The sequence below is a fragment of the Panthera leo genome, chromosome E2, assembly GCF_018350215.1.
Source record: "Panthera leo isolate Ple1 chromosome E2, P.leo_Ple1_pat1.1, whole genome shotgun sequence".
Taxonomy (NCBI): domain Eukaryota; kingdom Metazoa; phylum Chordata; class Mammalia; order Carnivora; family Felidae; genus Panthera; species Panthera leo.
Window position 1 is genome coordinate 53,884,778 of NC_056693.1, and position 288,358 is coordinate 54,173,135.

At 43.8% G+C, this 288,358-nt stretch overlaps 2 protein-coding genes, 4 long non-coding RNA genes and 1 pseudogene across 8 annotated transcripts in view; 3 read left to right on the top strand and 4 right to left on the bottom strand.

Annotated features, from left to right (window-relative positions):
- Nucleotides 1-7,899, bottom strand: part of LOC122207686 — a 740,526-nt gene extending 732,627 nt beyond the window's left edge. For 2 of the 3 annotated variants that reach the window (XR_006196968.1, XR_006196967.1), the window contains exon 1: nt 7,773-7,899. This is a non-coding gene — a long non-coding RNA (uncharacterized LOC122207686). Of the gene's footprint in view, nt 1-7,760 lie in introns of all 3 variants that reach the window. The other variant, XR_006196969.1, reaches the window with a different exon arrangement.
- Nucleotides 7,900-8,013: 114 nt separating this feature from the next.
- Nucleotides 8,014-17,460, top strand: DYNLRB2 (dynein light chain roadblock-type 2). The gene is made up of 4 exons (XM_042917818.1): nt 8,014-8,102; nt 10,745-10,820; nt 16,285-16,452; nt 17,217-17,460. The coding sequence occupies exons 1-4, from the start codon at nt 8,100-8,102 to the stop codon at nt 17,258-17,260; spliced, it is 291 nt and encodes a 96-aa protein (XP_042773752.1). The 5' UTR covers nt 8,014-8,099; the 3' UTR covers nt 17,261-17,460.
- A 41,072-nt stretch (nt 17,461-58,532) lies between these two features.
- On the bottom strand, nt 58,533-223,403 carry CDYL2 (chromodomain Y like 2). The gene is made up of 7 exons (XM_042918468.1): nt 223,190-223,403; nt 110,158-110,746; nt 82,748-82,965; nt 75,153-75,325; nt 68,679-68,889; nt 64,007-64,150; nt 58,533-61,381 (listed from the first exon to the last, which is right to left on the bottom strand). The coding sequence occupies exons 1-7, from the start codon at nt 223,211-223,213 to the stop codon at nt 61,223-61,225; spliced, it is 1,518 nt and encodes a 505-aa protein (XP_042774402.1). The 5' UTR covers nt 223,214-223,403; the 3' UTR covers nt 58,533-61,222.
- Nucleotides 223,404-223,840: 437 nt separating this feature from the next.
- On the top strand, nt 223,841-224,808 carry LOC122208744. The gene is made up of 2 exons (XR_006197349.1): nt 223,841-223,877; nt 224,248-224,808. It is a non-coding gene; the product is annotated as an uncharacterized LOC122208744 (long non-coding RNA).
- A 1,410-nt stretch (nt 224,809-226,218) lies between these two features.
- LOC122209003 lies at nt 226,219-241,984 on the bottom strand. The gene is made up of 4 exons (XR_006197398.1): nt 241,734-241,984; nt 235,410-235,596; nt 231,362-231,472; nt 226,219-226,468 (listed from the first exon to the last, which is right to left on the bottom strand). It is a non-coding gene; the product is annotated as an uncharacterized LOC122209003 (long non-coding RNA).
- A 27,116-nt stretch (nt 241,985-269,100) lies between these two features.
- On the top strand, nt 269,101-269,477 carry LOC122209150 (annotated as a pseudogene).
- Nucleotides 269,478-277,033: 7,556 nt separating this feature from the next.
- The window catches only part of LOC122209044, a 14,718-nt gene continuing 3,393 nt past the window's right edge, over nt 277,034-288,358 (bottom strand). Inside the window, exons 3-4 of the long non-coding RNA XR_006197423.1 lie at nt 286,953-287,031; nt 277,034-277,061 (exon numbers count right to left, since the gene is read on the bottom strand). This is a non-coding gene — a long non-coding RNA (uncharacterized LOC122209044). The remainder of the gene's footprint in view (nt 277,062-286,952; nt 287,032-288,358) is intronic.

Genomic DNA, 288,358 nt, shown 5'->3' on the forward strand with positions numbered 1-288,358 from the left:
AAGATTTTCTCTTACGTTTTTTATTTTTCTTAAACTATAAAAAAATTTACATTTACATGTAAGTCTGTGATCCATTTTGAGTTAATCTGTATATAAGGTGTGAGCCTGAAGTCAAGGATTTTGTTTTGTTTTGATTTGGTTTGGTTGCTTATTTTGTTTACAGTTACTGAATTTCTCCAGCACCGTTTATTGAAAAATCTATATTTCCTCCACTGAATGCTTTTGCACCTTTGTCAAAAAATCAGTTGGGCATATTTGTGTGGGACTATTTCAGAGTTCTCTATCTGTTGCGTTGACCTGTATGTTTATCCCTCTACCAATACCACACGCTCTTGATTACTGTAACTATGTAATGGGTCTTGAAATTGGGTACCATGATTCCTCCAACTTTATTCTTCTTTTCAGAATCGTTTTACCCATTATATTTCCTTTGCTTTTCCGTATATATATTAGAATGATCTTCTCTATATCTATAAAATACCTTGCTGGGATTTGGGCAGAAATGGTGGTAAGTCTGTATATTAATTTGAAGAGAATTGATACTCTCCCCCATTCATTTTGATCTTCTTCATTTTCGTTCATCAGAAGTTTGTAGTTTTCAGCATACAAGTCTTCTTCATGTTTTGTTATACTGATACATGGGAATTTCATTTCTGTTTGTAAGTTCCTTGGCATTTTCTACACAGTCAATCGTGTTATCTCCAAACAGGGACAGTTTTATTTCTTCATTTCCATCTGTTTGCCTATTATTTCCCTTTATTGCCTTTTTGAACTGGCTAAAAGTTCCAGCCCTGTGTTAAACCACAGTAATGAAAAAAGACTTGCTCCCAGCTTTAGGAGGAAAGGATTCAGTCCTTCAACATTAAGTATGTTATCTGTAGCTTTTTGGGGGGATGGCCTTTGTAAAGTTATAGATGTTCTCTTTCATTCCTAGTGTGCTGTTTTTTAAAATCATGAGTATTAAATTTTCTCAAATTATTTTTCTGCCTCAATTGATAGAATCACATTATGTTTTTTTCTTGTTAGCCTGTTACAGCAGATTATACTGACTGACTTTTGAATGGTGAACCTGCTTTGCATCTCTGGGAAAAGCTCCAGTTGGTAATGGTGTATAATTTTTTTATACATTGCTAATGCTATTAGCTAATATTTTCTGAAGGATTTTGCACGTACATTTATGGAGGATATTGGCTCATAGTTTCTTTCTTTCCCTTTATTAATTTTTGTGGGCTGTCAATGTCTGGTTTTAGTATCAGCATGATGCTAACTTCATAAAATGAATTAGGAAGTTTTCCAAACCCTTCCATTTTCTGAAAGAGACTGTGTATATATCATATTAATTATTTTTCAAACATTTCACAGAACTGTATAGTGAATCTCCAGTGAAGATTTCTTTTGGGGAATTTTCAAATTATGAATTCAATGTCTTTAATAGTATAGAGCTATTCAAATTACCTATTTAATATTGGGTAAATTTGGTGGTAGGCAGTTTTAAGAAATTGGTCCACCTCATCTAAGTCCTCAACTGTATGTATGTGGAGATATTTACAGCATCCCCTGTCCTTTTTATGTCTGTAGAGTACGTAGTGCAATTCCATGTTTCATTCCTGATAATGCTAATTTGTATTTTCTCCCATTTTTATCTTTGACCATCTTGCTAGAGACTTGTCAATTGTATTGATCTTTTCAAAAAACCGACTCCTTGTTTATCTATTGTTTTTGTTTTAAATTTTATTGATTTCTGCTCTTATCTTTATGATTTAGACTCTTCTGCTGACTTTGATTTTGCTCTTCTTTTCTACGCCCTTCCTGTGAGAGCTCACGTTATTAATTTAAGATGTTTTACTTTCCTAATGTAAGCATGTATTGCTAGCTTTGCTCTCAACATTGCTTTAATTGTACCCAATTTTGATATGCTGTATTTTCATTTTCATTCAATTCATTGCTCATTTGTTGGCTTCTCACTAAGATCTCCTCTGTGACTCATGGATTATTTAGAAAGTGTTATTTTCCAAGTGTTTGGATATTTTCCTATTATCTTTCTGTTACTGATGTCTAGCCTACCTGTAGTCAGAGAACATACTCTGTAGGATTTCAATTCTTTTAAATTTGTTGAGGTGTGTCTTATGGTCCAGGATGTGGTCTATCTTAGTACATGCTTTGTAGGCACTTGAAAAGAATATGGATTCTCCTGATATTGATTGTTCTATAAATGTCAAATAGCTCCTATTGGTTAATGATGTTGACTTTTCCATCCATGGTGATTTTCTGCCTGATTCTTGCATCAGCTATTGAGAAAGAGGTGTTAAAATCTTCAACTAACACTGAGGAAATGCCTACTTCTCCTCTCAGTTCTGCCACTTTTGCTTTATAGTGTGCAGCTCTGTTGTTTGGTGCATATATTTTTAGATTTGCTATATCTTCTTAGTGAAGTAACCATTTTATCGTTATATAATGGTCCCCTCTATACCTGGTGAATTTCTTTGGTCTAAAGTCTATTTATCTGATATTAACGTAACCACTCATGCTTTCTTTGGATTAATGTTTGCATGATATATCTCTTTCCCTCCTTTTATTTTCTATATGCCCATATTATCATATTTGAAGTCAGTTACTTATAGACATCATACAGTTGTCATGTTTCTTTTAATACAATCAAATTATCTATATCTTTTTATTGGTATATTTTAGCTGTTTATATTTAATTATTCATATGCTAGAGTGGAGATGGAAGTCCAGGCTCCCCCAATGGACTTCACTGAAACTGCTGCAGAGGGTGGGGAGGTGCCTAATTAGTTAACTCTGAACAGGATGAAAGAACTGATTCCTTACTGAGCCTTCTTTGACATCATCCTGATAGAGGATGAGGGGCAGTTATAACAAGGTGAGAGTGGAAGTCTATACTCTCCCCCTGGCCTTTCTAGTCTGTGTGTGTGTGTGTGTGTGTGTGCGCGCGCACGCGCGCGCTATTTAGCTGGAGTAGAATGCTTATTTTCTACAAGTTTATGCCTTGTTCAATGGCCTTTTCCCGGTCCTTTGGCTAAAGAATAGGCATTTGTTGGGGCTTTTTAAAATTTCCATGTTTGTCAGATTTTAGGGTTACCAGCTTCTTCAGTTCCAAGTCTAGAATACATGAGGCAAAAGGAAACCCAGGTAACTTACAATCATGTCATTCCTTGGGTCCCGAGGTCGCTAGACAGTGTGACTGATTCTATCTTTCAGAGTCTTCTTGTGTTGGTATAATTTCTAGGGGTTTTAGTTATATTTAATAGGAGGAACAGGGGAAAGTACATCTACTCCAAATTTCCAGAAACAAAAATCATTGATAATCTTTTAAAATTAATTATAACAATCTCTGTCTTCTAACTGATGTATTTAGACTATTTACATTTAATGCAATCATCGATATATCAGGATTTAATGCTACACGTATACTACTTGCTTTCTGATTGCTCTACTTGTTTTCCATTTTACTGTTTGCCCTTTTCTCTTTTAGATTATTTGAACAATTTTTAGGACTTTATTTTGACATATTTGTATCCTTTTTTATTGCTTGCTCTCGGGATTATATCCCTCATTTTTCAGTCTACTTAGAATCAATACTTAAGTACTTCAAGCGGAATATAACATCTTCACTCTTAAGACAGATTCCCTTCACCCTCCCCCCCTTTCTATGATAGTTATTTTACATATTATATTTATATACTTTGAAAACTCTGCATAATATTATAATTATTTTTGTTTTCACTTGATCTTAGCCAAAAGGCTGAGAAGCGATAATTTTTTGTTGTTGTTTTCAACTATCATTTGAACACTAAAGAGGGAAGGAACAGGCTATTACAGAGATTAGCAAATTTTTTCGGTAAAGGGCCAGATAAATATTTTAGGCTTTTCAGACCGTGTACTATGGAAGTTAATGACTGGAATTGGCCATGTGGACATTTCTGGAATGTAGACAGTGTTCTATTTCTTCACCTGGTTGAGAATTACACAAGAGTTCACTTTGTAGTAACTCACCAACCTAACTTTTGTTTTGTGCATCTAACTTTTTGTGTGTGATACCTACCAATGAAAGTCATTTTGAAACTAAATAGATCCAAGAGCTTGAAAAATAGATGGGAGATTTTGGGAATGGATTATCAGAAAAAAGAAGGGGTACATAAAGTACATGGGATTTATTGCTCCTTTCAGCGCTACCTTCTTTGAACAAAATTAATCGATGAGGAAATATTTACAGTTTGCCCTCAACCCTGAGAGACTGAGAATTTCTACTAAGTGTAATTCACTGAGGTGGGAACTGCTTACTGGAGCCAGAAGTTGAAAAATGAGACTTGTTGGGGCGCCTGGCTGACTCAGTTGGTAGATTATGTGACTCTTAATCTTGGGGTCGTGAGTGCGAGCCCCAGTTGGGTGTGGAGATTACTTAAAACAAACAAACAAACAAACAAATAAATAAATAAAAATGGGACTTGTGGAAAAATGAGATTAGAGGTCAATGAATTACAATTCTAAGTGAATGACAGGAGGAAGGGAATAGAAGAAAGGGAAAGATGTCTTTTAGTGAGAAATTCAACAATATGAATTCTGGATATTTTTTTCTAGGAAGGGCATGAAGGAAAAAGAGGTTGAATAAAGGAGGGTGAGGAGAAGGAGAGAGGAAACAAACAGGGGAGGGAAGTAGGGAGGAAGAGGTTAGAGAAAGAGATGAGATAGAGGGAGAGAGGAGAGAAAAGGGAAAGAAAAAGGAAGGATGGACTAAAGAAAGGAAAAGACACAAGAAAGAAATGGGGCAAAATGATCCCTATTGGGCATCTGGTAGAAGCCAGGCATTTACCCATATGATTTAAATCTCATATCAACTCTGTAAGGTATATATTATCTTTCCTCTTTTATAAATGAGGAAATGAAAGCTCTGAGAATTTATTTTAGTCAAGGAAACACACCTGGGAACATCAACCCTGGCTGCACGCAACTCCAAATTCTGGGCTCAAGGAAACCCTTTAATTCCAACAGGGAGAATTCCTTTATGGCAAGCAAATGCTTATGTGACACTTGAGTCCTGGAAAGAATTACCCTAGAGGGTGCCCTTGTCCTAATAAGTAGAAAATAGTTGATCTTCTGAAACCCTAAGCCTATAATTCTGCAATTCTATGGCATCGGGTCGTATTATGTGGAATACTTCTTGAGATCATTGACATCCTCTAATTTTGCCTTACGACTAAGGGGCATTTTCAAAGAACCCAGTGAAAGAATCTAATATTTCACTTTCTGGAGTGAAAAAAGTACTAGACGCTCTGTTTGACAAAGAATGCCTTATCTTATGAGAAAATGGGCACAAAGTATATTCCATGGTCCAGTTTATAGTATTTACCAACTTAGCATGAATGTCGAAGATAGACAGATGTGTGGGGTGCTAGAGAAAATTCCCAGGGAAAACTCAAAATTATCAAATTACCCAAATTTCTTCAGACTAAGCAGAAAGTGCTAGCAAACCACCAGTGAGAAAGAGAGACCTCGGGAAAAAAAAATCATCTCACTTTGACAAAAATTCTGTGAAAAACAGTGGACTTTGTATGTACCACAAATTTGGGGGTCACTTCAGAGTACTTGAAAAAAGGAATATACATTAATTCTCTCACTTAAGTTCAAAGTTATTTAGCACTTACTGTAAGTTAAAAGGAGGGGTAAGGGGGTGGGAGGGGGAGAAGGGAAAGGGATAATTCACCAAAAAAAAGAGGGGGGGGCATAAAAATGAAACCAAGCTACCTCCAAGGAATAATTAGAAGTGAAAATCAATAAGGAGAAAATGGCTCATATTCTCCTCATTGATTTCCTATGCACAGTGAGTCAAACTTGACTGTTGGTTAGAAGTCAGTTTGGCTACTTCTTATTACTTTTTCAGCAGTTGGGTACTCCTGTCAGTTCCTTTCATGCTGGAGGCTTGCTTGGCTCTAATCACAGCTGTCAGCTATTGAACGAGTTTGACACCCTGACTCCAGAAGCGAGGGGATTCACACTGCATGCATATGCAGTGGGCTCCTTCATTAAAGCTGATTGACATAACAGATATGGTGCACTGCCACTGATTTTTATAAGCAAAACAAATGGCTACACAATCAAGGAAGAGTCTCCTTGATCAGAAACACCCAGAGAGAGCAAGAATCAGTCTTTATCAGCTCAGCCAGTATTACTGGAAATACCTACGCTTACTTAAAATGGTAGATATGGGCAGTGAGTCAAGAGCCAGCTACACACACACACACACACACACACACACCTGACCCCTCCCCTACAATCTTAGCTGTCCATTCCAAATAATCTCGGTTGGAGTTACACGGGTTGGTTAAAAGGGGGATCATTTAGCTATTGTGAGCTGGATTTTGCAGAGGCATTAAGTTTCTTGGAGGCGGAAGAAGAGACTGCCAGTGACCAGAATCTCCTCCCCCACCACCAAGAAAAGGAAGGACGGCTAGAGCTTCTCAGAGTATTTCTGTCCATAATGTCACGAAATGACAGACTCTAAGTTGAAATGGACCAATTAGCCCCAAAACCACCAACTTCAAAACTGGTTCAGAGCATCCCTGACGAGGGCCCATTCAGATTCTAGCTGACATTCTTAGCAGTAAGCATGCCATGTCTGGCTGGAGACCGCTTTCCGGAAACGGAAGCACAAACCTCATCAGCAGTACAGGGAGTCGTTAAAGCACGGTCCTGTGGGGGAGGAATTCCCATCCTATACCTTGTGTCTAGTGATCAGGGTCTGCCCTCTTCAACCCCCAGGACTTCATGACGCCAGCCACCACACCGTTCTGCTGCCCGTCACAAAACAGTTAGTCTCTGCCTCCCCGGGCCGCAAAGACATCAGCAATGCCCTTCAAAAGTGAGTGACTTCGGACCATCCCTAATCGATCTTTAACTGGTTCCTTCCATCAGGTCCTTCAATACCCAGCCATATGCTCTTCTGTGGCAATTTGTGGAGCCTCCAGCACTACCACCTGCGATTTTTCAGCAACTCAGAACTTCTAGCAGATAGTGACCAAAAAAAGAAAGATCCTAAGGGATTCAACAAATACACTGGTGAGTAGAAACTCTTCAACTGAGTGAGGAGCAGAGAAGGGGATGCTATCGCTTGATGAGAGTCTAAGAGGTAGCTTACCCTACTGTTTGGGGGGTAAGGAGTAAGGAGTTATACATCAACAATATTATATATAATATATATTATATATAATATATATACATAATGTATATTATATATACATTATATTATATATAATATATATTATTATATTAATATATATTATATAATATATAATATTATTATATTATGTATATAGTATATATTATATATAACATATACATAATATATATTATATGCATAATATATATTATATATAATTGTACAATTCGATGCTGCAACATGTTTTTCTTTCCGGAAAAAAACTATCGGTGGGGGACGGGGGGACGGGGGGGGGGGGGGCGGGACACACGTATCCGCCTGCACAGGGCACCGAGAAAGCGAGGACACTGGGCCTCGCCAAGCGGCTGAGCCTATCACCAAATCTCTAAGGCGGCCCGAGCTCGGGAGTCAGACGGACCCATCCCCTGCTTATTTGCTCCGCAGCACGTATCACACTTGGCAAGTGTTGCTTCGCCCGTCGCATTCGGCCTGTCTCCCCCAGCTAGAATGCACTCGGGCCTAGAGCGCCCGGCACGTGGCAGGCGGTCAAGAAAACGCTCGTGAGTGAGGAAGTGGCTGTTACCTTAAGGCGTACCTCAAGGAGTGAGTGAATGAATGGACGAACGAATGACCAGGCCTGTGCCCGCCGAGCGTCCTCAGGCCCACGGCCCCGCGGGGCTGGGGGCACCCAAGTGGGCGCCCGGGGCCACCGGCCCCCAACCTCCGCCTACGGCGGCCGGGAGGCGTCAAGGCCACTTCAGGGCGGAAGAGCCGCCGCGGGCTGCCGCCCGACCCGCGGACACGCAGGCGCGTGCACCCGCACTTCCGGGAGGTCACTTCCTCCCCCGTCGCCTAGCAACGGCTGGAAGCGTTGCTGACTTCCCGGGCAGCGGTGACGCCGGGCTGAGCCGCGTTTCGCACGATGGTAAATCTGGAGCCTCCGTCTGCGACCCGGCGCTTCAGGGGAGCCCACGTCGGGGGTGGGGGGGGGAGGGACTTTCGCTGCCCTGCCCCCGAGGCCGTCCCTCGCCAGCCGGTCCGGGGGCGGTGGCGAAGGCTGGGGGCTCTAGAAGATTCTTGGACGGGGAAGGAGGGAGAGGGCGACCTTGGAGGGGAGAAAATGCCTAGATGGGGGAAGCTGTCTTGAGGGATAGATATCAAGGGGGGTGGCTCTGGCGAGTGGAACTTGTGGGGTGTGGATGCCGAGAAGGAGAAGAGAGAGACGGGGGGATGAAAGGTCTTGAGGGGGTGAGAGAGCTCCGGAGCGAGGGAAGTTTGAAAAGGAAAGAGGCGAGAGGGAGAGAAGTCAGAACCTGGGAAGGAAGAAAGGGGCCCCAGGGAGAGCAGGGGGGGTGAGGAGAAGGGAGAAGGAGGCGATACTGAGAAAGAAGAAAGGAAAATAAAGAGGAAAGGGAGGGGAGAGATAATAAATAAATCAGTAAATAGAAAGCGGAGACTGGGGATAGCTTGAAGAGGAGCAAGGCGAGTTTTTTAAGAGAGGTGAAAGGGGATTGGAGATGGGGATTAAGAGATTGTATTGGAGGGGTGCAGAAATCACGGAAGAAACAACTGGAAGGAGAGAGGGAGAGGCTGACAGCAGAAAGAGCCGTTTGGGAAAGAAGTAAAAAAAAAAAAAAAAAAGATAAAGGGGGGTTAGTGGTTGTAGGGAGCTATGCACATTGTGTTAAAGACGGCCAAAATGTGATACTGGACCCCCTGTATCACTCTTGTGCTTTGGTGCAGTGTTTCCCAAAGTGAGACGCAAACTGTAGTTGCTGTGTAAAATAGCTCAGAAATAACAAATCACACAGAGCGAATCACACCTGAGGAAGTGACTCCTCTTCCATTTTTTCCCCCAGCCTGGAGACTGTATCCAAGAAAGCTCCTGGCACTGTTAGGTCCTGAGTATCACTGTCATTTGGTATTTTCCATATTTCACCTGAATATCAGACCTCAGGCTCAGACCTTTCTTTGGGGTAGAATTTAATAACAGGCACTCTCTTCATTTTGTTCGTTCTTGGGGTTATTTCTGTCTCGGACAAATAGTAGCAGCTTTCCATTTGTGGTAGTGATGTGTAGTTGTAGTTTCCTTGTAAAAATCCATTTGTTTTTTAGTAGCTTTTAGTAGTGAGATCATTTAAAGAACATGTTAGGTATATAATATAGAAGATATTCGTGATGGCAAAAAATGTGACTCCAGTACACAAACGCCTGAAATTCAGCAAGCATATGCTGTAGTTATGGAAAAGAGGAAATCAGTGTTCCTGCCCACATCAAAGGCAAAAGAAAACTTATCTTTTTAAAAAAATGTTTATTTATTTTGAGAGAGTGTGTGAGCAGGGGAGGGGCAGAGAGAGAGGGAGAGAGAATCCCAAGGCAGGCTCCACACTGTCAGTGCCAAGCCTGAAATCACAAACTGTGAGACCATGACCTGAGCCGAGATCAAGAGTCAGACACTCAACCAGCTGAGCCACCCAGCCGTTCCGAAAGAAAACTGTCTTTTGATTAAGTAGCATAATGTTTACCCATTTGAGGTTAGAAGGGAAAAAAAAAAAAAAAAAACCCTCATCAAGACACTCTGCAGGATACTGCTTGAATTCGGAATATCCAATGATTACTCAGGAGTCATATGCAGGTCTGAAAAAGATTATCTGTGATTTTAGCATTTGTAGAAGGGAATAAAACTGGTACAAGATAGTCTGTGCGTAAGATTAATTCAGGAAGCTGAGTTTAAAACCCAGTGGGGCTCCAACATAATCATTCATGGGTGAATATTCAGCTTGCACTGAGACCCAGGCACGTTACCAAGAGAATCCTGGGATATGTTGTGTTTACAGAGTATCCTGAATTTAATCATCTGAACTCCCAAGTAGGTAACATTTAGGAGTGAGAATGAGATTTCTCATTAAGGGATACTTTTTTTTCTACATTTATTTACTTTGAGAGAGCACACAAGCAGAAGAGGGGCAGAGAGAGAGAGAGAGAGAGAGAGAATCCCAAGAAGGCTGTGCACTGTCAGCACGGAGGCCAACATGGGTCTTGATCTCACGAACCATAAGATCATGACCTGAGCAGAAATCAAGATCCGGATGCTTAACCAACTGAGCCACCCAGGCACCCCTAAGGGATACTTTCAGACAGAGGGAGATAATGACAATAGCTCTGTAACTATTTAAAGAAGTGTAATACAGAAAAGGAATTTTTCATACGAATACAGAAAGATCAATGAGTAAAACATGAATGGGAGCAGATTTCTGTCCAATATAGAGAATGCTTTTCCAGCAAATAGAGACATTGAAAATTGAGTGAGCTCTTGTGAGGTAGTAAGCTCTCCTTCTCTAGAAGAGTTCACACCAAGAGATGTGTCAGAGTTGTTAGCAGGAGTCTTATGCAGGCTTGGAGACAGGACTTGGCGGTTTCAAAGGTCTCTTCCGAAGGTCTGAGATCATAGTATGCAGTACCTTAGGTTAAGGGGACGGGGGAGTAGGTGTCTTTCCAAACATTTACTTTAGGATTACGGTTACCGCAAAGACCCCCTTTGGTTAGTTGCCTTCTTGATCTCTTCAGGCGGAGGTGGAAGAAACCCTAAAGAGGATCCAGAGCCATAAAGGGGTGATGGGAACTATGGTCGTGAATGCAGAAGGTAAATATATCACAGGACGCCTTCTAGATACACACAAGCCAAACAAGGACCTGTTGGCTGTGCCTCGCCTAAGACAGACACCTTAGAATTTGAAATGTAAAGTTTATTTTCTGTGTCGTAGCTATAACATGTACTCACCAAATATCTATTGAGTACCTCCTATATACCAAGCACTCTGCTAAGAGTTAAAGATATAAATATGAATAAAACATGTCTAAAAATATCTCTGTATTCCTAAGAAACACTATACATGTCTAATTTTTAAAGCTTTGGTAACTCCTCTAATATTTCAGGGATACCATTGAAAGTATCATATTGAAGATAGGGAGAATATCATTGTTGGCAGTTAGTTTTTATTTTAACATTATAAAGGGTGCAGAGTTTCAGTCTTCCTTTTAAGTGAAATTGTTCCTTTCCCACACTTAATAAAATATTTGAGAATAAATTTTAATACGACTTACAGGATAGTCTTTGTGGATATAGTATAAAAGGGCCAACGCATGTCCACCTAGGAGATCCGTAAACTTATACCAGAAACTTGCTCTCTCTCGTCCCACAATCCCTGCTAACAATCCACAAAGCCTTTTCTCTGGCACATTGCTATGGGCTCAGCTATGGTGGCAATCTCTTGAAGGCTCCTGCTAGTTTCATTGCTAATTCAGGCATTTGCAAAGGCAAGAAATACCACAAATCCCAGAGCATTAGTGGAAATAAGAGTAGCTACTTCACATAACTCACGGCGCAACCACAGAATTGGTGAATTGCCATGGCACACAGAGTGCTTTGCAACAGAATCTCACAGCTAATCATTATTTTTGGCACAAATCCATCAGCAAATATTTATTGAGCAACTACATACTACCGCCTGTTTACATTCAGACTTCAATCCCTTAGCCGTTAAAGACAGAACACAACCTACTTCACTGAGGGTTTATGATAGTTGGATGAAATGTTAATTGTTGGGTGCCTAGCACAGTACCCAACACTTAACAGAATTATAATTAAATAGTTCTCAGCATGTGGACATTTTTAATTGATTTGTACAGCGACAACATTTGATGTGTAAATAGAACATTGGATGTGTTTTGCAAATAATAAAATAAAATGAAAAATAACACCAAATGAATAAATTCACCCAGCTTGAGTGATCAGGAGGGAAAGGATTTAAGATCAGCCTTATAGGTAAGAAAGAGTTCTGCCCAGTATTTCCAGGAAGTGGTGCAGCGCGAGCACATTGTTCTGTCTGGAATGAGTCTCGTTCCTGGCATGCTCATCAAGTCCACACACCCCCTACGACGGGCTACGTGTGGGGCTGCAGAAAGGTAATGCATTCATTTCCTTCAGCTGCCGCAAGAAGGTACCACACACTAAAACATTAGAAAGTTATTCTCGGGTCTGCAGGCTGGGAATTGGAATAAGGGTGTCAGTAAGGACAGCCTGTTCTTTGAAGGCTCTACAGGATCCTTCCTTGCTGCTCTCTTAGCTTCTGGTGGCTTCCGGAAGTCCTTGCATTCCTTGGCTTGTAGAGGCATCAGTCCAGTTTCTGCTTCCATCGTCTCATGGCGTTCTCCTCTCTGCGTCTGTTTTCTCTCCTTGTGAGGACTGCCGTCGTCGGATTCAGGCCCACCCTAATCTAGTGTGACTGTATCTTAACTAATTACATCTGCAAAGACATGCTATTTCACGTGCTAAGGTTTAGGATAGACTTGAATTTGGGGGGAAAAGATACTTTTCAACCCAGGACAACTCATCTTACGAGTCACTTTGGAAGATCCTAGTCAAAAGTGTATAATCCTAGCCATATGCATCATATGTCTGAAAATGTCCATAGCCTGTGATGTGCAATTTCACTCCTAGGAATTTATCCTAAGGAGTGACGAAGAAACAGATTTAGGTGCAAAGGATACTCACTGAGGCATCATGTACAAAAGCAGTGAAGAAACAGACAAATAAGTAAATAAATCTATCCCAGCAGTACGGAAAATTTTTCATTCATTATGTAATGTTTACTTGGTGAACCACTACTCTACTGAAAATGTTGAAGAATATTTAGAGTCATGGGAAACAATGTTAGATGAAAAGCACGGAACAGAGCAGTAGCCAACATTTTCTAATCATAAACATAGCCAGCCACACAAACACACTTACAGTAAATATGGAAGAAAGGACAGGGCTATGTTACGGCGATCATCTCTGAGCGCTGGAATTACAATTGACTTTGCTTTCACTTGCTTGAAGTCTCTCAATATTTTTCTTATCCAAAGGCGGCAAAATATGATTTTTAAAACCCATTAACTTCTTCTAATTAACCCTTACTAAGATAAGATTATGTTAGGATTCGGGGCACCCTTCCAAACACCAAATTAACCATTTTCCCAAAAATATAAATGAGGGTCTTATTTTTGTGGTCAGATTATTAATAACCAGAGTGTACGACAAGCATGTTTATTAATAGCATATGGTATAAGTTGTGTGAACAGAATTAATAAAATATTCCATTCCATTTCAGCTGCCTACTCAATTTTAGGTGAAAGTGCCATTTATTATGGTGCAGCCCGGCAGCTTTCAGAAGACCCAGGAACTTAAATGCTGAAAAAAATTTAACTAAGATGGTGTTCACATGTTCTTGCACACCACCAGTGGGTTTAGTGTAATTCTCAGCAAATCATTTTAACATATCTCCAGGTTTTATTTGTGGCGAGGTGGGCCTTCTACCAGGTTTATACATTTCGATCTCATATGGCATGTTAAACAGAGTCCTTTGGTTTCACCGTTAGTGAAACCAAGGCGCCCTGTCCATGACAATAAAGCAGACTTCCCAATTTAGCCCACTGCTGAGCAGTAGAGGTTTTTATTAGACTAGATCCTTTGCTAACATCGGTTTCCCATTTATCCAACCATTCACGGTTTACAATATTGCAGCACTGATTGTTGAATTAGATACTGGCGAATACATATTATTTCTCAGACGGTCATAACTATCCCATATTCTTATGTATATAAGCCTGATTTCCAGAGGCTCTTGATTTTACATATTCTTGACATTTCTAACCATCAATCATTTGAATTTCATTAGACTTTATCAGCCATCCAGTCAGTTCCTTACATTTTTGAAATACAATCAACCAAAGTACAAATACACAGTTGAAGAGTACCAGCTTACTGGGATCATAAAGAGTCATATTTTAAAGTAGTGCCATAAATTCGGCAATATCCAATTCATTTTCTTTGTTCTAGAAGTTCCATCGTGGGGATTTATACCATACATACACACAAATGTGAAATGGCATGCACACGGACATATTCCATCGCCTTGCTTATTAAAGTCAAAGCCTGGGAACAGCCTAAATGCCCGCCAGAAGGATATACTTGTTACGTGTATCACAAGGCATTCGACAGTCATGTGATGCAGTCATTAACACGCCTAGCCTTAGCCCTGTGTGTACTGAACAGGAGTTTCCAAGTGTATTTCATGAAAAATATTTTTTTTTTTACAGAATAGAGAACAAACAATGCAAAGAATACAAACAAAAAGACACTTGAACACACTTAGAATATCTCTGCAAGGTTCCCAAAGAAACTGGGAGCAGTGGTCACCTCGCAGAAGGGGCCATGAGTGAATTTTATACCATGTGCTAAAATTGCTCCTTAATAAATTATTTTTTAATTACCTTGCAGGGTACCAAGCAAGAGCTCAATAAATATTTGTCGATTGATTTTTTTCAAGTGGTCTGTAATGGATATGAAAACCTCCCAGAGCTTCCACAGTGTGCACTTATTATTCAGAAAGGCTAGCTGTTTTATTTATTGACTTGGATCATGAATAGACTAACTAAATAGGCCTGAGCATTGGATTCATAATCTTGTCATCTACATTTTAAATAATTTATTCTGGCTGTATTTCTGGTTTTGACACTGAGCGGTGCAGACTTTGGAGGTAGTCACTATTCAGGATGCAAAATAAAACCAGTCCTCAGAAAGTGCCCTTAAAAGGTGAGAGCTTGCTACCTCTCAGCTCCCTGCCCGTTAAAGACACATGCCTTGTGATGGCTCATCAGGTGTGAAAGACATAACTGACTTCGGGGGAAAGTGGCCAAGAAATAATAATCCAGAAATTAACAAACTTGATATAAAACCTTGTTTATTGAACAGATTTTCCTGTAAATATTGTCCTTGTATCGTTTGGCAAGACCTATTCCAGAGCGAACGGTTGTTTTAAAAGAGACTGTTTCACAGTCAGAATGGAGGTCCTCAAAGAGTTTCATGAAAAACTGGTAAAATCGTTAGTTTGTAAGAGCGTTCCACTCTTGAAATCCCCTCTTGTTTAACAGCTTCTGGAATTGCATTCTCTGAGGGACGACCCAGAGTTGTGTTAGCCTCTTCCACTGATCGGCCTTCATTCAGGTGCCTGTGGGATCTGACAGCCACCCCACACTCACCTTCACGTGTCCCCCTAAATTCAAGGCACGTGTGCAAATGGAATCCTTGCAATTCCCTGGCTGTCTGGTAGTTCTCACAATAATCTGAAAACCCTCTCAGACGAGACACGGTACACGTAAAATACCCAGCACGGCACCTGTTAACAAGTAAGCACTGAGCACCGAGTGACCAGAATTGAGCTGGATTGATTTGAACTGAATTGAATTATACTTGCATATTTGTCTGGATAGATTTTCCCAGTTAAATTAATAGGTTCAGTTTTAAAATCGCATAATGGAACAATAGAGCACACGAACAGCTAAATCTAAGAATGCTTAAGCCAAGAGTGAGCGCAAACCGGGGAATGCCCAGCAAAACCACAGTGTCTTTGCTGCTGGATTCTCTCATATAAAATGTAAGGTTTGCAAAATACCGTATGAGGAGCCACAGCGTAATTTTTAAAATCCCCTTTGGATACACTCCTCAACGTGTGCTATGATATCCCCTTCTGTTGCTGGCCTCAGGGGAGGACATTAGCACCACGTCACGGACGAAGCATTTCAAAGCAAAATGGCTATAGACCGACTGCTTGGAGGAGGGCATTAGGTAGACTAATATGTGAACTCAGTTCTGAAATAATCAGTGCACAGCTTCCAAATAATGTGTGCACGAAACCCAAAAAACAATACTTACCAGTCTAACAATAGGGGATTGGTCAAATGACGGTATGTTATAAAATAGTGCACAGCCGTTAAAAATAATTTGAGGACCGTGTCACTGACAAGAACAGCTCGGGTATGCTATCACTTAAATGAAGAAAAAAGCAGTAGTCCAATTTGTCATGATGGTTTGTCACAACTACATTTTAAGACCCACGTACACACAAAAAGACCGGAAGGAAAGAAACTAAAATTGTTACCAGTGAGTGATGTCGGCCATAACTTTTTCTTCCTCTTTAAAATCATCAGTATTTTCCGGTATATCCACAGGGTGCACATTCCTTTGACAGTTAAAACTTTTAACCCAAAAGTGACTCTTGTAACAGGCATTCCTATCCGAACAACCTTGGACAACTCGACGACGGTTCAGTACGCGGGTCTTCTTCATCAGCTGACAATGAAAGCCAAGAGCACGGTCCGTGACATTGATCCTCAGAATGACCTCACCTTTCTCAGGATCAGGTCAAAGAAACATGAAATCATGGTAGCCCCAGGTAACGTGGCGTTTCACTTCATATTTAAAGCATCTTTCTCCTTTACTGGATAAAAGCTCTGTTTCAAGGAACTGGACATACAGACTTTAACCTGCAATATGGCGCGTAGTGTTCTCCAATTACAAAATGAAAGACGTTGGAATCTGAAAAACTCAAGCTGGAAATTTTGTGAAGTTAGCGACAGATTTAACCTTTGAAGAATCTGAATTTTTCCCATTTGCATTTATTACCAGTAATCAAAATAGGGATAATGCAGGGAGTGGCTCAAAGCCCTGTAGGGTCTTAAACCCTCCCCGCGAGAGAACACATTCACCGGGCCTGCCTCAAGACGGCAGCCATAGAAACCCTCCTCTCCTTGAAGGAATTACATTCACAGTGTGCACCAATGTCTGTGTAACACAGGACTCGTGCTCCCAAATCTAGTCTGGAACAAACTTCTCTAGAGAACATCTATAACATCAGAATTACCCATATACTGTGTTCTCACCCTGCTGCACATCAAAAGCACTTGGAAAGCTTTACAAAAACAGTTATTGATACCAGAGGCCGTACCCCAGGCCGGTGAACTCAGAACCTCTGGAACTGGGTCCCGGGTCGTGGTAGTGAAAGCTCAGCAGGTGATTCTGATGTGCAACCAGGGTGGGAAACCATTGGTCTACAGAGAGTCCAAGTGATGTTTTGAAGAGAAACGCAGATTAGCCGAAGTATTCACTCAGTAAGTTGAATTCTTCCAGTGGATTAACTTTGTCTGTCTCTCTCCACAGATAAGGAATATCTTCTGATCGTCATTCAGAATCCATGTGAATAGACCTGCTACGGCCCATCCTGTCCTGTGATGCCCAGTTGCAAATGCTTTATTTACTCCTTAGTTATTACCAAGATTATATTCCAATCTGATCTTTCAGACATTATTCACTATTTTCACAAACTATTCTGCACGTCTCATTTAGTCCCTTTCAAATGTATTGTAAAGTTGTGATTTAGTTATGTAATAAATGAATTCTGGTATAGAGGTCTCTTTTTTTTTTTTTATAGTACACCAGACAGAAGGATTCTAGTGGGAATCCTAGCAAGCCTTCCTTGCAACAGTCCTTGTAGTCTAGAGGTGTGCCAAGAATCAACGTGGCTGTGTCCTTTTGCCCGTTTCATTAGCACGTCCCGGAGGTTCCATGGAGCACAGCGGGAGCTACCGGGGAGTAGGAAGCCCTCATCCTCTAGGGGCGCTAGATGCTTTCCCAGGTTAAACGAGGGACATTAAAAAGTCAGAGGCGTGGCGCTCAGCAGGGTCAGCCCCACAGCTGAGCGCCTCCTCCCACAACTCCAGAGGGTGTTTTTTTACTAGATATTTCAAACATTCAGAAAATAATGAAACGAATAATAGAACAGATTTCCAAGACCCGTTAGAACAGATGTTAATATTTTGCTGTATTTGCCTCATATTCTCTCTTTTGTTAATTAAGCCTTTTATTTTGATACATCTGAGGATTCACATGAACCTGTAAGAAATAACATAGAGATCTTGTGTGCCTTTTACCCAGTTCCCTCTACTGTAGCGCATATTTGACTTTTGAGTAATTTTCCCACAACTTTTTATTTTCAGTAACTTAAAACCTGCAGAAGAGTCAAAAAGAATAGCAGTCAACACTCACCTAAGCTTCACTCACATTCACCGACTGTTAATATTTTACATTTGTTTCACCTCTCTCTGTCTAGATATACATGTAAAAAATACACACACACACACACACACACACACACAACCATAACCCCAATTTCATACTTAAGTCATTTAATATTGATACAATACCATCTCATACACAGTCATATTCAAATTTCCCCAAAGGTCCCAATAATGTCCTTTACAGCTTTTTTTTTTTTTAATCCATGATTCTACAAGGGTCACATGTTGCTCTTGGTTACCATGTCTCTAATTTCTTAGCTGTTTTTACAACACCTTGTTCTCTATTTTCCACCTCTAGGTGGTATCGAATTTGTATTTCCTGTCCCTAGAGTCCCCAGTGCCACCTGCTCCCCACCCCCAAGCCCCTCCCACCAAGACCCAGATGCAGCCTGTAAATAGAGGAAATTCAGCTAAAGAGCAGATCTCAGTCACGGGCTTTCCCTTCCTTCCACACCATGACTTGGAGACCAGACACACCATGCCGGACCCAACCTCATCCTTCAGCCCAAAGAGGTGTAGGTATCATAACTCACTCACCCAGGGACAGCTTCAGCACCTGCTGAGCATTCCAAACATAAACAAGGGCTTGTTAGAATTCAAATGGCAAGAAAATGCATCATTGAGGGAGAGGACCACAGAGATGGTCTATCCAACCCCTTGATTTCGCAGGTGAGGATTTCGCCTGAATCATGGATCAGGTGTCTTTCAGGAATTGGGTATGTGCGTTTGTATTGGACTGGTCATGCCAATGAAATTGGTGCCTATGATCTTTTCAGGGGGCTTATGCTCTTGTATAAGCTGTACCCCTTCCAAAAAAAATTGTTTTTAGGAAGTAAAAAGTAGCTCGTTGTTATAAAATGTACCAGAGGTAACACTGGATTCCAATACCTAAATCTGTCATCTCCCCATAGTTTCCCAGCCCACCCACAGCTCGTCAGCAGACGCACGGCTGAGTGGCAAAGCCACTTCCTTCCTCCTGGCCCAGCCAGAAATTTCAAGCCCCATTTGAGATGCAGCAGTGGGAAGTCTCTGACAGGTACAGATGACACCATTGCAAGTGCCCGGGCTCTGTGTGGGCTCTTCCTGGGAAGAAAACCCTTCCATCCTGTTGGGTAGGAAACTCTGCTGTGATCCTGCCTGCACTTCCGCACCCAGAGGACACTGTAACCCTTTGTTGGAGACAGAGACTGTGGCAACAAAAGGGAGAACTTGCCAACACCAGTCGCGACGGAGGAGGCTATGATCTTGGGGGATTTGTACCACCCCTCTCTGCCTTCCAGCACACAGACGTCCACATTCCCCCTTGGATTCATAACAGCATAGTTAATTAACTCTATTTAAAAGGTGCCTGAACACACAGACTAAAGAGACCCACATCCATGTAAAACCGGTGCCAAAGCTTTTGTTTCCTATGAGAAGTACAAGCCTGGGCTCAATGGTACCTCCCCATCTTGCTATCAACTTTACCTGAACAAATGGGAGAGCTATTTGCAGACTCTCTGGGGGAACATATCCCAACTATAAATATTAATGATAACGAACCTGGAAATGCCAGCTTAATAAAATAGCTGAAAATGCCTTTATACCTCATTAGCGTTACAAGCCCCCAAATCTTCATCACGGAATAGCAGGACCATCCCAGGAGAGAATGGGCAAGAGCCTGTTCAAGGCTCCAGCAGGCACAGCCTCTCACAGTCCCTTTTACAGGGTACATTCTGGTTTTTTTTAGTTAGATTACCTATCATCTTCCAAAGCAAAAATTACCGTGGACTAAGACTCGGATCAGTCTTTGACAAATTACAATGATCCCTAGTACATCTTTGACATGGGGCAAAATATCCTTACTTTTCTGACATTAGAAAAGAACGCACCACCCTTGAATAGGGAACTAGAGCATGTTTAGGTGAAATGGCCACAGATATTCATTCAGTCAACCACTATTGGGTCTTATATTCTATTTCTTAAAAAAAAAAAAACAAACTAGAACATGTTTGGAGCTATAACAGAGCTTTCAGAGTAGTAACATCTTCAATCAGGAGCCTGACAAATGATAAACTGGTATCTGAAGTTGTGGGAATCATGCGGGCTAAGAGTGCTCCCCTAACAGGAAATCAACTCTAGAAATGGAAACTCAGGCATCCGCGTGGCAGCTTGAAATATCCTTAGGATCTTGAATATTTCAGGTTAGTAACACTTTTTTGTATATTCTTATGAAAACTTGATTAGAAGGTTGAGTTAGCCATGTACTCAGTCATTCCTTGAACACAGAGAAAAGAAGACTGAACTTCTTCCTTCCTCCTAGGTTCTTTCTCTAAGAAACGTCCACGCCTTTTTTCCCTCCACCATACATGACCTTGGGACTCACTCTCTAGATGTCGCCAACATTAAACATCCCTACTGCGCACAAAAACGATTTTAAAATTCTCATTCTTTGGTTATCTTCACAGCATGAGGTGGAACATGGTGCAGGAGAAAGATCCTGAGACCCTGACTCTACGATTTAGTGATCAGCAGGGTCCACATTTTTCTAGACCTCAGATTACTTGCCCACAGATGTGCCCACCTGCAGTGGCCTAACATTCTGAACTATAGAGCATAGATGCCATTTGTTGTTGTTGTTGTTGTTGTTGTGGTTGTTGTTAGCAATATTGGCAACATAAACCAAGTTTACCAGAATACGAGCCATTTAATATACCTCACTGTGGCTTCTTCGAATCTTTAACCTCATGCATAAATAGATTTAAAGAGTTATAATCCTGTGGAGCACACAATTTTCTCTCATTCCTTTATTTATCACTTAACAAGGAGTTCCATATTCCTACCTAGGGTTTCTCTTAAAACCTGTATGCAATTCCATCAAGTTTCTCAGGGGCCCAGAGGAGGCCAGTGAGAGAGGCTTCCCTGCTACCTAGATTTGGAAGACAGAGAGGAAGCCCCCGTGTGGCTAGACCGATGCACAGGTGTTGGGGTACCCCCATTTCCACAGGGGAGTAGCAGAGAGAGCCCATTCTCGGGAGGAAGGAATACAGCTGCCATGCTTTGTACCACGGAGCAAGGACACAGCATTCATTCCGTGGGTTCTCTGCCATGTTCCAGGTCCTCAGCTGTATTTTTACCCTCGGGTTTATGAAGCACCTCCAAAGCCCACTCGTAAGTTTTCCTCTTTTTTGTACACTCTACTGGAGTGGGTTTCATCTGCTGCCTGGCACCAAAAAGTCCTTACCTAGCCATTGCACTATATTTGGGTCACCCCTGGCTGCTTTCATCAGAGCTGGTCCAGGAGCTGGCTCCCGAGGAAGTGTGTATTCATCAGAGGCCCTGAACAGATGGATTGTGACCACCCGCTCCCTTGCTTCAAAACGCACCCCATGGCTCTGGCTGGACAGGAGAAGAAGCCATTGCTGGGTGGGTGGGAAACAGATACTGAGGCATCCCTCTCACGGAGGCACGGGGTCTCTACTTCACTTCCACCTGCTGAGTGGCCTCTGCCTCTGACATTGGCTGGAAGGAGAAGTGGCCACCTGGATTCTGGGCAGGTGAATTCTCAAAGCATCACCCCACCCGGCCCCGGGCATCTGGAGTGGCGGAGAGCCACAGGAGAGACAAAGGGATAAAGAAGTATGGCACAGACTCACCTGGCAGTCAACCCTCCCCTTGTGCCCAGAAGGCAGCGTGGCATTGAGGAAAGAACACTGCTACGTAGCCAGACAGGTCTGTCTGTGACTCCCAGCCCTGCCGTCAATAATAATAATATTAATGATAATAATTTATTATTATTTTTGGAAGAAGAAGAGGAAGGAAAAGAGGGGAAGGAAGAGGAGGGAGAGGGGAAGAAAAGAGAAAAGAGAATGAGCAGCAGGAGCTAACATTTGTTGATCACTTCCTATGTGACAGGCACGGTGGAGTTTCACAACAGACTCGTTTTGCGGACAAGAACACCAAGGCTAAGAGAAGTCTCACAGCTTGCCCAAGGTCAATCAAGCTTTTTAAGTGTCAGAGGAGGCACCGGCAACCTCAACACATGACTCGGGCACACACTCTTAACCACTCCCTTCCATCGCTGACTCACCAGACCTGTGACAAGGAAATTAAAATCGCTGAGCCTTAGAACCCTCATGTGAAGAGTACAGACCATAATTCCTACATTGCAAGTTGTTGGGACACACGAAAAAATTACACAAAGCACCTGACACTTAGCAGATGTTCAGCAAAGGGTCGTCACAACAAGCATCATCACCCTCATCAGTACTGCGTGGAGAACCAGAAAGTGCTGGAAGATGGCCATCCCAGGTGTTAGGTTATCATGATAAATGTGATGCACGTCACAACGTGGACATTGGACAATTGCTATGGAGTCCATCGGATAGAGTGGTTGCTCCTAATCCTTTGATCGAACCCCTCAAATCCCCAGCAGTCAATTCTCCATCCGGGTCTACAGGATGTCAGACTACCATCCCCTTTGTGGAATCCCATCATATCAGGAATGGCTCAGAGGACTAATCTCCCCATCAATAGCACATCTACTGTTTTGTGTGTTCACCAAGCCTGTGCTTTATCCACCTCCCCGTTCCGTCCACACTTGTAACCAGTTTGAACCACTCTTTCTTTCCCCCTCTCCACTCTGCCTACGCGTATAACCAGCTTTTCTATTTAGTCTGGATTGATAAGTCGATTAGTCGATCCAATCCATAAGACTGAATTTCTAGTCCATATTAACTGGCTGCATTTGCCCAACAATCCATTCAAGAGAAGCTGTGCATTTGACAGTCTGTAAGGCTTAAGAACACAAACTGGCTTATTCTTACACTTACTTACACACACACACACACACACACACACACACACACACACACCTCAGTGCCTGGGAGAAAATCTGACACGGGGTCTGTGGGTCAAATAGTCAATATCTCTATCCCTTCCCAGGCCTATCTTAGAAACACTGTTCCCTGGATCACACGGTTGGTTGCAAAGGGGTTCACTAAGTTAATGAGCACCTTTGAAGTAAACATAATGAGCTACATCCCCCAAGAATACTCAAGATGGGATTCTGACCAATTAGAAGCTTTAGAACTTCTCAATTCAGATGGCAAGATGAGATTCTCAGTTCAGATCGCGAAATGAGTGAAGGCAGGTCATCGACTCTCAGGGGCCTCCTTCTCTCTCTGCTCCTGCACAACTCCTGCTTCCTGAGTCGCCCCAAGGAGCTATCTGGGGCCTCTCCATCAGTGCCAGGGGGCCAGAAGGTCTGGCTCCTGGAATAGCTTCTAGCACTCACAGCTGCACCCTCTGTGGAGCGGGGCTGGGAGGCGTGTATGGGCAAATCCCACACCTCTGGGGAATGGGCTGGTGCCAGCATCATCAAATTACAATGGCCCAAATGGTGCCGTCGGCCAGATCCCTTATCCAATGTGAACTTTAAGTTGTTCACAAACTCCAGACCTTTCGGTGGGTATTTGATCATGTCTCAGGGAAGTAGTGGGAAAGTGAACGTCTAGCGTCTCCAAGGGAGAAAAAAAAAAAAAAAAAAAAAAAAAAAAAAAAAAGCACAATACCATCAGTGATGTCAGGGGCCGGGGAAGAGGATATTATCTGAACATGTTTACCTGCTCTTGCCAAGCCCATGCAATTTCCGGGAGATGCAAGCAAAGATTAATAACCATTTATGAAATCTCAGATTAATAAAAATACAGGCTCCATTTGAGAATTTAAAGGAAAGAAGGTGTGCTTCTTAATCAGGGAAGCATTAACCAGGTAGTGCCCATTCTGCAAGCATTTAACCAGGAATTACTTCATGCCGGGCACACTCTGTGCCCAGGAGCAGACGTGGGTGATGTCATCCCTGCCCCCAAAGCTCCTAGTGTATAATGGAGATAGGTGTGCAAAGAACACATTTTCAGTACACTGAGATAATAGCAACCAGTGCAGCGTGTGTGAGGGCCTAGGCAGTACAGATAAGGGGCTGATAAAGGCTTGGTGTTTAAGGAACACTGCATTCAAGCAGATACACCTCAGCTGGATGTGAAAGGCAGAATAGGAGTTTACAGTGTGAAGGAGAGGGCGTGAGTGATCTGGCTGGAAGGAGCTGGCAAGCCAGGCTTATTCTAGGCCAGTGGTTTTGAAACCTTGCTTTAGGAATCGCGACCTTCATGCACAACACAACCTTAATTTAGAGGTGAGCAAAGCTGTTTGCTCTCCGTAAAGGAGGCCAGGCTCCCCTTCCATTCTTTCCTCTTCTCCTGTCCTTCCCCACCCCACACATATACCCAGTGGTCCTTAGGGGGCCCTGAGGGGCCCATCCCGGACCTGCTGAATGGAGATCTGCATTGAGGAAGATTTCCAGCAGATTCTTGTTCTCCTTAAGGCTTTCCAAGTGCTACCCCAGGATGCAGAAATGTATTTCCCCCAGCAAGTGCCCCAGGGAGAGGGGCTGTGACTGGGTGGGTTTAGGAACACTCCCGCCATACTATTTGTCTCTTCTTGAAATCTTCCTCCATTACCAAACCCAAGCCACTCAAAGCCACCACCAAGAAATAAGTAAAAGGGTGTCACCCCAATCCCAACTCAAAGAAAGAGAAAAGAGACACCCTGTAAAACCCAACCAAAGCTGATTCCCCAGCCAGGTTTCCCGACCTTATTCAGTAATCAGATGGTTCTTCCACGCAGAGGACTCTCCCCTGGTAGATTTTATTATCCCCCTTTTCCTGATAAGAAAAACGAGGCTCGCAAGATGGCAGTGTCTTGCCCAGAGTTACAGTACTGGACTCAAAGCCCCTTGAGGTCAGAACCCCCGCGTTATTTATCATTGCAAGCCCCGCGTATGATTCAGAGTCAGCATTTAGTCTACACACAGCATAGACAGCTTGGATGAAGAATACTGTGTGTGGCATAATCCACGCTTCCAGTTTTGGGGGACAAATGGGACACAGACTTTAAATAAATAAGGGTAGATTTATCACTGAGTCTCCACCTCCCAGATGTATCGAACCTCAAAGGTTTCTGTCAGACCTCTTTCTTCCCAGCGCTCGCCAGAATATTGATTCCCGATTTGGGGTTGCCATTATTATTTCTGTTGCTGTCAGTACCAAAAACAGCCTGTCCTACTCTCAAGATTAGGATAATCAGCTCCAACACAGCCAGGAATTCTGTCGCACGTGTTTGCGTACGTGTGCACACGCACGTGGAAAGATGGTGACAAATACACACCAGACATTAACAAGGGTGATTTCTGAGTGGGTGGGATTATGCTTTATTTTATTTTCTCCCTTTCGCCCTTCTTTATCTTCTGTTTCCTTCACTTTTTCCGGCAACTTCCAAGTTTTACTGGAGCATGCTACGCATATAAAAATCATACACAAAGTACCTAGCTCGATGAATTTTCACGAACTGAACACAGCCGTGTAACCAGCACCCCAAATCAGAAACAATTGAATGAAGTACCCTCTGGGCTTCCTTCAGGCCTCTAACCCACCCCAAGGAGCACTCAGGGCCTGGCTTGAGTCACCAGACGTTAGTTTTTCCTCTTTGTGTACTTTGCATAAGTTGAATCTGACTCTTTGTCCAGTTTCTCCCTACTATACATGGAAAGACTCAGCTGTGCTGTGCGTGAGTGGCAAAGCCCTCATCCTTATCGTTGTTTATTGCTTTTTTTACGCATAGAAAATGCTACCGAAATGTTTTTTTCTTTGGTGGCAGAGGGAGTCTCTCCTCCTTGCAGGAAGTAGGTCTGTGAGGCCAGGGATGTGGTATCTCAGGGAGATGATAAAAAGCGACAAGAAAGATCAGTGCTTTCAGCCATTGGTTCCCAGCCACCAACAGGCCCACCATCACCACGCAGTGGAAAGGACATAGGTTCAAATCCTGACTCAGCCACTAATCTCTCCAGGGAATGCTGGTTCCGGTTCACTCTTTGAACCTCAGTGTTATCATCTGTAAAATAGGAGATCTTAATTGTTCCCTGTAGCAGACGCTGTTGGCTTCCACCCAGATGCCCTTGAATACTTTTTTTTTCTTTTTTAATCACTTCTGTGTATCCTTCTGCAGGCCTGCAAGGTAGGTTTGCTCTGCCTTGGGGTTACTGGAGCCACTTTGTAAGCACACAGAGAGAACCTTTAGTGCCTGGGCGTTTGCTCACGTTGACCCTCAAGGCCTTCAGCCAGTGAGTGTTGGGTGCAGGAGTGTGGAAGTCCAGCTCCCGTGCACCCAGGAGAGGCGCAATTCACCCTCCAGCGGCCCCTGTGTGCCCCCCCAAAATGGTCTTGGCCTGAAATAGCATCTTTGCTGGGCTACTTCCCCTCCCACCCAGCTCCGCCTCTCCCTGCTGGCTTCCCTGGAGCTCCTCCTGCATCCATCACATGCACAGGAATCCTTGTGGAGGGCCTACTTCTAGGGAACCTGTCTTCAGACACCCTAAGGTTTGTTGTGGGGTATACACGGCTAATCGTGTATAAACCACCCGGCACCCCGGGAGGTACTGGCCTCTGTTAAATCTCTTCCTCATGTCAGCCGCCGGCTGGCCTTGCCGTGTGGCCACACGCCCTGAATCCTAAAATCCCTGGGGATAGAAGGAACCATAAACATCCAGGACTCCTAGACTCTTGAGTTACCTTGAATCACTGCCACCTCTCCCTGAAGAGTATTACGGTAGCCTCTAAATGCAATAACCAGGGACAGCAGAACGACCCCCCTCCAGAACTCCAGCTTTATTGGGCTGCAATCAGCATGGCCATCTTGAGGGGAGATAAAGCTGTGGAGAGCGGATATTAAAGCCCCCGGCAGCATTGAGCTTCCCCAGATCGGAGGCCAGACTCCCCACCCACTGCTCCCCAGCATCTGCACCCCCTTGACCCCACCCTGGCTGGCAGGGAAGGCGGCTCTGTCCTTGGGCAGTGGTGGGCAGCCCTGTGTGTTAGCATTCACTCTTGCCGAGAAGGGGGTCTTCCTGCACCATAAGCTAAGAAGTGCAAAAGGATATTGAGAGAGAGAGAGAGAGAGAGAACATGGCATGCATGGAATTATCCTCTCTTTTGAAAAGGACATTCACTGGTTTTTAATAAAGCCATGGCATTGATCTGTGTTCAGAGAACACTTTAGACTCATGTCCCCCAACATGATGGGACCATGGGAGCCAGATACTGACAAGGGGTAGATGTTTAATGTCAATGGTGCTCAGTTACGGACCAGGCACTGCTTTACGTGTTTAACAGTCTTGGAAGGAGATGTGTTTACCTTTGATTTGCAGATGAGGAAACGGAGACTCTAAGGAGGTAAACGGCCTCTCGGGACCTGTGTGGCCTCGGAGGCTGGGTGCTTAAACAAAGCCATTGCCAGGAGCTTAGGTACCAAGGATGTTTTAATTTCCTAGGGCTGTTGTAACAAACTACCACAAATTGCATGGCTTAAGACAACAGAAATCATTCTCTTGCAGCTCTGGAGGCTGAAGTCCTTCTTTGTCTCCTAGCTTCTGGTGGTAGCTGGGAGTCTTTGGGGATCCTTGGTTTGCAGCTGGGCCTCTGTCATACTGTGGCTTTTTTCCCTGGGTGTCTTTGCCGTCTTCCTTTTTTAAAAGGGCATCCAGTCACACTACATGAAGGACGCACCCTGCTCCAGTACGCCCTCCTCCTAACTAATGACATCTGCAATAACCCTCCTTCCACGTAAGGTCACATTCTTAGGTAGCAGGGCTTTAGTGCTTCAATGGATCTTTCAGGGGGACACAATTCAACACACAGCAGAGGACAAGCAGGCAGAAACGCAGCTTCTAAACACGGAGGTGCGGGGTGAGGAGAGGCTTGGACTTCTCTCGTATTCGGGGACGCCACAATGGACACTCCGTGCTTCCGATCTCAGTCAACACGTCCGTTTGGTCACCCTGCTACTAAGGAGATGGCCCCGGAGGAAAAGTCCGGCTCAGCAGGAACGAGTACGAACACAGGGGAGGAGGGTGGATCTCTAAAACGTGAGGCCTTCTCCCAGGCAAAACCCCCGTGAGCCCGCTCAGGTTAAAACTCAACTCTTATGAAACACGTTGCCTCAAACGGAGACAGGCTTCTCAACTGCAAGCATATAGAAACAAACTCTGGATGATCTGAGCTAAAAGGGAATCTGTTTTGATGACAGGGTCTAACACACCAGATAGCTGGGAAGGCTAGAGGACCTGAGGGGAACAGCAGGCAGGAAGGAGGGAACCTACGAGGTAACCAGACCTGCACTCAGAGTCAAAGCCGGCCCAGGGAGGACACTGGTGCCACCAAGCACGGCTTCACTGCCACGGACCCGCTGCCGTGGCTGCCGATACCTGAGATATCACTGCTGAGGTCACCACAGCTACCAGTAAAGATTCTCCACTGTCCCTGCTTTCTGGGGCTGCTGGCTCCAGATTTAAAGTCATTGGCTGCTAGCTCACACATCTGAGGTCTAGCTGCAAGGGACTCTGGGAAAGCACGTTTCTAGCTTTTTTTTTTTTTTTTTTTAGCTTTGCTAGAGAGAGGAGGCCTCCGCCTCCTACAGAAAGCCATACGCCAAGGAGTTCCACAGATATGGGAAGGACGTCCCAATGGTGGGCAAACAATGGGAAATGGCTCTTAGGTGAGATTTAAACTGCTTCTTGTGGAGCAAAGGTAAGGTGGGGATGGCAGGGCCACAGCTGAGATACTGGTGCCAGAAGTTTCTGAAGGGCCACAGACACAGAAAGAAGCTAGAATAGGGATAGCCACAGGCTGCAGAGGGTGAATGGAGACTGGCTGCTCACCAGAACAGGGTTTCTCTTTTAAGGTGACGAAGATGTTCTGGAATTAGTGGTGATCGTTGCACAACCAAACTGTGTATTTTAAGAGGCTGTATTTTATGTTATGTGACTTATATCTCAATTAAAAAAAAGAAGTCTCAGAGAGGAATACAGGCCCCTCAATATGGTCTGCTGGTTACAGAAAAGAAATGGGGGGATGCTAGGGTGGCTCAGTCAGTTAAGTGTCTAACTCTTGATTTTGGCTCAGGTCATGATCTCTTGGCTCATGGGTTTGGGTCCTGCATGGGGCTCCATGCTATCACTGCTTGGGATTCTCTCCCTGCCCCTCCCCCACTTGCTTTCTCTCTCTCTCTCTCTCTCTCTCTCTCTCTCCCCCCCCACTCAATAAACATTTTCGAAAGAAAATAAATGAGGGGTACCTGGGTGGCTCAGTCGGTTAAGCGTCCGGCTTCAGCTCAGGTCATGATCTCACAGTTCATGGGTTCAAGCCCCAGAGCTGTCTGTGCCGACAGCTCAGAGCCTGGAACCTGCTTCGGAGTCTGTGTCTCCCTCTCTCTTTGCCCCTCCCCCACTAGTGCTCTCTCTCGCAAAAAGAAAATAAACATTAAAAAACTAGTAATAAAAGAAAAAAGAAAAGAAACGGGACAGGCAATGGGACACGTTGTCACGTGTGCATATGGGGAGAAGTGCATTCCCTTAAATTCTCCCATGATGGTAACCGAATTTGAGAGACAGGTGTTGGTCTAGGCGAATGGAACAGAGTGGGCCAAATATGTCAGCGGTCCCAAACATCCCATTTTCTTCTAGGAAAATACTTTACCTCTCTGTTCATCAGATCACAATGAAGACACATATTCCTTGCTATTTCTTCTCAGGATTACAGAAATATAAAGCCTAGTGGTGATGGTTTTCTATTTGAGATGGAAACTTCTTTTCTAAAGGGCTTCTTTGGGGGCACTAGAGGGGTAAGTCATATAGAACTAGAATACGGGGGGGCACCTGGGTGGCTCAGTCGGCTAAGCAGCTTGATCTCAGCTCAGCTCATGATCTCACGGTTGGTGGGATCGAGCCCTGCATTGGGCTCGACGCGGACAGTGTGGTGCCTGTTTGGGATTCTCTCTCCCTCTCTCTCTGTCCCTCCCCTGCTCTCTCTGTCTCTCAAAATAAGTAAGAAACACTAAAAAATATCTTTAGAAAAAAAAGAACTAGAATATGGATTATACCACAAATGCCCTAGACCCTGCGCCAGATTTCACCCCACTGAATCGTCTCCCCCAATTCTGCAAGGCAGGGTGGGCGGGGGGGGTTATCATCTCCCTTCTGCAGATGCAAAAAGTGAGCCACAAACTAGATGATTGGTATGTAGGTCGTCTGACTTCAAAGCCCTGTCATCTCCACCAGCATAGCTTTCTTGAGTATATTTAGACAAGGATGTAACCTTCCACGAGGGTAACTGAGGTTGGGGGCGGGCAAAGCACGAAGAAAGGGGGTAGACGAGGAGCTAGCGGACAGAGAGCAAATGACTTTTCAGAACAAGAATGTTTAATTTTCAATTTGTAACTTTGTGGGCTGTGCCTCCCCAAACCTTTCGCCAAGTCTCCTGCACAAACAAAGGTTCTGGGTGAACAGGGACTTTTTTTTTTTTTTTTTGGCAAGGACTATTTGATTGGTTGATAAGAGAAGACGTTTTCCATTTGAATCCATGCTGGCAGAAATCAAGCAACAGAGATAAGATTTAGAGATGGGGACTTCCTAACAGAAGCCAGAAATCTGATCTTATTTGAATCTGAGGTTTTAAAACTGCCTTGGAATTAACAGGCATTGCAGCTGATTGTAACTAGATCTTGGGGGACAGGGAGCCCCCCTTTGCTATGACGATTCCACACTTCCTACCTCTCACATGAGACTTTGAGCCCTTTCAAGTGAGTATCAAAATCTGAATTGACCTTTGTAGTGCCACTCTCTGGCACATGGAAGGGACTCAACAAATGTTTGTCGAATGAATAAATTCAGGGATCGGGCCCCTGCGTGAATAAAACACTACACAAGTCAGACACTGTATTTGCCTACAAGCAAAAGAAGTTGATTTCAGGATTTAAATGGGTAAGAAGTCTGAAGGTGAGCAGATGTGACATCTATGTCACGATGCCACAAATGTGCTGCTTTCGTTCTTAGTGTCTTTCTCACACACCTTCGTGGTCTCAGGATGGCTGCCATGACTCCAGACATCATGCTCCCATCCACAGGAAGCAGAGGGGAGTGACCGGTGGTTTTCTCTGAGCCAGGCTTTAGTTGAGAGCGGAAGCCTCTTCCAGGAACTTTTGTCTGAGATTCCCTATCTACAAGAGGCGCTGGACATTTAAATGGGGGAGAAGAGAGTTAAATAAATAGAGGATTAGAGCCAGATACAGTTTCGGCAGGGGATGGGGGGGACCCGTCTCCTTTCTCATTCTTTTCAACAGAACTGGGAATGTATTTGGAATTCGACCATCGTTCGTATCATTCTCAAAGTGATAACTTCTAACAAAGAGAATGGCAGAGGCCCGCACAGGAGGAAACCACGGCCCGGGGCAGATTAAGTTGCCTGAAGTTACACAGTCGGGGCTCAAAACCAACTCCAGGGGACTGAGAAGCTCACTCAAGGTCTTTCTGTCCCCTCCCCGGGGCCAGGCCCAGGGAGAGGGTGGCCGGGGAGGGAGACAGAAGCAGGCCCTCATTCCTTGGTTGGCTCGTCCTCCGGGCTCTGTCCTGTGAGATCCGTGCGGACGCTTTCTCGGGGGCCAGGCCAAGCCAGGCCTTGCTGGCATCGCGCACCGTCCGGCAGAGAAGTCTTACATCAAACAAATTAAGGGCCTCTCGGCCTCGCACCCCGCTCCTGCCTCCTAGCCAGAGATGGAGGGATGTTGCTGGGGCCACCGGGACTCATCACCAGGGGCCGGAAGCCCTGAATCCTGCAGCAGATTCAACGGGGGGTAGCCTGTGCTCTCGGGGAACGTGGTCTGGACCGAGCCAGAGCCGGAGCCTGAGTGACGAGGACTCTCGGGGCCTTCCCCTTCCCCCGGACGCCCCTGCCATGGTGGCTCGGCCATGGACTTGGCCCCGCCGCCAGCCTTCCCCCGACTCACAGCACCGCTTCGTAAAGAAGCGTAAGGCGCTCAGAGAGTGGGGGGCTGCCCTCTCCTGCGACTCATTCCCGGACTCAGCGTCAGCAAGACAGGGGGCGGAGGGCGAACTCGAGAGTACCACTTCCAACCTTGTCTCGGCTGTGACCAGACACAAGGAATACAGCCCGGCACACCCATCTACAGACGCGCATACAAAACAGAAACGCCTCTGCGCGAAGCGTCCTTGCTTTACAACTTGTAGTACCCTGTGCTGTATTTTATTCTATCCTGTTTTCCCTCTTCTTTCTTTTCTTTCCTTTTTTTCTTTTTTGCAAATGTTGGTTCTGACCCGCAGAAATGATGTCAAGAATCCGTGAGGGGAAAATCTGCAGTTAGAATTTCGGTGGCTTAGTACATGGGCTTCGCAGGACAATTGAACTGGCTTTGAACTTGCTGGCGTGTGAATCCAGCCAAGTGACTTAGCCTCTGGCATCCGGCCACTTTTCTTAACCGCTAGCTCCGGAATCCAAGTTCCTGGCCTTCCTGCTGGACCACAGCACGGCCACCTGACAGGTCTTCCTAAAATGCACCCTAAGCACCCCTCCTCACACATTCAGCGTGCAGCCTGCGGCCTATTCGTCAGTGTGGGCGTGCCAGCCCTTGATCGATGCCTTGATGCTTTCCCTTTGATCTCTCAGTAAAGACAAAGCTCCTACCTTGGCTGACAAGCCAACATGGCCTGAGTGGTTTGGCTCCTGCTCACCTGTCCCATCCCCCATCTCCCCCACCTTAACCCTACCCCTCCCCTCCCCTCCCTCCCCTTCCTCACCTCCCCCTCCAACCGGTTCTCTGGCTCCAGGCACACCGATTCCTCCTGAGGGCCTTGTCAATGTCCTCACTACACTGCCACTTGCCACAGTGCCTTTGCATATGCTTTTTCCTCACCTCTTTACCTGGCGCACTCCTATCTATCTGTCCTTCAGATCTCAAGTCGAAGTCACTTCCTCTGAGAAGCCTTCCCTGACTCCCTAACCAAGTCAAACCCTCCAGATATCCCCTCTGGACTCCACCCCCCGTCCCATAGCAGTTATCAGGGTTGCAGCTTTATACTATTTAGAGAGACATTGGGTTAATCCACTGGACCCCTAGATCAGACTTCTCAGTCCCATTGGGCATTAGAATCAACTAGAGACATTTCAAACAGTACAGAAGCCTGACCCCCCCCCCCCACCAATTTGACTATAACACCACCCCCCACCCCTTTCCAATGCAGTCAGTCTGGGGCATGACCGGACCTCTGCTCTTTCCACCAGGAAAGAGAACCACTGAGCCTGACCTTCAGCATGATGGCCGAGAAGAGGTCAGCCTTCCGCCCCTCACTGTATGCCCCAGCGTGTGGCTCTGCTTCTGTGTTTGTGGAAGAAAGGGAGGGAGAGAAGAGGAGATAGGGGAAGGAAGGGTGAAGGGAAGGGCGTTTGAAGGGAGAAGAAAAAGGGGAGAAGGAAGGACAGGCAGCCTAGTTCCAGCACAAAGAAGCTACGGCTTTGCTTTTCTCGGTCCCAGCCCCCGGAAGATTCCAAGGGCCTGCTAAGGAACCGGGCACATGAGGACCTGTGCTCACTGGCCCTGGGGACTCCCCAGAGCAGAACAGGTGTCCCCACAGGTGGCATGGACAATGCAGGTCATGGGGGGCGGGGACAGAGCTTGGAACAGCTGTAGGAGGGGACAGGATTTCGCCCTCGTCCCCCCGAGCTCACAATGGGCATAGCAGCCCTGACTCCGTGTCAGGTCCCACTCTGAGCCCATCTGGCAGGCGGGGCAGGAGAACTGGGGACAGAGCTAGTCACTCGGCTGGCTAGCGGTGCTGGGAACAGAGCACTCACATGATAGTCCTTGTCCCCCAAGGCTTGCAGTGTGGTAGGGAAGAAACGTCGCCAAAAATGTAAGATAACCAATGAATTAAAGCATTACAGGTGTGTGAAATGCTGCTGAGGGAGGACTAAGGAGCCCAGGCCGGGGAGCCACTCAGTCCTGGGCCTGCGACACAGCCTCCAGCTCGGCCAGGTGGACCCCCTTCCCGTAAAATGGAGGTACTATGCCCTCAACTAGCTGTTTGTGGTGCCGAAATGGGACAAGGGGTCTGAAGCACTTAGCACTCTGCCTGGTCTGGAGTGAGCGCCCCACTGGGGTGAGATAGCCTCTCTCTCTATTCCCAAGGGAGATGTGGCAAGTAAGGCCCAGAGAACTGGAGGTGCGTGGGCATCAGGGCGTCGTGGGCGGCTCTGTGTTTGGGAGCATCGCTGTTTATTTGTTGATTTTGACAGAGTAGGAGGAGGGGCAAAGGGAGAGAGAGAGAGAGAGAGAGAGAGAGAGAATCCCAAGCAGGGTGCATGCTATCAGCAGAGAGCCCAACACGGGGCTCAAACCCACAAACCGTGAGATCACGACCTGAACCGAAACCAAGAGTCTGACACTTAACCAACTGAGCTACCCAGGAACCCCCTGTGCTGCATCTTTAAAAGCCATTACCTTCTGCTCCTCTTGAGACTTTTTGCATAGGGGGTCTCATCCTATCCCATGGTTAAATTCTATTTATAGGCTGGTGGCTCCCACATTTATATCACCACCCTGGCCTCCACCCTCAAAGGCTCATCCATACTCCTGACTACTTGATATTTCTGTTCGACTGTCTAGTGGGCGTCTCAACACAAGGACGGCCAAGAGAACCTCTCGGTCAGTCCCCACACCAAGGCTGCTGCCTTCCCATCTCGGGAAAGGAGCCTCCTTGATGCCTTGCTTTTCCTCGCAGCCCACACCCCATCCATCGACAAGCTCTGTCAGTTCTTCCTTGGAAAGAACCCCCGATCTGCTCGCTTCTTTTCACCCTACCAGTACCACCCCAGGCTCCATCATGGCTCACTTCCTGTGGTCAGCAAAATAACGGCCCCCAGAGATGCCCACGTCCAAACTCCTAAAGCCTGTGAATGTGTCACCTGATATGGCCGAAGGGACTCTGCAGATATGATGCCGTTAGGGATCTTGGGACGGGGGTAGACAGCCCTGGGTTGTTTGGGTGGGTCGCACATCATCAGGAGAATCCTTAGAAGAGGGAGGTGCGAGGGTCAGAGTCAGAGAGGCAGATGTCTAGGGAGAGATTTGAAGATGCTACAGTGCAAGATTTCAAGATGCCAAAGGGGCCCCAAGCCAGCAAATTCAGGTGGCTTCCAGAAGCGGGGAAAGAAAGGCAAGGGACAGGTCCTTCTCAAAAGCCTCCAGAGAAACTAGCCTTGACTTTACTCAGTGAGACTCACTTGGGACTTCTACCCTCCAGACAGCGGGATAATAAATTTGCAGTGTTTGTTATAGCAGCAAGAGGACCTCGACCCACCTCCCCACCTCCCCATGGCCCCCGGCTAACTGGTCTCCCAGGATCCCTCTGCCCCTTTCAGTCCGTCCTCCACAGCAGGCAGCCTGGGCCTCGACACGCACAGATCAGATCACATCGTCTGGTCCGTAATAACCCCGATAGTATCCGCTTTACTTAGACTTGAATTTCACCTCTTTACCGTAGCCCAAGAAGTCCTTCAGTTCCTGGCCCCTGCTGGTCTCTCTGGCCACCTCCCCTTTCCTGAGACTTCTCCAGACTCTACTTTGCTCTGGGCACCTTTCTGTTCCTTGAGTCATTCAAACTTGTTGCCACCTCAAGGCATTTGCTGTGCTGTCTCTTTTCCAAGAATACTTTAGTCATTTGTCATTAAGGGCTTGCCCTGAGGTCTTCTGTGACCACACCCTCACGTTGAAGAAGCCTTTCTCATCTAAGCAAATCTCTGTTCTATTCCCCCATTTTATTTTCCTCCCAGCATTTATCAGTAACTGAAATTATCTTGCTCATTTTTTTCTTTTTTTTTTTTTGCCTACAATTGTGTGGTTGTGGGAGGGGACTTGTTTTTCAGTCGCCCCTCTACATTCCTGAAATTGTCAGCATCCCGGGAGCTATTAATTGTCTGATTGTCTCTCACTGCCCTGGCACTATAGTGATGACTGGGGTAGAGCAATACTCAGTATCTGTCTGTTCTAACATCTGAATGAATGAATGAATGAATGAACCAATCAGCAGCTCAGTGGTCGGCACAGAGTCGGTGCTCAATAACGGTTCATTTAATATTATCCTTATCATGATGATCACCAGCAGAAAGCTTGTTGCTAATAAGGGAGCCCCACGCACACGTGTGGCATCCTCATGACTGCATTAGCCCCCTCTAGGGGGACAGCGAGCTGTGATGGCTTTGGGTTTCAGCAATCCCCAAGAGTCAAGTTGGAAGCCACAGAGGCCTGAGATGGGGTGCAGAAAGTCTGAGCTGGCAGAGACCCAATCTGGTGGCCAGATGTGAGGGCAGAAACTTCCTTGGGAGGGCGGGGAACACTTGCGTTATCACAAGAGCTAAGTCAGAGAAGCAACAAATGCCCACTCTCAGCACATGGGACACACACACACACACACACACACACACACTCACACACTTTGCCCCCACCAGGGCCCTGCCAGGCAGATCCATCAAATGAGGAACCCCTCTGCAGGGTGGATTCGTATGCGCCTCCCCAGGCGCCGTCTGGAGCGACCCTCCCATCGTTAATACCCCACCCTGCAGAGCACATACTTTTTATTGGGATGAGTATAAATAAACAGCAACAGAAGCCTTGAAAGAAATGACCCCCAGAGGAAACCTGATCCTCAGGCAATTAGAGCACTTCTGTTCGGATAATTGCCAGCTGAAACCGTGAGCCGGGTGCCAATTCTCAAAAGACGCCAGCCCGGGCCACCCCAGGCTGGTCACAGCTCCCGGCCCGGTCACTCAATGGGAGATGGGGCTAGAGCTGGGGTCCCCGCCCTGGTCTGCTGCTTGGGGAAGGGGCACAGAGTTCCAGCATGAAGGGCACCTGTGCCACTTTCAGTGAATCAGAATGAGTGTGACTCAGGCACAGGTTCCCCCCTAGAGGATGTGGAGGGGGCACTTTCCCGCCCAGGAAAAGTTAGCCAAGTCTGGAGACATTTTTGATGTCCTGCAATGCACAGAACAGCCGCAAAGAACTCTCTGCCCAGAATGCCAACAGTCCCAAGGCGGACAGGCGCTGGGCTGGGGCGAGGGGAAACTTGCAAGGGCAGAAGTTGCTGATGTGCCCCAGACACCCAATGAGGGCCAAACGCTGTGTCACACACAGACCTTGAGGAGCGAATCCTAAAAACATCATGATGAGGTTTAATTACCATCCTTGTCTCACAGAGAGGGAAATTAAAACTTAACGTGGCTTTTAAAAGTTTTTAGGCAACTTGCCCAAGATCTCCGTGCTGGTCAACACAGCCGGACTTCCAGGCTGAACTGATACCACAAAGCCTGAGCTTTTGCCCCCAAGCTGGACCATCGTCACAGTCATAAAACCCTACCCTGCTCCAGACCCTCTCACATAAGCAGCCTCCGAGCCCCACAGGAAGTGTGGGAACGGCAGGACCTCCGGCCTCCTGTACACCTGAATTCCATTCCCTCCTCTGCCATTTAACCTGCCAGGCAACCTTGGGTGTGTGAGTTACACTTTCTGGGCCTCTGTTTCCTCCTCTGTAAAATGGGCTGACAGTGTGGCTCACCGGAGGGTTTTTACGACAGTGTATGTAAATGCCTTTGAACCTTTGAGCAAGGACCTCAACAAACCGTACCTGTGATTACGACTGCTACTTACCGACTTTGCAATTCAGAACCGCGGAGGTACCGATTTTCATTAGAGAAGTGGGGGTGGTGTGGGACCAGCAGGGTGAGCTGAGGGTGGAGGGTAGGAAGGGGAAGGCCTGACCGGGTGGAGGGAGCCCATTGCTATGACTGCCAGGGGTCTCGCCCCTAACTCTCCTCTCACTCTTTCCTTTGGAGAAAGTGTTGTGTTTTGTGTACTGGTGAAGGTACACTTGATTCTCTGACTCAACAAATACCCAAACCTATAAAAATAGTTGTAAGAAAATGAACAGGACTAACGAGGTGGAGAGAGGCAGGCTGAAGTCGGGGGGGGGGGGGGGGGGGAGGGGGTGGTGGAGATTCTGTGCAGCTTACACGGCCACCTGGCTCTAACGCCCACCCACCCCAGCCTTCTCTCCAGTGCAGGGCAAGAGAACTAACACTTCTTCACAACCTGCTCTGTGCAAGCTCATCCAATTTTCCCAGAAGCCCCTGTGAAGTGGGCAGAGGCCTAGCATACCCATTTCACAACTGGGAAAATGAGGCCCGGGGAGGTTTATTAATTTGCCCATAGTCACACAGCTGGGAAATGGAGATGTGGGCCCTGACTCCAATGCTGGAGACTTAAAAAATATTTTTAATACTTATTTTTTTATTTTTGAGAAAGAGAGAGAGGGAGGGAGGGAAGGAGACAGGGCACAAGCAGGGGAGGGGCAGAGAGAGAGGGAGACACAGAATCCAAAGCAGGCTCCAGGCTCCGAGCTGTCAGCACAGAGCCCAACACAGGGCTTGAACCCACAAACCACAAGATCATGAACTGAGCTGAAGTCAGACGCTTAACCAACTGAGCCACCCAGGTGCCCCAATGCTGGCAACTTTAACCATTTCACCTCAAGCCCAGTGAAGTGCTTATGAAAGATACTAATAAGACTGATGGGTCCCCTAGAAACTTCTCTGGCTCCTCTCTCCATCCCACTGATCTGTTGGCCACAATGAGCACCTTTCCTAAGCCCTAGATCAGCCTCCTGGCCTGGAAACATTCGTGCACCCAGAGGGGACTGAAAATCAGGACCTTCTAGAATAGTACCAGTAAAATATCCTGCAACAATACTAATGTTCTGTATCTACACCGTCCAATATGGTGGCCACTAGCCACAGGTAACGGTGCATTTGAAATGTGGCTAGTATAACTGTGGAACTGAGTTTTCCATTTTATTTAATTTTAAATAATTTCAGGATTAGGATCCACTAGGCCTCGACTTCTCTGGGTAAAAGGGTAAGAAAATCTCTTGGATGAGCTGAGTTCATAGAGGATTACCCCATATGTGTTTCCAGTCAGTCATAGGTCATTCAGCCAATTCATAGACACAGGCTGAGACCCTACTGTGTTCTGGGCCTAAACTTGCCCTACTCTGGAGGAGTCTGGGGCTGATAGAAGTAGTTAAAGAACAACAATAATCACGATAGAATGACAGTGATGATGATGAGGGTGGAGCTGATGACAAAGGTGGTAATGATGGTGATGATGATGATAGTGATGATGGAGGTGATGGTGATGATGATGATGGTGGTGGTGATGATGATGATGATGGTGGTCATGATGTTGATGGTGATGATGATGGCGATGATGATGGTGGTGATGGTGATGATGATGATGGTGGTGATGGTGGTCATGATGGTGGTGATAATGGTGATCATGATGGTAATGGTGATGATGACGGTGGTGATGATGGTGATGGTGGTGATGATGGTGATGATGATGGTGGTGATGGTGGTGATTGTGATGATGATGATGATGGTGGTGATGGTGATGATGATGATGGTGGTGATGGTGGTGATGGTGGTGATGGTAGTGATGATGATGGTGATGATGGTAGTGATGATGATGGTGATGATGATGGTGATGATGGTGATGATGATGATGGTGGTGATGGTGGTGATGGTGGTCATGATGGTGGTGATAATGGTGATCATGATGGTGATGGTGATGATGATGGTGGTGGTGATGATGGTGATGATGATGATGGTGGTGATGGTGGTGATGGTGGTGATGATGGTGATAGTAATGAGGATGATGGTGGTGATGTTGGAGATGATGATGATGACAAAAGTAATATACATGAGGGGAGAATATGGACTTGGAGTCACTCTCTGGATTCAAACCCACATTCCACCATTTACGAGACCATGGGTAAGTCATTTCCCTCCTTTAACCCTCAGCTCTCTCTTTGGAAAGATAAGGTTAAGAAAAGCATGTCTTCCTAAAGTGGCTGAGAGGAGAAATAAAATATGTAATGTTCAGAGCATAGCCTGACACATGGGAAGGAAGGATGGAATAGCGTTAGCTCTTATTATTATTCACTACCATTTATTCGGGGCACACCTCTTCCCAGACTAGTGTCTTACACGACCCCAGTCTTCGCACAAACTCTGCTCTCATTCCCATTTGACAGATGAGAAGACGGAGACTCATAAGTTTAGAGGATTTGCCCAGATTCTTAGAGCAAGTGGCAGTGCTGTGATTTGAGCCCCAGTCTACATGACTTCAAAACTGTTCAAGTTGCTTAATTGCCCAGTATGCTACAAATTAAAGATGACAGCGGCTCTCAACATGGCATGCAGAAAGAGGAAGCATTTTGGTGCTTACCATGCACCAGCCGTGCAGCTTGGACATTTCTCAGATCCTCAGGTACTTCCCCATGAAACAGGACAATTTCAGTTGCCAGATCTTGTACAGATTATGTGGAATCACATGGGTGAGTAAGAAAGACAGTCCATGTGACAAGTGTCACACATGTGATGTCCAGTATCAGCTCCCATCGTCAACTAGCATTAAATCATTTAGCACAAGCCTGGCGCATGGACAGCACTGTATGGATGCTCCCATCGGGACCTTTTCTCCATGCCCCCAGCCCCTTTAATGACATGAACCTCCGGACCCTTTCATCTGAGCGGGACCAAGGAAAGTGTTACTTCCCCTATGACTTCTGACGGGCTGGCGAGGCCATGGTGAGGAGGAAAGCAGCTCCTTGAAGCCATGCCCTGGCCGGTCACGCCATGCCTCTGCCACAGAGCCTCCCTGAGGTTGGGAGTGACCCACCACCCTTGATTATCACCCCAGGGAATCAGAGCACAGAGGCTCCACGAGAAACCCCGAAATGACTAGCCATCAGCTGGGGTCGGAGCTGCCAGGGAAGGGAGAGGTATTTATAAACCTAGCGCTGCCTGAGCCCTCGGGAACCTGAGAGGGGAACAGCTTCCCCGCCCCACAGGGAAACCAAAGAGGAAAAACACCAACACGCTCTGAGCTTGGGCTCCAGTCAAAAGCCGCAGAGGGCACATCCAAGTCCCCTTCTAAATTTAGAACCCTCAGCCAAACCAGTTCTCCGGCTCACCCAGCATCTCTCCCTTTGGCTGGACCAGGACATTCTTCTGAGAGCCAGGGACACAGATGGGAGCCCAGATCCCAACCCACTTTTTCTCCATTTTTGTTCCCATCACGCTGAGCACCAGGACCTCCGGGGCCTTTCTCACACCTGAGACAGCCCCGTGCGGCACAAAGGGATTTGAAGGTGGAGGCCGGAGTTCAGATGTTGGCACTCGTGGCCGACTCTAACCAGCCTGAAATCTGCAGCCAGCCTCTCGGGCCTCCTCTGTCTCAGTCACTGCATCTATGGCATGAGCAGACCCTCGGGCAAGCGCGTTTGCCTGGGTGAGCCTTCATCTCGCCATCTCTTCCGAGGGCACAGCGGGCCTCCCTGGGGATCTCCAGGTCCCCGAGCTTCAGGTTCCCTACCTTTCACGGGGGAAAACCACCCTTCAGAAAAATCCTGTAAGCCTTAAGTCCAATGGGAAGGAGAGAGCGCCTAACACAGCAGTACGGGGGAGGAGGGGGCACCCAATCCACACGCTGAACCAGGATGGGAAAGTGGAACCTGAAAGTCCCTCTTTTACTGAGTTCAACAACACATTTATTCAAATATGACCTGTATGTTCCAAGCTCTATTTTTAGTCTGGGGATAAAAACAGGGCTAATGGTAATCAGAATCAAAAGGTATTTCTCTATCCTGGCCCCCGTCTCCAACTAAGTAGCATCTAGTCTTTTTTTTTTTTTAATGCCTCCTGTTATTCTAGTACCGCTATCCCCATTAATAATTGTAATAATAATCATAATCATAATAACTAACAGCCACTGGGTGCTTACTATGCATAGACAGTGGGTTGAAGGTTTTACATAAATTATCATATATAATTTAATTCAATTATAGAAGACACATATATCAGAACCAAGATTCATTTGACACAACAATAAAAAATACAAAACAGCAATACCAGTACGAGAGCTCTTATTCTCATTTAATCCTCACGTCGGCCCTCCAATATGTTACTCAACACCCTCGCTGGGTCCACAGAAGCCACTGTGCATGAACTCAAGAACATGCCCCCCTTGGATTCTGCCATATATCCTTCCTGGCCAGCCCTAGCTTCAGGTCTCTATGGGAGGGTCACCGTTGTGCCCCAAATCCCACTGCCTTGCACTATGCCCTCTAGCGTGACATCATTCTGTGCTTCAACAGCCACCCCGACTGGGAAAGTACCTGTCCCAATTTGTCTACATCCTGTTTCCTTGGTTACAAAATACTGCAGCCGTGGGCTCTCAAAGCCTCCCTGAGTTTTGATGTGTAGCAACTCTCGGAACGTGTGCTCGGGTTTTATTGTGGCCGCCTTGTCCTGGGGAAGTTCAGCAGCTAAGTGTGTTCCTTACACACTGACCTCTGTTCTTGAACCAAGTTTTTTGGTCTAGATTCAGTCTTCCCTCCGAACGGCTGTTTCTCAGAGGCCTCAGGCAAATGATCCCAGAAGGCCAACCCTTCATCCTCTAGACTTGCCCAGACATTTCTGACGCCCAGATGTAACAGTTGTGTCAAACACAACAGTTTGTCCTGCCCAGCTGGGACTTCCACTGAGAAGATCGAGCTAGCAGCCAACCACACATCTTTTGGAGTGTGGGCTGGTCTCATTTTAAACCCTGTGACCTTTATAGAAGACCTTTATGGAAGGTCTTCAGCCTTCCATACCTTTTTGTTGTTGTTGTTGTTCTCAGGCTCTCAACAGAGACTGAGTTGCAACCCTGCTCAAATCTTTCAGTTATCTTCTTAGTCCCTGGGTGGTTTTGCAATGACTCATCCACAGCCTCTCTCTTCTATTGTCAGAAACTGTGCCTTGTGGAAGCCACTGGTTAGCATGGGGAGTGCTTCTGTGTTCATGATGACTGTTTGATAAGTGCTCAATGACTGAGACTGCATTTCCATCATGAATTCACGCATCCATCAGGAAGGTAATGGCCTCACGTAAGGTCGGAATCATGCCTTCTCCTCTTCAGTTCCATGTCCCCAACCCCATGGGCTAACTGGAAGGAAGGTGAGGTTCTCATTCGTCAACCAGAAACTCCAAAGCAAGATGTGCCTGAGTTCTGCATATGTTTGGAATGAAGCAGTGTCCCTTGGTGTGGACCAACCATCAAAACCTGCGAAAACAGCCTGACCTCTGAGACCAGCCAACACAGCAATATCAAGATGGCTACTGGTTGATGAAATGTTCGTGTAGGAAACAACCCAGGCCCTCGGCTCCCAGCCTGTGAGTCAGCAGCCCTGGCGAGCACTTGTTACTCACCATGAAATTGCACACGCCTTGAAATTTGGTGACATCTGGAGTTTCGGTCTTAATCAGGCTGCTTTTGGCATTTCCTTTCCTGGCATCGAGCTGTTTCTGGGTATCTTTCGAACTTGTATATAGGGAATTCCATAGTAAAACCCCTAAACTGAATCCTGCTAAAGCCACAGCTTAAAATTCCATGACTTGCATGTTTGTCTCATGGTTCGATGCTCAGGTCTTGTAGCTGCCACACACTGACCAGAGACTATAAATGTCTGGTGCCAGGCTGTAACCAGGCAGAGCAATTTCCTTCCACCCCCACCCCGCCTTCAGACCCAGCTCTGCCATGTACCAGGTGTGAACTTGGCAAATCACTTCTCTGGGTTTTTCTCATTTCATCTAAAAATATGGGGGAAATGGTGTGAGAAGCAAAGCACGTAGAAATTAATTCAATGTTTAATTACATACTTCTAGAATATCAGGACATTTTCAAGAGTTTTTTTTTTTTTTTAATATCCATTTATTTTGAAGACAGAGACAGAGACAGAACATGAGCAGGGGAGGGACAGAGAGGGAGACACAGAATCTGAAGCAGGCTCCAGGCTCCGAGCTGTCAGCACAGAGCCCATTGCAGAGCTCGAACCCATGAACCATGAAATCATGACCTGAGCCAAAGTCGGACGCTTAACCAACTGAGCCACCCAGACGCCCCAATAAGGACATTTTTAAAACTATCTTTGCTTAAATTTTTAAATTTTTTTTTTGAGAGAGAGAGAGACAGACAGAGACAGAGAGAAAGTGTGTGCACAAGCAGGGGAGGAACAGAGAGAGAGGGAAAGAGAGGATCTCAAGCAGGATCCATGCTGTCAGCACAGAGCCCAACATGGGGCTCCGTCCCATGAACCATGAGATCATGACCTGAGCCAAATCAAGAGTTGGGTGCTTAAGCGACTGAGCCACGCAGGCGCCCCAAGGACATTTTTAAAAAGCATAGCCACAGTGACATTATCCTACCAAAAAATTACTGACTAACTGCATTGGTGGAGTTTTGTTTACCATATGTCTCTCCCCTTTATTTCCCGGACATTGGAAGTTCAGTTTAGAGGCAAATGGTGTTGTGTTCTGCCATGCGGAGGGGGAGGTGAAATTTTTTTGGTGAAATTACCAGCAACGGTGGTCATGATCTAAATCTAATAACTCAGTAAGGGTTGCAGCTCAGTCCCTGTTAAGAGCATAAAAGGGGCCTGAGACCAAAAAAGTATGAGGACCACCTGGATGCAGTAATCACAGAATTTCAAATGAGATCACCCCACACTCCAAACTCAGTACTTGCTGTCTACTCATGGGACTTAGTTGTGGCCTTGGAAAAGTAACTTAACCTCTTTGAGACTTCATTTCCTCATCTGTAGGAAAAAGATCATAATATTACCCAACCCAATGGGATGGGGGGTAAGTGAAAAGCAGTCTGGCATCCAGTACGTGGAAGGTAATCACTTCATGATCTCCCTCCCTTGATAACAATCTAAACTAGAAGCTGATAGGAAAACCATTCTGAGTGAGGAATCCAAGGAAAAGCATGCAGGGTAGACTGGAGAGAGAAAGAAAGAAGTGCCCTCCCTCACCTCCTTCGCCCATCCCCTGCCATGCTGTGACCTCCAGAGAGGGAGGTCTTTGACTCAACTAGAGCAGTGCTCAAAATACGATTCCGCCATTTCTCGGCTGTGTGACCTCTGGGAGCCTCAAGTTGTTTGGGGCAATAATACACAAATCTTGGGTTCCTTGTGAAGATTCATGATATAGCATAGCTCATACACTGACTCTGGGGCCCAACATAACTACAGACAGTCAACAAGGGTAGTGGTTATTCGCATACTATAAATAATAACTGTGTGAGGAATAACTGTGGCTGTTGGTGGTGGCAGATATCACTGAGGATTTGGGGAAGCCTAACGTCTCTCAGTTTCTTAACTGGGAAACACAAGCGGTAAAAAATGGCGCGTCAGGATTGACTAATGGGATACAACTAAGTGGAGCCCCCTGATAAAACATGACTGGAAGCCACCACAGGACCTCCTATCTACCTGCCACCCAAAATAAACCTACTTCTTTTCCCCCTCAAAGAATGGCAGCTCTTTCCCCAAGGGGGCACACTCAAACCTGGGGGACAGAGGCATGTTTTGTTTCTGGGACCCCGTCTCTCCTTGGAAAACGAGGTCCAGTAGGTGTTGGACTCTCGCTGATCGGGGGGGGTGTCTTCCTTGCCCATGAAGAAATTTGAAAAAAGGGGCAGAAAGAAGCGGAAGCTGTCGTCACAGCACCTTGGAGCCACAGGTGGCGATTCCTATATTACAGGCAGAAGTGGGAATATGGGAAGGGGGAGACAGGGCTTGTCCTGGCAGCAGTAACATTGAAAAGTGCCTTCGGCCGCTAAAACCCCCTAAAATGACAACACCGAATGCTGGCAAGCATGTAGAACAAAAGGAACTCTCGTTCACTGTTGTGGGAATGCAAAATGATACAGCCGCTTTGGAAGACAAGCTTGACGGTTTCTCACAAACCCGAACATAGTCCTACTATGCTATTCAGCAACTGCACTCTGACCTTTACTCAAGTGAGTGGAAAACATGTCTACACAAACCCCTGCACATCAATGCTTACAGCAGCTTTATTCCTAACTGCTGAAACTTGGAAACAACCAAGATGTCCTTCCTTCAGTAGGCGAATGGATAAACAAACTACGGTACAGCCAAACAAGGGAGTATTACTTGTTACTGAGCAATGAAAAGAGATTACAGTAAAGCCTTGGTTTGTGAGCATAATCCGTTCCGGAAACACGCTTGTAATCCAAAGCACTTGGATATCAAAGCGAATTTCCCCGTAAGAAATAATGGAAACTCAGATGATTCGTTCCACAACCCAGAAGTATTCATATAAAAATGATTGCAATACTGTAAGAGGATACAAAATAGTAAAGAAAATGCATAATATAAAGAAAAATGAACTAATTAGCCTACACTTACCTTTGAAAACCTTTGTGGCTGGTGTAGGGGGGACAAGAGAGAGGAGGGTTATTGAGGAGGACGGTTTTCACTATCACTAATGCAGTCACGGCTATCTGTTGGCTCAGTGGAATCTTTTTCTGCATGGGGGCCCTTGTATACGCTCGCAAGGATGTGACTATGGTACGGTATTAATAAACTCTTGTCGTATACTGTATTTAATGTAACTGGCAAAAAAGCAGCAGAAGAAAGGGTCTGTATCTGCAGGCAGCCTGACCTAGAATGAAGCAAAGCATTCCTAAGCTCAGTCTTGTATGAAAAGGAAAGGACGGTCCATAGGTGCTTTGAAGTGACAAAAAACACACTGGTGCCAGCTGGGGGCACCTTCCAATGCTCTGAAAAATCAACGATTTCTGCCAAACACCGTGGCCCGATACCAAGCATCCGAGCACAGGAGACGATCACCCACAATCCCGCAGAGAGAGAGAAAGAGAAGAACCATTGGCTTGGTTGAGATCATGTGACGTTTGGCGACCCGTATGACTCATATTGTGGGACACGGCTCGTTTATCAAGTTAACATGGATTAGAAACGTTTGCTCGTCTTGCGGGAACACTCGCAGAACAGGTTACTCACAATCCAAGCTTTTACTTTAGCTGCCAAGTCACAGAGAAAACGTGAAGGAAGCAAATGAATGCGGCTGAGGGAAATAAGCCATCTGAAAAGGCTACGCACTGTATGATTCCAACTCTGTGACACTCTGGAAAAGGCACCACTACTGTCGTATAACAAATTACCACAAACTCAGCGACACAAACTTGTCACATCGCCTTTTCCTTGGGTCGGGAGTTTGGGCCCAGCGCAGCGGCGCTCTTGGCTCAGGGTCTCATGAGGCTGAAATCAAGGTGTCCGTGGGGCTTGGGTCTCACCTGAGGCTCGAGTCCTCTTCCAGTCTTATCCAGGGTGTTGGCAGAACTTAGCACTTTGTGCCGGTAAGACCGAGGTCCTTGTTTTCCTGCTGAGAGCCATTGACTGGTGGTTGATCTCAGCTCCTAGAGACCTCCCGCCATTCGCTGCCACGGGATTTTCTCCATCTGGTCCTTCTAGGCCAACAGGAGAAAATCTGCTTCAGCTCTGAATATCTCAGTTTTCCATCTCTGACCTCTAGTCCCATAAATGTTCACCTGACTGGGGCAGGCCCACCCACACTGAAAGCCAAGGCATGACCATCACGGGGTGGGAATTTTGAGGCCAACTCAGAACTCTGCCTACCACAGCCCCAGATCATTAAGCAGCCTTCTTAAACCAAATAGTCTTGGTCTCCATCTGCCAAAAACACCAGGAATAACCAAAAAGAGAAAATCATTTATTTTTACACACTCCGGATCAAAGTAGAAACACCTTTATTTAGAAAAGAAAAAGGAAGGGCTGCAAAAAATTTTTTGTTTAGATAAAACAGCCATTTTTTCCTTCCTCCCCTAAGTAAGGAAATATCCACCAGAGGATTAAGTTTTATTTACTCACATTGAATTGAGTACCTACTTTTTACAGAAGATAAAGGGATAAATAAGGTATATTTTCCTGCCCTCAAGGAGGAAACTGAACTGAGAATCTCATTCATTCATTTGTTCATTATTTTATTTATTTATTCACTCAATGAACTTCATCTTGGGTTTTTCTCTGTGTAAGATACAAAAACACTGGAAATTCAGAACTGGTGTTTCCCCTCAAGTAAACTCACAGTGTGAAGGCAACATCTAGAGTTGTAATAGCATTTAATATAATTTTCCACTGCTTTGACAGCAATATCGCTTCTGACAGTTTGAGCTCAATGGACAGAAATCAGAATGTGGGTTACATGGAGCAACAGGAAGAAAAGAAGCCTTGAAATCTAAACCCAAATGGATCAAGTCGGCATCACTAGTGCGGAAACGAGTAGGCAGTGTGCCTCTGGATATGAGGCTCTGGGAAAGACATAACATCACTCCTGTGATTTTCTTGCCAAAATGCATAGCCTGAAATTCGGAACAGGGAAAGATGAGACAACCCCAAATCTAGGGGCACCCTACAAAATATAATAAGCCTGTTATACTCTCTTCAATTTGTCAAGGGCAGGAAAATCTCGGGAAGGTGAAGGAATGGTTCCAGATTAGAAGGAGACTAAGGACAAGTAAAGATGATGTGCGATCCCGGACTGGATTCTGGACCAGAAAAAGGACATTCATGGGACACACGGTAAAATCTAAATCATCAGTTCATAATATTGTTATTAACATTAATATCCTGAATTTTATAACTGTGCCATGCTTATAGAAGATGTTATCACTTGGGGGATCGAGGTGAAGGGTGGGTGAGATGGGGGGGGTACCATTTTTGCAACCTTTATGTGAGTCTGAAATTATTTCAGCATGACAAGACAAATAGACAAATAAGTGAGTTGGAGTTCCTGCTATACCTTATAAATAAGGAGCTAACCTCACATGGTGCGTGTTATCCAACAGTGAGTCTGCGTGCTACTTCTGAATCCTTAACAAGACCTAGAAGTATCTGAAGCCAAGAGAAGTTGTGTCATCCATCACATGACTCCACATGGTGCCTGAGGTAGAATCTGAACCTAGCTCTATTTGATCCCGGATGGCATGCCCTTCCTGCCGCCCTGGGGCTGTTGCTTTGAGGCAGAATGCACAGCTAAGGCTCTGGGAGGAGGAGAAGGGGGAGAGAAACTCCACCATCAAACAGGGAATATGGCCAAGTGTAGACACCATTGTAAAGACAGAATCGTAGGACTTCAAAAAAAAAAAAAAAAAATCATCAAGCACAGATCTATTCCTCTAGGAATTGGCCAACAACGTCTGCATTTTCTCTTCATTATCAATAAATGCTTGTTACCCTCCAAGTGGCTATGAGAGCAGCTCACACACCTCTCTTTGGAAGTGAATGTGAACAAGTGTGGCTGCGTAGGTGGCACCCTGGGACACCGAGTGTGTCTTGAGGCTAGAACCCATCAGGTCCCCTGTCTCCTCGAGACACCTCCTTTGCCAGCTGTCCTGGCAAAGCCCAGGGCTCTGTGTTCAACAATAGGTGGAAACTCCAAGGACCAGCGTCCCCACCGTCACCCAACAGGCACGGCCCTCAGTGCTCAAGGAGCGCGTGCACGTGTTTTCCTCTGCACACGGGGCCGAACCTGCAGACCCCAACCCTCCTCCGGTCACAGATCATTTTTAAAGCCCTTAATCCGGGAGGTGTTAAGTTACAACCCCCAAGTCACCATCTGGCTGGGGGATTTTCCATGTGGGAGGGGTCTCCTGGCACTTCTCGAATTACACAGCTTGGATGTCTTCTCTGATGACAGTCTCCCAGGGACCCTCTCTGCCTCCCAGGTGGCCCCTTCCTGCCCTCCCTCACTCTTCAGCCAGGTTTCCATTGCTTTTATGGGAAAGGGGAGAAGGTGAATGTCAGGGAATCAGCAGTTAGGGGACGCACCTGCTCCTCTCTTCCAGGCACCTTCTGCCTCCAGCTCACATAAGCCTCATGATAACCTGTAGTAGGAACTACGGTGTCCATTGTACAGATTAGGAAATCAAGACTGTGTCATACACTGAAACCAAATGAGAGATTTCAATCTCAAGATTGCGTGACTTCAAATCACGCTCTTTCCACTACGGCCTACGCATCTCTAACGTTCTGGTCTTTGATTTCGGCAGTTGCTTCTCAGCAAAATCTCCCCACGTTTCTTAGGAATTGACACGGTCCTGGAGGCGGAATTGTTGATTCATACACACAATGGCACTTCACACCCACCTGGCGCCCTCCCCAGCCTTGGGCAAGGTGGCAGTCATCCTATGAGAGAGCACCGAGTCCTCCTCCTCCCCTCCATCCTGAACCTCCCACAGTGGCTCTTGTCCCTGCTGTCCACTCTGTCACTGGGTGCCGGCCCTAGGCCAGCCACTCCAACGTGGTGCCCTGATTGGGCTCATCCCCTCCCGGATGCCGACTTCCCCGCTTGGCTCCGTGCCTGAAGGACACTCATTCACACCACAGCTTAGGAAGGCTCCCGGTCCATCTCTGGTCTGGTGCCGCCACGTCTGCATTTCCAGGAAAGGACCTGGAGGATGGAGAGGTACATGTCTCCCTGGACACCTCAGAACCCAGGGCTTCTGAGGGCTTCTGATGGGGCTGCTCTACGGAACCCTTGAGGCAAGGTGCGCCGGGTCTCACGCAGCTCCTATTTAATCCTTGCGACCACCCCAGGAAAGGCAGTGCGAGCCCCACGTGCAGATGGGGACACAGGGGCCAGCAAGGACCAGCAAAGGAGGAGGACATGCCAGGGTGTCAGAGCCAGGGAGCTTCTCTGGGGGCAACACTCCATTTGGCTACCATCAGAAACAAGTCCTCATGTGAGAAACCAGAAGGACTTGACCCATCCTGCCCAACTTTCTCCTGGGCCCGAGCCTGCATATACTCGCACCAGAACACATCTGCCCTGAGCTCCCTGACTGGCGTCCCCAGCCTCTGCCCACGGCAGTTGCCAGAATAAGTACCAATATGGCTACTATCGATTAAGCAGCAATGGTGGGCCAACAGTGGTCCTGAAGATATGGGAGGGGGTATTACGTAGGTATCTATCTATCTAGTCTCATATTTTTTTTTTTATCTATTTATTTTGAGAGAGAGAAAGACCACAGGAGGAGCAAAGAGAGAGGGAGATAGAATCCCAAGCAGGCTCCACGCTGCCAGCACAGAGTCCAACGCGGGGCTCGAACTCATGAACCACGAGATCATGACCTGAGCTGAAACCAAGAGTCTGTCGCTTAACCGACTGAGCCACCCAGGTGCCCCCCCAACCTCATATTTTAAATAAATCTAATACATACATAATCTCATGCATACACATAAAGCTCATTTCATCACTACAGAGTGGTTATGTACCAACAAATTTTCAGAACATTTTATATTTAGGTAAAATCTCATTTATGTATGTATATAAGCTCATTTATATCTTCCATATATTTATGTAAATCTTATATATGTAAAACATCACATATATGTAAATCACATTAAATCATTTGTGACTATCTGCCAGCTGTTCTAAAAATTATATATAATGATATTTGCATATAATTTCATTTATATAAATCTTATATATATAAAATCTTGCTTATATGTAAGAATCTCATTTAACCATTAGTGACTATATGTTATCAAGTACTTTAAATACTATGTATATAATTTCATTTATACATATACAAATCTCGTTATGCAAATCTGATATAATCATTAAAAAGGATATATGCCAACAACTGTTTTAAATATTATATATACAATCCAATTTTGTCATTTATATATTTTAATACATCTTATATATATAAAATCTCATATATAATACAAATATGTGTGTGTAAATGTCATTTAATCATTAAAAAAAAAAAATCCCCGTGAGGCAGACACAGGTGTGATCCCCAAAGACAGAGCAAGGTCAAACACCTGTGCATGTGACACCAGGTCTTGGCAGAGCTCCTGGTACCCCCCACTCAGACCTGCTCTCCCAAAGCCCAGAGCTCTACCTGCCTCAGTTAGGGGCAATTCCAGCTTTCAGCTGCTCATGTCCCCAGTCCCAGGTTCACCCTTGACTCCTCTCTCTCCCTGACTCCACAACCAGATCTTGGTCTGCCTTCAAAACAAGCTCGGGACCTCACTCCTTCTCAGCACCTCAAACGCCCCACCTCTGATTCAAGCCTTCATCACAGGCAGATGGACAATTGCAAGTCTCCTTCCGGCTTCCTTGCCCTCACCCCACTTTTGCCTATCGTCATAGGGCGAATCTGTTACATCACAAGTCGGTCCAGGCCACTCCCTTCCAGATCCTCCTGGGGCTCCCATCCTCACTTACGGGGTAAGTTGAGTCTTTACCACGACCCACAAGGCCCTACAGCATGTGCCTCCCACACTCAGCAACATGTTGAACTCACCACTTATAAGATCCTGAGTAGTTTCTAGGGGCAACACATCTAACATTTATTAAGAAGGGTTTTATAAGAATTTCTTTGGAAATTCCACCCACCATGGCACGCACACACCTGGAAAGTAAATGAGGAGGCCTCCCTTTTTGTCTGAAATCAAAGGGGAATGGGGCTTCAGAATGGGGTGCTTTTATATGCACCCCCTAAAACTTAGGGGATGCAGTGGATTGACATCCGACACATGTCTGTGAAATTCTGTGACAAGAGACCTAGGCTGACCAGCTACTCCACCAGTGAGGCAGTCGCTGATGTTCAGGAGTTAGCATCTGCTTGCATAGAAAGTGCCTGAGGTTTCCACGAGCCACATGTGACCCAGGCATGGCAAAGAGCTGCCTTGGGGATTGTCTTGCCCTCAAGGGGCCAAAAGACTTCATCTGGGAACCGGCTGTAGAACTAGATTCCTGGGGGGCTGGAGAGAGACTGAAGGCTGATCATATAGGGTTCATTCGGCAATTTTAAGAGACTGGCCACCATCAACTGAAGGAGGTTGTCCAGAAACCCATACAAGTTCCCTGAGAGAGTGAGTCAGGTATAAATACCTGTGAGGCCCACGGAACAAAAACCCCATCAGGCAACAGCACAGTTTGGTCCCTGTCACCTCTTCCCTGCTCTCCCCTAACACAACCAGTAAAGGCAGTGAGGCTCAGCTAAAGTGAAGCCTTAACCTTGAACAACATCGACAACCTTGATTCTTAAACGGAACATGGCCACTTTGTAATCAGCTATTTTTTTAATTCAAGAATAGTTGACATATGATATTTGATTAGTTTCGGGTGTATAACATAATGATTCAACAATTCGGTACATTACACAATTCTCACCACAATAAGTGTAGTAACTGTCACCACACAAAGTTATCACAATACTATTGATCACATTCCCTATGGTGTTCTTCTCATTCCTGTGAATTATCTCTTTTGTAACTGGAACTTTGTACCTCTTACTCTCCTTCCCCTATTTTGCCTATCCCTCCCGCCCCCGTAATTATTGAATTGAGACCGTGTTTGTGACTTTAGGGAACTGTGATTTACCAGAAAGTCCCCGCAGCCTGTTTGTGTTTTCATCTAGGATCAGGGGTATCCCACGAACCAGACTTAGAGGGGACGTGGGGAAAAGAAAGAAAGTTGCTTTGGGGGGTTACACTCCATTCCTGCTTATTCACTACACCGGTGAGTCGTTTAATTGACCACATGTGAGTCCCGGCCCCTCTCTGTTCTTTGTTTCCTCAGCTATTTGGTGAAAGGGTTTTTGAGCAGGAAGGTCCCATCAGAGTTCGGCTGTGAGAGGAAGCCAATGGCACAAGGTTTGTCTTATAGACGTCACACTCGGGACATCGAAAGGCCTCGTCCAGACTGCTGGAAAGACTAGAGGCAGTTAGAAGACAAGGGCTTTCCAGGCGTGATCTTGACCACTCAGGATGGAGTCAGGACCTTGCAGAAAGGGCAAAGAGGCACATAGAGCAACAACAAAGACAATGATGAGGACACCAAAAACAACGGAAAGAAAAAGGGCAGGATGGCCAGCTGAGGGAAGATCCTGGGCTCCAGCCAAGGCTGGCTGGCCCACGTGGACCGACAGATGGCCCGAGGGAAAAAGAGCGATCGGTGGTACACCATCTTCTCCGCTCTGAGGGCACTCACAATCGGACGGGAAGGCGTCCTCTCCATTACTGCATCGTGGAGAGTTTGAGGATCGTGGCAAGATGACCCACTTTTCCAACGTTCCTAGACCCCAAGCTCCTGTGTGACAGGGACTGAGTAATCCCTGCCTTCCGGCACCAATGTGGCACCCGAGACAGAGCAGGAGGCTCAACACTGCTGCTGGACAGACGGGCGGTTAGACCTTGACCTTGGGCGAATCCCTTTCCCAGGATCCCCTGTTGGCCAAGATCCCTGGAAAAACTCCTTCTTCCTCTCCCGCAGCCCCTGGGATGTCGCTGGGGCCAGGCCTTGGAGGCCTGGCACCCCCCCCCCCCCAGCGTGCATCTCATAAGAGCCACGTGGCGATGATCGAAGCAACAAGATCACGCGCATGGAAGGATTTTACATAATTCCACGGTGACAAAAATTGTCGCCAGCCACATATGGCGGCTAGGGTTGTGCAAGATCAAGCTCTATGGGGGTCGTCTTTGGTGAGGAGGCAGCCCTGTGCAAGTAACCTTCCACGCATACCAGGGAAGGGATGAATACTCCTATCAACCCCCCATGAAAGATAATCCCTCCCCCACCCCCATTCTACAGTCCTCTAGTGTCAAGCTATTGCTGCCCAGTAGCTACCAGCCTGGATCATTGAAGCCTCAAGCCGGGAACCCAGACACAACCTCGAAGTATCAGGGGTTTCAACCCCCTGGGAGCCCAGAAACTTCCCTGTTCAGAAACCACAGGTTTGTGAGTTTCATGCACACAAGCAAATGCTGACGAAGTTTCAACCTTTTTATTCAAAGCAGCTTCTCACAATGTATAAATACTGCATATTAGCACACATGAAAAATACAACTTCTAAGGCACCCAGAAATGTGTTCATACACGTTACAGGACCATTCACAAAGAGAGTGTACAATTTGCTCTAGACAGTCAGCATTTGATAAGTCAGAAGATTATTATCCCTCAGGACTGCACCCAGTCTCGGGAAATATTTACAACGCAGTGAGAAAGGGTCAGCTGTACCTGCTTTATAATTCTATGAAGTACTCATACTTACAAATATTCAGAACTAGTTAAAGACTCTCCCATGACAACCTGGCAAAATAAAACAAGTAGCCTAATTTGCAAAGGTCTCCTTGGATTTTGGTGTGTGTGCTACACCCATGATCAAATCCAAACACTCTTAGGGTGGGCTGGATAAGTTTTTGGTAGCCTGCTTCATTATCAGAAGTTTGGTAATAAGCCTTACCACTAGAATGTCCCTTCGTCAGTGTCGATCATTTCTCAACCAGTTAATGGATCGGTGATTTCATCATGAATGAGAAATGGGGCATCCCTTGGTGTGAGAATTGAGGGAAATTCTTCTCATGCCAAACAGGACATTGGAATGGGTCAATGAAGAACAAAAGGAGGTGGAAATTTAGCAACTGTGGGATGTTGCACAGTGTAGACACATTTTTTAAAACTCACACTGGAGGTTCCCATTCAGATGGAACAATCTACACTGGTCAGGTCATCTGGAAGAATGCCAGACCTCCACCTTCCATGATATGGATAAAGGCTGGGACTGCACAGCAGAAACACCCACCTGAGATAGCAAGTTTCAATCTGAGAAACTCATCTTCCAGAGCCTTCTCAAGGTGATAAATCCCTCTGCACGGCCAGCCAGGCTGGCGGAAGCGAGCAGCTTCTCTGTGCCATAAAGCACGCACACCTCTGTCTGGATGTGCCCACAGTCTACGAAACTCGGGTTTTGTTGGAATAATGGAATTCTTTGGTCCTTGGTTTTATGAAAGGCAATATTTTCACAATCCTGTCAATGTGGACATCAGCAAAATGACTTCCAGCTGGGACTCATGGCACAGGGACAAATTTAATACCAGATGGAACGTTCTACACCCTCCAGACTTCCCGGAGCCCCCTGAATGAGCTCCAGCGTCAGGCCAGGTGCTGGGCCAATGAGGCATGGTTAACCCAGGGAGACACCAGAGCTGAGGCTTAAGATCAGACGTCAGTTCTTCTGACTGCCTCACACACTGCAAACACTGGAAGCAAATCTCCACCCTGATGGTAGACTGTGTGAACGCTCACTAGAGCTAAACACAATAACTTGACTTCAGCCATACAACAGCTCTGGTCTCGAGTCACCTGTAAAGCCTTCGTAAGGAGAATCAGTTGGTAGCTACGGAAGTGCAGCCAACTGAAAGGAATCGTAAGTTTTTGCAAAAATTTAAGTCCAAATTCCAGACGGACTTAGGTCTCGGACACAGCAGATGCACCACCGATGAGCTCCGCGACTTCGACTCCATTAAAACGGCCCCTGGTGAAAGGACTCAGCTGATGTGATGTTCTTCATCTAGTTTGCCTTTGCCCTGCTAAACTCAGGTTTAGTATGGCTTAACACGCACAGTTCATCGATAAGACACTCAGGGCACATGGGAATGCTGATTACGTAACTGAAATTGACTTCAGATTGTCTACACAGTAAGACTCACATGTAAACTTTGTTAACACCTCTCAAGGAGTGCTGACCTCAGCCAGGCTGGATGGTTCCAGGTCAACCACAAGGGACCCGGGGTCAACCGCCAAGGTCAAGAGCAGGAAATGCCATTTGTTCAGAACAAATGATAGACCAGCAAGCCCTCCCTGTGACCATGTCTAAACCACGTGAATAGTACGAAGGTGGCTCCGGAAAACCTGTCCTCGGTCCATTCGTATGGTGAAAGATAAATCACCAAGGTGCCTATCTGGCCCCTGCTGCCATCAGCTCAACCAAACTCTTCGGATTAGCCATGACTTACAGACTGCACTGAGTCCATCAACATGGCTTACGTTGCTTGGAAGAAACAACCCGTATTACCCTTATTTTTATTTTTATTTTTTTTGCAACAAGCTTAAGGCTCTGTTCACAGACTCCATCAACTGCCACACAGTGAGACTTTACGGGGAGGTCCTAAACTACATATGTAGTTGCAAAGGTTGGCAAATTTACTGATCCTAATGGTAAGGCTTATCCACAAATTCAATACATTTTCAAATGATGCTTCAAACTCAACTGCTTTGAGAAAAAGAAGATTAAACCTGCTCTCTGACAACACGAGAGCAGTAGATTCTAATGAGAAAACGAAATGAAACCATTGGCAACAAACCAGTATGCTATTTTTTGAAAGAACAAGTGATATTAATGGAAAAGATTGCCTAAAACGCATATCCTAACTTATCACAGAAATATAAAAGTTTATATTCTGAAAATAGATACTGTATTAAAGTCTGTAAGCATTTCAACCAAAATTTGCAGAAATAACTGAGCAACACTTATCTACAACAAAAATATACATGCAAGACAACCCCCAAATGGTTTCCCTTAAATATCTACAAAGGCAAAGTGTAGATTTTTAAAGATTATACAAAACCATTTACAGAGAATAAAATAAAATACTTAAGAAATCTCATTTAGAGTCTTAAATACTGTGTATATTAGTGAGAGTGTCTAAACTAATATGTACAACAGATCTAAGTGTCTGAATCCAGAAACACAGAAGAGAAGCGATTCTGCATTTTAAATATTCACTTAGGAAGATTTGAAGACGTTTCTCTTTGTTTCTCTTAAAAAATTGTTTTCCACAGAAACTAGATTGGAAAACTGCATGAATGTGACTCAATTTCAAATTAAAAAAAGTTTACAAAATTTTCTAAACCAACAATTAATGGGAAACGCCATTCAGCATTCAGTCAAGGCTATTTTTAAACGTGGATATTTGGAGCTACAGTTGTACTGATCAGGGTCCATTTTGATGACTACTTTCCCATCCTCATACCGAACTTCATACGGAAAAAAAACCTATTGTCATGCTTCAGAGAGAACACTTCCTAGTTTAGTCTGCAGTGAACAAGAATAACATTTTAAATCAATTCTCTGCTGCCTTCTCAAAGCTACCCAATTTCATTCTTAGAGGGTAGTTCTTGACAGTTTTTGCCCACAGACATTACTTGAACGCAGGAAGGGGAATGTTGGGCACAAGGGCACTAGAGTGTGGTTTCTGAATGGTGGGGAGCTCTGACCAACTTGGCAAAGTTCTGCACAAAGTCCTCTTGGAACCGGAACTAAGTCTGGCAGTTCCACCACAAGACGCTGGGTGCTGACCACCAGGGGTTGGAGCAGAGAAGGGAAGGGAGTTCTAACGCATGGCTGACAGGATGGCAAAGAGTGGGTTGCCTAGAAGGTTCCTTGACTGAAGAAGTACTCTCAACTAACTTCCCACCCGTATCTGTTCTTCCAACCCCAAAGGTCATTCTGGGTTAGGTCTGCCAAGACCAGGCACAATTCCTCAGAGACCTGCCCTGGCTCTGGAAAGGGACAGACAGGGTGGTGTGGAGGTAAAACAGGGTTCAGAGAGGGGAGAAAGGGTGCTATGGGTGGAGAGAGGGCTCTGTGACCGAAGATAAGAAGTGAGAGCCCGAGCCCCCCCCCCCCCCCCCCCCCCCCCCCGCTCCATCTCGAGAAAGCTGTTAGGATAAACCCTGACACATCCACAGCTCTGGCATTTTCCATCCCAGGTCAAATTGCTAAAAGTTACCTCGATTTCATCTTCATAGTATCAAAACAACCATCCAGAAAGTGGAGAATTCAGCCATGCGGTCTACCCCACAGCAAACAGATTTAACCTACTTCTGCCCAATTGGTAGAACATCCTCCTCGAATAGACTGTATAGAAACAACCAAAACACAGACCGTCTTTTAAGACACCTCCTGTGGTACCCAGAACCGACAAACTGACGGCCAGGAAATCTACCTGAGTAACGGTTTCATATTCTTTCCTTATCATCAGAGATCTTTCAAACGTTCAGAAGTTTGGATCTGTGATATGTCCAAAGCTACAGGATTTCATGTTCTTTCAGCAGAGAGAGAGGTGGACATTGATCCAAAGGAACTTCCAAACATCCTCTGCCAACCCTAACAAGCATCCAGACACTGCTTCTATAGACAGAAACCCATCTGCCCCCAGAAAGTACACAGAAAGCACGGGGCTCTTTCTTCAGAGGATTTAGCAGTGGTGAAGAGATTATCCGCACAACACACGGGAACGATGTCTGTCCAGGGGCTTGGGGAAAGCATACATTTGGTTTCCCAGAGGAAGAGACAGACCCAAGTGGAGATGGGACAGCAGGCATCTGGGCAAAAGCGGCTGTTTCCCTAGAGTAATCCCTTATGGCCTAGGTCTGTGGTTCCTGCAGGATCCCACGGGGACCAAGCAGAGACAGGAGAAGAAGGGAGGGGAAGGCAAGAGGCTTCCTCTTCCCTGACCCTCCTGAGGTCATGGGCAACTCAAAAGGAGAGAGGCTGTCTATAGAGGGAACCATGGCCATTGTAAGGATCGCGTCCAGATGAACTCCACACGCACCATCTACAAGACCATGTCTCTAGCCATAGTGTAGACGCTCAACGTGTTCTTAAAACACAAAGCTCGGGGCCGTGAATCCCCTCCCATTGTATCTGCTCACCTTTAAAAGAGAAAGGGCCAGAAGGAGACAGGAAACTGTAGCAGGCCCTCCCTGTTTTCAACCTGCCTCCCCTTCCTCCACGGTGCCCGACACTCACGGTTCCACTCACTGTGTCCAACGAGGGCTGAGACAGGCGGGTGATCACAGAGGGAAAGAAAAGATGAGGCAAGCCGGGGGGCCTCTGAGAATACCCAGGGGTCGTCACGGACATGGAAAAATCCCACCATTCTGAGAATCTAACTGACCCACAGAAGGTTTAAGTCTCGCGCAGAACACCCTTCTATCCCGCACCAAACTCAAGGTCTTAACCACCTCTCTGTAGCTGATCCATGGACTTTGGGCCGATGGTCTAAATTCAGATGCTGGGGTCCCCATGCAGCCCAGGGACCCTGGGACAGGAGACCTCATCCCTGGTTATTTCTCCCTGATGTAAGTAAATGATTCAGACCCACCGACAGCTCAACAGAGTGGGAGCTGCTCCCCACCTCCCTGGACGGCCAGAACCAGACACTGCTGTCCACACGGAAGAAATGGACTCTGAAGTCTAAGCTCCATCGTTTGCCCCAAAGAAAAAAGACTCCCTCTAGACAACATGCAATCCCTAGGCAGGGCCGATCAGCTCTTCGGGACGTCACAAATTAGGGACTGGGTCTGTCTCAGTACCATTCAGGCTGGAGGCCCCTTTATCTCCTTCAAGGCAGCAGAGTGAAGAAAAAAACTCTCCCATAATTTCTCCCAACAACAAGTATGCAATTATTACAGCTGAGAACCATTTTACGTGACAAGGATCTGCAAAGCTATTCCTTCTACCCACAGGGATCCTTTCACTTACATCTCTCTGAATTTTAATTCTGCGTGGTTCATTGCTAGAATGCACCAAACGGCATGAACCTCGTATGGGATTTGGTCCAGGGCAGTATGAAAATAATATCTGTGTCGACAACAGATATCATAATACATAAACAAAAATAAATAAATTAAATAAGGTTGATTAAAGAAAAACAATTTTTCCTAGTAGTTCATGTTTTTGTAAAACTAGCTTTACATATAATACACATAAATTATCAGAATTTCCACTTACATTGTTTTAAAAATATATATTTAACAAAACATTCCTAAACGTACAACATCTGGGTTTGCAAATCGCTCAACTGGGTTTTAAGACCAAGCCCTAAAAGTCACACAGATTCGCATCAGAGAGAACAGTGAGGCTGGCTCTACACAACTGTTTTCGCTCATCGGTCTGGAAATTCCCTAAGATGGACCGTCCCCTGTCACCGGATCTGCACTTAACCGGAGAGAGCCATACAGCCAAGTCTCCAAAGCAGAGGCACTGTGTAGACGCAGCCTGAGTCAGAAGGAAGGGGGAGACCGGTCTTCCCCTTCCTGGACCAGGGTGGTGCATTTCGGCGAGTGGGGACCGACTGGCAGAGGCCTGGGAAGATATAGCCCTCGATAGCTCTCTAGCCAGTGGAAGGACGGGTGGGGGGAGGGCCTGGGGGAGGCCAAGTATGCTGAGTTTCCCATCTGTTATACAAAATCAAACCAATGCACAACAACCAAAGGACAGGAGGAAATGGACACGAGAGAGACACCTTGACGGACCCCTCAGCCAGCACACTCTGTGCTCCGATCTCCGAGGCACGGCGCAAAGCTGGAAGTCAGGTGCCCTCGAGCGTGGGGGCGAGTGGCCGGGGGCTCCTCAGACTTCGTAAATTTTGTCCTGCAGGTAGCTGAACAGGGAATCCAGGCCCTTGGAAGAACTCCAGAGCTGCTTGAGCATGAGGCATTCTTTCTCGTTCACGTCTTCGAGCACAGATTTCAGGAAGCTCCGAACGAGGCATTTCGACTCCTCCAACACCTGAAGGGAAACGCATGAGCCTCGTTAGCCGGCCCCGGGAACTCTGCTCCAGGAGAACGTACTTGGCCTATGAAGCACCAGCTAACCTTCCGACGCCCAAAGCCAGAAGAGACTGCCTCCTGTAGTCCGGAACTTCCCAGGCCTGTGACCCCAGCGATGCCAGGGATGGATTCCAGGCATGCCAAGATGTTGAGCCCTAGGCCCCTGGGATGGCCGGGGGTGGGGGGACCCGTGTTACCCCCGACCGCAAGAGCTTTGTCCTTTCCCCGAGGGTCTGACACAAACTCAGTATCATTCTGTACAGGCAGCATGAAAAAGATTGGGAGACACCCGACTTCACCTCCCCGTGCTTCTCTGTCACCTGTGAAACAGCAACAATGACACCTGACTTAAGGATGGCTGGAACCACAGAGTAAGATAACGAACGGACACGGACGGCTGTCAAAGTATCCATCGGCCCAATATCAGTGGCGATCGTGGCAATAATCAATAACAATTTGCAGCAATTGCAGCGAAGGATGAGAACAGCGATGACAGATCGTAATAATGCCACAGTACTACAGTAGCAACAATAATGGTAATTAATGTTAGTAATGTGGTGGTGAGAAGGGGAATGGTGGTGACGATGCCGTGGTGTTAGGACAGTGATGTCCGAGGACAGCAACGAGAGCAGTGACGTTGGTACGAGTGGTAATAATGGTAATGATCCTCATCAGAGTGATGAGTGACAACGACCCGACAAGGACAACGACCAGATCAGAGTAATAACAACAAGGCCACCACAATCACTACTGACCAACAGGCTGCATGAGAAGTACTCTCCCTGCTTTCTCTCATTTCTTCCTCACGATAACTCCATGAACAGGTAGTATTTTTGTCACCACATGACGGATAAAGGAAGTCCAGGTGCCCGGGGCTGCGTGACAGACGTGGCCTGCAGTCACCTGGCTGACCCGGACGGACCGCTGCCTCGCTTGGGCACAGCCGCCGTGGGGCCATCAGGCCCCAGGCATCCTTGCACCGGCCGCGACCATCCTGTGCTGATGTCAAGGTTTCGCCTCATGCTCTCCCAAGGTGCTTTCAAATAGAAAAGGCAAGACGGGAGCTCCCTTGCTCAAGCCGGCCGGCAGGGAGCTGGGGTCTTCCTCCTCGGCCTGGGCTGGAGGCCGCCTCCTGCCTCACAGGTGTTTCCTTGCAGAACACTGTCTCCCAGGCCGTAGGGCAGATTCCTTTCTCAGGCAGCTCACCCCAAAGCTCCTGATTTCAGGACTATTGACAGGAGACATTTCCTTGCAGTATTTCTTCAACAGCTTGTTCCCCTGAGTACGTCCACTGCCCAAAGGCCAGACTTCTTGCGGAGGTTGGGGCGGGGCGGGGGAGGGGGGACCTTGAGGCCTTTGTCCTACCTTCCTTTTCAGCTTCAGTGTCCCTCCAACACCCCGTGTACCTGCATAGACTGCTATGAGCCGCTGCCTAAACCCCGCAGGAGTTTTCGGACTCCTGTGACCTCACTCACACCACTTCCTCTGCTGAGAATTTCTACACGCGTCTCCGGGTAGCTGATCCTAGAGGTCATCGGCTTTTTTCTGCCCGGGAATTCCCGAGACATGGGATTGTCTGTGCTCAAGTCAGGAAGGGTCCCCGGCAAAGTGGGATGAGCTGGTCACCGCAGTTATCAGGAAAATTAAAAGAGAATCCACAGAAAGAGGTCAGCAGAAGGTGTGGCCCATACTAAGTGTTCACCAACGATGCGGGCCCAGGGCCACTCTGTCATCCTCACTGGCTTCCAGGGAGCAGAGCTTACACACAGTAGGTGCCCAATCGAGGCCGATGAGGCATATCGTGAAGCAGCATGGCAGCTGGGGGCAAGGGGCGACGGGCAGACGGAGACAAGGAAGGGGTGCTCAAGGGTCTGACCCCGTAACTCCAGCCCAGCAGCCCCCTGACTCTGGAGGACACAAGGAGGCTCTCCCTCACGTGGGCCCTTTTCTCCCAAATCACCTTTCTCATTTCCTAGACCAGCCCTGTGGCTCCAGGAACAGCCTCCGCTCCACCCTTCAACAGGATATTTCCGTACTGTGCTCAGAGTGACTTTTATGAGATAAAATCGACACTTAATTAAAATCGGGCGCCTCTGCAGAGGTGTTATTTATTTATCCGTTTCTCGGTGTGTCTTCAGAGTCCAATGGTGATGTTTAAATGTGCCAAGCGCTCAGTGGGCAGAAGTGAAATACGAGGGCAGATACGCTGGTTTCTCTCATCTCCCGGATGGCTTAAAACCCTTGGTCCTTATTTGCCTTTGTTTCTCATATTCTTTAAAAACTACAGATGTTTTGTGCTTTTGTGCGTGTCTAGGACTTTCTTTTAAGGCAACGTACTCTACCCCAGAGTATAAATCTCTGCTGTGTGGTTTTCAAACTGGAAATGATGGGGAATATATCTAAGGATGTGGATTTTCTCTCTCCGGGTTTAAGCTCTTGGCACCGAGAAGAGGCATCTATGGCGTTGTTACACATACACCCTGCGTGACCTCTGGCAAGTCAGTCAGTCCCTTCCAGACTCATCACCCGCATCTGTAAAATGGGTCTGTTGCAAGGACAAGCACACAAAGACACAGGAACTCACCACTGCGCTGCAGGATGCCATCTCCTTGACCCGCAACATGACCTCCTGGCTGAACGTGGTTGGCCAGAAGACCTGGGACACAAGTCCCCTGCTGCACGCCTCCTGGGCAGTGAGCTTCCGTCCACAGAAGAGCATCTCATTGGCCTGAAAAAAGCAAAGGCAGAGGGAAGGCTGAGAGCCCAGAGTGCCTCCCACATCTGCTAGCGAGGCCTGGGCTTGACACGCACAACTGTCCCGGCTCCCGAAGGCAGGGTCATCAACAGCTGGGAGGGTCAGATAAGCTTTGGGAACTGCTTGAAGACATCTGTGTCTGTGCACATGCTTCTGATCAGAGGGTCCACAACTTTCTTTAAATTCCCAAAAGAAGCCGCGTACCTACTGTGGGTCCGTCTGCCCGACACCCCTCCCCATGTCTGGAGGCGGACCCACGCAGTGGGCTTACACCTCGGGCTGCGTCCATTTCGGTGCTGAACACATATCTACCCTATGCGATAAAGCCCTAAGCTGGAGGTGAGGGGAAAGAATCTTTCTCCCTGCCTGGTCGATGCTCAAGTCAAAGAGCCCAGGGCCACCCCCTGCCGTGTCCCCATTCTTTGGAGAAGTGGGTCCACCAAGAAAGGAAGGATGGAGAACAAGAGTCTTGACTGGGCTTGGGATTCCTGGACCCCAGCGTCAGGCTCCGCCTCTGGATACGCAAGTTATGACAACCACTGCGTTCTTTTAAAGCCCCTTTAAACCAGTTAAGGTGCTTCCATCACTGGCAGCCAAAAAGGTCCTAAATAATACCCTAATACTAAAGCAGAGAGGTGCGTCTCTCCCAGTGGCCCAGGGCTGTGCCCAGTTGTGAAGAGCCAAAAGCACCCTCCCCGCCCCACCTCCCCCTGCCCACTCGCCTTCCGTGGTTTCCTTTTGAACCCCACTCCTCAAAGAATTTCCTCTTGCTTTGTAGTTCACAGCTGCCGTACCTGTTCTGGGAGAAGCCTAATGGAGGGGGTCCCAGGCACCGACAGCACAGTGCACCCACCACTGCGACTTCCCGAGTGACTCTCCCGCTGATAACTAGGATGGAAGGGCTACCGCCAGGTGATGGGGTCCCCATCTCCTTCAGGATAAATCCCCGCCGCCTGCACGCAGCACACAATCCCTTCCCTGACCGGCCATCCATCCGCCTGCCCCCTGCATGCTTAGCCGCTCTCGGATCGATGCTCACATGCCAGGTTCTCTCAGCTGCTGGATCTACATGTGTGTTTTTCCCTTTGTTCCGGTTGTCACTGATGGGTCGTGATGACCCAGAGGACCATCTTTCTATGCTGGGGTAGAGACATTTATCAGGCCGGTAACGAGCCTACAGCATGCATCTGGTTAGAGGTCTGAAGACAAATATATGTCATTATACTTATTTAGAAACACCTCTGTCTCGGGAAGGGGAAACGAAAGCGAGGAACTCAATAGAAGGAGCCAAACAGGACACGGTCGGCAAGAACACGTCTCAGTCAGCAACATTCTTGGAGTTTCAGAAATGGTTGAAATAAAAGAGAGACAGAAAGAGATAAGGCTGTACAGTGTTCACATTTTTGCAACCACAGAGGACGGGGAGGAACAGGAGCGGCACTGAGTTCGGGCAGAGCACAGTGGCCGAGATCAAAAGGGAAAGTGTTTGCTTCCTGGGCTCCCTGCCTGCCTCATTTTTCTGCCACTGCTGAGACCGTGAGCAGCCTCGAGCAGGCCCCAAGGTCCTGAATCCGAATGGCCGTACCGACCCCCTGCTGGCCCTGCCCTGTGGACGGGGTGGTGCCGTGGGCATGGGCCGTTGGGGGTCTCCACTGATCTCGTCCTTGCTCCTCCTCTCTCGTGCCACCATCAGAGAGTGACGAGCCCACACTGAAGGCATACAACGGGGGTGCCCATTCTTGCAGACTCACTCAGGGGGTGCCCCTCTGGGGGCCTTCCCTAACCACCTCTGAACCTCACCACAGTATAGCAGTGTGGACGCTTACGAGTCTCTTCCCTTCCCAGGTAGGAAAGCCAAGGTTAACGGAACCGGGGCAGAGGGAAGCATGGGCCGCAGATCAGACACCCCTGCTCCGCCTCTGGCTTTGCCCCGTGACCCTATGCAAATCTCTTTGCCTCTCTGAATCTGTTTATTCATCTCTGAAGTGGGTACCAATTACCACCTGTGAGGATCCAACGAGACAACAGAGAGCAGGGAAACACCACGCCAGCCATGCATCAGCGCCCACAGACAGGATTATCAGGGACGGAGCCCCCCGTTGTTACTCATCTTTGCACTTCTAAGCAGGGAAGGCAGAAAGGCCTGGTGCCTTCCGGGAGCTCGTTGAGGTTTGTGGGCTCAAAGAAGGAGCAGCACCTGCTAGGCTATCACCCCACTGCCTCAGTTTCTCTGCAGAACGGAGGGCAACAGGACCTACCTTTGCAGGTGTTGAGAAAGAGTGAGTGAGACCATCATGTGGAAAGTGACCAGTAAACTAGCCCGCGTGTGATGGTGAGCACAAGCTGGGAGAATCCTGCTGGGACAACCCACTCAGTCCTCTGCCATCAAAGTGCCCATGTGGTTCTGGTGTGTGATGGCAATACAGTGGACACGTTGTGCAGAGTGCAGGCATCAAAGGGACGGCAGGGAGTGCCAAAATGATCGGGCTTCCCTGTGCAGGAGTTCAGTACCAAGAGTACTTCACTAGGGGCCCCACTAACTCCCGGAGGCAGCTGGCGCCTGAGGGTTTCACCCAAGGATCCCAGCCTGAGGAGGGGAGAGGGGGGAAGGGAGGGGGGGAGGGGAGACCGAGAATATCTGGAATCCTACGGATGGAAGAGGCACGAACCTTGGTCTGCTCAGCAGGTGGTGGCCACACTGAGCCCACAAGGCCTCGGAAGTCACACGGGAGTTAACCTTTCCGAGTTGTGGGATGTGAACATCAAGGCCAGAGACCAAACACAAGAAGGAACCAGAAGGCCTGGGTCATTCAAACCTTTTGCTCCTTGCCAAACGTCCAACTCAAACCAGAAGACCCCCCCCCCCCCCCGCCCCCGCAAAGGCTTTGTGAGAGAAAAACAGATAGATTACCGGAGGGTCAAGAAGAAGCCGGGAATGGAGAGAATGGAGGAAAGAGTTTCCAGGAGCATCTGTCACAGGCAGAGCAAGCAGACAATGTCAGGGGTGACCACAGGCCCACCACGCTCAACTAACAGGAGGTCACAGGTGTCCCTTGCAATGGAATGTGGCCAGTTTTTTCTCCAGTATCAGACAAGAAAGAGCACCTACACCTGCATATGTGGGTGCTGGGACTTTCCAGAACTGGTCTGGAGGTCCTTCTTGGAGGGACAAGCCATTAGGAGGAGACTCAAGTTGATTTCAGACAATAGGGTCTTGGTCAAACAAACACCACACACACACACACCCCTGCCCCCAATTTCAGACTCACTCCTCGGAGGCGGGTCCTCCTTTGGGACACACTGGTTAAGAGGACAGACTCTGAAGCCAGACAGTTTGTGGCTCAGATGCCACGACTGCCCCTCCCACTGTGTGACCCTGCACAATTCACCCTCCCCGAGCCTCAGCCTCCAATCTGTCAAGTGGGGATGACAACAGCCCTACCTTACAGGGTTGTAGGAGGATGGACTGAGTTAGCAGCCATCAAGCACTGGCCACGGTAAGTGCTTTCCAAGTGTTAGCTGTTAGTTATTATTACCGGCCCCTGACCACACTGCTTCTGGCTATTGGCGCAGAATCTGTCCGCAGCCTGCCGTGAATGCCACCACTCACTCAGACACCCCTCTGCCTGTTGACACCGGACTCAGTAGGTTCCTCAACGTCTCCAGTTTAGCTTGCCACCTGTGTGATGGAAACCGCAACACAGGTTCTCCAGGTGGAACTCGCCTTGTGATCACCCAAAATCCCCTCCTGCTTCTGGGACACGCAGCGAGACTACATTTCCCAGCCTCCCTTGCAGGTAGGTGTGGCCACGCCACGGAACACTGGCCCCTGAAAAGTGAGCGGGGACGAAGATGCCCTTTGCAGCCAGGCCCCTGAAAATGCCCAGCCTCTCTCTTCACGTCCACTGGCCAAAGCGGAGGTACATCTACCAGATGGAAGACGCCTGGGTCCCCAGTCAGTGTGGACGGCTGGACTGCAGCAAGAGTGAGAAAGAAGTTTTTGTTGTTTGGACCCTAGGATTGTGGGATCGTTTGTTACAGCACACAGTCCATTCTGATACGGGATCTCATCAGGCTGTTGTGAGGAATAAATGAAAAAAATGGATGCAAAGTGCTTGAACTTAGTTCAGTTCGCTCAGACGACTTCGACTTCGTGCTTTAACTAGTTAAGTGTTTATTATGTGAACTAACTGAATCGAGTTAACTCAGTTACGTAAACAAAGTGTGTGTTTGGTAAGCAAACATCGCCATCATCTTCTCGGCCTCGGCCACACCCGCCAGTGCCGTCTGGCACCAGCATGGGAAGGCTCCAAGATCAGCCTGCCCTCCTCCCAGCTGCTCTGGGGAGGCAGAGGAAGCAGAGACAGTCAGCAGATTCCGCCACGAGGGGCACCCCCGAGGTCCTTATTCATATGAAGGGCCATATCCTAAACCCAGGACACAGAAGGGGTCTTGTCGGGATCCCAGAGAGGGATCTTGCCCAAGGACCGAGGAGGCTTACCAGTGCGACGCCCAGGATCTGAGGGAAGGTGTATGAGGAGCAGCCAGCGGGCGTGAGGCGGATGGTGGCATACGGGGTCTGAAACCAGGCCTTCTCGCTGGCCCACACGATGTCGCAGAGGGGCAGGATGGAGGCACCGAGGCCCAGGGCAGGCCCGTTGATGGCGACCACGATAGGCTTCTTAAACTGGATAAAGGCCTTCACAAAGTCCCTGGGAGAAAAGAGAAGACCCTCTTTAGCAGGTGACCAGGCTTGCCGAGACCTATTTGACACCCTTGAACCTACCGAGGCTGCGACAAGCTTCCCAGTGCTGCCTGGCACCCTCCGGTCATCAGAGGGAAGAGGGTGCCAGGCAAGCGTCTCATCCTCCTGGACACTGAGCCACTGAGCTACAGTCACAGGCCTGGCACACTTGGTGGTTGGTGGCAGGTTTTCAGAAAGAAATTCATGGGCGTGACCTCCCTTCCCAGTTTGCCCAGATGGTCCTAGGTCATGCCCATTGTCCCAGTACTGCACTCACTCCCTGGATATTGACAAACTGTAAATATCCTAAGGAAGCCAAACCTGAACGTCAAGGTTCAGAACCAGAAAGAGAACACAAAGGAGGCATATGTGAACACAAGGAGAGAAGGAAAGTTCTGACGGCACTGGCCGAGGGTGGAAAGGCTGGTGTTGGGAAGTATGAATCCTCAATATTGGAGGTATTCCAACTTTGGCTGGATGATCACTTTGGGTGTAGAAAGAAAGAAACTCAAGCTTCAGATGGTGGTCACAGGTGAGGACTGATGATATTTAACATTTCTTTCAGTCCTACGATTGTCTTACTCTGAATGACCCAAAGGGATGCCAGACTCATCAAGGGCTGATGAGGATCCACACGCTAGGGTGGCTTCGACCAAAAGTGGGGAAGGACACTGGGCATGGAGACATGAGGCATCTGGGATCATGGCTCTGGGATCAGGAGACATTTTATCACCCTGCCCATCTGCAGTGAGCAAAGTTCCTGCGTGCATCTGTACCTATTAAGCAGAGACACCTCTCTCTACTTCCTCTGCCCTAGAATGCCTTTCGCCCTTCCCCTAGCTGCTATATAAGATCTATAAAATGTTAATATTCATCTGGACATGGAGGAAAGATCCAAGATGTCTAGTAAAGCCTGCATCCTTCATTATTCCCAGGTAGAAGACGAGAAACTACCGAGACCTCAAAAGAATAAAATCCACACTCCTGACCATGACCTTGGTCTGCTTCTGCTCACCGCTCCAGGCACATCTCGTCTCCCCCGTGCCTGCTCATGATGCGTGAGCTGCACGGGCCTTCTGAGAGTTCTTGGGAAACACCAGTCTCACGATTTGCAATTATCCTCATTACTTGCTTGCTTACTTGTTTTTGGATTCTCTTCCCTCTCCAGCTCCTTACGGAAACCTACAGGTCTGCCTTGTGCACGGCTTGGTGCCCATACGCACCGGAGTTCACACTCAGCAAATGATTGCCGAACGAACAGAGGAGCAATCTCTGATTGAGACTGAAGATGGAAGACGTGCGGCAGGGACACACTAGCTGTTCACCAGACCCGATTTCCCTTCCCTCCTCTTCCCGAGTCTGCTGCTGGAGCACATTTCCCCCTCCCTGGCAGGTGGCTGTGGCCAAGGAACGAAACTCTGGCCAATGGAATGTGAATGGAAACCATACGCACACTTCCAGCCCGTGCACGGAAACCTCCCGCCATGCGGTCTGCAAGCCCTCTCACCTTGACAGGCATGGCAGTCTTGGAAGGCACGTGCTGAGCCACAAGATGGAAGGAGTCTGTGCTCTTGAGTCACACTTAGAGGACAGCCATGGGCTGATAAGTAACATCTGTTTCAGGTTCCCATATATAAGAAGTAGATTTCTATCACAACTGAGCCATTACATACATTTGGGGTTCATTCATTACAGCAGCTAATACTTCACTAATACAAATGGCTGGCTGATTTATCCTTTCTCAAGGATTAGCATTTCCCCCCAATCCTCACCAAGAGATGTGGGCACCACAGTGATAGGTTGGGGTTGGATTCAACTGTGAGAAGACTGTCTCACGACCTATACGTTGCCACGTAAGTCTCACCCTTAATCCAGGCTGGAGGTGTCCCATCTCCTGACTCCTGAGCAGCGATGTGTGAGTCGAGGGGGGAGTTCTCTCAGCCACTGCCGGCCCCACTGCAGCTCACCCCCAAAAGGATGCTGCTGCATTCTGGCACCGTGGCCCTCGGATTCCTGGTTTTCTGGTGGCCCCCTTCCCAGCCTGACTTCCTAACTTCAAGGCTTTAGTCGCTGGCCTTAACATGTGATTTCTACCAAATGTAATTTGGAGGCTGCACGGTACATGGGGCTTCTTGGCAGGGTCCTTGGAACCACAGGGTCTGAGTGATTTGGGGCCAACGTTCCACATCTAAACCCCCTCATACACAATTTCAGGACCTTGCATCTTGGAGCCGGGAAGGAGTTCAGGAAGTCGTCGGGCCAAATCTTCCATTCAGTGCAGGATTCCCTTCCGGGCATCCTGAGGACGCACCAGACCCCAGCTGCTGTGGAACACTTTGAGTAAAGCAGTTCTTCCCTATCAAGACGCCTCCCCACTGTGGACCTCTTGCAGGTCCAGTCTGCCCCAATATGCACAGGGCAGCCCTTCGGGAATTCACCTCCGCCCTCATGACCGTACGGAAAGCACACTGCGCTGGAGCCCAGAACCCTTCCCTCTGCGGTCTCCAACCTGAGCCCTGTGCAGAAGCATTAAGTACCCCGAGGATGGCTAAGGGGACCGAGTGTGCCCAGCTCTGCCCCTGCACCCCTACCCCATCCTGTTCTTGTCTAAGCCACGCGGTGGGCTCCTGTCCCAGATACGAAAATGCAAATGCACAGACCACTCTCCCCATCCTCTTCCTCTCACTCAGAGGAGATCTCTATCACAAGGGCCCAGTGGACACAGAAGCCAGACAGCAAACAGGATATTGCGTTACAGACACTGCTGCTCAGATATCTGATCCTGACTCTGGCAGTGGGACTGTGTGTGTGTCGGGGGGGGGGGGTGGGGTGGGGAGGGGGCAGGGGGGGATGACATGCCGTCTTCTTTGGCTTCAAGTCCATCAGTCATGCTGACCCCGGCCCCTGCCACTTCCTCCAATGAGCCTGAGCCCTGTGGCCTCTGCCTGTCTGGGTGCTGGGCTGCTGTGATGTGGCAGAAACAGCAGGAACTTTGGGGTCGGGTCTCTACTCTGCCCCTAACTAGTCATGAGATGTTGGGCAAGTTACTCACTCTCTGGAACCCCATTTTACTCCTTGTCAAATGGCAAAGCCAACGGTTTGTCCCCAGAGGGACAAACGTGTCCTGCCTGGCACGCAGGAGCCCTCGGTCACTGCTGCTATTATTACAGTCAGTGCACCTGCCGGGGAGGGCGGGCGCTGCTCTCGCTCCACTCTCAGCGGTCGGAGATCCGCCCTCCAGGCCCAAAGGAGACTCTGAAGCCATAGTCTGAATGTGGGGATGTCCACATTCCACCCAGAGCAACTGGCATTTCCTGTGTGACCCGGTCACCCAGTCCCTTTAACCAGAGCCGAGGGGTGCAGCCCTCCCACTGCCAATGTTCAGAGCCAAGTCAGCCAGTACGGGACCTACGCGCACCAGACACACATGGTGACGGTCATCCAGGGGCCCCCACAGGGGTGCTCTCGAAGCCCACTCCACAGTCAGACGAGGCTCAGCTAGAACTCATGGCCGGACGTTCACAGAACTAGCGATGGAGATAATTCTTTACAGCTGTTGGAAGTACCAACTGCGTGCCAGACCAGTGCAAGTTTTTCACACGGGTTATCTGCTTACTCTTAATCCCAGCAACCTGCCAGCAGGCCATCGCATCACCTGCGAGGAGTTCAGGTGAGGGCACCCTCTCTTTCAGGATGGGGCGGACAGCCTCGTTTGGGTCCTGGACAGAGGCCTGCACCGAATGAATCATCTGAGCCCTTCTCACATCTGCTAGTTCATTCAACAAACATCTGCAGAGTGAACACGGCGTCCTGGGTCACGTGTGCGCGTGTTTTCTCTAGGACACGATGAGGATGGGGCGGGAGCAGCGCTGGGGGGCGCTGAGGGCCCGCGGCATGCCGGATCCTGGAGGTCGGCCCAGCCAACAGCACGCATGCCCCCAGAAAACTGCAAGGGACTGTCAGTGGGTTGTAAGGTTCTGGGGCCAAAATCTGTTCCAGCCATGCTAGATTTTGAAAAAAGTTCTTTCTCAAGAGGCTTCTCAGATTGCAAATACGTTAATATGCCTGGAAAATCTGCAGGCACAGGGAGGGACAGGACTCGCGGCATGGCCTAAACTTAACCACAGTGCCCCTCACTCATGATGCTTCTCGGGAAATCCAGAACATTCTCTGGGAAACGCTTCCCTGCTCCATTGTGTCCCAGACTCTGGAGTGTGGCTGCCGGGGGGAGCTCTCCAAAGTTGGTGGAGCTGGAGCCTTCCCTCAAGAATCCAGTGACAAAGAGCAGCACACAGTCGCTTTCCGACCCCATGGGCATTCTCCTCTACAGGGCCGTCCTCTCTGCACCCCATCCACGCCCTTGAAGCTCCTCACCCACCCTTGTTCCTTCCAGCACCTTCTCCCTCACCCTCTTCTAACAACCTTTTCTGTTACACAAAAAGAAGGATCTTGTTGTTTCTAGAACTTCCAGTGCTCTCAGTCAGTGATGCAGAAACCCCCGGGTTAGGGTGGGGTGGGGGTTCTCCACCCCGGCTGCACAGGAGCACCACTGAGGGAAATTGAAAACCAAAGTTGCGCTGGCCACATCCCACTTTCACTGATGTGGAATCTTCTGGGGTTGCTGGCGAGCCACTGGGTGGTAGAAAAGCTCCCTGCCATTCTCTGTGCTGTTGGGGCTGAGAAGCACTGGTCTAGGGGACATCCTCCCCTCCCTCGCCCGGGGTCTCTGCCGGCTCAGAAATTAGGAACGTCCACTCCCTTCCAGCACTGGGAGGGACTCCCTCTGTCACCTCCCTTCCACTCTGCCAAGGAGAAACTCCCCTTCCTGACGAGACAGAAAATGTCTTAAATCTTACTGACTGCGTTTCTTGAGAGGTGAGCGAATGCATTCTCCCAGTTCTCCTCGAATTTGGGACTTCTGGGAATCCAGCTAATGCACCCACTGAGATTCGTGAACCACATGATAGCTACCACCAAGGCTTTCCTCAGGCCACAGAGATGGGAGCCCCGTCTCTGATGGTCCCGTAAATGAAGGAGGCTTACTGGGGCCCCTACTGTTCCCCTCACCATGTGACGAGGAAGCTGCTAAAAGGCACAGCTGAGTCCAAGCAGAGAAAAAACCGCTGTGGACATGGCCAGGACTGTCTGCACCCACGATGCCTGGGAGCATCATGCAACCAGGATGCCCTTTCTAATAACGTGTTCGGCCTTTCTGTGGCATCTCTTTGGGCAAGAAATCGGCAACATGAAGCACACGGGTGTTTTGGAGCAGACTTCACCGGATGCTTCACCCTGAAGAAAGGACTCAGAACTTCGCCAGTGACAGTGTCTGCACATCAGCTCATGGAGACTGTAGCCCCTGGCTATGGGCTCAGGAAAATTAGCCTCCGTAGGACGCTGCCAGGCGCAGTGAGATTAGAGGCCCCAGAAAATCCCTCACGTGTGGCCTCGGCCTCCATGACCCCACAGAGACGGGTGCCCCTTTCCAAGAGAGCAGGAGGCATTACTGCACCGTGACTCTGGTTTGAGCACGGCACAAGATGCAGCAAGCGTGAGCCCTTCCCGGGGTGGAGGATGAGTGACGGCCCTTGCTCGAAAGAACACTCACTTGCTTTTGATCAGCCTATGAATAATGGGGAAATGACGACCTTTCAGTGCTCCCAAAAGAGATACTGATTGTTGGGATCCGATGTCAACCCCAAGATCCCAACTTTTATCCCAAAAGCAACAAGAGAGGGAGAGGAACTCCCCACCCCACTGGGTCTGAAGATGCCCAGCTGCCCAGGGTAGCCCTCCATCCTCTCCCCAGGGCTGAGCCACATCAGCTCCAGGACACAGGGACACCCAGAAAATCCAAGATTTCACCATCAGGCAAAGGGCAGGAGTAGTATGGATTCACACATGGGCATTACCGGATGCTGTGCTTAATTAATATAAGGAAATAAAATCTCTTTTTGAGGGAAACAATAAGGTCGGATCTAATCTAGACAGCAGAGGCACCCCTAATTTGGGCAGAAAATACAGGATACCCAATTAAAATCTCAAGTTTGGATAAACAACAAAAAAAATTTTTAGTATAAGTATATCCCAAATATTGCACAGGATGTACTTATGATAAAAAAATTCTTTGTTGTTTGAAATTCAAATTTTACTGAGCAGCCTGTATTTTTATGTGCTACATTTAGCAAAAGGAGGCAGGTCCCAAAGTGTCCAAACATGAGCAGAGCTCACCTGATGGCTTCTGCAATCCGGGTACTCTCCTTTCTCCTGTCACTGGACAACCGGCCAATTAGGTAGGAGTAATCTAGGCCGCTGCAGAATACGCTGCCCACTGCACTGAGAAGCAGCAGTTTGCTGTCGTCCGTGGCCGCGTTGCACAGCGCTCGCCGGACCTCCTTCATAATCTGCGGGCAGAGATGGATTTGTGGGGATGTTAAGTGTCTACCTATGAGCCAGGGGCCTTCAGACCTCAAGCCTGCCAGAGGCCTCACCCCTGAGGGCAGAGCCAAGTACATGTTCTCTTCCTGTGCAGGAAGTCTCCCCTGAATACAAGCCACATCCAGACTAAGCAAAGAAACACCAAAACCAGAGCTCCCCTGCAGCATCCCCGAAGCCGGCACAGAGTGCTAAGAAGGTGGCAGTGAGGTCACTGGCCACGGGCTGGGAAGCCTGGCTTGGAGCCGTGTAATCCCTGGTAAGTCTCTGCAAATCTTCTTCCAGCATTTACACGTTTGGCTCTTTTCAAAGGTGTGGGGAAAAAAATTCCTATGAGCAGCCAGGTGAGGTATGTTAGCCTTCTCTAGGAGGCCAGGTTTAATTATACTCTTGCTTATCCTTAATTCAACTAAGACTTCTGCATGGCTCGTAGGTGGCACGTGGGAAGAGGGCTGTGGCATCAGAAACTCATAAAATTTTCAAGGTGCCAAAGAAAACAACCGTCAAACACAAATTCTGTATCCAGCTAAACTATCATTCAAAAGCAAGGATAAAAATGAGGCATTTTTCAGCAAAAGAATGTTTACCACTCTTAGACCCTCACTGGGAGAATTTAAAAAGGATGCACTTCAGAAAGAAGAAAACTATATTCAGAAAGAAAAGACTGACATGCAAGGAATAATAACAGCCAGCAAAGAAACATGGTGAATGTGTTGATAAATCAATATAAGAATGACTATAAAATCATCATACTGATATTGACCAACTGAGGGTGAGGGTTTGCACAAGGGTAGAACTGGAGTCCAGGCGATAATATTGTGTCTGATGAGAGAGGAATGACAACCACATGCCAAGGTTCTATGTCTGGGAGTGGTGGAGAGGCGATGATCACATTTAGGCTTCACTATGTGTTTGTAACTTAAGGATAACTTCTTAAAAGTACATGGATTACAATGAATGGGGAGGGGGGTAAAATAAAGAAAGCTCAATCACTCAATCCAACAGAAGTTAGGGAAGGAGGGAAAAATCAGTGCAGAAAAGGCATGGTAAGAGAAAACAAGGCATGCACTTGCCTGGGTGGAGCTGAGAGTCCAACTGGGGAGACAATAAGTGAACACGCTTTTAAAGGATCATTGTTAATTTTTCATTAGGCATCATCATAGGGTACAATGGGAAAATATTGTGAGAGCCAGTTTTTTTTTTAATTAGACTTTTTAAAGAACCCACTTATTAAGCCCTTGGAGGTGCCAGGGACTACATCGAGTAATTTCCACATATTTTACTCCAAACGATAATCCCATAGAGGAGGGAATGGGATGCTGATCTTGCAGGGAGAGTGAGGAGAACTCAGAGAAGTGACATAAGTCACCCGAGGTCAGAAGCAAGAGGCAGAACCATGGTGAAAATCTCACCCCCAGACCCCTTCTCTTTCTACTACTCCATACTGTAGGATGATTTCAGTAAATGGGTGAATTTTCACGGACAAAAGTAGGGCTGGATGTCAATCTAAATAGAGAATCTCCCAGCTGGTGCTCTGTGAGGGTGGGAGAGTCATTTTCCATTCTAACTGGGTATAAACCACAGATTTCCTTTGAACATCAAAAAAAGCGAATGGGCCACTATCTTGTGGGTCCTTTAAACCATCTGCCTCCAGAAATAGACATGCTCTGAACAATCCATGAACTCTATTTCTCTGAGAGGCAAATAAAAGAAAACCCTGCTGTAAAGATGTGAACTGGCATGCTACACATGACTCAGAGAGGCCACATTTACTAGTCAATTAGTAAAGACAAAATCAAGCAAAACGGCCACCTCCTTTACGAATTAAGCGCCAAGTCGATCTGTGCTTCACTCATGTGAGAAAAGTACAAACTATATGTTGTAATTTCAAGAATGCTATGTCTGGTTAGTATAGCTTTCCTTTTTCTTTCTCATGTTGATAATCCAATTTGGAGAGATGGCTGGAGGTTCTACCTCCTTGAAGGACCCCAAATTGTACAACGCAACCGGTTTGCTTAAAGTGAAACATTCTAAAATGATTACTTCCTTTGCCTTCCCAAACAGGATACTCTGCACACACATAACTGCCTCTCGATGGTCCCTTGCTAGCCTGTAACAGACCAGTCCCCTCAGAGGCTCCCAGGGAATGCATCTGTAACAAACGGTCCAAGACTGCTATGCATTTTGAAGCCCCAAATACATTCTTGAGATGGACTGCCCTCATTAGCTGCCACCTGCTCCAGATGTATCTGCTGGCGAAAGCACAATCCCCACTGCTACCCCTACCTTCTGATCTGCCATGCCTTGGGAGCAGATAACCAAATTCATCACAAGGGAGTCAAGGGCACTGGGATGGCTCAGTCGGTTAAGCGTCTGACTCTTGATTTCAGCTCAGACCATGACCTTGCGGTTTGTGGGTTTGAGCCCCATGCTGGGCTCTGCACTGACAGCATGGAGCCTGCTTGGGATTTTCTCTTTCCCTCTGTCTCTGCCCCTCCCATGTGCTTTCTCTGTCTCAAAATAAATACATAAACTTAAAAAAAAAAAGTGGGTCAAAAGGGGGGAGTAGACCAGAGTCCCCCTCTCTACTTCATCTCTACTTGCTAAAATCAGTCACCCAGGGCCCATCTCAGCTGTGACCACCTTCATGAATGCTTTCCCACATATCCCTGACTAAATGCAAACTTTTCCTTCTCCTGACACCCCAGTGTCTTAAATCCCCCCTAAGACACTTGTGACAAGCCCCCTTGTAGGATGTGAGCATCTTGGCCTCACCCTACCTCCTGCTTGATTTAAATCCCCGATAGGTGGCCCCGAAGATGGCCTTCAAGGATCCCCTCCATGGTAGTCACATGCTTGTGGCATCCCCTCCGCTTGAGGGTAGACTAGACCCGGTGACTCATGTCCAACCATGAAATATAGCAAGAGTGATGGGATGTCCCTTTCAAGAGGAGACTGGGATATGAAAGGGCACAGCTTGTCTTGGCTATCCTGTTTTTCTCTCTCTCCTCTTGGAGCTCTTAATCTGGGGAAGCAAGGTGTCATGTCACGAGTTGCCATAGGGAGAGGCAAATCCATAGCCCATAGGAAGTAACCACATAACAGGGAACTGATGTCTCTGGACAGTGACGACCTCAGACCTGCCATCAGCACTTGGGTGAGCTTACAAGTGGATCCGCCTCCACTGAGCCTTCAGCTGAGACCGCAGCCCCAGACAACATACCTTGACTGCAGGCTTTGACAGACCCTGAGCCAGAGGCATCCAGCTAAGCCACACCAGGATTCCTGACACACAGAAACTGTGAGATAATATTCGTTGTTTTAAGATGCTAATAAGTTTAGGGCAAATTGTTATGCAGTGACAGATAACTAATATAATTCCTTAAAAGCTAAAACAGTCTTCTACTCATCTGTATAACCCTTGTAACACCTAGTCCAGAACCCTGCATATAAACAAAACCTAGTTAGTGTTTACTGAATCGAATGAGTAGCACAATATTTACCTCCTCAAGAAGTTTGCAGTGTAATGGGAGAACCAGACATTTAACAACCTACCACACAAATACATGTTCACTAACAACCGTAACGAGTTCCAGAGGGGAGGGGTGCATAGTGAGAGAAGGATATAACCTGGGCAGGGAGCTGGGTGGGGAGGGGTGGGGGTGGGGGGTCACTCCTGCAGATGTGGTGGCTGAGCTGAGACCCGAACGAAGTGTAAGGCCACTAGGCAAGGAGGAAGGGAAGGAGGCACAGGTATGTGCAAAGGCCCTGGTGCAGGCGTGAACATGAAGCAAGCCAGGCTGATTGGAGTGCAGGAGGAGGGAAGGAGGCTGTGTGGCGCAAGGCGAGGAGGGTCGCAGAGTTGGGCAGATCGGAACACAGGGGCCTCACCAGGCCGCGTGAATCGTTCTGATTCTTAATCAGTGCAACTGGAAATCACAGATGCATCTGAAATGCAGGAGCACACGTGTACACGTGCATGTGCACGTGCGTGTGTAGAAGGCGTGCCTTGATCAGATTTGCATTCACGGCAGATCACTCTGCCTGCCGTGTGGAGAACCGATTGCAGGGGAGGAAATATGAAAGAGCACACTTGTTAGTAGGTGACTGCAACCGTCCAGAACATATTGGTCAGGATGGAAACAGGGAGAAAAAAGCATGTTAGCGGGCCGTTCAAGGATTAAAGCTAACAGGCCTTGGGGGCAGTATGGATGTGGTGGGTGTGATCCAGGGGTGTGAGCTGTGATTCCCGCGTGTCCACTGTGCCCCCGGGATGGCAGTGGTGCGGCTCTCTGAGTCTGGGAGAACTGCAGAAAACCGGGAGCTGAGCGAAGGCTTGGGGTCATCTCCCAAAGGGGGAGTAGATGAGCTTTTAATCACCAACACTTTGGGCAATCTATTTTGCTGGCTCTTTCCTGAAGGGGCATTTTCATTATCTTCCTGGTTCTTTGCAATATTACAGACAGGAGAAATATTACAACATACCCTCTAGCCTCAGAATCTAGTTAACACACCCAGTAATGTACGAATTTCTGCCCATGAGGCCAATCCGACCAACGTCCCACGTACAACCAGAAAAAGAAATTCAATCATGACATGCAGGGTGGCCTCACCCCAGCTGCTCCATGAATAAGTAAGGCTGGTCTGCTGGAGACCATTAAATCACCTCTGTTTCATTTTAACAATGATGGGAACATTTATTGAACGCTTCCTGTGTGCCAGGCATTCTGTGAGCCTCTTTGCAGACATGATCTCTAATCCCACAAGCAAGATATAGTATAACTTCTACAAATGAGGAAGCTCCAGAGAGGCAAGGTAACTTCCCAAGGTGAGATGGTGGAGGCAGGATGCAAGCCTCGTCTACTAGCCTCCGAAATCTATATTGCTCTAACACCGCCTATTCGTTTCACTGGGATCTTTCTTTCAGGGCTACTTTACCCAGTTGGCCAGCTTATCTGTAGAGTCAATCCACTTTGGTTGTTGAGACAGCTGAAAATACCAGATCAATATTTTTTTCCACTTTCCTCCTGTTCTGTTACTGACAGACACCAATTAGGAATGGAACCCCTAATTAACCAAGCCCGCGTCCCAGGAGCGGAGAACCTGTGCACCTGACATCAGCTGGATGCCACACGTCGTCCGTGGTGAGTAGGCAATGGTTAACACACAAAGCTGTTCAAAGAGACAGAATGAACTGGGAGACTTCACATTTATTCGACCTGCGGAAGGAAAACGCTGTGCCTTTTAAAAGCTTGCTTTTAAGATGTAGTGAAGTAGAAAAAAATCCAAGAAGAATTGGTCTCATGTGAATATTTCATGATGAGCTTAAAATAACAAGGTTTCCATGTGTATAAATATGGGAAGGGCAGCCTTCAGGGTAAACGACAGAGGTCTATACAGCAGAGAACCCTCAGGTGGTTCCTGAACGTGCAAGAGAGAGACCCCAAAACACACCCCTGCGATTAAGCCTCTGTGTCTTTGCTGCTCCTACGGAAATCAGAGGGTGCAGGATATCGCAGGACAGGGAGAGGGGGGTGTGGACTTCGCCGTCTTCCGCAGGCCAGGCACTGGTCTGAGTGTAAGAAACAATACGGTGGCCACAAGTAGCAAGGGTCCTGCTCCCTGAAGGTTCTATTCCATTAAGCTGCATGATCCTAAGCCTGTCAAGGTCTCTAAACCTGCATCATCTTGTCTGTAAGGGGTGGCTCGTAACAACCCTACATCGGAAGGCTCCTGGATGAGGAAATGAGATAAAGAGTAAACACAAAGCATGAAGAGCCACGGGTAGCTGGTACTGTCACTGTTTTTGTTGTTTACCACTCTGCCACCCTGTCCCAGGTCGGTCTAGTTGGAGAGGGCTGCTTGGATTCATCTTTTCCCACATTTGCGCCATCAAGAATCTCTTGAAAAATATCCATCTTATTTCTTCATTGTTCCCCCCAAGTACCCACAGACAACATCTTAAATGGTGCTGTCTACGTAAGAGCATCAAGTATGCACTGTTTCCCCATTCTGTTCACCTAAAATATAAGCCTCATTAGCATTAAGAAGGTAAGGTGGAAAAAAAGCAGGTAAAACAGACTTGATCAAAATTTTAAACATTGCACATCCCAGGACACCATCAAGAAAGAAACAAGACAACTCAGAGGATGAGAGCATCTTTTCAAACCCTACATCTGATAAAGGAGGCTTAAAACTCAATAATTAAAAACAGTTTTAAGAATAGGCAAAGGATGTGAAGAGACATTTCTCCAAAGAAGACAAGTAGCCAATAAGCACACGAAAAGATGCCCACCATCGTTAGTCATCAGGAAAATGCAAATCAAAACCACGGTGACACTACCCGACACCCACTCGAACGGCTATAATAAAAAGGACAGATGATAACAAGTGTTGACGAGGAAGCAGAGAAATGAGAGCCCTCGCACACGGCCAGTGGGAATGTAAAATGGCACAGCCTCTGTGAGAAACAGTCTGGCAGTTCCTCAGAAAGTTACATCCAGAGTCACCACACGACCCAGTGGTTCCGCGACGAGGAGTATCTCCAAGAGCACTGAAAACATGTTCACACACAAAAAAGACCCATGCACGAGTGTTCGTGGCAACAGGAGTCACAACGTAGTAGCCAAAAGGGGAACCGACACAAATGTCCATCACGGAATGACTAAGGGACAAAATGTGGCACATCCATACCATGGCAAAGTCATGACGCACTGACACGCGCTACAGCACGGATGAGACTTCACGCTCAGTGGAAGAAGCCAGTCACAGAAGACCACACGCCATACGATTCCATCTATGTAAAATGTCCGGAATCGGCAAATCCGTAGCAACAGAAAGGAGATTTGCGGTCACCAGGGACATGGCGAGGGAGAATGGGGAGGGGATGCTGGCGGACGGAGGGTTTCCTTTGGGGGTGTCGGGAATGCTCTGGAACCAGATCGTGGTGATGGTTGCATGACCTTGTGAACAGACTAAAAAAAACATGTGCATTTTAAAAGGGTGAAATTTATGGCACGTGGATTATATCTCAATTGAAGAAAAAAAAAAAAAACAGCAGGAGAGCCGAGTGAATATAATTCCGTCCAAAGCAAAAAAAATTTGACATGCCGCAAAGCCCAAGATATGGTATTTGGATTCTGGGGCTGCCCTCTGACTGTGTGACCCTGACTCATTTTCTGAATCTCTCTGTTTGCTGAGATCTTCGTCTATAAAATGGGATAGGATCACTACCTGGACACAAAGATCAAATGGGTAATGTAGGTGAAGTGATGAGCGCATTGTGCCCCACAGTCAAGTTTGTGTGTGGGACACAAGAGGAAGCCAGAGCCCCGTTCTGAACAAGAAGCCCTCTCCAGCCTGACCCTCCCCTCTGGTCCCCTGTCTCTCACCTCAGGGGTCAGCGCGTTGTTGTCCGAGGTCTGGCTGGACAGCAGGATGTGTGTGAACCCCTCTTCCTTCCGCACGACAATGTCCCGAAACCTACAGTTGCTTTCGTTCTGGCGGACGCTGTACCTGAGCCTCTTGTCAAAGACATAGTCCTTCTCTGCTTCCAGCTTCCTCTTCACGGGGCTGTGCAAGTTTAATCCCCCGTTGGTCAGAGCAGAGCCTTCCAAAATCAGACAAAAAAAGTGAGAAACCAACCTAGGAGCAATCACACCAGAGCGTGATCACAGAACGTTCAGATTCTCACAGAAAGGGTTGGATGTGGCTGGGACCCCCCGCCCCCCCGCCCCGTTCACCCTCCTCTGTTCTTGGGTGGAGAATGGCCCAGGGCTTAACTGCCACAGCTCCAAGTTTGAACTAAGAGAGAGAGCTCTGTGGAGGGCCTGGTATGATCTTTGATAGCCTGTGAGCCTCAGCTTCTGTTCCGAGGCCTTCGGCAACAAGGAACCCCCTACTTTGAAATCTGATGGTTGAAAAACAAAACAAACAAACCAAAAAAAAAAAAAAAAAAAAACCTCTGCAGTTTTATTCGTAATTACCAAACACTGGAAGCAACCAATCTGTCTTTTAACTAGGTGAATGGATAAACAAAACGGCACGTTTGTATAAGGGAATATTACTCAGCAATGAAAAGAAAGCTAGTTACCAGGCCATGAAAATACACAAATGAATCTTAAACACAGAATGCCAAGTGCAAAAGGCCAGTGAGAAGGGTTGTACATTGCATGATTCCAATTCCATGACATTCTAGAAAAGGCAAAAGGAGAGAATCAGGCAAGAGATGTGTGGTTACCAGGATCAGGTGGAATCCGAGCAGGTAGAACAATGAAACACAGGGGATTTCCGAGGGTGGGGAAGCTATTCTCTAGGATACCCTGATGGTGAATGCGGGACATGAAGCATCTGTCAAAACGCAAAGAACTTTGCAGCACAGACAGTTAGGCTTAAAGTACGCGTTTAAAATAAACACATTTACGAGACTGGCGGGATCCAAGGAGGGAATACAGAAATGTGATCAAAGAATCTGACTGTATGACAAATGCAGGAAAGAAACAACCTCGGGGCGCCTGGGTGGCTCAGTTGGTTGGGCATCCGACTTTGGCTCAGGTCATGAGCTCGCGGTCCGTGGGTTCAAGCCCTGCATCGGGCTCTGTGCTGACAGCTCAGAGCCTGGAGCCTGCTTCGGATTCTGAGCCTCCCTCTCTCTCTCTGCTCCTCCCCCACTCATGCTCTGTCTCTGTCTCTCTCTGTGTGTCTCTCTCTCAAAAATAAACATTAAAAAAAAAGAAAGAAAAGAAACAATCTCACTGAAGGGGGCAGGAGTGCCTCAGCACCTCAGAAACTCTAGGAATGACTGGAGTCTGTAAAAACTAAAGGCAAAACAGCCTGCTAGAGAAATGCTGTACTGTAGTTGGCAAAGCCGATTCCTAAGGAGGTGGGGGAGTGTTCAGAATTCTGATACCGTTATCCAGGCATGCTGGAACTGGACAATTCAGTAAATGGATGGCAGACGGTAGGATCCACACTTTCGACTGCCTGGAGTATAAGGTTACAGATAGGTGAGGGCCGGGGTCTAGAACGATCCATGGGATAGTGGATTCAGAGTGGAAGGCATCACGCTTAGCTCAATACTGGTATAGACAGTTACACTGACAGTTACAGGTATGTGTGCGTACAAAGGGTAGTAGGCACACGTGTATGTCCTTGCTCCGTCAGCAGAGAGGGCCCAGAACCAGTGACATCCCAACAGCAGTGGGCACACCTAGGGCCCAGACGGTGGTCTCGGATGCAATTCTCAGCAAAAGGAACCAGGACTCCCTGGAGAAATGGCTGACTCCAGGCCTGGGGCAGGAAACACATGAGATAAGCTTGTAGTGGGTGAAAAGGAATGAAGTAGCAAAAAATAACATAAAAAATAAAAAAATAACCTCCCCAACGATGAGGCATGTGGGGAGCCGATCCAAAGAGCTCCCAGTGGCCAACGATGCACCAACTCGAGCCACACAACAAAGGAGTATTTGCATTCTAACTGGAAGCATAAAATCAATATCCAGGAGTCCATAATGTCGTTAGTAGATCATTAAATTAATAAATAAATGGGAGAGAAGAGGCGAGTCTCCCAGGCACAAGAATTCCCAACAGTTTACGGAGACCCTCTGCCCACAGGGAGGTGGAGCCTGAGTGCCCACTCTATAGGCGCGGGTTGTGCCCCGTGACTTCCTTCCACACGGCACAGTGTGGAAAGTTTGGGGTCAGGAGCAGTAGCTGGACAGTGGAGACACCTGACTGGGGCAGATGGAGAAGTCAAAGTGTCCCCCACCACCAGGTGACAAAGACCAACATCAACCGCGATGAGTTAACGGCGACGGCGTGTGCCCTCACGACGGGTGCGGTCTTCCTCCCCCAAACCCACAACTCCGGTCTAGGCAGGAGTAAAAGATCGCACAAATCCAAATTGGGGGCACTGTACACAATACTTAATCAGTATGCTTCAAAACTGTCAAGGTCATCAAAAACCAGGAATGTCGGAGAAACTGTCACAGCCCAGAGGAACCTAAGGAAACACGACAATCCCAAGAAGGGTTTCTGGAACAGATGTTAAGCAACAACTACGGAAAGCCGAATAAAGCATGGACTTTGGTTGATAACAATGCATTGTTACTGGTTCATCACTGTAGCAAATGCGTCACTAATGTAAGACGTCACTAATGTAAGAGGAAGCAGAGTGTGGCGTATAGACGAACTCTCTGTATTACCGTCCCAATATCTCTATAAATCTAAAGCGGTTTTAAAAGTGAAGCTTCCTTTATTTTAAAATTTAGTAACAAAAAATTTTTAAAACCCCACAAAACAGTTCTCAGGCAATTCTGACAGGCAGGCAGGTTTGAGAACCCGGGCCAGTGGCTTTTACACTTGAACATACATCAGGAGCACCTGAAGAACTGTTAAAAATCCACCTGTTGGGGGGCGCCTGGGTGGCTCAGTTGGTTGGGCATCTGACTTCAGCTCAGGTCACGATCTCGCGGTCCGTGAGTTCGAGCCCCGCGTCGGGCTCTGGGCTGATGGCTCAGAGCCTGGAGCCTGCTTCTGATTCTGTGTCTCACTCTCTCTCTGCCCCTCCCCCGTTCATGCTCTGTCTCTCTCTGTCCCAAAAATAAATAAACGTTAAAAAAAAAAAAATTAAAAAAAAAATCCACCTGTTGGGCCCATCCCAAACTGCCACCACTGCTTCAACATCCAGGCTTTGAAAACCAGGGTCCAGACAACCCAGGGGGTCGTCCATCACCAGGCACCTCCCTGATGTCGAGTGAGCCCCATGCTTGAACGCTGGCGAAGGTCTGAAAATCGTGTGGAGTGTCACCATTTCTGCCCGGGGTGGTGGGTGACTGACCCACGTAGGATGGGCTGCCGTGGTGTAGGAGGAGGGGCGCAAGGAGACACACAGAGGGACTTACTACGTGTGGACCATTGTTGGAACCTTATTTGGCAGGGATGCTGGAACGCGACCAGAAGCTGGCCCCCACCCTCAGAAAACGACTGCATGGACAGAGCGAACATGCCTTTTGCGGACCCTCCAAGAGCGGGTTATGAGTATTACAAGAGAGAACATATCTGGGGCGCCTGGGGGGCTCAGTCGGTTAAGCATTCAACTCTTGGTTTTGGCCCAGGTCATGATCTGACAGTTTCCTGAGTTCGAGCCTGCTTGGGATTCTCTCTCTTTCCCTCTCTCTCTGCCCCTTCCCCCACTCACGCGGTCTCTGTCTCTGTCTCTGTCAAAATAAATAAATAAACTTTAAAAAACTGTTTTAGTAAAATAAATAAAAATTTTTTTTAAAAAGAGAGAATATATTTAAAGGACCTGGGATATAATAACCAATGAATAGATGGTGGCTCTTACTTGCTTTATAGTCATTATCACCCTGCTCAGCGCAAAAGCATTCCGGCAATATTTTCTGCATGAACCCTGTCTCTCCAACAGTACTCCAAGGGTCTCAAGGGCACGATGCTCACACACAGCATAGCCCAGCCTACTACCTGTGGACCAAGAAGTCTACAGGAATTGTTCCTTGGCCCCTAGAGTCTTGGGTCACCCTAGGGATGGACTCACATCCTTACTTAGGTGGGTCTCGGGATCTCAAGAACCAAGGCCAAGGCAGGGAGCAGAAATGGTTCCCTGGACCCCTCCTTCCGCCTGCTGGGTCCCTATCGAGGTGAGCGATCAGCCACAAAGGGGCACAGAAGCAGCAGGGCCCGTGTTGTCCCACAGCTTCCTTGAAGCCTCCTCCTTTTGTACTTTTCTGTTACTCAAGGCAACCGGGCTTCGTCAAGCCCCGCGATGCAGGTGAAATGACTCCATGAACTCCGGAAAGTAAACGTGAGCATTTAATTAAAAGGCGGGTGTAGAGGGAGCTGTTTCTTCAGGGTTAACCTCAAAATCTTCAGCTCCCTGCCAGAGCTTCCTAATTGGAGCTGGCCCTGGTTTCTGTAGAGCCCAGGCAGATCGTGTGCCACGGGCACAGGGCCCGTGCCACGGCCCTGCTGGCAGATGTTAGTGCATCGCAGAAGCGGCTCTCAGAGGACACTGGTTCCCGCCGGTGACAAGTCAGAAGCTCTGGGGCCCTTGCATGTCAGTGCCTTCCAGAGCTGGGAGAGGTTTGACCCGAGTCCTCCTGTCCCCCAACCAGGTCAAGGTGCTAATTTACAATTCTATTAGAGAGGAGGAGATGGGGTTTACCTTTTGTGAGCAGCTCTGTGAGGTCTACGAATCTCTCAGCAGTCCTAGGTAAAGTGCCATTCTGTGTCCGTTTGGCAGGTAAGGAAAAGTGAGTAACTTTGCAGGAAGCCACAAAGGTTTTACATGGTAGAGCCAGGATTGGAGCCCAGCTCTCCCTCATTGTATTTATTCACCCTGACCTCACAGACTTTGCTTCGTGTGCAGGAGATGAAGAGGAAACAAGCCAACTATTACCTAAATAAAATAGTGACAGATGGGAAAATACAGGAGACAAAATGGAAACTAATAGGGGCAGGGGCCTCTGAATTCAACGCCCATGGCCTTTCTGCATGGCCGTCTGCACAGGAAAAACCAACCCCCAAAAGACCATCTGACCAAATAAACTATAAAACGTTCTGAGGAAAACAGACCTGTTTATCCTCTATCAGGACCCTGGGCTCAGACCTCTGATGGTGACTCGGAAGGTGCCATCTCTGGGCCAAAACAAGGAGAAGAGCCCCCCGCCCCCCCACCCCAGGGCCTGAATTCACATGGAACCTGAGTGGCTAACATGGCCCTGCATTTTCGGAGATGCAGAGGACAGTTGCGCCCCAGAGCCCCTCGGACTCTGCCCTCAAAGCGTCTCCCCTTCAGGGGCATCACACTTCCGAAGACTGGCAGGCGGACCAGGAAGACACCGTGGGAAACACAACATGCCAGAAGCATGGACACTCCAGCCCTGTGTTTGGTACCTGCGAGAAGCTAAGAAGCCACGTGAGCTCCTGAGCACGAGTCTCCTTGATGATAACATGAGGTTCACAGTACCTGCTTTTCGAGGTTGGGGTTTTTTTTTAGTTTATTTGTTTATTTTTTTTGGGGGGGGGTGCACATGTGTGAGCCGAGGAGGGGTAGAGAGAGATGGAGAGAGACAATCTCGAGCAGCCTCTGTGCTGTGAGCGCAGACTCAGGGCTTCAGCCCACGAACGGTGAGATCATGACGTGAGCCTAGATCAAAAGTCGAGCGCTTAACCGACCGAGCCACCCAGGCGCCCCGGGTTGTTCTGGGTTCAGCTGAAGAACTAATATGAGGTTAGCAAGTGCCCGGCTCACCCCAGGCACGTCACAGATGTTAGCGGAAGGACCCCAAGTCATTGCAAAAAAGAGGCATGAACTGGTGAGTCCTCCCGGCCATGTCCTCCCAGCCCCTAAGGCTAAGGCACAAACCCAGGAGGTAGCATTCCAGGCACAGAGCAGACTGTGAACCCATAAATCAGGGTAAAACCCAGTAAAGGGCCAGCGTATACACCCCACACTCCCTCTCATGAGCTGCGAGGCTGGGTGGCTCACTCACCCACTCCGGGCCCCCTTTCCCTCCTGTGGCCTCGGAAAAAACATTCCTGCCTCACGGGACTGTCGCCCATGAAAGGAAGTGATGTCAGCTGCATTTCTGGGACATAGGACAGTTTCCTTCCTTCTTTTCCCTTCAAACCTTCCCACATTCCTTCCTTCAGACTAAGCACAAAGGAGTATTTGACGTGAAGAAGTTTCCATAAAATCACGCCCTGACACAGCCCCTCTGCTCCAAGCACGCGGAAGTGGCAGATAAATACTGGGCTCACAAACAAGATAATCATCTCTGTGCGTGACAGGCAGAATGTCAACACAAAGCACTACGTGGGGCCGGGAGCGCCGGGCAGGAAGCACACTCGAGGACGGCACACACCAGGGTCCCACGCGAGACGGGAGAGGGGACCCAGGCCCACGGCCGGATGCCAGGGGGTGGCATGAGGTCCCCTCCAAGAAGGCAAAACAGCAGTAACTCGACCACGTCCATGACCACGGCTCTGTCGGCAGCTCTGGGCCAGGTGGAGGCAAACACCAACTGTTACGGGGGTGCAGGGGGAGAGAAAGCAAAGAAAAACAAAACAAAAACCCCCCTCTTGGAACGAGCCCATACACCAGAATCCCCAAACCTGAAGACATGCTTAGAAACCTTGCCAACAATATCAACGCTTGTGACATAAATTGCTCCGAAGAAGATGAAATGAGTATCAAGGAATGATGTGACAAGGACTTTAAAACAGGAATGCCTCAAATATTCAAAGTGACAGGTGCAAGGAAAAAAAAAACAAAAACAAAAACAAAAACACATTCATTGACAATAAACAAGAAATTCTCAGACAAAAGCAGACAGAAAAAACAAAAAGGTAAAGAACAAATGAAAACGTAAACAGCTAACGGGAGAAAAGTATTTCCATATCACAGATAGAAAGCTAAGATTCCCACGCTGTAAGAGGTTTTATTTACGTATTTTTTAAATTAAAAAAAAATTTTAAGTTTATTTTTGAAAGAGAGACGGAGAGAAGGGGAGGGAGAGAGAGAGAGACAGAGAGAAACCCAAGCAGGCTCTACACTCTTAGCACAGAGCCTGACATGGGGCTCGAAGTCATAAACCATGAGATCATGACCTGAACTGAAATCCAGAGTGGGACACTTAATAGACTAAGCCACCCAAGTGCCCTTATTTATTTTTTAAAGTTTTATTTATTTATTTTTGAGAGCAAGAGAGAGAGCATGCAGAGGGGCAGAGAGAGAGAGAGAGGGAAACAGAGAATCCCAAGCAGCCTCCACACATTGCCAGCACGGAGCCTGATGCAGGGCATGAACTCAAGAACGGTGAGATCATGACCTGAGCTGAAATCAACAGCAGGTTGCTTAACCAACGGAGTCACCCATGTGCCCCCCCTCCATAAGAAGTTTCACAGGCTGGAGACAGAAGCCCTCAAATTCCTCCTTTACTAAAGACAGAAGATACGGGCAGGGATTCACAAATATTACATGAAACTGGCCCTTAAACATAAGACCTCAACTTCCTTTAATAACGCAAATTAAAACCCGTAATAATGGAGTAAAAATTAAAACTATATGGAGATGCCATTTCTCAGCCACCTGCTTGGCAAAAGTTCAAAATCCTAACACCACATTCTGCCAGAGAGGATGTGAGGAGGTGGGCACTCTCTTAATTGTGGGTAGAAGGCAAAATGGCACAACAGTGATAGGAGGGAATTTGGCAACATTTGACAAAACTATTTATGCGTTTACTCTCAACCCACCAATCCAATTCTAGAAATGTGACACGAACATACACCTCTAACAACACAAAAATATATGTTTAAGGTGACTCCTTACAGCACTATTTGCAATTTCAAAATGTTGGAAACTATCTAAATAATATCCAAGCAGAGATTGGAGAAGTAAACTAGGGTGCATCCACACAATGGAATACTACACAGCTGTAAACAAAAAAACGAACGAGCTCTTTCTCCATGAACTAATAGGACCTAGTTTCCAAAATGTATCTTCACATGGAGAAAGACAAGGTACAAAAGTACTTTACCTTTAGTGTAAGAAAAAAGGGGAGGGGTGCCAGGGTGGCTCACTCATTTGAGTGTCTGACTCTTGACTTCGGCCTAGACCACGATCTCACAGTTCATGAGTTCAAACCCCCCGTCAGGCTCTGCAATGACAGTGTGGAGCCAGCTTGGGATTCTCTCTCTCCCACTCTCTCTCTGCCCCTCCTGTGCTCATGCTCTCTCAAAATAAACAAATAAACTTTAAAAAGGAGAAGAAAGGGGAAATGGATAAATCTGATTTTTTTTTTTCAAAAAGAAATACAGGAGGAATAAACCAGGAGACAATGAAACTGGTTACCCAAGCACAAGTGGCAGAGAGAAGAGAAGAAGGGGTGAAGGAGGGCTGACACTGCTCTGAGTGTGTCTTTTTAAGTCCCAGAAATATATTAAAGCATGTCAAGAAAACAAAATCAATAAGGATGAAGAAAAAGAAACTGAACATAAATCAAAAGAAAGGAATTTAATCATATTTCAAATGAATAACATAGGTACACAGGGGGAGAATAGAGAGCCAATATGAATGACTTTTGAATGCAATATTATGACTTATATACCCTCAAACAAACCTTGAACTCTCCTTAGTGTGTCGGTTTGCATAGTGGTAAGGGTGGATCAGTTCCAAAACTATTTTATAGGCAGTCTAGGGTTGAGCAAACAAGTAAATGCATGATGTTGTGGACAGACAGCGTTCTCTCGACGAAAGAAGGGTCAAAAGAATATGAAATGGGGGAAGGCGAGGAAGAATTCAGTGCGATTAGAATGCAAGAAACTTGGGGAATAATAGGAAAACTTGGAATGTGGATCATAGATTAAAGTACTGTATCGATGTTAAATTTCTGAAATTCACAACTGTACTGTGTTGACTTAAGAGAATATCCTTTTTCTTAGAAAATACCCATACTGGGGCACCTGGGTGGCTCAGTCGTTTGGGCGTCCAACTTCAGCTCAGGTCATAATCTCACAGCTTGTGAGTTTGGGCCCCATGTAGGGCTCTGTGCTGACAGCTCAGAGCCTGGAGCCTGCTTCAGATTCTGTGTGTGTGTGTCTCTCTCTCTGCCCCTCCCCTACTCATGCTCTGTCTCTCTCTGTCTCTCAAAAATAAATAAACATAAAAAAAATTGTTTTAAAGAAAAAAGATTACTATGGGGGGCATGATGTATGTAATCCATACTCAAATAGTTCAGAAAAAGAACAATAATCTATATAAAATTTGTATAATCATTTATCATAACTTATGAGTATATATGTATGTGAGTCTATATCTAAACATATACATATATGTACATAAACATATGTACCAAGAGAGGGCAAGCATGGTAAAATATTAAAAAACCTGATGAACTCAGGGGCGCCTGGGTGGCTCAGTCGGTTGAGTGACTGACTTCAGCTCAGGTCACGATCTCACGGTTTGTGAGTTCGAGGCCCGCATTGGGCTCTGTGCTAACAAGCTCAGAGCCTGGAGCCTAGTTCAGATTCTGTGTCTCCCTCTCTCTCTGCCACTCCCCCACTCATGCTCTGTCTCTCTCTGTCTCAGAAATAAACATGAAAACATTTTTTTAAATAATAAAAGCCTGATGAATTGAAAAGAGCTTCTTTACAATGCTTTCTGTAAACTTTAAATTACTTCATTACTTTATTACTTTATTTATTTATTTATTTATTTATTTATTTATTTATTTATTTTAGAGAGAGAGAGACAAAGCATACAAGTTGTAGGGAGGGGTAAAGGGAGGGGGAGAGAGAATCTTAAGCAGGCTCCATACCCAGCACAGAGCCCAATGAGGGGCTCGATCCCACGACTCTGGGATCATGACCTGAGCCAAAATCAAGAGTCTGATGCTCAAATGACTGAGCCACCCAGCCGCCCCTGTAAGCTTCAAATTACTTTAAAACAAAAAGTTAAATACACATTTAAAAACAAATATCCTGCAAGTAAGAATCAAACTAAAATTCCATACATGGGGTAACTGTAAGAAAAGAATATTTGAGGAGCACCTGAGTGGCTCAGTCGGTTAAGCATCCGACTCTTGATTTCAGCTCAGGTCATGATCTCACGATTGTGAGATCAAGTTCCATGCTGGGCTCTGCACTGAGTGTGGAGCCTGCAGCCTGCATTAGATTCTATCTCTCCCTCTCTCTCTGCCACCCCCACCACTCATGCATATACTCTCTCTCACTCTCAAAATAAATGAACATTTAAGAAAAAAAGAAAAAGAGTATTTGAAGAGACAATAGCTGAGTGTTTTCTAGAACTTTAAAAAGAATTCAAGTTCTTAGTTTGAAAGAGCACTCTGGTTATTAAGCAAGATAAAGAGACAAATGATAATGAAACTGCAGAATGTCATGGGTAAAGATCTTAAAATGCAGCCTAGAGGAAAAAAACCCACATTATCAAAAAGGGTTGACAGACTGATAGCGACAGCAATAACAATAGCCTGGAAAGAAAAAGGAACTTCTACCAACGGAATGCTAAGAATGCAATGTCAACCAAGAACTTTATACCCAGCTAAACATTTAAAGGCCTGAGTAAATGGGCATTTTCAGGTATCCCACTGCTAACAGCATTTATATATCAGAGTCTGGAGGAACTATAAAGAGAAACTTCACCATATAAAACAGTTAATTCAAAGGGAGACATAGGACACAAGAAACAAAGTTAGCCTTAAAAAATTTCAATAAATGTGATGACTGGCTATAAAAATAATAAACATAATCTTTGGTGTTTAACAACACGGGGTACACAAAACAAAAACAAGATGTCCAATGAGAATTTAAAGCCAAGTAGTGTCCTCCTTGCTATATTCAATAGGAGGACATCATATTTGTTTGAAAAAAAACTTCATAGTTGAGCAAAATAAAAGAAAAAAACCAAATATATATTAGTAATCACATTAATCTGAGAGAAGATTAGATTAATATATTAAAAGATAGGGATAATCAGATGAAATAAAAGATGAAAGAATCCGGGTGTGTGAAGGATTCCCTAGGGAGGGACCCTTCAAGCCAGAAAAGGTCATCTTAGCTCAGCTACGGGGAGAAGGAAACCTGGCCAATCAACCAAGAAATGGAAGAACGACTCTGAAAGTACCAAGAAATGGCATGCGGTTGTCAATGTGCAGGAGGAAAGAAAGATGTGTCAGGAAATGCCCTACAGTTTGCAAGATACAGAAAGAAAAACAGAAAAACACGCAACCTGCCCTGGGACGGGGGAAGGCAGAGGCAAAGGGCTGGAGGGGGCCACAGAGGACTGGACGGACGAGGGATGGACTGCAGGAGACTTGTACCATATAGGATCAGTTTTCAGGAAACACAGCCAGGCCAGGCAGGACTCAGGGTCTTTGCCCAATTTCCACACCGAGACCATGTCAAACCTCAGGCACAAGAGAGCACCAGGCTTCCTCTGGACAGGGAAGAAGGAAGGGGCAGTTTAGACAGATCACAGAGGATGCTACCACCAACTGACGGATGTACTGTCCACGCTGCTTCCACACTTAACGTGGTCTTTCACAGAAACTCAGGCAGCTCTTTGGTTATCATGGACAGTGGGGTTAGGAGAGATCTACACCTGCCCAGAACAAACCAAAATGGAGACTTCAGGGTCAGGAAGCTTCATCCTCAATCCTTTCTCTCAATGGCTCACCATATGCAATACCTATATTTTGTCGGGGGCTTACTATGTGATTCACATAGCTTCCCTCATCCAATTCTAACAACAGCCCTGTAAAGCATTATTTTACCCCTATTTTACAGAAGAGAAAACCAACAGCCAAGGTTACTGTGCCATCAGGAAGTTCCAGGATAGGGTTTAACCTCCAGCATCTTGATTTCAAACTTGACACTTAGTTCAAGCACCAAGACTCAAACCTAACACTAGTCTTGGGCCCTCCCGCTGGTGTTGGCTCTGCTTTTCTTCCAAAGAGCTCAGTCTTTGCTCAACAATGCAGGAAGGATAATTTGGAAGGTGTCATGTGATGCTGTTCCCAAGCCAAGCTCATTTTGCTGGATTATCATCATCTGTACACTTGCCTGATGCCCCCGCTGAACTCTTTGGGGATGAGTCTGAGAGCTGCTCACCTCTGTGGCTAGAAGACGGAGCCCAGTGCCTGGTACACAGCAACGGCTCTGCAGAGCATTCGTTGGCGAAACGAATGAGTGACAAACAAATGGAGCAACCCCATCATGCTACGTGCCAACCTCATAATTAACACTTCTGACGTTGGGACGCATTCAGTATTCATTGCTCAATGTGTTGGTCACGCTCCCACACCTGTGTATTAGTCCCGTGCAGAAAAACATTTGTTTTCTGAAATCAGGTTGATCTCACACCTAGATGACTCATATCCCACCTAGGCCTTCTGCCTCACCGCAGCCGAGCGAGATCTCACTTCTGAGACGCCCAGAAAAGAGAGAGCAGTGTGAGTGCTATGAATGTTCCTTCCCTTGCACAGAAAGTAGTAACACCATTCGCGGTAGGAGCCATCAGCACACAGAAGGAAGAGGTGGGGAGACCGGAGGCCTTCTCTGTACTGGAAGGCCCAACTGCTGAAGGTCTCGCCCCTCTCAATGCGGCTCTGCTCTTACCTGCTCCGGAATTCTTCCAGGGAAGCTCCCCCTCTTCTTGTGGCTGTTTGTACATCCTTCTTTTCCTTTTTTTTTTTTTACAGCCTTTCTTTACTCTACCTTCCACCATCCATTTGGCACATAATTAGTGAGTGCCTATGACGTGCCTGGCACCTGGGACACACTGATGGGCAAAACCAGACAGGGATCCCACATTCTATGTTGTCTAACAGAACATCCTGCAACGATGGAAATGTTCTATATCTGCACTGCCCAACACAGTAGTCAATAGTCGCATGTGGCTACTGAAACTTTAAAATTTTTGTTTAATTTCAATTCACTGAAATCTAAACACATGTGACCCATAGCCACCATACTGGACAGTGCAGGTAACCATGCTGCAGCATAATTATCTTGCTCACCTTGGGAATCCTAACATACCTTTTCTCACATGTCTGACTCCCTCCTCACCCTCAGCCAGATTCATAAGGACAAGGGCCGTGTTGGTCATTCTTTTTTTTTTTTTTAATTAAAAAAAATTTTATGTTTACGTTTTGTGTTTATTTTTTATGTTTATTTTTTATGTAAGTATACACACACACACACACACACACATATGTATGGAGAGAGAGAGAGAGATAGAGAGAGAGAGAGAGAGAGAGAGAAAGGAGCAGAGAGAGAGAGAGGGAGACATAGAATCCAAAGCAAGCTCCAGGCTCTAAGCTGTCAGCACAGAGCCCGACGTGGGGCTTGAACTCATGAAGTGTGAGACAATCATTCTTAAATCTCCAGAACCAGTGTGCCCAACACACAGAAGTGCCTCAGTCATTGCTAAACCAGTGAACAAGTGGATAAATGAGTAAGTGCTACACATACAATGGAAGTCCTATAGAAGTTTCTGTCCCCTGATGGAAGGAGAGACTGGGCACCAAAGGCTGGAGAGCAGGGTAGGGGTGGTGCTGCTGGGCTCACAGGAAGATACAAGCCTGGGCATGGCCCTTCCTGCCCATCCTTCCCACTGCTCCAGTCTCCGTCAGCAGTTCCAGAGAGAGAAGGGAGGGCTGGGACCACCTTAAGGGCAGTTCACACCGGAGCACAGCACTGCTGTCCACCAGGCACTGTGTGCAGGCACTGAGAGGACACATCAGTTCCACAGTTAAGCAAAGCCACCTCTTCGTTGACTGCAGGATCAGGGTTTTCCAGCTGCAGTTCTCAGAAGAGAAAGTGATAGTTCTTGTGCATGAGAGCCGTTTCCTGGTCTGTGGTTGACTCACCCAAGATCCCTAAAGCGTTGTGGCCCGTTCTGAGAGCACGCTGAGAGGGGAAGGGTGGGGAGGGGAGGTGCCACGTTTATGTGTCCAGCACATCGCACGTCTGGAGGAATCAGACTCAGCAGCATCTTTCAACAGAAGCATGGTTCAGAGGTCAGGACCTTCAGAAGTAGGGGGTGGGGGGCTGCAGTTGAAAAGACCCCCCAAATCACTGCACCCACTGGTGTCCCGAGAGTTCAGAGTGCCCGACCTGCACCTGAACTCAATACATGTATGCTTATTTCATGGCTGGTCACTGTCCTGACCCTTAACTGTCCCTGAACTCAAGAGCCAAGCCCAAAATGGCAGGTAGATTTTTAAAAATCATACACAGCAATGTTAGCCATCATCTGGCATGTTATAATGATGCCTCCTGACACACCATGCATCTTAGGAAAGCTGAGGTTCCAAGATTACTTAGAACTGCTGGGAGAATGGAGCGTACATCTTACGCTTATGGCCAGATGACGAAATGCTTCAAACAGGAGAGCCAAGCATGGATCCAATATGCAAAAAGACCTGATGAAAAATAACTTCTTCCATGGCTCACATCACGTCTCCGGTGCTAAAACCCTTCCAGAGACACGCCCACCCTCAGAGCACCATCAGGCCAGAATCCTAGACCTCGGAGGGGCTCCCCAGGGTGTTCAAAGGGCACAGGGACTCTGTTTAAAACCCATTTTCTCATCCTCTCTTGCCGCGGCTCTGCTCCCAACCTCTGCCAGCTGGCCTCGCCTGTCTGCCCCTAAAACACCGTCCTCCTGGGACGGCCCGGAGTCCTCAGGTGCCCCCTGCACTTCCTGCTTCTGGGCCACTGCTTCAGCTGCACCCTGGCCATTTCCCTCAACCTTCCCACGTGGGACCCTCAGGGCCACCCGAGAGACCTCTCTTGCAGGCGGCTTGTCCATTCCGCCCCAAGTGCCTGCTGGCCGACCGTCCAGCCCCTGACTTCTCAGCACACCCAGCTTTGCAGCGGGTCGTCTGGGACCTTCTGATTCCTTACGCAGTTTCATTAGCTTCAAATTCTCTGGAAGGTGAGGAGAGCTCCCGGCACACAGGGGGCACCAGGAAACCCCTCTTTAACTGAATTGTAGAAAAAGTGATCTCAAGAGGCTAAAAAATAAAAAAAAAGCATTTTCTTTTTTTCAATTTTATTTGAAAGAGAGAGAGAGAGAATACATGAACCAGGGAGACGGGAAGGGGGAAACAGAGAGAGAACCTTAAGTGGGTTCCACCCTGACTCTGACATGGGGTTCGATCCCATGACCCTGGAATCTTGACCTGAGCCAAAATCAAGAGTTGGATCCTCAACCGACTGAGCCACCTGGGAACCCCAAGAAATTATTTTCTTTTCTCTTAATGTTTATTTATTTATTTTTGAGAGAGAGAAAAAGAGAGAGCAAGATCATGACCCGAGTTGAAGTTGGATGCTCAACCAACTGAGCTACGGAGGTGCCCCCTGCCCCACTCAAGGAATCATTTTCAAATTTAACGTAGCTCTCCTCTGAGCTCCCAGATATCTCCATCCCTCAAGAAAAACAGCAGCAATTAAGAACACTGGTCTGGAGCCAGACCAACTGGATCTGGATCCTGGACTAGCCATCTACTAACCGATAGATCACAGAATTATTTCACCTCCATATGCCTCAGTTTCCTAACCTGTAAAATGGGGAGAGACATAGGCCCCACCTCCGGGATTAATTGAGTTACTATGTATGTGGTGCTTAGAACAGGGTATAGCTCATAGCATGGACTCAATAAACAAACACTGGCTATTTTGGTATGGTATGGAAATGATTGTCTTTTCCCCATTTATTTTTTTTCTTCCCTAAACTGTGAGCATCTTGTGTCATTCATCATATTCCCAGAACAGTGACTCACTTCTAGGTACACAGTGCCTGGCTTACAGCAGTAACTAAATGTTTGAGGAAGAAAACACGAGTGTAGTTTATTGATGATGTTTGAAGTAGATGTTATGTATTTCCTACAAATCTTAATAAGACCCAGTTTCTACTGCCTGGAACATTCTTCCTTCTCCTCTTTGCCCGACCACACTCCACGCATCCTTCGGGTCTCAGATCAGATCCTGCTTCCACCTGCAAATCTGGCCTCTAACCTCCTAATTCTGGCGGGTCCCTCCCTCCCTCACGCACACGGGGCGCTCCCACATCACCATGCACTGCAGTGTGTAGATACTTCCTCAGGCTTTCCCACAAGAGGGTGAGCTGGGCAGGGACCTCATCATGCCTCACACACAGCTGAAGTCCCAGCATCCTACACCATGTCTGGCACTCTGGTTTCTCTTTCCCACCCAGTGAAGGTGAGGAGTTGTGGGTGGGAAGCCAGGCCAGCAAGGGGACATCTTGTTTAAACTCCAGGAACGCAGCACAAGTTCACTCTCCACCAGGGTGGAGAAGTAGGAGGGAATCAAGCAAGAAAGAGGCCAAAGGTGGGAAAAGAAAAAAAAGAAAAAAACCCCCCACCAGATCTCTATATTATAGAAGAAAACACACACCTAGAGACCGGAGCCTCCAACCCAGTACCATTGTCACCAAGATGGCGAGAGAAGACTCAAGACTCTTTGACTTCCATCAGGGATGGAAGTGACGAGGTTGGTCATCCTCCTGCCCAGAAGTGGAGCCTCCTGAACTCGCCTTATTGGTTTACACACAGAATGAAGATGAATATCCTAGCGTCCATGAAAAAGCTGCAGGGCATCTGGCGGTAGGGCCAAAAGCATGCCCCAGAAGCACCACCATCTACCAAAGGGGAAGAAGAGAGGTCGGCATTCACTGAGCATTGACCAGGAGCCAGACCCCGCCATTTCATCCTCTGTGGTACGTACTGTGATTCCCAGAGCACAGAGGTGAAAATCGAGGCTCCCGAGCTGGCAAGATTCGCCTAGAGTCACCGGCTCCCCAAGAGGCAGACTTTGTACTTGACTAACAGACCCTCTGTCTCCAAAGCCCATCCTCACCCTTCCCATGTCTTCCTGGCCATGCTGCCTCCAGAGTTTACAGCAAGTTTAAAGGAGACGACTAACCCTTTCTGCAACTGGGATTTCTACTCAGAAGTCCACTGCGTTTTCTCTTCCACGGCTAAGATCAATACAAAACACAGAAAATGCAACCCAGATGAAATGCACTCTACTGAAATGGATCCCCAGGACCCTTGGTGGGGAGGGGGGGGCAGGGTGGAGGGTTGGGGGAAAAGCCCATGCATTTAATTAAGAGCCTGTGAGACAGCGTGACTGTTAAGGGAGAAGGAGCGTAGCAAGTAGGGCGCTCACAGCAGATGGTGAAAACAACTGTCAGACAGATAAGGAAAGAGAGACATCTTTCGTGGCTCAGACCCTGACAAAACATGAGCTCTCTGTGACACGTCCCCAGAAGCAGGGAGCCCAGTGTGAGCACGCAGGACAGCCCGAGGTCGGGGGGGGGGGGACGCTGACATGAGTGAATGGGGTGAGGGGGGTAGACCTGGGCCAGGACCCACACCTCACAGCAGTGAAGGACTCTTGCTTTCTCTCTTTGGTCCATTCACACATGCACTCCCTCGTTCGGCAGATACTTCTTAAGCACCTACTAGGTGCCCAGCGTTGTGAGGTGCCGGGGACACAACTGTGAGCAAGACAGAGCTCAGGATCTCCTGGAGTGAGGGGGGCGGAGATTATCCACCTAATCAGGCCGGGATCATGACACAGAGGTAAGGGCTGTCGCTGAAGAGACACTGTTCTGCGTGCACTAACTGAAAGCTGTCTACACTGGGAGTCCGGGAGGGTTTGCTCGGGGAATCGCCTCTTGGGTGAGGCCCGAAGGAGGAGGAGAGGTCGATCACCCACACGAGGGCTGGCAGGACGGGAACACGGATGTGGAGCGCAGGGAGACAGGCGTGAATACGGTGCAAGGCAGGCCGGAACGGGCAGGCTTTGAGCCACAGCGCAGGCTGTGGGAAGGACTTCCTCAGCCCCTTCCCGAAAGAGCCCAAAACACCTCCCTCCTGCAGGCTCCGCCTGTCTGGGTCTTTAGCCAACCCCAACTGCACAGAGAATTCCCTGGAGCTTCAGCCTCCTCTGCGGGCTGGTCCAGAAGTAGCTGGACTGCTACCTTCCTTGTGACGTGGCTCCCGGCACCCACATGTGGACCCCTGGCTCTATGTCCCTGTGCCTACTGTCATCACCCCCACCATCCCTGCCTTTTTTCTGGCTCATTCTATCAGACTCTGCTTGTGCATCACCTCCTCCAAGAAGCCCTGTCTCCTAACTCCACTCCCAACTTGGCTTAGGCATCCCTGCCCACCGCTGCCTCAATATCACCTGCATATCTCTTCGTGGTATAAGGCACTGAAATTACCTGTCTAAACGCTTTGTGGTACATGGTAGTCCCCCAATGAGTGCTGGTTGAGTTAACATATATAAGAAAGGATTAATGGGGTGCCTGGGTGGCTCAGTCGATTAAGCATCTAACTCTTGATTTTGGCTCGGGTCATGATCCCACGGTTCACGGGTTCGAGTCCCACATCAGTCAGCACGGAGCCTGCTTGGGATCCTCTCTCTCTGCCTCTCCCCACTCGTGCACACTCTCTCAGGTATGTGCACCTGTCTTTCTCTTAAAATTTTTTTAATGTTTATTTATTTTTGAGAGACAGAGAGAGAGAGGGAGAGGGAGAGAGATAGAGTGGGGGAGGGGCAGAGAGAGAGAGGTAGACACAGAATCCGAAGCAGGTTCCAGGCTCGGAGTTGTCAGCACAGAGCCTGACGCGGGGCTCGAACCTACGAACCGTGAGATCATGACCTGGGCCAAAGTCGGACGCTTAACCGCTCAGATGACCCTCTTGCTCTCTCTCCTAAAATAAATAAATAAAACTTTAGGGAAAAAAATACTCACAAGATATAAAGTATTCTAAAATGCAAGTGGGAAAATACAGTTGGAAAACTGGGGAAACGATGAAATACCAATAGCTAATATTTACCAAATGTCTACCCCATGGCAGGTCATATTCTAAGGGCGTGCTATGAGTAATGAATTCACTGATGTTGTACCCCAGTCCCATGAGGTAGGATTATATCTGTATGAATGAAGTTTATGAATGAAGAACATGACCCAGAGAGGCTGAGCCATTGGCCAGGGGCGACGTGGACCAACACCCTTGTCCACCCACCACACAGAGCGTCAGCGGCAAGACCTCGCTCGGCCACCCCCAGGGAAAGAACATGAGAAGACACTCACCCTCGTTTGTTACCTGAAATCACAACAACAGAGTTTGGAAAAACATGACAAAGACTGGCTATAGCCAGGGGTATCACGGGAGGCCACTTAAACGTCCATCAGGGAGAGGACAGCTTATGTGGACACTTAGAAAACTCCGGGCACCTAAAGGGGGAAGCAGCTCTCCAAATGCCTGACACAGATGGATTTTGGATCTTTAAGTTAAAACAAGATGTTCTCCCCATTTCCAGTCTCTGCTTGGATGTCACCTTCTCCGTGAGGCCTGGGATTCGTGCGTGTGTGTGTGTGTGTGTGTGTGTGTGTGTGTGTGTGTGTGTTCGTGTCTTTTCATCTGAGGCCCAGAGGGAAATCACTCACTCCTCGTCATTCTACCTCCCTGGAACACCAGGTCAGCATCTTTGGAACCACTAAAGATGTCTCAAAGGAAGGCCCCAGGGGTGCTGGCCAGAATCATGCCCTAGGACACAGGGAAACATTTGCTGGTTTGAACTTCAATCAGTGCAGTGCCTTTTTTTCCCTTCTTAACACTGATCACAGGGGCGCCTGGGTGGCTCAGTCAGTTAAGCGTCTAAGCGTCTAACTTCAACCCAAGTCATGATCTCATGGCTTGTGAGTTCAAGCCCCTCATCCAATCTGTGCTGACAGCTCAGAGCCTGGAGCCTGCTTCAGATTCTGTCTCTCTTTCCCCCCCCCCCCCCACTCTCTCTCCCCACCCCCCCACTCACATTCCGTCTCTCCTTCAAAAAAAATCATTAAAAAAATTTAAAAAACAACAACAAAGACAAAAACTGATCACAGACCACCGAGAACTTCAGTATCAGTGAATCCCGGCACCACACCCCAACTCCTCCTCTTGGTCCTCTATGTCTCAACCTCTTTGAGCCTCAGTTTCCCCACCCAGAGGCAAGGCCAATCATAGCAAACCTTGCTGTGTTGCTGTGTTATTAAGTCGCTAACTCAGAGAAACGCCGAGGGGGTTAAATGCTATCCAGTGTGCTGAACACAAAAAAGGAGCTCAGCACCACCACTATCATAATCATTAAAGACGGCTGACCTTTCGTATGACAGGTGGGGGTGTGGGGTGAGCCAGGGGCCCGGGGGGTCCACCCTGACAGGAAGGAGTAGCTTTGTACCAAAGGTGGCAAGGCAACTTTCATTACTGTTTTGAGACCCTCTGCAGACAACACACACCCTTCCTGCTTGCACGCAGTGGGGGAGGAGGGGGGCACTTCCACTCCTCACCCCACGTGCTTGGACTCACCGTGAGGAATGGCAACTTGGAAATGGTTCCCGAGACTTGTTTTCAAGTAGCTGAGAGAGGAAAACAAGATCTGAGCTGACAAGGAAAGTGATGAGTCGATCTCCGGATCTTGACATCAGCCTCAATGGAAGCCAAAAAGCAAATCCAGGAGTGGGGAGCAAACCACAATGCTGATCTCCCCCCTCGGATTTGCCACGGGTCAGGTGATAGTCAGATTTTCCATCACCATCTGGCACTCTGCACTCCAAGGCAGTGGCCAAGCTGGAAGGTCTTCATGTTAGCACAGAAGAGACTTTTAAAAGTTCATCCATTAGCACAGAGTCACTTGCGTGCTACGCTTTGAAAGACAAACCAGATACACCCCCCAGGCTGTTGTTGTCATTACTGGTTTGGAAGAGGACCCACTTTTGAGGAACAAAAAGGTTGGTCCAAGTCTGCTGGCCTGGGAGCGTGTGTGTTTGAAGCGTGTTAAACAGCTGGGCCCCGGGGAAACACACACCTGCGTCAACGACACTGCTGATGTGATTCACTCCACGGCAGGGAGCCGCTGACCCTGACGCTCGCAGCCAGCTGACCCTCGGCCGCTTCCGGAGACAAGCTGGGAGCCTCCAGAAGCAGTAGTGATTCAAAGGGCACGAACTGGGGTCAAGTTCAGGGTACAGAGTGAGAAGTTTGTGGAGGTCACGATTTTGGGGAAGTATCTGGGTCTTTAAGCAGTATACCCTTAGGTAGAACTGACCTATAATGTTCCTTGCTCTTCCCTCCTTGTCTGGTTTGGAAGTCCAGGTTACATTGGCCTCGTCGAAGGAGCTGGAGTGTATCTCCTTTGTTTCCGTTCCGAGCAATCGTTTGGGGAAGAGCTCTCTTCTAGAATATCTGGTAGGCTTGCCCGTGAAACCGTCTGGGCCTTGTGTGCCTTCTTCCTGTTTTCTATGAGCTGGGTGATGACGGAGTTAATAATTTCTTTAATAGTTAGTGACCTGTGCAGGTTTTCTGGTCGTCCCTAAGTCCATTCCATTAAGCTGTGTTGTTTTTTTTTTTTTTTAGGAGACTGACCATTTTATCCAGGGTTCCAAACTGAATGGCACAGTGTTAGTCCCACTCTCCGAGGCTTGGAAGGATTGATTATATCCTTCCTGTAATAAGCAACGAGGGCAAGTCCATGAAGCGGCCCCCACCCCCCAAATCGGGGCATGTGTTTGCCAGGGATCAGGGTTTAGGGACTGCCTTATCCCGCCAGCAAGCTAGCAGGACAGGGATGCAGAGGCCGGCTCTGAAGTCAAAGTGCCTGGATTCCTCTCCTAGTCCCAAACCTGGGCACATGTATCCGTAGTCTCCTCCTCTGTAAAATGGGTAGAATAACAAGAGTGACCTCTAAAGACCCTATGAGGATCACACAAAATACTTCGTAAACCCCAAGGCCACATCGTAAGGGAGTCCCCATAGCCTTAAAACATTCGACTGAATAACCTTTCACTTCACAAACTTTCAACTTAACAATTCTCGTGAATGTCAACTCCAGGTCCAGAGCAAAAGTACTTCCACTCCTTCCAGAACCACCAACTGGCACTTACAACCACCGTCTGTCATTCTCATCTCAACCCTCTTGGCACTTACTAGTCTAGAGCCATGGTTCTGCAGGTGGGATCCCTGGACCAGCAGTGGCATGCGGGAACTTTCTAGAAATGCAGACTCTCGGGCTGGACTCCACATGTACTGAATCAGACACTCTGGAGGTTGGCATAACAGTCTTGTGGGTCTTTTTTTTTAATTTTTTTTATGTTTATTTATTTTTGAAAGAGACAGAGCGTGAGCAGGGTTGGGGGGGGGGGCAGGGGAGCAGGGGTGGGGAGAGAGAGGGAGACACAGAATCCAAAGTAGGCTCCAGGCTCCAGCTGTCAGCACAGAACCCCCATGGGGCTCGAACCCATGAGCAGTGAGATCATGACCTGAGCTGAAGCTGGACACTGAACTGACTGAGCCACCCAGGCGCCCCCACACTCTTGTGTTTAACACACTTTTCAGGGGATTCTGATGCCGGCTCCATGAGTGAGAACCCTAAGTTTTTAAAAGCCACAGGGAACTAACTCCCCAGGCTCTTGCTGGGTTCTGAGGGGCTTTTAAAGGATGGCTATTCCCCTGTGATCAATAAAGAGGAAAAGGATAATCATGCTGGAAGGGGAGTAGGAAAGAGATACATAAACATTACAGGAGTGAAAGCTGAGATCATTTTAGAAGGTCAATGGAGAGAAAACGGCAAATGTTGCCCGTTTGTGTGGGACGGCTCACTCAACGATCAGAACAATTCTGATCAAGCCATGTCTGAGATGCAGTTCCCAAACGACAGACAACAGACATCAGGACATGAGGAGAAGGATTCTCAAAATTCACAGAAATGCGAATGCATCAACGGTGGAAGTGCATTGGCTTCACGGACACTTGGAAAACGCTGGGCGTCTGTGGGCAGCCCCAGGGCCCTGAGCAGAACGCTGGCTCCTGGTTAGGGGGTTGCCACAGGACAGAGGCTCATCTGAGTCAGTAAAGCGCTGATGCTTTGATCTGTTCAGACTAGAGCGTGCTAACCAGTTCTCCTGGACCAGACCGCTAAAACCGGTGCATTTTAGAAAAAAAAAAAAAAAAATTTTTTTTTTTAAGTGAGAAGGAGAGGGAGAAGGAGGGAGAGATGCTCGGGACTAAAGTGCATCCGCAGCAAGAAGTTATGTCATGTTTTAAACCGTTGAAGGGCCAGTTCACATTCCCACTTAACAAGCTTAAAATCCGAGGTGTAACTTGGGCTCTACTAGCAAATGGATCCGGGAACCGTTCGTTGCCGACAACGAAATGCCTCCCCTGGAACTACTGTATAGTTGAAATTCAGCATTGAACATGCATAACCCACACCCTGCCCCTGAGATCTGGACTCATTCGATTTGGGGTGGAGCCCACTTTTTAACAAGCTCCCCAAGGGCTACCGAGGCAGATGGTTCTGGACCACAGAGCCATTTGTCATTACCAGAGGAGTGAGAATCAAAGCAGTACTGAGTGGCCGCATACAAACACTGCTGGGGAAAATGCAGTCTGAAACCAAAACACCCCCCCGCCGGAGCCCCAATTTAGCATTTGTTCCCACAGCACAGATCAGGGAAGTCAGCAGTAAATGAGTAACGTGTTATATAAGTTGCTTTTCTGTATGCAGAACCTTAATTCACCAACGAGAAGTTGAAATCATAAAAAAAGTAAGCCCGCCCCCAAAACAAATGCCGGGAAAGCGAAGCCAGGATCTCCCCATCGCCTTCTGCCAGGCAAAGATGAGCCCTCCATGGGGCTGCAAACCCCCCGGGCTTACCTTGTGCCACAAGGAGCTGGATCCTTTGGTGGAGGTAGGGAGAGAGCTGACGCTCAGGTTTCCACATGGGCAGGGACACTGGCTTCATCGAGACTTTTCTCTGGTCGAAAACCTAAGTGGAGCCATGGTTTGCTTGACTACACCTCTGGCCCCTTGCTGACAAGTTCTGGAAGCACAAAGCCCCTCTGTCTTGAGTCTTATCTAAGAGCCCCAAACTGCTTTCTCTCTTTGGCAAGGATTCCCAGTCTTTTCCTTTCCCCAATTTCCCCAAGACCTACACAGTAAGCTAGTTCTAACTAGAATGTTAAAGGCTGACCGTGTTTGGAGAACTTATCAGCCCAATGACCACAGAAAATGTGAAAGTGGGCATGGCAAAGATATACCATGTGTATAAAATACATGTTACTGGGGTGCCTGGGTGGCTCAGTCAGTTGAGCATCCGACTTCAGCTAGGTCATGATCTTATAGTTTGTGGGTTTGAGCCCCGCATCAGGCTCTGTGCTGACAGCTTGCTCAGAGCCTGCAGCCTGCTTCAGATTCTGTGTCTCCTTCTCACCCTCTGCCCCTCCCCCGCTCATACTCTCTCTCTCTGTCTCTCAAAAATAAATAAATGTTTAAAAAAAAATTTTTTTTTAATTTTTTTTTTAACGTTTATTTATTTTTGAGATAGAGAGAGAGACAGAGCATGAATGGGGGAGGAGCAGAGAGAGGGAGACACAGAATCGGAAGCAAGCTCCAGGCTCTGAGCCATCAGCCCAGAGCCCGACGCGGGGCTCGAACTCACGGACCCCGAGATCGCGAGATCGTGACCTGAGCTGAAGTCGGACGCTCAACCGACTGAGCCACCCAGGCGCCCCCAAAATTTTTTTTTTTAAATAAAATACACATTACCTCTTCCAATGAGCCAGCCTCAGGAACCTTCTCAACACTGACATGGAACCATTCACTCTCAACTTAACTAGAGAGCAAACTAAGTTTCAGATACTTTTTTTTTTTAAGTTTAGTTATTTATTTAGAGAGAGAGAGGGATAGCAGGGGAGGGGCAGAGAGGGAGAGAGAGGCTCCATGCTGTCAGCACAGAGGACTCGAACTCACGAACCATGAGATCTTGACCTGAACCAATGTCAACAGTCAGACACTTAACCAACTGAGCCACCCAGGTGTCCCTAAACTCCAAGTTTTGGAGGCAGAAGTCCCTATCGTTTTATTGTGCTACTCCAAACGCCTAGCATAGTAGCTAACTCTTAGGAAGTGCTAAAAAAAGAAAAGAAAAGAAAAGAAAAGAAAAGAAAAGAAAAGAAAAGAAAAGAAAAGAGAAAAAACACTGAATTGACTTAAACTGACACCTGATGTGAACCTTAATGGCCACCCCCATTTTACAGAGCACATTTCCAAATGCCTTAGAGTCACGTGGGGCTGCTTATTTAAAAACCCATCTTCTGGGCTAACCACCCCACACTTGGTAAATCAGACTCCACGGGACCTTCATTTTTAACAAGGGGCCGGGTAATCTACACACATAACATTTGAGAGTCACAGCCCTAACCTTGCAGGGGAATCTCAAGGACACCAACACTAGGCAATGTGATCAAGCGAAAGAGCCCTTTGAGAACACCCAAAACAGAACACAACAGAGGCAGGTAGCCTCCTCCTCTCCACCCAGGCACGGGCCCAGGTGGAGAACGTTCAACGTCAGGAAAAAAAAAAAAAAAAATGAGGCCAGTAAGAGACCAGAGATGAGAAAGGTCTAGAGAAGCATCGTAGAGCCGAGGCCGGGATCTAACAAGGCCACCTTGCAGCCCAGCAGGCTCATCCTTGGCCTTTCCCCCTGCTGGGGGGGTGGGGGGGTACCACGCCCCACCGGCAGATCGTAAACCAGAGGGCACCGACCAGGCCCATAGATGGAGGGCAACCTCGGAAAGTCGTGTGGAAGGAGAGGCCTACCTCCATCTGCCCTTCTCTCCGCGTCCGGCTTCCCCGCTTCCCTCTGCAGTCTGGCGGCTACAGTCCGCGAGCCTTCCTCCCCCGTGCTGTTCCTCCCACTCCCAAGGCGGCCACATTCGAAGCAGGACAGGGGACCGTGCCGGCCGGCCGGGGACCCAGGAGTCACCCCCGGGTCCCCTGCACCCACACCCAAGGAACCTCAGACTACCGGCCCGCCAGCCACCCTCCCCGAGCCGGGGAATCCCTCTCCCGCCGGCAGCTGTCGCGGAACGTCAGACACGGATGTTTATGCCAGGCCTCATTTACACAAGCCCACTCCTCCCCGAGAGATGAATTTTTAAAACAAACAGCTTTTACATATGTTAGCAGGCAGAGTCATGTCAGCATCAGGGATCCCCAGACGGAAACATGAGTCAATCTGGGGCAGACACTGCTAAATAAATCCTGTTTGGGTGAAATCCCTCTCTCTGGAGAAAGGCCTCAGATTCCCCAGCAAGATTCCCTCAAGACGCGGGGCTGTCTCTGCCGCGGGGCGTGCCCTGAGCACTCTGGACTCTGCAATCACCGTCGCGCTCCTGGGCATCGGCTCCATCACCCCCTCCCGGGAGCGCTGCCAGCCCATCCCACCTGCGTCCTTTACCTTACTCCCACACACACTCTAGTGCCACCCAGGGCATCAGATGTCCCTGCTCGGTCGGGAACGGGTTGTCCACGCTTATGCCAAGGGTTCTGGCAGCTCAAGAGGGAAATGTCACCACCAAGGCACACGGATATCCGAGAAATGAGGGGGTGCATGAAACAGGTACAGACGGCCTGGCGGACCCAGGCCACTAAGGCCCAGTCAAGGAGTAACTTCACCATTAAGGAAACGTCAGGCTTGGGAGCGTTAATGACGTTTTGCCTCCTCTTTCCTTAACTCTGCCTGTGGGGACTTGGTAAGAGAGAGGAATTCTGTGCCTTTGCTGTGCTGCTTCCAGGGTGGAGTAAGAAGGTGCAAACCCAGGGAATTAGCATAGGACGGGGTCAGGGCGCTCTCAGATCCACCCTGGACATGGGGCCGGAGCACCCATGCTAGTGATAGAGGAGGGGCAGAGGCTCCAGCTGAAGAACTGGCACGGAGAAGTTCAAGTCCAAACTGGGTCTGAGAAGAGGGGCAGACCCCGCCTTTCTGGGCTACATGGTTTTGGGGGTGGGGGCTCAATGAGCTCGAAAGCAAAGGCTCTAGGAGGCGCGTTCCACCCCAGAGAGGCACTGGCCAGCCCTCTGGGGACACGAGTCTCAGGTCCCGGTGGGTGAGGACTTTGAGCTGTCCTCCAGAACAGGGGCTCTCGAGGGGTTACCATGGCCTTGGGTGTGTTCGAGTAGTAAGGGAGCATCTGTGGCTTGGCCTTCACACATGCACAGGCGTCTGCAACCAGTGTGGGCCTATGACCAAGTCCACACGACTCTCGCCGAGCGAGCCGGAAGGGGAATGACTGCCTAGCTAAGAGTCGGGGTCTCAAGCACTCCCCCAGGCTGCATGCAAAGTGCCGGGCCACCACAGCCAGAAGCGAACACAAGACAAAGACAAGCCACGTACCGAGCCCGTTCTCTGCCGGTGCCGCGTGGTTCACACCACACTCCGCCAGGTCTTGCTCTCCGACATCGTTCAAATCCAAGCCAGGCTGATGGGAGCCGTTTCCAAAGTGCCTCTCGTCCTTCTCGGAACCGGCGTCCCCATTTTCCATCCCATTCTGCGCCTTTTTCAGCGGCATTATTTGCAAACCACTGGGGGTAGTCCTGTAAGACACCGTCTTGGCGGCCCTGTCACCTCCTGCGGGGGGCTTGGCCGAATACCCTTTCTTCGGCTTGGACAGGGCAGGGTTGATCCGTTTCCGTTTATGGGAAGTCCCTTTGCTCTTCCCGGACTCTGAAGGTCTGTGGGAGAGTTTCTCAACCGACGGGCCTCGGCCGTCACGCAGGAGCTTGGAGGTGCTGGCCTGCTTCCCTGACTTGATCCTTTTGTCCTTGGACACGTGCAGCCCGTTGAATTCGTCGATAAACTCCTCACAGTGCAACAGATGGTGCTCGGGCTCCCACGTGTCCTCCGTGCTGCCGTAGCCTTTCCATCGGATGAGATACTCCCATTTTCCTTTCTTGTTCTTCCTCTTGTCTACAATCCTTTCGACCTGAGGTACGAGATAAGAGAGTCAGGGAAGAGAGAGAAAAAGAGGGCAGAGGAAAGAAGTCAGGCCCGGGCAACAACCGCACAAAGCCCTCAGGACAGAGACACACGGGCCAGGGGACAGGCCGTTCGACATCGGAAGCTGACACTTCCAGGAGCGTTCAAGAAGGCTGGTTTATTTTAGGACATCACTGAATGGAACCAAAGGCACTCGGCTGTTTCCCATGACAACTGTGTGAGGCCATGCCTGGCTGGTGGCACCTGCCTGTCCTTCCAAGGCTTACTCTTGCTTGAAATCACAGCACGAGCTTTCACGAAAGATCTTTATTCTTTTCACTGCACTGAAGTAAAATCAGACGTTTGGAGACCAGTGCGGTGTGACTTTTTCACCCTTACTTATAGTAACATTTATTGAGCATTCACATGGTAGGCACTATGCTAATGTATCCTTATTTATAATAATAGGAATGATTAGTCACACTCATTGGAGTGACTAAATGCTGGGCTTGGCGGTCCCATGTCATTTTCCCCTCACAACAACCCAGTGCAGTCAGTACGCATTCGTTCTTACCCCCACTTTATACTTAAGGAAACAAGGCTTCAGGGAGATTAAGTCACTTAACCAAGTTCCAAGCTGGTAAGGGCAGAGCTGGGATTTGAACCACTCTTACCCCAGACTTATTTTCATAATCACAGGCCAAACCAACTCTCTCTACTACAAAAATCTTCCATACTGACCAAAAATGACTTGCATCAACAAAACTCAACCCCCCCTCCCCCCACATGGAGGGTACAGCTGGTAGGCGAGGTGATAGGTAACACTCGCTGAGAGCCTATTATATGCCTTGCATAACCCCATGGGTGTAACTGCTGTTTTTCCTGTTTGATAGATGAAGTGATTGAGTATCAGATAAACTGCCTATCAGGCAGGGCTAAGCGGTGGCAGAGGTGAGGTCTGAACCTCTATCCATCTGGCTCTAAAACTCTGTGCTAACTGTCCACATACCTTCAAAGTTATGAAAATCCCTGCCTTCAAGTAATCTCCCGAAAGAACACGGTTAGGAAAATGCCAGTCTTAATGCTAATAACTGGTCAATCCAGGGGAAGAGCATGTGAGGGTCCTTTACTACCCTGTCAACTTGACCCTAGATGTAAAATGCTTTAAATTAAAAAAAAAAAAAAAAAAACTGACAAAATACCCAATGCTCTACCCTAAAAAAGCTAAATTTCAGTGAAAAAATAAAACAACTACATTCAAAAAAATAAAACAACTACATCCAAAATCATGGGATTTTGACCCCATGAAATGAATAAGTGAGGAATATGTCCTTGAAACTCATGAAAAGAAAAGCAAAGCGAGAAGGGAGAAATCAATACACGTATAGTCGATCATATTTCAAGATGGCTATCAAATACATGGAGGGTTCGCTATATGACTGTTTATGTTTACGTGTTTGAATTTTTCTGTTTAAAATTTTACATAATAAAAAGAAAAAATAACTTCGAAAAGACTGTCTCCCAATGGTTTATGTACAACAGAGGCTATGCAAAATAATTAAGCGATTTTCATTGCTTTGCATTTAATAAATATGCAAATAGCTAGGCCATGCTGCCTCTTCATAATACTGTTTCTTTAGAGACAATTTAAATGGTTTCCTTAATTGATTTATCTACGATCAAATTGGCCTATTTCTATTAAAACTCCTTTCCTTACAAAATGCTCTGTGAACATCTGTTTTAGATTCATTACATAATTTTTAGATGTATCACAAAAACTCTGTAACAGTTTAAAAAAGTAAAACCATGCCAAACTAATCCAACTCCCAATCTTTGGATCGAGGAACAGGACTAGTTGAGTATTCATTTGTGATAATGCTTCAGAAAGTCCAGGGTATTTCTGGAGGAGCCTGCACCTTTGCACTTCGGGAGGTCTTTGGAGGGGGAAACCCTCTGCAGGTTTACAGAGGGAACAGGGAATAAGCAAGCTGGCACTGCCTTGAAAGAGCAGCATTCCCAAGAGCACCAGCCTAGGAGTATCAGGAGTGAGCCCAGATACTTCTTAGGAGCTAAGGGATTTGTGCTGGCACGGAGGTCTGCAGCTTCAGAAAATATATGGAGAACACTCCTTCCCCAGGACAAAGCAGAAAACCATGTTAGACAAAGAGCCAACACGATGGATAGGTGGGTGGGTGGATGCGTGAAAATGGATGGCTGAGTGGATGAATGTATAGATAGGTGGATCACGGGATGGATGGATGGAAAGAAGGAAGGGAGGAAGGAAGGAAAGGAAAAATGGATGGCTGGCAGAGAGATGAACACATGGGATGGGTGGATGAAAAAAAGGACAGATAAATGGACAGATGACTGGCTGGATGGGTGAAAGGTGGGTAAAGAGATGAGTTCTGAAATGAATGGGTAGATGATGGATGGCACTCACTCATCAAAATGAGCTTAGCATAGTATTTAAGAACACAGGCTGTGGAACAACACTATCTGGTTTAAATCCCCTGGTAAGTCTTTTATTATGTTTTCTTGAACAAATGAAACCTCTCTGGGCCTCAGATGACTCACCAGGCAAGGGGAAAATAATAGCACCCATCTCACAGGGTGGTTGTGGAGAATATACAAGTAAGTAGTTTTGCATTCCATAGTAAAGGTCACTTAATCTTGCATATCCTCCTGTGAATACAAATCTTGGTGGTATCTAAAGACAGAAAGTTTCCTCACCTTGCGGAATACGACCCCCCTAAGGATAACCAACTCCTCCCTGAAGAGACAGTCAACCTACTTGCGTAAGTCCTTCCAAGTGTGGGAGATGGCTGTGCAGAGCAGTCCTGCTCGAGAAGCCTGGGGAGTTGCAAGGGTGCAGTGTCTACGCGGCTACTGAGGCCCACACTGTGAGTGGGGGGCTTGGTTTCTTCCCTCCTAGTTACCGGAAGACTGAGTCACAGAGTCACAAGTGGGTCTGCCTCCACCTCTGGTCCCATCCACAAAGCCACTGGGTGCCTTGACAGCCATTTCTACTTAAATTAACCCAATACCAACAACAAATAGTATTAACGGGATCATCCCGAATAGTCTGATGTGTGTGGGGAAACTGTTGGCCCTGCCATTTTCTATCCACATGACCCGAACAAGTTGCCCAACTTCTCTGGGCCTCAGTCTCCCCATCTGTAAAAGAGGTACACAAAATGAACCTGCTTTTTCTGAGAGACGAAAATACCCACCGAGAGCTCAGAGGAAAGCTGGCTCCAAATTTCCCATCATACTTGGAATCTGCAGTCTCCTAGGACCGAATTTCCTTCCTTACATCCCCGTATAGGTTCTCTGACCCTCTTTTCCACTTCTTCTCAGGAGAGTCTCAAACAGAACCAGAATTCTAATCTGTGCTGGTGATAACAACGGCCACGTTATTTAGGACTTGATCTTGCTCAGGTTCCGACAGTCTCTGCGGAAATCCCTTCTTTCCCCTTACCCTCTCCCAGCCTCCTCTGCTGACCCCTAACTCCTCACACCTGCTGAAAGCACCCACCTGGGCCTCCAGGTCTCAGCAGCGCTGTTCCTGACGCACCACGCCCACCTTACCTGCCCTGCACTACCTGAAGTTCAGTCCCTCCAGATGGAAACAATCATCAACTCCCTCCCCTTGGAATGAGTAACAAACACATGAATGGCATTAAAACCTTGTACGCTCACACACACACCCACTGGCTCCTTTCTTTCAAAGATAAGCAATCGGAGACCCTGAAATGTTTCTTACAGCTCAACCAAATCATTATTTACCGTTTACTCCCTGCGATCCCAGCCAGTATGAGACAATATTCTACCACAGGGGGAAGTGGCAGGGGGGGATGGCAGGGAACTTCCAACGCAGTTATTACCACTGCCAGGATGTCGAGCGGATGGCTGTCTCGTTAGGAATGATAATGATGTTAATCACCTTTATTGGTACGTGCTGTTCCAGGAACTGTGCTAAGCACTCATGAGGTTTTAGACTTGATCTCAGCACCCAGGCAGGCAGCTGGACATTATACTCACCCTTTGAAAGGTGAGAAAACTGAGTCTCAGAGAAGGTAGGAAACCTTCCCTCGATCACACAGTCAGTAGGGGGTTAGCCAAAATTGGAATTCTAGTTCGTCAGACCCCTCAGCCCAAGTCCTTGGCCCCCTGGCCACACCTCGCCCCTGGGAAACCATCGGGCTAATGGGGGACACAGCCCTTAAATGAACGAGCGTGAAGTAACACATGACGGTAACAAATGATGGTGAAGATAATGTCACGTGGGAAACAACGGCGGAGGGAATGGGGTTACTTCAGATCAGAAGGGTAGCAAGACTCCTCTGAGAAAGAACAATTTAAGCTAACACCAAACTGGGCCCTCAGAGGCAGAGAAAATCTGAGCTGGTGAAATGAGGGGACTTTCCAAGCAGAAAGGAGAAAGGTCCCTCCCCACCTTCCTCTTCAGCCTTCTGCTAGCAGGCCAGTCGAAAAACACCACCACCCAACATTTATCCAGAATTGACGAAATGCCAGCCACTTCTGAAAGTGATCCCCATAGACTGACCCTATGTTATATATATGAACTCATTTAATCTTGAAAATAACCCAACAAGGCAGGTAATTTCATTCTCTTTTTTTAATGTTTATTTATTTTTGAGCGATAGCACGTGCCAAGGGGCAGAGACATGGGGACAGAGGATCTGAAGCAGGTTCTGCACTGCCAGCACAGAGTCCAACACAGGGCTCAAACTCATGAACCAGGAGATCACGACCTGAGCCACAATCAAGAGTTGGATGCTTAACAGACTGAGACACCCAGTGGCCCCTCTCTCTCTCTCTTTTAAAAAAAATTTTTTTAATGTTTATTTCTTAGAGAGAGAGAGAGAGAGAGCCAGAGAGAGAAGGAGACACAGAATCTGAAGCAGGCTCCAGGCTCTGAGCTATCAGCCCAGAGCCCCACGCGGGGCTTGAACTCACAAACCACAAGACCAACTTAGATGGACGTTTAACCAACTGAGCCACGCAGGCACCTCTCCCTCTCTCTTTTTTGTAATGTTTATTTATTTTTGAGAGAGAGAGACAGAGAGAGAGAGAGAGAGAGACAGAGTGCAAGCAGGGCAGGGACAGAGAGAGAGGGAGACAGAATCCTAAGCAGGCTCCAGGCCCCAAGCTGTCAGCACAGAGCCCAACGCGGGTCTCAAGCCCACGAACCTCAAGATCATGACTTGAGCCAAAGTTGGACACTCAACCAACTAAGCCACCCAGGCACCCCCTCTCTATTTTTTAACAGAGGATAAAACTGAGGCACCAAGAGGCTAAGGTCCTTGGCCAAGGCCTCACCTCTGACAAGCAGTGGAGAGGTAAGGCTCGGTCAGAAGCATCTTGGCTTCGGACCCCATACTTTCACTGACTACACTACATCCATCACCCCCTCTTGACCAGTAGGCCCAACCTGACTGAGGCTGACAGCTTATGTATAGCTTCAGACATTTGCCCTCAGCACTGCCAAGTTCACAGAAGACCTCTATCACCTTTAGGTGGCTTAGGAGTAAGTCTCCTGCGCCGGACTCTCCCAGCCTGCCCTGAGGGCCTGCCTCTACGGCTGCTCCAATTCTCCATCGGTTCAAATGGAAACAGACCAATTATCATTCATATTCCCTACCCCCAGCTTCCCACCAAATGAAAACAGTATATGAAATTACAATAGCTCAGGAACCCAGGGTTACCAAAGGTTTTCCAGACGCTCGAAGGAATGCCTCCCACATCAGAGGGAGTTGGACCGAGAAACTTTGCATTACTAATTCATGCCTTGCCCTCTGAATGCCAAGAGCAAAGCAAGAAAGAATAAAGGAAGATGCCCACGCCTGCTGTGTACCCATGGATACACCAGCACATTCAACCCTAGACATCCCCAGATTCTGGACCCCTAGCCCACATCTGCAAGGACCTCTCTGCATCCTTCCAACATCCTGGGATAACTCCCGTGGGGGCAGAAAGGCATGCGGACACCATCAGTACAACTTGGGGTATGAAGTCTTCAGGAAGGATAAAGACAGGACACGTTCTGGAAGCAACTAGGCATGGGCTGTTTCAGGTCTGGAAGACTGATTGCTCCAGGTTATCTAATCAGAGAAGGCAGTATAAATAGGCAGTGTTTCCCACCCAGTCCGGCAAAACCGCACTAGAGAAACAGATGCCAGACCAAGAATTTTGGCTCAGAGCCACGTAATTTAAGCCAGCCTCCAGGTGAGACTCTAAAGTGAAAAATTCAGCAGCATCCAAGTGATGAGGGACCGAGAGGAATTCCCACACCCCTCTCCTGGGGAACACTGAACCAGAGAGACCGCTCCTTGATCAAGAACACGCAGACAGAACCCGGCAAGAGCAACATCACTGCAGGACATATTTATGAGAACTTCTACAACACATCTGAACACAAACATCACTAAAAGTTCTCAGCAAAATCCTCACCAGGAAAAGCACCACTGCGTATTTTTACATAGCATTTGTGTCATGTTTTCAAAGACGACAGAAAATACAACCTGTTTTTAGAAAAGAGAGAAAGGTAAAAGATGAAATGAAACCAAGAGGTTGAGCAGGAAGCTGAAATGAAAGAAGGCTCATTTACATAAGAAAGGATGTAAGGGAACCAAAGGAAAAAACACAAGCAAAGAAATAAAATTCCCATTGGAACCAGAAAAGGACAGAATCAACATGCAGAAAATCAAATCCATGATGGAGACAGTGTACTTGAAAAGCTCTCCAAGGACACAGGTCTTTAAAGAAAACCTTGAGGAACATGACAAACAGACTTCTATCTAGGAGGGCTAACAGAGACCCAACCAAGGTAAAGTCTGGGAGAGGGGGAAAAAAACCAAAATAGGCCAAAACACTAACAAGTCCTACCAGAAGAAATCTCTGCATCTTGAGTCTGTAGGGGGGTGGGAGGGAGGGTAGGGTGTGTGATGGGCATTGAGGGGGGCACCTGTTGGGATGAGCACTGGGTGTTGTATGGAAACCAATTTGACAATAAATATCATATTAAAATAAATAAATAAATAATAAAATAGCTTAACAATATTACCTCATTAAAGACTTTAAAAAAAGGAAAGAAAGATCTCAGTGATGGGGAATGCAGAGGTTGAGAATCAATCAACTTTGTTTCTTTATTTCTCTTCTTGCAGAACTTCTTAACTTCAAAAAATTAAACCCCCCACTCCCACACCCCAACTCTCCAAAATGGTAGGCAAAAAAATTAGGCAGACTTCAGAGAACATTAAAATACCAGGATACCAACTGACAAAAATAAATATTGCAAACTTAAGAATTCTAAAACCGGTGAGGTGAGTCTTCAGATGAAAACGAAGGAGGAAAAGATCTCCTGTGTAAAGAACAAAATATATATAACTATCCATTTAAAAAATGACTCTATCCTGCAGTGCCAGAAAATAACTACTTAAAAATTAAAATAAACAAGCCTTAAATGATGGGAGAATGCCAAAAGGAACCAACTGAAAGAGCTCCCAGTGGCCAAAGCTAGAAAAATTTGAATAAGAAAATAAATAGTGATAGTACTACATTTACAACCCAAGGAGTAAAATAAATATCCATGAGTTCATCTGATATAAATAAATGAATTACTTATCAGAAGTTGCCTGCAGGCTAAATCTGGCCCAATGCCTGTTTTAAAAATAAAGATTTATTGGGACATACCGATGTCCATTCATCTATGTATCATCTATGGGTGTTCCAAACCACAAAAGTAGGGCTAGCTGTGTAGTGGAGACTGCATGGTCCATAAAGTCTAAAATATTTGCTATCTGGCCTATAACAGAAAAGGTTTGCTGACTCTGGAAGAAACAAACAAGTAGGGGAGAAAATACCAATATCCCTTACAGAAGAATTCCACATAAGGAATGTAAAAAAGGAATAAGGGAAATAGAAAAATCACCACCAGAATACCACAGAAATAATTGCTATAGGAAAGATCCACAGACAGATGCTAAAATTAGTGGGTAACATTTTGAAGAGAAATTAGATATTTGGAGAGCATCAAAATATCCCCCAACATACTTACTGACCACCATGGTAATTGCAACAGATGCCCACCTACTGATATTCCCTCCTTTAGGGGTTGGAGCTTAATTCCTCTCCCCTTGAGTGACAGGGCTTAATGACTTCTTTCTAATGAGTAGAGTATGTGAAGGGAAAAACAGTAACTACAGTGGAGGAGAGATATGGCAAAGACCGTGATCAAGGCTATGTCGTCCATGATAAATCATGCTGATGCCATGTATACTCCTGACACGGTTCACTTGCAAGGGCACTTCCCTCTGCAGTGTAATTCCACAAACCCATCATCTCATGAGGAAACACTAGACAAACTCACACTGAGAAACTATCTACGAAGGTCTTGTAATGCAAGGAAAGATGAAGATACTGTCTCAGACTAGAGGACGCTGAGAAAGTAACAACCAGATGCAATGTGGTATTCTGGACCGGACTGTGACACAGGAAAGGATGTCCGTGAAATACTGGTGAAATCCTGATGAAGTCCACAGTTTAGGTCATAATGCAGCACCAATGTCAATTTCTTAGTTCCGATAAATGTACATGGCATAAAATGTAAGTAACTGTGAAAACTGGTTCAAGGGGAGACGGGAACTCTGTGCCCCGTCTTCATAGTTCTTCCAAAAGTCTATAATTATTCCAAATGTGTTTTAAAAAGTATAAGTGTAGCATTTAGTATACACAATTGTATAATGAAACGAAAGACAAAAAAGAATCTGAATAGTAACCACAATCATAAAACCTAACAAATTTTAAGCACTCGTTATGTACTTATTTGCTTAGTGACAAATGAAAAGAATGAGCAAAGACGTATCAGGCAGTACCAAAATTTGTACAGAATATCAAAGTAAAATTGAGGAGCAAAATGAAGACATTTTAAATTAAAAATATTCACTAAATATATAATAGGCATGAACTTTTCTACAGCAAATAACAGATCAAACAATCACTAAAAAATTCAACAGAAATTGACAGAAGCAATTTGAACTGAAGACTTAAACTCAATACTTTCAGACATGGAGAAATCAAGCAGATGGAAACTAGGGATATAAGAAATCTGAATAATGTAAATATGATAGGCATTCTAGTAAATATTGCAGGTATTTGTATAAACAAAAACTTTTAACTTCATAATTTGTAAAGAATATAAAATATACCAAAAAAATCTACAGAAAACCACTTTGGAACACTTATAAAAATTGATTATAAACTAAAATATGAGAGAAAAATTAATAAATGCCAGAAAGAAAATATTGTACAGACTGTGTTCTCTAAATACAATGCTACAACACTAAATGAAAGCACAATTTAAAAATAAATCCTAAACAAGTTTAAAAATAAAAAAATAATGGTAACTGGTAAAATCAGCAACCATCAGATGAAGGCCTAAGAAAATTTATAATAATAATTTTTTAAAAAGTAAAAACTGAACACACACGTATTATCAAAGTAGTTGGGATGTGGAAAGAAGGAAGGAAGGAAGGGAGGAAGGGAGGAAGGGAGGAAGGGAGGAAGGAGTTCAATATCAACACTGACTAATCAGTAAATGAAAAATCACTCTTGGGAAGTAAGAGGAAAGAATAAATACCAAATTAGAAATTAACAAACTAGAGAATACACCAAAGATGAACCTACTGACATTCAAAAAATGAAAATAAAGAGCAAAAATGGAAGAGTAGGCAGTTCTAAAAGCCTGCCCCTCCAGAGAAACACCAAAAATCAAGCAAAAACATCAGAATCAACTCTTTCAGAATTCTGGAAAACAAAGTTAATAGCAACCAAACAAACACTAAATCAAGAAAAACACAACTTAAAAACATCAGGAAAGCTTTGCGTCATTTTTGCTTGCCCATGACCCTCCCATTCTCTAGCTCATCAGCAGTCTTGAACATGGCGGCCCACATTCCCAGGGTAGGACCATGATCCTTGGTTCTGGAGAGAACAGAGAAGACCTTATCCTCAAAGAACTGTGCTTGTTCTAACTGGTCTTTGGGCTACCTGAAAGACAGATACAAGCACTTGCTTTCATTTTGTTAATCCTGAAACCTACTGGGGTTGGAAAAGTAGCTATGCAGAGTCATTCTTTCAAAACAATGTAAGGCAAGTGAACAATCTGCTGCCAACTGGGGCAAAAGAGTGCTGTTGAGAAAAACAATAGATGCACAGAAAGCCTGGGAAGAAAAGCTGGAGAGTTTCTTCATAAAATTAAAGCATTCAAAAGTGCCCATGTATACTGGAAATTTAGAAAGCTACGCACTTGCCCAGGACAGAATGCATGCTCAGAAAAGACTTAAGCCAGACCTACACTTTTCACTTCTGACTGATCTCGAGGCTTAGTGCAAGGACAAGTGACAACTAAGGCAGTTGTAAATGGCCTGGCCAGGCACTGAAGGAATGTCCCAACAGAGTGAATCTAGGGACAGTCGCTCTTTCTCTCCTTCTTTCTTTCTCTTCCTTCCTTCCTTCCTTCCTTTTTCTTTTCTTTCTCTTTCTTTCTTTCTTTCTTTCTTTCTTTCTTTCTTTCTATTCTTTATTTCTATATTTATTTCTCCTGGAATACAAGGAAATCTGTTATAAATAACTTCGCACAAGCTAAAGGAACAGAGACTTCAGAAATCACACATGATGAAGAATATGGACCTTACAAAAAGAGCTTAGAAAAGTCTCTAAACAAACATCAACAGCCCACAACAAGAAACAAAATCAAGCCTGAGGAGGGGGAAGAGTATGATTTCCAGAGTGACTATATTATAACATTCTAGCTGTCCAGTTTTCAACAAAAAAAGCTACGAAGCACTCAAACAGGAAATATGGCCCTTCATTAACAGAAAAAATTAATAGAAACTACTCCTGAGGAAGGATAGACATTGGACTTGCTAGACAAAGGCTTCAAAATCAACTGTCTTAAATATGCTCAAAGAACAAGAGAAAACTATGGACAAGGAGGTTTCAAAGAGAATAACAATGTCTCGACAAATAGAAAATATCAATAGAGATTTTTAAAAATCATAAAAAGGAACCAAATAGAAATTTGGGATCTGAAAATTATAACAGCTTAAATGAAAACTGCACTAGAGAGTTTCACTAGAAGATTTATGCAGACAGAAGGAAGAATTGAAGGTAGCTCAATTGAAATTATCCAGTCTGAGCAGAATGGAAAAAAATGGAAAAAAAAAAAAAAAACACAGCCCAAGAGATCTGTAAGCCACCATCAAGGGTAACAACATACACACAATAAAAGAGAGGAGAAAAAGAAATGGGCAAAAGGAATATTTGAAGAAATAAGAGCCAAAATTTTCCAAATTTTATGAAATATATGTCTATACATTTAAGAAGTTCAACAAATTCCAAGTAGGATAATCTCAAAGAGATCTACAGGAGACAAATTATAATCAAACAGTTGAAAGACAAATTCACAGAGAGAATCTTAAAAGCAGCAAGAGAGAAATAACACATCATGTACAGGAGGTCCTCAACAAGATTAACAGTTAATTTCTCATCAGGAACTATGGAGGCAAGAAGGCAGTGGAATCACATATCTAAAGTACTGGGTAAAAAAACCTGTCAACCAAGAATTTTACATCTACATTACATGAAGAGAAAAATTATGATAGTTCCAGATAAATAAAACTGAGGTAATGACATCTCTATTAGACCTGTCCTACAGTATATACTAAAAGGAGTCCTTCAGGCTAAAATGAAAGGTAGTAAATTGAAGCCATATGAAGAAATAAAAAACTCCAGAAATGATAAGCAATAAGTAAATATAAAATCCAGCATTACTGTATTTTTTGATTTGTAACTTTTTTTTCCTATATGATTTAAGACAAATGAATAAAGCAATAATTACATATGTACGTTAATGGGTACATTATATAAACATATAATTAGTGATAATAATAAAAACGGGTGGAGGGATCTGTACATAAGCTGAGTTTTTCTATGATATTGAAGCTACACTGAAATCAAAACTTAGGATGTTAGTGGTAAACCCCATAGTACCATTAAGAAAATATCTTTAAAATGTACAGTAAAGGAAATGACAAGGGAATCAAAACATTATAATACAAAAACTGATTCTTGAGGCAAAGCAATAAAATGGATGAATTACTGATTAATCCCACTGAAGAAGAAATAGAGAAAATACAAATAAAATTAATCATAAATTAAATGAGAATATAACAGATTGAAATTAAATACATGCAATACCATGTATTCTAATACGGTGAAAGTTTGAAATGCTGGGTGATATGCATATTGTAAAATAATGTACACATTAGCAAAAATGACTCAGAAAAAACTGAAATTGGAAAGAAACAGATATAGTTACTAAAATTAAACATCTGAACAGAATGATAGCTACAGAGAAAAATGGGTAATTATTAAATAATTTCCTAAGAAAAGGTTCTAAACTAAGACTACCCAAAAATCTTTCAGATATTTAAGATATAGGTAGTTCCAATAGTACAGATATTATTTTAGTGCAGAGAGAAAAAATGAAAAGCTTCCAAACGCACTGAACAAGAACATTCAAAAGAACTAATATATTTAAGGAATAAAATATCTTGCAGTTACAGATGGTTAAATTTTAAAAGTACGAAGATAAGTTTCACATTAATTGGTAAAAGAAGGAAAAATGACATGCTCTTAATAGATGCATTAACAGTCAATTACCCAAATTTTAAATTCACTCCAGACCATCTTCCCTTGAAAACAAAGAGACTAAAAATATATATAACAAAAAAAGCTATATTAAATTAGCAGTTTGCATCAATGTTAACAATAAAATGTAATAGGCACTCCCACTATAGTCAAGATCAAAACAAAGATATATATAATGATTTCATTATTGAGCTATTTTGGGTGAAAAGAACAGCACAAGAAAATATTAAATAGGAAAAGGAGACATGAAGATAGGAAAAAAATCAAAATTATCATTATTTGTAGATAATATGATTACATATATGTCTAGAAAATGTGATATAAAATTTGACCAGAAGGTATAAAATTTAGCAAATGATTAAGTATAAAAATAATATTAATAACTCACTATGAACTTTGCTCCAAAATGAAACAACACATTCTCTTCAAATATGCATTAAGCACTCACAAAAACAAGGATATATTACACTGCAAGGAAAATGTCAACACACTAGAAAAACAGAAATCACACAAGCCATAATTTCTCAATTTGTTCTAATAAAATTATGAATCAACAAAAAAATGGTAGATAAGAAAAATCTAAGGACTGGCCCTCCACTTTCTATGTGGAGTTAGAAGAAAGCACTGCTCCCCACTTTACAACAACAAAGATCCAGACAAACCTATGTTCATGACTTATCTAAAACTCATTAGAGAGCAGGTACTGAGAAAAAAACAACTAGCTCCGAATCTCAGATGCTTGCAGAGAGAGACTAAAGAGGACGCTTATCTCAAGTAGATGCCCCTGGATACCAGCTCTAATGGATAAGGTGAAAAATGCAAGATCAGATGGGAAAATTCAGTGGAATTTTCTTAAAGAAAAATTTTCTTAATGAAAACCTCAAAGAAATTTTTTAAATTCCAAAAAAAATTCTTAAAGAAACTATAAGAAATCATCAAGTAAAAATGCAAGAAATCAAGACCATAACAAAAGAGATAAGAATTGCAATTGATAGTGATCAGGAGAGTCAACATAACTAATGGAAAAAATCATAAAACTTGAAGGTAGATCAATAGAAATTAGTCAAATAGAAACACATGTTTAAAAGTTGGGAACAGAGGTGGGGGGGAGGGTATCTAAGATCTGTAGAACAAAACCAAATACTCTGACATAGGTGTCATTGGCATCCCAGAGGGAGAAGAAAGGGAGAATGGGCAGAAAAAATATTTCAAATATGAACAGACAAAAATGTTGAAAATTAGTGATAGTACAAGACGACTAATCCACAGGGCAGGATAAATGCTCCCCCCAAAAAAGAACATAATATAATACAATATACCAAGTCATAGCATACTGGAACTGCAGAAAAACAAAATACAGAGAGAAAATTTTGCCATCAGAGAGAAAGAACACATATCATATAAAAGGACAAAAATAACCATTACATCAGATTTCTTATCAAAAACCATGCATGACATAGCAGTGCGATCAACAACAGCCAAAGTATGGAAAGAGCCCAAATGTCTATCAACAGATGAATAGATAAAGAAGATGTGGTATATATATACAATGGAGTATTACTCAGCAATCAAGAAGAATGAAATCTTGCCATTTGCAACAACGTGGATGAACTAGAGGGTATTATGCTAAGCGAAATCAGTCAGAGAAAGAAAAATATCATGACTTCACTCATATGTGGAGACACAAAACCAATGAACATAAGGGAAGAGAAGCAAAAATAATACAAAAACAGGGAGGGGGACAAAACATAAGAGGCACTTAAATATAAAGAACAAACTAAGGGTTGCTGGAGAGGTTGAGGAGATGAATAAATGGCCAAGGGGCATTGAGCAACACACTTGTTGGGATGAGCACTGGGTGGTACACAGAGAGGATGAATCACCAGAATCTACTCCTGAAATCATTGCACTATACGCTAACTAACTGGGATATCAATTAAAAAATAAAATATATAAAAAATAAAAAATAATAATAAAAAAAGAAAAACGTTATTTTAAGATAATAAACATATATATACACCGAAACAAACAAACAAAACATGTGTGCATGACAGCACACAGAGAAATAATATCTTCAAAGTGATAAAAAAAAAAAAAAAGACTATCAATCAACAACTTGATATCCAGCAAAAATATCTTCCATAAAGGAAAAAGCAAGATTTCTCGGACAGAAACTAAGGGACTTCACCAACAGTAAATCTACTCTACACAGAATTTTAAAGGAAATTCTTCAGATGAAGGAACAGGACACCAGACAGGAACTTGGATTTACACAAAGAAATAAAGAACACTGGGAGGGGGATAAATGAAGGTAAAAATAAAAATTTTTCTTACCTTGAATTGCTCTAAAGTTAAATGTCTTAAGTAAAAAGAGCAATGACATATGTATGTTCATAGCAAATGTGAAAGTAATGTGAAAGACAACAATAAGACAGAAGGGGGAGAGGAATGGAAATATACTGTTGCAAGATCATAAAACTACATGTGAAACAGTGTAAGCTACATGCAGGTAAACTGGGTAGAGATATGTAAACTTTAGGGCAAATATTTGAAAACATAAACAGGAGGTATAAATAATTGTGAAGGTTAAAAAAAAGCATCATGAGAAATGTTAAGCTTTTAAAAAATTTTAATTCACCTGAGGGCAGAAAAAGCAGAAAAAAATGAAACAAAGAACAGATGGGTCAAATAAAAAACAGCTTGCAAAATGCAAGATTTTAATACCATTATATAAATAATTACATTAATGTAAATGGCATGAACATCAACTTAAAAAACTCATATGGTCAAACTGGATGAAAAGCAAGACTCCATTATATGCTGTTATTGGGGGGGGGGGGTGTTTATTTATTTTGAGAAAGAGAGAATGTGAGCAAGCAGGGGAGGGGCAGAGAGAGAGAGAGAGAGAGAGAGTAGAATCCCAAGCAGGATCCACACTGTCAGGGCAAAGCCCAATGCAGGGCTCTATCTCACAAACCATGAGATCATGACCTGAGCCAAAATCAAGAGACGGAAGCTTAACCGACTGAATCATCCAGGCGCCCTTCTATTATATGCTGTTGTAAGTAATCTTTTAATATAAAGACATAGCTAGGGTACAAGTAAAATGATGGGAAAATATACTGTGAAACAATAATGAAAAGAAAGCTTGGATGGTTATATTAATATCAGACAAAGTAGAGTTCAAGACAAAGAATAAAACTAAAGAAAAACAGGAACCTAACACAACAATAAAAGAGTCCATTCTCTAAGAATCTATACTCCAAAATTTTTATGCACCTAACAAAGTTATAAATACATGAAGCAAAACTGAGTGAACTGGAAGAAGATTTAGACAAAAATACACAATTATGGTTGGAGATTTCAACATTACTCTCAGTGATTAACAGAGGAGGAAAATATAAATCAATAAGGAAACAAAATACTTTAAAAACATAGTGCACACAGAGAACTACCACACTCTGGGCCATAAAACAAACCATAGAAAGTTCTGAATAGAAATCATTAAAACTGTGTTCTCTGACCGTAAGAACATGAAACTACCAATTAAAAAAAATACATCTGGAAATCTCACCCTTACACATACTTCTAAAATTAACCCATGGGGCAAAAAAGTCTTAAGAAAAATTTTAAAAATATTTTAAACTAAATAATAGTGAAAAGAAGGTAACATATTCAAATTCATGGGAGGCAGGTAAAACAGCATTCAGAGGGAAATTTATAGCATTCTGTGCTTATCTAAGAAAAGAAGAAAAGTCTAAGCCTCCACCTTAAAAAACTACAATGAACAAATTACACTCAAAGCTAGCAGAAAGAAGAAAATAAATGTAAGAAAAGAAATAAATGAACTTAAAAACAGTAAGATTACAGAGAATATCAATGAAATCAAAAGCTAGTCCTTTGAAAGCATTATAAAACTGGTAAACTTCTAGCCAGACACAGGAAAAAAAAAAAAAAAGAAAGTGAAAAGACAATTTACCTACAACAGGAATTAAAGAGCGAATGGACACCAAAAGAGACCCAGATACGCTTAGATATACCATCCATGGCTGCCATGGGCTGGGGGAACACAGAGAAGTTTAGGGCAGTGAGACTACTCTGTGCAGTATAATGCTGGACACATGTCATATACAGGTCTCCAAACCCATAGCGTGTATAACACCAAGAGTGGCCTTAATGTAAACTACAGGCCTTGAGTGATAATGATGTGCCAATGTTGGCTCATTAATTAAAAAAAAAAAAAGACAAATGATAGATTGATGAGATACTGACATATATAACAAAGGGTTGATATCCAGACTATTAAAAAAACACTTTTAAATCAATTGAAAAAATTAAAAACCAATAAAAATGGGCCAAAAAAAAGATAAAAAATTCAAAGAATTAAGAATGAACACAACAAATTAAAAATGAAGGTCGATCTCATCCTTCATCAGGAAATATAAAAACAAAACAATGAGAGAGTCGGACAGAAATAAGGTTGATAATATGTGTTGGCAAGGGTGTGGGGAAAAAGACAACCACGCGCGCCCCCGGTCACAGTGTAAAATGGTATCTCCTCTAGGGAGGGTAATTGGGTACCTACAGAAATTAAACAGAAAGCACGTTTAAGAGATGTCTTAAAATGTTTTAAGTGCCCCCTGCCACACACAGGGTATAGAGAGTCACATTATACTAGCTGAGTCCAAAGGGACCCTGGGCGGAAAAAATGTGTGTCTTTTCTGAACAATAACATTCCACTTCCTGCTCTCTCTCTTTCATGCTAGTTAGTACCCAAGGATGCCCTGACTTGTTTCTGGTTGCAGGTAAGGAATAGTCCAGCCTCCAACATAGGCCTGGGCCCCTGAGGGACTGGGTGGAACTGAACACCCCACCAACCATCCCTGCACCTACAGGAGGACTGAGAAATAAACCTTTGTTGCATTGATCCCCTGGGAATAAAAAAAAAAAAACTGCACAAACCCTTGACCCAGAAATTTGGATTCTGGTATCCAATTCTGGGAAAAGAACGAAGTGTAGACTCTAAGTAACCACCTATCTAAGGAGCATGGTTAACAGAACTAAAATAGAGCTCTATGCTTTGAAAGGACAGTAGGATCCCACTTATGTTAAAATATGCATATGCATGGGGCGCCTGGGTGGCTCAGTCGGTTAAGCGCCGGACTTCAGCTCAGGTCATGATCTCGTGGTTCATGAGTTCGAGCCCCATGTCGGGCTCTGTGCTGACAGCTTGGAGCCTGGAGCCTGCTTCCGATTCTGTGTCTCTCTCTCTGACCCTCCCCCCATTCATGCTCTGTCTCTGTCTCAAAAATAAATAAACGTTAAAAAAAAATATGCGTATGCAAATGACAAAGGTCTAGAATAATCCACTGCTAATTGTCTGTAACTACTGCCTAATCATTAAAAATGGCTGGCTCTCGGGGCACCTGGGTGGCTCAGTCGGTTGGGTGACCGACTTCAGCTCAGGTCATGATCTTATACTCTGTGAGTTCAAGCCCCACGTCGGGCTCTGTGCTGACAGCTAGGAGCCTGGAGCCTGCTTCGGATTCTGTGACTCTTTCTCTCTCTGCCCCTCCACCTCTCACTCTGTTTCTCCTTCAAAAATAAATAAACATCAAAAAAGAAATTAAAAAAAAAATGGCTGGCTCTCAAGCAGGGAGTGGGATGGGAAAGAGGCACCAAGGGGGTCTTTCATTTTTATTCAATATTCTTCTGTATTGTTTAACTTTTCTCAATTGCAAGCTATTTATGCAGCCTCAGTGCCACATTTAAATCAATAAAAATGTATATTTTTTAGGGGCACCTAGGTGGCTCAGTCAGTTAAGTGTCTGACTCTTGATTTAAGCTCAGGTCATGATCTCACGGGTCGTGGGATCGAGTCCCACATTGGGCTCCATCCTGACAGCATGAAGCCTGCTTGGTATTCTCTCTCCCTCTCCCTGCCCCTCCCCCACTCTTGCTCTACCCGTGTCTCTCAAAATAAATAAACATCATATATACGTACATACATATATATGATGATAAACATCATGTTTATCATGATGATATGTTTATCATCATATATATGTATGTACGTATATATGATGTTTATTTAAATGTTTATGTATATATGTATATACACACACATATACATATATAGGGGCACCTGGGTGGCTCAGATCATGATCTCATGGTTCATGAGTTTGAGCCCTGCGTCTGGACTCTGCTGACATCTCAGATCCTCGAGCCTGCTTTGGGTTCTGACTCTTTCTCCCTCTGCCCCTTCCCCACTTGCACTCTGTCTGTGTCTCTCAAATATAAATAAACATTAAAAAAATTAAAAAATAAAAAACATATTTTTTTAATTAACGTATTTCCCATACAACTTAAATGACCAGTGAGAAGACATAATGGGAAGCATGAACACATTCCAAAAAAGCAACCAAAAAGATTAAAATAGCAAAGTTTAACTTGAACAAGAAATATTGAGAAACCAGAAGAAAAGCCACAAAGTCCTGCAGAGATATTTTAAAGGGCTCAAATGAATGGAGCAGTATGTACAATGTGTTTGGATGGGAAGTCTTCATATATTAAGGATGTCAGATTGCAACAAGCTAGTTGATAAATATAATGCAGTTACAACCCAAATCCCAGTGGGGCCCATTTTCAGAACTGTACAGAATGATTCTCAAGTACCTCCGGGAGAATTAAACAAAAATAGTCAAGAAGTTTTGAGAACGAAGGATAATGAGGAAGCACTGCCACAATTACATAATAAAACAATATAAAGCCGCAATCATTGTCTGCATAGTATTGGGGCGGAGGAAGAAAAAAATCAGCTGAACAAGACAGAAAGCCCACAAACATACCTTAGTAAACAAAAAAAATCTATTTTTTAAAAAAAGTAGCATCAAAAATCAATGCCGAATGGAAGAATTCCTGGATTAGTGGCACTGGAACAATGAAATAGGGATGAGACGGAAAACACATCCTCACTTCACAGTAGAGGAATAAGAGTTTGGGGTTTACTTACCAATTAATTCCAGGTGGTCTCAACAGTCAGAAAGTTGAAACACACGCACAATACTACACACTCCCCACTCCACACACAAAACCATGAAATCCAAGAAAATAAAAAAGGAATAAAGGTAAATAGCCGTCTGATTTTTAGCTGAAAGATATCCTACAGTTTTTAAAGTTTATTCATTTATTTTGAGAGAGAGAGAGAGAGAGAGGAGAGAATCCCAAGCATGCTCTGTACTGTCAGCACAGAGCCCAATGCGGGGCTCGAACGCACAAATCATGAGATCATGACATGAGCCAAAGTCAGGTGTTTAAATGACGGAGCCACCCAGGTACCCCAAGATAGCCTACGTTTTAAAAGAATATTAAAAAAAAGGAATACTTTTTCATTCAAAAAAAAGCTGTAGATAAACAGAAACAAAATCAAATGGCACACAGTAAAATGGAAAAAACCAAGGCCAACGTCAGATAAAGCTTACTTAATAAATCAACCTATGAGGATCTCAAGAATATCATCAAGAAATGTACATAAATGAGCATGGGACAGGAAGAAAGTGTTCACAGATGGGATACACAAATGGCTATTCAATATGTAAAAACATTTTATCTCATAAAAGAACAAAAAATGTACACAAAAACAAGAAGGAGATTGTGGTGTTTAATCCATCAAATTAGCAATGATTTCTTTGAAAATCAATAATGCATTGAAGCTGGCGAGGGGGAGGTGGGATGGGCACGCTTGAGGCAGCACTGTGAAATAGTACAACTTTCAGAAAGGACTGTGACCATAGGTATTACGAGTCTTCACCGGTCCCTGTGCTTTGACCCAGCAAGGTCTCCTCAAGGACTCCGAAAACTTGGCAAAGCATCAAGCATGTTTACTGCAGCGTTAACGGGGAAATTAACTAAAACCTAACCCTCTCACAAAGAAGTTAAGAGGAAGCATGCATGCTCTAAAAATTGTATCTAACAAATAGGCTTTAATGATGTGGATAAGTGATGAAATATTGAAGTGATGAAATATTAAACACAGTGATTTTCATAACTGCAGGGAATTCTAGGTTGTTCCAGTAATGGCTTTCAGTGAACCAATCTTTCTGTGCCCATGCCCCTTTGCAGTGCCACTTTCCCTCTCTTGCCATCAGGGGTGGAGTCTGTTTTCCAACCCTTGAATCTGGACGAGCCTTGTGACTTGCTTTACCCAAAAGAATGTGGTCAAAGTGACGTTATTCAACTCCAGATGCTAAATAAGCCTTAGGAGACACTATAGCTCCTACTTTTTGCCTCCTTGGTTCACTGCTCTGAAACCACCACATGAAGAGGCTAGTCTAGCCTACTGAAGAATGACAGGACATGAGGTACCCAGGCATCTGCCAGAAGTGCAAGCCAGAAGGGTGGGTGTGGCCCTGTTGGACCTTCCATCCCAGCTACACGAGTGAGCCCAGATGTCACCAACACAGGCACCCACTGATCATGAGAAATTATGAACTTATTTTCAGTCACTGAGTCTACAACTGATACACCACAATACAAAATTTTATTACAGAGTTAGCTCCGTCATGTAGCACATAACACACATAATCCTCAACAAAAAGAAGAAAATGTTAACGGGGATATAAGACCTTATTTATAGAATTATCTCAAACACGTAGAATACACACACACACACACACACACACACAGGCGAAAAGGGCAGAAGGGATGTTAATAGGAATGTTATTTCCGGGAAGTAGGATTAGAGTTAATTATCTTCTTTATACTCTTATATTTACAAAGTTTCCTTTTATTCGTAGAAAATCTACATCTATAGCATTACGATGAACTAAGTTATCTCACCAACTACACTGTGGATTCCTTGTTAGCAGAGGCTATGCCTTTCAACCATGAACTATGAGGCTTGTCACACAGTAGGTGTCCAATAAATGTTTGATAAATGAAAGAACATGGGCAGCCTTAGGCTTGTTACCTTCCCAGATTCAGGACGGGGCTGCAGCTGTTGGAGTCCACCGTACCCTGGATTGCCCTTACATCCCCTGGTGGAGACAGGTGCCCGTGGGTCAATGGCCACTCATCCCAGATGCCCTACAGAAGGTCTCCTGGTCAGCCTGTGGCGGCTCGGGCCATAGGGACTGTGGGGTCATCTAGGGACCATTCTGGTTACCCTGCATCATCCTCGGGCTCAAGGAGAGAGACAAGCGACCAGCCCTTCCCCCAGAACTGGAACGTAGGGGCCAGGGTCTACTCCATGCCTGGATCCTGTAAATGGGCTCCCCTGAGTCCTGCTCCCTGATGGGGATTCCCCAATCCCCTCCCAGAACCACACCTAGCCTTGCCCAGCCTTGGATAACATCCTCACCCTGTGTAACCAACGTGCTGGAATCAAACCTTGCATCCAGGTAGGCATAGGGGCCCCACTCCCCCTTTCCCAGCTGCACAGCTCTCTGTGTGCCTCTCACAGCACCTTACACTCAACCCCAAAGCTCACATGGGGCGGCTTCTTGAGCTGCACAAGGTGGCAGATGTGTGCATGCGGTTGGGGGGGCTGGACAGTGAAAGTGACCAGTAAAAACTCAAATACCTGAGTTGAACAAAATGTTTGTTTTGCCCCATTGATCAGTCAGATACATCAGGCAGGGCTCTCTGAATACTCACCAACTAACTCCCTTCTTTCCTTTCTTACCCTCCACTCACCCGTGCCAGACATCACTAATCAATCGCAGCCTCCACCCCAACCCCCCAGACTAACCCAAGATGCTCTGCACAGAATGTAGTACACAAAAACACTGAGCGAATTATTTCTTCAGTATAACACTCCAGACAGCCAAGGCTACCCTCTCTAGTTGTGTGATTTTAAATACCCTGGAAAGAAGGCAACCTCAGAGAGGCCAGAACCCAAAGCCTCCTCAGGTTGGCTTCCCCAAATTCCAGACATTTTCGTGGCGTCATTCTGATGTCCAGACCCAACACTGAAGTCATAATCCTTTCCTGATTTTTAACAGAATTCATGTTTACGTAAAAAAAAAAAAAAAATCCTTGTTTATAACAGAATGACCAAGTCCAGCACTCTACAGAGACAGCCCCATAAAGTTAGGGGAACGCAGTTTATGTGAGCCCGGGCATGGGTCAAGCACTGGTATTTCAAGGGCACTATAATATAAGGTACAAGCATTTCATCACCTTTTTCTGGGAAAACTTTAGTAAGAGATCGTCGATGTCCCTTGGACCGTAAGTGCTTTCTCTCCAGTAGGACGTCAGGATACTGAGGCAGGCTACAGCACAGCACCTTACAGTTACCCAGAAAGCAAGGCAGATGGTATCTCTTCCAGAAGGGCTCCGGCACCAAGCTCCTCATTGCTGGGGAAAAGACAGTGCCCTTCCCTCCCCAGTATCCCATCGGAAGGAAGGTTGAGGAAGATGTCAGGTCAATGGAAAAAGCCAAATGAGGGGCGCCTGCGTAGCTCACTTGGTTAGGCGTCCTACTTCACGTCAGGTCATGATCTCACGGTTCCTGAGTTCGAGTCCCACGTCGGGCTCTGTGCCGACAGCTCAGAGCCTGGAGCCTGCTTCAGATTCTGTGTCTCCTTCTCTCTTTGCCCCTCCCTGACTCACACTCTGTCTCTCTCTCTCTCAAAAAATGAATAAACATTAAAAAAAATTTTTTTTAAAGAAAGGAAAAGCAGAATGGGATGGATACATGAGAGGAAACTCTCAATCATCCAAGAGGAATTGAAAAAGTCACATCCTTATCAGGGGACAGCCTCACCACTCTCCTCCAAGGGTGCCAACACATCCCATTTTGAGGATGAGACTCAATGAGAATTTCCATCCAGGAGAAAACTCAACCTACCCCTTGACTGCAAAAGGCACCATTGTACCCAAGAGGCAATTGATAAATATTCACTGAGAGTCAGACTTCCTTTTAAAATTGAATGAATGGGGCGCCTGGGTGGCTCAGTCGATTAAGCGGCCGACTTCAGCTCAGGTCATGATCTCTCGGTCCGTGAGTTCGAGCCCCGCGTCGGGCTCTGTGCTGACAGCTCAGAGCCTGGAGCCTGTTTCAGATTCTGTGTCTCCCTCTCTCTGACCCTCCCCTGTTTATGCTCTGTCTCTCTCTGTCTCAAAAATAAATAAACGTTAAAAAAAATTTTTTTAAATAAATAAATAAATAAATAAAATTGAATGAATGAATGAATGACATGTGGTTTTTTCCCCTTATAAACGGAAAGAACTAGACACTCATTTTGGAGTACAAATTGTTCTCGGTTCCAAATAATGAAGACAGAGCAGACAGGAATCAGGTAATGATGGAATCTTTATTATGAAGTAAAATCGATGCAATCTTTATTTGTTATAAAGCAAGATGAGGCAATTACCTATCTACATTCTTATTTTTAAATACGAAGATAGAAACGCTCTTCGGGCAACACAGCCCGTTTGCAAATGGAATAGAAGCGTAAGTCGCCGTACAAGAGAAAATACAAATAGGAAAGGTACAGTGAGTTCTGCTGCAACTTGTTTTGAAAGCACAAATCTGTTCCAACGTAAATCATAGGAGGGGACAACTGGGGCCTAATGTGAATCTGGCATCTGCTGGTACACGATTTTCGCCCGCGAGAAATACTAGGGGAGGCAGAAGCCCACGCCAGCCGAACGGAGCCCCCGAGGACGCACCAAACGCACACACACTCACACGGCCGTCCGCTGCCTCCATTCCCTGTGTGCGTGCCGTCCACGCGGTCCTCGGGTCAGGCAGCCCTCCTCGCCCCACCTCGGGGTCACTCCCACGCTGCTGGCCTTCTCATAGCCCCTTCTGCAGGCCGGTGTATTTCTCGGCTGCTTCCTACGTACAAAACTGTGCCTGCCCCCTTCTTTCTTTACTGTCCCTGACAAACGTTCTGACTTTTGTGCCTTAACCCCCGCTTTTCCCGTAAGCCCTGATTCCGGAGAGCGTGGTGATGTTGAGGAAGACCTAAGTCACATGACAGCACGCTCTACGGTACGTGGAAGAACGTTCTTCATGGCTGATTACTTAAAGGCAGTAACACAGCATTACACAATGCTACTACCCTTGTAGCAGTCACCTGCCAGCATTTACCAGGTTCTGTCCATGTCCTTTGAGCAAGTAATCCCACATCTTTGGGCCAAGTAAAACATAATTCAGTGAGGATTGTGGGCATAATCCAACATGAAAAAGGAAACTAGATGTGTGCATGAAGATGCTCATTGTGATACCGATGTGTGTGTGTGTCTGTACAGCTACAAACATTGCAATTACAAAGGCTGGGTAACCAAATGGCAAATGATCGTAACATATTGTTTGCGAAGTGAAGGGGGGAAAAAGGGATGTAAACTGAACAGTATGAAAACAAAAGCTGAGAAGACAATGGTATTTGCTCACATGCGCACACAAGCGGGATTTGCGTTTTGAATTTTTAGAAAGCCGAGTCACCAAGAAGGGTTTTAAATATGCTAATTTTCAGTTGTGCTAAAAATCAGAAATAGTTCTTCACTGAGTATCACATACCCAACGCACTATTTATTTCAAGACGTGAAGGAAGTGATTTGAAATTTTAGTTTCCTGAATACATATTTTTGTAACAGGACCAATCTGAATCCTGAACCACAGCTGGTTATCTTCAGTAGTCACTAAAACTAATTTGCAGCCCTGATTCTTGCTGTAAATAGGGAAACAATAGTCCCTCTGCAACATGTCAACACACAGGGCAAAACATACCAACAGAAAGTAAAGGTTTTGTCAAATGCCTGGCAAACAACTCGAAGCTTGCCCGTGGACTGTGTTAATGGGAGAAAAGCGGGTGGGAGGGTTTGATGTAAGCAGGGCTATTACCAATGAAGACGATTTTCTGGACAAACCAGACAGCCAACAGGAAGTGGGGTGTTTTCATGTTTAGCACAGGAGAAATCACCCAATGGAAAAATACAAAGTCCGTATCTTGAGCCATTGGGGTCAAAATCTCTTCAGCAGCCCAACGTCTCATGCAGAGTACCAGATGTTGACTCTGGGGTGGGGAGGGTCGAGGGTGGGCAGGCAGGCCTGCACGCACACCTGGGAGGGGGCAAAGGTGGAATTACTTGGAATGTTTAACAGAAAGTCCTGTTTTTATGAACAGTTCCTGAGTCAGCCTTCCCACACCAGAGAGTTCTCTCCTCTGAACACCTGGGATGCATTGTAGACCAGAGTGGTCAGGCTTTGCATCCCAACAGCTGTGGGATTCAATGGAAGCTGCCTGCTGTGTGACCTCGGCAAACGACTTTACCTCTCAGAGGCTCCCTTTCCTCTTCAGAAATGCAGGTATAATAGTATCTCTCGCATGGCTCTTCTGTGGAACAGATGTTTTTATGAGAAACACACCTGGCCCTAAGAGGGGCTTAATAAATACTCATTAAATCTGAGGCTTAATTTTTCAAGAGACAACTCCTATTGCCTCTACTCCCAAAGTTTACCTCAGGCCTGATGTCCCCAGAAGGAACACACTTGATAGGACACTGAGGGATGGAGAATCCAACAGGATGGAGAATCCTGAGGGATCCATTATCCAACCAACACTGGATCAGGCCAACCAGCTTCACCAGTATGTGTGGGGGACGGCGAGATCGGGAGGCAAGAGAGTGTTAAGTGTTAAGCAATGTTCTTCTCACTAAAAAAAAAAAAAAAAAAAAAATCCAACCCCTGGCCTCCTTGGTAGCAAAGGTGGACTTTCTGCCATTATCTAACAGAGGGACGAGAGGAGAGGCCACGCAGACATTGGAAGCCAATGGCACCGAGGTCCAATGGATGTGGGTTCATAAACGAAGCACTTGGCTGCATGCAAACTTGAACAAGAATCTCTCTCCAAGACAATGTGGGTATGTCCTTGAGGGTATGGCCTATGATCTACTGAGCTCTGTCTTCTCCTCCGCCTCCTGCTCGTAATGCCCCGTGCGATGTCCAGCGCGTAGTAGGTACTTACTAAGTGCCAGGTGGATGCGTACAAGGGGCGGTGGAATTATGGACGAGCGCACTGATGGATAACTAGCTGGGTGAAGTTCTGAGGCCAGCTGAGAGGGGCTGTGAGCACAGTGCACTGTGGGGAAAGTCTGAAATAAATTCAGGTGGCTCAATCAGGTTGTCATCTGCCGTGTGTTAAACAACCGTTCAGGAGACTGGCGGTCATTTTAAAATTAAATCAAATGGCCACTTAGATGCCCTGTAGCAGCAGTTGTGGGTTACTGTCCAAGATGTTCCGTTTGCATATTGAGGCTTAACCCAGAGCTCAAAATATCCCTCTGAACTTCTGATTAGCTTCAACCGGAGTCAATAGTCATCTAGAGATGTCCGAGACCTTGACATTTATTTGTCCTACCACCCTGCCTCTCTCGAGTCTGTGGAAGTGATCCTGTGTGGGGCTCTGTGGCTAGAGAATCAAGAGCCATCCATTTGCACCATGCTCTCTCGGGACACTCATTCTTAAAACCCAGCAGCCCTGACGTGAGGAAGCCTAAGCAAGCCCCCACGCAGAGTCCGCACGCGGGTGCTCCAGCAAATGGCGCAACTCAGGTCCTCACCAACAGCCAGTACCAACCATCAACCGTGCAAGCAAAAATGTTTCCAGACGGTTCCAGTCCTCAGCCATCGAGCCACCCCAGGCTTTAGGTCTTCCCAGTGGAAGCCCCAGACACCACGGAATAGGAACAAGCCATTCTCACATTCCCTGTCTGAATCCCTGACCCACAGGATCCAGGAGCATTAAAATAAGAATGTTTTACAATTAACTGATGGGGTGGTTTGTTTTGTGGCGATGTTAATTGCAACACTAGACTTGAAACACTGTCCCCAAACCCAGACCACTTAGCTTGAGCCTTGACGTCGAGCCTCTGTCCTGTTAGCCCCTGAAGTGCAGGGGGTGCCCTTTCCTCCTACAGCCTTAGATACTTTTTAGGGTCTTAATACCTAACACCAACAAAATAGATAAACCAAGAGGCTGCTGTCGACCTGGTTTGTCACCCACCATTTATACACCTGTTCTGCATCTTGGGCATTAGATTAGATTTTGCTACAAGTTCTGGACACTTCAAAAAAAGTCATTTAGCCTATCCTTGACACCAGCTCTCTCTGCTTTCCAGCTGTTCTATTCCATAAAATCCAAACATACCTCGTACAGATGCTAACCTGGAAACCCTGAGAAGAAATACCATCTCTGCTCTTCATATTCAATCCAACTGACTCTAAGGTTCATTTAAGGCTTCGCAGTGAAAGGTGAATTACTCCAAAAATAGACTGATAGTCTGATACCACATTTAAAAAAATCTTTTTAACGTTTATTCATTTTTCAGAGACAGAGAGAGTGAGTGGGGGAGGAGCAGAGAGAGGGGGAGGCACAGAGTCTGAAGCAGGCTCCAGGCTCCAGGCTCTGAGCTGTCAGCAAAGAGCCCAATGCAGGGCTCGAACCCACGAACTGTGAGATCATGACCTGAGCCGACGTCAGACACTTCACCGACTGAGCCACCCAGGCACCCCAGACTATCATCGCATCTAATCAAAAACTCCACTGTAGAGATCAGATGAAAGGGGAGCATTTAAAAAGCTCCTTTCGTGGACAGGAAGATGCCGAAGAGCAGCTCTGATATGGTGTTGCAATCCATCCCGCCAAGCGGGAGGTCTCCAGAGCCTTGGAACATGCTCGCAGCCCTGGGAGGCATGCAGGATCAGACATAATCCCCAGTTTGGAATATCAACAGCCACTGAGGGATGGTTAAGCTCCTGCATCTGAGTGGACACATCTTACTCGCCTGAAGGAGCGACTGAGATGAGATCTAAGTAAGTGGAACCGAAGCAACGTCGCACCGACAGAACCGGGACCCTGGTCCAAGTAAGCTAACTATGGCTGCGCGGACCAGAGCGGCAAAGAGGCAGAAATGCTGTGTCTGGCTCAGGCCCCAAAGGGGGAGGGACTTGAGAGCACACACTACCTTCCTGTATCTTGACACAGGCCTGAGGGAGGACACAGGGATTCTGTGGGCCCCAAGTCATGACACCTTCATGGTCAACAGTCACCCAGGGCGTTGGGAGACCATAAGCACCACCACTGACACTGCAACGAAGCCACCTGTCGGAGGAGAGTAGTTATCACGACAACCACAGGGTTTCCATCCTCACCTGTCACATTAAAGACCTGTTAATTTTACCTCCTGAATTTCCTTCTAAGACATTTACGGTTCTCCATTTTGGAAGAGCAGGCCATAGCCTCACAGCAGCCCTCCAAACGAAATCCCTATTCCAGGGGCTCCTGGGTGGCTCAGTCGGTTAAGCGTCTGACTCTTGGTTTCGGCTCAAGTCATAGTCTCACAGTTGTGAGTTCGAGCCCTGCAGTGGGCTCTGTGCTGGAGGTGCGGAGCCTGCTTGGGATTCTCTCTCTCTCCCTCTCTCTGCCGCTCCCCTGCTCACAATGTCACTGTCTATCTCAAAATACATAAATAAACTTAAAAAAAAAAAAAAAGGAAATCCCTATTTCATCTCAGCCACCTTCCCCACATTCCCCACACTGCTTCCAGAGAGATTTTTTTTATCATAACAAGAATCTAATCCTGTCACTCAACCCCCCTGCGCCATTCCCACTTAAAACTCCAGTGGCTTCCCAGTGCCCAAAGGAAAAAGTGAAAAATCCTTCATATGGTCCACAAGGCACTGAAGTTGGGCATCTACATCTGCCTACACCTCCTGCCTCCTCACTCTCTATTCGCCTGCTGCTTTCTGGAATCGTCTATACCTCCCATCCTCACCTCAGGGCCTGGCCCTGATGCCCTGGAGGGTGCTCTCATCTCCCACACCTCTTCCTCCAATTAAGTCCAACCCACTCCTTAGATTCAAGGAGAACTGGGTTGTGAGCCAGACTTCCTGGGTTCAAAGTCCAGCCCTGCCAATGACTTGTAGTTATGCCCCAGGGGGGAGGGCGGGGCAGAGACCTAAACATCTCTGTGTTTCAGTTGCTCCTGGGGATGACAATCATTGCTGCTTCATGGGGTCATTATGAGGACAAAAGAGTTAACACCTGTAACTTAGGTAAAAACAATTGCGACAGGACCTAGCCTATAAAAAGCACTCAGTAACTATTAGCTCCCTATTCTTAAACCAGCTCAAATATCACTTCCACAGAAAGAAGCCTCCTCTGTGGCTCCCCATAATAAGATTCCTTCCTAAATGTCCTTTGCCTCAAGCACTTGCTGCTTCATAATTATGCATCCTTTAGTAGGACTATTTGATTATTGTAGGTTCTACCCACTGCTCACAAGAGTATATGTCTGTTTTTGCTCACCCAATATGCCAGTACGTAGCATGGCTCCTGATATACAGTAGATACTCAAAATCCTATAACGGATGGATGGATGGATGGATGGATGGATGGATGGATGGATGGATGGGTAGATGGATGGATGGGTGGATAAAAGAGTAAATGAATGGATGAATGGACAAATGGACACACAGATGGATGCATAGATGAGAAGATGAATATATATAAGACAGATGAGTGGGTAACTGGATGGATGGATGGATGGATGGATGGATGGATGGATGGATGGAGATAGTCCAGATGACACAGAGTGTGGAGGCTAGCCACTCCTAACTAACCAACCTTACACCCAGCAGCTTCACCTTCGGGATTACACAGAATCCTGGACTATCTTGTGCGTCTTCTATGATGATCTTGAACATCAACGGTTCTTTCCCACCTCACTATTTTCAGTGGGCCCCATCTTATAGTCCAAGGGGGACTGAATTTCCTGATGGCACTACAGTAAGATACCCTAATGGTAAAACATTGAACACAGCCACTGCCTCAAAGAGAGGTCAACAGAGACACAGGTAGCCTGAGGTGGGGCATTCGAAAGCCCCCGGCCCTCCTTCCAAGATTCTACCAGGGCGCCATCTAAGGAGGCTGTTTGCCCCTCTTGGAGCCAAGAAGCGCAAACCTCCGTGGAAAATTGGAGATTGAGCCGGATCCCTTCTCAGGTCTTCTCCACTATCAGGGAGGCATTCATGAGACATGCTGGGCACATGGAGTGGAGAGATGAGGCCCCTGACCCTGGGGGTTGTCCACGGTATGTAGAAGACAGACAGGAAGCTGATAATTAAGTGATTAATTAATTACAAGGGTGCAAATAACAGGGCATACAAGTGAATGCAGGGTGGTGGGGGAGGAATCTCGATCATATACCAGAGACTCCCTGGCATGCAAAATGTGACACGGCTGTTAGAACAGCTCTCCCGTGTGGTCGGTGAAGGCAAAAGAGGGGAGCACCGGGAAGGCATTTTTCGATTCAGTTTCTCACCAGAAAGGCCAAACAACGCTACAAGGACTCACAGAGAGGCACAAAGGGTGCCCAGCTCTCCCTACATGTGTGATGTGCCTCTCTTGTCCCGGGCAGATTGGGTGCTTTTTCAAGCACTGGCACCGAAGTACCCCAAGAAACCCAGGAAAGGTGATTATCCCTACTTTACAGATGTAGCAACTGAGTCTCAGGTGGGGTTAAGTGAGTTGGTCACATGGCCAAGCCAGCAGGGTAACCCAAGACTGTTCCCCAAGCTCACGCTCTTACTGCTACACCAACACACAGGGAGTGAGACATGGGTTTTGTTCTGGCTCTGCACAAAACCGAGGGACCTAATTTAAAATAAAATGTTGGGGCACCTGGGTGGCTCAGCAGTTAAGTGTCCGACTTCGGCTAAGGTCATGATCTCACCATTCGTGGATTCAAGCCCCGCACTGGCAGCTCAGAGCCTGGAGCCTGTTTCCGATTCTGTGTCTCCCCCCCTCTCTGCCCCTCCCCCGCTTGTGCTCTGTCTCTCTTTCTTGCTCAAAAATAAACATTTAAAAAATAAATCAAATTAAATGCTAATAAAAAAAATAAATGCTAAAAAAAATAAAATGCTAATGCATAATAACTGTCAAAATAATCTGCAAGTAAAACTCATAACTTGTTTAAAGACGGATGAGAAACTGTCACATAACAGACAAAACAGTGACAACCTCATGGCTGCCATGCCACTAAGCACCTAACGTGCACAAATCCATTTGCTCTTCGCATCAATTCACTGATGAAGAGGTTAGGACCATCATACCAGAGTTACAGATGTAGAAACTGAGGTTTGGAGGGTTGAAGTGCTTGCTTAAGGACGAGCCGTTGAACCCAGGCCTACCTACCCCACTACCTGAGATCCATATCGCCTGACCGTCATAAACACAGTTGATTTATACTCTGATGCAAGGCAGGTTGGAGGAGAGTTGGCCAGGCTCAGGAGCGGAACTGGCCACTACATACTAAGATGTAGCTGAAAGAGCTGAAGTCCAGTCTGTTCAGTGTTAACCTGATGCCAAAGGCTTCAGCAGCAGATGGTTGGTGGTGGGTCATGGGATGGAGAACCCAGAACAGTGGGCCAGCAGGTGGCATGGGGAAACCTGCCCAGGTAAGAGGGTCCCAGAAGCCAGGCCTTTGTGGAGACAGAATGCCAGTCCCGAAGAAAGGTACTGACCAGAGCAAGGCAAGGCCTGGGATCTGGAAACACAAGCAGGGTACAGAGGAGGCAAGGACTTAGGGTCAGGGAACAATGCAGGGATCCAGGAGCAGAATCAGGAAGCCAGGCGGAATTGTTCTAGGCAACAAGACCAAAGTTCTGAGCTTGGCAACTTAAATGCTCCCAGAGAACCGAGCAAGAGCTCCTGAGGTTCCCAAAGAACTCCTTTGAAGAGAAGAACATTCTTTTGGCAAGTAGTGAATGAGCACCTGTTATGTCCCAGGCCCAGGAGAGGCCCTGAAGATAGAGCCTTACATAAGACAGACGCAGTCCTTACCCACCGTGAGCTTGAACTAGGGATTCAATACAAGCCAAGATCATCATGACCATCATTTTCATTTTCTGCATCATCACCTGGGAATAGGGTCTACGAGTCTTCATTTTAACAAGACCACTCACTAGTCGTTGGCATGCGATAAATTTTGTTTTCACCTCTGTGGACAGTTCCTGCTTTTCCAATATGGGGACCAGCCAGCAACTCGAAATTAAGACAAACAAGTATCCGTACCCCAAGCTCCCTGGAGGAAACCACGGTCACCTGGGATCCCAATCCTGAACCCCTTCGTGCTGCCATCTGTCCTAGGAGGCTAGACATAGTGACAGGAAACAAGGAGGACGTCCCCAACAAGCTTCACACTGTGCAGTCATGGAGGACAGGAAGCACCTTGCTCACAGCTTGTGTCTGTCTGCGCAGAGATTATGGCAACAGAATCGGCCCAAGGGGAAACCGAGGTCTTCCTTGCTCACCTTCTTTCCCAGCCCAGCCCTCCTCTGGCATTTCTGCCTCTCAACACCGTTAATTCAGGGGGGCTTCCAAAGCACCATCCATTTTCCCTGTGCTGGATCATTTCCCAACAGTGTTCCCAGGCCCCCATGCCTCCATACTGTAAAGCTACCAGCCTTTAATGACAGAGCAAAAGGTGGGAAGAGAGGGAACTGGGGCTTCTCCAGGGCCCCGAGACTACATAACATGCACACAGACTGAGACGAACGCACTCAGCTGGTTCTGGGAGCGCACCTCCATTCCCCTTCCCTCCCCGTCCGGTCCATGCTGGATCCTGGAAACCACTGACGCTCACCAGAACTCTGAATGCCAGGAAACCAATGAAGCAAGGACTAGGGACTAGGTCTGCCTGTGCAGAGTTGATGCTACTTCCTGCCATGTTTGCGAACACTCACCATTTAGTGCCCAATGACCGGGCAGTGTACAAACAAGCCACGCACATGAATGCCTCCAACGAACCTTGTTGTCGTTTTCATTTGATCCCAACAGGAAATACTCGGGCGATGAGTGTGCGCTCTTCTAAAGAGCAAAGGAACACCGTGCTCTGCTGACAGTCTTTCCACGTCGAGGGCACTTTGCCAGGAACTGTCTACCCGTGCCTTCGGTGTGGCTTCTGAACAAGTCGCTGCTGCCCGAAATGCAAGTCCCCGGGCATTTCTCCCTGGGCCCCAGGATGCATTTTCCTCCCGGGCCAGTACACAAATGAGGGTTGGCTGCAGCTACACGCGCTCGTTAGCGAGTGACCGCGGCAGTGGGCTTGTAATATTTGCAATGCCGTTTCCGGTTTTAAAATTAAACCCTGAGAGCCCAACCAACTTCAGAAACGGAGCGTGTGTGGTTGCTTAAAGGCTTTCTTTAGAGTCACTACGGGGGTAACTGATCTTGAATAAGAGAATAGACTAAAATAACCAGAGAGAACCCACATCTTATCATCACGAGGAAGTGGCCACAGAGAGATGATGTGCTCATACTCAAGAGACTCTGAACACGGCACACACGTTTCCGCTGCAACCCCAGAAAAATGTCACCTGCTCGTAGGCAGTCGGAGGCATCCTCCTCAGTGTCCCCAGGGCCCGAACCAAACCAGGAGTACGATAAATCGCGATGAGAACGATCCCCCCCCCCGCCCCCCCAGGACAAGAACAGTGAGGAGAACGATCGCTGCCATCCTCTGGCTGTCCCCACGTGCAGGGTCCCGTGAAAGGCTTCACGTGCAGGAGCTCACAGATTCCCCGAAGAAATCCTCCGCAGTAACCACTGCTCTCGTTCCCATCTGATAGGTGAGCAAACCGAGGCTCAGGAAAACTCAGGGGTCTGCCTACAGTCACACCCTGGAGCCTGGATTCAAACCCAAAACTGACTAAAGCCTGAGCTCTTTCCCAAGGCACAAGCAGGTCTGAGCAGAGAAAACGCTGTCCCGCAGGAGAGTCCCTCCATTGGGACCCTACTGGAGGAAGTGGCCCATCCGCCCATCCACCACCCACAGAACCCGAGGCCAGGAGCGCCTCCCACCCTACCCCCACTCCACACTTGGGGGCCAGGCACCAGGCAAGGCCAGGGAGAGATTCCGACCATTGCCCCGTGCCGGTACCTACAGGCGGTGCCAATGCCCCCTGTGGAGATGTTCCCTGATGACGAGGGGGCTAGGGAACTCCTCAGGAGCTCAGGGAACTTCTAAAAGAGCTCTGTAAACAAATGAAAACAAAAGCGCCCAGGGATAAGCGAGCACTGAGTCGTCATATAATCGATAGCAGCACTCTTTTTAGTACTGAGGTTCTTGGCTGCACGTTGGCATCACCTGGGGAGTCTTTAAAACACCAACAGGGGCGCCTGGCTGGCTCAGTCCGTTAAGCGTCCAACTGCGGCTCAGGTCACGATCTCCCGGTTCGTGAGTTCGAGCCCCGTGTCGGGCTTTGTGCTGACGGCTCAGAGCCTGGAGCCTGCTTCGGCTTCCGTGTCTCCCTCTCTCTCTCAGTCCCTCCCCCCCGCTCGTACTCTGTCTCTCTCTCAAATTAAACAAACACAATTAAAACTTTTTAAATACCAATAAAATGTAAGCGAAGAAGACAAGAATGAATAAATGGATGAACGAATGAAAACCAATGCTCAAACCCCAAATTACTGAGGTAACTGGGTTTGGGATATGGCCTGGGCATCGAGGTGTGATCCCAATGTTTACAGGTACGTGAAATAACAGAGTGCCTTACAATCAAAGGGGTCTCAGAGTCAATGAAAGCAAAGGCTGTGCTCAGTGCTCAGAATTTACCCGAGGAGCTCAGATGCCCCGAGCACTCCCGCTCCTTTTCATGAGAAAGCACATCAGGGCAACAACAGCGAAACGACCCGCAACAGGATGGCTCTGCGGGCTTCGTGTATATTTTCTCTGTCTTCCTCAGAACATACATAATACTGGCTTTATAAGGCCCATCTTGCATATTAGAAAGCTGACGCTCAAAGAAGTTCCACGAACTCGCCCAAGGTTACAGAGGAAGTCATTGGCAGGTCCCCAAGCCTGTGCCCTTTCCAAAACAGCGTGCTGGCTTTGCCATATACCGTGTTCCCTCTACATACAGGGCTAGGAGACAGAATCCAAGGGTACGTGAGCCACAAACCCTGAACTCCGAGAGCTTATAATCCACTCCGGGCGGCAGACCGGCACCCGAGACATCATCCTCCAGATCACCATGAGCTCTCCAGCACGCCAAGGGCTGAGGAAGTCCACAGAGGAAAGCTGATCCTTGACAGGAAGAGTCGTCTCCCATGAAGAAGAACTCTCTGGACTTGGCCCTTGGAGGATCAGAAGGGCTTCTACGAGCACAGCAGAGGGAGAGGGCAAAGGCACAGAGGGGCCCTGGAGCCGTGACCCCACCCTGCCGCAGGGTGAAGGCCTCCGACCTGCTAAGGTCGACAGGCGTGCTGTATACCCTCCCTCTAGAGCCTCCTGAACTGCCACGGTGCCAGCTTCCGGCACCTGCTTAGGCTTACCGTCTGCCTCTGGGTGCACGCAGGTATGCGACGTAGGTCCGGGAGTTCCTGGAGAGAAGAAAAGCAGCCCCAAGAGCCGTCTCGAGCCGTCTCCTCCTAGGAGCTGTGTCTCCCGGCACAAAGGCTGCATTCCCGGTGCGTGGCCCCGAGAGTAGGGAGCTTTGCCCAGAAGGGTTGTATTAATTAATCCCTGGCCTGTTATCAAGTCCAGCTTTGGCCTCGCTGCCCTCAGGAGCCGAGCCAAACATCCAATCTACAGTTTGTATCCTGTCTGCGGCTGACTCTGAGGCTGGGAGATGGGAGGTGGCTAAGTAAGCACCTTAAGTCCAACTCCTCCTGAACCCCAGATTCACCAGATGCTGACCTCAAGGGTCAGAATGCACCCTGCCTTGGGAAGCACCACCACACTCCAGATGCTGGGATCCCACTGGGGGACGAGGTGAGACAAACGGCCCTCCCTCCCTGGCACACTGACTTTACCTACACAAATCCTCCTCTTTTCTGCTTGATCCTATGGGTTACTCCCCTCTGTTCCCCACGGAGGGGTTGGCAAACCACAGCCTGCAAATCTGGCCCACCGCCTATTTTTGTAAATAAAGCTTTATGTGTAACACAGTCAGGCCAATGTTTGTTTACATATTGTCTCTATGCAGCCACTTTGCCATCACAAGGGCAGAACTGAGCAGCGGACAAAGAATGAATGGCCTGCAAAACTGAAAATATTTATTACTCTATGTCTGCCCTTCCACTTAACCAGTTTGCTGATCCCTGCCAGAAACAAAGAAGAAAAGGAGGATGAGGGTGCTGAGAGAAATGACTTCTGTCACAAGCCTCTTACTTCCGTGCTAGGACGGTTCTTTCTCTCAAAGAACACATCTGCTCTAAAACTCTGGAGATAGGGGTGCCCAGGTGGCTCCGTCGTTGGAGCACGTGACTCTTGATTTCAGCTCTGGTCATGATCTCCCGATAAGATTGAGCCCCACATCGGGCTCTGCACTGAGCATGGAGCCTGCTTGGGGTTCTCTCTCTCTCCCTCTCTCTCTGCCCCTACCCTGCTCATTCTCTCTCTCTGCCCCTACCCTGCTCATTCTCTGTGCCCCTAGCCTGCTCATTCTCTCTCTCTGCCCCTACCCTGCTCATTCTCTCTCTCTCTCTCTCTCTGCCCCTACCCTGCTCATTCTCTCTCTCTCTCTCTCTCTCTCTCTGCCCCTACACTGCTCATTCTCTCTCTCTCTGCCCCTACCCTGCCTATTCTCTCTCTCTCTCTCTCTCTCTCTGCCCCTACCCTGCTCATTCTCTCTGTGCCCCTACCCTGCTCATTCTCTCTCTCTCTGCCCCTACCCTGTTCATTGTCTCTCTCTCTCTCTCTGCCCCTACCCTGCTCATTCTCTCTCTCTGCCCCTACCCTGCTCATTCTCTGTGCCCCTATCCTGCTCATTCTCTCTCTCTCTGCCCCTGCCCTGCTCATTCTCTCTCTCTCTCTGCCCCTGCCCTGCTCATTCTCTCTCTCTCTGCCCCTACCCTGCCTATTCTCTCTCTCTCTCTCTGCCCCTGCCCTGCTCATTCTCTCTCTCTCTCTCTCTCTCTGCCCCTACACTGCTCATTCTCTCTCTCTCTGCCCCTACCCTGCCTATTCTCTCTCTCTCTCTCTCTCTCTCTCTGCCCCTATGCTGCTCATTCTCTCTCTCTCTCTCTCTCTCTGCCCCTACACTGCTCATTGTCTCTCTCTCTCTCTGCCCCTACCCTGCTCATTCTCTGTGCCCCTACCCTGCTCATTCTCTCTCTCTCTCTCTCTCTCTCTCTCTCTGCCCCTACTCTGCTCATTCTCTCTCTCTGCCCCTACCCTGCTCATTCTCTGTGCCCCTACCCTGCTCATTCTCTCTCTCTCTCTCTCTCTCTCTCTCTCTTTCTCTCTGCCCCTGCCCTGCTCATTCTCTCTCTCTGCCCCTACCCTGCCTATTCTCTCTCTCTCTCTGCCCCTACCCTGCTCATTCTCTCTCTCTCCTCTCTCTCTCTCTCTCTCTAAATAAATAAACATTTTGAAAAACAGAAAAAGAAAACTCTGGAGACATCCTCCTTCATTCAAGGTGAAGATGCTCTCATTAGCATGGCTCATAAGATCCTGTAAGACCCTCCATCCACCTCAAACACATGACACACGCATGGCATGAAGGGTATGTGCGCCTTGCCTGCAGTAAGGGGAGCTGTTTTATGAAGCGATTGTTTCACACACATAGACATACACACACATTTGTGTAGCGAGCCCACAATGCAAGTTTCTTTTGGGAGATTCACTCTCAAAAGTCTGCAAGCCACTACGCTAAAAAGAACTCTATGAATTAGATCTCACAGATAGCCACTTCTCTGCAACACCAAGTCACCAGACCTCCCACCTGGACCTGTGCCGCGGCCTCCCGCAAGGTCTTCCTGCTTCCGGCCTTGACCCCCTACCAATGCATTCGGCACACGGTGGCCAACTCCAAAAGGCCCCGGGGTGGTTTCCCACGGCCTTAGGAACTAAACCCAGGTTTCCTATCCCAGCCCATGGCATTAGCCACGGTCTGGAGCCTGCCTGCCTGCCCCACTCTGGTACCACACTCCAACCGTGCTGCCTTCTATCAGTTCCTGGGACATGCTGAGCTCTTGGCCACCCCAGAGTCTCTGTGGGTAGGTATCATCCCTTTGGATGCTGGGGTTGAACGGGGCTTCGTTAAGTGAGGCAAATACATTAACGGACTATGTTGGGGGTAGAAGGGGCTTGAATATTCCCAGTTCCCATACACATACACTCACATATGCCTCACCAACTCCTGTCCACCCTTTTGTCCCCACTTTAACATCACCTCCTCGGAGTATCTTCCCTGACACCCTATATCAGGGACGCTATATTTTTAGCGCTCTTTTCTATCCCTTGCAACACTTACTGAAGTTATAATGGGCAATCTGTGATTCGCGGTGACTGTCCCCTTTCACCGGTGGATGGCACGCCCCATGTAGCAAGGTCTAAGTGTGTCCTGTCCACCGCCGCGTCCCCACCAGGTCCCCCTGGCCCCCGGTAGATATCCAAGAATGGATATCTCACTGAATGACTCGGTCAACAAATCTCACCCTACTCTCTGCAAATCTCAGCCCACAAACGTCAAATTCTCATTTTCACGCTTAGGAACTTTACTCAGTCACCGTGCCCTAAACTGTATCGGAAGTCCCAGCAGTGCTCAAGCAAGTCAGTGTCCGACTAACCTGAGAAACCTGAACCCAGGAAGAACTGGAAAATACTTGGCACATTCTTCTCCTGAAAGCCTGCCGGCCTCATGTGGGTGGTGTGCTTTTGTGACAAGCACGTGTCCCCCTACTCCGGGGGAGTGGAGATCAGAGTTCTCTAAGGTCCAGGTGAGTGAACCCCATTTTTTCAAATCCTCACCTGCCCCAAACATTCTTGGTATCATTCCACCCACAAGCTTCTAATATGCTGGGACGTCGAGCTTTCATATTCTGAAGATGGGTGACAATTTAAAAAAAAAAAAGCAGTGACATCTATTTCAAGTTCAAAAATGATTTACTAATCCAGAAAAAAATGTCAAGTTCAGATGAATTGAGACTGGCCATGAGTTCAAACTGCAGAAGCTGGCTAACGAGTCCTTGAAAGTTCAGTACAATATCCTATTTTTGTGTATATTTGACACTTTCCACATGAACACTGAAAATTATTTGATGAGTATTGAGTGACTCTAATCAATATTCATCCATATGTTTGCTTCCAATAAGAATTTGTTTTTAAAACTGGCAATGAAATGAAGGAGTCTGTAAAATAAAGAGATTGCTTTCAGTACAACAAACAATAATACAACCCTATCTCCAATGTAATTATAATGCTTTACTAAAATAACATTAAACTATGGATGAATTTCTAATTACATTAAAAAGTAAAATTCTATTTAGAGCAAGTTTTAAATAACTAAAAACACAGTCTCAACTACAGAGCTTGGCATTCGACACATATTTATTGAATGAAAGACCAGCTGAGGCATCTAAAAAAACAAAGAAGTGAAGCTATTTTTAGCTTAAGCAAAATGAAAAAAAACAGATTAATAACATCTAGGGTTCAGATCCTGGTTCTGATATCCTTCTCCAATAAAAGGAACAAGGACTCCTTGGAGAATTGGCTGATTCTAAGAGCGAGGCGGGGAATAGACAAAATGAACCTTGAGCATCTTGTGGCACCAATAGGTAAAAAAGTGACCCAGAAAGGGGGGAGAGGGTAGAGGCATATCAAAAGGACAGAGGAGCCAAGCTGAAAGAGCATCCAGGGGCCAAAGCTGAAACAACAAAGCAAACACGAGAAATAATGCAGTGGCGGCTTATAACCAGATAATCAAGATTATAAAATAAATATCCACGAATCTGATCATATCAATTAGTGATCTAATAATTAGACCACTAAGGGAGAAGAGATAAATCTCCCATAGAGAGGAATTCTGAATAATTTATGTAGATATTCCCCCATCAAGAAGGGGGCACTTAGCTCCCCACCCTTGAGTGTAGGCTGAGCTCCATATGAAAAGAAAAGAACCATCACAGTGGAGAAACCAGACAGTCATGACCTCAGCCAGGTGATCAAGTCAACACCAGTAGTGACAAGTCATGTTGACAGCAGGCACCCTTGAGATGATGTGATGAGAAAGGCACTTCACCTCTGGGTCTTCCTCGTAAAAACTCATCACCCAGTCTCGTCATGAGGAAAATATCAGGCAAACCTAAACTGAGGAACACTATGCAAAAAATACCTGCCGGGTATTCCTCAACACTGTCAAGAACATCAGAAATGAGGAGAGTCTGAGAAACTCACAGATCAGAGGAGGCCAAGAAGACATGACAACTAGATGTAATGTGTTAGCCTGGATGGGATCCTACGTTCTATAAATGAGCCAGAGACGGCCTCTGTCTACTGACCTCTGGGTTGTTTACTTCTTCATAGCAGGTTGTGAAGCCCATGGTGCAAAACTCAAAATCTTGCACATCTAATTGTTTTAAATATAGCCCAGATGAGCAGTTTCCAGCCATTTACAGTCTGTTTGCTTTGAATACTCTGCAAAACTGTGCCCATCATTTGCTGGTGATAGGTAAGATAAACTCTGTAACTATAAAGACCGCAGGCTCCTGTTGCCCTTTGGAAGTCTCTGACCCAAAGACACTTCGTTGGGCTGGGAAACGATACCCCTTCACCTGTCCCTTCTCCCCTGGGAGTTCTCCGCTCTCCCCCTTGAGTAGCGACCTCTGTCTACCATAGCCTCTGGACAGTCTCATGCTGTGAAGGGTATCTTCCACATGCAAACCTGTCAAAGCATCACCGGAATAAAGCTTGTGCATTCTACTGACACCTTACCGTCCTATCTTTTTCCTTGACCAGCCCCCAAAACCCTCGATTTGGGAATAACAACATCAAAAAAAGGATGTCAGGGAAAATCTAACGAAGTCCAAACAAAGTGTAAAGTTTAATCAGTAGTGATTTACCAATACCAATCTCACTGTGACAAATGAGAAGACCAGGGGCTATCATCCTTTCCCCAGTGTCCATGCATACAGCATAAATGTCACTCCAGGAGATGTGAGCTTCTGTCCCCACCCCTAGCCTTGCAGTGGGATAGAGGTTCTGCCCCAGTGGAGAGAGGCCATCAGGAGTGGCCTGGGCAAACTGATGTTATTTGGAACAGAGCATGGAGAAGATCATGCCTAAGGACATTGTTGAAAACAATGGAGACATTCATGGCAAGCAATTAAGAGGGGACTAGTAGTTCCATGAAACTAGTAGGAATACACAAAATGACAGACAAGTCATAAGTTTAAAAGAGAGAAGCAGAGAAAGGGACAATCAAGAAGGGACCTTCTGGGATCACACTCATCACTGGAAATCCAGAGGCCTGGGCATATGTGTTAGGCTATGCCCACTCAGTAGCAATCAGAGCTGGATGTGGAGCAGACGAAAGCATTCGCCTAATGGACCCATTAGCAAAGCGTAGGAGCCTTACTGATTCAAGGGGTTTAAGTATAACCTCTGATCAAACATGACTGAACAATAAACTACAATACTTCCGGGAAGATAGGTTCAAAACCACACTCATCCCTGTTGGTCTGTCTGCATGCCTAAGACTGTGTGCATGCCTAAGCTACACCCTTTCGGAAGCAACCAGGGAAGGAACATCCCAGATACCAGACCCCAGCACAGAGCAAAATCGTAAACCATCTAAGCTGTGAAAGTAGTCTCCAAACCACACACAAACCCAATGGTCAAGAGTGAAAATCTAACTGGTTGGAGGGGCATAAGCACGACTTTTAACCAATAAGTATCTTATGTTGACCCAAGGAAACCCAAGGTTTCCTGTATCCTTGGGAAACCAGGATAACAGATAAAAATAAGAGGGAAAAGCTGAGCAGGGACATCAGAAGGTACACAGTGCAGGGAAAATAGACTTTACAAAATTAGCTCAGCCTACCTATTAAACACACAAATAAATGAACAAACATAAACAACAACAAGCCATGGTGGGGGGTGGAGAAGAAGAACCAGTATCCAGATTTGATACAATATATTACCTAAAATGCCCCATAATCAAAAATCATGAGATATGGAAGAAACCATGAAGGTGTGATGAATACACAGGGGGAAAAAAGCAGGCACCAGAAACTGTCTTTGAGGGGGCCCACACATTGGATATAGCAAAGACTTCAAAACAGCTATTATAAATATGTTCAAATAACTAAAGGAACCCATGTTTAAAACATTAAAGGAAAGTATGATGACTATGACACACCAAATAGAAAATATCAATAAAGAGATAGAAATTATTTTTTTAAAGAGAGTACCAAATGGAAATCCAGGAGTTGAAAAGTACAATAACCAAAATGAAAATATCATTATCAAGGCTCGACAACAGATCTGAGTTAGTAGAAGACAGAATCAGCAAACTTAAGATAAATCAGTAGACACTATACAACCTGAAAATGAGAAAGAGAAAAGAATGAAGAAAATGAACTGAGCTTTAGAGAAATGCAGAACACCATTAAACACACCAATATATGCATAATGGAAATGCCAGAAGGAAAGAAGAGAAAGGAGAAGAGAAAATATTAAAAGAAATAATGACTGAATATATCTCAAATTTGATGAGAAATACTAATCTACAAGCCCAAGAAGCTCAACAAATGCTAAATAGAATAAACACAATATCACACCTGAATATATCATAGTTAAATGCTGAAAGCCAAAGATATGGAAAAAATCAATATAAGAGTAAGAGAAAAATGACTCATTATATATGAGGGAACTACAAGATTAATAGGTGACTTCTGACTAGAAACAATGAGACTAGAAGGCAGTGGGACAACACATTCAAAGTGCTGAAAGAAAAACTATCAACCAAGAATACAATATGTAGCAAAGATAACTTTCAAAAATTAAAGCAGAGTAAAGATATCCCAAGATAAACAACACAGTATTTCTTATAAAGCAAACAGTTAAATAACAAAAAAAATATATGTATAGCTAATACTCCAACAAAGGAGATTTAAATTTTTTTCAGTTATTCAATTACTACACAAGGAGGTAGAAAAGTTGGGGAAAGGAACAATGTATAGATAGGACAAGCAGAAAACAAACATCAAAATGACAGAAATAACACTAGACATACCAATAACAATATTATATTTAAATGACCTAAACACCCCCATTAAAAGGGATTGCCAAATTGGATTTAAAAAGCAAAAACCAACTATATGCTGGCTACATGAAACATACTTTAAGTACAGAGACACAAATTGGTTAAATGAAAAAGGATGGGGAAAGACGTGTCATGCTAAATTTCAAAAGAAAGCTGGAGTGGCCATTTGAATGTCAAAGTAGATTACTCAGCAACGTGTATCACCAGGGAAAAGGAGTTATTTCCTAATGTGGAAAGGGCCAGTTCACCAAGACGACATAAGCATAACATTTATGTACCTAATAACAGAGCTTCATAATACCAAAGGCAAAAACTGATAAAAAATGGAAGAAGACAGATCCACAATTATTGTCAAAGGCTTAAATATACCTCTCAAAAAAATCAATAAAACAAGTACACAAAAACTCAGCTCATATATAAAAGAGCAATACGGAAAAATTTGAATACTACTATCAACCAACTTGACCTTGTGGCCAATCCACCAGTACTAGTGACTCCTACTTGACTAAAACGCTATACCCAGTAATGAAAGAATAAACATTCTTGCTAAATGCATACAGAATATCTACCAATATAGCCCATAGACTGGGCCTTAAAACAAGTCTCAATAACGTTAAGAGAACCGAAGTCATACAAAGTATGTTCTCTGACCAAAGTGGAATTAAGTTAGAAATTAATAATAGAAGAATGTCTAGAAAATCTCTATTTGGAAATTAAGGAAAATACTTCTAAGTAATCCATAGGTCAAAAAAATAATAATAATCCATAAGTCAAAGAAGAAATCAAAAGGAAAATAGAAAGTGTTTGAAATTTTTTTTAATGTTTTATTTATGTTTGAGAGAGAGAGAGAAAGAGCATGAGCAGGGGAGGGGCAGAGAGAGGAGGCGACACAGAATCTGAAGCAGGCTCCAGGCTCCAAGCTGTCAGCACTGAGCTCAACGTGGGGCTTGAACTCACAAACCATGAGATCATGACCTGAGCCGAAGTCAGATGCTTAACTGACTGAGCCACCCAGGTGCCCCAGAAAGTGTTTTAAACTGAATGAAAATGAGGGGCGCCTGGGTGGCTCAGTTGGTTAAGAGTCCAATGTCAGCTCAGGTCATGATCTCGTAGATCGTGAGTTCGAGCCCCAGGTCAGGCTCTGTGCTGAAAGCTCAGAGCCTGGAGCCTGCTTCAGATCTGTGTGTGTCTCTCTCTGCCCCTCTTCTGCTCATGCTCTGTCTCTCTCAAAAATAAATAAACACTTAAAAACTAAAAATAAATAAACTGAATGAAAATGAAAACACAACATATCAAATTTGTGATATGCTGCAAGAGACTGTGTTAGGAAAGAAGTGAAGCCTCAAATCAATTATCTCAGATTATACCTGTAGAAACTAGAAAAAGAGAAACAAATTAAACCCAAAGAAGCAAAAGAAAGAAAGTGATATCAGAGGAAATATTAATAAAATGGAAAGCAGAAAAATGAGAGAAAAATCAATGAAACCAAAAGCCAATTCAATGAGAAAAATCAATAAAATTGATAAACCTGTATGGAGACTGATCAGGAAAAAAGGAAGAATATAATAAGGTAATAATATCAGAAAAGAGTGAGGTGATATCAGTATAGATTTTGTAAGTATTTAAAGAATTATCAGGAAATATTATCTTTTTAACTTTTTTTCCAATAAATTTGACAACTTACATGAAATGAACAAATTCCTGGAGGAACACAGAGACAAGGCTCTTGAATTCAAGAAGAAACAGACAACTTGAATCACTCTGTATCTATTAGTAAATTCAATCTGTAGTTTAAAAGCTTTTCACAAGGAAACTCCACCTTTACCAAACATTTACTACTACTACTACTACTAATAATAATAATAGTAATACCAATTCAACACGAACTCTTCCAGATAAATGAAGAGAAGGGAATACTTCCCAACTCATTCTACCCAGGGCAACATTATCTTGCCACCAGAACCACACAAAGATATTACAAGAAAAGAAAACTAACAACAAACTAGTATCTATCATGCACATAAATGCAAAATTTCTTTAATTTCAGCTAATATAATCCAACAATATATTTAAAAGATTAGAGAATATAATCAGGTAGAATTTTATCCCCAGAATACCAGATTAGTTTAACATTCAAAAAAAAAAAGTCAAAGTAACTCACCATATTAAGAAAACAATAAAAAGATGTGGAAGACTTATAGACTGAAAACTACAAAACACTTTCAAGAAAAATTTTTAAAAACCTAAGTAAATAAGAATATCATGTTCATAGGTCCAAAACTCAATATGCTATGATTTCAATTCTCTAAACTGGTCTACAGAATCAACACAATTCTAACCAAAATTCCAATGGGCTTTTTTGTAAAAATGAAAAATCTGATTTTAAAACTCATATGGAAATTAAAAAGAACCTACATTATAAAAACAAATTTGAATTGCTAACAGTATCTAATTTTCAGACTTACTGCAAAGGTACAGTATTCAAAACAGTGGGATATTGGTGTAAAGATAAACAGACCAGTGGGATAGGATAAGGAGCCCTGAAGTCAATCTAAACACACATACAGACAACTGAGAGTTGACAAAGGGGCAGAAGCCATCGAGTAGAGAAAATACAATTTTTTCAACAAATGGTGCTGGAACAAATGAATATCCATATGCACAAAGAACTTTACTCCATACCTCACACCATATACAGAAATTAATTCAAAATGGATCATAGACCTAAATGTAAAACCTAAAAATACAAAACTTCTAGGGGCACCTGGGTGGCTGTTGGTTAAGCATCCAACTCTTGATTTCAACTCAGGTCATGATCTCACAGTTCGTGAGTTGGAGCCCCACATCGGGCTCCGCATTGACAGCATGGGGCCTGCTTGGGATTCTTTCTCCCTCTCTCTATCTGCCCTTCCCCCACTCTCTTCCTCTCTCTCAAAGTAAGTAAATAAATAAATAAATAAATAAATAAATAAATAAATAACTTTAAAAAAATCTAAAAACTTCTAAAAAAATACACAAGAAAACCTTTGTTACCTCGGGTTAGACAAAGATTTCTTAGATGTGACATCAAAAGCACAATCCATAAAGGAAAATAATTGGAAAATTGTACTTAAACAAAGTAAAAACCTCTGCTCTTTGGAAGAAACCATTAAGAGAATGAAAAGGCAAACCATGGACTGAAAGGAAATATGTCAAACATGTATCTGATAAAAGATTTATATCCGGAATAAAGAACTCATAAAACTCAATAATAATAATAATAATAATAATAATAATAATAAAATTTCTTAAATGGGCAAAAGATTTGAGCATAGCACTTCACCAAAGAAACTAGAAAGATGGCAAATAAGCACATGAAAAGATTCTCAACATCATTATTCATTAAGGAAACGTGAATTAAAACCACAATGGGATACCATTGTACATGTAGGAAAATGGCTATAATTAACATTAGTGGCCATATCAAATATTAGATGTGGAAAAACTAGAACTCTCCTCTAATTTTGATAGGAATGTAAAATGATACAACCACTTTGGAAATAGTTTGGCACTTTCTTAAAAATTTAAAACACACATCTCCTGTATGATCTCTGTACTCCGTTCCTACCAAAAGAAATCAAAGCATACAAAGAGATTGCAGTATATCTTTACAATGGGCTATCACTTAGAAATCTGTTAAAAATGAACTCTTGATACACACAAGAACATGGGTAAATCTCAAAATAATTACACTGAGTGAGAGAATCCAGATGAAAGGGAAAGCACACTGTACAATTCTATTTATATAAAACTATGGAAATGCAAACTAACAGAAAAAAGAACAGTGGTTAACTCAGGATGGGTGGAAGCAGTGGGAGGGGAAGGAGGGATTATTCCAGATGATTCCAGAAGTGGAAACATCTGGAAGTAATGGACATGTTCATTAGATTGGCTGAAGTGGCAATATCCCAGGTACGCATGTCAAAACATTAAATTTTATACTTCAAACACATATGATTGGTTGCATATCAGCTGTACCTCCATAAAGCTGTTAGGTAAATACCCTCCAAGAAATAAGAAACGATAAAATAATTTGCATGCAAAAGAAGAACAGGATTCTTATTTGGAATAAATAAGAATAAAAATAAAGTTCTTGACAATTAAAAACCTAAGGACATATTGAGGAGGGCACCTTTTGAGATGAGCACTGGGTGTTGTACGGAAATCAATTTGACAATAAATGTCATATATTGAAAAAATAAATAAATAAAAATAAAAACCTAAGGACAGAAACAGAAGGACTGGAAGATGAAGACAAGGGACACAGAATATAAGACAATGATAACAGTCAGAAGGAGCATGGGACACTTAACGTAAGAAACTCAGAGTCAGGAAATCCAACATCTGAATTATAGTAGTTCCAGGACGTGAAGAGAGAAATTCAAAGGGAAGAGATTCGTATAAAAAAAAAAAAATTCTGGAAAATTCCCACAACAAATAATATGAGTTTCCAGATTCACAGAGCCATCAAGTATCTCACACAATGGCCAAAAACAGACTAACCAAAAACACATCCCTACTGAAATTTAGAACCGGATTTCCAAGTTAAGATTCTAAAATCTGTCATAAAGGAAAAAAACAAAGTCTTACATGCAAAGAACCAGGAATCGAAGTGGCTGCTGCTTTCTCAAAAAACAACATGAACATGGGCAGCAATAGAGCAGTACCTTCAAAATCCTAAAGACTTCAGGATTCTAGAATCCTCTACTCAGCCGAATCGGCAACCAAGGGGGACAGCAGAATAAAGACATTTTTAGAAATGTACAATCTCAAAAACTTAACTTCCATCCACCCTTCTCAAGGGACTGCCTGAGACTGTGCTCCCCGTCAGGGCGCAAATCAAGAAAGAGACTCTGTAAGAAATGGAGCACAGGTGAAAAGACAGAGACTTCACCACACCGAGAGTAAAGGGACCCCAGGGGACAGCCGTGCAGACTTCAGTGGGGGCGGGGGGTGGCGGGGGAAGCAGTCCAGACTGGAGCAGGTGTGACTGTTTTCTTTTTCTTTTTTTTTTTTTTTTTTTTTTTTTGGCCTCCCATAGTGCAAGGCTCTGTATTCAGAGCCACTTTTTCTCCAGAAAAACGGACATAATGTTGTTTCTAGAACCATCACTTTCACTGATGAGCTTCATAATGACATCAGGGTATGGATGGGGACCAAATGACAAGGAGATAAAGCACCATTATTCACCGAGGCCGAGACCACCTTTTCCACATTTCAACATCTCTGACATGGGGATACATCTTACAACTGAGGGGGTATCGTAGTTTAACTGGCTGCCTATTGTCTTCTGTCTTAGGGGTGTATCTTGTCACTGACAGCATTTTAGTTTCAGTGAAACCGGGTATGTTCCCTACATGAGTAGCTACACCCAAGCCTGGAGGCCCCTTCTCATCGAGATCCTGGCAAGAGCCTTCTGCTCTCCGTAGGCTGCAATACAGAGCAAGACACAAATCTGCCCAATCAGCTCTCCTCTCTGGACATACTGGAACACGCACGGAATCTCTTACACGAGGCTGGTAACTCAAACTCATCCTTGCCTTTCCTGGGAGACGTTTGAGTAAAACTGCTTTCTCCATTTACCATTATGCTCCTTTCGAATTTTGTACCATGAGCATGCTTTACCAAATATCATAAAAATGAAGAAGATTTTTAAATAACCAAGTAAGTGCATATACACAAAGCATTCAGAAGAAGCCTAAGAGTCCGGGTATCAGATGATGACTTTGAATTGCCACACAGTGGTGTAAGGACTTCCTTTTGTTCCATTTGTTCCCAAAAAAGTAAACTAATCTCTCTTAAGGTTCCTTGGATTGGTGCTAGCTCTCTCTAAACAAGAGTCAAGTTAGGAACACTGAGGAATAAACACACACACACACACACACACACACACACACACACACATATTTTAATTTTGTCATGTCTCAGGCTGTCATGATCTATTCACTCTATCAAAAGATATGAAAAGGCAATTGACCAAAACAGACCCAAAGACACCCACAGAAAAGGGCAAAGGTTGTAGCAAGAAGCTAAGGTACCCTGTGTCTCTGGGCATTGTTCTTCCCACGACCACCGCCACCCACCCCCACACTCTGGGGTCCCTGGTGGATGGGACCAAGGCAGTTTACCAGAAGGAGTATGAAGTCAGGAGGAAACTGAGGAAATGGATTCATAAAATCAGCTGTCAAGAAAACAAAAACCTCCTGACGTTATTCCAGAACCTCAGCTGTGTGTATTTTAAGATGCCCTGAGACCCTCAAAGGGACGATACTGCAGCCTTGGTTGGGGAGTGGGCAGGGATGGAACAGGTAGGAAACCAATTTCTGTATCTGCTGAAAGCACTCGGAATAGTTTCACAAAAGCCACTTCAGCCACAGGATGGCCTAGCCTCTTCCTACGTTCCAGAAATTTTGAAAGTTCTGGACATGCTCCAAGGCTCCCTGGACAGGTTTATGGAAGCTTCCTGGAAGGCATCTGTGGCCTCTCTTGATATCCAGTAGGACGTGGCAGTTTCTAAAGCCCCATGCCCCCGGGGACATTGCTGCGACGCCAAGATGGAGAAATGCCCGTCCGAGCAAGAGGACGTAGAGTGTCCTGGACGGGCCTCTTCCCCAGGGCTGTGCCAATAAACTCAAGCAAAGAGACTGGTGCCACTACCCTGGTCGCTCTGAGGACAAGTCATGCAGCACTGACATTGTCAAGGGTCCGAGATGCTCTCCTAACGGGTCACATCCACGATGATTATTGCCACCATCACACAGAGCTACTGCACTGGCTCTTAAATGACCTTCTGCCCTCCGTCTCCTTCCTCCCATCTTGTCTCCACTGAGAAGCCAGGCTGAGCTTTCTAAAATCTAAACCTTACCCTCTTATCCCCCTCTTAAAACTCTGCAAGAGCTCACCGTAGGATTAAGTCCCTTCCCGGTGGCAAGACATACTCGGCCTCCCGGAATTATTCCAAATGAGAAACTGGCTTTGCTAACTCATTACTGTCAAGAGGAAAGGTAACAGATAAACTAGTATATGCGGGAAAAAAAAAAAAAAAGTTATATTCATTTAACCTAATGATACCAAAACGCCACACTTCGTTTTGTTACCTAGGTGGACATTTCACGGCAGTTATCTTCTCGTAGACCTTGATTATGAAAATGCCATCACCCAAAGTTTGGTATTTCGATAGTGTTACTTTGAGACATTATTTGGCCAATGAGTAAGTCTTATTGAACTTTCTGGGGAAAAAAATAAAGCCTTCAATTTACCAACCGTGGTAGCCAGGCTGCACACAGAACAACTTTGGGCTCGCGATGACCTATGTGTCACTATTAGGGAGTTTCGGGGGGCCTTTCACCAGGGCATGAGGTAGTGACAGTTGACATCTGGGCCATGGAGACAAGGGAGTGCTCGAGGCGCACGAGGGTGAAGGCAGAGCTGGAGACCAGGCACCCAGTGGGTAGACCAGGAGCACCTGGGCCGAGAAGACGTGTGGGTAAAAAGCAATGGGGCAGAAACTCAGCAAAGGGAAGTGGATGTGAGAAAGGGCACGAGAGGAAGCTCTTCTCATAGGAGATCAATCTATCTGGCAATCAGAGGCGAGGATTTGGACTCATTCGTTCAACAAGACTTACTGCATTCACACCTACAACTATGTGCGAGACGCTGTGACGAGCCTTGGGGATACACACTTGCTCCCTGAAGTGTACGGGTGTACCCCAGGGGCGCCTGGGTGGCCCAGTCAGTTAAGCGTCCAGTCAGCTGAGCGTGTGACTCTTGGTTTCGGCTCGGGTCATGACCTCACAGTTTCCGGAGTTCAAGCCCCGCATGGGGCTCTGAGCTGACAGTGCAGAGCCTGCTTGGGATTCTCTCTTCCTCTCTCTCTGTCCCTCCCTCACTCATGCCGTCTCTGTCTCCCTCAAAATAAATAAATAGACTTTAAAGGAAAAGTGTCTTTAAAAAGGATGTATCCCAGGAAATGGGAGGGCTGGACAACTCCTTCCCTGAATGTGCACATTCCCTCGAGAGCTGGTCCCCAATTTTATAACCTGAAAGACACTGCCGTTTCTTCAATTTAAGGCACAGGAGGTCATGACGGAGCTCCCACGAAAGCATGTTCCAACCCCCAACAGTCACTGGACACACCAGGCTACTGTGATATGGCCGAGGCCCTTCTGGTCAAAGGCTCCCCAGAGATCACTGAGCGCCAAGCTTCAAACTGCCTCCTGCACCCCTCCCACAAAGGTGCACCCGCCTCAAGTCACCACAGAGGTTGGCTCTTCTAGCCACGTCACCTGCTCACCTCCTCTCCACCATCAAGGGCTAGAACTCTTCGAAAGAACACAGAACAACGGCAGGAAGCCAGGCCCCGGTGAAGTAAACACACAGACTGTGATGGACCTCAAAAGCAAGGGACATGCTAGAACCCAACAGCCAGGAAGACAAACGACGCCCAAGCTGATGGACGTGCCAGGAAGCCACGAAGAACACTGACACTGAACTCTACTCTCCGGTATTATAACGGGTCAGTACGTAGATCATAAGTGGTGCTGCCCAGAGCGGTACCTAACGAAATGCAGTCCATCACATCCTTAGAAACTTCAGGAAGTTTCCCCCCACTTTATGTCCCACTTTCCTCATCTGTAAAATGGGACTGGTAAGGACCATCTCGCTGTCAGAAATAAGGGACATATTTCCTGTGAGCACTTTCCTCCAAGGCTGGTACAACACAGGCACTCACTGAAGGGGAGTGATCGTCATCCCTACACCCGATGTTAGGAGGCTCCGGTGGCCCAGCTGGCTGTGGGGAGGGAATTCTCTGAGGCAGCATGGACCCCCCAGAAGACTGCAGCAGATTCAAACTAGAGCTCTGGGGGTGTGGTCTAGAAGAGCACCCTGGAAGTTTTGCTCGTAGAGACTTTTTTCTCAAAGGACCTCATGGAAATAATAGGTGGGACTCCATAGAGAGTGCTCTGGGAGCCACAGCACTGCTTTCGGGCCACACCTTCCCTGAGCACAGTGTCTCCAAAAGAAACCTAAGCCAGTCGGGGAGCTTCAATCAGCTCCCTCTTCCGGACGAGATATCTGTCCCTCGCCAGCCTCCGACAGACAGGGCAGGCCCAAGACAAAGTCTAGGGACAGCAGCAAAAGAGCATCCGGGCCCCGGGCTCCACCCACCAGCTCAGGGGGCCTCGAGCGGCTCGACAGCCGCCCCCAACCTCGGTCAGGGGCGGCCTCTGGACTAAGGGCCACCTGCCCGGCCTGCCCTCGGTAACCGGCCCTTCATGGCACGGGCCAGTGACCTTGAGACTGTGGAACACCCAGCTGTCACCCTGGCCAGAGGCCCAGGGGCAACGTGTCTAAACCTCCTTCCGGGAGGCATCTGTCTGCTCCGGAATCTAATTGCAAACAGTCACACATCCCCGCCATCAATACATTTATGATTCACATCGTCTCAGAGCCCTTTAATGAACATTTTCTCGTCTGTCTGTTCTCATTTCTAATGGTAAAGCATGACACATAACCGTCATGCACAGAATACTAATGTGAATGACCCCTTGCGTGCGTCTGGTTTACAAAACTGTCCGACGCACAGCAGTCAACACACGAAGCACTTAATTGTTCGTTCGCTCATTTTATTAAGCGCTTGCGACGCGCCACAGAAGCGGTGGGCGATGGGAGTACAGGGCTGAGCCCCTGCCCCGTGATCTGAGGAGGAGCTGGGAACGTACAGCCAGTAGACATGACCTTGTCTGTGAGAGAAGGGAGGGCAGGGCAGTGGTGGGGTTGAAGTCTGGGGCTCCGGGTTCGGAAAGTAACTCTGGGCCCCCAAAACAGATGAAGTACAAATACATGTTGCAGCTGAATGAACCTTGAAAACATGATGGGAGGGAATAGAAGCAGTCACAAAAGGCCAGAGGGGATGATTTCGTCTATAGGAAAGGTCCAGAATAGGGAAATCTATAGAGACAGAAAGTAGGTTTGTAGTTGCCAAGGGCTGGGGAGGAAAAAGGAGGGGAGAGGGGTTGTTTTTATTGTTTTTTTTTTAACTTTATTTATTGATTTTGAAAGAGAGAGAGAGAGAGAGCGCGAGCTCTTGGGGAGGAGCAGAGAGACGGGGGGTAGAGAGAGAGAGAATCCCAAGCAGGCTCTGTACTGTCAGCACAGAGCCCAGTGCGGGGCTGAAACCCACGACCCAGGAGATTGTGACCTGAGCTGATGCTTAACCAACTGAGCCACCCAGGCACCCAAGGGTTGCTTTGTGAGGTGATAAAAAATGGTCATGGTTGCACACATCTGTGAATGCACTAAAATCTACTGACCTAAACACTTTTAAGTGGGTGGATTTTATCTTAATAATGCTGCTTTTAAAATAAAGCAACTCTAGGGGCACCTGGGTGGCTCAGGTGGTTAAGCATCCAACTTCGGTTCAGGTCAGGATCTCGCAGTTCATGGGTTCGAGCCCCATGCTGGGCTCTGTGCTGACAGCTCAGAGCCTGGAGCCTGCTTGGGATTCTGTGTCTGCCTCTCTCTCTGCCCCTCCCCTGCTCACGCTCTCTCTCTTTCTCTCTCTCTCTGAAAAATAAACATTAAAAAAAATTTCTTAAATGCCTGTGGAAAACCAGAGGGATAGCTGTAAAAGAAGGGGGCCATTCAGAATAGGCAAGAGGTCCAGGAAACCCAAGTGCCCATCAAACAATGAATGGAAAAACAAAACGAGGTATACGCACACAATGGAATATTATTCAAGCCTAAAAAGGAAGGAAAATTCTGTCATTTGAGCAGCCAAACCCATAGAGAAAGAAAGTACAGCGTGGTTACCAGGGGCTGGGGTGGGGGGGGAGTTAGCATTTAACGAGAACATGACTCAGTTGTGCAAGATGCTGAGCTCTGGACAGGGACAGCGGACCACGCGAACGAACTGCGCACGTACAAATGGTTAAGAAGGCAAATTTTATGTTATGGGTAGTTTACTACAAATAAAAAAAGAAGTTTGGGGGGATGTAAGAGCTGCAGAGAGGGATGCTGGGGGAAGGAGGGAGAAAGCTGGGGACAGCCTCACAGGACAAGAGGCCTGGAGCTAACGCCTCAACGGCACAGAGGGTTGGAGCATCTCAGCGCCGGCGGCCCCAGGAAAGACCCCAGCACTGTCTTCCAGAAGCGCTCTGCCTTCCTCCCGCCTCTGCCATCCGCTCTGCCACCCAGCACCGGCCCACGGAGCACGACGTGCCAGCTCAGAGCTCGGGGGCGTGGGATCAAGAGTGAGTCACGGGAGCTCTGCTTTCAGACAGACCGACTCACCCCCTGCCAGTCGAGGGAACTCCCCAGAACAGAAGACTCCCACCTAGGACCTCCCATCCGTGCACAGGCCCTACAGCCCAATTCCCCAGAAATGTTGAGCTGGATGGTCCCAGCGGAACAGCCCAAGTTCACCGAGAACGAAGCTGAGTCACACTGAGGTGCAGCAACATCAGACTTTGGGGCGACCTCACAGTTGCCCTTTGTTTGTTAGGTTTTCCCCCACGTGGCTGTGCGGGGGGGTTGCTGGAGGAGGCGGGACAGGGGTCTAAGAAGAAATTCCAGAAGACAGGAGAGCTGCCTCCAGGTCTCTAACTTGGAAAAAAAAAAAAAAGACTACATTATGCAGGGTTAACATGCACAGGATGTTTGTCCCTCGAGTGTCCCCCCTCAGCCCCGAAGCAGCATGTGGAATGAGCATATCCCGGGAGATGTGGCAGCAAAACCCAGGGTGCCTAAAATCTGCTGTGTTCCCCTCCATTTAAAGGCCCACGATCCTAAAGATATATTCTCATTTTTTATCTTTCACTTCTAAAATGATAGAGGTCGGGGGAGCATTAGAGGAAGTACAGAAACAGCCAGACGTAAGCACAGGCATACAACTCTGGGAAGTACTTGGAAGGCCCAACCCAGAGGTACGGCTATGACACCCACTCTTTCAAGCACTACAATGCATAAAATTCCACCATTAAACATGCAGCCCTGGGGCACCTGGGGGACTCAGATGGTTAAGCATCTGACTCTAGACTTCAGCTCAGGTCACGGTCTCACACTTGTGAGATCGAGCCCCAGGTCAGGCTCAGGTGTTGAGTGTGGAGCCTACTTGGGATTCTCTCTCCCTCCCTTTCTCTCTCTCTCTCTCTCTCCCCCTCCCACTGCCCCTCCCCCACCAACCTGTACACTCACTATCTCTCTCTCTCACAAAATAAATGTTTTGTCTTGTTGTTTTTTTTTTTTTTTTTAATGCAACCCTGATGTCCAAAACCATTATTTTAAATATTGTTTCAGAACTTCAGCCAATGAGGGGCACCTGGTGGCAGTCAGTTCAGCATCTCACTTCAGCTCAGGTTGTGATCTCACAGTTAATGGGTTGAAGTCCTAGGTCAGGCTCTGTGCTGACAGCTCAGAGCCTGGAGCCTGCTTTGGATTCTGTGTCTTTCCCTCTCTCTGCCCCTCCACTGCTCGTGCTCTGTCTCTGTCTCTGTCTCTCTCTCTCTCAAAAATAGATTTAAGGGGCACCTGGGTGGCGCAGTCGGTTAAGCGTCCGACTTCAGCCAGGTCACGATCTCGCGGTCCGTGAGTTCGAGCCCCGCGTCAGGCTCTGGGCTGATGGCTCGGAGCCTGGAGCCTGCTTCCAATTCTGTGTCTCCCTCTCTCTCTGCCCCTCCCCCGTTCATGCTCTGTCTCTCTCTCTCTGTCCCAAAAATAAATAAAAAACGTTGAAAAAAAAATAGATTAAAAAAAAAAACATTAAAGAAAGTAACTTCCAACCAATGCGATACAGCAGGAAACAAAAATATGGAGGTAATTTATAGGAAAGAATCAAAACAACATTATTTGCGTTATTTGCATCATACATCTAAATAAATAGCCCAAGAGAATGAATTGAAAGAATTTAGAATGACTAAGAAAATGCACAAAGATGTCTGGTTTCAAAATAAAGATCTAATCAACATTCAGCAACAACTAGTTAAAAAATACAATAGGAAAACAGTCCTATTTATAGTAGCAACAAAAATACAAAAGGCCTAGAAATAAATTTAAGCAAAAAATGTGCAATATCAAATGAAGAAATCCACAAAACCACTGTGATACACTTACAAAAGATCATTTTACCAAATAAACATTTCTATTACTATAAACACATTAATTTTCTCAAAATTAAATTTTAAGCAATTTCAATCGAAATCTGATGTGGATTTTTTTTAATTAACAAATTTACTTTAAGCAAATAAAAAGCAGGAATATCCCAGAAGTTTTTTAAGCAAAGAGAAAAATAAATTCAGGACTTGTACTACCATTTATTCAAACATAAAACTACAATGAAGTAGTAACTGGCATAAGCATAGATGAAAAATGAAATTGCATAAAAATCCCAGAAACGTATCTATGTATACATCATATATATGCATGTATGTGTGTGTAAACATATGATTTTGTATATAATAAAAATGGCACAGGGGTGCCTGGGTGGCTCAGTCTGTTAGGCGTCCAACTTCAGCTCAGGTCATGATCTTGGGATTCATGAGTTCAAGCCCTGCATCAGGCTCTGTGCTGACAGCTTGGAGCCTGAAGCTTGAAGCCTGGAGCCTGGAGCCTGCTTTGGATTCTGTTTCTCCCTCCCCCACTCACACTCTGTCTCTCTCTCTCAAAAATAAATAAACATTAAAAAAAATTTTTTTTTACCGGCATGTTACATTCCGGATTCAGGAAAGAAAGTGGGTTTGAGTGATGAACTGTATAAAGGAAAATTATAAGATGCCTACATCATGTCAAAAATCAACATGAATACAGTTTAATTCAAGAATTAAATGTAAAATAAATTAATTAACACACAGGTGTGATTTCGGGATCAAGTTCTTTCTGAGCTTACAGGAAATTTTTAAAGCTTTCATTACATAAATATTTTAAATTTCTGTATATCAAAGAATGTCATAAACTAAACTTGAAAAAAAACATTACAAGGGAAACACTCATAACATAAGGGATAGATAAACATTTTGATAGTGAAATGAACCTTATGGGGCACCTGGCTGGCTCAGTCGGTTCAGCATCCAACTCTTGGTTTTGGCTCAGGTCATGATCTCACAGTTTCTGGAGTCTGAGCCCTGTGTTGGGCTCTGCGTTGACCATGCAGAGCCTGCCTAGGATTCTCTATCTACTCCCTCTCTCTCTGCCCCTCCCCCACTCATGCTGTCTCTTTCTAAATAAACAAATAAACTTTAAAAATTTTCTTAAAAAAAGAAGTGAATCTTATGATTCAGTAAGAAACAGATGAACACATCAATGGAAAATATCAGGAAAAAGAAGTATGGGAGGAAAAAAAGAAACATGAAATGACCAGGAAACCTATAAAAGATATTTAAACTCACCAGTAATGAAAGTTTGAAAAATCAAACAATGAATGGGCATTTTTTGCAAAATAGGCAAAAGTTAAAATAATGGACCAGAGCTGGCAGATGTTCAGGTAAATATACTGCTGGGGAGCTGTAAATGCTGGGCTAATTTACAACATTCCTAAAGGGCAATTTGGCAATGCCCATGAAAAACCTTTGAAATAGTCACATCTTTTGATCAGTAGTTCCACTTTTAGAAAATGGCCTAAGGAAATAACCAGAACTATGTGCAAAGTTTCAACATCATCATCACATGTTATGGGCACCATGTGCACTTACTTATTAGGCACAGTTCTATGCTTTCAATTGATTATGAATTTAATCCTTAAAAAAAGAGTATCTAGATCCTGATATGATCTCTGTGTCTACAGATGAGAAGACTGATGTACAGAGAAACCAAGAAAATCCTCCCAAGTCCCACAACTAATATGTGCTGAAAGCAGGATTCAAAACCAGGCCAGGGAGCACCACCTAGGCCCAGATGCTTAAACACTAAGATGCCAACAGGAAAGCTTCAATACCAACAGCAAAATGTTAATCCTACCTAATGTCCAACGATAAGGGATTGAATAAATATACCCGTCATATGCACATAAGAGAATTAATAGATGGACGGATGGATGGATGGATGGAGAAATGGATGGATAGACGGAGAGATGATGGATGGATGGATGGATGGATGGATGGACGGATGGATGGATGGGTTGGAGGATGGATAGGGAAATAGGTGGGGGCATTGAGGGCTCAATTCACAAAACATTCATTTGGGGATCTGTCCTCATTTTTCCTTCTACTCACATGCATTAAACATTAACTTCATGGCGGGCAAATTTTCAAGTACCCTTAAGCCCTTACCAAAACTGGCAGGAAAAAAACTAAATGGCAAAACCGAAGGCTTCTGCTCCCAGGAAGAAATGGCAAGAACAGACATTGTGAGGTAGCCCTCAAACCAGGTGTTCTCTTCCCAAAGTTCTTAAAACCTCTCTCTTTCATAAAATAGGGAGAGCTCACTAAGTGTGAAATCTTCAAAGTCTAGGTCTCAAAGAACCACAGACAACAAGTCTGGTAACCATTTGCGCTGATGCAGTGGCTCTGATAGAAGGAGCCAGCATGCCAGTGTGGACCGGAGTGTGAGGGACACAGAAGATTACCGAGGATGGTGTAAAAATCAGAACAACATCAGAGGACTCGGAACAAAGCCAGAAGAGATGCTCCCTACCTCCTGGTACAGTGAATGGAACTCACCTCACCTAGGTGAGGGAGGTCTGGCATTAACCCCCCAAGACCATACGACACTGTGAGCTCTCTGCTCAATTGTTACCTTGATCCAAGTGAGATTGTTTTCCAGAACAACCATTTTATTAGTTTAAGTTTGTTATATTTATCTTCTAAAACATTCAACCCTTTCAAATGCTATTAGGGATGAACTGGTAACTGAAGGCAACAGCCTGGTGATAAGAAACCAAAAGGAAGATAAAGCATCCGAACACAGGAGTGGCACCTAGTAAGTGCTCGAGTGATCATAGTTAGTGGCTGGGCTGGTGGTGAGATTATACTGTTCCTGTTGCCCCTGCTGACACCCTTGAGTGGAAAGGAACATTCTAGTCTTTGAGTGCATCACATGGAAACTTCACCCCCCACTGATGGATTTATTGACTCATTTAATACTTGCAAACGCCTGGGCGTTAGGGATCATCCTTCCCATTTAAAAAATAAAGAAACTGAGGGTCACCTGGGTGGCTCAGTCGGTTAAGCGTCCAACTTTGATTCAGGTTGTGATCTCATGGTTCGTGGGTTCAAGCCCTGCGTCGGGCTCTGTGCTGACACTCAGAGCCTGGAGCCTGCTTCGGATTCTGTGTCTCCCTCGCTCTCTGCCCCTCCCTTTGCTTGTGCTCCATCTCTCTCTCAAAAATAAATAAACATTAAAAATTTTTTAAAAGAAAGGAAAAGGGGGGCGCCTGGGTGGCGCAGTCGGTTAAGCGTCCGACTTCAGCCAGGTCACGATCTCGCGGTCCGTGAGTTCGAGTCCCGCGTCAGGCTCTGGGCTGATGGCTCGGAGCCTGGAGCCTGTTTCCGATTCTGTGTCTCCCTCTCTCTCTGCCCCTCCCCCGTTCATGCTCTGTCTCTCTCTGTCCCAAAAATAAATAAAAAAACGTTGAAAAAAAAAAAATTAAAAAAAAAAAAAAAAAAAGAAAGGAAAAGGAACCCAGGCACAGAGAAGTTAAAGCCATTTATCAAAGCCACACGCTTAAAGCAGCAAGAGATTCAAACCAAATCAGTGTGATTCTCAGCCTAGAGATGTAGAAGAGGTGGGTATCCCTAGAAACTCACTCTGGAAAGGAGGTAGCACATGTGGGCAGATGGGACCCAGTTTCCCGTGCTTTTCCTTTCCTGCCTTGATTTTCCCCCATCCCCATTCCCAGAGCAACCCGGTAAGCCACTCGGAGAGCCCCGGAAAGCCTTCGGGGATGCCTCCCCTTTCGCATGTCGAATCCCTTAACACCTGCTTCACACCAGACACCGGACACGGTGACATCTCCTTCCTGCAAGAAGCCCTGCTCTGTAGTCCTGACCTCAGAAGGCAACGAAGCAATGGGAGCCCCTATACTAGGTACCTCCCCTCCACCATGCTATTTAACCCTACCAACACCCTTCCAAGAAAATGTCATTGTGCCCAACTCGCAGGTGAAGAAACTGAGTCTCTGGTCGAGCAACCTGCCCAAGCCACAGTTGTCACACCAGCTCACCAAGGCCCCCAGTGAAAGGCCACGCGGCGGTCTCACCCAAACTAAGATTTGGACCGCCTATGTCTACACAGCAAAAGGACTTTCGAGTTAAGTTGAGCCCTGGAAGGCTCTCTTCCCAGGCGACAGGGTAGCGAGGCAGTGACTTTATCCCCGTGACAAGCGGCAGCACGCTTACGCGTGATGACAAAGGTGCCAGTCTCGGACTACCGCCCTTCTACTGTGGGTTCCAGAAGCCCCGCAAAAGAAACCCGTGGCTCTGAGCCACTGGTCCCCTCCCCCCTCAGGAAAGCTCTGCACACGGGCCCCCGGGGGGCCCTTCTGGTGCCACAGAGGGTGCAAAATCCCTGACCTGGGGGTGAGTGACAGACGTGAAATAACAAAATCCCCATTCCAGACGCCCTCCAGCTGATCAAGGGCACCTACGACACTCGTCTCCCTGTCCTGCACAAGCACCCCCAGGGCCAGGTGTTGTTAGCACCCCGCCCATCAAACGGAGCCATCGAGGTAGGGCGCTCCGGCAAGCCGCCTAGGGGTCCTGCAGGTAGAATACAGGGGCCTCCGATCTTTCACTGGGCCTCTCTGATTCCATCCCCAGGGTCTGTGCATGGTACCAGGCAACCTCTTTTCTGCGAACCGAACCCCTGGAAAGCCCCATGTCCCCTCCCCATGACATCAGCGACCCTGAAACCGGGAGTCACATGAAACCTCGTCACCAAACGCTCAAACCACCCCAAGCAAGGCGAAAGGCAGTCCGCAGGATGGAATCAAAAGCACCGGGGCTGCACCGATTATCCTAGCCGCAACACTAGCTGTGTCACCTTGGGAAAGCCATTGGACCTCTCTGTGCTTTAAGCTCCTCATCCATGAAAGATGATAACAGAGCCACCTGTTGGAGCTCACATGGAGATTAAATGAGCTAAGGCCTGCAAAACACTTCAGGCGACGTCCGTTACGACGAGCACCCTTCACGTTCGCGATCATGACTAGCATCACTGTTGCTATAGAGGGACGACTCCACAAAAGTTGGCAGCGTGTAACAAGAGGTGATCTGGCTCCCGGAGGTGGCCTTCTGCAGCAGGAGGACACTACTGTCACGTCAGTGAGTTTGAAATCAACTCCGCCTGTGGCCAGGGCTTCCACACCAAACACTGAGCTGTCCTTCTTTGCTTGGAAACGCTTCTAGGCTGCTGGTCTACCCAAAGCAGGGAGCATGCTGTCGCCACACCCCCCCCCCCCCCCCCCACCGAAGAAACAGCCCTCTGGCTGTTAGGACACCACCTCCCACTGTCCATCAGCAAGTCTGCCACTGAGCTCAGTCAGCCTGATCCACACCTGATTCCGTGGACCTTGAAGAGTAGTATGGAAAGGGAAGGGAAAGAGACTCCTCCTGTCCCCACCCCCTTCCTTCCCCTCTGGGCTCGGGGACAAGGCGCCTCTCTGCCAGCTCCCGGGCCAGCGTGAAAGGAAGGGCGATGATCCCCCCATGCCCTTGAAGAACTTCAAACGATGGGAAGCTGAGCAGAAGCACGGGCTGAGTGTGTGATAAATGGACACAAAATTATCCTAGCCCGCTGGCCGGGGAAGACGTGACTCTCTAATCCTGAGTGCTATGAATTCAGGAGTGAATTGTGCCACTGGGAAGAAAAGGGCTTTTTTTTTTTTTTCTTTTGAAAAGGGCTTCTTTAAACGTGCTCAAAATGTTCCATTTGGCAATGACCCTGGTAGTCACCTCTTATTTTCTTCTCGCAGCCGGATTTTTTTCAAGGGCAGATTCTAAGCAATTTTCCTTGCATCCTCTCAAGTGTTCTGGAATCTTCTGACTATTCTGAATCGGGTGTTGAAGACAAGAAAAGTAACCCCAAGAATGGAAGGCACTGGAAGTCAAGTGCCCAAGACAGACTCAGAACGATTCCTGGATAAAGACAGCCCGGACAGGATCTTCGCTTGGCCACCAGCCGTGCCAGGAAAGAACTGTGCCTGGTAGGTTAGCGTAGCCCCTTCCCTGGTGTGGGGGAGCCCCTGAAGTTGCAAGGGGGTCTCGGGCAGGACAGCACGGCGTAGACACCACTCACTAGGAGACTATGCTCTCCTCCAACCCCTACTGTTGTCGGCTTAGAGTCACTTAAAAACTGAGCTGACTTTTAAATTTTTTTTAAGTTTATTTATTTGAGAGAGAGAGAGAGAGAGAGAGTGTGTGAGCGGGAAAGAGCACAGAGAGAGAGAATCCCAAGCAGGTTCTGCACCGTCAGCACAGAGCCTGTCTCGGGGCTTGAACTCAGGAAACCGTGAGATCATGATCTAAGCTGAAATAGAGGGTGGGACACTTAACCGACAGAGCCCCCAGTCACCCCGAGCTGACTTTTAGAAACTGATAGATTTTACTTAAAATCCAGATCCCCAGGATCTCTATAAAAAACAAACAAACAAACAAACAAAGGATTAAGAGAAGGGAAAATTGGTAGCCCCAGGTCTATATTTCAACAATTGACTGGGTTTTAAAAACCATTACCCCTCCTGGATTTTACCACAATCCCCACTACTTCCTACTGTGTCCCCAAAGCTGAGGGCCATTCATCATCATATATGTGCTGCTGATTTTCTTTTTTTTTTTTTTTATTTATTATTTTTTTTTTAAATTTTTTTTTAACGTTTATTTATTTTTGAGACAGAGAGAGACAGAGCATGAACAGGTGAGGAGCAGAGAGAGAGGGAGACACAGAATCTGAAACAGGCTCCAGGCTCTGAGCCATCAGCACAGAGCCTGACGCGGGGCTCGAACTCACGGACCGTGAGATCATGACCTGAGCCGAAGTCGGACGCTTAACCAACCAAGCCACCCAGGCGCCCCGCTGCTGATTTTCTTATAGCATGTGAATATCTCTTTGTACTCAAAAGCATCAAAAACAAATAAAAGTAAAACTAAAGATAGACAAAAAAAGCCCACGTGTTTCAAGAAAAATGGGCAAAGGTCCAGCACGTGCCGTTCTGTCATTTGCATTACCAGCCTGGACCCCACGGTGAAGAGCACAGCATGTAGTGACAGAGGTGTCTGGGTTCAAATCCTGGCGGGGCAACTTCTTGGGAGCGTGGGTATGTGCTTACCCTCTCCAAGCCTCAGCTTCCTCATTGTTAAAGGAATAGGCTTCACGGGGCTTAGGAAAGGATTTAAAAAGACACTGCGTACAAAGCACTAGGCACAGGGCCTGGAACCCAGTAAGTGGCAGTCGCTGTTATTAATGTTGTCACCGGTGGCAAGAGTGATGGCGGCCGCAGTGGTAGCTGGTAGGAACAAGATGATAGTTTGCCCTCTGGAGCCCCTTCTGAATCAGCAACGGGTTTATTTCCCTCCCAACTCCTGAGGCCAGGGAAGCCCGCAGCACTCGGGAGAGGTATGGCCACACCCAAGAGCTGTCCCTACAGATTCCTCTAGGACCACGGAACGTGCACCCTCATTTCTTTGCCTTGCAGACTCCTACCACGTCTCCTCTCTGTTTCCTGCATGCATGCCTATTTATCTGACTTCTGCTGTTCCCCTCTGAATGGAACACCCTTCCCACCTCTGTCTCCCCAGGAGGCCCTTACTTACATTTAAAGATTCTGATCAGACATAGGCACTGGGAAGCCTTTCCTGAATTCTTGGGCAAGAGTCCTGAATCCTGTTCTACATGGGTTCGTCCTCCCCACTAGACTAGGAGTCCTTCGAAAGCAGAGCACGTGATGTCACCCATGTGGTCAAGTCACACCAGTAGGTGACTCTGAGAAGACCACAGGGCATAAAGGAAAGAGCACAGGTGTGTATCCTGCTCCGCCATTTAAAACTCAGGGGGGAAATCCCGAGCAAGTCCACTGAATCCTCAGAGCCGGGTTTGCACAAATGGAAGAAGGAGTTAACAAAACGTGCCACAGAATAATATTAGCAAAACAACACAGCGCATTATTGTCAGCACCCTCGGCCATCATCAGCCCCAGCGCCACACTACCACCAAAAACAACGCCCCTCTTCCCCATCCCCAACTTAACTTGGGAGCCCTGAACTTGAGCTGTGCCCTGCCTTGCACTTTCCTAACTTCCAACTCGTTGCTGAGAGCTGTAAGGGACCCAGAAGGGCCACAGGCTCCAAATCAGCCCACTCTGCATCACAGGAAATGCATCACAGGAAAACGTCAGAGAAGGAAGCTAATTGGAAAATACCTTTTTCCAAAGAATACATACACGTGGCCAAAAGACACATGAAAAGATGCTCAACATAACTAACAATCAGGGAAATGCAAATGAAAACCACAGAGAGGTATCACCGTACAGCTGTCAGAATGGCTAGAATCAAAAAGACAAGGGGCGTCTGGGCGGCTCAGTCGGTTGGGCAATCCGACTTCGGCTCAGGTCATGATCTCACAGGTGGTGGGTTCAGGCCCCGCGTCAGGCTCTGTGCTGACAGCTCAGAGCCCGGAGCCTGCTTCGGATTCTGTGTCTTCCCGTCTCTCAGCCCCTCCCATGCTCATGCTCTGTCTCTCTCTGTCTCTCAATAATAAATACACGTTAAAAAAAAATTCAAAAGACAAGAGAGGGGGTACGAGAGGAAAAAAAAAGACAAGAAACAACAAGTGTTGGCAAGGATGTGGAGCAAAAGGATTCCTTGTGCACTGGCAGGAATGCAAACTGATGAAGCCACCGTGGAAAACAGCATGGAGATTCCCTAAAAATCTAAAGGTCAAATTAGCATTTGATCTAGTAATTACACTACTGGGTATTTACCCAAAGAAAATGAAAACACTAATTCAAAAAGATACATGCATCCCCTATGTTCATTACAGCATTATATACAATGGCCAAGATATGAAAGCAACCGAAGTATATATATCAATAGATGAATGGGTAAAGAAGATACAGTGTATACACACACACACACACACACACACACACACACACACACACAATGGAATACTATTCAGTCATAAAAAGGAATGAAATCTTGCCATCTGAAACAATATAGATGGACCTAGAGGTCACAATGCTGAGTTCAGTAAGTCAGATAGAGAAAAACAAATACCATATGATTTCACTCAGATGTGGAATCTAAAACACAAACAAACCAAAAACAAAAAAAGAGACAAACAAAAAACCAGACTCTTACGTACAGAGAATAAGCGGGGGTTGTGAGACGGGAGGTGGGTGGAGAATGGGGGAAGTGAAGGGGACTAATCGTTGAATTAATTAATTGTTGGAAGGGTATTATCATTGTGGAATCACTGTATTGTAACTAATCACTGTATTGAAACTAATATAACACTATATGTTAACTAACTGGAATTTAAATAAAAACTTAAAACAAACAAACAAAAACACACAAAGATACCCTTCTCTTATAAGGGATATTTGGAACTAAACCACACTATGCATGTGTGTGTGTGCGTGTGTTTGTATGAATATACGTATATGTATATACATATGCATACACACACACATATACATTTACACACATATACATATATATGTAATCATTATATGTATTCAATTATTAAAATTCTGTTGATTATGGTATAAAAAAGAGTACACTTATCATGATAGTCACTGAGTAATATACAGAATTGTTGAATCATGTTTTACAACTGAAACTAAGATAATGCTATATTTAAAAAAAAAAAGGAAGCTAATTGTATGGTCTCTCTGTACATGTTTGAATATTGCCATAAAGAATAGTTAAGATATAGGGGGTGCCTGGGTGGCTCAGTCAGTAAAGCGTCCAACTTCAGCTCAGGTCATGATCTCACGGCTTGTGAGTTCGAGCCCCATGTTGGGCTCTTTGCTGATAACTACCCTTCCTGGAGCCTGCTTCCAATTCTGTGTCCCTCTCTCGCTCTGCCCCTCCCCTACGCGTGCACACGCGTGTGCTCGCGCGCACTCTCTCTCAAGAATTATTTAAAAAACATTAAAAAAAGAATATTTAAGGTATAAAAATAGAGTCAAGATATGAGTAAGGCTAAAATACAAAGTAGATACAAAACTGTATCTACTGTATGTACAGAGTTTGGTTCTATTTTGTGTCTAAACAAAATATATACAGCAAAACAGACTTAAAGAAATGGCCGAAACGTTAAGGTAATGATATGGGTCACTCATGTTTATTACTTTTATTTTCCAAATTTTCTCCAGTAATCACATTTTATTTTACGACTTAAAAAAGTGAAACCCTATTGAATGTGTAGCAGTGTCTTATTTAGTGTAAGTAATCAATTAAATACGTGTTTAAAAAGTAAAGAAAGGGGTGCCTGGGTGGCTCGGTCAGTTAAGCGTCCGACTTCGGCTCAGGTCACGATCTCACGGTCCGTGGGTTCGAGCCCCGCGTCGGGCTCTGTGCTGACAGCTCAGAGCCTGGAGCCTGTTTCCGATTCTGTGTCTCCCTCTCTCTGACCCTCCCCCGTTCATGCTCTGTCTCTCTCTGTCTCAAAAATAAATAAACGTTAAAAAAAAAAAAGGAAAGAAATTATTTACAATGTATAAAGCAACTGGTGGGGGCACCTGGGTGGCTCAGTTGGTTAAGCATCTGACTTCAGCTCCAGTTATGATCTTACGGTCCATGAGTTCAAGCCTGTTCTGTGCTGATAGCTCAGAACCTGGAGCCCACTTCAGATTCTGTGTCTCCCTCTCTCTCTGCCCTCCCCCAATCTCTCTCTCTGTCTCTCTCTATCTCTCTGTCAAAAATAAACCAACATTTAAAAAGATGACATGAAAGCAATTGGTGATTTGTCTATAGTAGTCTAAGGTTTTTCACAATAACAAATGCAAAACACCGTCTTTTAAAATGTCCCTGGAACATTTACCAAAAAATTGAACAAGTACTAGACTAGCAGAAATAATCAATAATTATCAAAACCCAGAAACTGACCAGCTATTTGGCTGTCTGTAAAACAATAAAAAGCAAAATCAATAACTATAAAATAAAACCTAAAAACACCCCAGTCAGGAGTAAAGTCTTGGCTAAGGAAGGCAAACCAAATAAATTATGGGATACATACAAAATAGTGACAACAACTCCAACACAAACCACCAAATGTATAGGATCAGCCAAAGCTGAGCTCAAAGTGAAAAAAAATAACCTTATATGAAACTTTTAAAATAAGAAAGAATGAAAATATGTGAAGTATTCAGTAAAGAAAGCTGAAAAAAAAAAAAACCAAAATGATCCTAATCAGAGAAAGAAAAAAGGATTAATTTTTAACCACAAAATAATTAAGAAAAAATAAAAAGTAAAAAGGGCAGATTGGGTCAGAAAAAACTAATAATTGGTTCTTTATAAAAGGACTGGTAAAAAAAAAAAAAAAAGACAAACCTCTAGCAAACCAAACCAGAGTGAGAAAGAGAGAAAGAAAGAGTACACAAAACCTAAAACACTATGAGAAAGAGGCTATAAACACAGAGAGACCTTAAATTCTTGAATTTCATCTGCAACCGATAAACTGGAAAATACAGAATTAATGACTGTATTAAAACAATCCCCCCAAAAATCAATTATCAAAAGACCTGACAAAACTAATAACCAGGAAAGAAATTAGTAAAAGCTGCCAACGAATAAGCAGGGGTGGGGGGAGGGTGTGCCATGCCCAAATGGTTTTATTAAGTTCTTTCAAACTTTCAAAGGATAATATAAAAGCTAATCAACAGACTTTAGATGACAGGAAAATATGGGAATCTCGCGGTCTATTTTGTAGCTGGCATAACTCTAGTTACAAAGCCAACACAGATAATGCAAGAAAAATAAAAACAAGAAACCTTAGACTTCTATTCCAGCCAAGACTGAGCAACTTTTAGGAAACCAATGTCCCTGCCAAGAACAACTAGGAAAGCTGCTAAGATCCATTACCTGTTCTGAAACACTCAAGAACTGCCTAGGCAGCCAGGATCTAAAGCACCAAAATGCCAGAGAAAGAAATTCACAGAGGTGTGCCTGACATTCTGCATGCTGCTCTTCCCCGTGGGTTATTCACCAGCTCTTAAATGGTGTGGGGTTAGATGCTACACACGTTGGCAGAAACACAAACAGAAGGCAAAGAGGCACATGGAAGCTAAGCAGAGCTTTATACAGCCTTCCAGAGATGGGAAGAAAAATATTGGGGCTAGCAACTCGCAAGGGCTTGAGGGTCCAACCGAGGCTTGAGGGTCCAAAAGCTGGGAGAGAAAGCAGGCAGAGAGAAGTATGAATGTGCTCTGCACAAACTTTCCCTTCAAAGGATTTGATGATTCTTATCAAAGAAGGGTAAAATACTCAAAGTGCTGAGAACTTAGAGGCTGGATATCTGGGCTTAGCTTTCAGGATGCTCGTGGTTCTGGGGAAATGACGTTGGGAGTTCAGGATTGACCAAGGCAAAAAAATAAACACACAAGATTCTCAGACGTAACCAAGACTTAAAAAGAATACAAACCAGCCCCAGTGTCTGATTACAATGAGATGATCTACCTCTTCTCTGCCTGAAGGAGGAAAAGGTAATCCTCTAAGGAGAAAGGCTGAGTGGATCTTCTTGGTAAAAAGGGAGCATCATCCATGACATGAATAAATGTCTACCATTCAATCAAAAATTACCACGCACACCAAGAAGCAGGACCAAGAGTCAAATTAAACATTAAACCCACAGGCAACAGGAATACTGGAGTTATCAAACACAGCCTTCAAAATAAATGAGACAAGGATAACCATATGGAGAATTTAACCAAGCAGAGTTAATCTAAAACTGAAAAACAAAAGAGCTAAAATCAAGAATTCTATACATGAGTTTAACAGCATATGAAACACAGATAGAATCAGTAAAGTGAAAGACAGATTAGAAAATAATATCCAGGTAGAAACGGAAAGCAAAAACAGGAAGAAATTAAAAAAAAAAAAACCCAATAGTAGTCCTATGGAATGTGGAGGCAAAGTCTAACTAGGCATCATAGGAATCCAAGAAGAAAAGAGAAAGAATAGCATAGAAGCATTATGTGAAAAGACAATTACCAAGAATCTTGTAAAAATAAAGAAAACATCAAGTCATAAAAATCCCAAGCAAAATATATAAAAAGAAAATGATACCTAGAAACACCTTAGTAAAACTTCAGAAAAACAGGGGTGCCTGCCTGGCTCAGGTGGTAGAGTAAGTGACTCAGGGTTGTGAGGTTGAGCCCCACATTGGGTGTAGAGAGTACTTAAAAATAAAATCTTTAAGGGGCACCTGGGTGGCTCAGTCAGTTGTGCAACCAACTTCAGCTCAGGTCACCATCTCATAATTCATGAGTTCAAGCCCCGCACTGGGCTCAAGAGCTGTCATTACAGAGCCCACTTCAGATCCTCTGTCCCCCTCTCTCTGCCCCTCCACTGCTTGCGTTCTCTCAAAATAAATAAAATGTTTTAAAAAAATAAAATCTTTAAAAGGGTGTTTGGGTGGCTCAGTCAGTTGAGTGTCCAACTCTTGATTTCAGCTTAGGTCATGATCTCAGTTCATGCGATCAAGCCCCACAGTGATCTCTGTCAGCACAGAGCCTGCTTGGGATTCTCTCTCTCCATCCCTCTCTCTCTGCCCCTCCCCTCCCTGCGCTCCCCACCCCCCCTCTCAAAATAAACACTTAAAAAATCAATTAAAAATAAATAAGTAAAATCTTAAAAAAAAAAAAAAACTTCAGAAAACCAGTAAGTAGCAAGATGAGGAAAAAAGTCACATTATCTTTAAAGAAGGAAGGAAGGAAGGAAGGAAGGAAAGAAAGAAAGAAAGAAAGAAAGAAAGAAAGAAAGAAAGAAAGAAAAAGAAAGAAAGAAAAGCAGGCAACAGTAAAACCAATAGTTGAGTTCTAAATAAAAACAAAAGAGGGGCACCTGGGTGGCTCAGCTGGTTGAGTGTCAGACTCTTGATTTTTGGCTCAGGTCATGATCCCAGGGTCATGGGATTGAGCCCTGCATCAGGCTCCATGCTGAGCATGGAACCTGCTTAAGATTCTCCCTCTCTTTCTCTCTCTTTCTCTCTCTCTTCCTATCCCACCATGCATGTGCTCTCTGGCTCTGTCTCTTAAAAAAAAAAGTAGAAAAGCTGAAAGAAAATACCACTTAGAATGTTTTATTCTACGGAAATATTCTCCTAAGGTGAAGTAAAATAAAGACACTTTGAGATGCACAACAACTGAAAGAATTCGCTACCAATCAGTAATGTGCTAGTAAATATTTAACGAATGGCAAAAAAACAAAAACAAAAACAAAAACAAAAACAAAAAGGCACCGATTTGTAGTTGCCAGCTTCTGTGGTGTAAGTATTGCCACCACAGCCGAGTTTAAGCTACCAATGTGATATCACTGAACGCAGAAATAGAAAGAGAGGTACCCAGTCACCTCTCAGGAGGACACCACTGTCACCAACAAAACTGAAAAAAAAATAAAATAAAAAAGGGTTCTTTAGGAAAAAGAAAAATTCTCCCATACTGAAATTTGTAAATGTAAGAAAGTGGAAATCAACAAAAAGAATAAACAGGTGAGTAAATATCAATGAATATTGATTTCATGGTAGAAAACAATACGGTGGCTTATAGTGTCAAAAAAAATGGATGTAGAATTAAAATGAGACAAGATTAATAATAAAAAGTGGGGCAAATGAAATCAATGTCTTCTAAGCCCTGCAGAATAGTAAAATCCTCATTTATATTAGTCTTTAATAAGTCAAAGAAACAGAACCACACATATATGGTCAATCAAATTATCATAAAGGAAACACTGCAATAGTGAAAGAATGGCCTTTTTAAGAAACAGTGGCTTCCCAGCATTAAAAAAAAAAAAAGAAGGTTGACCCCTACACCTCACATCATATACAAAACAATCAATTCCAGACTCCCCATCTATCTACACACAATGGGTAAAACAATGAATCTTCCGGAAGCTATCACAGGAGACTCTCTTCATCATCATTTTCTTAAACCAGGACCCAAAAAGCATGAAAGCAACACAAAGAAAAAGACTGATAAGTCAGACTTCGTTTACAATTAATAACTTCACATCAAAAAACACAATTAAGAAAATAAAAAGGTAATTCATAGATGGTGAGAAGATGTGTAAAATACATATTCCTGACAAAGGATTTATTTCCAGAATATAGAATCCATTTTGTCAAAAGCCAGGGGAAATGCCCAGGTTTCTGGGGAGAACAGACGAAGGAGACCCCAGGAGCGCGGGTTACGGTGGGATAGTGATGACGGCAGCATGCCTTACGCATCATCTTATGTGATCCCCACAGTACCCCTTTGAGGTAAACTACACTTTTTAGCCCCATGTTACCGGCCTGGCATAAACCTAGTCTCTAACACACACCCAAGAGCCACCACCATGCACAGGGAAGGGGACGGAGCTGTTCGTTAGACCCAAGCTGTAATCGGTCGTTGCCCATCTGTGATGCGCTAACAAGGAGGTGACTATGTCACAGGTCCACGTGGGAAGAAGGGCTGCAACAACACAGGGTGGGTCAGAGCCCAGGGTGAGATATTTAGACGACATGGCTTTCTGAGGGCCACATGGACAAGAGTCTGGGATTCAGGACAAATGGAGATTAAGCCCACAGCCAAGTCCTCCCCGGTATCAGAAGTTAAGGGATGCTCATTAGGAAAGAGGATTTCTTGCGGAGAAACTTTACATAGTTTGGAAAATACGCCAGGATCTGAGAGCTGTCACATCCGTCCATCCAGAAAGCGTGGCCTCATGGAGCCAGGAATAATACCATAGAGAAGGGCAGTCCAGGGTTAGCCATGAGGTTCCACGGCTTGTCAATGGTATGACCCTAGACAAGTCACTGAGCCATTCTAAGCCCTTATCTGTACAGTGCAGGTGAGAAGAATCCTCCACCAGGAAGGCCTCTGCAGGGGAATCCATGGGGAGACACGGCAATATATTACTCTGTTAAGGTTTTAAAGTTCATTTGGGAGCGTGACAGGGTTCTGCCCTCTTTCCTCCCAAATATTAAAGAACCGGGGAAGCTATGGGCTACCAGGGGACCCTCCCGCAGCAGGGAAGAGAAGGGACTCAGATGGGAAGGGGGACACTGCTGGTTGGGTGAGAAGCCCACATGACTTCCCAGGAGTAGCCTCAGAACTGTACTCCTGAACTTGGGCAATGGCCACCCGCACAACCCACCCCCGGAGTAAGTGGATGGGGCAGGGGTCGGTGAGGGGCTCCAATCCCTACTGGCCGCCCACTTCAGGTGTCAGCTCTCACTTCCCCTCCCCTGAAGTCTTGGTTTCCTCATCCACGTTCCATTTAACGCGTAGAGGCATTTTAGGGTGGCACAACATGTAAAATGCCACACATTTCCTGGTTGCTCAGCATGTGTCAACACACTTCCGTGTGTCAGCAGGGATGCTGGGAGGCTGCTCACATTTGGAGAGTGGAGAAAACTGTGAATTCTTATGCTTTCATCTATCAAGGAGTCGGGGCATCTTGGTCTATGGCAGGATGCGCAGAAAGGGCTTCCTGACCTCTCACCACAGAGACCTCGCTTGAAAGAGAAGAAAACAGTGGAGGACACGCTCAACACTTCACAGGCTACAGAGATCTGGTAGCTGTGGGGAATGACCCTTTTTTTTTTTTAATTTTTTTAATGTTAATGGCAATGACTCTTAATACCTACAACCAAGAAGAAGCCTAGCTCCAAAGCCAAAAAGGCCAATAACATATCTGGCTGAGGGGTGCCTTAAGTGGCTCAGTCGGTTGAGCATCCAACTTCAGCTCATGTCATGATCTCATGGCTCGTGGGTTCGAGCCCCATGTTGGACTCTGTGCTTACAGCTCGGAGCCTGGAGCCTGCTTTAGATTCTGTGTCTCCCTCTCTGCCCCTCCCCCACTCACGCTCTGTCCCTCTCCCTCTCCCCCTCTCTCTCTCTCTCCCTCTCTCTCTCTCTCAAAAATAAACAAACATTAAAAGATTTTTTTTTTAATCTGGCCATATCCATCAAAAAAACCTAGAAATACTCTTACCTCTAACCTGCTAATCCTGCTTCTGGAAACCTATCCTAAAAGGACAATTTTAGATATAAAAAATGTAAAATATTCATTACGATGTTATTTAAAAAGTTACAAACATATACACAAAACCCTGGGCCACTTAGGAAAGATGCTTTTAAATAATTGTTGGGTCAATGGGGAAAGAAATGAAATTACAAATTAGTTAGAAAATAGCCATAATGATAAGACCATATAGCATATGCCAGAATAGAGATATGGCCAAAACTATAATCATAACAAAATTATGGTTTTATTATTGGTTTTATTGAATATGAAAGTATAATGGTTTTATTACTGAATATGAAAGTATAATGTGCCAACAATCCAATTCAAGAAGTTAGAAAGAGAACCGCAAAACAAAACCTAAGAAAAACAGAATCAAAGCATTAATAAGGTTAAAAGCACAAATGAATTCATTAAAAACCAGCAGAATTCAAGAGCTGGTTCTCTGAAAAACACTAGTATAAAGAAAAACTACAGCCAGCAGACAAACCTCTATCTAGTCTAATTAAAGGAAAGGAGAAAATACAGACACAATAAAGAACGGAAAATGATAATTAGCAAAAAAATATGGCAGTCATTCAAAAATGAGCAGAAATTATTTACAACTTAATAAATTTGAAAATTCTCAATGAAATAGAGAATTTTCTAAATAAATACAAATGAACACAATTGACTTAATAAGAATTAAGAACATCAAAATAAGCAAAAGCTACATATGAATATGAAGAAGTTGCTAAAAAATGATCTCTGAAGCTTTAGAAAATGCTCCAGATGCAGTAAAAAAAGGAATGATTCTTTTCATTTTATGACATTTAGTGACCTTGACAGAAAAATCACACACTCACACACACACACACACACACACACACACACACACACACACACACTACAGCCTGGTGTTATTTAGAGATATCTACAAAACAATTCTAAATAAAATATTTTTTATGTTTTCTTTTTCTTTTACTAAAATATTTTTTAAATCCACCAAGATAATAAAGGAAAATACAACTCTATCAACAAGGATTTGTCCCAGAAAAAATAAATTAATAAACAGAATCATCATATTACTTAGTGAAAAAAATCACACAATCTCAATAGTTTTTAAAAGGCATCTGATAAGTCATTCCCTATTTTTAAAAAATAGCAAACTAGAACCAGAAGAACATTCCTACTCTTAAACCACCTGCTGACATCAAACTTCAGGTGACATAATACAGGCATTCCCATTAAAATCATGGGTAAGGCACCTATCACAATTAGTATTTCACCCCGGTAAAGAAACATAAAAGTATTCAACACTGGTAACCAAAGCAAGTAAAAGAAATGAGAGCATCTATTATCAGGAAGGACAGAGAAATTGACCATGATTTGCTTGAGGTAAAACTGAACTTAAAAAATGTACTGGGGACACCTGGGTGGCTTAGTCAGGTAAGCGTTGATTTCAGCTCAGGTCAAGATCTCACAGTTCATTCTCTCTCCTCTCTCTGCCCCTCCCCTGCTCACGCTCGCGCTCTCTCTCTCTCTCTCTCTCTCTCTCAACATAAATAAAACATTTAAATAAAACAAACAAACAAAATAAATAAAAACATTTTCAAATGTACAAAAATTAAGCAGGAGACTAATAAGAGAATCAAAAAAATAGGGCATGTTATAAAATAAATAGTCAATAACCAATAATTTACCCTATAAAATTAGTAAACAGGAAATATAATAAAGATATATTTCTCAATAACAAGAAAAATAAAACAGAATACATAGGAAAAATTATAACCAGAAATGTGTAAAATCCACATGAAGAAAACAAACAAACAAAATTACCAAAAGACATATATGAGACCTGGGCTGATGAGAGAGATAAGCCAATTGGTCTATTATAAATAAGTCCGCTCTTCCCAAGTTTAATAAATTAAGTACCATTCTAATCCCAGCTACCAAGTACTTATTTTTTTACCTGAAAATTGATTGCATAAATTCATATGGAAGATAACTGGGCTAGTGTAGTCAATACAATTTTCCAATATAAAAATAAAGGTGTTATATAATATAATAATATATTATAATATAATATAATATAATATAATATAATATAATATAATAGGTACTGACGATTATTAAATATGCAACAAGGTTCAGTCCTAAAGTAATGTGGTTTTTAGCAAGCCCTTCAACATGAACTGGCCTCACATGTGTACTCTCGGGTAAGTGAATGATTTTAACTATTGATTTGGGTTGTGACCCATATGCCAAAGGAATACTGTCTCATTTTAAAGCAACACGCTGAAAGAATGGCCCGGAAACAATAAATAAATCGTAATCACTATAAATACTGGCGTACTTTTGTGCTCGTGGCTATGAGTACAGCATTCAAATTATTCTTTTTGGTTATGGATAGTGTCTGCCGCTCATCTGGGTAAAAGGACAGGGAGTGACAACCTATCCTCCCCTTGAGGCAGCAAAACAGACCACACTCAGGGGTATGAGACGGCACCTGGAAGCTAATGCCTAACTACAAATATGTGGTTGCGACGGAGGAACCACACTGAGGAAAACAAACACACAAACTTATAATAATAACCAGCTCAGGTATTGCACAAGCTGCTTCGAGTGTAACCACACTTGCGAAAGTTTCCCTAAGACCAGGAAACGATCAGGGGAATTCTAAGATTCCCTGAAATATGTGGAAAAATCTTGAAGTGTATTATTTTTTTTTCTTTGAGGTCCTGTCCTAAATTCTATCACAATTGACTCAGACTATTTTGAAATTACTAGAGTTACAGGAATTCCTAGAAATCACTGTCTTTGGGTAAATTGACCGCAGAGGCACAAAGACTCTCTTCAGAAATCAGGGCTCCAACCTGCAAGGCATATTTCCCTTTCGGGGAAAAGGTGAAAATCTAGATTTTTTAACTGAGTGTCACGGATCGCTTTACAAAGATGGTTTGCTATAGGACTCCTTTAAAATTAGCAGGTTGCCCTCATGCAATTGCAATATTATCTGACTTGCGACTACATCAATCTACTCAACAGGCAAGGCCCAACTAAGCTAAGCAAGAAGTTAATGTCAAGAGAAATAAGCCCTAAGGAAGCATCCTCGACAACCTGAGAAAGTGCATTGCCTCTGCCATGCTAAAAAAAAAAAAAAAAAAAAAACATTGCCCAAATGATTTTATTCCTTGTAAGCATCATCTCACGCAGACTTCTGTTGTTGGCAGAAAGACAAAACTCTTATAGGCTAGACCAATCACTAACCACAACACTGAGGAATTCATCTAGAACACAGGAGGAATGAGATGAGCACAAGAAGATTCAGATGTGACCAGTTATCTGAGGACATATTCTCAAAATCATAGAAATTTAGGGGGCACCTGGGTGGCTCAGTCGGTTAAGCATCTGACTTTGGCTCAGGTCATGATCTCATGGTTCATAGGTCTGAGCCCCATGTCAGGCTCTGTGCTGACATCTCAGAGCCTGAAGCCTGCTTCGGATCCTGTGTCTCCCTCTCTCTCTGTCCCTCCCCTGCTCTCACTTTGTCTCTCTCTCAAAAATAAATAAAAACATGTAAAAAAAATTTTTTTAACCATAGAAACTTAGGATTGGACTCACCCTAATGACAAGTTCTCTCTCAAAAAGTTAAAGAATCACTGAGGGGAAGTGCTTCTGTGGATTGAATGCATAAAGGTAATAAAAGGAATTAACTGGGCCGGTGAAAGTGGTAGGAACCACACCCTGTTGACTTCAGACCACGTGGTTCACCCCCTGTTGATTTTAGGCCATGTTGACCACACCCTATAGACTTCAGACCTGTAGACAACACTCTTGTGGATCTTAGATCACGTGGACCATACCTTACTGACTTCAGACCATGTTTTGACCACACCTTGTAGATTTTAGAACATGTGGACCACACTGTGTCACTTTTAAACCATATGGACCACACCCTATCGACTTCAGACTGCATGGACCACACCCTGTGGATTTTAAACCATATAGACCACACCCTATTCACTTCAGACCATGTGTACCACACCCTGTGGACTTCAGATCATGTGGATCACACCTTGTGGACTTTAGACCATATGGACCACACCCTGTCAATTTCAGGCCATGTGGGTCACACCCTACAGACTTCATACCATGTGGACCACACCCTGTGGATTTTAGACCACGTGCACCACACCCTGTGGATTTCAGATCATGTGGATCACATCCTGTGGACTTCAGACTATGTTGACCACACCCTGTCGATTTTAGACCATGTGGACCACACCCTACAGACTTCAGACCATGTGGACCACACCCTGTCGATTTTAGACCATGTGGACCACACCCTACAGACTTCAGACCATGTGGACCACACCCTGTGGATTTTAGACCATCTTGACCACACCCTGTGGACTTCAGATCAGGTGGGTCACACCCTGTGGACTTTAGACCATATGGACCACACCCTGAGAATTTTAGACCATGTGAGCCACACCCTGTGGACTTCAGACTATGTTGACCACACCCTGTCGATTTTAGACTATGTGTACCACACCCTACAGACTTCAGACCATGTGGACCACACCCTGTGGATTTTAGACCATGTGGACCACACCCTACAGACTTCAGACCATGTGGACCACACCCTACAGACTTCAGACCATGTGGACCACACCCTGTGGATTTTAGACCATGTGGACCACACCCTACAGACTTCAGACCATGTGGACCACACCCTACAGACTTCAGACCATGTGGACCACACCCTGTGGATTTTAGACCATGTGGACCACACCCTACAGACTTCAGACCATGTGGACCACACCCTACAGACTTCAGACCATGTGGACCACACCCTGTGGATTTTAGACCATGTGGACCACACCCTACAGACTTCAGACCATGTGGACCACACCCTGTGGATTTTAGACCATGTGGACCACACCCTACAGACTTCAGACCATGTGGACCACACCCTACAGACTTCAGACCATGTGGACCACACCCTGTGGATTTTAGACCATCTAGACCACACCCTGTGGACTTCAGATCAGGTGGGTCACACCCTGTGGACTTCAGACCATATGGACCACACCCTGTCAATTTCAGGCCATGTGGGCCACACCCTACAGACTTCAGACCATGTGGACCACACCCTGTGGATTTTAGACCATCTAGACCACACCCTGCTGATTTTAGACCCAGTGGACCACACCATGTTGATTTTAGAATAGAGATAGCTATTAATGAAGGAAAAGCTACAAATCCACTGTAACAAAGGAAAGAAGGTAAAGAACTTCAGCCAAGGAGCTTGTTAGAAATGCAAATTCTCAGGCCCCACCTCCAGACCTTGTGAATCAGACACTCAGGGCATAGGGCCAGTAATCTGCTTTAACAAGCCCTACAGGGGATTCTGGCAGAAGCTCGGGTTGAACCACTAAGGTTGAGCAGCCATCTGGGTTCCAGTCATTTGCCTAGAAGCTAAGTGAACATCTATATTCTCATTGTAAATCTGGGTTCAGGTATCTGTGTCAAAGGGTTATAGGACTGAAACACACAAGGAGCTCCTTATTAATAAGGAGACTGATACCTACTAAAGGTATCATAAATGTTGTCAGTCATGGTTTTGATGTGTTTTAATTATAGTCATCTTTATCACAATCTGTATCTCAATACAACTGCCTCTCACGTTTCACTCTAGAATCACCCATGGAACTTTCTTACCATATCCATACATAGACCACACCCTTTGCCACTGTTGACTTGGGATGTATGGGTGAGGCCAGAACAATGGTAGTTCATAAAACCACGCAGGTGATTTAGATGTGTGCCTCCATTTGAGAACCCGAACTCAGGAAAGCCAACTGAAAACATTTTGAGGTTCAAAAGCTATGTCTATTATTCAGGGATGCTAAGAAAAAAACGGTTCAAGTGAACTTCAAGGGAGCCCCTAAAGGAAATTCTGACCATGCAGGTGGGGACAATCTCAGGAAAGAGAAAAAAGCAAGTGCCTGAGAGAATACAACTGGGCAAAGAGGTGAGCTTGGCTCCAGAGGGACACGAACCAATGGGGGAAGGGACAGAAGAGAACTTTGGCCAAATGCAGTGGGTGATGCGGAGACCCAAAGGGAGCTCATGGCTGCCAAGCTGTCAGAATCAAGACTCAGTGACTTGTCAGAATCAAGTCACTTCAGACGGAAAGGCCATTCAAGGGAGGTGGCTCTACCACGGGGAAAAGATGTTACAATCATAGCAAATGAAAGGACATTCAAGCCTCATTATTCGCAAATTCCCTATACACGAATTTGCCTACTTACTAAAATTTGTGTCCAACCCCCAAAATCGGTACCCAGGGGATTCAGTGCTCATTCCAGGACATGCACAGAATGGGGAAAATGGGAATCATCCTGCTGGCACGCTCCCAGCTGAGGTGGCAAGAGGTGAGGCTCTGCCTTTTTGTTCCAGCTCATACGGCAGGCAGGTGTCCTGGGTGGGGGTCTGTTCGTGTCACATTTTGCATTTGTGTGCTTTTTGGTGATTTTGCTGTTTAGCCCCAAGAACAATGCTCAAGTGCTGTTTGGTGTCCGTAAGCACAGGAAGGCTGTGATGGGCCCTGTGGGGACGCCAGGTGTGGTAGATGAGCTTCCTTCAGGCGGGAGCTACAGAGCGGCTGGCCGTGAGTTCAAGGCTCATGATGAATCAACAATATGTATTAAACAAAGCGTCTTCAAACACACACATGAAACGAGGAAATACATTGATAGGTTGGCAAAAGTGTGACGAGAGGCTGGAAAGAACAAAACCCTATTATTTCCCCTGGGGGAATAGTTCACTATTGGCTGGTTCCATGTTAAGGGCGACTTTATAAAGAACACAACTGCTGGGATTAGCAGGCACTGAGAATGAATGACAGTGAGAACCGACTGGAGCTGCTCAAAACCACGTCCAATAGAGACCAGGGTCGTTCTGATCGGAAAGGGTAAAACAAAGAGTCAGAGAGAAGGGAACACCAGTCCACTTCAGAGTTTCAGAACTCCGAGCTCAGATTATAATCTGCAGTTCCAAAATAATGCAGATTCATTCACTCAACAGAGATTTGCTGGGGCATAAAGCTGTGCTGTGTCTCAGGGATAGAGATGTGAAGATAACCAAAAACAAACAAACAAACAAACAAAAAACCCCATCCTCAAAGAGCTTACATTTTCCTGGGAGACCATACAGAAGGTTTTTTTTTTTTTAATGGAAATATATAGTACATCAAAGAGTGTTCAGAACTAGGGAAAAAAGACAAAGTAGGGAAGGGGATACAAGGTGTGAGAGGGGGTGTTGAAATGGAAATAGGGTACCTGGGAAAATCAGTGGAGAAGTAAGGGATGTACATAAAAGATAGGACAGTTACAAATACTGAAAACGACGAGACCAAAAAAAAAAAAAAAAAAAAGTCTTTAAATATGGTCTGATTTAATATGTTTTGAAAAAGAATAATGTGAAATATAGGCACTTAATAAAAATAAGCATCTAATAAAAGTAGGTAGGTACAAAATGAATAAATAAAAATCACATACTGTCCTATATTCCAGCAACAGCTATTATAAAACATGATTTTAAACCTTCTTTAGGTAGCAGCCTCAGACACTGTATCAAACCTAAGAACGGCCCTAAGAAATATACATGACCTATATAAAGACAACTGCAAAACTGTTCTGAGAGATCTAAAAAGAGATTTGGAACAATGGAGCTGGGTGTCTTATTCCAGAGAGAAAGACCGAAGAGAGTAACGTATCGAAATCTCCCCAAATTAAACTTTAAGACAGATCCAATTCCAATCCCTATCCCAGCGGGAGAACAGGAAGTAAAATCTTTTACTGTGAGTAATTAAAAGAGACAAGCAGTGTCAATACTAAAATATTTATAATGAATGAAAGGGTATGTTGCCAGGACAAAAACAGATCTACAGAAAAGAAGAGAGAGTAAAAACTCGCTGATGCACATTTACGAGCAGTGAGACACCAGCATCCGTGGTCTCGGGTACCTACCATGGGAGTCATCTCCATCAGTGGAGAAAGAAACGTGGCAAATGAATGGAGCTGTGTCAACTGGTTAGGAACCCGGAATAGGATGAATTCTGCTCCTCACAGAATATGCCTGAATTAATTCCATACTGATTATACGCCAAGCAAAAGCTAAATTAATATTGCATAAATGAGTTCTTACAGGTCCCCCTGGTTTTCATCTCGCTGGAGAGGATGAGCAAAAGGGCAGTGTCGGTCTGGCAACCGAGAACGGTGCCCAAGCTATTGCTATTATGGTTTCCCTTTGGACATACGAGAATTAAAATAATAAAAAAAAAAAAAAGCATGCTGTCTACTTTTAGTGTCCGATAGGACATTTTCATTTAAATGTGCAATAAAACAGAGTTAATTTTGTCATGGTCAGGAGACTATGTTGATCCCCTTGAGTAATATAAAGTGGTGGGACCAACATCACATACAGACCTTGACTGTCTTAATGAGGTTTTGAGAAGTGAGGCCATGAGGAGGCAGCCCGGATTCAGAGAGAAAAGGCTGGGGCAGATGCCAGCTGCTTTCTGGTGGAAAGACACCTGCAGGTGGGGACAGCAGGTTGGGGGGAGGGACTCTTAAGGAAACAGAGGCCCTGCCAGGAGCCGAAGTGGACTTAGCACCCACCTCGTTATTTCAGGGATGCTCTGGGGACCAACTTGCCTCTGATGACTTCTCCCATGAAAACAAAACAAGCAACTGGAAAGGGCACCCACGGGAAAGGCCCTCCCCCAGCCACTTCCACCGTGAGAGCGTGTGGCCTGGGAGACACTGGAAGGGAGGGAGGGCGGGGAATGGACAGGGGGTGCCACTCTGCCTTGTGCCTCTTTCTGCAGAGCCCAATAAATAGGCCTCTGGTGTCATGGGTCCTCAGCGCAAAAGCTCACTGCAAGGTGTGGAACAGGCGAAGGCTGGCCAGGCTGGCCCACATCCTGCGCCACATTCACCTAACGTTCATCTAATCCCTGCTGGCAGAAGGTTTCTGAGTTTAAAAGTGATGGAGGAAATGACAAAAGACACAAATAATAGATTTAACTACACAAAATTGTACATACATACATACATATGTATAACATATATTAAAAAGCAAACAGACTAAATGTTTTCAACAAATCTGACAAAGATCTTAAATCCCTAACTTAAAGAGCAAGCAAGAAAGAAGCAGCCTCTAAGAAAAGCACTTTCTACCCCAATTAAAAAATAACAGGTCAGGGAAATGCTAATCAAAACTACATGAGATACGACCTCACACCCGTCAGAATGGCTACAATCCACAACACAAGAAACAACAGGTATTGGCAAGGATGCAAAGAGAAAGGAACCCTCGTGCCCTGCTGGTGGGAATGCAAACTGGGGCAGCCACTCTGGAAAACAATATGAAGGGCTCCTCACAAAGTCAAAAGTAGAACTACCCTACAATCCAGGAATCACACTACTGGGTGTTTCCCCAAAGAATACGAAAATACTAATCCAAAAGGACATACGCACTCTTAGGTTTATTGCAGCATTATTTACAATAGCCAAGTTATGGAAACAGCCCAAGTGTTCATCAATAGATGAATGGATAAAAAAGATATGGTATACATACACAAAGGCGTATTACTCAGCCATAAAAAAGAATTTGATCTTGCCATTTGCAACAACATGGATGCAGCCGGAGAGCGGGATGCTAAGTGAAATAAGTCCGAGAAAGACAAATACTATATGATTTCACTCACAAAACAAATGAGCAAAGGGGAAAAAAAAAAGAGGAGGCAAACCAAGAAACGGACTCTTAACTACAGAGAACAAACTGATGGTTGCCAGAGGGGAGGTGGGTGAGGGGGTTAGGGGAAACAGGAGATGGGGATTAAGGAGGGCGCTTGCCCTGATATGCACCGGGTGATGTATGCAAGGGTTGAATCACTGTACTGCACACCTGAAACTAATATTACACTGTACATTAACTGGAATTCAAATAAAAACTTAAAAGTAATAATAGGGATGCTGTGGAAAACAGTCCGGCAATTCCTCAAAAAGTTAAACACAGACATATCACGTGACCCACTAACATCCAAGAGAAATGAAAACCCACCTCCACATAAAAACTTGTACCTGGATGATAGGCAAAGAGTGAAACCATCCACCAACGGGTGTCCACCAACGGGTGAACGTATAAACCCACCGTTCCATGTGGCATCTACATACAGTGGAATATTAATCAGCAACAAAAAGGAATAAAGGATTGATACACTCTACAAGATGGATAAACCTTGAAAACACCGCTAAGTGAGAAAAGCCAGACAGAAGGACCACACAGTATGTGATTCCATTTATAGGAAATGTCCAGAACAGGCAAATCCATAGGGGTTGCCTACAGCTGGAGGCTGGGGCAGGGGGCAGTATACAGAGTAACAACTCATAGGTATGGGTTTTTATGGAGGGGCGATGGTTGCACAACTCTGTAAATATGCTAAAATCCATTGAATTGCATACTTTAAGGAGTCAATTGTACGTTATGTGAGTCGTATGGTAATACAACTGTTCCTGCAAAAGACAAGGAAAGGAAATTCGCAAGGGACGACCTGCAAATGGCCAATGAGACACAGAGGGGAAAGTTTAACCTCTACTATCAAAGAATAAATTTAAAGTGAAAATCCAGGAGCACCTGGGTGGCTCAGTCGATTAAGCGTCCAACTTTTAGATTTCGGCTCAGGTCATGGTATTATGGCTCATGGGATCGAGCCCCATGTCCAGCACCACACTGACAGCACAGAGCCTGCTTGGGGTTCTCTCTCTCCCTCTCTCTCTGCCCCTTCTCCTCACTTGCACTTGTGCTCACTCGCTCTCACTCTCTCTCTCTCTCTTTCCCTCCTTCAAAATAAATAAATAAACCTATTTTAAAAATTAAAGTGAGGGGCACCTGGGTGGCTTGGTCGGTTGGGCATCCGACTTCGGCTCAGGTCATGATCTCACAGTCTGTGACTGCTCTGTGCTGACCGCTCGGAGCCTGGATCCTGTTTCAGATTCTGTGTCTCCCTCTGTCTCTGCCCCTCCCCTGTTCATGCTCTCTCTCTGTCTCAAAAATAAATAAACGTTAAAATTAAAAATAAATAAATAAATAAATAAATAAATAAATAAATAAAATAAAAATGAAAGTGAAAATCCTAAATAAAGTGAAAATCCATTTTTCAACTATAAATTAACTGATGGCTTTTTAATAGTAATAGGGTCAGTCAGTGTTTAATTAAAAACAGCATTCTCCAATTGGTAACGAAGGCATAAACCGGTATGAGCTTTCTAGAAGAAAAAAAAAGGATAGTAATCAGTATCAAAGCTTTTAAAAAATAACACAACCCAGTAAGGTAGAGATTACTCTCATTTGACCTCTTTTACAAATGGGAAAATTAGGGTTTTAACAGGTCTAGAAATTGTCCAAAGTAACACAACTAGTAACTCATGGAGCTGACTCCATGTATATCACACATCTGACTGCAGACTCTGAGCTCCAGAACATGAGGCAAAACTGCCTCTCCAGACAAAAGTATAAAAGCAACACCACAAAACAGAGATCAATGGGGAAAAATGGAAGAAGTACCAGTCACACAATCTTTGCAGGCGTATATCACAATAAAACATTCACGAAGCGCTTAATATACATCAGGCACTGTTTATATACAGAGATTTATATACTAACCCACTTAACGCCCCACAACTACCCTAAGAAGCCGGTTACTACCCCCTATTGCGACTTCCATCTTGCAGGTGAGTGAACTAAGGCACAGACTGGTTTAGAAAATCTTCCAACGGTTACGTCGCTACTTAGTGGCAGGGCTGGGTTCTGAATCTAAGCACGTGGCCCCAGAACCTGTACACTCCCCCCCACACACCATACTGCCTTTTTTACAGTCTCCCAAAAGGCAGAGAAATAGAAGACAATCAGCCTCCAGCAGGATAGAACTTTGACTCAACTATGTAACAAATCCATAGACGGATCTTTCCTTTCGTTCCCCAAATGCCAAACTATATCAAGGAATACCTCAACTGTGTTTCTGCAGAGCACTTTTCAAAGAACTCTCTGAGCGGATTTTCCTTTGAGGAGACTAAATATACCACGCTGCATTTCTCAGGGAAGGAAAGCTTCATTTGTGACTTTCAACAGGGGTTTCATGCAACGGGGAAAATACCCGCAGCCCTTGATGCTGGCACAGGGTTTTTCATCGCATTCGGATTCCACTATTCAATGGCATTTACAGAAAATGGGCCATCTAAATGAAAAACCATCAGGTGGTCATAACACCTGAACACGTGATGGCAGATAATTTTGTTTCCAATCATTTCTTTCTTGCCCAAGGCATCCGCAAAGACTTCAAATCACGAACACGGTAGATGAGGCGTGAGCAGCAGAGGTGGCCAAGGCCACTCTTACGCACTCAGTAGAAGCTCTGCTCTGTCTACACAGTCATAGGACGCTAGAGAACGAGACGCTGGCCGGCACCAAAGAATTCATCCCGCCAATATTTACCGAGCACCTACTATGTGCCAGGCACTGGAGGATCTGGAGCTCTCTTAAAAGGTGGGAAAGGAGGTAGAGTTAAAGTTGTCACCAAATGGCACCACGTTCTCTGTGGAGCATCACTGGTCGTCCCTCTCCTCGCTGCTCTTGCTACTAACCCCAAAGGCAACGCCTCAAGAAGCTCTCAGCTGCACTACCTGGTGTCCATTCTTCCAGGACTCTTACTTGAAGCACCAGAGCCTGAGTTCAAACCCTGACTCCCCCATCGACTAGCTCTGTAACTTACTTCTACAGCCTCTTAGTGACTCAGCTTTCACGTCTGTAAAAAAGGGGCCTGAGGATTAAAAGACATGATGCAGATAAAGCACTTTAGATGAGCAACTGGCATAAGAGTATTCATACACGCTAGCTGTTGTTACTAACACGATTCTATTACTCATAAAGCCTATACCCTCAAAAGCATTGTTCTAACCACCATCCCCCTACCTTAAGACCTTCAAGGGCTCCCTGTTACCTATGAATCAAGACCAAACTTCCTAATGTGAAATTTGACAGCCTACATCCAGCAGGCACCAAACATTCATTACACTATCACCCCCCACAACTCCAACCATGTGCTTCAGCCATGCCTAGAGCCCACGGCTCCACATTTCATGAGTAAATGGAAGAAATGGAAGGGTTTCAAGTACTAAAGGTCACGTGTAGTCAGGTATACGGTCACATTCTAATTGGCTGTGATTTATTAAGTCGTTGTGTGATCGAGATGATGGATCGAAAAGCCACAGAACTAGAAAAACATTAGCCCAAGCATAAGCTGACGGAGGTAAGGGTGGAGGCCAACATTTATTGAGCACTTATTAGGTGCAAGTAACTATACTGAAACTTAACAAGCATTGCCTCAACTAATTCTCTTACTCTAAAAGGTAGATGCCATTATTATCCCTTGGTATTGGCATGCTAGGTAAATAACAGTCACTGTGTGGCTGGCCCCTAATGAGGAAAGCCTCGTTAGTTAGAGAAGGGACCCTGTGCCTGCTGATATGAGGTTGTCACCATGAACACAGAGAGGGAATCCTTCAGCACAGATTAGAAACTTCTGGTATGTAAACACTCTGGCTACAGTTCTTTCTGCTAATATGGCAAAGCAAAACTGCAAGACATATAAACTCCTCCTGGCTCCCTTCATGTCAGCGTGAAAAATGTGAACACAGACCATGACTTTTGCTGGCAGAATCTCAGCTAAACTCCTAACACTGGACAAATAAACATATATAAGGGCACTGCAAAAAAAAATACACACATATTTGCATAGATGAAAGTAGGAAGACTAAACTGACAAATGGGATTGCTCATTTCCCAGTACAACAGTAATGAGAAACATTCGCAAGCCTCTACACATTATATATTGTGTATTTGTGTATTCTCGATGATATTGAAAATATGATACCTATGACAGGCAAAGAAGGGTTTAAGAATAAATTAAGTACAACAGTATTAAATGAAATATAGGCTTCTGTGTTGTTTATGCTATAAAGAACCAGGTTTTATGCAAACAAGGGAACTATTTTACAAAACAAATGGGGCCAGTCAGCAATAGTCACTGCAAAAAATCATACTAGTGAATTAGAAGACGGGCTAAAAATTTCTCCGAGAATTAAAGAGGAAAAAACATGATAAGCAAAATTATAAAAAAAACAAACAAACAAAAAACATACTGAGGGTATATCCAGGAAAACTACAATATATGAATCAATGTAAAACAATTTAAGGAAGAAAGTAATACCCAATGACAAAATTCTGAAGGACTTCACAGATGAAAAGACCAGGTAATAACCCATATTAATGAAAGCTCCATTTTAGATATATACTTCTAAAATTTCTTAATTTAAAAGATAAAAGAACAAATCTTAGACGAACCAGAAAGAAAGGTTATTAATTTTTTAATCATGTTAGCATCAGACTTCTCCTCCACATCATGGTTTTCAAAGAAACAAACATGCAACAAAGTCTTCACAACCAGTGAAACTAAATATTCTTCACGCGGAAGGACAAAAAAAACATACTTTCCATCTGCACATCTGCAAGAGCGCATAAAACTACATTACCCATACACATGCTCCCCCTATATATGTGTGTGTGTGTATATATATATATATATATATATATATGTATTATATACATACATATATAATGTATATAATACATATATGTATATATAACACCACCGACTGTTGATTATTCCAACAAAACTGCTTAAAAAGCAGATAACCACTAAAAATTCTATTTCATTCTTGACAAAACAGCAGAACAAAAGAATTTAAAACTACTTTCCCTATTTGTAACTTTGCTCCTTTTGAGTTTTGTACCATGAGGATATTTTACCTAAACAAAAATGAATACAATTTTTTAAATAATTAAGTAAATGAATGCATTAAAAATATTTAGAAGAAAGTCTAAGAATCTAGGCATCTCCAACATTTCATCTGAAATTATTTCCTGAAGAACACTCTTTATTATTTCCTTTAGTGAGAAGCTGGTAATAACAAATTATCCTCATTTTTATTCAACTAAAAAATCTTTGTTTTACATTCATTCTTCCAGGATTTTTCTATTGAGTAGCAAATTCTCAGGTTGCAATGATTTTTCTTCAGTGTATTAAAGATGCCATTCCATTGTCTTCTGGCTGGCATGGTGTTTATGGGGATACTTGAATTTATGGAGTTGACATTTTTCATTGATTTAGGGGAATGCCTAGCCCTTCTCCTCCCTGCTTTTCCTCTTCCTTCTGGCATTCCATCTGAATGCACATTAAACCTTTTCACGGTGTCTTCTTTGTTAATCATTTTTTCTCTTTCATTTTTGTTATATTCCAAATCACCTTCCAGTTCACTATTTAGTCATTTGTGTCCAGTATGTCTTAAATTCTTCCCCCAAGACCTTAATTTGGGGTATTGTATATTTTGGTTCTAGAAAGCTGTTCTTTCTCAGTTTCCATATATTTGTTGAAATTTTTAGTGTGGTCTTTCAGCTCCTTGAACATATGGAGCATAGTTACTTTAAAATCTTTGTCTGACATTTCAACATCTCGAACCCCTGTATATCTGCTTGTACAGTCTGGTATTTCTGCCAGTTCTCACAACTAATGTTGTCTTCTCTCCTCTTGTGCCTGTTTACCTATAACTGTGTTCTTGGAATTGTATTTGGAAAAAAAAATTTGTAGAACTAAACTGAGGCCTGGAATGATTTTATTTTCTCTACAATGGAGATGGAAGAAGGGCATCAGCTGTGATGAAGATGATTTTGAATTGCCATACAGTTGTACAAGGAGCTCCTTTTTTCCCATTTGTTCCCAAAAACAAAACTAAACTAAACTAAACTAACCTCTCTTAAGGTCCACAAGCTTTCTTTGCATTGGTTATAGCGCTCGCTAAATAAGTCAGGTTAGGAACACAATAGCATCTAAGGCAAAAAAGGACATATTGGAACATTAAGATTTCTAAGACTTCTGCATTGTCCAAGAAGAGTGTAACATGCTAATTAACATTAAAATTTAAATCAAATGTGTATGTTGTAATCTCTAGAGTAACTACTAAAAGAAAAGGAAAATAATAGAGGTAAAATGGGATAAAAAAATTTCTTACTCTTAGTTTTAAACCCAGATATATGCATAATTATATTAAATATAAATGGTCTAAATATTCTCATTAAAACATAAAGTTTATTGTTTTTTTTTAAATCCTAACATGCCACATAAAAACACATCTAAAACATCTGAATACAGAAAAGCTAAAAGTAAAATGATGAAAAAAGAAATGCCATGCCAACATTATTGAAAGAATATGCTGTGTTTCTACTAATATCAGATAAGGTATTCTTTTTTTTTTATTCAGGCAAGGTATTCTTTAAAACAGAAAGCTTGGCTAGAGTTAAGGGGGATTCTTTTATAATGGTAAAAGGATCAATTTCCCAGAAATATATAAAAATTATAAATATGTATGTTCCTAACATCAAAAACTCAAAATATATAATGTAAAAATGGACAGATCTATATCAAAATATAAAATATAAATGTAACAAAATTACAAGGAGAAACAGATATATCCATAATCAGAACATAAATTTTCATACACTCCTCTCAATAACTGATAGAACAAGCAGACCAAAAATTCAGCAAAGCTAAATATTTGAATACACAATTAATAATCTTGACACAAAGGACATACCCATAATGCTACACAAAAAAATTCAGAATACAACTGCTTTAATACACACAAAACAGAAAGAATAGCCACATATTAGGTTAAAAAGGCATGTGTCAACATGTTTAAACATGTCAATATCATTCAGATTAGAAACAATCAACAAAAAGACAACCTACTGAATGGGAGAAGATATTTGCAAATGACATATCCGATAATGGGTTAGTATCCAAAATATATAAAGAACTCATACAACTCAGAACCCCAAACCGCAAATAATCCAATTTAAAAATGGGCAGAAGACATGAACAGGCATTTCTCCAAAGAAGATATACAGATGACCAACAGACACATGAAAACATGCTCAGCATCACTCATCATCAGGGAAATGCAAATCAAAACTACAATGAGATATCATGTATACCTGTTAGAACTGCTAAAATAAAAAACACAAGAGACAGGTGTTGACGAGGATGTGGAGAAAAAAGAACTCTCATGGACTGTTGATGGGAATGCAAACTGGGACAGCCACTCTGGAAAATAGTATTAAGTTTCCTCAAGAAGTTAAAAATAGAACTACCCCACAATCCAGCAATCTACTATTGGGTATTTACCCAAAGAATATGAAAATACTAATTGAAAAGAACATATGCACCCCTATTTTTATTGGAGCATTGTTTACAACAGCCATGATAGAGAAGCAGCACAAGCACCCATCAACAGATGAATGGATAAACAAGATGTGGTATATACATACAACAGAACAGTATTCATCCATAAAAAAAACAATGAAACCTTGCCATTTTCAATGACATGGATGGAGCTAGAAAGTATAATGCTAAGTGGAATAAGAGAAAAACAAATACTATACGATTTCACTCATATGTGGAATTTCAGAAACAAAACAAATGACCAAAGGAAAAAAAGAGAGAGAGAGGCAAACCAAGAAACAGACTCTTAACTATAGAGAACAAACTGATGGTTACCAGAGGGGAGGGGGGTGAGGGAATGGGTGAAACAGGAGATGGGGTTAAGGAATGCACTTGTCGTGACGAGTACAGGTAACATATGGAAGTACTAGCATGAAACTAATATAACATTGTATATTACCTACACTGGAATTAAAACTAAAAGCTTAATAAGAAAAAAATAAAAATAAAGTGTCACTATCAGAGTATTTTCTCTAACAACACAGTTAATCTAAAGCTCAATAAAATGACTAGAAAACCATCATGTTTGGAAATTAAGAAATACACTTCTAAATCGAAAGGAAAACTATAAAATGTTTTGAACTCAAGATATGGCTAAAGTAGTGCTTAAATACAAAGGTATAATTTTAATGGATATACTTAGGGGGAAAGGCAGGTTGAAATTTAATGAACTAACAACCACATTAAGAACTTTTTAACAGGGGCACCTAGGTGGCTCAGTTGGTTAAGCATTTGACTCTTGGTTTCTACTCAGGTCATGGTCTCACGGTTTGTGAGTTCAAGCCCTGCATTGGGCTCTGTGCTGACAGCATGGAGCCTGCTTGAGATTCTCTCTCTCCATCTCTCTCTGCCCCCCACCCCCCGCTCGCTCTCTCTTTCAAAATAAATAAATAAACTTTAAGAGACTGAAATAAATTAATTAATTAAAGCAAAGAATTTTTGTAACAAAAAAGAAAACAGAAAAAGGAGAAAGGAGAAGATAATAAAGATAAAAAGGGAAATAAATGGAATAGAAAACATACAACAGAAAAATCCACAAAGCTAAGAGTCACCCAAAATGTTAAAAAAAAAAAAAAAATTGAACCAGTGACAAGAATATTCAGGGGAAAAAAAGGAGAAAAGGCATAAATGTAAGCAGCCTCAGGAACGAAAAAGGGAAAATCACTATCCAGCTTAAAGAGGTAAAGGAATGGCCAAAGCACACGTCAAGCACAGGGGGCTTCAGGGACTGACAGCATTTCTACAATGTGAAGACCCGATGAGAAGGAGACAGGCATTCACTTTATAATACGTTACGGTGCATATTTATAATTTTGGCAATTAATAAGCACACGCTAAAATAAATGGATAAAATAGAACAAAAACATTAAAACAAAAAGAAATCCAAAGAGACCAAGCCAAAGCAGAATTAATTCAACAGACACTCGCTGCACGTTCCTATGTATCACTCACTGGACTAGGGGCCAGGATTATGGAATAGTGAGACAAAGCTCTTTCCCTCACGAACTTCAGAGGAGACAGACATGAACCAAAAGTCATGCAAATAACTTCCAAATCATAATAAGCCCTATGGAAAAAAAAATAAAGGGATGATACTGGAACAAAACAGGGAAACCTATTCTGGTCTCAGATACTAAGGAAGAATTCCTACAGAAAGAGACATCTGAAATAACAGTCAAAAAATGAATATAAATTAACACATGTAGCAAAAGGAAAGCACTCAAGGCAAAGATGGGAGAGTATTTTGAATAGTTCATAGGATGGAACATGATACAATAAAGGTCAATAGGAAGGTCAGAAGGGACAAAGTACAAAAAGAAAGGTAAGGTTAGTAAGATATACGCAGAGGCCACGACAGGAAGAATAAATGGAGGAACTGATCGCATATTAAACAAACAAACATCACCACCAAGTAGAACTTATTCTAAAATATAGACGGTCAGTAATTTGTTGTAAATTATATCAAGTGATCAAAAGAGGAAGATTTAGTAAAATAGAAAGAAAGAATTCTCTAAGTTCGAAAATTATAACATGTTCAAGGGATCAGAAGATTTTTCCATGCATTTTTCCCATCTGAAAGAGAAATCTGAGAAAATACTCCAATATCATGAAACACAAGTCCAAGAAAAAAGAAAATCATGGAATATAAAAGAATGTAAGAAGTAAGGAGATAAGTAAATTTCTATTCAAATCTGAGTCGTTGTTGATAATTTAACGAGTATACTTAAGGAAATGTTGAGGATGCAATGCCTAAGTAAGTACAGTATAAAAACACAATAATAACAAAAATCTGAATATAAAATTAAAATATTTAGAAGACAGGAGAGAGGTTGGACAGAGAGAAAACAAAGAGTGACTGAGTCGCTTATCTTGCTCAAGAGCGAGAGTGTAACACTTGTTTGCCTCTAGACGCTACTAGAAAAACTAGTTCCAAATATGTTTTTTAAGACTATAGGGGCACCTGGGTGGCTTAGCCAGTTAAGTGTCCAACTTCGGCTCAGGTCATGATCTCATGGTTGGTGAGTTTGAGCCCCGCATCAGGCTCACTGTTGTCAGTGCAAAGCCCACTGTAGATCCTCGGTCCCCCTCTCTCTCTGCCCCCCCCTGCTCACTCTCTCTCAAAAATAAATAAACGTTTTGTTTTAAGTTTGTTAAGAATTTAAAGATAATCAGGGCGGCTGGGTGGCTCCGTTAGTTAAGTGTCTTCACTTTGGCTCAGGTCATGATCTCACGGTTTGTGGAGTCGACCCCCATGTCCGGCTCTGCGCTGACAGCTGGGAGCCTGGAGCCTGCTTAGGATTCTGTGTCTCCCTCTCCCTTTGCCCCTCCCCGACTCACATTCTGTCTCTCCCAAAAATAAATAAACATTAAAAAAAAAGAAATTAAAGAAGTAATATACATAACTACCAGAATACTAAAAGAAAAAGAAATGTCATAAAATAATCCCAAGAAAAGGAAGACAAAGAAGCATGATAAACAGAAAATATAAAATATGATACCATAAATACTTTCAAACATATTAGTATTCACAATAAATGTTACCCATATGCACTGTCATGGAAACCTACCCAATAAATACATCTACAAGGAGACCTTGAGACTTCAAGCTGTGTCTCCTGACAAAGTCAATAAGGATCTAAACAATTTACTTGCTATAATTAAATAGCTTCATTTACTAGGTACATATCTTAATTATCAATACATGTTAATTTTTATAATATAGATATTAAATGTTGTGCTCCCAAAACTATACATTTTTCAAATATGAATAAAATATTGATCACATATTAAGTCACAAAAAATTTAGTAACACTGCAAAAAGGAGCGAAATGTCTGTCTTAATCTCCAATTAATGCATAAAAAGTTGAAGTTAAGAACAACAAAAGGAGAATAAAAAAAATAATATTAATTTTATTATACGGAAAATTTAAAACACTCTTCTAAGTAACTCTTGCGTAAAAGAGCAAATAGCAACTGAAAATGTATTGTATTTAGAAAAAATATCAATTAAAGAAGACTACATGATAAAACTTCTGTAGTCAAAACCACACTCTGGAAAAAATTCATAGCTATAAATATTTTTGTTTCTTATTTTCAAATATCAAATGTGAAAAGAAGTAAGTTAAGTATTGAACTCAAGTAGCTAGAAAATTAGGAATAAATGAGGCCTATAGAACACATAAATATCTTGGAAATGATTTGATGAATTTGGTATAATCTAGAAAAGTTGAATAGTTGAGTACACTTAGAACCCAGGAATCCAGCATCAAAGTATTTACCACGGATAATCTCTGCGGTGGATGTCCCAAGAGAAAGCGACAAAAATTATTCATAGCAATACTGTTTGTAATAGCAAAGCATGAAAATAAAACAAGAAGCTGAAATAAGGCCAAACGTCCAACCATAATAAAACAGGTCAAGGAATTCCATACATTTGCAAACCTTATATCTGTATATTATATAATACCATATACTGTATCTTGCTAGATTTTTGTGTATATGTAAATACATATATTCAAATTCTTACAGAGAAACATTATACTCCAATAAAAAAATGAACCGCATGAACAAGGATAAATCTCAAAAGCATAATACTGAGCCAAAACCAAGATGCACAAGAATTCGCACAATTTGAATCCAATTCTATAAGGTCCAGACCCAGGAAAAATGAAGCAATGCAAATTTCAGGGATCCAAAATTATGTTGCAAAACTGTAGGGAAAGTAAAGGAAATAACCAGAAATTCAGAAGAATAGTTGCCTCTCAGAGAGAGGGATGGATATATACATGGAGAAAGGGGCACAAAAAGGGGTGAAAATATATCCTATTTTTTAAAGTATGTGCTTAGTACACTCGTAATTATTACTATTATTAAATTTTACACATACATTATATACAGTTTTGTTTGTGTAGTATAGTTCAGAAATAAAAGCAGAACAGGTAAACAGAAGAAGGAATGAATAATAATAATCTCAATGATTCATGTAAAGCAGAAACAGTGAAATGGGAAAATAAAGCTTAATTAAAGGTTGATTTTATAGGAAAAAAATCAGCATAAGAATCAAACTGATGACCATCCAAAAAACAGGAAAAAAGAAGAAAATCATGAAGTTACAGCCTTAGGAAGAGAAAAGAATTACCAAATACTATATATGAAAGAGATTTTGAAAATATAAAACTATTTACACCTCTTCAAATAAATGTTAAAATAGAGACATATGAATGGTATTCTTACTAAATATAAATTACCAAAAATTTACTCAAGAAGAGGACACCTGAAAAAAAAAAATCAACAATGGAAAATGCTATCAAAAATTGTCTCCAGGAGCGCTTGGGTGGCTTGGTCAGTTAAGCGTCTGGCTCTTGATTTGGGCTCAGGTCATGATCTCACCATTCGTGGGGTCGAGTCCTGCATCAGGCTCTGTGCTGGCAGTGCAGGGCCTGCTTAGGATTCTCTCTCTCTCTCTCTCTGCCCCTACCCCACAAATGCATGCACGTTGTCTCTCTTTCTCTCTCTCTTTCTCTCAAAAATAAATAAACATTTTTAAAAAACTTTGTCTCCAAAAAATATTCCAGACACAGAAAATATCATAATCAACTTATTTCTTTCAAAAAAATATTCAAGAGAAAGCTTAATTGACATGTTGTATAAACTATTTCCAAAAACAGAGGAAAAAATAAAGGTTAATCAATTACTTTCATGAAACCAGCATCATCCTGACATTAAAATCTGAGTAAATTGGTACACACACACAAAGAAACCAAAGACAAACCACATTTCTGAATATCAATACTGCAATCCTAAACACACATAGCAGCTGGCCGAACTTTGCAAAATATTAAAATTTAAAAATGCATTGGCACCAACTCTGTTTCGTTCAAAATGTGGAAACTTCGCCTTGGGAAATTACAGTTACTAAATTATAGCAAGTTTATGATAAGGAGAACGATTCCATGATAACCTTAGTAAGTATGAAAAAAAATACCTAATAAAGTATAATACCCATTCTTTGTTAAAAAGAAAACAGTAAATGAGGTACAGAAACTTTAATTAATGGGAAACATCCTATCTACCTTTTATCAACAGCCACTGTCTTAATTAATGGTGAAACAAAGGGTAGCTTTATTAAATCAGAAGAAAGAAATAAGATACAAATGCTGGCTATCACACTAGTCGATAGCGCTTTCTGAAAATTCTGGCTAATAAAACTAAGAGTAGAAAAATACAGGAAATGTATAACTAATAGAAAGAACAGTAAGATTATTTGAGGATTATGTGACCAGAATGCCAGAAAGACCTGACTGAAACACATTAGACTGATAAGAATTCAGAAAGTGAATAATTAAAAACAAATACAAAAAATCACTCTTCTAATATATAAACAATAATAAACTCTATTCACAAAAGCAACAACAATTTAAACCACCTAATAATAAACCGAGGATCTCTATCAAGAAGACTAGAAAGATTTGCTAACACACATAGAAAAGAGTTGAAATGAACAAGGAGAAATAGATTCCTGAATGGGAATACTCAAGATCTCAAAGATGTCAACTTTCCCCAAAGTGATCTGTAAATCTAGTGCAATTAAAGGAAGAATCTCATCTGGATTTTATTTGGGAACTTTATCAACCGAAATAATCACAATATTTTGAGATAAGAATTATGAAAGTAGACTCAAATTACCAAACAATAAAATGTTTCCTAAAACCCCAACAATTAAAACCGTATGACAGAGAATACTCAAAAACACATTCATATTACTTACTATATGCAATAATTTCATCAAAGATAAACCTAGCATTTCAAATCAGAGGGAGAACAATGCGTCGTTTAATAAGTAGTGGTGTTGAAACAACAGATTAACCACAGCACTAAGCATATCCCTACTTCACACCATCCAGCAAAATAAATTACGGTTATATTAAGTGTACAAAAATTAATCCATAAAAGAAACAGAAGAGGCTTAAGATCAACGGTATAGGCTTTCGCACAAGGAGAACTTTCTCTCTACCTCAAGGAAGGAAAGAAGGAAGCAAAGGAGGAAGGAGGAAATTTAGAAAGTGAAAAAGAAAGAATCTTAAATAGACATATATCTAATCTAGTATAAATGTTTAAGTCACGCTCCTTATTAAAAAAAAAAATCACAACTAACCAGAAAGAAATTAACAACTAACCAAAAAGAAAAAAATATCTTTTTTGTTCATGAATGCTATAGACAATGATGAAATTAATAGTTGTTTTAAATCTTTATATATCAATAAGAAATGAAAAACACCTCATAAATTACAGTTTTTAAGAACAATACCAGTAATGCTAAGAGCCAAGTAAAATAAACATGCCAGTCAAGGCTGGTAATACCCTCACTGCGTGGCAAGCAGATCCCTTCTGGAGAGCAATCGGCAGTATTAGCAAAAGTTTTTATCAAGGGTGTACTCACTGAACTTCCCCATAAACAAATTTATCATAAGGAAGTACCAGCAACATATACAAAGATTTCTAAAGAGAGCTTAGTTATATATGACTTAAAATAGTGAAAATTTAAAAACAAGCTAAATATGGAATCTAATAGAGTACAAGGTGATGAATTATACAGGACAGCATGTTGAAATGATGTTATAGGATACGATTAAATAAAGGAAATACTTATATTGTTTAAAAGAGTTGCACAGGGGTGCCTGGGTGCCTCAGTCGGTTAAACATCCAATTCTTGATTTTGGCTCAGGTCATGATCTCGCAGTTCGTGAGTTCAAGCCCCCATGTTGGGCTCTGCACTGCCTGTGGGGAGCCTGCTTGGGATTCTCTCTCTCCCTCTCTCTCTCTCTGCCATCCCCCCCTCATGCTCTCTCTCTCAAAATAAATAAATAAACTTAAAAATAAAATAAAATAAGAGAAAAGAGTTGTACAATGTTTTGTATAGTATGGCCATAATTTCATATTTAGTTTTATCATACATATACTTGGATATTCTTTATGTAAGTAGACAAAGATTAGGATATACATCTATGTTAAAAGTGGACTGCTAAATTAAAGAATCATGAGCTATTTTTTTCTGCTTTTTCTTTTTTAAAAATTTTCTGTGAGTATGTATGTGCTTTATAATCTGGTTTTTTTAATATATTAGGGAACAAATAATGGAGAGAAGAAACTAAGATAGTTGAGAAGACACAGGAGCACCTATTACTGTAGCGGATTTCAAACCTCTAGCCCCAAAACTATTAGTCTGAGGACCTGAAAATTTTTTTTTAATATTTTTTAACGTTTATTTATTTTTGAGAGAAAGAGAGCATGAGTGGGAGAAGGGCAGAGAGAGAGGGAGACACAGAATCCCAAGCAGGCTCCAGGCTCTGAGCTGTCAGCACAGAGCCCGACGCGCGGCTCGAACTCACGAACAGTGAGATCGTGACCTGAGCTGAAGTTGGACACTTAACCAACTGAGCCACCCAGCTGCCCCAAAGACCTGAAAATCTTCTAAAGAAAGTTGTAGAAGGATGACCGGCAGTATTTTTTAATCCTGGAAAATAAGAATTGCACGTAGAACAGAAACACATACCCTGATTTTCCTGTTCTACAAACTGCTAACTAGAGAGCTTTCTGTGAATTCTTGGCAAAAATCCTAAAAGGGGTTTTTTAAAGGTCAGTTGATAGGTCTATATTTAAGTATGGCAGGATGTATCAAAACCAGCGCGGAACTACACAAGCAAGAATATTCTTGTTCTCAGTGCAACACTCACCTACCCGTGCCTATGATCCTGCGCAAAGCACAGGTACGGACAATGCTACAGCCACAGGACCACCTAGTAAGAAAAGGAGGGAAGTTGGAAGGGAAACCGTGGGCATTTTATAATTTCACAAGAGCTAAGTGGGGGTACCTCAGATGAACAGTTTATTTTATCTTTTTATAATTTCTTAATGTTTATTTATTTTTGAGAGAGAGAGACAGAGTGTGAGCAGGGAGGAGCAGAGAGAGAGGGAGACAACAGAATCCGAAGTAGGCTCCAGGCTCTGAGACATCAGCACAGAGCTCCATGCAGGGCTCAAACCCCTGAACTGCAACTTCATGACCTGAGCTGAAATTGGACGCTTAACCAACTGAGCCACCCAGGCACCCTTCAGATGACCTAGTTTAAATCTTGGTTTTACCATCTGGTAGCTGTGAGTCTGTTTCTAAATCATTAATGGGGATTAAAAAAAATCAGTGCCCATCCCAGAAGAAGTACTAAATGAGATAATGTGAAGAATTTAGACAGTGTCTGATGTATAGTAAACACTCACTGAACGCTATTGTTACTGTTTTTACCATTAAGATCATCTTAGGGGCATCTGGGTGGCTCTGTTGGTTGAGTGCCCGGCTCTCGATTTCAGCTCAGGTCATGATCTTGCAGTTCATGAGTTTGAACCCCACATCAGGCTCTGCACTGACAGAGTGAACCTGCTTGGAATTCTCTCTCTCCTCTCTCTCTGTCCCTCCCCTACTCTCTGTCTCTCGCTGTCTCTCAACATAAATGAATAAACATTTTTTTTAACTTTAAAATTAAAACAAAATATTATCTTGAAAGAGAATCATAGGAAATTGCACTTCACTAACCTCTTCATGCATCAGCCAGGACCAGAGATTAGATTTCTTCAAAAGACCATACCATTTCATTACGTCAAAAGCAAACGGGATTTGCACCAGCTTCCCTGAAATATCATAACACCATAGACATGGCCACACAAGAGTGGGAGGGTCAGGGTAGTAAAACAGAAATGCCTCAAGATATCAAAGACTTTGCAATCTCTTCCACGTGTGATGATCAAGGTACGAAAACAAGCTATGACTTTCTGCCTAGTACCGAAATACACACCAATTCAGAGAGAAAATTAGGTCTCTCACTTGAAGAAGGTCCATATGTGTCTGCATCCCAGCCTCTCTGTGGTTCCCTTTATCCTTCTATTAACTACAAGACCCTCACCAAAGTCGGTTTCACCAGGCGCCATGCGTACCACACCCTTCAAAGTGAATGTGGTTTCAGGGAGCAACGCAGACCAGCCAATACAGCAACGTAAACAGTAAGACACTAAAATCTTACCCATTCACCTTTTGTCCTGACAGGAGGTTTGGATTTCCTTACTCAGTCGGACTTCCAGTAGTTCACAAATGAGTTTGGATTTCCAGGAAAAGTTTAGACATCAAATGTTTCCCATAATGTCAAGGCCTGTGGTATGAGTCGGTGAGGCGGGGCCTGATCCCATTCTTCATCACCAAGAGGATTAAACACGACTCGAGGCTGTGCTGAGCCTCACTGTCCTCCTTTAGTAAGTCTTGCATGAGAAAGCAATAGTGACGTCACGATTTTCACGCAACTCTCGGGAAGAGTCCGGCAAGATATCGTCTAGCTCACGTATGATGCACTCACTCAGAATTTAGTGAAGAAAATAGCCAGTTCTAGCATTTCAAGCTTTTTGTCTCCTTCAGTAGAGTAAAAGAGGCCCTCGCTTTCGATCCTTTCTTGGAGATGTTGGTGAAAGACTAAGCAAATGACTTAAAAACTGCGACCCAAACCCAAGACTCGGCAGTCCTTTGACTATAAGACTGCATTAGCTTTACTGATATTACAAAGCCAAACACTGTCCACGAGTTCTGCCTGTAAGAAACCAATGTCCACTGATCAACTGATCAATAAAAGATATAGAAAACAGATTTGAATGTTAGATGCCCTGAGGAAAACTGGAAGACAGTCCTTCAAACTCCATACAAAACAGGTTGTCAAGATCAGTTTCAACGTTCATGTAAACGAAAGACCTGTATACATTCATTCTTTCATTACCCAGATTGCCTTCTGCATCCTGCATGGGCTGGGTGCTAAAGAATGAACAAGACAGAGAGAATCCCTGCCCCCAAAACACTTAAAACCTGGTAGGAGACTCAGAAAATAAGATAATAAATTACAACATATTGAAGTGAATGCTCTACTGAGATAAGAATGGGGTGCTACAGGAGCCCAAAGAAAACCCCTGATGAGCCAGGGAAGGTCTGCCAAGAGCAACATCCAAATTGAGACATAAAGGACGAACAGGATTTAAGCAAGCAAAAAGGTGGCAGGGTTGGTAACAGCGCCCCAGCCATTCAGAAAGGTATGAGTAAAGAGAGCATGTGGAGTGTTTCAGAAACCAAGAGCAGACCTCTGAACAGACTACAGCTGTAAGCAGAGAACCAGCAGGAAGTGAGAAGGGGTCACATCACAAAGAGCTAATACATCACTTAATAGTATTTCACCAGGAGACATAACATTGGTATTTCAGAGAAAGATCCTTATAAGCATTTGGAGAAACACTGGACTAGATGCAGAGATATCAGCTAAGAGGTTCTGGAGTGATCTAAGTCGTGGGAGTTGTCTTCTGAATTCAAGTGGGGAGAGAGAATATGCAGGGGAAAAGGACAGATTCAGGAAATAGGCAGGATGCTGATCCAAGAGAATATACATGGTGCCTGGGCAAAATAAAGGAGGCCATATTTCTAGCTAAGAGACCAATGGACAGAGGTACTACTGAGGCTAGGAACCCAGAAAGAGAAGCAAGATTTACACAGGAAGATCATAAGTTCAACTTCGGATATTTTGAGTGAAAAGAGTCCAAGTGGAGTTAGATGGATAGCCCTGGAGTCGAGGGGGGAAAAATATCCAGGCAAGTGTCAGAGACTTGGAAATCATCCACACAGCCACTGCATCATAATCAGCAGAAGAACTCAAGTTCAAAACTGTAAGAATCTCCAAACTTGAAGAAACAGACAGCAGAAGATGGGGACACAGAGGCACCTCGGGAGTGGGAGAATCAGTCAAGGAAAACAGTTCAAGAATAAGGGATGGAGACCCAACAGAAATGACGGCATCTGAAATACTTCCCTGCTCGCAACCCTGTGCTACATGCTGTGTGGGGAAGCAAACCACAGGCGTGATCTTAACACATGGCTGGTCTGTCAGTACTCAAGACCTGGGCTGCCCAAGAAGCAGGCAAATGACAAATCATGTCTTCAAGGGAGGCACCAAAAACATAAAATAGAAGCAGGGTGGCAGATGCATATTGGACAGACAGATTGGTGACAGACTCACCAATCAATGAATGGCAAGAACTGATGGGGTAGTAGATCATGTGATATTATGCCCAGGTCTTCTTTTCAGGGTCTACATGCCCATCCCCTCCGTGTGTAGCAAGATCTCTGCTGCAGAAGGTTCACAGCTGTGTCCCTCCAAGGGAACTGCCCTCTGCCCAAGAATACACCCCCATCCCTCCCCACTCACCGTGGGACAGCCTACCAGCAGTGTCTACATGGTACAGGGATACAAGGGCCCCGTTCCCTGCCCTCAGTTTAGGTCATTGCTGAAGGGCTATCACAGGTGCAGAGCCTTCGGTGGGACCAGGTGAGATCTCAACTGTAACGTGACTGGAAGTCAGCTTCTCCACCTGTCCCATCTTGCCTTCCTCACTTCCTTACGAGTGTATCTCACGAGAGCCTTCTTCAGTAAACCCTCTACCTGTAATTCTCCACTTCTGAGTCTGGTTCCAGGAGGCCCCCCTAAAATGCATGGTGTATATCAAACTAGGGGCCAAGCCACTGAGGCTAGAGCAGAGCCAACAGGCAGAGAGATGCAAACAATAGGGGCAGCTACAAACCACAGTTCTGTGTGTGCCCGTGTGAGAGGGGCTCTGTCACAGGCCGGATTCAGAGGATGGCCACTCTCCATTCAGTTATCAAGAGGGACAATGCCTTGAATGTTCCAACTGGCTTTAAGGGACTTTTGTGACCTAATCTATACAAGATCTGGTGGAAGGCAAAATGGAATCTTGAACGTCAAGGACAATCTGAAGGCATCATCTTAGTAAAGGGAGAGAGTAAAACCATACGGGAGGCGATAAAGGAAGCTCACTCAAGAGAAGGCCCAGGTGGCGTAAGCCCATCGTCTTCAAACATTTTCAATCATTCATTCAACAAATATTTATTGAAAAGCTTCCACGAACCCAGTAAAGTGCCAAGAGCTGGGAATGCCATCACAACTAATACAGACATGGTCCTGCCCTCGGAGAGCTTAGAGCCTCGCAGAAAACCCTGGAGCTGAGCTATGGACCCCTTTTCCCAATCAAAATGGTTCCAGGAAACCTAACAACATAAAATCAGATACGTGCAATAATTTTTTAGTGTAGAAGCCTTTTGTAAGTTTAAGTGATGCTACTTTCTTATAACTCATGAGAGCAATAAAGCCAGCCTATTTTGATTAATAACAAATTTTTTCAATGAGGCCCAAGAACATTAGCTGTCTTCCTATTACGGCCTCAACAATTTATTTCTGCATTTGGTCTGCTTGTAAATAAGAAAGCAATCTTTGATTTGCTATAAAAAATGGTTGTGAGTAGTGTCAGGTTAGGTTTGCTTTGTTTTTATGATCTTGTCTCACAAGCTGAGGGTATTCTGCATTCTAAGTGACCCTAAAGTCTGAAAGAAGAAACAGAGGAAATGTCTGTTTTGTGGTTGACCCTCTAACATGTAACAACAACCCGCATTCCTTCTCTCAAATTAAAAAGTCAGGGCAGAATGGCCTGGTACTCTCAATAAACCCCAGTATCACCTTTGGTACAATACAAAGAGATAGTTATTATCACATACTGATTCTGACACCATGTCCAGAATATTCACCAACCACCGCCATTTGAACCTCGAGCGGTATTTCATTGAGTGGGTGCGTTGTGTTGTAAAAGCATATTTGCCTGTATAATTTTATGTGAGGAGATATAAACAGGCCTGAATTTTTAAGAATGCTGCACACCTAAAATGTTGCTAAAGCAGTGCATTTACCAGAAGTTCAAACATATGCCCAGAGATGGCAGGAAAAGCTATATTCTGAGGTCTACTCACCAAAGAAAAGAGTTGACCTGGCTGTTCCTTTTAATGTACTGAACAGCCCAATGTGTTAAAAGCGTGGTGTATAACCATATGTGGGTGTTAGGCCTTTAGCTATCACATTCTGAACAACAGTTTAAAAGACATTTGTGGCTGCAGTTCCAGCACCTGGCATTGTTCTAGGCACACAGTAGACATATAATAAATGTTTGATCGATGGACTATTTAGAAAATGACTGTTTTTAAATAAAATTCAAATCCAGAGCTTGTAGAAGCTCCATGGCTTGTCAGTAAGGCCCACGACGATGCCATTTTTAAAACACTGGACTAGAAGACAAGGAAATGAAAACCAGAGAGGAAAATTCCCTGACGAAGAAAATGAGAATAGGGTGGTGGCCCCTTGGTTGGGGAATTCCTGGCATGGCCGTGTGTGCCCACCACGCTCAAGAATGAGCCCCGTGTGCCAGAATGCCAAGGCCTGGCCGGGCTCCTGAAGCCCTTCACACATGCAGACGAAACGAGATGACGACACCCCCTAATAAGTGAGGTTTATTTGAAGAGGTGGCAGACTCAATCGGACGGAGAGACTTCAAACACAGAAGAGATGCCATTGTACGGTAGAGGCCACCAAGGCCTAGGGGACACCGCTAACAGCACACTGTTATCAAATGGTAGCCTGTGGACCAGAAACCTGACTGTACCGATCAGGATTCAGTCAAGGAAGCAGAACCACTAGGATATACACCTTAAAAGATTTATTGCAAGGAACTGGCTTATGTGGTTGGTGGGGGGGTGGGGGTGGGGGTAGGGGGCTGGCTAGGCAAGTCCAAAGTCCATAGGGCAGGTCATTAGGAAGGGCAAGCTGAAACTCCTCCCAGCTGAAGCGGTTATCCACAGGTGGAATTTCTTCTTGGAGTAAGCCCCAGTTCTCAAGGCCTTTCAGTTGACTGAATCAGGCCCACCCAGATTATCCAGAATAATCTCCCTTAAATGCAACTGATTGTGGACTTTAATCACATCTACAAAATAGCCTCCCACCAAGACCTACATTAGCGTTTGACAGAATGACTAGGGACTGGAGCCAGCTAAGTTAACACATAAAACTCCATCATGTCCATTTACCAATAACACCATAGTGATCTGTCCACCATACCTCTCCTCTCGGAAAAATGCTGGTATGAAAAATCCTTAATGAAGAACTTCACTTACCTCCTTGTACTCAACTTAGCGAGATCTTTTTGTTGACCAACCCCTTTAGAAAGGTTCTGTATGACTACATTATAGGTGTTCTACTCTTTTCTCCAGCTAAATTACTGAAGATGTCAGACCCAACTGTCGTAGGTCAGCAGGAGAGGGCTTTGTAGGGTTTATGGAAAATCCCTTCTTTTACAAATGTAAGTCCAATACCCACTATCTACATGACAACTGTCATCCAAATCATCCAAAGTAGCAGAGCCTTGTGCAGAACCAGGGGAATGGAGATGGCTGACCCAGTCTCTAACATCACCCCCAGATATCACATTCATTCTGTCTACATTATCATGCCCAAGATTCTTCAAAGTGTTGCCCGCAGAAGACGTCCCTGCATCCACATTCTCACATCCCCTTGCTCACCATCATACTGCAATCAGGTCCTCCCTCACCCACCACCAACACACTCTATGGAATAGATGCACCCTAAGGAACCAATGACTCCCTGGTTGTTAACTCCAAAGGCCACTGTAGGCCTTTTATCTTGAAATGCAATTTCCCAATGCCTTCCGTAACAGCAAAGCCTCCCACCTCTCTTGCTAGTCCTTGTAAATTTGGTGTCACTTCTCTCTCTTCTTCTATCCTTTAAATGTCCATTTTCTCCAATATTCCATCACGGGGCCCTCCTCAGGTTTACACGTTGTCTTTTGGCTCTAATTATGATCTATACACTAATGATTCCCAAACTCCCAGAACAGGTGCCCCTTCTGAGCTTTAGGCTCACATGACCATGGCAGTGGACATCTATACATGGATGTTCCACAAACACTCTGAACTCACTGTCCTTTCCACAGATTCACTACTTTCAATTAATGCTTCTTCCCAGGCTCTCTATCTCCGTGACTGGTTCCACTATCCACCTAAGAGACCAAAATGAAAACCAAAGAGTTATCCCTCAACTCCTGCCTTTCCCTCAATTTGAAGGGATGAGGGGTGGGTACCATTCATTTCCTAACTTCTACTCCTCCGTAGCCACCACATCTTTTAAGAAGCCTTCTGTGCTCCCACAGAACCCCATCTTCCCCCGTATTAACGCTTTCCCCATTGCCCTGTAAACTGCCCATTTTCTTAACTATATCTCCACGAGACCACAGACTTCTGGAAAACACAATCTCACCATTTCCCTAGTGCGTGCCATATATTTGGTGTTCTATGAATGTAAAAAGAACAAATGAAAGACTGTGCTACGAATTCAGCCACATCTATACCTGTCTTCACCATCCAAGAGATGAGGAAAGACCTATAACTTTGGACTCTAAATGTGTGTCTCTAATACGTCAGATCTTTGAAAACTACCATGCCTGAACCATTCCTTAGCAAGGAGCTATCTAAACTCCTTTCAAGGACAGTTTAATCCCCTGAAGAGATGATCTTATGCAATGAAGAATGACTTGACATAGAAGTCTACCTGAAAATAAGCTGGTATCTTCCCACAGACGACAATTTGAAATAACTTTCAAAAGATGGGAGAATCACACTTCCATTCAATATTCACCAGGTGAATCGATTCAACTGAACCGATAAATTTTCTTTGCAGAGATCTGTCCCTTCTAACACTGGTACAGAGATTCGAGAAGTTGTATCACTGATCATCTATTCTGCTGTTACGCATTTGACAGGAATTGCCTCAGGTATGATTGGTGAATAGGGAAACGATGTCAGTATAACAAGTAAGTTGTGTTGACTCTTGTGTTCTTTTTCCTAGCTTGTTAATATTCTGAAGCAATCATAGGAAAGCCCTGTCACAGAGAAAAAGAAAGACTGAATGATGTATGAAGATCATAGAACAAAGCTGGAAATGCATTCCAGTGCCTTCCTTTAATATGAGTGGTAGCAGACTGTGGCTTTAAGAACCACTATGATTTCCACTATGTTAACCTGCCAGGAGAAGCTAGAAGTTACAGATGAAGAAGCTATGAAAACGTTTCTCCCAATAGAGATGAATGACGAGTGCTATGCTCTGGGGAGGATTTAATTTTGATGAAAATGGTGTCTTTTAGAAGCAAATGCCCTCGGCGACCTACAGAGAGAAGGGAGGTACAAACCCAGTCTGAATGCTGTGAAGGATAGACTGACCTGTTGAGGGCAAACACCAGCCAGGTGGAGATTTAACCAAGCTGTATTTTTATTAGTCACTTCTGGTTTTGTTTCCGGTTACAAAGTTCCATAAGTTCTCAGCAGTCTGCCTCAATCCTGTTTTCCCAATAAGCCCGTATCTTCCCATATTTTTAGTGTGTGATTTTGCAGAACACGAGGGCAGAAATGCCCATGGTCATCACTCTTGCAGAGTTGATTTTTAACAGAAGTAAATTTCTTTCAACAAAACTAAAATTAACCTATTATTATTATTATTTATCCTATTTGGAATGAAATGCAGTATTTACACGCACACAAACATACACATAATCACACACACATATGTATTAGATATGGATGGGTGCATGCATGCCTATCAACACCCCCACCCAAAAACAAGACATAGGGCACATTTCCTGCTTTTAGGATAGAACCTTGGGATGCATACATAAACTGAATGTTGACAAACCCAAAAGGAACTATCACTGTCAAGTTCATCTTGGCCACAACTGACTTTGTCTACGGATAGACAGCATTCTCTTTGAACAATTTTGCCCAAGAAGTAGAGAGAGACCGCCTCCACAACTGTCAGCTAATCACAAGGGAGGGGGTGTAAAACACCACCCAACAGCCACATGGAAAGCCACATGGTTGAAGCTTAGATGCGATCAATCCTTCTAATGAATAACAGACTGGCTCTCGGGAAAGAGACTCAGCCACACTTCCTTCCAGGGAGAACTAAGAGCTACCCATACACATGGTGTTGCCACCACTGAGAGATCACAAGCTGGGGAAGAAAAGAGAACAGAAGGTAACACTCAATATGAGGATAAGAAAGGTCAGCCAAGGTACTTTATCCACGCTTAATTCGGTCTTCTGTTCACTGACTCTGTCAACAAGTATTTGAATGTGCAAGGAGCTAGCGACACAGAGAGGGACAAGACAAGAGAACCAGGTTCCTAATTCCCTATGTCTTCCTGATACCCAAACATTTAGCGAATAGATTAACTAAATTTCTGGGGTTGCAAACTCTAATGCCTGCTGGAGCCAGGTAAGTAATATACGAGTGAAGCAGAATGGGTACGCGGTACCAGGGAGCATTGGGCCAATGATAAACTAGAGATCACATGTACCATCTAAAGGTACTCAAATCCATTTTTCTTATCTACTGTGGAGGCAAAAAAAAAAAAAAAAAACCACAAAAACACAAAACAAAACAAAAAAAATAGATAGCCCAAACCTGTTCACAGACTGCCACTTTATGACCGTCATATTTAGCAGAATGTAGACCTAAGCATCAGGATTAGCATTTCATTTTGTAGCCAGATACCTGACTCTAAGAAGATCAACCAACGTTTAAGATCACCTTTCTATAGGCGATGGCTACAATACACCTTCTGGTGAGATGAGAAGTCTTCTACAGGGGAAACAAAGTGGAACCATCTGTCAAGGTTCAAAATTTTGGAAAGTGAGCTTGACTCTGTATTTCCTCATTATGAAGAGTGCCATTACATACATTTTTTCATTTTCTGTACCTATTCCGTAAAAAAAAAAAAATTCTATCTGAGGACGGTTTACTCTTTAAATTATCTGAAGCACCAAAGAGAATATGAAGAATCTCTAGAATCCAAATCACATCTTCACTACAAAAGGTCAAGGATAATGTCAGTAGACACACAGGTACAGTGCATCAATTACAAATATAATAGTTCTCAGCCCACTCAAGATGCGGTTTCTTAGAGGTTACAAGAAGCCATTTTATATATACTTGAATATAATAGTCAATTAATGTAATACCATAAATGAGAATAAGATCAGTTTTCTTCTTTTTTTTCTCTCAAGGTCAATCAACGTACTACGTATTCCAAGATCTGTCCTCAAATCAACATCCTATTTTTCACACACACAATAATGTACAGTTAGAAATATATACGCTAGAAATGTACAGCTCCCAGCACTTAATTGTTTTTCAAGCTAAATTTGGACAACAAATTAAATTCTTCAGTATAGGTTATATAACACAGACACAGACTACGAAAATGTTGACACTGGTTATACCCTTGTAATGCAATTTAGCCCTTTTAGTAACGATGATGCCAATAATCAGCTATGGGAAAACTATTTTACATCTAGTACAATTACCTACTGTCACCGAGGTAATGATTATTATTGTCCTGTTCTCCAGTAAGAACTCTTGAGGTGCTAACACAGTTCCAAGGCCAGTGTGAAAACTCCCCTTAACCGACTATGATTACCAGCGTTAAGGAGGATAGTTTCAAGTGAACATTAAACAAGAAATTATCCCCAGAAGGTTCATAAGTTCCAAACTTTAAATGGAGAAATACTGACAGCTCATCATACATCCTCTTAACACCTTCAGGATGCACTCAGGCAATGGGAGCATCTCTAGGTTGACTCAGTATCAATGGACAGAAAAATCCATACTCCTCAGGAGTCGAGTTTTGCCCCTGAACAGTATCGACTCTTGACCAATATCCTAACAGTGCTGCTGATACTCAGGAAAGTCCAATCAGACCTCCCATTCTGCTGTGCTTCAACTTTTGGTTTCAGAAATTGCTCCGCCATCTTGAAACAGACCAAAGTGCTTGCACCACGCACTGGCCTTGATCTGCCAAAGTTCTTCACCAGGTTTCTACCCAACTTCACCTTCCTTATCAGCAAAAGGATGAGGAAGGCAATAGGGCTAAGAAGAGGTCAATTTGCAGAGGTTCTTTCAAAGACCTCCAAGGACACCCATCTGTCCCATCGGAGCTCACTGGCTGGTGGTCCATGACTGGGCCTCACCAAGTCCACAATCTTCCAAAGACCCTGGTCACACAGGACGCCAAGAGCTAATTTGCCTGTTCTCCATTCTTCTCCCACCGCAGCCAGCAAATCTGCCCTCTGAAAAGCTTCAGCCGCCCAGAGGGCCCAGGGGAAAAGCTCATGGTAGGTGAATCACCCCTACAGTCTCTCGTGGGTGAATCACTTCTGCAGTTTCTTACCCACTAGGTTAATTTCACCCTTTTGGAGTGCTCGTCTCGATTTAGTCAGGAGCCCTGAGAAGCAGGGCTAGGGTTCACAGATTCGTGTGCAGGTAGCATAGGTCCAGGCTGAGCGGTGACGCTGGTTTCTTGGAGGATCACTAGGCCTTCTGGTTGAAGACGTCTGGCCTCTTAACTTCCTTATTCTGACACCCATCTTGGTTGGGGCCAACACCGTTTTGAACGCATTCTCCCCGGGGTGTGGGGCTCATTTCTCCTTCTGTCCACTCGTCGGGAACCCAAAAGCTGGAACAGCTGTGTCCAGGGCCAGCTACAACCCAGCTCCCGGAGGCCACGGCTATTCCTCCGTTGTTTCACAGATGCCAGACTAACGTCTTCCTTGACCACTTTTGAGACGCTTTCAAAGTCTCCCAGGATGGCCACTACCTGTGTGGACCTGGGTGGACCCGGAGGCAGGTATCCACTGAGGGTGACGCAGAGTGTCGAGAGCACGGCTCACATCCCACGTCCTCCAGCAACATGTTACCACCCACCTCTGACTTCCATGTTCTCTTCCCTTCCACACAGGGCCCTCTGCAGCGCCCCCTCTCGCCCCCGGCGTGCACGACACCCGCAAGGACCGCCCCCACGCCCCGGCCTGGAGGGCTTCCCAGCCCGTGGCGGGGGCAGCAGGTGGGGGGAGGGGGGAGACGGCCTGGTGGCCCCGGGGAGCGGTTTGGCGGGTGTCCCCCGTACCCCCACCCGGCCGCCCCCACCCCCACGCAGTCTCCCCCCAGCCCCCCGGACCCCGCCTGGCCGCGGCCGGGCTCCGCTCCCACGCCCGCCCCCCTCCTCTCCCGCGCCCCCGGCCCAGCCCGGGCCGCGCACCCCCCGCCCCGCACCCTCGCCGGCCGCCGCGCGGCCCCCGGCATTCCCGGCACGTCCGGCGCCGACTTTTACCTGTACTTTCTGCACTCGAGGCGGCTCGTCGGGCGAGAAACACCTCCCCGGGACCGCTACCTCCCCCGCCCCGGCTCCGCCCGGCTTCCTCCTTCCCCTCCAAGGCCGCAAAGTAGATGGAGTAAGAGAGTGTGTGTGCGAGAGAAAGAGAAAGAGGGAGCGGGCGCGGGCGCCGCGGGAGGGCGGGCGGGCGGCGGGCGGGAGGCGCGCCCGGCCCCCGCCGCCCTCCGGCCGCCGCCGCCGCCGCCGCCGCCGCGGGCTCGGCAACTCCGGCTCGCGCCCGGCCCCGGCCCCGGCCCGGTCCCCGCCGCCCGCCGCCCGCCGCCGCCCGCCGCCCCGCGGGCCGGGGCCGGCCGCGCCCCCGCGTCCCCGTACCTCGTAAAGGTCCCCAGAAGCCATGCCAGGCTGCGGAACTTGGCTCGCCGGGTGTGCGCGTCTGCTCGCTCGCGCCCTCCGTGCGTGTGCGCGAGGGGGCCAGTGTGCGCGTGTGTGTGCGCGCGTGTGTGTGTGAGTGTGTGTGTGGTGTGTTGAGTAAACTGTGTTTTTGCAGAATGACAGGCTTGGGGGCTGCCTATGCGCAGAATCAGAGCGGGCGGCGGCGGGGCTGGCGTAACCGGCAGCGGCGGCGGCGGCGGCGGCGGCGGCACGAGCGCGGGCAGCAGCGACGGCCGCGCAGCGCGCCCGGGAGGCACCGACGCGGCCCGAGCGCCGCGGCCCCCGCGACCCGGCGACCCGGCGGCGGTGGCTGCAGCGGGCAACGGCTCGCCCCGGCGCCGCCTGCAGGAAGCCGCCCCGCGCCCGCCGCCGGCCCGGACGCTGCTGCCACTGGGCGAGTCCCCGCCCCCCGGGAGCCCGGCCCGGCCCCCGGGGAGGGGGGGGGGCGGGGGCGGCTGCCCGGCCGCGCCCCGGGGGACCGGTCCCGGAGTCCGGGAGCGCCAGGGCCCGCCCCGCCGCCCCGGGCCGGCTCCGGAGGCGGCGGCGGGGCTCCCCCCGGGGGTGACCGGCCAGGTGCCCGCCGGGCGCACCCGGCCCCGGGGCCGCGAAGGGGCGGCCGGGGAGGCAGGTAGAGAGCAGCGGTGGCCGGTCGCAGGGAAGGGGCCCCAGCTGGGCTCAGCCGACCGGGGGCCTCACCTCTTACCCCACCCCCCCCCCCCCACCTACCACCCCCCAACCCAGGGAGGGAGTGGGCGCCACCCCGGGAGACCTGGCCCCTCTGGGGCTCTGCAGCCCCTCCCCGGCTACATAGCCCCTCCCTCCAGTCTGGTTTGTAAGACGTGGAGGCCCCAGGGAGGAGGGACGACATGGCCCATGCAGAGGCGCCAAGACAGCACCCCATAAACCCTGGAAAGTCTTTAGAGCCAGGCGTGGCCTCCCTTCAACAGCCGCCTCCCCCCATTCATTCACTCATCCACTACTCAACAAACATTTTCCAGTCTACCCAACTACACGGGTGTCCGTAGACAGGCTCAACCGGGACCCTGCCCTCAAGGGACTTTGAATCCAAGAGGAGAAACTAGCCTCACAGACGTGAGGAGGATTCAGTCGTGCCACACAGAGGAGTTCCTACTATGTGCCAGGCTCCAGCTCGAGGTATTGAAGAAGCTCCCTGAAGTCCAAACTCCTTAATCAAGTCGTCTCTTCCTACCAAGATCCTGGATAAATGGTCTCCCTTCTGTTTAAAGACTTCTCTCTATAAGAGATACGTTAACTCAGAACCTGGGAAGACAGGCGGTTCTGAACTCGGAAGAAAGGTCTTCCACATCCCAGCCCCCAAAATGCCCAGTTGGTTACTTTCCCCAGATGAGAAATGGACGTAATTCACATCCTTCCTCCTTCATTTCCTCTGTATGAGACTTTGGACATGTCGCTATACTCATCTCTAAATGGGAAATGGTGATAAACACCTAAAGTGATGTCAGAATTAAATAGGGGATCTATGTGTATAAGAAATGGCATATAGCAGCAGAACTCAATAAAGGTTATTCGTGTCTGAATCTGGACCCTGAACTGCCCTTGTGGAAAGATGGTGAAGGAGAATGTGTGACAAAGAGAAAAGGTTTAATCTAGAAGCTGTCAGACTTTTAAAGGACATCAAATTTTTCATTTCAAAAAAAATTTCTTAGAATCTGAACCACAAAGTTTTCACGTCTGGCTCATTCTAGGATACGTGAGTTTGCATATGCTGTTCCCTCTGCCTAGAACGTCCTTCCACATGGAATCCATCTGGAAAACTCTTCCTCTTCCTGCAGGGGCTTGTTTATCTTTGTATCACAAGCATCTATCACTATTCCTGGCAGAGAGTGAGCACACAATGCATGTTTGTCAGGCTATGCCAATACAACAGATTTTATACCAATTTCTAGTTAAAATCCCATATTAAAACAGTGGGGGAGGGGGGGAGAAGGGTGAGTGTGTGGAAATAACAAAGTGTATTTGGTTTAAAAACTGTAGAAATAGTTATAGCAATTCTCTCCCCTTTTCATACTATTTTCCCAATGGTTATGGTTTTAAATAACAATAATAAATAGCTCTCAATCTGTAGGTCACAAAACAAATTTTAATGATCCTTAATTTGTACTTGGGAATGAACGTGCCACCATAGCATGAGGATGTAATTTGGAAGTAGAAGACAAGAAAGAAACTGGGTTTGGAAATAATCTGCTCAGCCAAATTTGAATATATAATCAGTAGTTTTATAAAAACACCAAAAACTTGACTTGTGCTGGCCAAATGCTCCCTGGGAATGTGAGCACACTTTGAAAAACCCTTGTCTAGACAGCAATTGTTACAGAGTTCACAGAAGAGGATATTCACTGTGGATTGGCATGCTCAGGGGATAGCTGATGAAAGAGGTAGAATTGAAATGCATCTTGAAGACTCATAGGAAAGGAAGGACAGTGTTTTAATTTGGGAAAGAGGTACGAGTAGGTGGTAGGCAGTGCCACAATGGGAGGGGTGCTAGAAAACTAGAAGATTGATCCGTGGAGGTCATAGGACATTGGATAGCAAATGCAGGTCAGTCATGGAGAGTCTTGGATGCCAAGCTAAGAGGTCTGCAATTTAGCAAGTCAGCAGTGGAAAACTGGTGAAGACTTGCAAATCCATCAAAAACATGTGGCAATCAAAAGGGTGCTTTAGAAGACAAATTCTGGAAGAAATATGAGAAATGGACTGCAGAGGTTGAGGTTAGAGGCAGGGAGACCGATTGCCGTCGTCCACGGTGGTGGCAATAGAAATGAAGAAAACTGGACTTGCAAGGAAGAACCTCACCAGCCACCAACTTTCATTATGGTTATTCCACTTACTTCCATAAAGCATTTGATCCAAATCAACGGGACTTGATGACTAACAGGATGTGTGTGTACGTGTGTGTATGTGTTGGGAGTTGGGGGAGGGGTCAGCAACTAAGGAAAGAAAGGATACAGAGATGACTAAGGTTTTAAACTGAGTGAGCGACCCATCCGTCATAACATTGTTCTATTTTGAGCTTGCCTCCAGACCATTGCTGGCCTCCAGAAAAGCCAGATGCTTCCTGAAGGATGAAGGGAAGGTTCCTCATCTTCTGTGGGAAGGTTGACCCAACCAATGGAAAGTTCTGCTCCAGGTTCTTCAGATGACATGGACCCATTGTTGCTCATGGAGAAGGGAAGATACCTACAATATTCCAAAAACTGGGATAAGCTCTTCGTGCTACTCATAACTCAGGGACAAGTGATAAAACTCAACTCAAACTGATTTAAAACAAACAATTTATTGACTCACACAGATAACAAAAGGATAGAATTGCTCTTGGGGTTGGCTGGATTCAAGATCTCACAGGATATAACATAACATAACATAACATAACATAACATAACATAACACATAAAATTCCTAGGCAAAGGCTCTGCTTGGCTGATTGTAGATCATATGCTCTTGTTTTGACCCAATTACTGTAGTCAGTCACTGAAAGTACTCTGTGATTGGCCAGCTTAACTCACACACCCACCTACGGGGCAAGAAGAATACAATGATTGGCAGCTTTACCGGAATTACATGATTGGAAGTGGGGATGAGCAGAAGCCCAAAGGAATAGGAGAAAGCATAGTGGGAAGATAGACATCCACTATCTGGAGGAACAAACCTGGGGCAGAATGAGGACGTAGAAGCAAGGTCAGTGGCTGCCTAGAACATGACCTTGCGATGGAGCAAGACCAGCCAGTTTAATAGCCAAGGACAGATTGTTTTCACTGCCCTGACAGCGGATTACAATGTGACAATGACATGAGACATGAATCTTGACTGCCTGTATAGTATGGTGGTTTAACATGTAGACCATAGAGTCAGAAGGCCTGGGTTTGAATTCTTGCATCACCACTACTGGCTAGATGCTAGGAGGTTCTTGACTTAACCATTCTGTCTTTCCATTTCCAAATGTATTTGTTATTTTTTGCTGCACAATCAACTACCCCCAAAACCTAGTGGCTTAAAACAAAAGGTTTTTCTTATCTCACAGTGTCTGTGTGTTGGAGATTCAGGAGCAGCTTCAGAAATCACTAATTTCTGACTTATAGTCTCTTCTGGGGTTCCAGTCAAAATGTTGGCTAGGACTGCAGTTATTTGAAGGCTCGACTGAATCTGGAGGCTCTACTTCCAAGATGGTGCCCACACAAAGGAGCTTCAACTCCTAACCATGCAGATCTCGTCACAGCGTTGCTTGAGTACCCTCACACCATTTCATCTAGTCCCCAAAACCCAACAAAATAGAGCAAAACTGCCAAAGCTTCAGGTCTTTCTAGAACAGAGCCCCTAATTAAGCTGATGTGTTGCTCCACGCTAACCTTGTTTGATGCAGAGGCGATCTGTAGCACGTCAGACTGTACGACTACGGATGTCGGGTCCACACCACTCGTGTTAAAGATGAGAAAACTAAGACCTACATTGGGTGATCCCAGAGAAAGTACAAGGAGGAAGTCACAATGGCTTTGGGCATCTAATCTTAGAAGCTAAGCACTGGCACTTCCACCATATTTTATTTTATTCTTTAGAACAAAGCCACTATGCCTAGCCCCAACACAAGAGGAGGCAAACTGGCCCCCACCTTTTAAAGGGAGGGCTATCAAAGAATTTGTAGGCATATTTTTAAATCACCCCACCACACCTGTAAATTGAAGTGATAAATACCCCATAGAGCTGTTTTAAGAATTAGATAGGATAATCCATGCAAAGCACATACCACTACAATACAGGCTGAATGATGGTGTTTGTTATAATTACTGTTAAAACTACTAATACCTGGGGTGCCTGGATGGCTCAGTCAGTTAAGCATTCGACTCTTGATTTCAGATCAGGTCACCCAGCTTGGGATTCTCTCTCTCCATCTCTCTCTGCCCTTCCCCCCGCTCACACCTGCTTGCGCACACACACATTCTCACTCTCTGCTCTCCCTCTCAAAATAAATAAACATTTTAAAGAATAATAAATTACCTTTTAAAAAACCTACCAATGCCAGTTTCAAACTTGATATGTATCACTAATATCCTTGAATGTTCAAGATTCCTATAGAAAGTCATTAAATCAAAACCTTCAAAAGGAATATTTTTCTCAAGCCATACAGAAGCTCTTGTTACTAATTAAACTTTATTTTTAGCATTAATTGAAAAATATTTTACTTCAATACTAAGAATAATTGAAGTAAAGTCATACTTATCCAGTGCAACATGCTAGGTATGATTCCCACTGAACAATACAAATTACGCCTTGCCCTCACGATGTTTACAGTACAGTGAGGAAACAGACAAGAAAGCAAAATGCACATATAATATTATTTCAGGTATTGATATGACGTACGAAGAAAAATAAAGCTAAGTAAGATGACAGAGAGGAACTGAGATGGGTGCATACAGGGACCAGGAGGGGGAATTGGTTTAGATAAGGTAGTTAGGCAAGACCTCACTAAAGTGGTGACATTTGAGCTGAAACCTGAACAAAGTGAGAGAGAACACAAATCAAATCAGAGGGCAGAGAATGTCAGAGGGAGAAAATAGCAAAGACAAACCCCTGAGGCTGAAGAAGCTTGGTATGTTCGAGGTCCCGCAATTAAGCCAATATAGGTGAAGAGGAGGGAACTCAGGAAGAAGTAAGCCAGAGAGCTAACCAAGGTCCAGGTATATGTTGGGACTTGTAGGCAAAGAATTTGGATTCCACTCTAAGTGAAATGAGAGGTCAGTGAGGGGAGTGGACAAGAGAATGGCATGATAGGATTGGCTCCTGGGTAAACAATGGAATGGAGAGGGACAAGAGGGATGCTGGACAGCATTACAGAAGTCCAGATGTAAGATCCTAGTGTCATGGCTTAAGAAGTATGGCATCAAGATGGGGGGGGGGGGTGTGGAGTGGTTGGATTGAGGGAACACGGGGATATATGTATAGAAGTAAAAGAATCCTAAATTTTTGGTCTGAGAGGCTAGATGAATGGAGGTTCCATTTACTGAAATGGGGTAAATGGGGGGGTGCATTTTGTAGGTGGTATAAATCATGGGAGAGGGGAAATCAACGGTTTATTCCTAGGACATGTTAATTTTGAGATGTGAATTAGGTATGCAAATGAAGATGAAGGAATATTCAGCATGTAAGTCAGAAACTCAGACTGGACATGTGGTAGGAGTGGTCAGCATACCAATGGCAAGCAAAGGGACAAATTATGGTCACTGACGGACTGGGCGAAGACCCAAAAGAGAAGAGGGCCTAAAGCCATTTAGCATTAAAGACCAGGAAGAAGAAGGTGAGGAGCCAGCAAAGAAGTCTGAGAATGAGGGGACTGAAACAGGAAGGAAGCAAGAGAGTGCTGTGTCCCAAATCCAAGTGAGAGACAGAGGGCTGATCATTAAATGTCAGTGAGAGTTTGGGTGAAAAGAGCACTGACCATACGACTTGGCAACATGGAAATCTCAGGTGACCCTGATGGGACGAGGTTTAGTGGAGCAGTAAAGTTGAAGTGTAAATTAAAGCGAGTTGGAGGGAATTTGGGCAGAAAGGAGGTGCAGATGGTGAGCACAGGTGACTCATTCAAGGCCCTTTGCTATAAAGAGCAGAGAAGTGGGTCAGTAGATGGAGGGGAACACTACATGTGGGAAGGGTTTTTAATATAGACAATATGACAGCACGTCTGAGCAATGATAGGAATGACGCACTAAACAGGAGGAAATGGTCATGCAACAGGAAGAAGAGAGCAATGCTGGAACAGAGTCTTTGAAAAGGCCAATGGGGAAGAGATGCAGAAGGCCAAAGTGGAGGGGTTGGAAGCGGGAGTCCCTCTGTAGTGGGTTGAATAGTGTCCCCTAAAATTCATGTCCACCCGGAAACCTAGAATGTGACCTTGCTTGTAGATGTAGTTAGCTCAGATGAGATCATATAACATTCAGCTTGTCCCTAATCCAATAACTAGTGTCCTTATAAGACGAGAAAATAGAGACTGAAACACATCAAGAGAATGCCATGCGACGATGCGAACAGAGATTGAAGCAATGTGTGTATAGCCAAGGAATGCCAAGGATTGCAAACAACCACCAAGGTGGCCTTGCCAAGACCTTGATTTCAGGCTTCTAACCCCCAGAGCTGTGAGAGAATACATTTTTGTTGTTTTTAGCCACCAAGTTTCTAGTAAGCTATTCTGGTAGCCACGGGAAACTAATATACCATCCACCAAAAGAACAAGGAAGTCCAAGCACACGGATGTAGATGAAGCTGTTGGCAGGTTTGGAACCCATTTCTCTTATTTCTGTATTCTCCATGAGATAAGCCATGAAATCACCAGATGAAAGTGAAGGGAAAGGAAAGTATCAGATAGGGGAATGTGATTTGCCTGGAACAACATTGGTTTAGTCTGTTGTCTCCCAAATCTATTAATAGTATCCCCTTTCACTCCCAAAGGTACCCATATTTAGACAATAAATGTATGGTGTTTCTAGTATTTGATGTTTGAGGACAGATCTAAAACTATAAGAAGTCAGGGCACCTGGGTGCCTCAGTCAGTTAAGTGTCCAACTCTTGATTTCAGCTCAGGTCATGATGGGATGGAGCCTCCCCTCCCCCCCATCAGGCTCTGCTGAAAGAGTGGAGCCTGCTTGGGATTCTTTGTCTGCCTCTCTCTCTGTGCCTCCCCTGCTCACTTGCTCTCTCAAAAATAAACATTTAATAAAAATATGAGAAGTCGAGTCAGAGAGAAGAGTAGGATTGACTAGGAAAATAGAGTGGCATTGTGGGAAGGTACTGAAGACCCACTGGATATTTGTATTAATAAGTTAACCAACCAGTAAACATGGTGGTGGTTTATCCAGTCACATTAGTTGTTCAGGGCCAAGCTGGGTGTTGGGTTTAACCAAGGTTGGAATTAGCCAGGTGTGTTCAATGGAAGAAGAGAGGGGAAAGGGAGTGATAACAGGGGGGCTGCAACGGAGAGGATAAAGACCAAGGTGTTGGTCAATGGATTGGAATAAAAATTGATGGAGTTAGGACTCTGGAAATGGGGCAGTCAGTAAGGAAGGTTAACCACTCTTGAGCAACTACCTTGGGCTGCATGACCATCCTGTTTCCTTCACTTCTTTCTTGCTTCCTTACTCATGCTGTATGGACCTGCTGTTGTATCAGGAGGATGGCAACAGGATCAATTTTCAGAACCTTGAAGACATTAAGAAGAGAGGGTGAATCTGGGGTGAGAACTGAGCGGGGGATGGGGGGGAAGACCACAGTTACTGGGGCTGGGAGAGGGGCTGAGAAATGAGGGAAAGAGAGAGAGAGAGAAAAAAAAGACCTTCTGGAAAACCCAACCAAGATATTCTTTGACCTTAAAAGAAGGGAAAATGTGTTGAGCTATTCATGACGTCCAGTGATTTCTGATAAGAAAGTGAACCTGCCATTCCTTTTAGTCACTACAGGCAGAACTCAGTTAATATATGCATGTTGTATCATTTTATCATTTCCACAAGGTAAGAACCATTGGTCCCCTATCTTAATCGATGCAAGAAGAAAAGGCCATGACCCAAGGGACATGCTTTACAAGGGGCAGGTAGAGCTTCTGTGGCCTAAAGTAGCCCAGACTCCCTGTGGGCAATGTGTACTGGGGGAAAGATTTTTTGCAGAGACCATCGCAGGAGAAAGAAAACCCAAGTATTTGATCCGGAGTCTTAACTAAGAAATCTTAGGGTGGGAGATGAGTGGATTCTAGGAAGGAAACAATATCAAATTTTTAGGTGTGTGTGTGTGTCTGTGTGTGTGTGTGTGTGTGTGTGTGTGTGTGTGTGTGTGTGTGTTTTGTAAGGAGAAGGAATTTGGACTTGTTAAGCTGAAAAAATTTTAAAACACAGGAATTCACGCACATAAAAATAACACACAAGCTCGCACTCTGTTAGCTGCCAGAGCAATCAACTTATCTAGAATCATGTAACTTCTAGAAAACTCTCCAGTACCCTGTGAGAGATTGAGTGAAAAAGGCAAAAATATCTTAGTATTATTAAAAAAAAGTTTTGACCATATGGATTCCTGAAATGGTTTCAGTGGCCCCAAGGTTGACTGGACCACACATTGAGAATTATAGTTCTACAGAATCATGTAAAATCTATCTTTGTTATAGGTAAAAATGCATCTTTGAAGATTGTACAGAAATGTTTTCTTTTAACTAAATACATTTAAGCTGCATTGCTCTTACATCTTGGGAGGGGAGTGTGCATGTTCTCATTCATAAAGTTCCCTCAGAGGAGCCCAGAATAGAGGCCCAGAGCCCCCTGCACAGGACCTGAGTGGGCCCTTTGCCACCACAAGCCTCTGGAACACAAGGAAACCCAAGGAAACACAACCAAATGTACTGGTGAAGCCCTACAGGAAAATTTCTCCTCCCCTTCCTTCTCCTTCTCATTTTTCTCTTCTTTTTTTATTGTTTTATAATATGAAAATTCCAAATCTATGCAAAAGAAAAAGAACAATGTAGTGAACTGACATGTACCCATTACCCAGGTACAAAAACAACAGTCCAAGGCCATTCTGCTTCCATCTCTATCACCCCATTCCCTCACCCCTCAGGCTAGATTATTTTAAAGCAACTCTCAGACATCCTCTCATTTCTTCTGAAAATGTGTCCATATGTATCTCTAAATGTTCGAAATGTAACCACAATACCACCACCACACCTAAATTAACACTAATCCCTTCATATCAAATATTCAGTCAATGTGCAAATTTCCCCTGTTGTCCCATAAATACTTTTTGACAATTGGTTTGTATAAATCAGCATCCAAACGTCTACACATGCACGTGTTTGCTATGCCTCTTAAAATTTTGTTAAACTTTAGGTATCTCTTTCCTTTTTATTTTCCTTATAAGTTTGTTGTTGGTGCTGTTAGAGAAACTAGATCATTTGTCAGTAGTGTCACTTAGCATGTACTTCTTTCCCCAGTAGTTCCTACATGTGGGTAGCTAGATCTAATCTGGGTTTGTTTTGGGGGCAAGAGTGCTTCATAGCTGGTGTTGTGCACTTGCCATAAGGAATATGTCTGTTTATCTTCTGTGATTTTAGCTGCCACCGATGACTCTTGGCTAGATTCATTTCATTGGGGTTGCAAAATGGTGTTATCTATCATGTCTTCCTTATTTATCAATTGGATAATGCCATGAACTCTTTCCTGATCAACTCCTTGGTTGTCCTAAGATATTTTTGTACAGGAAAGGCTGGCTAAAAGCTTCATTCGTTCCTTTTATTTATCAGTCTTCCAAATCACGAGTTGGTTCTCCAAAGTCTCCAAAGAATCAGGATACATTTGTTTCAGTGTCTTTATGAACCCATGAATTTTAACATGTTTAGTATGTTTCACCCCAATGTTCCTCTTCTTATGGCTCGAATTGGTCCTATTTTGGCTGGGAGGAGCCTCTTCCAGTTGGTTCTTGAGACATTAAACACATCCTTGCTTTCTGGTTTGAGAAGATGCTCAGACATCTTAACCACTTCCTGCACCAGACCTGGAATCCACCATTTCACCAATGATCCCTTGTTCTTTTTACTGAGAAATGGCATTAGGTTACCATAAAGTGAACACCAACTTGTGCTTATAGATAGGTCATCATTTGGGGGCCTTTTCAATGGACAAAGTTAGAAATTTTTTGTAGGTCTTTTAGCCCTTAGCGTATATGCCACAAGGGATATCCAGTCACTTTACTTTGTTTCAAAAAATTTTTTTAATGTTTTTGTTTACTTTTGAGACAGAGAGAGACAGAGCATGAGCAGGAGAGGGGCAGAGACAGAATCTGAAGCAGGCTCCAGGCTCTGAGCTGTCAGCACAGAGCCCATCGCAGGGCTTGAACTCACAGACTGTGAGATCATGACCTGAGCTGAAGTCGGATACTTAACCGACTGAGCCACCCAGGTGCCCCACTTTACTTTGTTTTAGAGTCACTTGAAATAACTTCTTGGTTAAGTCACCAACTCACTACATGTTTACATTCATTTGTTTCTATGTTTCCTTTTTGATTTTGATTTTTAGGGACAATATTTGTATTTTTATTTAATTTTTTTAATTGTGCAAATATTTACATGGTTCCAGAGTTAAATCTACAAACAAGATATATTGAGGGAAGTCTAGCTCCTACCATGTTTTTCTCCACTCTGTTTCCTGCCTCCCCTTGTAGCTAACCATTTTATTTCATGGGTTATTATTGAATTTTTAATATAAACAAATCTGCACATACATTCATATATCGTCATTTCCTAGATAAATGCTGTATACTATGCACATTTTTCTCTACCTTGCTTTTCTCACTAAACATTATACCTTGGATATCTTCTTCAGCATTATTTGGAATTCTTCTTTTTACAGCTGCATAATGCTCCATGATGTGGTCGTGCAAGAGCTATTCATCCTGTCGATGAATTTTTGCAGCCTTTTGAAGTTACAAATAGCTTTATGCCTGATTAGCTTTACGCCTATGTCTTTTAAAATTCTGGCTAGGCTATAGGGGGATTTTAATTTTGTACTGAATAACCTGCCTCAGAAAGTTACTAATCATTACAATGTTGGGAGAGAAGGTGTCCAAAAACAAGCCCCATCACTACGGGCAGAACATTAGGTTCATTTCCATTTCTGAGAGGAGTGGCTGCTGCAACTGTCAATCATCACGGCAGAGACTCAATCTGGAGATGACAAAGAGTACTTTCAGTGGGGAGGGAACGTGAGGCTCCGTGAACGAGAAAGGCATCTTAGGAAGCCATTGAGAATGGAGGCAAATGAGCTGAACCACGACCAGAATTACCCAGACAAGGAAGTGGCCCTGGCAGTGTCAGCTGGGGACTCAGAGGAAGGAACTTGTCCGTGGTCTCAAGGATTAGCCCAATAACTGACTTCAATTTTCTCTGTGTTTAATTTATCTTCTTTCATTGCAAGGTCCTTACACAGGTTTTGTGAAATGTTACAGCAGTAACTTAGTTGGGCTATGGAAAATTCAGAGACAAGCCTGTGTCTGTGATCGGAATGTAGTGATAAAGCAGAAAGTGGCCATCCCTCCTATCTCCTGCCCCAAGGCTAGGAAAGTAGCAGCAACAGCAGCAGCACACGGGAATGCAATGGCTCACAATTTCAAGAGGTAGGGTGAAGGCTAATCCTGTAGAAATCCTGTGGCATGGAGAATGGGGCCATGGAAATAGATGATCCGGATTTGGGTCTATATCAACCTGTTGAATGGAGTCGGACTTCTTGATGAAGGAAGGTTGCAGAAAAGACACATAGATGCATGGAAACTCATTCCCAAGAGGTCTTTCCCTTTAAGTAGAAAAGGACATTGTGTGTTGGCTGAGGAAATATGAATGATATGACACTAAGTGATTAATAAAGACTACAAAAGGAGTCCAACATATCATTGTACTCATTGACCATACGTAAAATGTAAAATACTGATTTCTGGTATGTAAATAGACACATTTAAACGAAAATAATCACAATGAAATCACAATGAGTGATGAGATCATGGGTAATTTATGTCTTTGTATTTTCCTTGTTTTTAAAGTTTTCTACATTGAATATACTTTATTTTGAATAAATAATTTTGAATTACTTTGAATATTGAATATACATTACAATGTTACTTTGAAACAATAAAAAAAAGGGGGGGAGGGGTTCCTGGGTGGCTCAGTTGGTTAAATGTCACACTCTTCATTTCAGCTCAGGTCGTGATCTCACGGTCATGAGATCAAGCCCCACGTCAAGTTTAGCACTAGGCATGGAGCCTGCCTAAGATTACCTCTCTCCCTCTGCCCCTCCCCAGCTTGCATGTACATGCACACATGCGGTCTCTCTATATAAATAAATAAATTAATTAATTAATTAATTTAACTTAAAAAAATGGGCAAAATATTAATAGGCAATAGAGAAATGAACATATATAATGGGAAATTAACTTAGGAAAAAGAAACTATCCAAACACACTTGTAATACAAGAAATTCAATGTAAAAAACATACAGCAATTAATTTATTAACTGATTGATGATTTAAAAAAATTTTCCAATACCTAGTATTGCTAAGGATATAGAGAAAATGGCTCATATACGATGTTGACAGGACACTAAATTGTTGCTATCTTTTCTGGAAGAAAAATTTTCATTGTTTATCATTCTCCTTAAAATGGTCATACCCTAGGGCCCAGTAATTTAACTTCCACAAAAATTTCTAAATAAAAATCAGGTATGTGCATAATGACTTATGTTTAGGAGTATTTATTATCATTATTTATAACACCAAAAATTATTAAAATGTAAATATCCAAAAGGTTAATAATATTCTGTAGGTAATTAAACTCATGACCTTTAAGAATAGCTATGACATGGAAGAAAAGCTCAATATACATAGTTGAGTGGAAAAGAAAGATTGAAAAATGGTGTATCTAGGGGCACCAAGATAACTGAGACAGTTAAGTGACCGACTCTTGATTTTGGCTCAGGTCATGATCTCCTGGTTCATGGGAATGAGTCCCACATCGGACTTTGCGGTGAAAACACCATGGAACTGCTTGGGATTCTCTCTCTCTCCCTCTCTTTCTGCCCCTCTCTCACTCTCTTTCCCAAAAATAAATAAATAGGCATCTTTTTAAAATAGTGTATCTCGTGTAATTAGTTTTGCTCATAAAATTGTGTGTGTGTGAGTGTGTGTATGTGTGTGTGTAGTAAAATGTTAACAGTGATTGAATATAGTACATTTGGGCTTTCTTCCATAGACGTTGTTGAATTGTGTAAACGTTCTACAATAACCATGTAATGTGTATACACCTAAACAGGCATATTTATAAAACCAGGACATTGTTTTTTCAAATTGTGTTTTTACGTTTATTCATTTTTGAGACACAGAGCACAAGCAGGGGAGGGGCAGAGAGAGAGGGAGACCCAGAATCCAAAGCAGGCTCCAGGCTCTGAGCTATTAGCACAGAGCCGGATGCGGGGCTCAAACCCACAAACCACGAGATCATGACCTGAGCCGAAGTTGGACGCTCAACCGACTGAGCCACCCAGGCGCCCCAAAACCAAGACTTTTTTTTAAAAGAAAATGGTATTTTAAAAGTAAAACAATGTTCTGGAGTGGGAGTTTCGAGAACAGCAATGCGGGGAGGCTAGAATGATTCATATGGTGATGAGCTGAAGTTGGAGACATCAGAATCATGTTTAGCTTGACATAGATACAACTAGCTACATACAGATATTTACAGATGTGTGTATATACACAGATTAGTATACACACACATATCTCTTTGCTCTGTCAGCTGAGGGGGCCTAGGAGTAATGATACTTCAGTAGTATTGAGCACATCTAATGCCCAAATCTTGGTTTCAAATACCGTTCTCCAATAAAAGAACAGGGCTCTTTAGAAGAATGGTTGATTCTAGGACGAAGGTAGGAAATGCATAAAATGAGCCTGTAATATCTTATGCTACCAGTAAATAAGAAAGTGCTCAAAATTAATAAATAGGCCCATAATTATGAGGGCAAGTCAAAGAAGCCAACTGGAAAAGCTGCCAATGGCCAAAGCTGGACCAATTTGAGCAATGAAATAAATGAAGTCTCATTGGATTATATCCAAAGTATAAAATAAATATTCATGAATCAATGCTGATATAAATGAATTATTGAATGAATGAATGAATAAATAAATACATAAATAAATAGGTGAGCAGAGACAAATTTCCTTTGCAGAAGTATTCCAAATAATTTATGTAGATATGCCACATTCAAGAAGGTGAAGCATCACTCCCCACTCCTTAGCTGTGGGCTACACATAGTGAGTTCCTTCTAAAAGAGCACAATGTAGAAAGTGGGAGGGGACAGTAATTTTACAGTGGAGAAACCTGATAAACACAACTTCAGCCAAGTAATCAAAATGAAGGTCAACAGTGGTAAGTCATGCCAACAGTATGCAGTCTTGATATGATGTGATAAAAATGGTATGTTAGCCCTGTGACTTGTCAAAATCCCATGAACCCAGTCTAATCAAGAGAATAGCATCAGACAAATCCCAACTGAGGGGCATTCTACAAAATATCACACGAGTACTCCTCAAAAACTCATCATAAACAACAAAAGTCTGAAAAAATGTCACAGCCAAGAGGAGTCTAAGGAGGCTTGATGACTAAATGTAATGTGGTACCCTGGATGGGATCTTGGAATGGAAAAAAACTATATTAGGTACAAATTAAGGTAACATAAATAGAGTATGGTCTTTAGTTAATAATAATGTAACAGTGTTGGTCACTAATTATGATAAATGGACCATGCTAATGTAATGTGTTAATAATAGCAGAACCCAGGTGAGAAGTATATGGGAACTCTCTGTACTTCTTCAGAATTTTTCTGTAAATGTAAAACTATCCTAAGATATAGAGGAAGGTTTTTTTAAGCAACATTCTGTAACAAATAAAAGCATTTTTAGAAATTATCTCTGCGGGATAGGTACGAGGCCATGAAAGCCAAGGTTTTTTTCTGGAGGAAAATATTGTTGTATTAATTTCAATTAACACATAGCTAAAAATACACACTAAGAGGAGGAATATTTTTCTCTTCATTAAAAGAAGAGTGAAATATTACATTTTTCTGAACATATAGACGTCCGTAAGGCAGTGATTGCATTCTCCTTTATCACAAAATAGGAGGGAAGACAGTGAATTTATCTGAGGGAAACACCTACCTAAACAACAAGAAACATTTCAAGAGGAAGAATCTAGGGAAGAACGTGCCTCCAAAGATAAGCTATTCCAAAATTCAGAAGAAAAATTTAAAAACCTGGTTGGGATTCTCAAAAAAAGGGCAAAAGTAATAGGTTCCATAAGTAATGATCAGAGCATCATAGGAAAAGATTGAGATGAATGGGCAAAGGAAAGAGAGAAAAAGGGAGGTGAGTCATACAAAAGATTTCAAGGAAACTTACAATGTTGTCACAGAATGAGAATCAACATTACAGATAATAAAGGACAGTATGTGGTGTAGACAGCAAACTTAAGAATACCTCTCAGAATTTAAAATAAAAAGACAAAGGATTAAGATAAAAAGAGAAAGTAAGATAACCAAGGGAGAATCGAGAAAAAAGATGATGTTTAAAAACTGTAACTGTAAACATTTTTGAAAAATTAAAAAAAAAAAAAAGGCAGGGGCAGGGAGACTGGGTGGCTCAGTCCATTAAGCGTCTGACTTCAGCTCAGGTCATGATCTCGCAGACCGTGGGTTCAAACCCCGCATCGGGCTCTGTGCTGACCGCTCTGAGCATGGAGCCTGTTTCAGATTCTGTGTCTCTGTCTCTCTCTGCCCTACTCTCACTCACACTCTGTCTCTCTCTCTCTCTCAAAAGTAAACATTAAAAGAAAAAAAATTTGTTAAGGTGCAACTGAAGAAGAGGAAAAACAGAGCAGAAGGAAAACCTGGGGATATAATAGAAGAAAACAGTGGTGAGCTAAAGACTTCCCACTTTATAGAAATCTATAACGTTAACCATTTTATACAAAGAAAGTAGTCATTTACATGTAAAGGTAAAACAATAACATTCTCATATAAACAAGAATTCAAAAAACATACTTTGTTGAAAAAAGTTTCCCTAATTATATATTATACTCCAATCAAAATAAAAGCCTCAGGAATGGAACAACCATAAAGAGGCCAGCAATAAACGCTAAAATCATTCAAAATAGTTAAGTCTAAATAGCTGTTTTAAATCTAGTTGTAAAACTGAAAGTGAATGTAAAAGTCACAATGTAATAATATCTTGTACTCAAACCTGTGTAGAAAGGGGAAGTAAACTGTACTAAATACTTAGTCTCAAGTTGGAGCTGAAGGATTGGGAAGCCCAAAGACACTCCTTTGCTCCTGACTCTGCAATTAGAAAAAAGCAACCAGAGAATAAATTTGAAACACTAAAGATAACCACTACAAGAATTCACACTATCTCTTAGCCTCTAAAACACAGACAAATAGAAAAGCAAAGTCAATATAGTCCACAAAACATAAGTAAGATAGAAAATAAAGGAGATACCAAAGAAGTGTAAAAAACAAAAAGACAGGAGTTAAGGTCACAGTAATAATATTTATTATAATAATAAAAGTAAATGCGATAATTGCCTTTAAGAGTAACAAACACTTTTTAAAAATTTTAAGTTTTATTTATTTTTTTGAGAGAGAAAGACAGAGACAGAGACAGAGCGCGAGAGGGGGGAGGGGCAGAGAGAGAGGGACACACAGAATCCGAAGCAGGCTCCAGGCTCTGAGCTCTCATCACAGCTTGACAGGGCTTGAACCAGAGATCATGACCTGAGCCAAAGTCGGTCACTTAACTGACTGAACCACCCAGGCGCCCTGGTAGCAAACACTGTTAAATTCTCTTAAATTGGCCACACACACACACACACACACACACAAATACACACACACACACACACACACACACACACACATAACATATATACGTGTATATATACATACATGTATAGTATATGTATGGCAATATAATATGTTCAAAAAATAAGAGAACACAAGAAGACATGGTAAAATGAATACTGGAGGGAAAAGAAATCTAGGCAAGAAAACTAAATGGGACAAAGGGGGACACATTATAATAGTGATGGATATCATTCAAAATGAAGAATGGTGCAATAGTCAGCAAATACTTATCAATTCCCACAGCTTTTCAGAAATTAAAAAATACATATGAAACACTGAACGCTTGATACTCCTCAAATTTAAAATAACATATATAACTTTTTTGAGTTACTCTGTTCTGACAAAACTCCATTTAAATATATAAAGAAACAACTGTTAGACATACAAAGAAAAATTAACACAAATACTGTGATTTTGTGAAGCATCAGCACTAGAAGATAAATTGTTACTAGAAGATAAACAAAAAATAAAAACATAATCTAAATCATAAAATTAGTAAGTTTAATTTTTAAAGTGGGGTGAGGAGAAAGTACATTTTTCTGACAATTATAAAAGTGACAGATATAGAACATATAAACATAAAACTCAAAATTCAATACAATTACATGTTAGTGACAGACATTGCCTGAAGATAATTGATCTTGAGAATAATCCTTTTAAAGTAAATCCCTTTAAAAGGAAGTTCGAAATTTTCACAATGAGCATTGGAGAAAAGTTGGAGTGGAACATTATCTTGAAACATGAAACAAAAAAAATTGTCACGGTAAGTTTATTTTATTGCATATTTAATGAAATTAAAGAACAAAAATATTGATTTTGGCATATTTGTTCCAACAAAATTTGAGATCTCCTGAGGTAACATCCTTCGTGTTTGAATAATAAAAAGACTGGTTTTTCCTAAAAGAAAGATGAAGGCTTTTATCAGTCTCCCAAGGGTCCTTTCAATGCTTTTCTATTTGGACATCACTCCTCTGAAGCTATCATGTCATTACCTTGTAGAATTCCAACTTCTTTCTCTTATATTCTGCCACAGCCTTAGTTGTCAAAGGAATTTGGGTGATTCTAGCAGTTCTCCAACATCACCTTCAACCTTACAAAATTCTGCAGGTTTTCTTTTTAATCCAAGATAATGTGTGTGCTTTGTTTTGTCAGGAAAACATCCCCACAATCAGCTAGAGGTGACTGGACAAAGAGATCTGACCAGCTAAACAGGTAAAGCCCCTGATCTCACTAGTGAAGGGACCTTGAGGATGAGACCAATTTCATAAATGATTAATTCATCCACGAATATTTCATGTTATGACAATTTTGCTCCCCTCTATGACTTCATAACTGCAGGGAGTTAGATGCTGAACTCTCCCTTCGTGGAATGTAAAATAAACTCTGTCCTATATAATTATGTGTAAGAATATATCAAAATTGCGATGACAGCTTGTTTAGAAGTTAATCACAGCAAAAACAGGTGGTGTCAAAACTACAGAGTACAGGGAAGGTGTGTTTATCAGTGGTGGAATTTATGGAGTTAAGTGCTTTCATTATTAAGTAACGCTGAAAACAAATAAACTAAGGACTTAATTTTAAAAAACTGGGAAAGATATGAAATTTAAAACCAAGGAATTAACAAAGATATAAATGACACTCAAAAAATAAATCTAAGCTCTGATTCTTTGAAAACACCAACACGTTCCAAGACTAGGCAAGAGAAAGAAGGGAGAGAGGGAAAAAAGGAGGGAGGAGGAGGAACAAATGAAATGAGTAGGAAGAAAGAAAGAAAGAAAGAAAGAGAAAAAGAAAAAGAGAAAGAAAGGAAGGAAAGAAGGAAGAAATGAGGGAAGCAGGAAGGGAAAGGAATACACAGGGCACAATTACATAATGCTAAGTATCATAAAAAGGTCTTCCGTTCTGAAGTGATCAGGTTTTGGAAGAACTCAAAGTCCATTTGTTCTTAAATCAAAATTAACAATATAAAGTGACTGTTATCGCCATCTGTTGGTGGCACACAGAGTTGACACCTTTGCTTGGGCTTTGTTAACATCTAAGAATCTTGCAAATTGAAATTTCAAAATTGTTTTCAATTTATAGCTTCTGAATATTTTACATGGTACAAGATACTTTAGATGCTATGTCGATTTTAGAATCTTGATGAAATTTAACATGTACTGGAAATTATAAATAGTTAAAGTTGACTTAAGAGGAGGTAGAAAAGTCAAAAACACAAACGACTATGTAAGAAGTCAAAACAATTTTTCCCCAACATGTATAAGGACCAGACAGGTGAGTACTTTTAAGAAAGGAATTATTTCCCATACTCCTGAAACTGCTCCAAAATGTAGAAAAAAGAAAAAGACACTAATTTCATAGATCAGTATAATTCTGATACCATAAAAAATCTGACAAAAGTACCCCCAAAAGAGGGAAATTTAAAGATAAATTACCATATTAAATATGGAAGCAAAAGTCATTCAAAAAATTATAGCAAGTTATATAAAACCATATATTCAAAGAATAATACACTGTGTCCCATGAACATTATTTCCAAATGTGCAAGGATAGTTCAATATTATGAAATCATCAATCTGATTCACCACAGTAATAGATCCAAACAGGAAAACCCTGTGAAGATCTTGAAAGACAATAAGAAAACACTTTGGGAGTGCCTGGGTCACTCAGTCAGTTAAGCATCCGACTTTGGCTCAGGTCGTGATCTCATGGTTCTTGGGTTTGAGCCCTGATTCCAGCTCTGTGCTGACAGCTCAGAGCCTGGAGCCTGCTTCAGATTCTGTATCTCCATCTCTCTCACTGCCCCTTCCCTGCTCACACTCTGTCTCTCTCTCTCTCTCTCTCTCAAAAAATAAATAAACATTTAAAAAAATAAGAAAACACTTTGATGAACTTCAACTGCATGCCCGGTTAAACAATGCTACTGCACTAGGGTGAGAAGAATAGTTCATAAATATCAATAAGATTTCCTCTTCTAAAATCAAGAGTAGGAAAACAAGGCCTGAAATAACCACTGTTAGCCATATTGTTTGGGAATTTTGGGCCAGTGCAGTAAGTCAGAAAAATAAATAAAAATGTAAACTACAATAGTATATATGACTATTTGTTTTCAAAAGCCAAAAGAATCAATTAAAAACAAATAAGTATACACACAAAGGGAAAAAAAGTGAGAAAGAGAGAGAGAGTGAGAGAGAGAGAGAGAGAGAGAGAGAGAGAGAGAGAGAGAGAGAAACCAAGAAACAGACTCTTAACTATAGAGAACAAACTGATGGTTACCAGAGGGGAGGTGGGTGGGGGGATGGGTGAGATAGCTTATGGGAATTAAGGCGTGTACTTGTCATGATGAGCACTGAGTAATATATAAAATTGTTGAGTCGCTATTTTGTACACCTGAAACTAATATATCACTGTATTAACTATACTGGAATTAAATTTTAAAAAACTAAATAATTTTTTAAAAATGAGTTCAGAGTTTTAATTTTATTTTAAAAATATGTATGAAACAAGACAATGGATTTTTCACATACTAGTTATAATCATTTACAAAATATCACAGGAGAAAATTATTTCACAAAAGTATCAAAAACGATGAAATTTCATGAAAAAAAATTTAAGACATGCTTTTTAAAGCTACAAAACTCTAAAAAAACATAAATAGTTTGGACGTGTAAAGTAGCATACTGTGTCCACGAATGAGAAGACTTCATATTGCAAACAAATCAGTTCTTTAAACTAATACAAACATAGTACAATCCAACCGATATCTCAATAGGACTTCCTTTTGGAAATAAATACAGGTTTTCAAAAATTCAAGTAATCAATGCAGAGAATATTTAAGACTTTTTTAATGAAGGGAAATAGAGTGGGCCTTTCCTGAGATGATTTTAAAAGTACTACCAGTCTTGGTGCAAGGCTAGAAAAATAAATCAATAAAACCCAACCCAATGTCCAGGAACTAAAAGAAGGATCTGTAAGATAGTGGCATGTGAAAAAATAGCATCACAGAGCAGCGTGGAAAATAAGACTATTACTAAGTTTTATTGAAACAATTGGCTGAGCACTTGGAAAGTATATAAAGTTAAACCCTACTCCAAATATACATATGGTAGGCTGTAATTTGTTCTTAAGTGTCCACTGCCCTTCCTATGAGATTATACTTCCATGCCTCACTGACATAGACTTAGCCATGTGACTTCATTTGGCCAATGAAATGTGAACAGAAGAGACATGCCACATCCTAGTACAAGTTCGTGGTGCCATTAAATTGTTCCCCCATCACTCTTTGTCCCTTGGTCACGAGAAAGGGCTATAGGCTGCTCCTTCAGGGTGAGTCCCACACAAAGGCATACCTGGAAGAGTACCAAAACTCACCCACAGCCAATAAGTAAAGTGCATGAGGAATCAATATGTATTATTACAAGTCACTGAAATCTGGGGATCATTCGTTACCAAGAATATCCTAAAGAAAAGTTGAGTGATATAGAAGTAGGAAGATGAAATGTAACAAAGAATATACAAAGTCTCTGGAGGAAGCTATTGATAAATGTTTACATAATCTTATATCTATTTAAATATAATGTGGAAGAACAACATTTAAATAGAACAATTAAAAGCTTTGGCCACATCAAAGTTTAAAACTTCTTTTCTACAAAATATTCAGCCAACAACAAACTGGGAAATTTTATATGTCGAAGGATTCATATATAAAAAGTTCTATGAGTGGGGAAGAAAAGATTAATGTTTAAGGGGCCAATGACATTAATGAAAGTTAATTCTCAAAATAAAGGATAAGACTAACCACAGAACTTGTTAGGATATATTTAACCTCAGTAATCACCAAATAAATGGTAATAAATGCTGAATTCCTTTTCTGAGTTTTTTATTAATACAGATAAAAAATATGATCATGTCTGATGTTGGCAGAGGAATAGGGAAAGTGGCACTCCTCTATACTGTTCTTAAGAGTGTAATTTTTTTTTGGAAAGCAATTTGGCAAATTGAAGACTTACTTAAAAAGTAACTCAGAGGGGCGCCTGGGTGGCGCAGTCGGTTAAGGGTCCGACTTCAGCCAGGTCACGATCTCGCGGTCCGTGAGTTCGAGCCCCGCGTCGGGCTCTGGGCTGATGGCTCGGAGCCTGGAGCCTGTTTCCGATTCTGTGTCTCCCTCTCTCTCTGCCCCTCCCCCGTTCATGCTCTGTCTCTCTCTGTCCCAAAAATAAAAAAAATTAAAAAAAAAAAAAAAAAAAACGTTGAAAAAAGTAACTCAGAAAGTCTATTTCCTGGAATTTATCCTTAAAAATAACTGGACAAATGGGCAGAAATATATACATTTATACATACATAACATCCCAGTGTCTTTTTTAATAGGGAAATACCTTAAAAAGCCTTAAATGGTGAAGTAAATTATGATACATTTATATATTGGAATACTACACAGCCATTAAGGATGATTATATACATGTATATTTACAAGAAAAGACATACATGATTTAAAAAGGAAAAAACAATTTAAAAATATTTGGTTATCTCCAATTATTTTCTTATTACTATATATCATATAAATTATATGTACACATGTATATTTTAGTTGTTGTGTGTGTATATTTGTATACACACATACTTTTTTAATATCTAAAACTGGAAACATAGCTAAATAATTGGCCTTTGGTGTTTTTTTTTCCCTTTTTCTTCAAATGCTTTTTTTTAAAACCACAACAATGTATTATGTATGTATTTTTAAAATAGTACATTTTTTAAAAAATTTTTTAACGTTTTTATTTATTTTTGAGACAGGGAGAGACAGAGCGCGAACAGGGGAGGGTCAGAGAGACAGGGAGATGCAGAATCTGAAGCAGGCTCCAGGCTCTGAGCTGTCAGCACAGAGCCCAACGCAGGGCTCGAACTCACGGACCGCGAGATCGTAACCTGAGCCGAAGTCGGCCGCTTAACTGACTGAGCCACCCAGGTGCCCCGAGTACATTTTTAAGCTATCCTAAAGGGCTATGTTGCTTCAATCCCATTAGAGTCACAGAGCTCTAAGAATATAATGAAAGCTATTGATGGACTGGCCTTGGAAGTGCACATGTACAGCCAGACATAGAATTTTGTATGCATTTTCAGTGTCTTGTTCCTCTTGAATGTAAATCCAGGGACATCTAGAGGAAGAGCCTTTGACATAGAAGTACTGTCCACCTGATGCCTGTCACCTCAGGATGTCATAACCTTGGTTCTGCTCAGTCCAAACACCTATAATGGACAAGACTGGGGGTTGTTTAAGTTAGTGTTTCATCAAGTTGACAAAACATGTTTTGAGAATGAGTGATTCCAAGGTCGGTCATGAGGACTGCATCGTTCGTCCATCAGGGGCTCGGATCAGACTCCCTGTCCTTCCAAAGGAATGCATGACAGCCAAGAGTAATGGAGAAACATGTTCTGTTCCAGTTTCGTCTGCCCGTATTCCCAAGTTTGTGGCTCCACGTGTCCCGTGCTAGGATTTCTATGTCTTTATCCACTGAGTGACCCTGAGCTCTCTCTCTAGAATTTTATCCTACATCTGTGTCCATTTCACCTGTTCTGTTCCCTCACCATCTTACTCTCTAATAGTGGAGTGAAAAAGGGTCTATGTTCCTTCCCCTACCTGAAGGGCACTGATAGTTGAGATCCAGACTAAAAACACTCATTATCTCCTTCCATGCCAGAGCTGGTGCAGCATTAGCCCTGGGGATCATTATCTAGCCAGTTCATGTTTTGGAACGCGGGACTCTGAAAATTACGTATTTCCCTTGTAGACAAAGCATTCCAAAGGTTCCTGAGATCCTGAGATCAACCACCCAACCAGAACAACTTCTGCCACTTGAAGTCTTCTAAGTGTGACACAAACTCTTGAAAGTAAAAGCTGAAAGAGTAAATGAGGTTATAATGCCCAACAGCCCGTATAAGTAAAGGTGAGTCAGATTAATGCGTCCATAATGGTTCAGCTCTGTAGCAGGTATTGGCAGAGAGATAGATTAAAAATTTAGGATGATAATCTCTAAACATGAGAGATATCCAGGCAACAAGATAACGTATTTATCCAAATATTTGAAGTGAAATGTTCCAGATGTAAGAAGCCTACTGTTTTCAACCAAAAGCTTTAAAAAACATAGAAACCTTTCAAAAGCAGTTAAAACATTCTCCCGCCTTAGGCAGAATATATGGAGCATAGATTAACCATTTCTATATGTCTCTGGATAATTAGAAATGTCAACTTTCACACTGTGCTGTGATAGAGGGATCCCCTTGGGAATTTTCAACAGTACATGGTGCCTCCAGCTACACTAAATGACTCACTATAATGCTCACTTCATATTTTTGCTTTTGATAGGTTTTTTAGTCTCTTCCTATGTTGTCATAACCTCCATGTTTTGAGCATGCTTCCAACCACTAGCCAAGTTCTGATAAAAATTGTGTCTAAAGTTAGAGTACAGGAGTTATGAGTAAGAATTGAGGTTCTCTGTTTAGGTTCTTGCTTTCAGATTCACACAACTTATAGAGTATATGAAGTTTTTTGCATCTAATTTTCTGCACAACTGCCACTAATTTTTTCCCCTGGATTCTCAGCTATGTTGAAGAAAGGTAGGTTTGGTTGGTAGGTGACAGTCGGTCAAATAAGATGCTATTGAATAAAATTAAATGTGTAATGAAAGTATGCACAAAAGAAAGAAATGGGGTCCTTGGGAAATAACACAGGAAAACCAAAACTTAAACCAAACCAGAAGGAAGGAAGAGAAAGTTCTTGGCATTTATCACCTCTCACTATTGCCAAGTATTGGGATGAATACACATTGTTTCATAGTTAAGATTTCATTTGTCTGCTGTAGAAAACAGAAGTTTATTTAATTATATAACAAAAAGCCTAGAAGTTAGTGACTGCTGCCTTTGGTTCAGCTTCTCAGTGATACTGGGCTCCCTCTGATACTGGATACTCAGAACCTGGGCTCCTTCTCTTACTGTTCTGCCATAATTCACAAACTGCCTACATCTTTGTGGTTACAGGATGGCTGCTGCAGCCCCAGAAATCACATCCAACATTCAAAGCAGAATGAAGAAGGGGCAAAGGGCTATAATCCTGTGAGACTTTGTCCTTTTATTTGGAAGCCTTGCCTTCTTGGGCAAACTCGCCCTTTCATCAACTTATCCAGATCTATGACACAGGCCTCCAGGCTGAGAATAAACTGGGATGCTGTTAGCAAAAATAAATAAATAAATAAATAAGGATGGAGATGGTGACTGAGTAAACTACAATTTCCACAATGAAGTTATCATTTGATTTTACACTAACAACTTTTTTTATTCTAACAGGGAAACTGAGACTCACGCATGTGACTTATCCAAATGCACACAAGGTGAAATTTGGATTTGAACCTCTTACTCTTCCTCTCTCCACCATCATGCAATGGTAGTAAAAATACACCACTCAGGTTTAGAAAATATATTCCAGCATCCCAGTAAAGTTATTTCCTAAATATATAAAGAATCTTCCAAGAAGCAGGACCTTTACCTTTACCCCAATTTGTAAAGGCAGAGGGGTCATTGCCACAGAGCCGGGAAGGAAGGTGGGGTCCCAAGGGATGAGAGCCCCACTCAAGGCACTGTCCCTTCTCCGTGACAAGGGCTGGCAAGGCTTTTCCCGCCTCTCACCAGAGCTGTTCGGTCATGACCACCAACTTCATCAGGCACCTGCCTCGCCCCAGGTATTGAAATTTCAGTACCAGCCTCACCTCTGGCCCCGGAAGTCACAAAATGCAAACAATGCAATCACCTCTCCAACCCATCCCATTGAACTGGGACAAGACCGTCTTTACTCTTGGGTGTTTTTCCTCTTTACAGCAATACCATCATTTTCGAGCATACTGCAGAAATAAAAATTATTGTTCCTTTTTGTTTTATTAAAAATCCTGCCTTGGGATACATGATAAGCAACCTTATTAATTTTCTTTTGTATTTAAATGTTTCCAGGAAAAAAATAATGCAGTATTTTGCAAAAGTGTGAAAAGGGAAGTGATTGCACTAATTCTCAGTATTTAAAATCTCTTAGTTCCTATTCATCTCTATGTGGTTTCCATGATTACTGTTCTCAAATTCAGACCCAGTCGGCTTAATGATGCCCCATTATCTAGAGGAAGAGAGCTTACCCTTGGGCCCCATCGGTGAGCTTCAGAACATCCATTAAATTGAAAGCAAAATGGTACGTGTGTGTGCATACATGCATGCTTTTTTCTGGAGAGAGGATCCATAGATTTCATCAAATTCTCTAAGAGATTGGATTAGTTTCCTAAAGCAGCCATAACAAATTACTTAAAACTTGGTGGCTTAAAACAATAGAAATTCATTCTCTCACAGTTCTGGAGGTCCCAAGTCCAAAATCAAGAGGTTCACAGGATCACATTCGCTCCAAAGGCTCTAGGGAAGGATCCCTCCTTGCCTTCTCTGGCTTCTAGCGGCTCCTGGAGCTCCCTTGCTGGTGATCACATCATTCAAACCCCTACCTCTGTCGCCATGAGGCCCTCTTCCCTGTGTCTCCATATCCTATTGTCTCTTGTAGAGACACTCATTGGCTTTAGGGCCCACCCTAATCCAGCATGGTCTCATCTTGATCCTGACCTTATTGTTAACAACAAATGACATCCCAAGCTCCCGGGATGATATTCCAGGACGTCCTGGATGACATTCCAGGTCTTCTGACTCTACTGCCATCTCATCTCTCTGACCTCATCATCTGCAGCCACACTTCAGCCCCCCAAGCTGCTCCTGGCTCCTCACTCTGCTGCTCTGGTCTGCTTCTCATCTTCTCCGGATGCCTTCTCTCCAAGGCTCTTCCTCTTGCTATGGACACAACACACAACTCGATCTTTGGCCCTTCACATCCTTGCTCCATGCTTGTCCCACTAGAGAACACAGCCACACCCATGACTGACTTTTTTGTTTCCCTGAAAAAGTCTTGCAAATTGAAATCTGCGATCCTGACCCAACCATGCTGGGTTCATAAAAGTTAACATTCACAGAGACTTCCTTAATTCTCCGAGCATGTGGCCCCCACGGGGTTGCCACCTATGAGGTAGGAGCAATCATTACTTCCATTTTACAGTTGACAGCTCAGGTCATGATCCCACAGTTCCCGAGCTTGAGCCCCATGTCAGGGTTGCTGCTGTCAGCAAGAGCCCCCCGTGGATCCTCTGTCCCCCCCCACCCCGCCGCCCCTCCTCCACTTGCACTCTTTCTCTCTCAAAAATAAATAAAACATTAAAAAAAAAAAAGACCAGCTTCTGATTAGATAGGGCTTGCATACGTGGAAAGATAAACAGTAATTCTGAATGTGGTGGGAAACCCACAGGGACACTGAAAAAAAATGAGATCTGGGGCACCTGGGTGTCTCAGTCGATTAAGCATCCAACTCGATTTTGGCTCAAGTCGTGATCTCACAATTCATGAGTTTAAGCCCTGAATCAGGCTCTGCACTGGTAGTGCTTGGGATTCTCTGTCTCCCTTTCTGCCTCTTTCCTGCTCTCTCTCGCTCTCTCTCTCAAAATAAATAAACATTAAAAAAAAAGAATGAGGTCTAAGAAAAGACCATAAAGTTTTCATTACCTAGAATAGTTTCACTCATTTATTCACTTGGTCATTCACTAAATGGATATTTATTGAGAACCTCTGACATGCAGAGCATAGTACGGAGATAGTGGGGGGCACAAGGGTGAACATGTTAGATGAGATCCTGGTCTGCACTGAGCTTATATTCTAGTAGAAGGAAAAAGACAGAAAGAAGGGATTAAACAAGCCAATGCCAATAGTGGCGAGTATTATTTTAAGAACTACTACGGAATGGCAGGAGGATGGGAGAACAATACTCTAGACTGGGAAGTCAGTGAAGGTATCTCCAAATAGGTAACATTTGAACAAAGATGTGAGCAATAAGAAGAATCAACTGAGTAAGGATCTAGGGGCAAGGTCGAGGGGAAAGCCAAAAGAGAGGGAAGGAAGGAATAAGGGAGGGGAGATAGAAAGTGTCAGAACTAGTTGAGCAAAAACCCAGGAGAAAGAGAAGTTGATGGGACCCACAGCACAGCAATAATGCACAAGCACTATGATTTCTACAGCTACATTTAAACAGCCTTGGTAGGCTTGGGGAAAGGTGAATCATTGTCACTTGTACACTCTGTGACGGTTCATTAGCACTCCTGACTAATGGAAGATGACAAAGATTGGGCAAGAAAAGTGACTGCAGCAAATGCCTTGGCATCTCTAATTCTTCGTCTTTGGCAAACAGCCTCTTCAACAGTCCCTTGCGCTGGGTTTGGCAGCTGGGCACTCCCAGAACTGCAAGGAGGCACAGCAGACATGATCCTTGCAATGCAGAAAAACCGAGATCTTCAGGGGACAGGCTCTGGAAGACGATGTAGAGTTCATCCATCTTCTGAAGAAAGTGATTCCAGCAGATCTCTGGTATCACTGGGCTCCAACTCAAGCAACCCCCAGCCATCCCACCTCAGAGCCATCTCCTATCACATCTCTCTTCCTCTCTTTCCTAGAGCCATGTTGGGCAAGAAAGAATTAGACTCCAGCTCCTGGGAAAAGCTTCAGGCTGCATATTCACCAAAAAACCTTGAGAAAGCCATAAGAAAGTTTCTAGATATCTGTGTAGGTAACACTTGCCCAAGGAGACTCATGGAAAGGCAGGACCCACTTTGTCATCACTGCTTGACAATTGTCATTGACTCAGCTATGTAAACCAGAGGTCCCTAGTACTCTGACTTGCTGCAGGCACATTTTCTTTTATTATCCAAATAACAGGGTTCAAGCCACCATCTCAGAACTAACAGAAGTCCTAGGACTTCTTCCTGGGTCTGAAAATGGAGAGGGGGAGTAATTGGAGTAAGGTTTCTATTTCTACAGGTCGTCTCTTTTCTCTGCTTCCTCTGACACCATTCTTCCTTCCTTCCCCCTCCCTCCACACAACACTATCCAAAGCTATTGGGTGTGGTTAACTTTTATGGGGGCATTTAGGGATAACAGAAGTGGTTTCTTTAAAACCACTAAAACTGCACCAATTCTACACAGTTCTTCATAATTCCTCCTCCACAGTCAGCTTCTCCTGCCACAATTTTACCTAGGGTGCTGCCTCCTGTCATATTACTGGGGCCCTCTTCTCACATGACTGAGACCCTCCTTGTTAGGCTACCCATCAACACTAAAATCCTTATTATCTTAGTGAGAGAAGCCTCTTCAACTCACCCTCACAAGTCTATGCTTTGTGTGGAAGTTGGAAGAGAAAAACGACACAACAGAGGCTCATCTTTCTGAACCACAGAGTCTCATCAAAGTATTGTACTCCACCAGAGAGTCATTCACCCCTGATATTCATGTTGTTCTTCCCACCAATGGCAGAAACTGTGTGTGTGTGTGTGTGTATGTGTGTGTGTGTGTGTGTGTGTGTGTGATTTTTTAAGAGAAAATTTTTTTTCCACCATACTGCATCATGATCCTATCAAGACATTTCAAGACAAACATCATCAATGAGTTCACTTTCCTCTATGGTCCACTGAAATGACGCTTTAAAGAAGAAATGAAAACACACAGAAATTAAATCAGGTCATTCAAATGCTTTGAATTGGTGAATCTGTGTGGTGCCAACATATGGTGATGACTAATTAATGGCTGTAGTGGCTCATGTCTTGTGAAAATCCTTCCAGACCACTAGTATGGTTAGGATCCATCCAGTGGTCAACTGCATTCCTGGAGCACTGCTCACCTGCTATTACTAATGCATGTACTCCAAATCCATGCCTAGAAATTGAGCAAGCCCACTCCCACACTACACAAGTTCAAAGAACCTCAGGCATTGCAAAATAGTCCATTGCAATCTTCTTGCTTTCTTTCATTTTGCTCCTTCTTTTTGATCTTTGCTTCTAATACTTCAGAATCTACCTGTGTTCTGACTGTTTGGCTTGGCTTCTTACTCTTAGCCCCATAATCACCCTTTTTCATCATTGGAAGGTTTTTGCTTCCTGGTTTTGACCTCTCTACCGCAGAGTTTCTCAAACTCAGCACGACTGACATTGAGTCGAGATAATTATTTGTTACGAGGGGCTGTCCTGGGCACTGTAGAATGTTTAGCAGCATCCCTGGCCTCTTTCCACTGGATGCCAGTAGTATTCTCCCTGGTTTCAACAACCAAAACTGTCCCTCAACATCGCAAATGTCCCCTTGGGGTAAGATGGCCTTCACTTGGCAACAACATAATTTTCACTTGTCATTTTGTCCCATTAGCTCCTGAATGCTAGGAAACACCACCTCACATGGCTTCAGATCTAAAACAAACAACAAACAAACAAAAACAAAAAACAAGTAAGCATGGGCTGTTAGATGCATCTTTGGCTTCCTGTGATGGAGTTGGGTGAAGACTGGCCTGCCATGATGCACTCCCTCGGGACTCCATGAAGAAGATTCCTAAACAGTTTGTATACAGAAATTGCCTTTGTCTTGCTGGCCAAAGCCAAAACATCTGGTTGACTATTAATTTAGCCAATTTTAGTATGCTAGCAAATCCCAATGATTGGATGAATTGTTCATCTTTCACTCATCTTTGGGGGCTTGCACCCAGGCCATTCACTGGCAAACCAATAGTACCAAAAGAACACAGTCGAAGAGAGGTACAATTAGGAGAAACCAGGCTGTTAACCATCGAAATTGAGTAGCTTTGCAGGTCTTTAAACCCCATGAACCCCCTATAGACTTGAATCTAACAGGGCTGCATAAAGCAGGTTTTTATTCTTATATCTCCTTAAAATTTGATATTCCATTACAATGCCATTACTCCTGGATCTTGACCACATCCATAAATTGATCCCATCCTCTATAAAAATAAGTGTGACTAGAAGGGAAAATGGAAAGGCTATGGTAGTCCATTAGAATATTAGGAGACATCCTTTAAGGTGGGGGCGGGGGAGGAAAACATTGGCCTCTTTCCATGCTTGGCCAAGAGCAGCCCTGCTTGTGTTTATTCTGTTGCCTGGGCTGGTCTTTCTAATTCACCACACTCTCATTCACCCATTTAATAAATGGCCAAGGACTGCTTTGGGCTATGATCTCTATTAGTGGCTAGATATCGGAACATGAATAAGTCTTGAGAAAGCAGATCCCAGAATTCAGGTCCCAGAATCAGATATATCTGGGTTCTGATCCTGGCTCTGCCACTTACCAATTTGCACAAGTCATTTACCCTTCCTGGGACTCAGTTTACTCTTCTGTAAAATTATTGTAAAATTTAAATTAGACAGTAATACACTTATCACAGGTCTTGATATATAGTCAACGATCTATAAATGTTAGAGATGATTATGGTGATGATAATATTTCTTATCACTGTTCTCATGGAGCTCACAATCAAGTTAAGTGTCAGGGGAGGAGAGATCAGGAAAACAGTTAACTGCAGCCAAGTGTGGTGAGTGCTGGTGCAGAAATCTCATTGAGTACAGCAGTGCCACACAAAAGAGAATGGTTTATAACACTGTGAGAGAGGAAGAAGAAGGATAGCTTCCTAGATAAGGCAACCTGTGTTTCTGGGGTTACTAAATCATTCCTCTCCTCAAAAATGTTGACCCTGCACCAAGGTCTCAAAGTAACTCTACTTGAGGACCCAAAAAGATGGCCATTGGAAGAGACTCCAACACTCCTGCACAGGCTCTTCTCCGTCAGGAAGAGGGAATAAGTTGCCCATCAGCTATGTCAAAGGAAACAAAGCAAAGCAAAGAAGATCAAGAAAAGAGACAAGAGAGTGTGGTCCTGCACAAAGCTGGAAGGCTTAACTATCATACTACAATTGTTTCTACTCCACATCTGTTTTAAGGTGGCCAACTTCACAAATATTGTCAACCCAACAATAAGAAGACAAGGGAAAAACAAGGAATTACTCTGTCTCCAACAACTAACACGTTGCATTTACATAGCTTTTGAGTCTTTCAGATGCCCCAAGATTCTGGAAAGGAGACAGTATATAGACAAAGTACAAGGATTTTGCAGAGCAAACCTATAGCTGCTGTTATGAAGATTCCTTTGTCTCCACAAATCAGAAAAATGCAAAGCTGTCATGTCCTTTTCTTCTAGTACTTGAGATGCGTATTTCATTCTCAAAGTGGAAAATTTGTAAATACAGAGTTTTATTTAGGGACTGACACTCAGGCCACTGCATTTATTCAAGACCAGGATGAAACAAATGGTGCCCAAGTCACCACTAAAGCTTTCAGAACAAGGGGAAAGGTCAACAAAGAGACTGCCCACCTGTATCTAGAGAAGGAATGTTGCCTTGGGAAGAAATATTTTGTGGTTTTTTTCTTTTTTTATTGCATCTGCTTTGAAGACTTTCCTGTTTTGAAATTCTATCAGTTCTACAAATCAAGATATTTCCTTCAGTTTATTTATGTAAGAAGAAGTTTCCTTATTGATATTTATTTCACAAAGGCATGGAGAGCCCTGGGATAACCAGTTATTCACAGCCGCTGGTCGTGCAATATGCTTTGCCATTTGCCTTTTCATTTCAAGTCCTTGAAAATGAACTTTATACCTTTTTCTTTTTTTTTTAAATTTTTTTTCAACGTTTTTTATTTATTTTTGGGACAGAGAGAGACAGTGCATGAACGGGGGAGGGTCAGAGAGAGAGGGAGACACAGAATCAGAAACAGGCTCCAGGCTCCGAGCCATCAGCCCAGAGCTTGATGCGGGGCTTGAACTCACGGACCGCGAGATCATGACCTGGCTGAAGTCGGACGCTTAACCGACTGCGCCACCCAGGCGCCCCTATACCTTTTTCTAATTGCTAGGGCATACATTTAAGCTGTCAACGGAAATGTAAAAGACTGCTTATATTTTTAAGATCCTTAATATTCCTTGTGTAATTATTGGTTATCATTTGAGATTAAGTAATATCGAGGGTTTTTTTCTTTTGCAGTGCTATTTCTTCCCCGTGCAGCCCACTTAAATTAGCACATGCTATTCCCAATACTTTGATAAGAAAAAGAAAAGGCTGGTTATTTATGAGTCTATAGCCTTTTCCAAACACCACTGTAGATAGGTGGCAAAATCCGGTGACATTTTTGGGGTCAAATGCATAAATGTGAATGAAATATGCTCTTGTCTCTGGGGGCCCATCCCTCATTCCTTGAAGGAATAAAACCCATTGGGTGCACACCTGTGATCATGAAGCTTTTAACTTTTTCATTTAATCTTCCATACAACCAGTATTTATTGATGTCCTATTATTTGCTAGGTACCAAGGATACACTAATAAGCAAAACCAGAACTCCCTGAGAAGATCAAAATGCTCTATATCTGTAGTAATGCATGTGGCTACAGCTACACATGTGGCTGCGTTGGACAGCACAGGATAAGAGTCCTCTGTTATCTTTCTTGCTTAAACCACACCTCTATGCCTCCTCTCTCATTTTCAGCCTGGGTTTCTTTAAAATGGAGTGAAAACTTAAAGACAATTGTGATGCTTTCTGAGAACAGAACCCTTTTAAGTTTTAATATTAAAAAAAAATCATTGGTCTTTTACCCACACCCAATCTGATAGTTATTCTCTGTACCAATATGCATCTTTTAGGTCTTTCAATGCATCCAACATCCATCTCCCCTTTCCACTACTATCTTGTTCCTCTCTTTATATGGCCAGCTTCTTGCATGTACAGACAAGGGAGGGGGGAGGGAATGGGTTCCAGTGCGCAGAGATTCTGTAGAGTTTTCTCATTCTAAGCAGAGCAAGAGCCATAAGGCCAGCATCTGAGAACCTTGAGGCAGGGATTATAAGTGACAGAAGGGTATGGGCCATGGGGATACAGTGACTCCTGAGGTGACAGCCAGCATCAGTCCTGTACAATTATATCTGGTATCCAGGGCCCCCTTAACAGCCATGGAGATACTGAACAGGTGGGCTCAATCCTCTGCATCTTTGAAGCTAGAAGAGCAGAAACATCTTGGCACCAAGATGCTCTTTCCCAGTCCCTCAGCAAGGGACTCCTGCCCATCTTCTGTCACATACAGCATCCCTGCACTGCAGTAGAAATCCCTTTATCTTCCACCAGAGATCAGCATCTATTTGGAGAGCAGTAACAAGCAGGTCTATGACTGTTTTTAAAATAATGTATTAAAGGAAAGCCAGCAGCTAGAGAGAGCAAGACCAATATGAGCAAATAAAACATTTGGCCAGTGAAATGAAGCTTCTAGAAGCAAAAGAGGGCAACCCAAACAAGCAAATAACAAGGGCAGTTCAGGAGATTCGAATGCAGCACACAAAAAGAATGTCTGGACCTGAGAAAAAAATGATTTCTCCATTGAATAGGGTTCCGAGATTTAGCATATATAAGGAAAACTTCAAGAGGCTCCATTAAATCTGAATTTCATATAAACAATAAATAATTGTAGTATATCCTTCAGATGCTGTATCCCAATATACTTAAAAAATATTCACTCTGAGATGAAATTTAACTGGCGGGTCTGTATTTCATCTGGCAGCTCTACCATTGGCCAACTCAGTGGATGAATTGAAGAGAGGCTAGTCTTTGACGTGATACGAACTGATGACTGGAAAACACGTGGAAAAAACCCTCTCACTGCATAGGGCAAGCAAGGAAATGGGCAAATGAGAGGAAAGGTGAAACCTGGAGCTAGGTTGAGGAGACGTACTATGAGCAATAACACGAATTCCAAGACAAAAGGCAATAATTTTAAGGTGTGTAATAAAAGATCTATATGCCCCTTTGTTTTTTGCAGGATTATTTACAATAGCGAAGATAGAGGAACAGTCCACGTGTCCATTGGCAGGTGAATGGATAAAGAAGATGTGGTATACATACATACAATAGAATATCATTCAGTCATACAAAAGAACGAAATCTCGCCATTTGCAATGGCATGGATGGAGTCAGAGTATTACACTAAGTGAAATAAGTCAGAGAAAGACAAATACCATATGATTTCACTTGTATGTGGAATTTAACAAAAAAAATTATCAAAGGAAAAAAGAGAGAGAGAGAGACAAACCAAGAAACAGACTCTTAACTATAGAGAACAAACTGATGGTTACCAGGATGGAGGTAGGTGCAGGGATGGGGGAAACATGTGATGGGGATGAAGGAGGTCACTTGTCCTGATGAGCACTGGGTGACATAGGGAACTGTTGAATCACTATATCGTACACCTAAAACTAATATAACCCTGTGTGCTAACTACAGTGGAATCAAAATAAAATAATAAAAAAAGAAAATTAAGAAAGAGACAAACAAAAAAACAGACTCTTAAACAGAGAGAACAAACTGGTGGTTACCAGAGGGAAGGTTGGTGGGTAGATGGGTGAAATTGGTAAAGGGGATGAAGAGTAAACTTATCATGATGAGCACTGAGTAATGTATAGAATTGTTGAATCATTACATTGTAGACCTGAAATCAATATAACACTGTGTGTTAATTATACTTGAATAAAAATAAATAAATAAATAAATAAATAAATAAATAAATAAATAAAAGTGTGTAATAAAAGAAAATCCTTCCTAAGCTCCAGAGTCTGGAGATTAAAAGGACTCCCAGAGTTCTAGACTTGATTGATGAAGAAAAACATTCATGTGGGTATGTCTTGGTAAAATTCCTGAATGAAATTAAAATAAAAAATCTGATAAGCTCCCAGACAGAAAGAACAAATTATCTGCCAAAGGGAAAGCATACAATTGTTATCTGACTTACTATCAGCAACACTGGAAGCTAGAAGATGATGGAATAACATTTGCCAATGACCAAGCAGAAATCAACCTGGACTCTTCTGCCCAGTCAAGATGGCAGTCACTGGTCAAGGTGAAGGGAGACTCATGGACATGTGAGAATTTAGAGAGTACACCACCCACAACTCCCACCTGAGGAAAACAATCAAAGGCTTTCAAAGGGAAGGATTTTATTAGAGACTTTAAGATAGAGGAAGATGGAGAAGAGAGAAAACAGTGATGAACAGTGACTACAACACAGATAGTTAAAGGTAAGTGGATAGTAATGGACTATTGGGCACTGTGTGATGTAAATGCTACTCAAGTCCTTTGGAAGCAGAAGGGACATATGACAAAGGGGATTCTCATAATAACCCAGAACTGAAGTCCTAGAGAATCCCAGGCAAACCTAGGAGTAAGAAATGGACAGAGAGAGATGGGTGCCTGAGTGGCTTCAGTCAGTTAAGTATCCGTCTGACTCTTGGTTTCAGCTCAGGTCATGATCTCACAGTTCATGAGCTCAAGCCCTGCATCAGGCTCCGTGCTGACAGTGCAGATCCTTCTTGGGATTCTCTCTCTCTCCCTCTCTCTCTCTCTCTGCCCCACCTGTGCTCTCTCTCTCTCTCAAAATAAATAAACTTTAAAACAAAAAAAAAAAGAAAGGAAGTGAAATGTCCCAAAGATCTCACCTTAAGGAGTGGGGAGGGGGTGATGAGGAAGAAAGGGGGAAAGGGAACATTCTAGGGGCTTCGTCTCCCTCAGGATTGGGATCAGGGAGCAGAACACCATGTTGGGGAAATAGTGTGCCTTTCTTGAGAAAATCATCATTGGAATCTTGTCAGCAAATAATAACATATAGATGTCTTATGAACTCAAGAAAAGGAAACAAAACAAAACAGGAAAGTTCACTAGAACACCGAAATTAACAAGGAGGAGAAAACAGAATGAAAAACAGAATGAATAGCAAGCTGCTGGAATCAGCAAAAATAAGGAAAAAAAATTTTAAGGAATTAATTATTAAAATAAATAGTTTTGTGGGATTGCAAGCTGGTGCAGCCACTCTGGAAAACAGTATGGAGGCTCCTCAAAAAACTAAAAATAGAACTACCCTACGACCCAGCAATTGCACTACTAGGCATTTATCCACGGGATGCAGGCGTGCTGTTTCGAAGGGACACATGCACCCCCATGTTTATAGCAGCACAATCAACAACAGCCAAAGTATGGAAAGAGCCCAAATGTCCATCGACGGATGAATGGATAAAGAAAATGTGGTATATATATATACAATGGAGTATTACTCGGCAATCAAAAAGAATGAAATCTTGCCATTTGCAACTATGTGGATGGAACTGGAGGGGATTATGCTAAGTGAAATTAGTCAGAGGAAGATAAAACTCCTATGACTTCACTCATATGAAGACTTTAAGAGACAAAACGGATGAACATAAGGGAAGGGAAACAAAAATAATATAAAAACAGGGAGGGGGACAAAACAGAAGAGACTCATGGAGAACAAACTGAGGGTTGCTGGAGGGGTTGTGGGAGGGGGGATAGGCTAAATGGGTAAGGGGCACGAAGGAGTCTACTCCTAAAATCATTGCTGCACTATATGCTAACTAATTTGGATGTAAATTTTAAAAAATAAAAAATAAAATAAATGGGGGGCGCCTGGGTGGCTCAGTCGGTTGGGCGTCCGACTTCAGCTCAGGTCACGATCTCGCGGTCCGTGAGTTCGAGCCCCACATCGGGCTCTGGGCTGATGGCTCAGAGCCTGGAGCCTGCTTCTGATTCTGTGTTTCCCTCTCTCTCTGCCCCTCCCCCATTCATGCTCTGTCTCTCTCTGTCTCAAAAATAAATAAACGTTAAAAAAATTTTTTTTAAATAAAATAAAATAAAATAAATGAACATTAAAAAAAAATAAAAATACATTAAAAAAAAGAGTACACTTATTGTGATGAGCACTGAGTAATATATAGAATTGTTTACTTATACACCTGAAATGAATATAACACTGTATATTAATTATACATAAATTTTTTAAATGATTAAATAAAAATTTAGAAAAACAAACAAATAGTTTTGAAGTAATTACCATTCCTAGAACATGCCATTAACATTACTTCTCCATGCCTGTGCTGCCCTCTAGTTTTACGTTACACGCCTTTCTCTGCCCCTATAAGGAAGACGTGTGTGAATTACATCAATGGGTTCTCTTGACATCTGGCTTCTTTTTAGGTGCAGCCAGTGATAGGGACCAGCAGAGATCAGAGGGAAGGAGGAGAAGGGGTCAGGGAAGATATTCCCTGGGCTCCCCCCATGCCAGGTTGCTGTTGTGCTCCTCTCCAGGAACCAGCCCCATGTACACAGCTGCCCAGCTGTGTTCTCATAATGGCTTCCTCCCTGTCCCCCTTCAGGCCTGGGATGGTAATGCCCTGGGTTGTCACTGTTCCCAGTTTGATTCCCATAAACTCTGCTCATACCCTAAGCAGTCACTATATTGACCTCTCTTCAAACTATCCATATGGCACGCGCCACCTGTTTTCTGCCAGGACCCCTGATCGTGTGCTTCTCTCCACGTGAATGCCCCTCTGGGACCTCTCGGCCTTGTGCACTCCTGCTGGTACTTCAAGGAGGAAAGTAAATACCACCTCCTCTGTGAAGTAAGAGACGGTGCTGACTGGAGACCTACAGACTGGGGTCCATGTCCTGGCTCTGCTCTGTAAACAGGACAAGTGACATCCATCTCTGAAAATGGGGGTGATGGCGCTCACCTCCCAGGCTGTCATGATTATGCACCCTCTAAATGTTGGTCCCCAAGTTCCCACCCCCATGACTTTGGCAGCAACCCAGGTATTTTCCTTGCTCCTCTAACATTTTTCAGCTACTGTATTGAGGTATCATTCACATGCCATACAATTCACCTAAAGTGTACAGCCCAATAGTATTTAGTATACTGACTTGTGCATCCATCACCACAATCAATATAAGAAAATTTTTATTACTCCAAAAAGAAACCTGCTCTCCTTAGCCATGGTGCCCCCATCCTTCCCCACAGGAGGCAACCACTAATCTGCTTTGTCTCTATAAATCTGCCTGTTCTCAACATTTCACACAAATGGAGTCATACAATGTGTGGTCCTTTGCGTCTGACTCCTTTTACTTAGCGTAATGTTTTTAAGGTTCATCCATGTTGTAGCGTGTATTAGTACTTAATTGTGTTTCGTTGCCAAGGAATCTCCATTTTGTTCCATCCGTCAGTTGTTGGACAGTGGGATTGTTTCCACTTTTTGGCTATTGTGAATAATGCTACTGTGAACGTTGGCGTATGCCGTAGCGTTTTGTAAAAACCTAGCGGACAGCTCTTTCTACTCTGTGCCACAATTATCTGTTGGTGTGTCTGCTTTTCACCCCATTGCCCACTCACTCACCAGGCAGTGACATTCCTATGGGCGGTGTGCACATAGGGGGTCACTCCTGCAGTGCACAGGAACCAGCGCATAACAGACATTCTATAATGTCTGCAAAATAATGAATCCAGTCCTTCCACCACCTTTGACAGCAGCCAGAATAGCCCTGGCCATTCCTGTATTTGGCAGTTAAACAATCAAAGGGGCAAAATTCTCTCCTCTGATACTTCCTTCCTCCTTCTTTGATCTAGGGCTTCAATAATCTCACGCTCGGTTTTTTAAAAACATTGGCCTCACAGTTCTTCCTTTTCGTAAGACACAACACAACTTACAAAGGTCATTAATTTTGCCTAGACAATTTGGATATTTGGGAAATCTTATTAAACTGTTGTTATGCACCAGTGACAGCTTGGACACACTACACACAAACCCACCATCAACCTCAGATATGGGAGAGAATACCAGCCAGCATCCATTATACATCCTTATGGAGTGAGAGAATTGAGAACAATACTAATTGCTCTCCAGTGCTGGGTATTGATAGGTTACTGTATAGTCAAGGACTAGGCAGAAAATAAAAATCAGTGTGGAGTATCAGGACTGAAAAACAGTACATTCAGTAAGAAAACCATTTTTGTCTGGCTAAATATCACATCTGGAGAGTGGCTGTAGTATGAGGGTCTGTATGTGGCAATAAATGTATGGGATCACTGAGAACGTAATGTTCTAATAACCGGAAGAGAATTACTGAATCAGAATGAAACAAGTATCTCAGATCATGTCTCCGAGAAACACTGAGCCTGTGCATCTCATAGTGAATGTACATGTAAATGAAAGAGAGAGGTGGAGAGAAGCAAGATGTAGTTCGAGAGGTGTGTTTGCAGCTGACCGATAATAAACTCCCTTCTGGATGAGTAAGATGGGTATATTGTGCCTATAAGCTTGAGAGCACCTGAGTACAGGATCATCTTGCCATCCTTTTCCGTCTTTATCCCTGCAACACTGCAAACATGAAACCATCTACATTGACTCACCTCTCTTAAAAGCTGTGCTGTGTGAAAAAAAAAAAAAATTGGATAATAAGATGATTAAATTACTTGTCTGACAATTTCTGAATGTTGACTGGTGATGTCAGCTATTGTGGCAGGAATCAATTGCTCTTCCTGTCCCTTACCACACCAAAAATAGCACAGTCCACCTGGAGATGACAGAAGAAATCAAGAGAGATCATAAAATGTTCCGAAGCTCCAGAGAAAGGAGTAAAGCTCAAGAAAGTTTCAAAGAAGATTTTTCCATAAAACTGTTTTACAAAAGGAAGATCGTTTAGCCAGAATGTCCGTGATTTGACCTGTTACAGAACAAAATGTTATTTCCAGATTTAGATTACTTAGCTACAAACAAGCACAATGATTTTTTTTTCAAAAGATATTTTAGAATATTGTGTGGGACCTATGACATAGTAAAAAATAAATTCGTTTTAGAGAGCTATATATCCCGGAAGAGTGAAACATAAATATTTCATGCAATGTAACTGAAGAATGTGTTTAACACAAATCACAACTTTGCACCCACGAGAAACATTTGGGGTCAACTTTTGCACCATGAAAACAGAAAAAAATAACATACATCTAAATATTTCATAATGGAAACACAGCAAATACATTTACTGGTCAATTCTCACACACAGAAAGACTTTGCTTTGCACTCGTTTCCTTAAAAAGTGACACATACATAAAGATGACAAATTCCTTTTTTTAATGAAGTTTTTATTTTCCAGGAAATCCATGTTGATCTGAAGAGAGGGATGTGCAAGGGTCCCTTATCAACAGGATTTAATGTCACAGCAGCACAGAAGCTGAAAGATGGAATGGTGGTGCAGCATTGATGAAAAGATCCGTCATCCGCTTTTCCTTCCTCTGCTTTTCTTTTCTGGGCTTCTTTTTCGGCCTCTACATATGAGCCATCTCCTGCTCCGTAATAAATGACATTGGTCCCGTGAAATGTATGAGCTTTTCACAGTATAAAATAGCATTGGATAAAGGTATTCTTCATCCATCCATTACCAGTCTTACCATCACAGACCCAGCTGAGTGGAGCTCACCATCATCAGGAAATCATTCTTCTGTTATTATAATAAATGATTTTGAAAAGCAGACCATGCTTTTTCTTTCAAAAATATAAGGATATAGGGGCGCGTGGGTGGCTCAGTCGGTCAAGCTTCCGACTTCAGCTCAGGTCATGATCTCATAGTCCATGGGTTCAAGCCCCACATCGGGCTCTGTGCTGACAGCTCAGAGCCTGGAGCCTGTTTCAGATTCTGTGTCTCCTTCTCTCTCTGTCCCTCCCCTGCTCACATTCTGTCTCTCTTTCTCTCAAAAGTAAATATACATTAAAAAATTCAAAAATATAAGGATATAGCAGGCATATAATAATTCCATTATATACTCTTACATGTAGACTCCTGGATAAATGATCTTCTGCTAAACTTCATGAGATGAAAGAAGAGTTCAAAGAGGATCCACGTCTTATTTCGATAAGATACAGGGATATATTTTCCTTGAAATAAGAAAATCTGACATAAAGCAACAACCAGTATAAAAGATTGTGATCAAAAAAAAAAAAAAAACAGTTGTATGAAAAATGGTAAAGATTTGTGTTGTCAAACTTGATTAAATTACACACAGAATAATCTTGAGGAACACGGAATTTTTAAAAGTCGATTATTAAAATAATATTGAATGAAAATGAAAATATTAGCAAAGTTGGCAGATAAATTGGATAGATTACAAATATTCAATTAATGAGTGGATGTTGGGCAGCAAAAGACAGAGCAATTAGATTAAAGAAATGTTCAAAAGCATGGTTGGAGAGAATTTATCCAAACTAAGCATTTTTAATTTTTGAGAATAAGATAACCAAAATTGACAAATAAACACCCTTACCAAGACATATAAGGATCAAGTTTTCAAAGAAAAATAAAGAACTGAAAAGTGGCCTTTGGATTAGCCAATCCAGAAGTTAGGGTAATAGTCAAACTTCCTGAGAGAGCAGTCTATTCTCATGACCTTCTTTTCTTCACCTCCAACTTAATCCTCAACCAACTCATTGTGATTTCCACTCATTCCACTTCTATCGCCGAGAAACTTCTCTCACCAAGAAAAACCAATGTTTTCTTGTAAGTAAATCCAAAGGACACTTTTCAGCCTTCATTTTGCTTGACCTCCCTGCCACACTGGATACCACTGTGTATTCTTTTTGAGAAATATCCTTTTCCTTGGTTTCAAAGGTGTCAAACTTTCCTAGTTTCCTTATCCACCTTTTCTAAGTAGGTTAACTCATTCTCCTTTTCTGGTTCCACCTTTTACCCAGCCTAAAGTTGGGCAATCTTCTAGACTCTGTCTTTCTTGTTGATGCCATCTACACAGCTTCTGTGGGCAACTCCGTCTTCTCGCCGAGCTTCCACTACCATGAATACGTCAACAACTCCCGAATCCATATCTCTTAAATCTCCTTTCCCACGAGCTCCATCCAGATCCACACATCTGATTCCCTGGATATGGCTAGACCTGACCTCACAATGTTTCTCCCCTCCATTCCCAGTCATGTTCCTGTGCCATTATTCCCTAACTCAGTAAATGGCACCATAATCTATTCTGCTGCTCAAACCAGAAATCCCAAAGCTATTTTTTACTTTTCTCTCTTGCATACACTCAAATATCTAGTCATGTTGATTCAACACGTTGAGCATTTTTCATGTCTGTATATCTCTTTTCACCCCCACTACTCCCACCCTGTCAAAAGCACAATTATCTTTTAACTAGACTCCTATAATAGCCTCAAATCTGGCTTCCTAGCAACGAATCTTGTGTCCCGCACCTAAATCCATTCACTATTCTGCAACCAGAGAGATCTTTCATGTAACCTACCTATCCACCACTTACAGCTGTTTAGGACTTTTCATTTTGGTTATTATTTTAGGAAAAATATCTCAGGTCTCAAATAATCTTAGAGAACTCTTGATCCTGTATGCTTTAGGCATCGCTGTCCTCTTTACTTGATTACCCTCCAGTCTTTTTCATATGTAGCGACTGTTCCTCTTCACTCCTTGTATTGGAGTTATTTCCTTTTGTCTATATATTTTTCTTTCTTTCCCACTTCTTAACTCTTGACCTATCCAACTCTGACTCATCATTCAAGTTTCTTCTTTTGAGTTATGGCTTTCTCAGGGAAGCTTCTCTTTCCTCCATAGCTAAGTTAAATTCTATCCAGAAAATAAATAATCCAATTTAAAAATAGACCAAAATGCTTAACAAAGAATATATACAGATGGCAAATAAGTCCATGAAAATATGCTCCTCATCATATGTCATCAGGACAATGCAGATTAAAACAACAATGAAATACCACTATACACTTACTAGAATGGAAAAAATCTGAAACACTGACAATGTCCAGTGCTGGCAAGGATGTAGAGCAACAGGAACTCTCATTCAGTGCTGATGAGAACGCGAGATGGTATGGCCATTTTGGAAGATAGTTTGGCAATTTCTCACAAAACTAAACATATTCTTACTTTATGATGCATCAATCTTGCTCCTTGGTATTAACCTAAAGGACTTGAAAACATATCCACATAAAAACATGCACATAGATGTTTATAAAAGTTTTCTTCACTGTTGCCAAAAATTGGAATCAGCCATATTATCCTTCAGTAGATTAATGGATAAATAAACGATAAACCCAGACACTGGAATATTATCCAGCACTAAAACAATGAACTATGAAGCCATGAAAAGATATGGAGAAATCTTAATGCAATTACCAAGGGAAAGAAACCAGTCTGAAAAGTCTACATACTGTATGATTCCAACTATATAACACTCAGGAAAATGCACAACTGTAGAGACAGTAAAAAGATCAGTGGTTGCCAGGGGTGGGGAGGTGGGAGGGGTGAATGGGAGGAGCACAGAATTTTTAAGGCACAGAAAATGTTTTGTGTGATACTATAATGATGGATATATGTCATTATATATTTATATAACCCCACAGAATGTAGAAGGAAGAATAAGTGAACTTGATAGCTCAGTAGAAATTATCTAATCTGAAAAATAGAGAAAAAAAATATTGAAGAAGAAGAAAAAGAAATACATTGCAAAACATCAGGCATACCAACATACATACAATGGGAGACAGAAGGAGGCAGATTTTCTTTTTAAGAAATAATGATTGAACACTTCCCAATTTTTATAAAAACACTAACCTACACACCTAAGAAGCTGAACAAACTCTAAGTATGTTGTAAACGAAGAGATCCACATTGAGAAACATCATAGCCTGATTATAGAAAACCAAAGAAAAAGAGAAAATTTTGAAAGTAGCAGGAGAAAAATGACATGATGTCAAGGAGACCAGGACAAGGCCAGGTGTCCAGCCAGCCAGAGATGTGTCACTGGTCTGGTAACCCAGGGACACTCCGGTCCTGGTCCCCAGTTGTGCTGGTTGCGGGTGTGATGTGTAGGCCACTTTTATATTATTTCCCCCATGCCCCATCCACCACCAGCTTGGGATCATATTGTGGGGCTTGGGGCAGAGTTCAGGACACTGGTAGTGAAGACAGAGTCATCCTGGCCACAGCCCCATGCTACTGCACAAGCAGCTCCCCTCCCAACGACACAGATGAACAATAAACTTCTTATCAGAAGCTATGGAGGCCAGAAGGCAGGAGGGTGACATTTAAAATGCTTTAAGAAAAAGCTGTCAACCACTAATTTTATATTCAGCAACACTATCCTTCACAAAATTAATAGAAAGAATGGCATTCCCGGATAAACAAAGAGAATTAAGAGAATTTGTTGCTAACAGGTCTATATTACAAGTACTAATGAAGGAAGCCTTTCAGGCTAAAAGGAGATGATGTCAGTTATTTGAATGCACAAAATGAAAATCACTGGAAATGGGAAACATGTAGGTCAATGTAAAATATTAAGGTTATATTAATTATACATAAATAAATATATTGTATAGTCTCTATTGTATCTTGTTTTGAAATGTTTACATTGCATAAAGCAATAATTATAACACTGTATTGCTGCATTTTAACATATATTGATGCAATGTATACAATAAGAGAAGTACAAAGAGGGGATAGGAGTGTACGTTTTGGTGACATGAAGCTGCTCACCCACAACCTGTTGAGCTGGCATGTGCGGCGGGTGGGGCCCCGTGGCTTCCCTCTGCGCCTCCAGGCCACCGAGGTCCGCATCAACCCCGTGGAGTCAACCCCAACTTTGTGGCATGTATGATAACCAAGGTGGAGTGGGCAGCGCTTCGGTAGGCAACGGATACCTTGCACCTGGTCGAGGTACCCAAAGAGCCAATTGAAGGGTATGAGCAAGATGAGAAGTTCCTGAGGAAGATGCACCACATGCTGCTGGAGGTGGACGTGCTGGAGGGCACCCCGCAGTGCGCAGAGTCTGGACGTCTGTTTCCCATCAGTCGTGGGATCCCCAGCGTGCCGCTGAGTGAGGAGGAAACCGAGACTTAATCGTGCCAGTTGGCTGGTTTTTCATTCTGTAACTGTGTATCTCTTGATTCAAGGTCATGTGTATCCCCAACCCTTGACCCAGTGATACGTGAAACAGTGTTCTTGAGCTCGATATATATTTTTTCTCATTAAAGGTTCAAAACCAAAAAAAAAAAAAAAAAAAAAAAAAAATGAGCCTGTATTAATCTGAAATAGATTGTGATAAATTGAGATGCATATAAGAATTGTTATAGCAACCACTAAGAAAACAACTAAAAAATATGGTACAAAGTCTACAGGGAATTTAAATAGAAACCTGAAATATTTATGTAATACACTAGGAGGCAGTAAAGGAGGAACCCAGGAACAAAGGAGGCAGGGGACACAAAAACCAAGGAGGAAAATGACCTATATAAATACAATCATATAAATAAATTAGATTGACATGAATAGTTTAAATATCCTAATCAAAAGGCAGAGATTATCACATTGGAATTTTTTTTTTAAAGCCAGAGCCAATGGTATGCCACCTATGGAAAACACATCTTAAATTCAGACATGAATAGGCAGAAAGTAAAGGACAGAACAAGATTTACAATGCTAAGTAACAATTGAGCTAGAGTGGCTATATTAATCTATGACAAAATAAACTTTGAAACAAGAAATATTACTAGAGATGAAAAGGGTCAATATAAACCATAAAGATATAACCATTACAGGTTTATATGCAACTATTTAAAAAGCTTCAAAATACATGAGTCAAAAAATGATGGAATTGATGGAGAAATAGACAATGTAACAACTAGAGATTTCAAGAACTCTCAGTAATTGACAAAACACTACACAGATATTCAGTAATGATATAGAAGACTTGGACAATACTATCAACCAACTTAACATATTTAGAACACATTATCCAGTTTTTAAGGGATGCACATTCCTTTTAAGCAGACATGGAACATTCTCCAAGGTAGTCTATATGTTAGGCATAAAACAAGGCTCAATAACTCCAATGGACTGAAATCATACAAAGCATATTCTCTAACCACAACAGAACTAAATTAGAAATCAATAACAGCAAGAAATCTGGAAAAACCCAGTTATTTGGAATTTAAATAACATACTTCCATATAATTAATGGCTCAAAGAAATAGTCACAAGGGTAGTTATAAAGTACTTTGAACTGAATGAAAACAAAAGCACAGTACATCAAAGTTTATGAAATGCAGTTTGAACCAGCATTAAATGCCTATATCAGAAAAGAAGAAAAGTCTCAAATTAATAATTGACATCTACATTAAGAAAGTAAGAAAAGAAGAGTAAAATAAATGACAGGAAACAGAAAACAATGAAATCAAAAGTTAGTTCTTTGAAAAGATCAACAAAATTGACAACCTTGAGCATAACCAATTGAGAAAAGAACAGAGAAAAAGAAAACAAGCAAAACCAAGAGGAAATGAGGGTACATATTACTAACTCTACAAAAAATAAAAGAATTATAATATTATGAGTAACTTTAGACCAAAGAAAATAGACAACATGGATAAAATTAACAGATTCTTAAAAAGAAATTCCAAAAACTCATTCAAAAAGAAAAATAAAATTCTGAATAGACCTATAACAAGTAAAGACATTAAATTCATAATTAAAATCTTCATACAAAGAAAACTCAACTTGGCTTCACTGGTGAATATGATCAAATACTTAAAGAAGAAATATTACCAATTCTTCACAAATTTGCTCAAGATACAGAGAAGAAGGAAGCATTCCCCACCTCATTCTATGAAGACAAAATTACCCTGATAACAAAGGCAAAGACATTACGACAAAAGAAAACTAAAGACCATTATCCATCATAAATATGAAAATCTTAAACATAATATTATCAAATTAAATTTACCAACATATCAGCAAATTACATACTACACCAAGTGTCTTCTTACCCTGTGGTTTACCCAAGAATGCAATAAAGAGCATATATGAAAAATATACAGCTTCTATCATATTGAAGGGTAAAAGACTGATTCTCCCCTAAGATCATGAATTAGGCATGAATGTCTGCTTTCAACAAATCTATTCAACATAATACTGGATAGTCTAGATAGTAAAATAAAGTCCCTCCAAAAAAAAAAAAAAAAGAATAAAAGAAAAAAGGCATTAAAATTGGAAATAAACAAATATAACTGTTTTTTTTGACAAATGACATGATACTATATGCAGAAGATACCAAGCAATAAAAAAAGAAAACTTAACATTATATTATATTATTATATAATATCTAACAAGTTTATAAAGGTCACAGGATCTAAGATCAGCATACAAATATCAGTTGTATTTCTATGTACTAGTAATGAAGAATTCAAAAATGAAATTAAGAGAACAATTCCATTCACAATAGTATCTAAAAATAACACAATAATGGAATAGAATACAGAGTGCAGAAATAGACCCACTGATTTTCAACCAAGTATGGCCCACTGATTTTCAACAAAGATGCAAAAGTAATTAAACGGAGAAAGGATATCCTATTAAATGAATGGCACTGGAACAAATGGAACTCATAGCAAAAAAAAAAGAAAAAAAATCATACTTTATACAAGAAAAATTAACTCATTGGGGAATCATAGATCTAAATGTAAAATGTTCCTGGGGTGCCTGGGTGGCTCAGTCCGTTAAGTGTCCAACTTTGGCTCAGATCATGATTTTGCGGTTCGTGAGTTTGAGCCCCGAGACGGGCTCTGTGCTGACAGCTTGGAGCCTGGAGCCTGCTTCGGATTCTGTGTCTCCCTCTCTCTCTGTTCCTCCCCCACTCACACTCTGTCTGACTCTCTCTCAAAAATAAATGAAGATTAAAAAAAAAAAAACAACCTTGTTTTAATGTAAAATGTTCTAGGGAGTTCAAGGGATTTGGAGTCTGATTAAAGAAAAAGACACGACTGTGAGAGGCAGAACACATACACTTTATTGAGTGGAGGTTGGATAGGATTGCCTAAAAGAAATTTCTCACGGTATGAAACCATCCAGAGGTTGGCTATCAATCAGATGGGAGAAGGGCAAGGGGACCGTTGAAGAAGAAGAGAATCAGAGAGGGTGGATGCATGCCTAGCTGCTGTCACTCAGCCATGAAGCAGAGTCTCTTGGTCAGAGAGCTCCTTGGGGATTTATACCTTTTCTAATGTTCAGCAGATGCTGGGTGAGGTTTCACAAGGTATGCACAGTCAGCAATCTCTACATATGCTTGTTTAGGGCTATTTTTAAAAATATCAGGGTGTGTAAAAACTTGCACAGATGGGCTTTGGAGCTACTAAGGCTCAGCCTGCAGTGAAGAAATAAACAACCTAGGGGGCCAATAAACAGAAACTACCTTTGGGTCATTTATATAACAAATGTTAAACTACAAATTTTTAGAAGAAAATATTGGAGAAAATCTTTGTGACTCAGATTTATGCAAAGAGTTCTTAGACATGACACTGAAAGCAAGATGCATTAAAAATAATTTGGTAGGTTGAACATTAAAACTTTTGTTCTATGAAGGACCCTATTAATGGAATGAAAATACAAACTACAGACCAGGAGAAAACACTGGCAAATCACACAACCTGGAAAGTTGGTGTATCTATAATATATAGAGAATTCTCTAAACTCAATAAGAAATCAAAAAAATTCAAACAGAAAATGGACAAAGATTTGATGAGAAACTTCATAAAAACAGAGACACAGCAAGTAGGCACACGTTCAACTTCACTAGCTATTGGGCAAAGACAAACTAAAGCCAGAATGAGATACCACTGCACACCTATTAGAATGGCTAAAATTAATGCTGACCATACCAAGTGCTCACAAAAATGTGGAACAGTTGGACCTCTTACATAGTGCTGGCTGGAATGCAAAATGGGAGAGCCGCTCTGAAAAAACAGCACGGCAGTTTCTCAGAAAGTTAAAGATACACTACCATACAATTGAGAAATCACACTCCTGGGTGTTTATCCTAGAAATATAAAAACATGTTCATACAAGAATGTGGACGTGAGTGTTCACAGCAGCTTTACTTGTAATAGCCACAAATGGAAACAATCTAAATGTTCTTCAATGGACAAATGGAAAAACAAACTATGTACATCCATACAATGAAAAATTACTCAGCAATGAAAGTAAAGAACCTACCAACCCAAGCAACAGCATGGACGGATCTCAGGAGCATTATATTAAGTAAAAGAAGCCAGACACAAAGACGACGTGTTGTGAAATGCCAGAAAATGTAATTTATAGAGGCAGAAGCAGATTAGTTATTGCACAGAGTTGAAATTGTAATGAGGATTAACTGCAAATGTGCATGAGGGACCTTTGAGGGGTGACACAAATGGATTATGGTAATAACTGCACGACTCTATAAACTTACTGAGAATCTTTCAATTGTATGTTTCCAATGGGTGAATTATTCCTAAGTAAAGTTGTTTCTCAAAAAGCATAATTGGCTGCATAAAATATGACAATGTAGAATAAGATTTATAATATATGTAAAACTAAAGTGTAACTCACAATAGCACAAGGATAGGGAGAAGAGAAATGGAAGTATACTCTTGTAAAGTTCTCAGATGTAAAATGGCGTAATATCACATGAAAGCAGACTGTGATAAGTTAAAGATCTATATTATAAACCCCCAAGTTGAAATAACAAAACAAAGAGCTAACTATAATATGCTAACAAAGGGAACAAAATGGAGTCATACCCCCCCACACACAAAAAGCTCAATCCAAAAGAAAGCAGAAGACCAAAAAAAAGGAACAAAAATAGATAAGACAAAGAGAAAAGAAATAGCAAGATTATAGATTTAAATTTAACCAAATTAATAATCATATTAGATGTAAATTGCTTACATACACCAATTAAAAAGCACAGACTCTCAGATTAGATTTAAAAAAAACCAAGACTCAGGTATTTGCTGCCCACAAGAAAAGCACTTCAAATATTAAGACACAGATAGGTAAAAGTAAAAGGATACTACCACTAACGAAAAAAAATGTAGGGTAGATCTATTAAAATCAGACAAAGTATATTTTAAAAGAAAGAATATTACCAAAGGTAAATAAAATCATTTCATAATAATAAAGGGATCAATTCATGAAGAACTCACGACAATCCTAAACAGTATGCACCTAATAACTGAACTTCAAAATTCATGAAGCAAAAAACCAATCAAGCTACAAGGAGAAATAGACAAGTCCATGATGAGAATGTATTTCAAAACCCATCTAAATAATTTATAGAACAAAGAGAAAATCAGCAAATACACTGAAGATTTGACCAGCAATAAATCAACTTGATGTTAGTGCACCTGTGTGGCTCAGTCAGTTGACTCTTGGTTTGGACTCAGGTCATATCTCATGGTTGGTGGGACTGAGCCCCACAGCAGGCTCTGTGCTGACAGTGTGGAGCCTGCTTGGGATTCTCTCTCCCCCCTCCCTCTCTCTCTGTCCCCATACCCCCACTTGTTTGTGTGCACTCACGTTTTCTCTCTCCTCAAATAAATAAATAAACTTTAAAAAATCAATAAAGAAATCAACTTGATGTAACTGACATCCTCAGAGCACTCTGGCAAAAACAGCAAGATTTCACATTCTTTTTAAGTCCACAGAACATTTACCAAAATAGATCATATTCTGTGTAATGAAATAAGGTTCAATAAATTTAAAATATCTGTGTCATACAAAATACACTCTCCGACCACAATGGAATTCTAATTTTGTTTGAACATAACCATGATAAAAATATTTTAAAATCTAAAACAAGAAAGAAAGAAATCAGTAACACAAAGATATCTAGGGGTGCCTAGGTGGCTCAGTCAGGTGAGCGTCTGACTTCATTCAGCTCAGGTCATGGTCTCACAGTTTGGGTGTTTGAGCCCTGCCTCGGCTCTCTGCTGTCAGTGGAGAGCCCACTTCAGATCCTCTGTGCCCTTCTCTTTACTCCTCCCCTGCTCATGCTTTCTCTCTCCATGCTTTCTCTCTCTCTCTCTCTCTCTCTCTCTCTCTCAAAAATGAGTAAACATTATTTTTTTAAAAAGATAACTAGAACATCCTCCAAATATGTGAAAACAAAATAAAACACTTAAAAAATAATACATGGCTCAAAGAAGAAATCAGAGAAATTGTAAAATTATAAAGTGTTTTGAACTAAATGGAAATGAAAATGTAACTTTTCAAAATTGGTTGGAAATAGGAAAAGGAACTTCAGTGCTTACCTCAACCACAAATTCAAAAATTAGGTCAGAGACCTAAATATAAAACCTAAAGTGTTAAACTTCTAGAAGAAATCATAAGAGAAAATCTTTGTGATCATAGGAAACATAAGATTTCTTTCACAGGAAACAAAAAGTATAGACTATGAAAGAACATAAAAAGATAGCCTTCATCAAAATAAAAAAACATCTGCTGCTCAAAATACAGTTAAGGAAAAGAAAAGATGAGCCCCAGACTGGGAGAAAATATTTGCAAAACAATATCTGACAAAGGACTCCTATTCAGCATATTTGAATAACTCCCAAAACACAACAGTTTTAAAAGCCTGGTTTAAAATACTGAGCAAAATATTTGAACAAACATTTCACCAAAGAAGATATATAGATGACAAAATAGGCACATGAAAAGATGCTCATTATAATTGGTCTCTAGGGAAATGCAAATGAAAACCAAATGAGACACCACAACATTATTAGAACGGGCAATTTTTTTTAGCTATCAGTACTAAGTGCTGGTGAGAATATGGAGCAAATATATGTCTATACAAGGTGATGGTGTGAATAGAAAATGCCATGGCAAACAGTTTGACCGTTTCCTATAAAATCACACACACAATTGCCATATGACCCATCAATTTCAATCCCAGATATTTACCCAAGAGAAATGAAACATTTGTCCCTCAAAGACCTGTTCACCAACGTTTACGGCAGCCTAATTCATAACGGCCCAAACCAGGAAACAACCTGAATGCCCATCGACCGGTGAATACATAAATGGTGGTGGAGTCTTACAATGAAATACTACATCGGAATAAGAAGGAAGGAACTACACAGGCAACAGTATCAACAAAGCTCAAGTGCATTATGCTGAGGGGAAAAAAAAAAAAGCCAGACACAAAGGTTCTACACAGTATGATTCCATTTATATGATGATCTGGAAAAGGTTAAACTATAGACATCAATCAGATGAATAACCATTCAGGTTATTCAGGGGATGGGGTGGAAACAGGGCATCAACTACAAAGGAGACAGAAGAACTTCTTGGGACAGTGGAAATACCCTGTTACAGATGCTAGCGGTGGTTACATGATCATGGATGTCAACATACACCAAACATTCTGTCTAAATGAGGTGAATTTTATTGTACATAAATTGTTCTTGACTTCAGAGAAAGAATATAGGGAAGAGGGTAAGCTGACTGGGATGCCTGGGCAGCTCAGTCGGTTGGACGGCCGACTTCAGCTCGGATCATGATCTCACAGCTCATGAGTTCGAGCCCCACGTGGGGCTCTGTGCTGACAGCTCAAAGCCTGGAGCCTGCTTCAGATTCTGTGTCTCTCTGTCTCTCTCCCGCTCACATTCTGTCCTTCAAAAATAAACATTAAGAATGAATAAATAAACACATACATACATACATACATACATACATAAATACATAAATAAATATTGGCTAAGAATTTTCAGTACTTAAAAAAAATCATAACTCTTTATTTCAGAAATTTGTTCTAAGATTAGAAGAGGATAAATAAAAATAAATTCACAATTTAAAGCATGCTAAGACTGTGGAAGTGAAAAGGCAACAAGAAAACCTTAAAAAGCTGTGGAGGGAGCAGGGGGTTAGGTATTCAGCAAAAGAAAGTCAACAAAATTACCTGTAAATAGACAATAATTAGATTGATGGGACTTTTTGACAGCAACAGAAGTCTGATGGGTTATCCTCAAAGTTTTGTGAAAAAATAACTTCGAATCTAGAAAAATCTATCCACCTGAACTACCATTCAGAGTAAGGGGGATAAAGGATAATTTTTGATAAACAAAGATGGAAAGAACTTAGCACTAACAAACCCCCCACTGAAAGACTTAACTAAAGGCTGTAGTACTTTTACAAAGTAGGAAATTGAACTCAGAAGGAAGTAGAGAGATGCAGGAAATAATGGTAAGTAGGGAAAGTGGCAAGCACATCAATAAACCTAAGAGTAATAACAACAATAACCACAAATGTTGGGGGAATAAAACAAAATGGTGGTATATTCCTTAGCAATAAAGAGGAATGAACTATTGATACACTCAACAACACGGAGAGATCTCAGGTACACTATGCTATGTGAAAAGAGCCAACTTCAGAAGGTCTCATGCTGTATGATCCCATTTATATGACATTCTCAAAGCGAGACAGTTATTGAGATAGAGAACAGATTCGTGGTTGCTGGTGAAAGAGCGGGGGTGACAGTAAGACTAAAGGGAATATCACAAGGGAGATCTTTGCGATGGTGGGTCAGTTCCGTATCTTGATTGTGGTGCTGGTCACACAAATCTACACACGTGAGAAAACGACCCAGAACTGCAAACAGACATTGAACCAGTGTCAACTTCCTGTTTTTGATATCGCACTATAGTTACATAAGATGTAACTTTTAGGGGCGCCTGGGTGGTTCAGTCAGTTAAGCATCTGACTTCGGCTCAGGTCGTGATCTCGCAGTTCGTGGGTTTGAGGCCCATGTCAGGCTCCTGGCTCAGAGCCCGGAGCCTGCTTCGGATTCTGTTTCCCTCTCCTGCTCATACTCTGTCTCTCTCTCTCTCAAAAATAAATAAACATTAAAAAATTAACGATAAAAAAAGATGTAACTTTTAGAGGGAACGGGTGGACGATACAGGGATCTCTCTGTACTATCTTTGCAACTTCCTGTGAAACTGTAAGTATTTCAAAAAGTGTTAAAAAAAAAAAAGTAAGATGGAGCCAGTAAATAATAAAAATATGGAAGATGACAGGGGAGATTAGAATAAACCATTTTAAGGTCTTCTTAAGGTCGGGAAGAGGACGAAGACATTCATTAACTTTAAACCTAAGTCAAATATGTCATGAAAAATTTAAGGAAGACGCTAAAAAAAATAGAAAAAGTATAGTTGGTAAACCAGACAACGATGGGGGAATGATAATAAGGAAAATAATTCAGGAGAAGCAGTGAAAGGAAAAGGAAAAAGAGTAAAGTGGCTTGCTGAAACATATATTCAAAAAAACTATAACTCTAATACTAGTAATAATGAGTCTGAAAACATTTTAAAAAGTAATCCAATCCATAATAATAACAAAAGAACTACAGTATCTGTGAAGCATCTAAATGAAAATTATGTGTGGCCTACGAAGAAAGCTACAAATATTTATCTGGTAAGTTCTGTTAATAGTTATCCAGCCTTGAGAGATAAGGAAAGAAGACTGAGTTCCAAATTTGTCCATGAACAGCATGTGCTTGATAAGGAAGCAAAAGTAACCATCTTGTGCTGGTCTGCAAGCCCTCACTTTTCAGAATGCTCTAGTAGTTTCTAATGTATCGAACGTTGACTAACTGACTAAAATAAAGGATAAAAGCCAGTAAGTGCTCTCAGAAAGCGGTGTGAGGAGTAAGCAGTCTGTACACGTTAATCCCCGTTTGCAATGTCACAGGCCCGGGGCGACTGGTGAGTCGAGAGCTCCTACTTCTCCCTGCAGCAGGTGTCAGTTCTGATACGGTCCATGGCTCCATGAACCCTCACCGTCGCCCCACGCAGAAGATACTACTATTGTTCTCCTAGAAGATACCTGCTGTTACTTGCAAGTGAGGAAACTGAGGCAGAGAGAGAGGTTACGCAACCCGCCTGAGGTTTTTGGGTTTTGAACTTGAGAAGGCTGGCTCCAGTGCCCATGCTCTAAATGCCTCTGCAATCTAACTTTTAAATAAAAGTGGGAGGATAAATCTGGCCGGTGAAGAAAATACCAGTGGAGTCAGACCAGCCCTGACCACTATCTCAAGGTGCAATAAACAGTGTGATATCACATGAAAATAGACAAAGGGAATTGGTAGAACAGAACCAATAACTGAGAGATGGGATCTACCACGTACATCAATTTAATTAAAGGTGTACCTAAAATCAGATCTAGTGATTTTAATAAATTGCGTTAGCACAATGAACTGACAACTGCAAGAGGAATGTAAAGATTCACTCCAAGAATTTCTCTTTTTGCCGCACACAAACAGAAATCCCAGCTGGAATAAAGAGTTAAAGGAAACAAGACTGTATCATTAAAAAAAGAGAACAAGTATTATTAAACATTTATCAACCTCTTGAGGTAGGAGGAATGCTTATGTAATAAATCACAAAGGCAATCAGCAACTGAGTTGATAACATAAAAATGTAAATTTTCTATTAACTGAATAAAAACTCAGAAAGAAAATTCAGAGATAAAGGCAAACAAAAAATTACAACAAACATAATTCAGAATCATACCAAACACAACTGTACTGTTATGTCACGGTGCTTTAAATTTGAAGGATTGGTTGGCATCTTTAAAACAGAAAGAATTTTCAGAAATCAAAGAGCAAAATACTCACACCCCAGAAGAAAAATTGACATATGCAGGAAATCTACAGAAGAGACACTAAAGGTCAAAAAAGTTATTTTTAATTCAGTAAGAGATGCAAATGAAAACAACAGGTTGTTTTACATTTCCCCTTGCTGACAAAGATTGCTTTTTAATAATGGTAGTAAGATTATAATATAGATATAAACTCAGGCAAGCTTTCTGTAATGCAATTTAGCAAAAACAGTATAGTTACATTGTGTGTGATTTTGAATTAGGTAAGTTAAATAGCAGGATATAAACAACTTAAGCAAATTGTACTTTATCAGCACTGGATGTTGTATGTAAGTGATGAAGCACTGAATTGTATATTGCACTGAAACTTGAAACCAATATTGCAGTGTATGTTGGCTAACTAAAATTTAAATGAAAAATTAAAAAAAACTAATTAAAAAAGTGTACTTTATGTGCAAAATTTGAAATAATACAAAGCCCAGCATTTTCAGTTCTTGAAAAACAGCAATATTACAGAGCTTTCCAACCAAGTGAATTGTAAACAGTGAAACAGCATGGCACTTAGGACTGGGGACTCCAGAGCCAGGCTGAGTGTGTTTTAATCCTGCTGTTTACAAGCGACACCATTTACAAGCTCTGTAACCTGGACAAGTTGCTTTATCTACTTGTGCCTTGACTTCTTCATCTATGAAGTGGGAATCATAATAATCACCATCTTATACGACGTCACGAGTATTAAATGAGTTAATATATTTAAAGTACTTAGAACACAGCCTGGCATGTATATTACATAGGGTTTGTTTTGACAGTGAGGATGGGAAGGATGATGATTGATGTTGCCACATGATGGCACCATGTTAGCAGAAAACAAATAGACCCTCTGACTATCGTCTGTCATTATCCTGGGACCCATATTGCTGCTAAATGCTAGAAGTTCTGCAGATGACTTTAGTGGATACTTATTACTTTACTATAATACACAGTAAAAATAAGCCTATAAAATAAGCCAGTAAAAATAGCCCATAAAAAGTAATTGTTAAACTTGAATGTTAAACTATTTGTATATTTATAAGAATGCTTGTTAAATAATAATACAAATGGTAACCCCAAAAACTTTAAAATGGAAGCTAAGAGCACCTGGGTGGCTCAGTCAGTTAAGCACATGACTTGATTTCATTTCAAGTCATGATCTCATGGTTCATGAGTTTGAGCCCTGCGTTGGGCTCTGTGCTGGCAGTGTGGAGCCTGTTTCGGATTTTCTCTCTCCCTCTCTGTCTGCCCCTCCCCTACTCATTCTTTCTCTCTCTCTCTCTCTCTCTCTCTCTCTCTCTCTCTCTCTCTCTCTCTCAAAATAAGTAACTAAACTTAAAAAACAAGCCATTATGATATACTACACCTTTTGAAATTCATATCAGAAGAACGCTGAAAAACAAAGAATCATTAAAGCAAAAATACACCACAACTCTTAATGATTTATGCACACCAAGAATACCCTCTCCCACACGCTTTACATTTATTCCAATGGAAAATCAATCTTGGATTTGCAAGGTCTTCAGGAACACTCCCGTCACACAAAATGCAACCACCTGGTAAAGGCAGAACCAATAAGCATGCAATGGTCAAGACCCTTTATGTACTGGCATAAAAACACATAAAGCAATTGCTATAAAATTTTCAAGGAAGAACTGACAAAAAAAGTAAACTAACAGACTTCCTGTTTTAAATAAATTAGGTATACCTAGAAAATACCCATTTTCTATTTATCTACAAAGAAAATCTCAGAAAATTTTCAAAAATAGAATTTGTACAGGCCTGTTTTCTCACCACTCTATCACCAGAAAAGTTTAAACTCTTTACAAAATAGCTCCTGGGTCAGGTTGGAAGTAAAATCTATATATTGACACAATTTAGAAAATAGCTCCAAGCACAACAAATAGCAAATTTCACAGAAGGCAGTCAAAGCTGTATTCAGATGAATATTCATAGTCTTAAATTCTTTCATTATTAAACAAGAAATAATAAAACATTCAACATAGGAAGCTATAAACCTATAGAAAAAGAAGTAAGTGATTACAGTAAGGAGAAACTAATACTTAGAAAATATAGCAGAACTCCTATATCTGAGAACTAATTCTTGGAAATGGCCAATTAAACAGAAGATAAAATTTAAACAGAAATGAGAGAGAGAAAATACCAATAGGAAACCTTAAGAATAAAAAAATAAAATTCCTCTCTCAGAAATCTCACTTTTAAGTATAGCCCTAAAATTCCAAGTAACATTTAAACAAACCTAACAAAGTGGCATATTAAGAGAATCAGAGCTACAACAAAATGAAGTTTAAGAATGCAAAAATAGGGGCACCTGGGTGGCTCAGTCGGCTAAGCGGCCGACTTCGGCTCAGGTCATGATCTCGCGGTCCGTGAGTTCGAGCCCCGCGTCGGGCTCTGTGCTGACCGCTCAGAGCCTGGAGCCTGTTTCAGATTCTGTGTCTCCCTCTCTCTGACCCTCCCCTGTTTATGCTCTGTCTCCCTCTGTCTCAAAAAAATAAATAAACGTTAAAAAAAAAATTAAAAAAAAAAAGAATGCAAAAATAGTTCCATGTTACTAGGGCTAAATAGTAAAAATTTTGCCCACTTCAATAAAGGTAGAAAAGTATTTTATAAGATAGAGTATCTATCCCTGATTAATAAAAAATTTCCCAACAAAATAGGGATTGAAATACACTTCTATAATTTAGCAAAGAATACCCTTATCAAACGGTCGGCCACCAAGTAACAGTATACATATCATTTAAAAAAATGCTAGGGTGCCTGGGTGGCTCCTTTGGTTAAGAGTCCAACTTTAGCTCAAGTCATGATCTCACAGCTCCTGAGGTCAAGCCTGCATCGGGCTCTCTGCTTGTCAGCGTGGGACCCACTTTGGAGCCTCTGTGCCCTCCTGTTTCTGCCCCCACCCACTTGCACACATGTGCTCTTTCTCTCTCTCTTTCAAAAATAAATAAACATGTTTTTAAAAAGATTTAAAAATGCTAAAGGCAATCTCATTAAGATAGACAAGACAAAGAGGTCCATAATCACTTCTGCTATTTAGGATTATGGTAGAAGTTCCACGTACCACTGTAATAATGCAAGAAAAGTAAATGAGGCATTGCCTAAAAAAGGAGGCAGACTTATCTATATTTGCATACAACACAAATATATACCTTGAAAATGGACCAAAAAATCCATTGTAAAATGACTGAGACTAATAGCAGAGTTTTCTAAAATGTCTGATCACACTGGTTACTCCAAAGACAATGGCTTGAGGCAGAGTTTCCGTCTGCGACGAGGAACAGTTATGAAGATGGCTAGCAGTGGTGCTTGGGCAACGATGTGAATACACCTGATTGCACTAAACTATACACTTAAAAATGCTTCAAATGTTAAATTTTATGTTATATTTATTTTACCACATTTAAGTAAATGGCTTGGATTACTCAGAATGAGACTGCCACTCACTATGCAAGCACTTGATTTTTTTTAAATTTTTTAAAAATACTTTTAATGTTTATTTATTTTTGACAGAGAAAGACAGACAGAGCATGAGTGGGGGAGGGGCAGAGAAGAGAGATGGAGACCCAGAATCCAAAGCAGACTCCAGGCTCTGAGCTGTCAGCACAGAGCCCTACGTGGGGCTCAAACCCATGAACCATGAGATCATGACCTGAGCCGAAGTCAAACACTTCACTGACTGAGCCAACCAGACGCCGATAATTATTTTTTAAGTAAATAGCTCGTTTTGAAAAGTTAGTGGGGGAAAAAACATCCACTTACAATCAAGATGAGAGAGAAGGAGGGAAAAAGAGAGGGAGGAACAGAGGGAGGATGCAGGACTCATATGAGTCTAAAAATGCTATTAAATGGCATCAAAGACAACAGAGTAAGAAAAAAAAAAAAGCATATCATGCTCCCGGATGAAAACATTCAATATTTCAAAGACCTGAAAATTCCCCAAATTAATCTTTAAATGTAATTCAATTCTAGTCAAAATATCAGCAGGATTTCCCTTTCAGAATTTGACACAATAATTGTAAGGTTTATCAGGAATACTAAAGGAGTGAGAATAGCCAAGCAGATTTTGAAAATTAGTAATGAGGAAGGAGGAGACGTTCCAGAAATGCATGATGTATTCTACAATTTCTTTTGCTTCCTAGTCTTCTCTAGAAGACCAGAAGGTCAAGATTCTTCCAACTCACTCACCATTGTCCAGAGAAAGAAAAGGACATTGCTGCGAGCTGCTGAAAGTTCCTTTAATGTGGTAAACAGGCACTTTCAGTAGAATGTACTTTTAATATATTCCGTATTTTTTTTTTAAATATGACACCACAATTGGAAATAAAATGACTAGCTGTGCTGTATACATTAACTGGAGTATATTAACAGAATGCAGTATCATAAAATTCTGTGATTTTGACTCTGAGCTTTAAGGATATTCAAGCACTATCTTCTTGCACAATCTATGAAAATAAGATCCTTCTATAAAAATAAGTAAATTTACTATTGGCTACTGGGAAAACATAATCAGGGACAATTTCTAAAAGGGTGATGGTGATGGGATCAAATAGACCAACAGATTCACAAACAGAATAGAACAGAAAGCACCAAGTACAGATACGAGGTTAGCATACAGTAAGTGTAGTGGTTTAAGTCCATACGAAAAGGATAAATTATTCGACATTCACCACTGAAGTTACAGACAGATCACTGGTGGGGAAAATAAGGCTAGTTCTCTAAATCATGGTCTACACTAAAATAAATTCTAAATGGAAAGTCATGGCACCTGGGTGGCTCACTCGGTTAAGCACCCGACTCTTGATTTTGGCTCAGGTCATGATCTCACCATTCGTGAGATCAAGCCTCACATCACGTTCTGGGCTGACAGCACAGAGTATGCTTGGGATTCTGTCTCTCTCTCTTTCTCTCAAAATAAATAAACATTTAAATTGAATAAACATTTAATTCCTCCACACACCTAACAAATGTTTACCGGGTACAAATTTATGAGCTAGACCACTGTGAGGACACTAGGACAGAGAAGTAGGCAAGACTCCCAGGGTCCCCACACTCATGGGATTTACAGCCTATCTCTGGCCTAATGGTATGAGCCTATGACTTCAGAGTAACTGGTGAAATATTCTACAGCTAGGTATCAGGGGTCTAGTCCCAGCAACTCCAGGATTAGGTCATGTTTCACTATCCCACCACCCACCTTGTGTTTCTTTTGTCTTGTGAACACAGCCACCAGGTGATAACCCTTTGGCTTGTTACCCTTCCCTTGGTGATGGTTTCCCACACACCTTTGGGAAATAATGGGTGGGGCGTAATCAAGCACTAGGATGTTAAAAACCCAGTTTCTATGGCATTTCAGGCCAGATGCTGAAGACAGAGAGCCGAAAGCTCACAAGAAGGTGAAGGGAAGGGATGTCCCAGAATTAGGGACAAAGGTAGCGACAACAAGGTAATGTATCTTGTCACCCTTGATAATGTTTTCTCCATTGGGGTCAGAATCAGAGGAAAAAAGAGAAATGCAGCTTAAAAATATATACATGAGTCCCTCTCCCTCTCTCCCTTCCTCTTTCTCTCTCTCTCTCCCCAATATTTGGACTGGGATGTTATCTAACAGGTAGGGTGTGAGGTGTGATATGTGGGCAATAAAACTTCTCTGACTCTGCCTTCCAGTTGGTTCTCCCCTAATTGACATGGAAACCATAATACAGACATCAAAGGTTGAGCTGCACAACTGGTTATTTAATTACCATTGTGATGATGCCAGAGAAGTGAAGGGTCAGGGAGTTCACAGAACTGGGGCCCTGACCTAATCTCAGGGATCAGGTGAGGCTTCCCTGAGGACGTTCAAGAACTCTGAGCTGGGAGCAGGAATGAAACAGGCAGGGTGACTCGGGTGAGGGAAGCATGTGCAGAGACGGTAGCAAAGCAGATGGCCCTCCCCACTGTGTGTGGGCACCACCCAATCCATTAAGGGCCTGAATAGAACAAAAAGGTGGAGGAAGGTGGGATTCACTCTCTGCCTGACTGCTTATGCTGAAACATCGATCTTCTCCTGCTTCAGTGCTCCTCATTCTCAGACCTTTGGATCTGGACTTGAACCTATACCCTCAGTTCTCTGACTCTCAGGCATTCGGACTACACCACCAGCTTTCCTGGCTCTCCAGCTTGCAGACGGCAGGTTGTGGGACTTTTCTGTCTCCGTAAGTGTGAGCTAATATCTTATGATAACTCTCTTTCTTAGCTTTTTTATTATAAGCTACATTGACTAATCCAAATTTCTATCTCAGTCAGAATACCATAGGCTGGACGGCTTAAACAACAAAAATCAATTTCGTACAGTTTTGGAGGGTGGTTAGTCCAAGATCGAGGTGCAGGCAGACCCACTGTCTGGTGAAGGCATTCCTGCTTCCGTGCAGACAAGATTCACCTTGAATCCTCAAAAGGTGGAGAGCAGAAAGAGATCATCTCTCTGATATCTCTTCTTTTTTTTTTTTAATGTTTATTCATTTTTCAAAGACAGTATAAGCAGGGAAGGGACAAAGAGAGGGGGCCAGGAGGGACGGAGGATCTGAAGCGGGCTCTGCTCTGAAAGCAGAGAGCCCGATGTGGGTCTTGAACTCACAAACTGTGAGATCATGACCTGAGCTGAAGTCGGATGCTCAACCAACTGAACCACCTAGACGTCCCGCATATCTCTTCTTAAAAGGACACTAATCCTATTCGTGAATGTCCACCCCCATGACCTAATTACCTCCCTGAATATCCGACCTCCAAACACCATAACATTGGGGGGTTAGGCTTCAGCATATGAATTTGAAAGGGGTTGGGGGACACAAACATTCAGGCCATCACACACACCTTGTTACTTTCATTACATCTAGCTCCATTTTTCACCATCTGACACCACGCTGTTTCTCTCTCACACTTGACTCTGTACCTGTAAAATTGCAAATAGTGTTTTAAACATTCAAAAAATAATATTATATTTTATCAAATTAAGAACAGTAATGTATCTGGAGTAAAATACACACTTGTATAACAAGGGGGGTTCTACAGAAATGGGCTTTTCTTGACCATGACCCCATTCCAATTCAAAGTCTGGTATCTGAGGAAAAAAGGTGATTTGTTCATTTCTTTTCAAAACTCTATTTCCATTGTGCTCAAAATGTCCTATTCTCATCAATTCAGAGGGGGAAAATGCAAATGATTACTAAATATAAAAAAAATGCTTGGCACTCAACTAATCAAAGAAATGTGAATTGAAATGTATATTTTCCACCTATAAAATTTTCAAATGCTTTTTAAATGCCAATCCTGGATATTGGCAAAGGTGAGATACAGCTCCTATCACACTGCTCATGGTAGCACAAACTGAAAAATGTTTTGGCAAAATAGAGCAAGAGCCTTCAAAATAGTTACATCCTTTGACCTCCTAAATTCTCTGCTAGAAATCTATTGTAGAAATAACGTGATCAAAGATTTATGTACAAAAAAATTCAAAGCAGTGATATAATAACAAAAGACTGTCAGAATGCTACAATTGATAGTCTCGTCATGGTTTTCAAGCTGTGATCAGAAGAGCCCTAGCATTGAACACACGGGGAACTACTGGGCCAGAAAGTGGCCACGTTGTTAGGACTCTGAGTTCAATATTTCTGAGTCAAACAGTTCTGCTTTTATCCGTTCTACATAGTGAGTTTCAGTCAAGATTCACTTTTTCGGGGGGCACCTGGGTGGCTCAGTCGATTGAGCGTCCGACCTGGGCTCAGGTCATGATCTCGCGGTTTGTGAGTTCGAGCCCTGTGTCGGGTTCAGTGCTGACAGTTCAGAGCCTGGAGCCCGCTTCAGATTCTGTGTCTCCCTCTCTCTCTGTCCCTCCACTGTGTCTCTCTCAAAAATAAATAAACATAAAAAAAATAAAAAATTTTAGAAAAAAGATTCACTTCTTGTTGGAGGGCAGGGATAGTAATCACCAGTCTACCCTAATTAGAACATAGGATCCACGAAGAATTTGTCAGCAAGTGATATGCAACCAGATTCCCAAAACTAAGCACAGCGTTTGGCTCGCAGTAGGTATTAAACAAATAGATGATGTTTATTGCAGGTTTAAGTTTTCTTTTTTTCTGATTAAAAACAAGTTTGAAAAGTATTATAATCAGGAAACTAAATACCGGAGATTTGCAAACTATGGCCCAAGGGCCAAGACTGGCCCAACACTTGTCTTTATAAATAAGGTTTTATTGGGACACAGTCACCCACACTCA

Excerpts from the sequence above, each read along its gene's own strand:
- DYNLRB2 (XM_042917818.1), top strand. Across the intron at positions 10,821-16,284 it reads TATGGTCGTGAATGCAGAAG|GCATTCCTATCCGAACAACC; the intron begins GTAAATATATCA and ends CTCTTGTAACAG. Across the intron at positions 16,453-17,216 it reads TGAAATCATGGTAGCCCCAG|ATAAGGAATATCTTCTGATC; the intron begins GTAACGTGGCGT and ends CTCTCTCCACAG.
- CDYL2 (XM_042918468.1), bottom strand. The coding sequence starts at position 223,213 with ATGGCTTCTGGGGACCTTTACGAG. Across the intron at positions 75,326-82,747 it reads ACAACGCGCTGACCCCTGAG|ATTATGAAGGAGGTCCGGCG; the intron begins GTGAGAGACAGG and ends CTCTGCCCGCAG. Across the intron at positions 64,151-68,678 it reads AGATCCTGGGCGTCGCACTG|GCCAATGAGATGCTCTTCTG; the intron begins GTAAGCCTCCTC and ends TGCTTTTTTCAG.